Here is a 218065-nt window from a genome sequence, read left to right on the forward strand (position 1 = left end):
TACCACACACACACCACACCACACGTATACACCACACACCACACACACACCACACAGACACATACCATACCAGACACACACCTGACCACACACACACACACACACACACACACACACACACCACACACACCACACACGCCAAACACACACACCACACACACACACACACACACCACACCACACACATACACCCCACACACACACACACACACCACACACACACTACCCTCACACACACCACACCGCACACACACACACACCACATACACACACCACACCACACATACCACACATACACCACACACAGACACACACACACCACACACACACTACACACACACCACAGATACACACCACACACACACCACACATGCGCCCCCTCCCACACACACACCACATACACACATAGACTCTCACAAACCTGTTTTTGTCCTCAGTGTCTAGAATGGTGTCTGGCAAGAGGTAAAATTCTCAATTAGTATTGTGAAATGAATGCGTGAATAAGTGACTCTCCTTTTTTAGAGGTGAAGCTGTGGGAGGCCAGGGCTTATGTCTTAAGCAATGTTGTTTTCCATCTCCTCATGAAAATGGAGTCAAGTTAGGCCCTGGGAGAAATGTCCCTGTTACAGGAGCAGATCTCCTGGCTTCCGCTCGGGCAGTAGAGTAGGGCCTCTGCTTCCTCACTCTTCAGCTCTTTAAAACCTGCCCCATTCTCCCATCTTGCCTCAGCCTTTCTTTCCAATCTTAATTTCCACAACTTCCCCTCAACCGTGGATATCATAACTCCCCTGGATTCCTGAAGCCACCCCCTTTTCTCCGTTGTCCAACAGCCACTCTGGAGAACCCCTGGAATAAAGGAATAAGGGTCACAGGTTCAGTAGGATAGGAGGAAGATTCGTTGCGACAGCGGTATTTGAGCTTGGCCTTGAAGGGGGGGTACGATTTAGCCAGACTGAGACTGCAGGGGTGGCACAGAAAGGAGCAAGGAAGAAATGCATTTCAGGCAGACAGGACCGTCAGCAATAGCTCCAAGGGTAACCAGTGGAAATTTTGAGCCCTGTGGCTGCTTCCCCTAAGAACACTATGGGATCCAGTGTTACGGAGGTAGCAGAAGGATTGGTGGGTGCTGGAAGAGATTCCTGACCTGGCCTCATTTTGGAGAACAGAGGTCAAGGTATCATCAGCAATAAGAAAACTGAGATATGGCCTTTCCTATTGAAGAAACTCACTGTTAACCTTATGCAGGACCTTGCCTTTCCTGGACCTCCTCATCTACAAAATAAATGTTCTGAATGAGGCAATCCCGTCAATCTTTCCTGCTCTGAAGTTCTGTGACTAAAACTAGTTTCCCCTTAGCTTCTCACTCCGGTTTTGGGCCAGTCCCAGGACTTGTGACCAGATATAAGGTCAGTCTTAGCGATTTCAAGACAAAAGAGGGCTCTGTCTGTGCCTCTGGTGCCCATTTCCCATGCCCAGGGCTTTGCTTAAGTGGTTGGTGCATCCGGCTATCACCGTGTCTATGGCGTCACCTGCTCCTACTAGCCTTTCATCTTCTGGGCTGCTGGAGCATCCCCGGAGCTTGGCCAGGGGGAAGCTGTCACAGCAGGTCAAGGAGTGGAGGTGAGTGAGGGGGGCTGTGGGGACCTGGCAGGGCACTGCGGACACCCTGATGACACTTGGCTCGATGGCCCAGCTTCAGCCTTCCTTTCCTATGCCCACATATGTTTCCTGCAGCCAATAGATTCTGGAATGAGTCAGACCTGGCTTTGAATTCCCTCCTTACCACTTACAAGCTGTGGGCATTTGGCCTAGTTATTTTACTTTTCTGAATCTCAGCTTCTCTATCAAATTGGAATGATATTAACTATGCATTTGTTTATTAGCTGAATTTGGCCATCCATTCATCCATATACACATTCTTAAAGAAGTGTTTATTGAATACCTACTATGTGCACACACAATGCAGGGGATTCAGTGGTCAACCTGACATGGCCATAGCTCTCATGACACGGTGTAACGGGATTGTTGGCTTGCATATCCAACACCATGGCCACCGACCACCCGTGGCCATCGAGCATTTGAAATCTGGCTAGTATGACTAAGGAACTGAATTTTGAATTTCACTTAATTTTAACTAATCTAAATTTAAATTTAAAAACTCGGTTCGCTTTTAAGTATGCTTGATATAACTTGGGAAGGTGAAGCTACTTTTTCAGCTATACATTTCATGAAATCTAAATACAAGTCAAATATCACCGACAAAAATTTAGCATTTGAGGCAAGATGTGCTAGAAGTATCTGAAAACATAGCGGATTTTAAAGACATTGCAAGAAAAAAATGAATGAAACATATCTTACAAAAATGTTTAAATATTGATTACACATTGAAATGATAACGACGTGAACATATTGGTTAAATACAAATATATTACCAAAATGAATTTCACCTCTTTCTTTTTGCTTTTTAAATATGGCTCCTGGAAATGTAAACTCACGTCTGCAACTCACATGCTTTTTCTATTAGACAGTGCTGTGTTAGGCAATTAAACAAGCAATTACAATGTAAACTCATGAAATCATGGTGAGCATTAAATGAGATACTGCCAGTAAAGTGCTTAGTTCAGGGCAAGTACTTTGTTATTATTAGCTACAACTAAGCATCAGATACTGGGCTGTACCCCAAATTACTCCTTTCCCTGTCTTGGAGCTGAGCTCTAGTTCCCATTGCTGAGGGTGACTTCTTTCCTAGGAGTCTCCTGGGTCTTTCATGTAAATAGGGTCTTTCTCATCCCATCACACCGCCCTTTGGACACTGCTGTGTGTCTATTACAGTGTGGGCCCAGGTGGGCCCCTCAGTGCCCCACTTTAAACCATCTCTGCCTTCCACCTTCCTCCTCCTCAGCAGTGCACCTTTCTGCCCCACCTCAAAATCTGACCCATTCACCAGGACATTCTAAGTCACTTTTGGATTTCACAGATTGATACTATTCCCCACAATGGGGAGGGGGAACACAGCATTGCTTTTGCTTTTTTTTTTCTTTGCCAAGCAAGGTCTTAAAAAAAATAATCTCTGGCCAGGCGCGGTGGCTCAAGCCTGTAATCCCAGCACTTTGGGAGGCCGAGACGGGCGGATCACGACGTCAGGAGTTCGAGACCATCCTGGCTAACACGGTGAAACCCCGTCTCTACTAAAAAATACAAAAAAACTAGCCGGGCGAGGTGGTGGGCGCCTGTAGTCCCAGCTACTCGGGAGGCTGAGGCAGGAGAATGGCGTAAAAACCCGGGAGGCGGAGCTTGCAATGAGCTGAGATCCGGCCACTGCACTCCAGCCTGGGCGACACAGCAAGACTCCGTCTCAAAAAAAAAAAAAAAAAAATCTCATTATCATCTTCTATCACTTTATTTTATGAGAAGAAACATTTTTAAAAGTGAAACACTTTCTTTTTTTGCAGAATTTGACAAACTAATTAAAAATTTATATGAAAATACAAAGGACTCAGAAAAGCCAAAACAATCTTGAAAGAGCAGGACAAAATTGGAGAACATGTACTTGCCCACTGTAAAACTTATTGCAAAGCTATGGTAACCTACACAGTGTGATACTGACATAAGGATAGGCATATGGGTCACTGGGATACAATTGAGAGTTCAGAAATAAACCCTCATATTTATGGTCAATTGATTTTGACAAGGATGCCAAGACAATTCAATGGGGGAAATAGGCTTCTTAATAAACAGTGCTGGGACAATTGTATATGCAGGTATGAAGGAATGAATTTGGACCCCTACATCACTCCATTCACAAAAATTAGCTAAAAATATGTCATAGACCTAAATTGGTTATAAACTCTTTTAAGAAAATATAGGGGTAAATCTTTGCAACCTTGAGGCAGGCAATACTCTTGCTTTCTCGTCCAGGCTGGACTGCACTGGTGCAATCTTGGCTCACTGCAACCTCCGCCTCTTGGGTTCAAGGGATTCTCCCACCTCAGCCTCCAGAGTAGCTGGGATTACAGATGTGTGCCACAACCCCTGGCTAATTTTGTATTTTTGGCAGAGATGGGGTTTCACCGTGTTGGCCAGGCTGGTCTCAAACTGCTGACCTTAAGTGATCTGCCCACCTCGGCCTTCCAAGTGCTGCGATTACAGGCGTGAGCCACTGCGCCTGGTCAGTGATTTCTTAACGTGATATCTAAAGCATAAGAAATGAAAGAAATGGACAAATTGGGCATCATCAAAATGAAAAGCTTTTGTATTTCAAATGACACCATCAAGCAAGTGAAAGGAACAACCTGCAGAAGGGGAGAAAATATCTGCAAATTGTATATCTGATAAGGGACTTGCATCCAGAATATATAAAAGACTCGTAAAACTCAACAATATGCAGACAACACACTTAAGACAATAGGCAAATGATTTAAACAGGTATTTCTGCAAATATTACAAATGACTAATAAATACATGAAAAAATACTCAACATCCTTAGTCATTAGAGAAATACAAAGGGAGACATCACCTCACACCCACAAGAATGGCTATGATAAAAAGGACAGATAACAAGTGTTGATAAGAACAGAGAGAAACTGGAACTCTCATACGCTGCTGGTGGGAACATAAAACAATATAGCCACTTTGGGAAACAGTTTGGCAGTTCTTTAAAAGTTTAAAGATAGAGTTATGATATGACCCAGCCATTGTACTCCTGCATATCTACACAAGAGAAATAAAAACATAGATCCACAAAAAAAGAAAAACTGACACACAAATGTTATTAACCACGTTATTCCTAAGAGCTAAAAAGTAGCAAAAGTTCAAATGTCCATCATCTGATGAATGCATAAACAAAATGGGATATACCCATACCATGACGTTTTATTTAGCCACTAAAAAAGGAATGAGGAGGCTGGGCATGATGCCTCATGCCTGTAATCCCAGCACTTTGGGAGGTTGAGGTTGGTGGATCACCTGAGGTCAAGAGTTCAAGACCAGCTTGGGCAACATGGTAAAACCTCGTCTCTACTAAAAATACAAAATTATCCAGGCGTGGTGGCATGTGCCTGTAGTCCCAGCTACTTGGGAGGCTGAGGCAGGAGAATCGCTTGAACCCAGGAGGCAGAGGTTGCAGTGAGCTGAGATTGCACCGTTGCACCACTACAGCCTGGGCAACAAGAGTGAAACTCCGTCTCAAAAAAAAAAAAAAAAAAAAAAAAAAGAATGAAGTACTGATACATATGATAACAGAGATGAATCTTGAAAACATTGAGCTCAGTGAAAGAAGCCAGTCACAAAAGAACAGATGTAGTATGATTCCATTTATGTGAAATGTCCAGAATAGGCAAATCTATAGAGATAGAAAGTAGATTACTAGTTGCCTAGGACTGGAAGTGAGGAATGGGGACTGGGGAGTGGCTGATAATGGGTATGAGGTTTCTTTTTGGGGTAGTGAAAATGTCCTAAAATTAGACTGCAGAGATGGTTGCATGACTCTGTAGGTAAAGTAAAAACCATTGACTAGCATACTTTAAATGGATAAATTTTATGGCAAGTAAATTATATCTCGATAAAGCTGTAAGCTGTTAAACACAAAAGTGGGCCCTAGGACAGACAGTATATTGGTTAAAAAGGCAGGGCTCTGGTGTCCCGAGGTCTTCAATGAGTCCCAGCTCTGCCACTTTTTTTTCTCTTCTTCTTTCCCTGAGAGACAGATTCAAGTTGCCCTGAATATATGCTGTTTTTTTGGTTTGTTTTGTTCTTGAGAAAGTGTCTCGCTATGTTGCCCTGTCTGGCCTCAAACTCCTGGGCTCAAGAAATCCTCCTGTCTCAGCCACCATGTCCAGCTTGCCATGTTCAGCTGGGGCTGGAAGATCTTTAGGGATCATCTACTCCAGTCCTTCTCCAACATGTCTTAGGACTATGTAGAATCAGTCTTCACATGAAATTAAAATACTAATAATCATATCATAATAATAGCTAACGATTGTTGAGCCTTTACCGTGAGCCAAGTACTATGCTCAGCATCTCATGTGCATTGTGTCCTTCAATAACTCTCAAGGCACTCAAGGCCACGGTGTCAGTAAGCATCAGGGCCCTCAAGAGACTGTCAGTGTCATATAAAACATCAGTACTCTTAATCAAAGAATGGTTAAAAGTGAAGATTTGGAGCTTGACTATAAGCATTTGCACACTAGTTCTGACTCTAGACAAGTTATTGAACTGCTTAGAGCCTTGGTTTCCTCATTTTTAAAGTGGAGATATAGGCTGGGTGCAGTGGCTCACACCTGTAATCCCTGTGCTATGGGAGGCCGAGGTGGGAGAATCGCTTGAGCCCAGGAGTTCAAGACCAGCCTGGGAAACTTAGCAAGATCCCATCTCAAAAAATAAAAAATAAATAAAGCAGAGATACAAATACTATGTAGAATTATTGCACTAAGCTGTGTTATTGCATGTAATTCACCCAACAACGTGTGAGGCTCAGTGTTTATTTTCATTTTCACTCTATGTATTACCTCCTTGTGAGGAAGCCCAGAGCATGAAACAGATTCAAGTAGGGTCCTTCTGGTTGAAAAGAGTTGGGGCCCCAGTTCTATCTGTCCTGTCTATCTTGTGCTGCTCCTTCCTTCAAGGCACCACCAAAAACAAACAAACAAACAAACACCCTTCTTTGGGATTCTAGGGCTCCTTGAAGCATAGTTCAAAATCACTGTTCTTAGCCCATTCTCCCTCATTCATTGAAGAGAGGGAAATATACTGCTGAAGGTCACACAGTCAGTCACAGGCAGAAGACAGGACTAGAACTATGGCTCCCTGAGTCCTGACTCAGTTGTTTCTGCCACAGTTGGGGTCCCCAGGTCTCCCTGCTGCCTCACAGGAGACTGTGCTGCTGCCAGAACTCCCAGATTCTGCTCCCTCCCTCCTCCCAGTCTCAGATATAATCCTTTAATGAATTAAGTGGAGCAATTATGGGGGGTTATGGGGAGACTTTGGTACTTTGTGGTAACCAACTGGTATCTTGCAGAGTCTCATTTACTGTCAGTTGTGTACTTAGGGATAAACCCTCTTACTTTCCAAATCTTCACCAGAATTTCCTCCCACCACCCTCCCCTTCAAGTTAGCAGTCCCTACCAGGCAAAGGGGATAAAGTGTGAACGTGAACTTTCTCTTTTTGCCTCCTCTCCAGTGCTTCCATTAGTATAGCAGATGGACACAAAACAAGCAAAAACCAAGGCAAAACCCAAAAAGATAAATATTGTCAAGCTATCTACCAGTTTGCAAATCTCTTTGCCCAGGGTGGAGTAAGAGGTTGGGTCTTGGAGGTAGCACAGAACAAGGCTCTCCTGTCTGGAATGTTTCCTTGCTGATCTTCAAGGCTGGCTCCTTATCCCTCTAGGTCCCCTCCAGGGTCACCTGTTTGGAGTGGCCTTCCCTGACCACCACACTAGAGCAGCCTCCAAGCCTCTCTAACCCTTTCTCTGCATTAATTTCTTTAGAGAATATAGCTCTCTAAAATCATCTGATTGATGTATCTGCTGATGTGTTTGTTTTTCATCTTCCCCTTGGCCCCCTCCCCCAGCAGAAGCTCTGGTAGTGAGAAGTATGTCTGTCTTTCTCAGGACTCAATGGCCAGCACCAGAGCAGTGCTTGGCATTGAGTAGGGGCTGGGTAATATTTGTTGAATGAGTGAGTGATGGAAGGAATGCGAAGGTAAACTGCAAAGAAATGGGAATTGGGAAAGGAATCTAGTTCCAGATCTGTCACTAACTTGCAGTGTGACCTTGGGCAAGTTTCTCACCCTCTCTGGTTAACCTCATTTTCTTTTCTTCAATTGCAAGATTAAAGGCTTAGAGTTAGCGTCTGTTTCAGCTGTGTGCTCAGATCTCATTAGAGTTAGCATCTCTTTCAGCTGTGTGCTCAGAGCTCCTTAAGATGATTTTCACATTGAAATATAATTCTCTCTTTAGACATTTGTCTTACCCATTAAGCTCTATGTTCCTTGCGGGTAGAGACTATGTCCTAATCCGCAGCCTAGCCTAGCACAGTGCTGGACACACAGGGAAGCTAAGGGTATACTGGACGAGTGAGTGAATGGATGAATCAAAGGCTCTCCGGAGTTTCTTCCAGGTCTAGTGATTTAGGGTCCTAAGGTTCCTGAAAGCAGGGACATTAAAAGAGGAAGCAGGTGTTCAAGTGTTTGCCTCCTTTGGCATTTACACTTGAACACTAAATCAGAATCTTTCACCTGACTTCATACCCATTTCCAGAGTTCAGGCTGTTCTTGCCACTCCTGCCTCCCACTCCCAATCTCCAAGGTAGAGAACACTCCACCAAACCACAGGTGACACCATGGAGGGAGTGGTACACTGGTGGCCTGTGATACAATGTCATCAAAGAGCAAAAGATAGGGAAAATTACTATATTATCCAAGCAGCAAAGTGCATAAAGGTAATATAGCAACAATCCTGTGGAATAAGGGATGGGGGAACTAGAGCGGAGGTCAGCACACCTTCTCTTTAATGAGCCAGATGGCAAATATTTCAGGCTTGACTGTCTCAGTTGGGACTCCTCCACTCTGTGGCCATAGACAATAAATAAATCCATATACAAATGTATGCCAATAGAGCTTCATTTATGGATACTGAAATGTAAATTTCATATCATTTTCATGTATCCCAAAATATTATACTTGTTTTGACTTTTTTTTCAACTATTGAGAAATGTAAATCCTTTCTTAGCTCATGGTTCTGTACAAAATGGGTAGCTAGCTGGATTTGGCCACAGGGGCACAGTTTGCGGACCTCTGAGGTAGAAGGGAAGGAATAGTGTTGAGGGAGGTCTACCTGGGAGGCTTTCTGGAGGACGGACAGAGATCAGGGAGGAATTTGGCTAGGGGAGCAGGGAAGGTTTGAGTCAGATGTGAGCTAGTGGACTCACACACTCAACCACCAACAGGGGCTGGGCAGGTCCAGGGGGTGACTGAGGCAGGCTGGGTGGGGATCTGAATGCTTGGGTTCCATCTAAAGTCAGCAGCATCTGAGTCCAGCCCTTTGCTGCCAAAATGCCCATTTTATGGATTATCCAACATTTCAAAAGAAGCCCAGATTTTTGTGTGAAAACTCTCAAATTTAAAATGTTGGCAATGAATAAAATTTTTTTCAATTAAAAAATAGAGTGAGTCAAATAGAATAGGAGGTTGATTTTGGTTCATGGATCATTAGTTGGTCACTCTCAGCTTTAGGTGTTTGTGGAGATGGTTCAAATTTAAGTGACAGGAAAGCGTCTCAAACTAGAAAGTGTGCCTGCCCAGGGAAGTGAGGATTGAGGAGAAGGGATATGGGGACTGAAATTCACTGGAGAAGCAAGACCTGTAGTCCAGGAGGGTCCATTTTACTTGAACACTTAGGAGGAAATTATTGTTAAGGTAAGCACAACCATGTCTGAATGAATTTGACAGTTCATTCAAACACGATTGTGCTTGCTTTAACAATAATTTCCTCTTTTAAAAAATTTTGGTATGATATACAGTAGAGCGCACTTTTTTTTTTTTTTTTTTTTTTTTTTTTTTTTTTTTTTTTGAGATAGGGTCTCGCTGTGTCACCCAGGATGGAGTGCAGTGGTGTGATCTGGGCTCACTGCAAACCTCCGTCCTCCAGGCTCAAGCGATGCTCCCTCTTCGGCCTCTTGAGTAGCTGGGACCACAGGCAAGCACCACCATGCCCAGTTAATTTTTTGTATTTTTAGTAGAGACAAGGTCTCACTATGTTGCCCAGGCTGGTCTCAAACTCCTGAGCTCAAGTGATCTGCCCACCTCGGCCTCCCAAATTGCTGGGATTACAGGCTGACGCTGCACCTGGCCAAGCTCCCTAATCTTAATAGCACAGTTGAATGAATTTTGACATACATTTGCATTCATGTCCCTTTCCAATGGATATACATATCTACCTTTCAAGGTAACCACTATTCTTTCTGCTGTCACCTGAATCAGTTTTATCTGTTCTTGAACTTCACATTCATGGAATTATACAGCATATGCTATTTTGGGTCTGGCTTCCTTTTCTCAAGATTTTGTCTGAGATTTGTCCATGTCATCATGTATAGCAGTAGCTTGCTATTTTTCATGGTTCTGTAGTATTGCTCAATTTACCTACTCTACTGTTAAAGGACATTTGGGTTGTGTCCACTTGTTGGATTTTATGAATAGCAATGCTATGAATATCCCTATGCATGTCTTTTTGTGGACATAAGCACTTTTCCCTTGGGTATATCCTCAAGAGTGGACTTGCTGGCTGTATGGCTTATGCGCATGTCAAAGGAAATACTGTGGCTGCTGCCTGTGGTTTCAGGCTCCACTCCCAGCCCCCAGAAAACCAAGCCCACTCTCTTTTGCAATTAAGTGCCCTTGGAGGGAAGTTTGGGGCACATTGATTAAGGACAAGTGTAAGGAATGAAGATCCAGAAGACAAAGATCAACATACGCTACCGTTGTGAGTACTGTTTTGTAGATAAACACACTGAGCTCCAGAGAAGGAAGCTGATTTGTTCAAATCAAGTAACTATTGAGAAGAGACCCTGGATTTAATCCAGATTCATCCAACTCCAGAGTCATGTTATTAACTACTCTACACTAAAGCCTCAGGGAGTGGGCACCTGTATTTTCACCTGTCTGGCATCCATTCTGCTCCTTCTGCTAACAGCCACCAGTCATCCTTTGGGGATGCACCAGCTGCCACCTGATGCAGTCTCAGTGTGCTGTCACTTCAGGTGCCTTCTAAGTTGGATCAGGACCAGCACTGTGGTGGGGCAAGTATGGTGCCCAAAGCACCTACAGAGCAAAATATAAGAGGGCACTCATTTTCAGGGTCAGCAAATGCCTGGTCAGCCTCACTCTCCTCACAGCCCTGCATGGGACCCAAGCGTAGCCAGCCTAACCCCTCTTTCATAAATCTGGATCTTGAGAGGATCAACCTCGGTGCATCTTTCTGGTGGTGATGTGTGATCGCCTGAACAGATTGCACATGTGTTGTGTCTGGTTCTTTCCTAACTGTAAGCCCTGTGCTCTCTCTCATTCTCTGTGTCACCCATGGCTCTTCATTAAATCTCTCGTTTGCCTAAGTTAGGTGGGGTTGGTTTCGGTGGCTTTTAGAGAACCTAACAGAGTATGTGCTTTGGAACATGTTGTCATGTTTCTAAGCACTCGTCCCTTGGGTATATCCTCAAGAGTGGACTTGTTGGCTGTATGGCTTATGGCTTTACATATGTATGGAGTGGGCTTAGGCTCCTGGGAGCTGGAAGCATTGTTTCCATCTGGGAAATGGGGATTCTATGCTTGGGACTTCAGCTGGAAAACACAGCAAGCCCCAAGGCAAGGATCCTCAGCTCCACAATGGCATCAACTGGGAGTTTTAACAATCCAATGCCCAGGCTTGTATCTTATCCCAATTAATTCAGAATCTCTGGGGGTTGGCCCAGATATCAGTAATTTCTAAAGCTCCACAGATGATTCCAATGAGCACCAAGGAATGAGAACAACTGCTCTGAACTACCCCGGGGATTACTGTGGGCAATTAGCAGCTCGACTTCACCGGCACATCCCACACCTTCGGGCCTGGGACTTCAGCATCGGCATTAGGTGGCCTCCATCTGGGCAGCAGCCAGACAGGAGGAGGAACAAGAACCACTTATCTCCATTAGGCCTCCCTTATCCCCAGGTTCTGCGAGGATCCCCACAGAAGCCTGGTGAAAGCTGGAGGGCTTAGCTCAAAATCCTCAGGCAATTTGAGTGGCTTGTGTCTGGGAGCTGCTGAGGAGTCTGAAATCTTAGGGCCAAGGGCTATGGAGAGGTCATTGAAGTTATTTTCTTGTCCCTGGGCAGGAGGCACTGACAGGGGCCTTGCAATAGTGAGATGGAGAGCTGGGTTCAAATCTCAACCTTGCCAGATGCCAACCAGTAAATGTGGGCAAGCAACTTCAGCTGCAAAACAAACAGATGTTTACAGAACAATCACTGTGTGCAAAGCACCAAGCCAGACAGCCTCAATCTGGGCACATGAAAGTACTCTGATTTAGAGGACAGAGGTAAAACCCCAGAATTTGCCTTTGTCAGTAGGCATCTGTCTTAGTCCGTTCCTGCTCCTATGACAAAACACCTGAGACTGGGTAATATAAAGAACACAGCTCTGGAGACTGGGAAGTCTAAGATGAAGGTGCCAGGCAAGTTCAGGGCCTGGCAAGGTCTCTGCTTCTGAGATGACACCTTGTTGTTGCATCCTCCAGAGAGGATGAACGCTGTGTCCTCACATAGCAAAAGAGATGGAAGGGCAAAAGGGCCTAGCTATTTCCCTACAGCCCTTTCACAAGGGCACTAATCCCATTCATCAGGGTGGACCTTCTTGGCCTAATCAACTCCTAAAGGCCCCATCTCTTAGTACAGTTGCATGGGGGATTAAGTTTCAACAAGAATTTTGGAGAGGACACAAACATTTAAATGATAGCAGCATCCAAACGATTCCAATATAGATGGGCTCTAGATATGAACCCTGAATCTGTTTTATCAAAGTGATTCTAAAGAGGGAAGCCAGCGTTGAGCACCTCAGCAGAAGGTGTGGTATCAGGGAGGAACAGCATGGTTTGGATGGCAAGACAAAGTGAGTAAGCCAGATGCTGACTTCAAGCAGTCCCAAAACATTAGGCCCTCAGCTTTCTCAACTGTTATTTGATGGAGTAGGACCTACTGTTGTGTAATATAAATTCCAGCTCCTACATCCTATTCCTCTAAAAGTCACGCTTCATATTACCAGCTCTGAATCCCTTGCATTGTCCTGTTGATGTGCATCTAGGACTGAGATGTTATTTAAATGTGTTTATAACCACTATCCTCTGACAATGGCATACAGCTTTGTGCAGAACTCCCTGCCATCTGCTATTTCAGGTGATTCTCATAATTTCCTGGGGTGGCAGGCTGGACTGGTTATCCCTGTTTTTCAGCACAAAATCCTTATTATCACATGGCCAGTAAGAGTCAGTAAGCAGAAGGGCCAAATTCAGACTTGGATATCTGACCCAAAACCAGATGAACCTGGACCAAGATTATCTGTCTCTTTGCTTGCCCATCAATTTGTTCATCATCCATCCATCCATCCATCCATCCATCCATCCATCCATCCATCCACCCACCTACCCATCCTTGTGTCCATGAATCCGCACATCTGCTTATATCTGTCATCTATTTAATACATTCATCTATTTCTGTGTATTCATTTATTATGACCTATTCTCTATAAAAATCTGCCTATTCAATTTGGCAAACATTTACCCAGCACCTGCCATGTGCCATGCACTGTCTCTACTTGTATCTCCTGGCTCCACGCTCCATCTACCTCATCTTTCCTGACTACTCCAGCCTCCACTGAATGCTTTCTTCTCTGGCCTTTTTGCAGGACCCTTAGTCCATGTGGCTACGGTCTTTGCTGTCTCCTGGGTCACATTCATTGACTGATTGTGAGTGGACTCTGTCCTTCCTTGACTGCCACGATCTGGCTCCATCCCTGCCCTATGTCAGACTCCAGGGAAATATTCATTGGGTGGATGACTGGACCCCCAACTAGACTGTTTGCAACTCAAGGGCAAGGATAGTATCTTTTCAAGAGTTTCATTCCTTCCTCAGTTCCCAGTCTAGGGCTACACACAATGGCAAGCATTTTGCTCGCAATAAAGGGCTTAAATTCACAGTCCTTAGGAGGTGGAAGGAACTTTACAACTTTTATTCTTTCAACAAATCTTGCCTACATATGTTTGCTAGGTGCTCTTGCTAGGCATAGAGATTAGTGAAAACAACGTTTTACAGAGGAGGGAGGGAAACCCAGAAAAGGACAGCCTGATGACAGTGAGGAGAACACCACCTCTCTGCACCCAGATAGTTCCTAAGTCCTCACAGAGCCAGATGGTCTGTGCCTGAAGATCCCCAGAGAGGAGGCACTGGGAAACCACAGCTGCCTCACCAAGTCAAACCAGTCAGGCCCCATCGAGAGCCATAGGAAGCCAGTTTCCGGGTGGCAGAGAGAGCCTGAGTCAGCTCTCACCTGCATGGATCACATCAGGGTGATCAGGGACTGGCAAGGGATGGAAGGAGTGGCCCTGAGAGTGCTAAAAGAAGGTAAGTGGAGGTGCCCCAGCTGGATCTTGGGGAACCACACCCTTGACAGGGGATATCTGAGCCATGGAGTCCATGTCCAAGCGTCAAGGATACTCCAGTCAGGCCAGGCTTTCCCTCACTCTTGAGAAATAGCTTGCTGATTTTGCCCTCCCGTATGTTAAAAGCAGAGACTCCAAAGATATCAGTTTATCAAGCACAGTGGTTCTTTGTTTGTTTGTTTTGAGACGGAGTCTCGCTCTGTCGCCCAGGCTGGAGTGCAGAGTGGCCAGATCTCTGCTCACTGCAAGCTCTGCCTCCCGGGTTCACGCCATTCTCCTGCCTCAGCCTCCCAAGTAGCTGGGACTACAGGCGCCCGCCACCACGCCCGGCTAATTTTTTGTATTTTTAGTAGAGACAGGATTTCACCGTGTTAGCCAGGATGGTCTCAGTCTGCTGACCTCGTGATCTGCCCACCTCGGCCTCCCAAAGTGCTAGGATTACAGACGTGAGCCACCATGCACGGCCGCACAGCGGTGGTTCTTAAACTTGAATGAGCCCCAGAATAACCTTGGAAACTCAAAGCATGGATAGATCTCTGTGTACTACATGACAGAGACCTTAAGACACACTGTTGAGTAAAATAAAAAGTTGCAAAATGACACAGAAGATGTTATTCAGCAACCCCCTTCCCACAACCAACCCATTTCTGTATATTTCCCACTGGTATACTTATATATGAATGTAAATATTTAGAAAGATTACACACCAAAATTATCATATTGGCTGTCTTTAGAAAGGTTATCGGTAGTGATGGCAGAGAGGGCTTTAGCCTTAAATGTAATGTTTCATTATTTTTATTAGGAAAAGGTATCACGTATTACTTGTATACATAAATTGTTTTAAAGTTCAGATTTCTTCAAAAATTTTCACCTATTTTGTCTGGTTGAAGGTCCAAGAATCCATATCATAGCAAAGTTTCTGGGTGCTTCTTTGGAGTGCTTTTGTGGAGATGATCACTTTAAGAAAAGCTGGTCTAGTCCAACCTCTTATCATAAAAAAGGGCAATTTGAGGGGCAGAGAGGGTAAGGAACTTGCCCAAGACCACACAGCATAGTAGTGACTAAGACGGGGTTTGATCCTAGGATGTTTTACTCCCGGTGGTGTGTTCTCTTGCATATGATGACAAGAAAGGAAGCTCACTAGGAGAGGTGGGTGATGGATGTCCACAACCAGAGTATGAGGGGTCTAGGGCTCTGTGCACTGCTGAGTTAGTCCAGTTAGCAGTCTCTGGCTGGGGGAACAGGAATAATGATGGGGCAAGAAGGGGGAAGAAGGGGAGGGCAAACACTGCTCATCTTCTCAACTTTTTTTGAGCTGCTCTGTTCCCAGACCTCCTCCTGAGGCTCCTTTCTGTTTCCAGCAGGGGCAGTGGCTCAGAGAGAACCACACAGCTTCTACCCTGACAGCCTTGTTGCTGGGTGACCTGGGGCAATCTCGTTCCCTCTCTTAACCTCAGCTTCCTCATCCATACAGTGGATTGAATCAGTCTCCCAAACCTGGTTCGGCATCCTCTTGGAGGCTCAATTAAAAACACAACATATTTCAAAATAACATGTTGTACACAATAAATATATACTTTTTGTCAATTAATAAAATTCAGAATCCGGGCCCCTTCATAATGGGGGTGGGTCCTGGAATGTGCATTTTTAAACACTCCATGTCTCCCACCTCGACGGATGATTCCTACAGACTCTGAAGTTAGAGAACCACTGGGCTACTGAGTCTCTTTTCCCTGAGCAATCCTCCCTGCATTGTGGGCGTCGTGTGGGACTGAGCCTGGCCTGTGAGGAAAGTTTGGAGTGGCCCAGTAATCCCCACTCCTCAGGAGACCTCTGCCTCTCTTCTTGCTGTCTCTGTCTAGGTTGGGGCTCCCCAGGGGTCTCTCCCCTCAAGGCCAGCCTCTTCCTAACCTGGGCAGAATGTCTGGAATGTGGCTGCCCAGGGAGACAGGGCCAGTAGAGCTGCCAGAGCTGCCTCAGGAATTCAGGCAGCAGAGAGCAGACTCCTGCCCATGAGGGCCCCTGCTCTACTGGCTTTGAGGTGACCTGCGGAAGCCAAGCCTCCGAGTGGGCAAGGGAGGGCTGTAGGGCTCTGAACAGGCTGGGAAGTCTTGTTCGGCCTCAGTTTCTTCACATAAAACCATGTCCTACTCCTCTACACAGGTGGTATTTTGGCACCTCCAAAGCAATTTTGCATCTATAAATCCTCTGCCCCATCACATTTCATCAGCGCTATGCAAAGAGCTACGGGAAATCTACAGATAAGTTAGACACCAAACGGATCCAGGAAGCTTCCGCTTTTTGGCCCTGGGCACAGTGCTTAGTGTATTACCACCAATTCATCACCTTACGTAATCCTCATGATAACCCCTGCAAGATAAGAACTGTTATCATCTCTATTTGGCAGATGAGGAAACTCCTCAGAGAGTTTTAATTACTTATCCAAGGCCACACAGCTGCAGAGCTGGGTTTGAATCCAGATCTGCCAAACTTCAAGTTCAAACTTTACCCTGCGCTCCACTCCCCTGACAAGCGCAGCAAGGGAATGAGGACTACACAGGAATATCTTGTCCTGATTTCACTGTGAGGCCCGAACAGAGCAATCTGTGCTCCACAATGGCAGGGAATCTCTAGCAATTCATAGAGATGGTCCTGAGCAGACGATCTTCTGATGAACCTGGCAGGTGTGAGTGGGAATGACAGTCTAGGCAGAGAGGCAGCATAGGCATTAGAGGGTGATAGGCTGTAGCTTGGGACCCATAGGCTAGCTGATTTGCAGAACTAGCTCCATAATCTGCAGGGCCCAATGCAGAATGAAAATGTGGGGAACCTTATTCAAAAGTGATTGAGATTTGCAAGACAGAGACAGCAGAGTAGGAATCAAGTGTGGGTCTCTCCACAAGTGCAAGTGGCACGTCCATGAATCCAAATCCTGTGATTTGGTTGGACTATAGCCTAACAGTGGTAGCTAAGAGCATATATCTTGAAGCTGGATAGACTTAGTTCAAATCCTAGCTCTACCATTTAAGGGTATGATAACCTTAGACAAGTCACTTAAATCTCTTGGACTCTGAGTTCCATCCTCTGCAAAATGAGAATGATAATAATAGTGTTACTATTATTTTCCTTTTTTTTTCTTTTTCTTGAGACGGAGTCTCACTCTGTTGCCCAGGCTGGAGTGCAGTGGCCGGATCTCAGCTCACTGCAAGCTCCGCCTCCCGGGTTTACACCATTCTCCTGCCTTAGCCTCCCGAGCAGCTGGGACTACAGGCGCCCGCCACCTCGCCTGGCTAGTTTTTTGTATTTTTTAGTGGAGACGGGGTTTCACCGGGTTAGCCAGGATGGTCTCAATCTCCTGACCTCGTGATCCTTCCGTCTCGGCCTCCCAAAGTGCTGGGATTACAGGCTAGTATTATTATTTTCAATGGCAAAAACTGCAATTACTTTTGCACCAACCTAAGGCCTCATAGGGAAGATCAATTTCAGGATTAAATGAGATGATGCTCAGCCTGGTACATAATAAATTAGATCAAATATTGTCATTATTACTACAAATATTATTGTTGTTGTTATTACTATGCAATGGGGAAAAATGGAGATGATGCTGGAAATATAGTTCATGGTTATGAAGAAAGGGACAAGGAAGGGGTACTGGTTCCCTGGGCCATGGCCACATCACAGCTGCAAGTCTCGGGGCAGGGAAGGGTGGGGATAACATCAGAGGTTCTGTTTCAAGTCTTCAGAGTGGCTTGCCACCTCCCAGGCATCCCAATGGGGAGACCTAACCAAGGCCATTGAAGCAGCCAGCCCAGCTCCAGTGCACTCACCCTGGAGCCCCACCCACCAGCAGCAGCCTGGGCCAGGCCGACTGAGGACTGGGCTGGCAGCAGATGAGCTCATGCCCACAGGACTGGCCAACAAGGCCGGACGCTTCTACTGGTAGGAGCCTGTCAGAACTGCCGGCTGGGGGTCAGGATGAGCTGGAGAGCCCGGTGGTGCCCAGATGCCTATGGCCAGCAGGTCTGCTGAGTGTTTGATTACATTCCCGGGCACCCCAGGCAATACCAGGGCTGGCCGTTCCCACTCCTGCTGAGTTCCGTCTGTCAGCCACGGAGTTGCCATCCCAAGCCCGGCCCCCACGGCCCTCCTACCTTCCACCTTCTGCTTCTCCTTTTCAGCAGCAGCCCTGGCTGCAGAGCCAGGTGGCCTCATCCCCGGATGACTTCATCCTCCTTAAAGGCATCATGTCCCTTTGACAGTCGGGCCTCTAGAGGCTTTCCTGTCCACAGACCAGGCTTCAGGGTCTCTACTTTGTTCCTGTCTCCCAGCTCCACTCTCATCCTGCTCTGTGACCTTCCCCAAGGAGAATGCAGTGTAAAGGAAGGGGCCTCAACCTGGAAAAACAGTTTGCACTTGTCACTGAATGTGTCGCAATGTAACCAGTCCATCAGCCAACTGTCCCCAGTGGGCTGAATCCTCTCTTGCTACTGGTCTTCTAAGGTGGACGACACTCACTTGGCACCTACCCTGTGTAAGCAACGCATGCGGTGCAGTCATGCAGCATTTCCCTCAACTAGGATGACCAGCCATTCTGGTTCTCTTGGGACTATCACAGTTATTGAAAAGTCCTGCATCCTGGGAAACCCCTCAGTCCCAGGCCAACTGGGACGGTTGGTCAGCCAGCCCTGTGCATGCATCTGTGACATGCCTCCTCTGATTATTTGTGTTTGATTTTCACTGAACAAATCTGAACCTTTAACCTGCCCCAGAAGGAGTCAAGGGGGTTCAGTCTTAAATATTCAAATAATACTGTCTATGCTTCCAGACTTTATGAGCACCCTGAAATCTGCTGCCTGGTCAGAGTGTCCTCTGCCCTGTCCCCTCATTTACATCACTGCTCATTCGGTGAGTGCAGCCATATTGCTCTAGAAAGAAAAGCCCAGGAGGGAGGGAGAAAGAGCTCACCTGGTTCATAGGGAAGAAGACAGCTTTCCCCAGGCAAGTAGGGGAAATGGACATGACTCTTCTAGTTCTTTCTTTAGAAGCCTACAGCACCCCTGTATAGACTTTAGAACTCTAGAATGTTAGAGGTGGATGTTAAAGATCAGAGTTCAACACCTTTATTGAAAGAGGGACCCTGAGGTCCAGGAAGGGGATTCAGAATCAGTTATGAACACTGAGGCCTGAGTCCCACCCACAGGGAGTCTGATGTAATTGGTTTGGATCTGGGGCCTGGGCTTCCTAGGTGATGCCAATGTGCAGCCTTGGTTGAGAACCAATGAGTTAGACATAGACCCATCCCTAAGGAACTTCAAATAGAGTAGGGCAGGAGTTAAAGTGAAGAGAGGTACACACAAGGCCAGGGTCACACAAGGGGTCTTGCCAGAGGATTGTGAGGAGAGGGGAGACCCAGGCAATGCACAAAATGCTGGGTTAAGGGCTTCAGACAGACCGGGGCTTGGATCTTAGTTTAGTCTAGACCAGTGACCTTGGCCAAGTAATTAAAGCTTTTCTGAGCTTCAGTTTCTTCACCTGAAACACACATAATGATAATAGCACCTAATCCATTGTGGATTTCAGAGAAATCAGATAATTCATGCAAAGTGCTGACATAAAGATGAGATGTTATTATTATCATTATTATTATTTGAGACGGAGTCTCGCTGTGTCACCAGGCTGGGGTGCTGTGGTGTGATCTTGGCTCACTGCAACCTCCACCTCCTGGGTTCAAGTGATTCTCCTGCCTCAGCCTCCTGAGTAGCTCGGATTACAGGCAAGCACCACCACTCTCAGCTAATTTTCTGTATTTTTAGTAGAGACGGGGTTTCACCATGTTGGCCAGGCTGGTCTCGATCTCCTGACCTTGTGATCCACCTGCCTTGGCCTCCCAAAGTGTTGGGATTATAGATGTGAGCCACCGCACCCAGCCTATTATTATTATTATTATTACTTCTTGCTCAGGTCAGCGGCTTGGTCAGGATGTGCTCACAAAGGGGAGTGGAATATGAGCTATACCAAGACAGAGAGGTACAATTTCAGGAGGAAGAGAGAGAATTTCAGATATCAGGGAATGAGAAGTTTCTGAGCGTGCTTGGAGGGCACTAGGAGTCCATTTCCCTGGTGCACGGGAGACTGGAAGCCTGAAGACCCACCAGAAAGGTGCTGGGGCCAGCAGGGAGAAGGACCAGGAGTGGCTCAGGAGAGTGGTAAGGGAGCTGGGGAGAAGGGGATGGATACCAGCAGCCTTATGAGGCTCCGAAATCCATCCTGATACCCATCTCCCCCTCCTGCAATAGGCTGCAGACAGTCCCTGCACTGGACAGGCTGGAGCCCAGCCTTGGCCCCGGTGAGGCCCCCGGGGGAAGACAGTCGCCTGCCACTCTGCACATGACTAATCAAAGGGCCCGTGGGGTTGCCCTGCCACCCCCTCTCTGGTTAATGCCTAATCGGACCAAACTTGGAGGCTTGGGTGGCAATCAGCCAAGTGGATAATTGCTCAGGTTAGCCTTGATCACAGGCTCCCTGGGAGCAGATCACAGTAGCTCCCTTCACGCTGCAACTCCCTGGGCCTCTCATCTGGGGTGGAGGCAGCTTGTCAGAGGGAAGCCTCAGAGACTCCTACTCGTGGGGAATCCCTCTGGACATCTTGAGCAACACACCATAGCAGCCTGCATGATGCCTGTGGTCATCCGGGATGCTGGTGACAGGTCCCTGAAGGCACAACTCACAGTGACTGCAGCAGCTGCATAAACATCTCACTGAGAGCCAGGAAACAGCAAAAAGCCTCATGGCTCCTGTATGAGCAACAAGACCAGAACCTTCATGGTTTCACTAATCCGTAGGGTACAGCCTAAACTTCTAGACACCTAAGTCCTAGCCACAGAACCAGGCCTCAGTTTTGTCACATGGCAGGGGAAACATCTGTTCTGAGTGGTCCCAGCGCAGTTGTGACCCCATTTAACAAATGCGGAGACAGAGACTTAGCAAATTTAAGTCATTTGCCTTGAGACACATAGCTTATAATAATAATAGCATTAACAACGATACGAATAATTCTTATTTATTAACCAGGTGGAAGAGTTGCTGCTCAACTGGACAACTAGAATTGCTAAGAGTTCAAACTGATTGCTGGGAGAGGTGATAAGCTCCTTGTAATTAGAGGTACGCAAGCAGAGACTCATTTATTTGCCAGGAATGTTGCAGAGGGGCTTCAAGACCTGGGGGGAGGGAGGGGATTAGACAGGATGGTTGCAGAGGGGCTTCAAGACCTGGGGGGAGGGAGGGGATTAGACAGGATGGTTGCAGAGTTGCTTTTGGCTTTCTGGGGCAAGAGCTATATCATTTACCTCTGTGTCCCCAGGGCCTAGTACAGTGTCTGGGAAAAGGTAGACACGGGCCTCACCTCTGCATGAACACACAAAACAAGCAAACAAATGTGTTCTATAACTAAAACCGTGGCAGCAGGGGAGATGAGTGCTAATTCTTGTCTAACTCTTCTCGCTTTCCCTTAAAACACTGGTTCTCAACACAGGGTGCACAGTGGAATCATCTGGGGAGCCAGAACAGAGAAGCACCTCATAAAATGCATCGAAGCCAAGGCGTCCTGCACCCCAGTGAGCCGTCACTCACCGTGCTTTGTGATGCACACAAAATCGGTCTCATGAATCTGTACAATCTTATGAATCAGGTATTCTTGTTACCCCCATTTTATAGATGGGGGAGCCCAAACTTAGAGAGGTTAAGTCAGGTGTGGGGGAAGTCACAGCTGAAAACAATAAGAATAAGAATTACCTTTTATGGGGGACTTTCTCAGCTAAGTCCTTACTGGTTTCTTAGCAACCTTTATCTCATTTAATTCTCATAACAACCTTATGAGGTAGGAGCTATTATTATCCCCATCTTTTCAAAAAAGGAAACTGAGGCTCAGGCTAGGTAACTCACCCAAGCTTACTGAGCTGGTAGGTGGCAGTGCCAGGGTTTCGAACCAGATCTGTCTGGCTCCAAAGCCTTGGGGAAGGGGGTGCTGTGGTTGTCAGTCTCAGATCTGAAGCGTGGAGGAGTGGAGAGAACACTGTTCTGAAAGCCAAGTGACCTTTTCTAGTTCCCTCGTGGTCTCTGTGTGACTGTGTGACCCGGGGCTATCCTACCAGTCCAGGGCCTCAGTTTATCCCTCAGTGCAACCAAGAAGGGAGGTGGAGATGGGCCTGATTTCTCAGCTCCTTTCATTTTCCATGACTCGATTCCCCACCGTGAGTTCTGGGCCACAAACCAGTTGGCTTCCTCCCTCCCTCTCCGTGAGACAGAGAGCTGGCAGGAGGGGATGATCCGCCTCAATTCTCCCACCTCCTTTTTCCTCCTCCTCCTCCTGGGCTGGGACACACCTACTCCAACTTTCTCAGCAGCCTCTCCGGCTGCGGGCTGCGCGCCTTCCTGCTCCGAGTCTCTGCACCTCCCTCTGGAGCCTGTCAGCCTGGCCCTCCTGAGAGGGGCGCCAGCCCAGCAGCCTGCTCTGGGGCACCCTCCCCTACCTGAAGGGCACAGGTAAGAATTGCTGGAGGATGGGAAGATGTGGGGGGGTGGGGGGCGGGCAAAGTTAATCCATTCTCGAGTCTGGTTCCAAAGCAGGCTGGAGTTGGGGACTCCTGGAAGGTAGAGAAGGAACCAGGAGATGGCTGGAGCAGGCACAGAGAGGGAAGACAGGGACATCTGGGCCTGGATCATCTAGGTACACTGAAAGAAGCCAGTGAGGTAGCCAGTCCGCGGCTGGGGATCGGGGCCCAGCAATGCGCAAGGCTGAGACTGTGATCTTGTGGAGGAGGAAGGTCATATTTGCACACGTGGAAAGTTGGATTCTTGTCCTGGAAGAATCAAATCCCCCACTTGGGCTTTCTGGAGATGAGCCTTTAAGAGGACAAGGAGGAGATTTCTTCTGTAGTTTTAGGGGGAAGTGCCAGGGCCAGGAATTGAGAGTTGCTGGCTTCTTGTGTGTGTCCAGGTGGGCACAGGAACATTATCACAGACAAATCTACCCGGCGGCTAAGGGAGAGTCAGATAGTCTGGTCAGCTCTGGTTCTCCAGTGGCTGCTGAGATTAGGACCTCCGCTTCCCTGACTGTAGAATGGGGGCATGCATAGTCTCTAATGGCTGTGGAAGACCGTGAGTCTGAGTGGCACCAACACAGCACTGGAGTTGTTGGGGTGGGAACAGCCCTGCTCCCCTGTCTTGGGGAAAGCAGAAATCTGATGCATATCTCTGGAGGCAGGAGAGCCAGAGTGGAACGCTGAGCAGAGCCACTGGGCTAGAGTTCAGTTCTCAGAGCAGGTGCAGTGCCATTTGCTCCAGCATGGGGAGCAGGGAGGCAGTGCAGAAGTTTGCCAAGGGCTCAGAAAGGCTGCCTCTGTGCCCAGCCTCAATCTGGAGCTGCTGCCTGGACTCAGCGGAGGTGGAGAAGTAGGCTAGGAAGTAGGTGCTTCTAGTCCTTCAGCCCTGCTTTGCAGGTGGGAGCAGAGACTGGACAGGTGAACATGCCTTGCTTGCAGGACCCTACTAAGAATTATCACAGCTTATGCTCATTGAATGCTTCCTGTGCTCTGGGGACTATGCTGAGCATGCATGGTCTTTTGAAATTTTTGAGGTTTCAAATCCAGGCAGTGTGACAGAGTGGGAAGAGAATTTCATTAATCATGTCTCTGTGACTCACAGGCTGTGTGGCCTAGGACAGTTTCTAACCTCTCTGGGCCTATGTCTGAACATATAAAATAAAGGCATTTGGGTGTTTGTTAAGATCCCCTCCTCCCTTTATTTATTTATTAAATATTTACTTATTTTGAGACAGGGTCTCTCTGTCACCCAGGCTGGAGTGCAGTGGCATTATCATGGCTTACTCTAGCTTCCACCTCCTGGGCCCAAGCAATCCTCCCACATCAGCCTCCTGAGTAGCTAGGACCACAGACAAACACCATCACACCTGGCTAATTAAAAAAAAAAATGTTTTTTTGTAGAGACGGGGTCTCACTATGTTGCCCAGGTTGGTCTTGAACTCTTGGGCTCAAACAATTCTTCCACCTTGGACCCCTAAAGTGCTGGGGTTACAGGCATGAGCCACCACACCCGGCCAAGATCCCTTTTGCATCTATTCTGTTGGGTAGACAGAGCAGGAGTGATTGTCTCCATCTTGCTGTTGAAGAACCTTGAGAGGCTCAATGTTCCATGTCCCTGTAAGAGGCAAACTAGGGTCCTCCCCCAGGGCTCTCCATAGAGTACACGTTAGACTTCTTGCAGGAAGATGCTGAATCCATGATGTCAGCTAGCCTGATGCTCAGCTTCTGGCATACTCTAACCTAAGTGCAACTGAACTCACCTTGGCCTGTAAGTTCTCCTTCCAGATGCTTTATGACAGGCTGTGGCACTGGCCTGGTGCTGACCAGTTAAGGCCAGGTGGGAGAGGCTGTCAGGCAGGCGCTAAGTTTTAGAGACAGCCTGTGTGTGTCTGGGGGGAGATGGAGTTGGTACAATTAGGGACCTGCTTGCACCCCCTGGATAATCCCTGTCTTTTGGATTCATTTTGAATGGGGATGGACATGACCTCTAGAAGCCTCCTATGATCCCTGGGCTCCTAGAGTGCAAACTGAGCTAGCTCAGAGCCTCAACACTAGTATTTCTAGGACTGATAGTACTAACACTCACATTCATGATGGAGGTTTCTAGACAGGTTTACAAAGTAAAGTGTGGGTCCAACTCCAGGATATTATTAGCCAAGTGACCTGGACCTCAACTTCTCTAAAACCTCAAGCTCCTCATTTGAAAAATGGGGATTGGCCGGGCGCGGTGGCTCACGCCTGTAATCCCAGCACTTTGGGAGGCCGAGACGGGCGGATCACGAGGTCAGGAGATCGAGACCATCCTGGCTAACACGGTGAAACCCCGTCTCTACTAAAAAATACAAAAAACTAGCCGGGCGAGGTGGCGGGCGCCTATAGTCCCAGCTACTCGGGAGGCTGAGGCAGGAGAATGGCGTGAACCCGGGAGGCGGAGCTTGCAGTGAGCTGAGATCCGGCCACCGCACTCCAGCCTGGGTGACAGAGCGAGACTCCGTCTCAAAAAAAAAAAAAAAAAAAGAAAAATGGGGATCATCATGGTTCTTTCCTCAGAGAATTGATGTGAGAAATGAGGGGGTACATGGAAGGTAATGCAGGAAATGTGTAGGACCTTATTTATTATGTTCATGGTCATCAAATAATTGATTCTTCTCTCTTCCTCCTGGAGTGGGTATCATCTCACAGCACCTTGAAGTGTTCCTTCCTGAGAATGATCACAATTATAATTATTAATTCTTTGTGTAACTTTTTTTATATTGGCTCTCCTACTAAGATAAGCCATGGGTCTGTCTTGCTTACTGCCCGGGCGCCTGGGTGCAGCACAGTGCCTGGCACATAAGAAAAGCTCATTGCCTATCTGCTGGCTGAATGAATGAATCTTCATTTTGAAATCATACATGAGAACTGCTGCTTACTGGAGGACTAAGTATTAGCCCCAACCCATTCATAGATAGAGTCCAGTGGAAGGGCCCTTAGAGATCACTGAGTCAGACAGTTGGTAATGGTGAGGGCTCACCAGGGAAGTCTGGTAACTTGACTGAGGTCACACAGCAGTGGGGAAAACCAGACCACTACGCAGAACTTGGACTTGCCTCTGCTTCACTCTGCCTAGCCCAGTTCAGGAGGTGTTCCTATTTTTTACGTAAGTGGCAGGTCAGTCTTGAAGGCCAGTTGGCTCCCACATCCTCCAGCGGCAATGTGGGATCAGCAATGAGGTTGATCTCTAGATTGTCAGCTGTCTTCCAGGGTACAAAAACATCATCAATCAGACTCCTCTCTGTCAACATGCACCAACAGACACATACACACTCACTCACACATACACACACACACACCACTCCATCACTATTGCCAGTGGGTCAACAGATAGCTGTAACTGTACAACTCGAAGAACCCTTGGGAATTCTCTGAAGTCTCCCTTGAAGAATCATTGCTCCCATTTTACAGATGGAACAATAGCTTTTGAACTACTTGCCTAGAGTCACATAGCCAGTTTGCCTGGGTCGGCATGCAGTCAACAGTGAGCTATTTGTGAGAATTCTCAATGACTTAGACCCTCTATGTGCAGGTCACCAGGTTAGGCCCTTTCACAAACTCCTTCTCTTCTACTCTGCGCTACTGCCCACATCACCCTCTACTGCTTCTTGTTGTCATGGTTTTCAGTGTGGAGACCATGAATAGAGACCCAGAAATGTTAAGCTAATCCCTGTAAGTCACATGGTTCTGTTATCTTAATAGACACTTAATGAGCAGTTACAATGTGTCAGGCCCCCAAACACTCACAGTTGGTAGAGACAGGCCTGTAAATGGGTGGTTTAATATCTCGAAGTAGGTGGTAAAACTCAGGCTGGCATGGGGACCCAGAGGAATGACAGTAGCTGGGTTATAAATTCAATGAAGTTCTTGGAGGAGTTGGCACTGAACATCAGTTTTAAAGGCTGAATGAGAGTTAAATAAGGAAAGAAAAGTGGGAAAGGCATTTAACAGAGGGAAAATAACATATGGAAAGGCACAGCAGTTAAAGAAAACAGCAGATGTGTGCAGGAACCTATAAACTGGGTGGGGAACATCTGGAGACATGGTCCGAGAGATAGGTTGGGGCCAGATCATTGAAGGCCCCAACCTACCTCTTTTTTGTATGTGTCAGGCCAAGGAGCATGGCATTTTCAAAAAAATGTCACATATATATAATGTACTATTGAAGGAAAATTATACACAGAAGTAAACAGAATGGTGTAAAGAAGCCCTATCAATCAGCTTCAACAATTATGTTTATTTTGGGGCATGGGTTGGTTTTTTTTTTTTTTGGAGATGGAGCCTCATTCTGTTGCCCAGGTGGAAAGCCGTGACATGATCTTGGCTCACTGCAACCTCCACCTCCTGGGCTCAAGTGATTCTTGTTCCTCAGCCTCCTGAGTAGCTGGGACTACAGGCGTGTGACATCATACCCAGCTAATTTTTGTATTTTTAGTAGAGAGAGGGTTTCACCATGTTGCCCCAGGCTCGTCTTGAACTCCTGACCTCAAGTGATCTGCCTGCCTCGACCTCCCAAAGTGCCGGGATTACAAGTGTGGGCCACTGCGCCCAGCCTGAGCCACTGTGCCTGGTCAACAATTATGTTTCCTCTATACCTCCTCCAACTCTTCCCCTATCACATGATCTTGAAGCAAAAATCCCCAGATATATGATTGCACCTGAAAATATTTCCATATATCTCTTTAAAACAGAAAGAATTCAGAAAGTATTTTCAGGAGCATGGCTTTTATTTTATAAACATTGGAGGACCGTTAAAGGAGTTTAAGTTAGAGTGCTTTGGCTAGGTAGACCTATCTGCCAGTGAGGTGGAACACCAATTCAAGGAAAGGAGTCAGATTAGAAGGCTAAGATATCCTGTTTTCTCCCCTTTGGCCGATCACAGTGCCTGATATTCCACCACTACCCATTGATTAACAAATTATCTTCTGAAATCCATCTCTTCCTGAAAGGGGCAATGTCATAAGCATTTTCCAGTGTGAGTCTGCAAAAGAGAGAAATCCTCCCTTGCTCCTTTTTCCGTTCCTGGGCGGCCCCTGCAAGACCACCTGAGGCAACAGGAAAATGCCATCTATCCTTCCGCTGGCTGGGGGCAGGGAGCTCACAGATGAGAATTCTCTGGTTCCCATTTGGCTCCAGTGCCCGCAGCAGTTGGCCTGGGCACAAGCCAAGCAGGATGGAACAAGCCAGTGGTGCAGTAACGTCAGCATGTGTGCACGTGTTGGCCTGCGTGTGCTCACGTGTCCAGTGTCAGAGCTGCTGCCTGTCCCTGCAGCATCCTCTCCCCTCAGGGTCTTCCCATTAAATGCAAGGCTCAATGGTGCAAAACGTATCATTTTGGACCCTTGGAAGCTTAGCCTGAGGAAGCGGTAGAGATCGCTATCAGTATGGCACGTGGCTCTGGAGCTGGGGTGCTGGAGTTCCAGTCCTGGCCTTAACACTTTCCATCTCTGTTACCTTAACGCATGATTCCACCTTTCTGAGAGTTGTATAATGCTGTCTATCGCACAGAGCTGCTGAGAGTTGATGCATGTAGAGTGCTTAGCATAGTCGGCACAAGCTAAGAACTCTCTAAATGTTAGTTACTATTATAGATTTAGGGGCTCATGAAGTCTTGGGAATTGACTCAGAGAATTATAGCATCTTGAAAAATTCCTAGAAGCTCAAACTCTTGGAAGCGTATATTAGAGAACCCTATTGGATCCCTGGTACACTCTCTACTCTGTCCTGGTAGTGTATGACAAATTCAAAAACAGAACACATAAATTGTAAGTTATGGCTGATAATTTTTTTTTTTCCTTGAGATGGAGTCTTGCTCTGTTGCCCAGGCTGGAGTGCAATGATGCAGTCTCAGCTCACTGCAACCTCCACTTCCCGGGTTCAAGTGATTCTGCTGACTCAGCCTCCCAAGTAACTGGGATTACAGGCATGTGCCGCCATGCCCGGCTAATTTTGTATTTTTAGCAGAGATGGGGTTTCACCATGTTGGTCAGGCTGGTCTCGAACTCCTGACCTCAAGTGATCCAATGTGCTTCGGCCTCCCAAAGTGCTGGGATTACAGGCAGGAGCCTGGCCACAGCTGATGAATTTTTATAAAGTGAACTCAGATGGTAGTTAACCAGTAACTGGAGCAAAAAGCAGATGTTCCCGGCCCCTGAAATCCCCCTGGTGCCCCTTGCCAGTCACTGGCCCCTGTTGAGTGACTGTTATTCAGATGGCCAGGCTATTCTCAATGCCTCTGAGGATGGCCATGTCACTCCTTCTTTAGGGGCTATTTACTGTTGTTAGGAGAACTCCAATTATTAGAGAGGTCCAGTGAGTTAATTTGGAAGTTGCTAAATTAAACTTTACCTTAAATTATTTAATTTTTACTGTCATATTTCAGAGGCAGCCTAATTTAGAGGCAAGTTTCCCAAATGTCTGGGGCTGTTTTTTAAAAACTACAAATTACTTAGCCCCATCCTAAGTCTACAAAATTAGATGGAGGAGTGTGAGGGTGAAGGACGGGAATCTATATATATATTTAAGCTCCAAGGGCGCTCGAGGTGAGGTCTAACTGGGCTTGGTAGCCATTGGACTAGCGGTTCAGAGTTTGGACTCAAGTCAGATAGACCATTTGTTCCAATCCGTGCTCCACACTGACTGGCCATTGACCTTGGACAAGTCACATGGCCTTTCTGACCCTCAGTTTTTTCATTTGTGAAATGGAGACAGATGAAAGGATAGTACCTGCCTCTGTGGGTTGCTGAAAGGCACTGAGACATCCACAGCACAAGCGCTCACTAAATGCTAGGTGCTATAATCAACATTACTATTATACTGGGCAGAGACCGTATGCGATGGAGCCAAGGGAGTGCTGAATCTGGCATCTGAAGTTTTGTGTTTGAGTCTTGACCGGGCCACTTGCTAGCGGTATATGACCTTGGACAAGTCTTTTGAGCCCCCATCTCCCGGCCTTGACTTCCCCATCTACAAAATGGAAATACTCCTTGCTTCCTTCCTAGGGTCTTTGAAGGAATTAAATAAGAAAATGGACCAGAATATTGCTCCAAGAACAGAAAAATGCTGCAGGAAGTAAACCCCAATGAGCTGGAACCCAGCTAAGCCTGGGAACCCTGTGGAAAGTGGCCTTGCCATTGTCCTCGTGGTTCTGTGAGGGCAGGCCGGGCAGGGGAGGGTAAAGGGAACCGTTGAGGTGTCAGTTTTCCACAGCCCTGGTATGCCCTGGCATGGTTCCTGAGCTTCTTGGTTTCTGAGAGCTGTCTCCTTCCTGGTTCCTGGGGCAGGAAGGGTCCAAGATCCCATAGCTGTGAAATCCCATGCAATTTGCAGGTAGTCCAAATGCTTTTATTATTTTAATGTCTTCTTCTTTTTTAATTAAAGTCTTCTTTGAAGTCATTTACTAGTGTTTTAAAAACTTTTTTTTTGAGACAGAGCCTCGCTCCGTCACCCAGGCTGGAGTGCAGTGGTACAGTCTCAGCTCACCACAACCTCTGCCTCCCAGGCTCAAGTGATTCTTGTGCCTCAGTCTCCCAAGTAGCTGAGATTACATGTGTATGTCATCACACCCAGCTAATTTTTTTATTTTTACTAGAGACGGGGTTTCATCGTGTTGGCCAGGCTGGTCTTGAACTCCTGACCTCAAGTGATCCACCCACCTTGGCTTCCCAAAGTGCTGGGATTACTGGCGTAAGCCACCATGCCTGGCTCCTAAAAAAAACCTTTTTAATGAAGTATAATATGCATACAGAAAAGTGCGCAAATCACAAGGGTACAGCTCAATTAATTTTTCAGAAACTCACCAGCTCCCAGATTAATAAATAGAATATTACTACTATCGCAGAAACCCTCTTTGTACCCTTTTCAGTCACTCACCACTTCCCTCCCCCATAAGAGTGACTCTATCTTAATCTAATCTATAGATTTGTTTTGCCTGTTTTTAAACTTTATAAACATGGACTACCACAGTATGTACTTTTTAATATATGGCTTCTTTTGCCCCATATTTTGTGAATGGGATTCATCTCTGTTGTGCCTGGAACAGCAGTTCATTTTCTTTGCTGTGTAGTATTCCATTATGTGACCGTACTGAAATATACTTGTCCATTCTGCTCTTGATGGCCATTTGGTTTGTTTCCAATTTGGGGCTGCTATAGCTAGCGCTGCTTTGCATAGTCTTGTGATGAATCTTTTGGTGAACATATGTTCACACTTCTGTTGACCTAGAAGTGGAACTGCTGGGTCATGAGCTGTGCATATATGAATGGAACTCTCTTATTTTCAGGTTAAGTTCTATTTATTACAAGTAGAACATGGCTCCCCAGGGTTCAGTATCTATCTAGAAGATCAAAAGACCCCAGGAAGATGAAAAGCTGCCTCTGGGGTTGGAGATGCTGATGAACAGAGGCGTGTGCAGACAGTGACATGTGTAGGCTCAGAGACTTCCAGGTGATAAAGTTAGGCATGAAACTCAGATCTGTTGCGTTCCTTCTCCCATCTGCTCTTCTGTTTGACTTTAGCAGTAACGTTGTGTCCACTTTGCTTGAGGGCCAGTGTTCCCCACACCAACAGTCAGCAGACCACCTACAGGGGAAATATGAGTCCCACTTTGAGTCCCACGGCAGCCCTCCTGAAACAGGCTTTTGGAGGAAGAGGTTGCGATTTTTAACACAGTGACATTTGAGAATCACTTCTCTAGCCTGAACAATTTCTAGAGACTGCACTCTTTTCCTGATGTCCTCCATCCCCTCTCTGCCAGGGCGTAGGATCAGGCCACATTTGGGATATCAACTTTGAAAAGAGGCATGGTAGAGTGTAAGATCCTAAAGAAAGAGATGGTTCCCTTGTTCAGCAGTTCTCGAACACCGGTCATACCAAAATCACCCAGGGAACTTGTTAAACATCTATTTCTGAGCCCCACCCCTAAGGATTTTGATTCATTAGATCTGGGGTGGGGCTGGGAATATATATATTTTTAACCTTCACCCCCATCCCCTTGGGGAATTCCTAATGGTGGGAATCACCAGTTCAATCCACCGGCCAGCTTTGTAGATGAGAACACAGACGGGCCCAGCCGCTCTGTTGAGTTTTGTGTCTGCTGATGGCTGGGTGGAGCAGTTGCCTTGGCTAAGAAAAATTGGTATGTGTGGACGGAACCCAGGGGGCTTGAATGTTGAACACGGGGACTTGGCCTGCAGCCCACCGGCAGCGGCTCATTTGCATCTCATTAGTATGCACCTTGGGTTACTCAGGGTGCTCCCAAATCATCCCTGACCTCTCTCGTGCCTTGGCTCTGCAGTTAGGTTCAGCCAGCTCAGCAGCAGGACTGGATGCATCAGACAGCAGAGAGCCTGTCTTGCCCCACTGCCAGAGCGCAGCTCCCACCTGCAGCAACCTGCCTGCCTGCCTGGCTTTGTCCTAAGCTGTTCTACTCAGAGGGGAGAGGACAGACAGATGGCTGGGCTGGGCTGGGCTGGGCCAGGCTGGAGGAAATGGGAATGAGAGGGGAGACTGGAAATGAAACCTATGCTGAGAATCTGTGTTTGCTGGCAGAGAGGATCTGAGGTTATGTGATCCCTGATATGGGGGAGGGATCATATCATCCTTCCCCTTCACAGTTGCTCTTTCTAACCCATGGGCATGGGGAGCGGGCCAGGGGGACTGTTGGACACACAGGTGATCTGAGTTTTATCCTGGCTTGGCTCATACTAGCTGTGTGATCTCAGGAGTTAAATAACCTCTCTGAGTCTCAGTTATCTCATCTACAAAATGAGGATAATTATAAGGTTGCTGTAAGCAAGCTTAAAAGAGATAATGCCTGCCAAGTGCTCACCACAGGGCCTGGCACCCAATAAATGTTCAATAAAAGTCAGCTGTGAGCAGCTGCATGCGCCTCTGCAAGCACTCCATAGTTCCAACCTCACCGTCTTCGGGGCAGCTGATGAGAGCTCAGCAGAGGGTTAGCTCAGGGAGGTAGGAAAGCTGGGACTAGTCTCCGTTCCCAGATGGATGGGTGGAGTCTCCATTAAATGAGGGGATTTGCTCAGGGCTCTCTCACTGGGCCTCCTGCTTGGTCCTCCGATATAATACCAAAGGAGTAGGGTCTGAGGTCCCTGGATTGTCATCTTCATCACAGCAGCTACCTCGCGGGGGCTCACACGCAAGCCACTGTGCCCACCGCTTTGTGCCCTTCTTCTTAGTTCTGACCCTCATAACATAAATGAGGGAATGATTATGTTCCCTTGTTTACGCCTGAAGAGACCGAGCCTTTGTCAGGTCCCATGATTTGCTCAACATTACATACAACCAGCAGTGGGCCAGGGCAGGACTCCAACACAGGCATCCCCTCTCCAGAGCCTGAGTGTGTGGCCTGACTGTAGCCACCCCACCTCCTGCAGGTGCCTGAGTTAGAGGCAGAACCTGGTTGGGAGTGGCCACGTGAGACTGATGGGCTCACGGAAGGGAACAAGGAGAAGCTTCTGTTTCAGCAGTTAAGAGGAACAGTATTCCTTTTGCTGTTGGCCACAGGGCCTGCTGGATCCTGGGAAGACCGCTTATTGTGTCTTGGAGAGAGACAAGAAGGGGGCCCAGAGTGGTCACCCCAACATGTCAGTGGCAGAGCACAAAAGATCGGGAGATGTATGTTTTTATAGAATGTGCAGGACATTTTCTACCTGGTGTTTTCACTGTCAATACTCTTCTGACCACTCTGCCCCCTCTTCAACTCTGAAGGAGGTCACATCTGTTATTATTTTAATGGTGCTCAAGTTGTTGCTTGAGCTTTGCTGCAAATCACTGCAAAAACAGAAGGAATGTCACAAAGACCCGTGTGTGTGTGTGTGTGTGTGTGCACGTGTGTGTAAGGGACCCTCCCACAAAAGGCTCCTGGGGCACGAGTGAGGGTCAGCACACGTACAGAAAAGAATTCCTACATTCTACACAGATTTTTTTGAGCACCTACTGTAATGGTAACAACCACCACCCATTAGCGACCTTCTGCATGACTGGCGCCATGCCAAATGCCATCCATGCATGTGTTCATTAAATCCTCCAGGAAGGTGTTACTAGCCCCATTTCACAAATGGGGAAACTGAGGCTTAGATAGGCTCAGCTTTGCCCCTCAATGCAAGCAGAGGCTGTTTTGAGGGCAGGTCTCATCCTGAAACCAGTTCTTTCTCCCTGCACTCTCCTCTTGACTAATGCAGAAGACCTTGGCCTTGTGGGTTCCTGAGGATCCTACAGGTTGACAGCGGAGCTGGGGTTGGGAGAACAGCATGGCCAGTGGCAAAATCCCAGGATGGGGAGCCTGGGTTCTGGTTCCAATTCTGCCACCAACATGCTATGCAACTTAAAGTGACCCCTTCCCTTCTCTGGGAATAGTTTTCTCGTCTTTATTAAACAGAGCTTGGACTCATAGTTGTCTTCAAACTGTGCCCTAGGGAGGCCGTGGATTTCACTGACAAAGGGACGATGCATAGGGGATGGGTCTCTGGGGCTCCTCTCACATCTATCATAGCAGGTCTGTTTCAATCTACTTAACATAACAAGAATGATAGTTATAAAATAACAACAGCTAGCATTTATTTAGCAACTACTAGGTGCCATGCATGTGCTGAATGTTCAACAGGTACCATCTAGTTCTACCTTCAGAACACTATCTGAGGTGGGTTCAGTTAGTATCTTTCTCTCTCTTTTTTTTTTTTTAAAGTATTTGCTTATTTGTATTTTAAATTGACAAAATTTGTATATATTTATGGTGTGCAACATAATGTATTGATAATGCATGCATTGTGGAATGGCTAAACCAAGCCATTTAACACATCCATTAACTCATATGCCTTTTTAAAATTATTATTTTTTTATATTTTAGAGATAGGGTCTTGCTCTGTCACCCAGCCTGGAGTGCAGTGGTGTGATCATTGTTCACTGCAGCCTCAAACTCCTGGGCTCAAGCAATCCTCCCATCTCAGCCTTCTGAGTAGCTAGGATTACAGATGCAAACCACCACACCTGGCTAATTTTTAAATGTTTTGTAGAGATAGGATCTCGATATGTTGCCAAAGCTGGTCTCAAACTTCTGGCTTCAAGCAATCCTCCTGCCTTGGTCTCCCAAAGCTCTGGTATTACAGGCATGAGCCACCATGCCTGGCCCCTACATGCTTTTTTTTTTGTGATGACAACATTTAAAATGTATTCTCTTAGCAAATTTTCAAGTACAATATACAATGCATTTATTAATTATAGTTACCATATTGTACCAATAGATCTCTTGAACTTACTTCCCTTCCAAACAGAGAGCCCCAGAAGTGGGCCTGGATTTGTTGATCCCTCAGAACTCCTACTTTCCCTCCTTCCTACCCCAAGCCCTGTGTTCCTGATGTTCCCTCTGGCTTAGGAATTTTTCAACTCCAAATGGAAATTTTGTATTCTTTGACCACCTCCCCAATCCCCACCCTCACCCCAGCCACTGGTAACCATCATTCTATTCACTGTTTCTATGAGTTTAACCTTTTTAGAATTCACACAGAAGTGAGTATATGTGGATTCTAAAAAAGTATTTGCGGCCGGGCGCGGTGGCTCAAGCCTGTAATCCCAGCACTTTGGGAGGCCGAGACGGGCGGATCACAAGGTCAGGAGATCGAGACCATCCTGGCTAACACGGCGAAACCCCGTCTCTACTAAAAACACAAAAAATTAGCCGGGAGAGGTGGCGGCGCCTGTGGTCCCAGCTACTCGGGAGGCTGAGGCAGGAGAATGGCGGGAACCCGGGAGGCAGAGCTTGCAGTGAGCTGAGATCTGGCCACTGCACTCCAGCCTGGGCGACAGAGTGAGACTCCATCTCAAAAAAAAATAAAAAATAAAAAATAAAAAAATAAAAATAAAAAAGTATTTGCAGTATTTGTCCTTATGTATTTGGCTTATTTCACTTAACATAATGTCCTCCAGGTTCATACATGCTGTCACAACTGACAAAATTTACCCACCTTTTAAGGCTGAATGATATTCTCTTGTGTATATAGGCCATATTTTCTTTATTCATTCATCTGCTGATGGACATTTAGGGTAATTCCGTATCTTGGCTATTGCGAATAATGCAGTAAACACGGGCCTGCAGGTATCTCTTTGACATACTGATTTCGTTTCCTTTGGATGTATACCCAGTGGTGGGATTGCTGGAGCATATGGTAGTTCTATTTTTTATTTTTTGGGGAACCTCCATACTGTTTTCCGTAATGGCTGTACTAATTTGCATTTCCACCGACAGTGTCTGACGGTTCCCTTTTCACCACATTCTCTTCAACAGCTGTTATCTCTTGTCTTTTCGAGAATAGTCATCCTAACACAATCTAATTGTGGCTTTAAGTAACTCTCTTTCAAAGGTGAAGAAAAACAGAGGCTCAGAGATCAAGTTATCCAAGGTCGCCTCAGTTGGGACTTGAGGTCTGTGTTTGAAAACTCATCCTTTCGCAAAGGATTCCACTGGATCAAAGTGGCAAGAAGCACAGGAGAGTAAGCACCCCACAAAACGAGACCCATTCAGCAGGTACATTCTGGCCTTTGCATTTTGTTCTCTTCTCCATCTGAAAGCCGCTTTCTAGTCCTCCTGGAGAGTCTGTTCTGTGTTTAGTTTCTAATGAATAAATACCAGGCCGTGTTCTGCTAAGCTGGAGTTGGCTTTGATCTTTTTTTTTTTTTTTTTTTCACCTTTCCCTTTTCATGGATTTTAATGGTTTTCATCTAACAAACTCCTCCTACCAGAGAGCCCCAGAAGAAGTGGGGCTAGAGTTGTTGATCCCTCAGGATTCTTCCCTTCTCTCCCTGCCACCCCAGGCCCTCCAGTTCTGAGGTTCCCTCTGGCTTAGGGATTTTTCAGCGGCAAATGCAAAGCTCATAGATCCGTATAAACAATCCTAAGAGGAAGAGACCCCAGACACGCCTCTTCCTCTCTCTGGGCCTCATTGAGTATCAGGATCTGCACTCTCAGAAACCCGCAGCGGCGTTTTCCTTGCTGCCATCTCAGGGCCTTTGCGTTGCCTGTTCTGTCTGGAACTCTCTTCCTCAAGACAGCTCTGTGGCTCTCTTCCTCACTCTGTTCAGCTCCCTGCCCAAATGTCACCGTGTCATATGGGACTTCCCTGACTCCCCTTTAAAAAACAGCATCTCCCCTCCGTGCTGTACCTCTTGCCCCACATGATGTTTCTTTATATTGCTTTTCATCACTTGGCACAGTCAATATTTTCTTGTTTATTGTCTCTCTCTGCTACTAGAATACAGTCTCCACAAGAGCAGAAACCTCATCTCTCTTGTTCGCTGCTCTAGATGCCTGGCACAGGGCAGGCCCTCAGTGAGTGTTAAATGACTGACTGACTGACTGAATGAATGAATGAATGACTTTGGCAGAGGAAGCTCAATAATAAAACACTTTCTTCACGTCCCCCACTTTGTTCCTTTTCTTCCCCAAAGCCCAGGCCACTGGAAGCCCTTTTCTTCCTTCAAATAGTCATTTCTCCAGGGTCATACTATGACTTTTGAGCCTCTAAGCATCTTAGTCTTTGTGGGCCCCTTCTTCCATGAAACAATGATAAATTATAATTATGTAGTCATAAATTAAAAATGATGTTCTATGACAGCATTGGTATAAAGATGCATATATAGTCATGTACCACATCATGACATTTTGGTCAGTGTGGGACTGCATATGTGAGAGTGGTCTCATAAAATTTTAATGCCATACTTTTCCTGTACCTTTTCTATGTTCAGTTACACAAATACTTACCATCGTGTTACAATCACCTACACTATTCAGTACAGTAGGAGCTGTATAAGTTTGCATCCTAGGAGCAATAGGCTGTACCACATAGCCTAGGTGTATACTAAGCTTCACTATCTAGGTTTGTGTAAGTGCACTCCATGATGTTTGCACAATGACAAACTTGTGCAAACTTCTCGAAAACCATGAAAGACTCCCTACTACTAAGGAAAGAAATTATTTTAGTAGCTAAGACTTGACTAGCAGGTACCTAGAATGTCACTATTCTTTCACTTACAGTTTTTATTCTGGTTCAAATAGTGACACATTTCTCAGAATGTATTCCCATTGTTAAGTGAGACATACCTGTGTTATTATATATCCAAACTCTTCAACCTAAAAGTTTTTCTTTCTTTTGTATTTAAAATAAACTAAAACATTTATTATTGATTCCATTTTCAAATTTAAAAGGAAATTCTCAATAATTTATTAACTATAGTAACTTTCTACAGTAGTCCTCATTCCTGAAAAGATGCTTAAAAACCCCAAAAACCTATAGTATAACTTAATTGATTTAAACTAGGGGTGAGTGAAATGTTTTTAAATGTTCTCCTGGTAATTCTAATATGCGCTAATAGTTGAGGCCCACTGTTCCAGATAATATCTCCCAGTTTGCTCCCTCAGATCATTCCCATCCTCCTCTAAGACATAATTTGGGGGCATAGTCATTCCAAAAGCTAACCATTTTAAAAATACCCCCTTGTTCCTACACCATACTGCTAAGTATATTTATGAATTTTAGCTTTTTCCCTTCCATATCTTTCTAGCCCACATATTAAGATCTCAATTTTTCTTAAGAGATTCTCCCTTTTCATTCTGCTTTAATAGTATGTGTAGTCCTGGGTCCTGGGTGTGCCCACTGTGCCTTATAGATGAGTGGACCCAGCATTCTTCTCTGAATCTCATGAATCCTGTGGTTCCTATGCCATGTTCTCTAGAGCTGGGCTGTCCAATGTGGTAGACACAAGTCACGTGTGGCTTTTAAAATTTAAATTAATTAAAATAAGATAAAACGAAAAACTCAACTCCTCAATTGTACTAGCTGCATTTCAAGTGCTCAATAGCCAGCCACGCATGGCTCGTGGCTCCCACCCTGGACAGCACAGAGACAGAACACTTCACCACTGCAGAAAGTTCTGCTGGAAAGCGCAGCTCTAGAGTGAGCCCCAGCTACTCCAGGCCTCTGGGATGTCTCTCTTCTTAGAATGTGGATTCCTATTCTGTGCCGGTGCTTGCATCCATCACCTACTAGATGAGTGAACCTGGGCACAGTCTTCAAATTATCCAAGCCTCAATTTCACAATTACAGATTCAGAGTAATGAATGTCATAGTACAGATGATGATGGTACATCACTAACTGGTACTGAGTGTGTTCCAGTGCTAGGTATTTGCCGTACTTTAACTCATTCAGCCTTCTCAAGAACTCCACGAGCTAAGTACCATGATCATCTCCCTTTGACTGAAATCAGCAAGGTTAAATGACCACTCAGGGCCACACAGCTGATAAACAGAGAGCTGGGATTTGAAACCAGGTCTGTCTGATATCAGAGCCCACTTTCTTAGCTTTTAATTCTGTCAAGTACTGCATACTCTACCCAAAGACCAAGTGAGATAACGCATGCAAATGCTTACTTGAAAACTTATAGATTATCATACAGATGTAAGACAGAATAATTTTTGTCATCAATAATAAAAAGAATACTAATAAATAATGGGACCCCATGTCCCAGCTCTCTTTCATCCATGTTTTAGATAAGGATTTTCTTTTTAGCCATTTCTAATTCCAGACTAGGACAGGTCTGGCTTTTACAGTCAACCCCTCTAAGATGGCCTGTCTGCCAGCTGACCTTCAGACTGCCATTTACTGAGCCATTATTTGTTCTAATAAGGTGTTACTCTGCATTTTTCCTCCCTGTGCTTTCACCTGTCAAATTTTCTGTTTTCCATGTAGTCCTGGGAAGTAGGTAGGAGTAGCTATCATTATCTCCATTTTACAGACAGGCAAATTGAGGCCCAGGAGAGATTCTGTGGCATTCTCAAGTCACAGGACCCATCAATGGCTCCAACCACTGACTCCACTCCTGGCCACATCCAGTTCTTTGTTTTGTTACATGAGAATTCAACAGTGGCTGCCTACTAACTAACAAATGACTCACATGTTCATACAAGTTTCTTGAAAGTAAACTAAGCCTCTCTACCCTCAGTGAACTCCAGTTGTCTTAAACCAACAAAGCTGGTGTTCAAGCCCTGTCCATACCAGAGTGGGAGTCTTGAACGGGAAAATCCCTTTTTTGGTCTAATGTCAGATTACTCATCCCAATGATGTAGCCCTGTCCTGGTCCTGCTTCTTCTCAAAAACCGTCAATGACTCCCTACTACCAAGGAGAGAAATTATTTCAGTGGCTAAGACTTGACTCGCAGGAACCTCGAATGTCACCATTCTTTCATTTACAGTTTTTATTCTGGTTCAAAGCACAGTCCCTCTTAATTTATTTCTCTCACCTCCTTAAGGTTTTTCATAAATAGAATATATTTAGGATTCTTTCTTGAGAGTCACAAGAGCCAGTCTTAGCACTGAACACGTGGGGCAGACGGTAGGACAATTAGAGGGGTTTGGAATCACCAATCCATTACAGCCCTTCCCTCTATATGCACACACATTATTTACAGATGAGGAAAAAGGTCCACATGGCTTAGGTGACTTGCTTGACCAAGAACAGACAGAGAATGAGTGACTTTAGGTCTCAGCCTCCCAGAACCCAGGTCAGGGGGGATCAGTTTATTACACTGACTCTCAAACAAGCATTGGCAGGTGTATAACCCTGATCCACAACCAGAGGAAATCCCTTCACTGCCTTTGCAGGGCTCGTTTAGGGTCTGATAGAGACCATAGGTGTGCACAGGCCAAAGAACCATGCCTGTATGAGTTGGAAGGGCCGTCAGAATGCTTCTTATCTCCCCCAAGGACAAATACCCTCCTACAGGAGAATATGCTCCTCAGGTGGCCGCCCAGATTCTGCTTGGATTCCCCCAGTGAGGAGGAGCTCTCCACGTTCAAACTTTTATCCATGAGTTGGATAAAGACATGGATGTTACCACTATCAGGTTTCTGAATGTCGGAATCAAGATCCTGAGAAGCTGGAGTAGAGAGCTGAAACACAGGGTGAACTGAATCACAACCTCTTTAAAGCCCTACAGCGCTAAGTTGCAGAAAATCAGCCTGCACAAGCATAGATCAGGGATGACGGAATAATTTGTCTGAAAGTGTTTTTTGCTTTGTTTTGTTTTGTTTGAGATGGAGTCCTGCTCTATCACCAGGCTGGAGTGCAGTGGCGCGATCTTGGCTCACTGCAACCTCCAACTCCCTGGTTTAAGCGATTCTACTGCCTCAGCCTCCCGAGAAGCTGGGATTATAGGCACGTGCCACCATGCCTGGCTAATTTTTGTCTTTTTAATAGAGACGGAGTTTCACCATGTTGGCCAGGATAGTCTTGATCTCCTGACCTCATGGCCTCCCAAAATCCTGAGATCACAGGCATGAGCCACTGCACCTGGCCTGAAAGTTTTTATTATCCACAAACTCAACTGTTAATAGTATAAGCCAGGTGCTAAAAAGTAGTATTACTGGGTAATATTTGTTGAAAACTGTATCATGTATTGTGCTCAGCACTTATGTGCATTAACTCACTTTCATTCTCAAAATGATCTCAGGAAGCAGGGAAACTAAGGATCAGAAAAGGCAAGCCATTTGCCCAAGGTCACATAGCCAGAGTCTGTGTGTTGTTAGCCACCTTTTCCCGCCTTCCACATCTTTGAAAGGGGGCTGGGAGTTACATGGAGGCAAAGTTGGTTCATACATGTATCCTAAAAGGGTCCATTCATGGCCAGGTAGACACAGAACTAATGTACCCACACAATTATTCAAAAAATTGACTACTAAGTATGCATGTGTGCCGTCTTGTAAATGTGCATATTCACTCAGATGCAGGTCTCTTTCTGGGCCTGAGGAGCCAAGGAACATGAGGCCCCACCCCAGACAAGCGCCTGCTCGCAGCTTCCCAGAACAGTCTGTGGCTAGGCCAGCAAGCTTAGACTCGACCAGAGACCAGTGGCTTCCTGCTGCGTTGGGGCACAGGCTGGACCTTCTCCAGAGGCTTCAGCGGACCCCGCCCTCAACCCAGCCCAGGCTTTGATTCTGCCGTGGCATTAAAATCTAATAACGAATATGTCCTGAGTTTTGTCTACATACCAGGCACTGTGCTGAGTACATTAATGTGCATGATCTTATGTAGTCTCCATAAAGCCCTATGAATATGAATGCAGTCCTCTTAATAGCCCTGTCTCACAGATGAAAAAGCTGAGATTCAGGGACACTGAGTAACTTACTAAGGTTAAACAGGTAGCAGGTAGTAGAGCTATGACTTGAACTCAAACAGTCAGATTCATAAGTGACCACAGCTCTTTCCGGAAGCACGGTCGGGAGGAAAGAACCTGGCTCTAATTCTCACCCTGTGACTTTGGGCAAGTCTCTTTCTTTCTTTGGGACTTTACTTTCCAGCTTCCAAAAGGAAGGAATGATCATGAAGGGCTCTTCCAGCGTTCATTCTGTCATGGCATTTCCTGAGTCCAGATTCTTCCATTTTTCAACTAGTATTGATTGAGCCTTGTTCTATGCCAGGCACCGTTCTAGGCACTAGGGGATTCATCTGTGAATAAGATACACAAAACTCCTCTCTTCATGGAGTCCAGTGTCAAGTGGGAAGACAGTCATTAAACAAGTAAACAAGAAAATATTGGGTAGTGATAGGTGTCATGAAGAAAATAGGGCAAAGTGATAAAGAGGGAGTTGGCAGGAAGGTTACTCCAAACAGGGGCTCAGGAGGTGATATTTAAGTGAAAACTGGTTGACAAGAAGGAACTATTCATGTGAGAATCTTAAGGGAGGCAGGAAGTGCAAAGGCGCCGAGGCAGGTCCCAGTTTTGTGTGGCTGCAGCTTGTGAACTGGAGAAATAACATGGGCCAAGGAGCTTCTGTTTTAATCTAAGTGTTATGGAAAGCCACAGGAAAATGTTAAGCAGGTAAGTAAGATGAATTGATGTATGTTTACACAAGATGTTTTAAAATAGTGGTCCCTGGGTGTCGTGAACTAGGAAGGTAGTACAAGGAGCCCTGCGAGCCTGTTCACTCATCTGGACCTGAGGCCAGGAAACAGCTGTGCAGACACTGTTCCCTCCCTCAGCAAACTACTCCCCAGGTGTGCAGGTCCTACAGCCTGGGCAGGCCATGGGCACCAAGCCGCCATCCCAGGGTGCATTCTCTCTGCATTTTATCCTCCTCCAGGGAGACCCCTCCCCTTCCCCTTCCCTCCAGCTCATCTTAACGGCGCCTGCGCTGCAAGGCGCCTGTGCAGCCACCGAGCAGAGTATCTTGCTGGGACCTGCCCAACACGGGTACTGACCTGGGGAACAGGAAGCTCTCCATACAGCAGGGCAGGCAGGGCTGGGAGGCTGCGTACACCCTGGGTTCGCAGAGCTGTGGAGCCAGTGGACCTGGGCCTGGGGTGAGGACTCATTTTCCCTCGGGGTTTCAACTTTAAAAGCAATGCCATCCTGCAGGGGTTGGAGGCCGAATGACTCAGGGGTCCCCTTCCGTTTGTGGGGGCTGGGTCAGGGGTAGGGTGAGTGTGGCTTTTGCCTGGGGCTGGCGCCACTATGGGCTGCAGCCCTAAGCATGGAGGGACAGTCGGGGGCAGGCGGGGTGGGGAATGTACAACAGCTCTTTCTGCCACTAGCTTTCAGACCTCGAGTGAAGAGTCTGCCTCCTTCCTGCCCTCTCTTTTCTGAGGTGCCTGGGCTTAGGGCACCACCAACAGAATCTCAAGAGTCGGGAGGCAGGTGGTAGGGAAGCTGGAAGGGTGGGACATATTGAAATTATTTTCTGTCACAGGCCTTCAGACTCCGAGTTAGGCAGACTTTTCTATTCCTGCCTCTTATCTCGGGATGCTGTCAGCAGGATCTTGGGGAACCCTGTGCCCAGTTCACACAGGACTCTGGGAAGGCTCGGCTCCAAGCCTCTCCTTCCCCCTTTGCCTTGGAAGTTTAACTCTTCCTTGGCTTTGAAGAGCAAGGCAACTGGAAAATCAAGTCTGGCCAGTTTTATCCAAGAATGCTTCAGCACATCTGGCTGGCAGCCACGAAGCTCCTAGGAATCAAGGCTCCCAGGGGCAAGCCAGGCATCAGCCTGGTGCACCAGTCCTACACATGGCCCTGCCAAACTCTGCCCCGCTCCTACCTGCCCCTTGCCGCATCCTTGGCCCTGGTGAGTCTCACATTTTCACCCAGGCTGGAGTTCAGGGATGGGCTCTGTGGGAAACAACAAGGGTCTAAGACAGGCAAAGCATTTATTCATGATTAGTTCAACAAGAACTAACTCCCAGGGACTAGTTCTTACCTGGTCACACACTGTGTGACTTGGAGCTTGACTGATTTCGACTTTGGGGCTCTATTTCCCCATCTATGCTCATCTAGGATGAAAAGCAGGGATAGAACCCCATCATCTCTAACGTTCATTTCAACTCAGACATTCCAGGAGCCCGAGAGTTTTCATGTTCCAGGTTACAAGATGAGTCCGAGTCATGCCCTGTCTATAAGGGACATGTGGTGAAACAGGTATAAATAGGACTGGGGCAGGGAGGCAACCCTGGTCTGTGCAAGGAGTTCCCACTAGCTATAAGGCCCTGGGCAGCTCCCTTCCTTTTATGAACCTTAGTTTCCTATTATCAATAATGGCTGATATTAAGTTAGAACTGACGATAAACCAGTCACTCTGATAAGTCATTTACCTTTATTATTTCACTAAATTTTCACAACAATCCTGTGAGACTGATAATTTTTTGATCCTTATTCTACAGAAGGTGAAATGAAGGTTCATCGAGGTTAAATAACTTGCTCTAAAAGTCACCTACCTAGCAAATGACTGAGGCAGGGCTGAGAGCCAGGAAGCCAGACACCAGGCCTGGGATCTTGGTCACTTTGCTTTCCTGCAGCCTCTGCATGTGCGGAAACAGCTCAGTTTGGCTAGAGCTCAGCCCTAATGGAAAGGCCTTGTAGGAAGGAGAGAGAGAAGAGTAGTTTAGAACCAGATTGCTAAACTTGGTTCCTGGCTAAGAGTTGGGACTATCTCACCATCACCCAAGGAGTCACAGAAAGTTTTTGGGAAAAAGAGTAAGAGTTCAGGACTGCGTTCTAGCTGCTGAGTGCCTTTGAGAGAGCATTTTGAACTAGTCTGCTATTCTTCAGCCACGGGGTTTCTCAACCATGGCACTACTGACATTGGGGCTGGATAATTCTGTTGCAGGGCTGATACGGTTTGGCTGTGTTCCCACCCAAATCTCATCTTGAATTGTAGTTCCCATAATCCCCCAGTATCACGGGAGGGATCCAGTGGGAGGTAATTGAATCATGGGGATGTATTTTTCCCATGCTGTTCTTGTAATAGTGAATAAGTCTCATGAGAGCTGATGGTTTTATAAAGGGGAGTTCCCCTGCCCACGCTCTCTTGCCTGCTGCCATGTAAGATATGCCTTTGCTTTTCCTTTGCCTTCTGCCATGATTGTGGGGTCTCCCCAGTCATGTGGAATTGTGAGTCCATTAAACCTCATTCCTTTATAAATTACCCAGTCTCGGGTATGTCTGTATTCTCAGTGTGAGAACTGACTAATACAAAGGTACCGTCCTATGCATTGTGGGATGTTTAGCAGTATCCCTGGCCTCTACCTGCCAGATGCCATTAGCACCACTGCGCCCAAGATGGGACGGCCAAAAGTATCTTCAGACATTGCCAAGTGTCCCTTGAGGGTCAAAATCACCTCCAGTTAAGAACCATAGCAGTAGAAACCATTTTTTTTCCCTAACTTGCACCCTGTCTTTTATTTTCTGCCCAGGGTTTCGGGAGTTTTCCACCATGACTATTGCCCTGCTGGGTTTTGCCATATTCTTGCTCCATTGTGCGACCTGTGAGAAGCCTCTAGAAGGGATTCTCTCCTCCTCTGCTTGGCACTTCACACACTCCTATTACAATGCCACCATCTATGAAAACTCTTCTCCCAAGACCTATGTGGAGAGCTTCGAGAAAATGGGCATCTACCTCGCAGAGCCACAGTGGGCAGTGAGGTACCGGATCATCTCTGGAGATGTGGCCAATGCATTTAAAACTGAGGAGTATGTGGTGGGCAACTTCTGCTTCCTAAGAATAAGGACAAAGAGCAGCAACACAGCTCTTCTGAACAGAGAGGTGCGAGACAGCTACACCCTCATCATCCAAGCCACAGAGAAGACCTTGGAGTTGGAAGCTTTGACCCGCGTGGTGGTCCACATCCTGGACCAGAATGACCTGAAGCCTCTCTTCTCTCCACCTTCATACAGAGTCACCATCTCTGAGGACATGCCCTTGAAGAGCCCCATCTGCAAGGTGACTGCCACAGATGCTGATCTAGGCCAGAATGCTGAGTTCTATTATGCCTTTAACACAAGGTCAGAGATGTTTGCCATCCATCCCACCAGCGGTGTGGTCACTGTGGCTGGGAAGCTTAACGTCACCTGGCGAGGGAAGCATGAGCTCCAGGTGCTAGCTGTGGACCGCATGCGGAAAATCTCTGAGGGCGATGGGTTTGGCAGCCTGGCTGCACTTGTCGTTCATGTGGAGCCTGCCCTCAGGAAGCCCCCAGCCATTGCTTCGGTGGTGGTGACTCCACCAGACAGCAATGATGGTACCACCTATGCCACTGTACTGGTCGATGCAAATAGCTCAGGAGCTGAAGTGGAGTCAGTGGAAGTTGTTGGTGGTGACCCTGGAAAGCACTTCAAAGCCATCAAGTCTTATGCCCGGAGCAATGAGTTCAGTTTGGTGTCTGTCAAAGACATCAACTGGATGGAGTACCTTCATGGGTTCAACCTCAGCCTCCAGGCCAGGAGTGGGAGTGGCCCTTATTTTTATTCCCAGATCAGGGGCTTTCACCTACCACCTTCCAAATTGGCTTCCCTCAAATTCGAGAAGGCTGTTTACAGAGTGCAACTTAGTGAGTTTTCCCCTCCTGGCAGTCGGGTAGTGATGGTGAGAGTCACCCCAGCCTTCCCCAACCTGCAGTATGTTCTAAAGCCATCTTCAGAGAATGTAGGATTTAAACTTAATGCTCGAACTGGGTTGATCACCACCACGAAGCTCATGGACTTCCACGACAGAGCCCACTATCAGCTACACATCAGAACCTCACCGGGCCAGGTCTCCACCATGGTTGTCATTGACATTGTGGACTGCAACAACCATGCCCCCATCTTCAACAGGTCTTCCTATGATGGCACCTTGGATGAGAACATCCCTCCAGGCACCAGTGTTTTGGCTGTGACTGCCACTGACCGGGATCACGGGGAGAATGGATATGTCACCTATTCCATTGCTGGACCAAAAGCTTTGCCGTTTTCTATTGACCCTTACCTGGGGATCATCTCCACCTCCAAACCCACAGACTATGAACTCATGAAGAGAATTTATACCTTCCGGGTAAGAGCATCAGACTGGGGATCCCCCTTTCGCCGGGAGAAGGAAGTGTCCATTTTTCTTCAGCTCAGGAACTTGAATGACAACCAGCCCATGTTTGAAGAAGTCAACTGCACAGGGTCTATCCACCAAGACTGGCCAGTAGGGAAATCAATAGTGACTATGTCAGCCATAGATGTGGATGAGCTTCAGAACCTAAAATACGAGATTATATCAGGCAATGAATTAGAGTATTTTGATCTAAATCATTTCTCCGGAGTGATATCCCTCAAGCGCTCTTTTATCAATCTTACTGCTGGTCAACCCACCAGTTATTCCCTGAAAATTACAGCCTCAGATGGCAAAAACTATGCCTCACCCACAACTTTGAATATTACTGTGGTGAAGGACCCTCATTTTGAAGTTCCTGTAACATGTGATAAAACAGGAGTATTGACACAGTTCACAAAGACTATCCTCCACTCTATTGGGCTTCAGAACCAGGAGTCCAGTGATGAGGAATTCACTTCTTTAAGCACATATCAGATTAATCATTACACCCCCCAGTTTGAGGACCACTTCCCCCAATCCATTGATGTCCTTGAGAGTGTCCCTATCAACACCCCCTTGGCCCGCCTAGCAGCCACTGACCCTGATGCTGGTTTTAATGGCAAACTGGTCTATGTGATTGCAGATGGCAATGAGGAGGGCTGCTTTGACATAGAGCTGGAGACAGGGCTGCTCACTGTAGCTGCTCCCTTGGACTATGAAGCCACCAATTTCTACATCCTCAATGTAACAGTATATGACCTGGGCACTCCCCAGAAGTCCTCCTGGAAGCTGCTGACAGTGAATGTGAAAGACTGGAATGACAACGCACCCAGGTTTCCTCCTGGTGGGTACCAGTTAACCATCTCGGAGGACACAGAAGTTGGAACCACAATTGCAGAGCTGACAACCAAAGATGCTGACTCAGAAGACAATGGCAGGGTTCGCTACACCCTGCTAAGCCCCACAGAGAAGTTCTCCCTCCACCCTCTCACTGGGGAACTGGTTGTTACAGGACACCTGGACCGCGAATCAGAGCCTCGGTACATACTCAAGGTGGAGGCCAGGGATCAGCCCAGCAAGGGCCACCAGCTCTTCTCTGTCACTGACCTGATAATCACATTGGAGGATGTCAATGACAACTCTCCCCAGTGCATCACAGAACGCAACAGGCTGAAGGTCCCAGAGGACCTGCCCCCCGGGACTGTCTTGACATTTCTGGATGCCTCTGATCCTGACCTGGGCCCCGCAGGTGAAGTGCGATATGTTCTGATGGATGGCGCCCATGGGACCTTCCGGGTGGACCTGATGACAGGGGCGCTCATTCTGGAGAGAGAGCTGGACTTTGAGAGGCGAGCTGGGTACAATCTGAGCCTGTGGGCCAGTGACAGTGGGAGGCCCCTGGCCCGCAGGACCCTCTGCCATGTGGAGGTGATCGTCCTGGACGTGAATGAGAATCTCCACCCTCCACACTTTGCCTCCTTCGTGTACCAGGGCCAGGTGCAGGAGAACAGCCCCTCGGGAACTCAGGTGATGGTAGTGGCTGCCCAGGACGATGACAGTGGCTTGGATGGGGAGCTCCAGTACTTCTTGCGTGCTGGCACTGGACTCGCAGCCTTCAGCATCAACCAAGACACAGGTACTGGGGGTGGGGTAGGATAGGGTGCCAGGGCCTGGGGTAGATGGGCTGAAGGAGAAAATAGAGATTCCTGTGTATTTTATTTTTAATTTGTTTTTACTGGAAATATATGTCTATATATGTGCATATAGACATACACATATATGCACATATATTACATATTCTGTTTATAAACTTAATACATCAGATTATAAATTTTTTATATACAATTTTAAAATGAATGCTCCCCCATGTTCCATCATCCCAGATATAATCTTTATTAACAGTTTGGTCTATAATCTTCTAAAGTTTCTTTCTTTGTGTCTTATATATCATATATTGTTCATTTTACTATTATGAAAATATAGTATAATAGATACTATTCTAAAATTTACTTTTTTCATGTCATATAACATCAACATATTTTATTTGTCAGTTCATTTGTTTTAATTGGCCACATATTATTCTACCATATAGGCATAATATTCTTATTTATATACTTTTACTTATATACCTCAGTCTCTACAGAAAAAAAACTTTTCTTTTTTTGAGACGGAGTCTTGCTCTGTCACCCAGGCTGGAGTAAAGTGGTGTAATCTCAGCTCATTGCAATCTCTGTCCCCCGAGTTCAAGCGATTCTCCTGCCTTAGGCTCCTGAAAGTAGCTAAAATTACAGGTACCCACCATCATGCTCGGCTAACTTTTGTATTTTTAGTAGCGATGGGGTTTCGCCATATCAGCCAGGCTGGTCTCGACCTCCTGACCTCAGGTGATCCACCCATCTTGGCCTCCCAAAGTGCTAGGATTGCTAGTGTGAGCCACCATGCCTGGCCGAAAAATTCTTAAAAACGAAGTTTCTAGGTCAGAGGACAATGTGCATTTTCTGTGTTAGCAAGTATTTCCAAATTGCTCTCCAAAAATGTGACACAACCACATTCCTTTTTTTAAGTTTCAAGGAAAATATGTGTAAGTCAGCACTTTTTGAGTGCCCAGTACTGGTAAGGCCCTAAGATAGGTACCTGCAGGAGATCCAAGGTGACTAAAGGCAGATGGCTGCCCTCAAGGAGTTTGCAATTTGGTAGGTGATTTATTTCCACCAAAACCAAGTTGTAATAACTTGTTCTCAATGTTGGCTTTCAGCAACCTTTGTCTCTTAACTCCAGCCACTGAAAGAAAATAGCTTAATCTAATTAAGCTGTGTAATTAGAAAGAGCATTAGATTAAGAGTCAATCCCAGACCCAGTTCTTCCACATACTTGCTACATGATCTTGGTCAAGTCGTGCTCCCTCTCTAAGCCTCAGTTTCCCCAGTGGTCGTCTCTGTCATGCTATGGCTGTAAGCATGGGCCACGCCCTCTCACACAGACCCTGCCAGTACAGCATGATCCATGAGAGCTTGGGGTGTAATCTTCTTTTGCTCATTCTTGGACCCTCAACTTCTAGAATAGTGCTAGCCCATAGTAAGCAATTTGTGGAGGGAATGAACTAAAAAATGAAGCTCAGGCCGGGCGCGGTGGCTCAAGCCTGTAATCCCAGCACTTTGGGAGGCCGAGACGGGCGGATCACTAGGTCAGGAGATCGAGACCATCCTGGCTAACACGGTGAAACCCCGTCTCTACTAAAAAATACAAAAAACTAGCCGGGCAAGGTGGCGGGCGCCTGTAGTCCCAGCTACTCAGGAGGCTGAGACAGGAGAATGGCCCGAACCCGGGAGGCGGAGCTTGCAGTGAGCTGAGATCCGGCCACTGCACTCCAGCCTGGGCGACAGAGCGAGACTCCGTCTCAAAAAAAAAAAAAAAAAAAAAAAAAAAAAAAAAAAAAAATGAAGCTCAGCCCCTTAAAATCATGAAAATGATGGAGAAGGGAATGGCAATTTATTCATCAAATCCCTAACCCTGAAATTGATTATCTACCAGGACATAAAGTGTGAAGGAAAGAATTTAAGGACAACTATAAGAAAACCTCACTTACAGAATGTGAAATAGATCAATGGAACTTGGGTTTAAGTAGTCAAGAGAAAGTAGATAAACTACCACTGTCTTCTGAAAACCCTAAATATGCTCACATGCTAAAGGCATGGGCCCATTTTAGCAGAGGAATGTTCTGAGAGGTTCTAGAATAAGGATATTAATTCCCCTGTGTTCAACTCAGCATCCCCCGCATTATATTGGTAGAAGCAGTTTCTTCTTTTCATAGGAAATCTACTTATTAATATCCTTTCCACAGTACAGTTTGGGGAATGGTGGGTAAGGGTGATTTCTAAAGCCATTTTGAGCTCTAAAGTATTTTGGGTTTGCTGACTTACTGTCCCTAGGAATGATTCAGACTCTGGCACCCCTGGACCGAGAATTTGCATCTTACTACTGGTTGACGGTATTAGCAGTGGACAGGGGTTCCGTGCCTCTCTCTTCTGTAACGGAAGTCTACATTGAGGTTACGGATGCCAATGACAACCCACCCCAGATGTCCCAAGCTGTGTTCTACCCCTCCATCCAGGAGGATGCTCCCGTGGGCACCTCTGTGCTTCAACTGGATGCCTGGGACCCAGACTCCAGTTCCAAAGGGAAGTTGACCTTCAACATCACCAGTGGGAACCACATGGGATTCTTTATTATTCACCCTGTTACAGGTAAGGATCCAAAAACTGGTTGAACAGGGATCTCTAAAATAGTGGTTCTCAAATTGTGGGCCCCAATCAGCGCCATCAGCATTACTGTGAACTTGGAAATTCAAATTCTCCAGCCCCACCCTAAACCCACTGAATCAAAATTTCGAGGGTGAGGCCCAGCAATCCGTGTTTTCGCAAGACTTGCAGGGGATTCTGATGTATTTCAAATGTGTGCTAACATTTGACAATGCTGTTCTACAAAGTCCATCTCTGTGTGAAAATGAAAAGGATCTGTCTTCATGTTTCTTTCCTTGGGGCCCAAGGAAACTAAGCAGGTTGCCCATTGGTCAACCTGAGACTAGTTCAGACCTCCAAATGGTCCCAACCTGACTCTCTCCTGAGTCATGAGCCACAGGTTGAATCCCTTAACCCTAGTTTCAGACTGATCTCAACCCTGCCTAGAGTGTTGGCAATGTGAATCCACTTATGTTGTCAACCATCTCGGGAGCACCTGCCCAAAGCCTTCTGGGGCAAGGATGGTGGATGGTTGGGAGAAATCCAGACATTGGCAGCTGGCAGCAATGAGTCAGACATTGCCCATAAAGGTGTTTTGTTTGATTTGCTTAAGCTTTATACAATTATTTTTTAAGTTGCAGCCAACACATAAAATTAGAAAATTCCACAAAACATTCCAGATTTCTGGTTGTTCTTTAAAAATGGAAGGATCAGGCCACACTGTCTTCATAGTCCCACTGGGCCACAGTGGCCTGGAGCCAACAACTGCTCTCTTTGTAGACCTGGCACAGATGCTCTGGTCCCTGCAGTTCCTGCCATCCCCTGTTATTCCCAGCCTGCCTCCCTCATTGACACCACCTGCCTGGCTTTCCTTGGTGTTGCAGTGTGAGAGCTAGGTCCCACTGCTGCCGACGCTTCTTAAAACCGCATCTTCCTCTTGGGGGATGAACAACAATCCTATTGTAGAGAAGGCTGACATATTCCCCACTGAACCCAACATCCTGTTTTCCGTCTCCAACAATTTACTCTTGTTCGAGAAGGATGGAACCTGGTGAGATTGGAGGAAGGGAAGAATGCGGGCGGGCAGTCCCTTTATTCTTAAGACAAAAGGGAACCAGGAGGAGGATGAGGCTGGGAGTCCTGGAGCAGACAGGAGGGTGAGTTAGATATAAGTGCCTATTTGCCTGGTAACATTTGTTGCCAACCTTTCCTGTTAACCTTTGACCTCAAGGTATGGAGTAGTTCTAGGAGGAGGATGCTTTTCTCCTGGAAAACAGGCTGAAGCTGGCTCTCTACCTGGGCCCACCCTGTCCCTCCCTGTCCCTCCCTCTTCAGGAGTGGGAAGAGATCTCTCACCTAAGGCATTAACTTCTCAGCTTCTTCCAAATCCTTGCTCTGTTTACTATCAACAGTTCCCTGACAGCAGGTCTGGCAAAATGCCCTAGAGGGCAGAGATGTTCTTAGCCTTCCTGCAGTTGAAAGGAAGAAATCTTTATACGCATGAACTTTTTCAAAAGTAGAACAAATCACCAATGCGCCCCCAGCCCACCTTTCTCATCACCATCATTACTTTGTCCCCCTTCCCTACTTGGATGCCTTGCATGGCTTCCCTGTGCCCTTAAAGTCAGTAAACCAGACACAGTGGCTCTCACCTGTGATCCCAGCACTTGGGGAGGCCGAGGCAGGAGGATAGCTTGAGCCCAGGTGTTCAAGAGCTCCCTGGGCAACATGGCGAAATCCCATCTCTACAAAACATACAAAAATTAGCCTAGTGTGATGGTGTGCACCTGAAGTCCCAGCTACTCAGGAGGCGGAAGTAGCAAGACGGCTTGTGCCTGGGAGGTTGAGGCTGCAGTGAGGCATGATCACATCACTGGTCTTCAGCCTGGGTGACAGAACAAGAGCCTGTCTCGGAAAAGAAAGAAAGAAAGAGAGAGAGAGAGAGAGAGAGAGAGAGAGAGAGAGAGAGAGAGAGAAAGACAGGGAGGGAGGGAGGGAGGGAGGGAGGGAGGGAGGGAAGGAAGGAAGGAAGGAAGGAAGGAAGGAAGGAAGGAAGGAAGGAAGGAAGGAAGGAAGGAAGGAAGGAAGGAAGTCAGATTCTGCTGTGTCCTACAAAGTCATGCCTGGTCTGTCCTTGCTGACCTCTCTGGCCTCATCTTGCCCCTCTCCTGCTGCCCCTCCCCATGTTCCAGTCACATGGCCTTCCTCCGTCGGGGCCCCTCCACACAGAATTTTGCATGTGCCATTCTCTCTAGCAGGCAACTCTTCTCTCCTTTTGTCTGGTTAACTCCCGCTCTTCTTTCAGATGCCAGCCCAGCTGTTCTTACCTTAGAGAAGGCTGTCCTGATACCCTAACACACTTTCCAGCACCACCTACTCCTTTTGTGACGTTATATTCACTTGTGTGATTATTCCATTAATAGTCTGTGTCCTTCACTAGACTTCAGAGTTCCCCCAGAAAAGGGACCCTAACTGTTGGTGCCCACCACAATTTCTTCTGTACCTGTCACACATTAGGAGCTCAACACATAATTGCTAAATGGATGAATGAATCTCTGCCAGCATCCACAATCTTTTGTTAAACTTAGGATTCATTCACACACTCAGCAAATATTTAAAGGTGTCTGCCCTTACAAGGCTTCTAAACAATGTGCCGTGGAGTTATATGAAGACAAATAAAACACGATTTCAGGTGTTGAGCAATTCAGTCCATCAGGAGCATGAAGATTTGGATATAAACACGATAGAACCAGTTTGAAAGGGTGTAACATCGTAAAATATGCGTAGATACAGTGCCCTGGCCACTCAGAAGAAGGAGGAAGCTGCTCTGGGTGGTAGATCTGCAAGGGCTTCATGGAACAGGGGTGGTTATGCTGAGCTGGAGGGTGGGAGGATTTTGAGAGGCAGCAGTCTGGGAGAGCAAATGGGCGAGGATGATGACACAGGTGCTATCTGAGAGGGAGGAAGACCCTGATCTTGTTGAAGACAATACAAGTAGATGGACTTTCTAAAGGTTTATCACAGTTCCACCACTTATAAATAATGAGATCTTGGGAAAGTGATTTACCTGCTCTATGCTTGAGTTTTCTCACCAGTGAAATGGAGATTATAATAGAGACCACCTGGGCTGTTGTGAGGATTAAATGAGTTAATATACAGAGCTACAGAAAGAGCTTAGCTGAATGCCTGTGCATGTGAGAGCTCCAAAAGGGTTGGTTCTTTGATGCTGCAGGAGGGAAGAAGAGGAAGATAAAGATGGAAAGGTAGCTGGGGCAAGACCTAGATTGTGGTGACTCAGGATAAGAGGAGTTCAAGATCAGGAATCTATCAGAGATAGAATCAACAACAGTAGGAAAACGGAGGAGGGAAGATGAAGGGTCAAATATGGGTCTGAGATGGGGTGCTGGGGAAACATTTGTTTGGAGGAGAAAAATGGTAAGAGTGAAGTCCACTGAGTGCCACCTCATCCAGGAAGGGCGAGAGGGGTTTTCTATGCACCTTAGTGAATGTGCACACAGCCCTGTGGAGGTGGTTCTGCTATATCCCCATTCTATTCAGGCACTTCTTGGGAACTCTGACACTGACTTCAGAGAGGAGGATGAGGATGAGAATAGGGGCCACTGTGCAGGATGCCACAGGGCATTGATTCCAGAGGCACAGGACCTTAGAAGGTCAGGGGAGGCAGTGGCGAGAGGCAGAAGGAGAAAACAAAAACCAAATGGGGTTGGAGGAGAGAGGGAGAGAGAGACAGAGAGGCTGAGATTCAGAGGCACAAGGGGAGACGAGAGAGAAGAGCTGGAAGAGAGGAGTAGGATGGTGAAGGAGATACACAGAGAGAAAAGAGCAAAGGGAGAGGAGAGAAGGGCAGGGAGGAAAGGAAGGGATGGAGCCAGATGGAAGGCTTACCTGCCAAGACCCCCTAGTCCTTACGTTCTTCCTGGGGGACCCCAGCCCAAGGCCCTCCCCCATGAGGCACCTGAGCTTGGGGCCAAGCTGGGACAGTGTCCACACCCTCCCGTCCCACAGGAGTGTGTCTTTCCTTCCCTTTGTTCTTCTTTGACTGGAAGGGTGCCTGAGTGTGGAGCTTCTCAGGAGCCTTCTCCAATTCCTCACATGCCAACCTTCAGTTAGGGAAGAAAAAGCTGAAATGACTTGTGTTCAACTACACAAGGCGAAAACATGCCCCTAACAGAGCCCACATCCTCACACCACACTCCCATTGCCATGACTGGAGGCTCTGGCCCAGCACCGAATCCCTGTTCCCCTTGCTGAGCTCCCAGCTCTGTCACTGAGCCCCCCAGGGAACCTCTGGGCTCTTCACTGAGCTTCTTTTTCTACACTTAATTCCATGATCTCAATCACTTCATCACCTAAACAAGATCAGGAAACTTACTGAAAGTGTTCAGATGTTCCATTAACCTTGACCAGTAACTCTGGTTTCATTTACAAGAGACCATCCACATGAACCATGGCCTCTGAGGCCATGGCTTTGGATGACCTCTGGGCCCCTGAAAACCTCCACCTCAACTTCCCGGAATCTTGCAGAGAGCTAGCACCTTCTCTGCCCAACTTCTTCAATTATGGATGAACTGAGAGAAGTGAGAGGAGATGAACTGAGAGGAGCCCCCTCTCTATTCATCTGGCACCAGCCTGTCATGGGAAGAGCCAGTACTAGGACCCTAGTGAATAGTAATAATAATAAATGGGGAAAATGCTATCACTTCGTGGTTTCTCTGAAACTGAAGGCAATAGTTGTTATTTCTGCTGCAGCTCCTGACAAGCTGCTTTTTTTCTTTTTCTTTTTCTTTTTTTTTTTTTTTTTTAAGGAATCTTGCTCTGTCACCCAGGTTGGAGTGCAGTGGCGCGATCTTAGCTTACTGCAACTTCTGCCTCTTGGGTTCAAGCAATTCTCCTGTTTCAGCCTCCCTAGTAGCTGGGACTACAGGCACATGCCACAACACCCGGCTAATTTTTTTGTATTTTTAGTAGAGATGAGGTTTTACCATATTGGTCAAGCTGGTCTCAAACTCCTGACCTCAGGTGATCCGCCCACCTCGGCCTCCCAAAGTGCTGGGATTACAGATGTGAGCCACCATGCCCGGGCGACAAGCTGCCTTTTTTACTCAACAATATATTGTGTGCAGCATTTCCCCATCTACAAAATGTATTTTGAATAGTTGCTTAAGATTCCTTTTTATGTAAACTGTATACAACTGGTCCCTTATATGGATTGTGTCCAATTATCTGCTTTTAAAACATGACTAAGGTGAACACTGTGTGTACTCATCTTCCCAGATGTATGCACTGATTTCCTTAGAATAAATTCCTTAAAGTGGGATGAGAAGTTCAGAACTTAAGCCAGAAAGATGTTAAAGGTCGCCCAATTCCATTCCTCCTTTTGCAGAGGAGGCTGGGGTTGAAATAAGGTTGAGAGAATTAACAGGAGCTTCCTGGAGTCAAGCAAGGCACAGAGGGGATTAGTGGGTCCCCTGTAAGGAACCTGAGGCTGGAGTTGGGGGTTGGCAGGGCCATAGGAGGGGAAGGGAGAGGCTGAGGCAGGAGGTAGAGTCCTTTCTGGAGGCCTCCCAATCCCAAAGACCCTGAATGCTTTCCCAGCCTCACCATGACCCCTAACCCATTCCTGTCCCAACATGTGAATTCTCAGAATTGAATTGGTTGCCAGGACTTTTTCAGATGTAAAGATAGAAACCCAATGCAGGTTGGCTGAGGCAATAAAAGACATTGTTTTTCTTACTTTATGGAAAATTCCAGACATATGATGGCTGCAGGCACAGGTGTAGCCAGCGTTCGAATAATGTAATGAAGGCTCTGCCTCTGCTCATCTCTTGGCCTTATTTTCTCTGAGTGGGTCTATCCTCAGGAGTCCCTCTTCTTGTTGCTATCAGGCTTCCTCCTGTCCTCTCAGCACACCAGCAGGAAAAGTCTCTTTCTAGAGCTCTTGCAAAAGTCCCAGAATTGATTCTTATCAGACAGATGGGTCCCTTGTCTATTGCAGAGCCAGTTGCGAGGGCCAGGGGGATAGTCTGTGCTGACTGGCTATCCTTGGGCTATAAACTTCTCCCCAGGAGGTTCAGCCTCACCCCAGATAGTGAAGGACTAAAATTGGTTTCCCCTCAGGAGAACTGGCGTTTGTTAATTAAAAGAAGAGGAAATGAATGATGAGCAGAAGACATTCCGATGCAAACATGTTCCATAGATTTTAGTGACAAGAAACCAAAACTGCATCACAGCAGTGCTGACATTAACCCCTGTGCACCAGTAACCCTACTGGGTGCTTCCAGCTGGCAACCATCCTGACTGGGGAGGCTGCTCGTGGTGGGCCGATTGCTGAAGTTTTGATGTATCACCCCTGCCTAATAGTGAAAGCAGGAAGTAGCTGGGAACTTCACCTGACATATTATCTCTGCTGTTCTCTCCCAGCTCCTCACTTCACCCTTCCTTTCCCCCGAGTTTCATTTCCCCTTAGTGTTCTGATGCTCCTCAGCCTACAGTGAGGTCATATTCCAATAGATCCATCATAAGTTAAAAATACTGTCAGTCCAAACTGTGTTTAAACACTGAACCTACAGAACATCATAGCTTAGCCTTGCCTACCTTGTACGTGCTCAGAACACTTGCATTAGCTTAAGGGGGCAAAATCATCTCACACAAAGCCTATTTTATAATAAAGTATTGAATATTTCAACACTTCAGTATTTGTACTCAATACTTCAGTATTTGAATACTGAAGTGAAAGTAAAAAACAGAATGTATGGGTACTTGAAGTATGGTTTGTACTGAATGTGTATCACTTTCATACCATGATAAAGTAGGAAATTTAAGTTGAACTATCCTAAGTCGAGGATGATCTTTAAGTGTTCTTCACAGATCAGAAGAATTCTTATCTGAGATTTGAATGTAATTCTTGAACTTGCCTCAGTAAAGTGGCCCTGAAAGCCTTTTGCTCATGTCTCTCCCCTACCATCTCTCTCCCAGGTCTCCTATCTACAGCCCGGCAGCTGGACAGAGAGAACAAGGATGAACACATCCTGGAGGTAAGTAATGGTGGTGAATCCATCGACTGGGTTTGAATGCCTCCCACAGAAGGTGATTTGTGGAGCCATGTTAGGCCTTGGAGCCACGTGCATGTCTAGCACTGTGGCTGAGGAGGGTTTGGCCTCAGGGAGGATACACGTGAGCTGAGCCTTGCTGGATGATCCTTGGATCTTTGCTAGTTCCTCAGCACTGAGAAGGGAAGGAGTCTGAAACTGTGTCCAGGCTGGGAAGGCACCATTGATTGATTAGTAATGCCTGTAGGGAGTGAAGGAGAGGGGAGCAGTACATGTGTGCTATGTACTTATTGAGTACAGTCCATCCCTCCTGGCCCAGGGAGACGGAATCATTCTTGGTCAAACACTAGGTCAGTAGCAGAGCCAGGATGAAGACCAGACCTTTGTCTTCTAGATCTGTGTTCTTTCTAGGATGCCTCTAAAATCACATAGGCATTCCTGGTGCCTATTCCAATGAAAGGCTTTGGTTAGTGGCTTAGAGGGAATGAAATCAGAAGAGAAGGAGATCAGGTGGAAATCTAACTATTTCCCCTCCTGAGCTGTCCTTCACTGATTATCTCTTCTAGTTTTAAAGGCATCAGGAGGGGGGAATACATATTCCTCAGCAGGAAATCAATTTTGCCTTTGATACTTCCATGCTCTGCACATTCTTTTTCCTTTGGTAAGAAACAGGTATTATTGGCCAGGTGCAATGGCTCATGCCTGTGATCCCAGCACTTTGGGAGGCTGAGGCGGGCAGATCACTTGAGGTTAGGAGTTCAAGACCAGCCTGGCCAACATGATGAAACCCCATCTCTAATAAAAATACAAAAATTAGCCAGGTGTGGTGGTGGGCGCTTGTAATCCCGGCTACTCGGGAGGCTGAGGCAGGAGAAGCACTTGAATCCGGGAGTGGAGGTTGCAGTGAGCCGAGATCGTGCCACTGCACTCCAGCCTGGGCGATAGAGCGAGACTCAGTCTCAAAAAAAGAAAAAAAGAAACAGGTATTATTAGTAAGAAGTAGCTAAATGGCTTTCTAGAATTCCTAAGGCCTGAAAGCATTCTCCACAGTTCAGTAACAGATATTTACCTTTAAACACCAAAGTGTTTTTAAAAATTCGGAACCATTTCAGGTGGAAACGTCCTGTCTGATATGATGCCCTTGGGGCTATTGATGCATGTGCTTATTTGCCCTTGCATTAAATAACTACTGGTTCTGAAATGGTTTGGAGGCCTTTTCTCACTCGATTTCATTGCATTGGGCCACGTGTCTGACTCAAAAAGTACCACTCATTCCCTCATAAACATTTTCTCATTTGTTTTCTCTAATATTGAGCAGCTTAAGGAAACCAGAGAACTAAGATTATGAGAAACACAAGCAAGTAAAAAGTAGGTAGTCTTTGAGAAATAGCCCAGGGGTTGTCCCACATACACAGCACCAGCTTTTGTCTAGAGACTCTGACTCTGTCTTCTTCCAGTTCTTTCTGCTTCCTTTCTCTGTTCTCACTGGCTTTCCCATGGGCAAAGTTGCCAGAGAGCTGAGTTCCAAGTAGGTGAAGTTATGATAATAAAAAGCACAAGCTTATACCAAAGAACAAACTGACTGATATTTCCCAGTTGTTAAAAGTGGTGGTAGGGCTGTGGTGGGTGGCAAAGCATAGTCACTAATTTGCAATTGTCAGCTCAGGTGCTCATGCTCAATTCTGCCCCCAGGTGACTGTGCTGGACAATGGGGAGCCCTCACTGAAGTCCACCTCCAGGGTGGTGATAGGCATCTTGGACGTCAATGACAATCCACCTGTATTCTCCCATAAACTCTTCAATGTCCGCCTTCCAGAGAGGCTGAGCCCAGTGTCCTCTGGGCCTGTGTACAGGCTGGTGGCTTCAGACCTGGATGAGGGTCTTAATGGCAGAGTCACCTACAGTATCAAGGAGAGCGATGAGGAGGGCTTCAGTATCGACCCGGTCACAGGTGTGGTGTCATCCAGCAGCACTTTTACAGCTGGAGAGTACAACATCCTAACGGTGAGCAGACAGAAGGAAGCCACAGAGGGAGGAGTGGCATGCTGGTTAGTGACCTTCTTTGAGAATTCAGGAGGAGGGAGACAGCCCGCCGTCATGAGGGAAGTAGTACTCTCCTTCCTGGCCTTCTCCCAGAGAAACTGGGAGTCCCAGCTTCAGCCAAAGGATCAAATTCTGGGTCCTTCTCTTTGAGGGCAATAAGGTCTTTGCCTGGGAAATCCCCTCGATTCATAGAAAGAAGGATTTAGTGAGAGTAAGGGAGGATTTGGAATCAATAAGCCTGGGTTCCAACCCTAGTACTGCCATTTTACACCTGTGTGATCTTGGACAAGTCATTTAACCTTTGTTTTATCATTTGTAAAATGGAGATAAGAACGTTTTTCTTGTGAGAAGCCAATATATCAAGTAGCTAGTGCACGGGTGCTTCCATCAGTCAGCCTGAATTCAACCCCAGTCTCATTGCTAGCCAAGCATTTCATCTGGTAGGTGAATTGACCACGCTGAGCCCTAGTTTCTTCTTGTAAAAAAGAGATGATAACAGGACCTCTTCCAAGGTTATTGTGAGGATTAAATCAGATATTGTGCACAAAGCTCTTAGAACAAGGCCTGATAATAGTGAGAATTCAATAAATTCTAGCTTGTTAGGTTTATGGTAGTTGGGAAAAGCAAAGGGCATATGTATGTAAAGTTCAATTTAGGAAGTAGCACACAGTAAGTCTTCAGTTAACAGTGACATTTATTATTTTTATACTAACCATGAGGTTCTTGAGCACAGGTTATATGTTTTGTTCACCACCATGCCTGCAGCAACTGGCAGGGTGCCTGTTTACAGCAAGCCCTCAAGTGTGCATCAAATGAATGAACGACTGCATGAGAGGCCAGCTTGGTCAGAATCACAGAACGCTCTGGTTCTCATCCTGGCTGCTTGGGTCTTCTTGTCTCTTGCCCTCAGTTTTGGTGTTGGCCTCCTTTCAGATCAAGGCAACAGACAGTGGGCAGCCACCACTCTCAGCCAGTGTCCGGCTACACATTGAGTGGATCCCTCAGCCTCGGCCGTCCTCCATCCCCCTGGCCTTTGATGAGACCCACTACAGCTTTACGGTCATGGAGACGGACCCTGTGAACCACATGGTGGGGGTCATCAGCGTAGAGGGCAGACCCGGCCTCTTCTGGTTCAACATCTCAGGTGAGGCGAGGCTGAGGGCCCAACGAGGGCCAGGCCCTCCTGTCCTTATACACCAGCTCTAGTTTTCCTGCTACAGTCCTTCTGAGACCTCTCAAGGTCGGGCTCCTTGGCACCCCCTCTTTCAGCCCTGAGGGCGGACTGCCTCTTTCCTGGTTCTCCGGGAGCACAGGCAGTAAGAATGCCACGAATGCCAAGCTTTCCTTTCACTCCAGCCACGATCTCTAACCCCGGCCAGAGTTGGCAGTGCCTCCAGTTGCCCCAAGAACCTGGGAGACCTAAGATGGTCCAGGAAGACTCAGAGCAGAAACGCTTTGTGTTTCCTTTTCCGCCTCAATGTGAAAATCATAGTTGACAGTGAGCCTGCCATCAGCTATACCCTGGGGCCATGCTCAATGTTCTGGCTTCAGGTTTTGCCCTTGAGATCAGGGGAAGGTGCCCATTCTCATGTTAGGAGGCACTTGGATCCAGGCTCTGATGGCCTTCTCTGAAATTCCTCTCTGTCTCTAAATCAAGGTTTTGTTTCAACATCTGGGGGTCACAGAACCCTTCAGGAATCTGATGAATGCTTAGGTCCTCATTCCAAAAAGTTGTGTGCACAAACACACACAAATGTAAACCTGCCTACAATTTAGAGGATTTATAGGCTCTTTGAAACCCATCCAGGGATTCCAGGTTAAAAATCTCTAAGAGTTTCAGCACCCACATGAACATGGAGTCCTGGTACAGTTTTCTGTCCTGGCTAAGAGTAGGATAGGACGTATGCCACTGACCCAAGCTCTTTGAAACTCCTGGACTTACTTCCAGTTCTGGTTTACTGCTCTTTTATTTGACTTTTTTTCTTTAATACCGAATTAATGCATGTACTCTCTAAAACATTTTGAAAGCACAAATTGGGCTGGGCACAGTGGCTCGCACCTGTAATCCCAGCTATTTGAGAGGCTGAAGTAGGAGGATCACTTGAGGCCAAGGCTGAGGTTATAGTGAGCTATGATTGCACCATACACCCCAGCCTGGGTGACAGAGTGAGAGCCTGTCTATAAATAGGTAAATGCGCACATACAAATAAATGCAGAGAAGAGAATAAAAATCACCTAAAGTTCCACCAATCAGAAGATAATCCACTGTTATAATTTTGATGTGTTTCCTTCTTGTCATTTTTCCTTTACACGCACACGCGCGTGCACGCGCACACACACACACACCCTTAGGGTTATATTAAAATATTGTTTTATAATATTTTTAAGTGTAATATATCATGAACATATTTCCATGTCACTAAACATATTTCTATATACATTTTAAAAACTTCATGTTATTTTACATTTGGATTCTTATAGTTTATTAATCAATTTGATTTATTAATAAAATTTAAATGAAAATAACTTGACAACAACTTGACAGAATAAATTACACTTTTGGGACTGGGGAATAAACTACCACCATCACCCAGATCTTTACCACCTTTACCACTTTTACCATCTTTACCACTGTGGACTTTACCACCACGTCCTCTGAGCCTGACAACCAAAGCCTGTCTTATGCTGTGATGCCTAAATCACTGAGGTTGTGTGTGCTTTCTCCCCACTCCCACTCTAGGTGGGGATAAGGACATGGACTTTGACATTGAGAAGACCACAGGCAGCATCGTCATTGCCAGGCCTCTTGATACCAGGAGGAGGTCGAGCTATAACTTGACTGTCGAGGTGACAGATGGGTCCCGCACCATTGCCACGCAGGTTAGAGGCCTCAGCTGGGGACCGCTGTGTTGAGAGGAGATGGAAGGCCTCCTTCGTTGGGATGAGGCTACAGAGGTTTTTTGTGGATGTGGTGTTCCTCAAGGAACACTGAATTTAGAATCAAGGTTCTTGTCTAATACACTCTGTAATTCTGTGACCCTGGGAGAATTCTTGCTCCCACTCTGAATCTGTCTATAATTGGAAGCTTGTTTAAATGAGCAGTTTTAATTAAAGATAGAGTACCATGGGGCTACCAATGGGTATAGGGGGATGATGACTGGGTAAGTGGGGCTCTGAATTTCTATTCTGGCTTCAGACAGAGTTTTATCTGTTTCTTACATTTGGATTTCACACAACATTTCACTTGATGGAAAGGCCCTTCAAGAAAATTTTTGTTTTTGAAAAACACTAGACTGTGTAGCATCTGAAGGTCTTTTGATTTTGAAATACTATCATTCATTCAACAAATATTTATCGAGTGATTGCTGAGTGCCAGACACTGTGCTAGGCCTGGGTGGTACAGGGAGGTCCAGACAGACCCAGTCTCTGTTCTCCTGGGGCTCGCAGTGGACCTTCTCCCTGACCTCCCTCCCTAGGTCCACATCTTCATGATTGCCAACATTAACCACCATCGGCCCCAGTTTCTGGAAACTCGTTATGAGGTCAGAGTGCCCCAGGACACCGTGCCAGGGGTGGAGCTCCTGCGAGTCCAGGCCATAGATCAAGACAAGGGCAAAAGCCTCATCTATACCATACATGGCAGCCAAGACCCAGGAAGTGCCAGCCTCTTCCAATTGGACCCAAGCACTGGTGTCCTGGTAACGGTGGGAAAATTGGACCTGGGCTCGGGGCCCTCCCAGCACACACTGACAGTCATGGTGAGTAAATGGAAAAATCTGGTGAGAATATGCTTGCATGTAGATGTGTGGGGGTGGACGTGCTTGGAGACATGCTGAAGGTCCCCTTCCCTGGTGAGCCAGGCACACCAGTGCTCATAAAGACCATACATGAGACAGAGCTGTGACATTTCACAGCTGGCCAAGGGCACCTTCCATAAGGGATGCCTGGAAGTGAAGGTAGAGATGGGATGGCTGCCAAGGAAACTCCTGTCAACCTCAGCTTTCTCTGGATTCACCCCAAATATTCTCCAAGAGCTATCTCCCTGCTCAGTGACTTCAATGTGGATTCATATAGTGTCAGAGCTGGAAGGGACACGGAGGCTTTCCCACTGAGAGCAAGGACTAGGGTTAGGCCAGCAAGCCATGCAGGACACAAAATGTAAGGAGGGCTCACTCTCTCTGGGCCATGCGCCTGCATTTTTATGACCCCAAGAGTCAGGGCCTCTTTAAATTTTGCACCCTACTTGCCTACCCCTAGTTCTATCCCTGATCCTGCCCATTTGTCTCATCTTACACCTGAAACCCACAGAGAAAGACAGACTTGCTCACTGCCATATAGTTATTTATGATGGAACCAGAATTGGAGTCTGGCCTCCTGTCTTAAAGATCAGGGTTCTTGTGCTAATTTATCATCCTCTGGGCGTATAATATGTATTCAAGGCTCTGAGAAGTCCTGTAGCAAAGAAAACTGTTTGCATTTAATTCAGTGCTCCCCAAATTTACGTGACCATATAATTTTTTTTCCCTGCATAACATGTTAACATCTTGAAGAATGAGTATTATTCTCTGAGACGTAATTTGAAAAACACTGCTTCTCTGCCTATTTCTGCCTTTCTCCTAAAATAGAATTATCCATTAAAATAGCTGAGCCTAGGAATCATTGACTGACAAATTTACACAAAAGAAGAAAAAGAGCATAGATTAGAACAAGATTTAAAAGAATACGGAGAGTTAGTTACAACTGGGCATATTTTAAATTGGCATTCTAGTTCATTGACCTTACCCTAACCCTGCCTCGTCCTAATTCCGTTTGCTGCTCACCCAATTACCCCTTTGGGCCCATAGGTCCGAGACCAGGAAATACCCATCAAGAGGAACTTTGTGTGGGTGACCATTCGTGTGGAGGATGGAAACCTCCACCCACCCCGCTTCACCCAGCTCCACTATGAAGCAAGTGTTCCTGACACCATAGTCCCTGGCACAGAGCTGCTGCAGGTCCGAGCCACGGATGCCGACCGGGGAGTCAATGCTGAGGTCCACTACTCCCTCCTGAAAGGTGAGAGGCCTGGCCATGAGCTCAGAGGATGGGTCAAGATGCTTTAGAAAGAAAGGAAAGCACTAGAGGCATGAATTTGCAAATTAATCGAGTACCAAGCTCGTTAAGCCTTGGCAAACAATAATTCTAGAGCATTCCCTGGGACTACCTAAATTAATGCACTTCCAAAGATAGTATTACTATCCAGAGACAGTAATAACATAACTACTACAGTATGAGTAAGGACCACTTATGCTGTGGGAGAATTTGCATATATATTATATAAACCCACCAGTGACCAAACATGTAGAAGATATTTATGAAGTCCATGCAACATTTAAAAATGTAATAACTTCATGTATGTATGTTAGAATATTTTATGAGTTGTATGGCATAGTTTTAGAAGTAATTTTTATTTTCTGATAAGGCTGCACAGTGATTTAGTATCTATTATATGGTTTTCTTCATCTGAAAAATGGGAATAATTTTACCTGTGCCAGAAAGTCATTGCAAAGATTAAAAGAGAAAATGTATGTTGGCCAGGCGCGGTGGCTCACGCCTGTAATCCCAGCACTTTGGGATGCCGAGGCGGGCGGATCATCTGAGGTCAGGAGTTTGAGACCAGCCTGACCAAGATGGTGAAACTCCATCTCTACTAAAAATACCAAAATTAGTCGGGCATGGTGGCACACACCTGTAATCCCAGTTACTTGAGAGGCTGAGGCAGGAGAATCGCTTGAACCTGGGAGGCAGAGGTTGCAGTGAGCTGAGATTGCACCACTGCACTCCAGCCTGGGTGACAGAGCAAGACTCTATCTCAAAAAAGAAAATGTATGTTAATATATGTTGTAAATTGAAATATTGTACAAATGCCAGGGGCTACTACTATCATTGATAAGTGTTAATTATAAGCAATTACTATAACAAAAGCGATAATATCCAGTATCCAACTAGTTATTATGATAATTTGTAATAATTATAATACATAATTAATGATATTTAATAGTAATAATTATATTTAATAATAATACTTCATAGAGCTAGTTGCTATGAGAAACAAAGATGAACATAATTTGCTGTCTGCCCTCGCAAGACCTAATGTTCATTTATTGCATGCCAGTAGCTTATACAGTAGCTACTGGTACTGTATAAAGCCAGTAGCTTTAACTTTTCTTTTTGGAAGAAACAGTTGCCATATAACAGAAGTCTATTCACCCCCAAAGAAGAAAAATATGGTTTATAATGCATTGCTTGCTTTTTGTGATTTATGAAATGAAATCACATCTTTTATCTCATTGCCAACCTCACTGATGGAGATAATGACTTTATTTTCCAGATAAGATTAGTTTTAAAATATTCTTCTATAAGGCCGGGCGCGGTGGCTCAAGCCTGTAATCCCAGCACTTTGGGAGGCCGAGACGGGCGGATCACAAGGTCAGGAGATCGAGACCATCCTGGCTAACATGGTGAAACCCCGTCTCTACTAAAAATACAAAAAACTAGCCGGGCGAGGTGGCGGGCGCCTGTAGTCCCAGCTACTCGGGAGGCTGAGGCAGGAGAATGGCGTAAACCCGGGAGGCGGAGCTTGCAGTGAGCTGAGATCCGGCCACTGCACTCCAGCCTGGGCGACAGAGCGAGACTCCATCTCAAAAGAAAAAGAAAAAAAAATAAAATAAAATATTCTTCTGATTATAGAAGTAACACATGCTCATTTTTGAAAACATGAAAAATACAGGAATGTATAAAGAACACAACACACAGCCATCATTTTCATCACCCCAAAAGAATGATTTTCTGTCTTTCCCTCTCATCTTGCCCTATGCATATTTTTGTAATATTGAGATCATAATGAATATACAATTTTGTGCCCTGATTTCTTTCTTTCAGCAGTGTGATATTATATCATAAATTATAATCAGAATTACATCTAGGTTGTTAACTTAGCTGCTTTTAATGGAATCACTTTAAAATGACTACTTACTCTTTAAAACCATGTTCTTTGACTGAATTTAGCGGTTATGTGACAAATCACCTAACCAGTCAGCTGGAGAAGGGCTTCAGAGGTGGAAGAATCAGATTGAAAGTTTATGACAAAACTTAGCCATTTGCTTTGCCGTTGAAATAATAAAATATGCACCCATGTGATAGAGGGAGTAAGACATGTAAACGGCAGTATTTTCTCAAGTGTTAAGGCCTGTACCTGTGGTGGTGAGCAAAACGATTCAACTATTACTCATTTAATGGCATTAAAAGGTTTTTGGGCATGGAGAAAGCACTCCTCTTTAAATTACTCAAGCTCCCTGATAGAATGAAGAACAAAGCCTCTGTTGGGTTCTAGAATGTCTTGTCGTCTTCTCTAACACCTGCCACTCTTTGTCTACCAAAGAAAGAGGATAGCTCACAGGCTCAAACCTTTTGGCAAGCAGTAGATTTTATCTCGATTTTAATAGGGTATTTTTTCTTTGACTTCTTTTTATGATAACTTCTGATTTATGGTAAGCAATACAGTGTTTTTATTTAAAGAAGCAACATAATATTACCTTTAAAATATTTATCAAATTTTGAGTGAATTTATTTAAAGGAAAACATCAATTAAATAATAGTGTAACATAACACAGGCAATAGATGGATATTGAAAAAATTATAAAGATGATGTGAGAATGCCTAGAGTTTAGGAAATACAGGCATGGGGCAAAGACATTTGCTCAGGAGCCTCGAGATATGGGTGTTCTATATAACCAAAGCTATTAAAAATCATATTAAAAATGTAGCCAGGCACGGGGGTGGCTCATACCTGTAATCCCAGCAGAGGCTGAGGCTGGAGGACCACTTGAGCCTAGGAGTTTGAGGCTGCAGTGAGCCATGCTCACATCACTACACTTCAGCCTGGGTGTCAGGCAAGACCCTGACTCTAAAAAAAAAAAGGTTGTACAAAATATGGTTACAAATTCTGTATAATGCAAAATGAAGCTTTTCCTACGAAAGCCTTCACTGAAATTCAGGGTGGAGTGTGCTTTTCCTATGGAGCCTCCTTGTTTGGTTTCAAAGACCTACTATAGCTTTGGTTTGTAGCTTAAGTTGTGTCCCAGAAACTTCGTGATAATTGACAGTGTGATATGAAGCACCTACTACGTGCAACATGTTAGAGATTTTATAAAGTATCTACTCTATACACTATATCCATGGTGGATGTACACTATATGCAGATTTTGCTCTGTCCAGGTTTTGTCTGATGGTCCCTTTACTGATCTAGAAAGCCTAGTTGATAACCTCTCGAGGGTGTGGCAAACTTGTTTGTCTTGTCTTCTGTTTCAGGGAACGGTGAAGGTTTCTTCAACATCAATGCCCTGCTAGGCATCATTACTTTAGCTCAAAAGCTTGATCGGGCAAATCATGCCCCACATACTCTGACAGTGAAGGCAGAAGATCAAGGCTCCCCACAATGGCATGACCTGGCTACAGTGATCATTCACGTCTACCCCTCAGATAGGAGCGCCCCCATCTTTTCAAAATCTGAGTACTTTGTAGAGATCCCTGAATCAATCCCTGTTGGCTCCCCAATCCTCCTTGTCTCTGCTATGAGCTCCTCTGAAGTTACCTATGAGTTAAGAGAGGGAAACAAGGATGGAGTCTTCTCTATGAACTCATATTCTGGCCTCATTTCCACCCAGAAGAACTTGGACCATGAGAAAATCTCGTCTTACCAGCTGAAAATCCGAGGCAGCAATATGGCAGGTGCATTTACTGATGTCATGGTGGTGGTTGACATAATTGATGAAAATGACAATGCTCCTATGTTCTTAAAGTCAACTTTTGTGGGCCAAATTAGTGAGGCAGCTCCATTGTACAGCATGATCATGGATAAAAACAACAACCCCTTTGTGATTCATGCCTCTGACAGTGACAAAGAAACTAATTCCTTGTTGGTCTATAAAATTTTGGAGCCGGAGGCCTTGAAGTTTTTCAAAATTGATCCCAGCATGGGAACACTAACCATTGTATCAGAGATGGATTATGAGAGCATGCCCTCTTTCCAATTCTGTGTCTATGTCCATGACCAAGGAAGCCCCATATTATTTGCACCCAGACCTGCCCAAGTCATCATTCATGTCAGAGATGTGAATGACTCTCCTCCCAGGTTCTCAGAACAGATATATGAGGTAGCAATAGTGGGACCTATCCATCCAGGCATGGAGCTTCTCATGGTGCGGGCCAGCGATGATGACTCAGAAGTCAATTATAGCATCAAAACTGGCAATGCTGATGAAGCTGTTACCATCCATCCTATCACTGGTAGCATATCTGTGCTGAATCCTGCTCTCCTGGGACTCTCTCGGAAGCTCACCATCAGGGCTTCTGATGGCTTGTATCAAGACACTGCACTGGTAAAAATTTCTTTGACCCAAGTGCTTGACAAAAGCTTGCAGTTTGATCAGGATGTCTATACAGCAGCTGTGAAGGAGGACTTACAGGACAGAAAGGCACTGGTGATTCTTGGTGCCCAGGGCAATCATTTGAATGACACCCTTTCCTACTTCCTCTTGAATGGCACAGATATGTTTCATATGGTCCAGTCAGCAGGCGTGTTGCAGACAAGAGGTGTGGCATTTGACCGGGAGCAGCAGGACACTCACGAGCTGGCAGTGGAAGTGAGGGACAATCGGACGCCTCAGCGGGTGGCTCAGGCTTTGGTCAGAGTCTCTATTGAGGATGTCAATGACAATCCCCCCAAATTTAAGCATCTGCCCTATTACACAATCATCCAAGATGGCACAGAGCCAGGGGATGTCCTCTTTCAGGTATCTGCCACTGATGAGGACTTGGGGACAAATGGGGCCGTTACATATGAATTTGCAGAAGATTACACATATTTCCGAATTGACCCCTATCTTGGGGACATAACACTCAAGAAACCCTTTGATTATCAAGCTTTAAATAAGTATCGCCTCAAAGTCATTGCTCGGGATGGAGGAACGCCATCCCTCCAGAGTGAGGAAGAGGTACTTGTCACTGTGAGAAATAAATCCAACCCACTGTTTCAGAGTCCTTACTACAAAGTCAGAGTACCTGAAAATATCACCCTCTATACCCCAATTCTCCACACCCAGGCCCGGAGTCCAGAGGGACTCCGGCTCATCTACAATATTGTGGAGGAAGAACCCTTGATGCTGTTCACCACTGACTTTAAGACTGGTGTCCTAACAGTAACAGGGCCTTTGGACTATGAGTCCAAGACCAAACATGTGTTCACAGTCAGAGCCACGGATACAGCTCTGGGGTCATTTTCTGAAGCCACAGTGGAAGTCCTAGTGGAGGATGTCAATGATAACCCTCCCACTTTTTCCCAATTGGTCTATACCACCTCCATCTCAGAAGGCTTGCCTGCTCAGACCCCTGTGATCCAACTGTTGGCTTCTGACCGGGACTCAGGGCAGAACCGTGACGTCTCTTATCAGATTGTGGAGGATGGCTCAGATGTTTCCAAGTTCTTCCAGATCAATGGGAGCACAGGGGAGATGTCCACAGTTCAAGAACTGGATTATGAAGCCCAACAACACTTTCATGTGAAAGTCAGGGCCATGGATAAAGGAGATCCCCCACTCACTGGTGAAACCCTTGTGGTTGTCAATGTGTCTGATATCAATGACAACCCCCCCGAGTTCAGACAACCTCAATATGAAGCCAATGTCAGTGAACTGGCAACCTGTGGACACCTGGTTCTTAAAGTCCAGGCTATTGACCCTGATAGCAGGGACACCTCCCGCCTGGAGTACCTAATTCTTTCTGGCAATCAGGACAGGCACTTCTCCATTAACAGCTCATCAGGAATAATTTCTATGTTCAACCTTTGCAAAAAGCACCTGGACTCTTCTTACAATTTGAGGATAGGCGCTTCTGATGGAGTCTTCCGAGCAACTGTGCCTGTGTACATCAACACTACAAATGTCAACAAGTACAGCCCAGAGTTCCAGCAGCACCTTTATGAGGCAGAATTAGCAGAGAATGCAATGGTTGGAACCAAGGTGATTGATTTGCTAGCCATAGACAAAGATAGTGGTCCTTATGGCACTGTAGATTATACTATCATCAATAAACTAGCAAGTGAGAAGTTCTCCATAAACCCCAATGGCCAGATTGCCACTCTACAGAAACTGGATCGGGAAAATTCAACAGAGAGGGTCATTGCTATTAAGGTCATGGCTCGGGATGGAGGAGGAAGAGTAGCCTTCTGCACGGTGAAGATCATCCTCACAGATGAAAATGACAACCCTCCACAGTTCAAAGCATCTGAGTACACAGTATCCATTCAATCCAATGTCAGTAAAGACTCTCCGGTTATCCAGGTGTTGGCCTATGATGCAGATGAAGGTCAGAATGCAGATGTCACCTACTCAATGAATCCAGAGGACCTAGTTAAAGATGTCATTGAAATTAACCCAGTCACTGGTGTGGTCAAGGTGAAAGACAGCCTGGTGGGATTGGAAAATCAGACCCTTGACTTCTTCATCAAAGCCCAAGATGGAGGACCTCCTCACTGGAACTCTCTGGTGCCAGTACGACTTCAGGTGGTTCCTAAAAAAGTATCCTTGCCGAAATTTTCTGAACCTCTGTATACTTTCTCTGCACTTGAAGACCTTCCAGAGGGGTCTGAAATTGGGGTTGTTAAAGCAGTGGCAGCTCAAGATCCAGTCATCTACAGTCTAGTGCGGGGCACCACACCTGAGAGCAACAAGGATGGTGTCTTCTCCCTGGACCCAGACACAGGGGTCATAAAGGTGAGGAAGCCCATGGACCATGAATCCACCAAATTGTACCAGATTGATGTGATGGCACATTGCCTTCAGAACAGTGACGTGGTGTCCTTGGTCTCTGTCAACATCCAAGTGGGAGACGTCAATGACAATAGGCCTGTATTCGAGGCTGATCCATATAAGGCTGTCCTCACTGAGAATATGCCAGTGGGGACCTCAGTCATTCAGGTGACTGCCATTGACAAGGATACTGGGAGAGATGGCCAGGTGAGCTACAGGCTGTCTGCAGACCCTGGTAGCAATGTCCATGAGCTCTTTGCCATTGACAGTGAGAGTGGTTGGATCACCACACTTCAGGAACTTGACTGTGAGACCTGCCAGACTTATCATTTTCATGTAGTGGCCTATGACCATGGACAGACCATCCAGCTATCCTCTCAGGCCCTGGTTCAGGTCTCCATTACAGACGAGAATGACAATGCTCCCCGATTTGCTTCTGAAGAGTACAGAGGATCTGTGGTTGAGAACAGTGAGCCTGGCAAACTAGTGGTGACTCTAAAGACCCTGGATGCTGACATTTCTGAGCAGAACAGGCAGGTCACCTGCTACATCACAGGTAAGAACACCTGTCATGGACTGTAGGCTCTGGAATGTATTGAAAAACATCCAGGAAGAGGTGCCCTAAAATGGGTTCATGTCCTGGGTTTGCCACTTATTAGCAGTGTGACCTTGGGCACATTTAACTCCCTAGGACCTCAGTTTCTCCACCTATAGACTTGGTATGCATGTTATGATTCACCTCACAGGCATGCTGGTAAGATCTGTAATTTATAGAAAGCACCTATACGTTAGAAAGTGCTTTCCAAAAAGGATGTCTCGTTATTTCATGTGAGTCATACTCTAACTGCTGTGAGTTGTGTTTTGAAAGATGGAGGAAGCACAAAGAAAGTTGCGTGATCCATGAAAATTCTGTCAAGTGACTATCTTTATGGAGAGTGTCCTGCCCAGGGAAAGTCGTGAATGATAAAAAAAACGCTTCTTAGTCAATCACAGGTCCTAAGTGTAGGAATGACAGCGCTTCCTTAGGTATAATTCCCTCATTTCGCATATGTGAAAACCAAGACCCAGATGCAGAATTTCAACCAAGGTCACACTCTTGTGCTTGCTTCAGGGCTGGGATTAAAACCCACACCTACAAGCTGCTTTTCTTAGTGGATACCTACTGTGAAACTAAATTACCCTATTCCCAATCCAGTGACTAAGCCAGCTAACCAGTGGCCATGAGAGAGTTTCTTCACTCCTGTGTCCTTTTTTTTCTCACCCCAGGTGCCATGTCCCCCCCATTCCCATGAACATGGCTCCTTCTGCTCTCACAGCTGTCCAGTGAAAAGCTCATGAGTCTGTAATTCCGACCAAGAACCACAGACTCCTGAAGACATAGGATCAAAGCTGTTTGAAATACAGAGTTGTAGAAAAATAGAATCTTATCATCTTAAAATATCAGACTCCTAAAAGCACAGAAGTCTTAAAATCTCAGGCTAATAGAGTAATAAATGTCAACATATTATCAATTCTTGGAGCAGTTGGATCTTAGAACTCTGGAATCTTAGGATCTCAGAGTGAGAAATCCATATTCCTACATTCTTGTCAGTGATTAGTGTCAAGGAAAGAAAGATGACTTAGCAAGCAAACCTAGTGCTCCTACAGAACCTCCACTTAGGGTGGGTCCTTAGTTACAAAATAAAACCTTGGAGTGTTTAGTGTTTTTGATTGCTTCCTACCTCTCCACTGTTATATAGCTATGCCTCTTAGACATTTACATAGAATTGAAATTTATTTCCCTTTAACTTCCTCCCATGCCTTCTGGGCCACAAAAATAAAAAACCCTCCCTTCAGCCACATATTTTGGAGTGATGCTTCTTGCATTGATAATTTCATTTAACAGGAGGCATTTGAAGTCTGAAGTAGCTTCATAACACCAAAAAGTGGACTCAGTGTAGAACTGTGGGTTCCTAGTTAAGGAAGGAAATGTTTGCTTTCCCAGCAATTCTAAAAAATGTGTCCAATGGGCAGCCACCTGTGACACAAAGCTGAGTTCATTCCTATTGCTTGGCTTCTGAAAGCTCTGCCCCATCTGTTTAGAGGGAGACCCCCTGGGCCAGTTTGGCATCAGCCAAGTTGGAGATGAGTGGAGGATTTCCTCAAGGAAGACCTTGGACCGCGAGCACACAGCCAAGTACTTACTCAGAGTCACAGCATCTGATGGCAAGTTCCAGGCTTCGGTCACCGTGGAGATCTTTGTCCTGGATGTCAATGATAACAGCCCACAGTGCTCACAGGTGAGAGCCTGGTGAGGGGCGGAGTGGGTAGTGGAGGCAAGGAAGGTAGAGTGAGGGGCGGGAGAACAGAGGGTGAGGGGCAGGAGAAGGGAGATTGAGGGGCAGTAGAACAGAGAGTGAGGGGCAGGAGAAAGGAGGACCAAGGGACCCATCTCTGAGGCCGGCCATCACTGATCTCACCTCCCTTGCTTCTCCCCAGCAAGCCTCAGATGAGTTCCCAGGGGCAGGGACCATTCTAGGTAATTCCTTGGCCCCCATAGGGATATACCAAGCTGTTCAAGACTCATGGTCCACAACTCTCCCCCTACATTCCCAACAAAGGTCTATTTCTCCGCAGAACATATCCAGAAGGAAAGTAACATACGCATTCTCCAAACACAGCCAGCCATGCCCAATGGGCAAACCCCTGGCACTGCTCAACTTGTTGACATGGCTCACTATTATCAAATACACTTATAGAAACCTGGCTCCAGACAAACCCCTTGCCCCATGCCCATATATGCACCTCTCCACATCGGCTGGGGTAATTTAGCCCATTGAGATGTCCCCTTTCACTTATACAGACACAAACATGAGATAGGGCAATTTCATTTGGTGAGGGACACTTTCTTAAGGACCTCATGTAATTCAACTCCAAACTTCCAGTGGGAACAAATGTTGAGTGGTGTGTGTGTGTGCGTGTGCATTTGTCAGGAGAGAAACTGTGTTCCTAGAGGCATAAACCAACAATTGCTATCATGGAACTTTGCTTTTAAACATATTTTTTAAAACACAGTAAGTAATTTTTAATTTTGAGAGGATTTACATTCTTTCAAAGTTTACAGGTTTTAACATTTTAATTTTATAGCTAACATTTTAATTTTATAACATCTCAAATTATCATAATCCAGCCATTCAGTATATATATACAAATGCACAGTTATACATACCCACACATATAAACAAAGGATCATCTACAACCCTACACACACAGGCAAATACCTATACATGTACACACATAAATATATAAGCATATACCTAAATACCTAGCACAATCATCCATATACTCACCCACACATGCAACTATACATAATAAACTCACATGAACATACTTACATATGCATTTGCATATATACAAACTTCAACTTGCTTGCACACACATATACATGTATAGACACATGCCTAGCAACACACATAAATACATATATCTCCTCACCTTTTCTTCCTCCGCTCTTCTACATGCCAGTCACATAAAGCATAGTAGAAAAAGAGAGTCTGGTTATTGGTATGCATGCAAAATGTCTTTTCAGGATCCGAGATGACCATATTTGGGGTGGTCTCAGAAGGAGGCTTTTTTGGGGAGAATGGTGGTCACCTTCCTTCTCTTTTCCCTCAGCCATCATTACAACCAACCTCCATCCTCCCCATGCTGGGAGAGGCTGGGATCAGGCTCACCCTGGCCCTCCCAGAGATGATTCACAGCATCATTACAGCCAGAAAAAAGAGGCCTGGGGAACCACCTCCACACAGCCTGCCCAGGCATAAAACTTCCATCCACGCCTGTAATCCAAGCACTTTGGGAGGCTGAGGCAGGTGGATCACCTGACGTCAGGGGTTTGAGACCAACCTGGCCAACATGGTGAAACCCCGTCTCTACTAAAAATACAAAAAAAATTAGCCAGGTGTGGTGGCACGCACCTGTACTCCCAGCTACCTAGGAGACTGAGGCAGAATTGCTTGAACACAGGAGGAGGAGGTTGCAGTGAGCCAAAATTGTGCCACCGCACTCAAGCCTGGACAACAGAGTGAGACTGTCTCAAAAAAAAAAAAGAAAACAAGAAAATGAATAAAGTTTCCATCCAGGGCATGTAGGAGTCCATGCTTGCCCACACTCCACAGTGGTTGAAAGCATGATGCTTGGAGGCTGGCTCAGAGCCAGCCACTGAAGAAAAATTGAATTCTCAGGGAGCTCCAGCCTTTCCCCTCTGCCACTCCCTCAGATGCCGTGATAGGACCTGCAGCAAAGGGAGGGTGGGCCAAGCGATGGAGCCACTGGAGTCCAGACCTGACTCAGAGGTCAAGGGTCTGTCCTGGGAATATAGTCAGGGAGATGAGCTTAATAGCATGGCCTCGCCACAGAGGCAGGGGAGGTTGACCTGACATCTTCCAGAATGCTTGCATCAGGCTCATCTCTCCTTCCTCCTCCAAAGCCTCAAAGGACTGGGTGGAAGAAGTTGTAGCCATCCCTTCTAGCCCTGCCTGTGGGCTTTTGGATGGCAGAACTTTTCCATTCTCTCTTTTCTGACTTGTTCTCTTGTCATCCTCTTCCTGTTTTAAACCTCAATTTTCCTTGCATGTTTCATCTTATTCTACCTTCTTCTGTTCCCCTCCCTCCCTCTCTCTGCTTCTCTTTCTCTCTCTGTCTCTGTTCATCTCTGCCCTCTTAGTGTCTCTCTTTCTGTTTCTGCCTCCCTCAGTCAGTCACTCTGCTTCTCTCTGGATCTGAATGCAGTTCCCACAATCTCCCTCTTCTTTGTCTTTCCATCTCTAGCTTGTCTATACTGGCAAGGTTCATGAAGATGTATTTCCAGGACACTTCATCTTGAAGGTTTCTGCCACAGACTTGGACACTGATACCAATGCTCAGATCACATATTCTCTGCATGGCCCTGGGGCACATGAATTCAAGCTGGATCCTCATACAGGTGGGTTTCCTAAGTTGCAGGATCAAGACAAGAACATCTTTACTGAATAGCAAGTGCGCAGTGCCATGGTATTCTCCTTGGAGAAGAAACAGGAGTTCACTCATCCATCTGCAAACATATATTGGCCCTATGTGCCAAGCATTGTACTGGTGACATAATAAATAGGCTGATAAGACAAGATTTGGGTCTTTACAATCTAGTGGGAAATGGAGTTGTTGAATTAGTGGTTTTAAATGAGCTAAATTAAGAAAAAATGCAGAATGCTAAGGGGATTAATTTCATTCTTTTAAAATTTATTTTAGCACAGCTGACTCCTTGGTTTCTCCTTTCCTTCCCTCCCCTCTGCCCTCCTTTTCTTTCCTTTTTTCCTTTTCCTTTCTCCCTTTCCCTTTTCCTTCCTTCCTTTCTTCCTTCCTTCCTCTTTCTTTCTTTCTCTTTCTTTCTCTCTCTCTTTCTTTCTCTCTCCCTCTTTCTTTCTCTCTCTCCCCTTCCTCCCTCCCTGCTTCCTTCCTTCCTTCTTGTTCTCTTCCTTCCTTCCTTCCTCTTTCTTTCTTTCTTTCTTTCTTTCTTTCTTTCTTTCTTTCTTTCTTTCTTTCTTTCTTTCTTTCTTTCTTTCTTTTCTTTCTCTCTCTCTCTCTCTTTCTTTCTTCTCTCTTTCTTTCATCTTTCTGTCTTTTTGCTAGCTATGGGAATATCTGGCAACAGAACTTGACTTGGGCTATGGAGTGGGGTTAAGTAAAACATCACTGAGGAAATGCCACTTTATGTGAGCCTTGCAGACACAGAAGAGTTAGCCAGGGGTGAGAGAGTGGGGGAAGGGGCACTCAAGGCAGGAGAATTCATGCGAAGACCTTCTTTGGGGAAATAGTACGCACACTGAGGACCTGAGAGAAGGCCAGAAACTGGTGCCCAGAGAGGGAAGAGAGAGGACAAAGAATGAGGCCCCAGGGTGGGCAGGGCCAAATCCCACCTTTAGAGCCACTGGAGGATTTAGGCAGGTGAGTGTCATGGCCAAGAACATGATCTCAAGGTATCTATGCTGCAAACCGGGGATAACGTCTTATAGAATTGTTGTGAAGATCACAAGTGAGAAACCATATGGAAGCCTAGCCCAGGTCTGGCTCAGTAGATGTGGTTGCCATTATCATTGTTACTAGCCAGGGGATACAGCAGAATAAGAAGCAGAAATTCCTGCAGGGTAGGCCAGGAGTAGCCAGGAGAGGTTGGGCTGTGAGAGTCTGGTGGAGTGGACTTCCTTTAGAAGACCAGCCCACCTAGGAGGGATTCCTGCCCTGCTGCTGCAGGGGAGGGTATGGGGATGGGCAGCACAGAAGGCCTAGGTCACAAGGGCCAGCTGCTGACACTTGGCTTGGGTCCAATAGCTCAAAGGATGACTTGGAGATACCTGAGCAGGAGGTGGCAGGGGAGAGGGGTGTCACAGGAAGCTGTCTGGGTAGATAGGGGACAATGTTGTCCTTCCTAAACCCAGCAGGGGCATGCAGAGTGACCCAGGCAGGTTACCTAACCTCTCTCTGCTGCTCTTTGCAGGATGATCAGTAAGGACTTAAAAAAAAAAAAAAACTGGCATTTTTTCTGAATATGGAAATAATACATGTTCATGGTATAAAATTCAAGTAATGTAGGTATGCATTATGCAGAAATTGGAACGTCTGCATGATAACCCCTTCCTCCACAGATAAGGACTCTTGGTATATATTCTATCCAACTGGTTTTCCATGCATCTCCAAAATCTCTATATAATTACTTCATGAAAGTAGAATACTGTTTGTAAGTTGCTTTTCTTCACTCAGCTGTATCTCAAAGCTCTATCATAATTCATTTTTGGTTGTTTTTTGTTTTGTTTTTTTGAGATGGAGTCTCGCTCTGTCGCCCAGGCTGGAGTGCAGTGGAGCACTCTAGGCTCACTGCAAGCTCCACCTCCTGGGTTCATGCCATTCTCCTGCCTCAGCCTCCTGAGTAGCTGGGACTACAGGGACCCACCACCACGCCCGGCTAATTTTTGTGTTTTTAGTAGAGATGCGGTTTCACCTTGTTAGCCAGGATGGTCTTGATCTCCTGACCTCGTGATCCGCCCACCTCGGCCTCCCAAAGTGCTGGGATTACAGGCGTGAGCCACTGCACCTGGCCATTTTTGGTTTTATGGTGTTTTGGAAAAACCTCTCTCAAACCAGGTTTTCCCTCTGCTCTCACACCAAAGCAATCATCAACATAGAAGAATTCTGTGGCCAAATGTGTGTGGGTTTTCCCCATACAACAAGCAGCAGAGACCACTCACGCATCCTCTAAGTCAATTCTGACACTATCTACCTGGAGATAGTGTCAGATCCCACGGGTTGAGGGCTCTGTCCACAAGACTGTACCCCCTTACCCAGATACCAGTTGCAAGTCCAGGCCTCCAGAATGTCTGACCAACTGGCTTCAAGGTGGGGCTCCCAAGACTCCTTCTTTGGGTTTGATTAATTTGTTGGGACAGCTCACAGAACTCAGAAAAACACTTGTGTTTACCGGTTTATTATAAAGGATATTGCAAAGGATACAGGTGAAGAGAGGTGTAGGGTGAGACATGAGGAAAGGGGCTCCCGTGTCCTCCCTGGGCGCACCACCCTCCAGGAACTGCCATGTGTTCAGCTATGTGGAAGCTCTCGGAACCCAGTCCTCTTGGGTTGTTATGGGAGCCTCATGATGTCAGCATTATTTGCCCCAGGGTATAAGGCAGGACCCTCTCTGGGGAGAGTCTTAAAACCCACAATCAGAAAAGGGGGGAAAGATGGGAGTCTTGCCTTGGGGCAGATGAAAGGAGAGCAGGAGAAGGTCGGAGACATCGTGCTTCCTGAGGCCTAACACACCCAACATTATAACAAAAGACTGTGTCACAAGGGCTGTGGGAGTTATAGGCAGAAGCCACGCATGAAAACCAAGATACATATAACATCATACATGGTATTTTACTGTGTGGCTAAATCATAATATACTTAACCAGTCCCTTTTTGAAAGACATATAGGATGATTTCAGTATGTTGCTATTATAAACAGTGCTGCAGAGAATATCCTTATACATAGATTTTTATCGTTGGGTTGATTATTCTCTAGAATGTATATATTCCTAGAAGTGGAATTATGAACCAAAGGAAAAATGCATTTTATATATTGTTAGAAATTGCCTAATTGGCCTTTAAGAATATACCTATTTTTAGCTTGTTGGTGATGATCTTAAACTGGCAATGTGATGAAGTGCGTTTGGGAGAATCAGGGAGGTGAATGGGTGTGGGGGAATATAGGCTTAGCTGCTTTCCTGACTGTATTGACCCCCGCTTGCTGCGAACAAAACTCTGTGTGGCCACGTTTGTCTCCTGTAGATATCTAGAGGGCACATGCTTGGGTAATATTTCCCCAGAGAAAGCTCAACTTTTGTCATTTCTCTGGCCAGGGGAGCTGACCACACTCACAGCCCTGGACCGAGAAAGGAAGGATGTGTTCAACCTTGTTGCCAAGGCGACGGATGGAGGTGGCCGATCGTGCCAGGCAGACGTCACCCTCCATGTGGAGGATGTGAATGACAATGCCCCACGGTTCTTCCCCAGCCACTGTACTGTGGCTGTCTTTGACAACACCACAGTGAAGACCCCTGTGGCTGTAGTATTTGCCCGGGATCCCGACCAAGGTGAGTCTGAGAAGGATTGAGGCCATTTCCAATGATCTCCTGGGTCCCCTTTGTGTCTCTCTAGGACTGGTAAGGGCTGTGCCTCCTTGTTGAGTCTGTGGACACTTAAAAGTAAAAAGTATTTATCCTCAAACTGCACACCTAAGTGCTATATGACAAATGATTTTAGCAATGTTTTGAAGCAGGAAAAAGGTATTTCAGCCTTATTGTTTCTCCCCTTCCACTTAGACCTGGGGACTTTTCAATACTGTCATTTAACCACAAAGGCATTTTTAAGTACAAACATTTAATCAGAAATATACCAATCAGACTTCTTCAATTCTGATTAATTTGGAAAGGAATTTGGGCACCAACCCCAGTAAACCCATTACATTCCTTGATAATTTTCTAAACAGTGAAGTTGAATCATTTTCAATATTTTACATTTTAACTCTGATGCCACTATTTTCATTGGAGTTAATTCTTTTTATTTTAAAATTTACAAGGTAAATTGCATTCATTCAAACATATTTGTTCCATATTGTACCAATTATAGCTTCTGCTACCACAGCGTGTTCTATTCTGATTGTATATACGTACGTGTGTGTATACATACATATATATAACTCATTAATATGAGATATATATATATGTATATATAAAAGCTGTCCAATTTTCCTGAGTCAAATTTTATAATGCAGGTAGGGTTAAAAAAAATGCTGTCAGCATCAGAGTAGCCAGGTCAACACAGGAAAATGATGATGATAAAAGTGGGATCAAAACACCCTGCTCTGTTTGACACCAGCAGGGTAAAATTAAGATTTCCTAGAGAAAGTGAGTTTTAGCTTGGCATTGAAGGAGGTGAAATATTCGAGGGATGAAGGGGTTCTAGAGAGGGCAAACAGTCAACAGAAAGGCAGGGTAGCTGGACCTGGGAAATGTGTGTGTATGTGTTGTGTGTGTGTGTGTGCATGTGTGTTGGAGGTAACAAGTGGAAGTGGAATAGACTTGCTTGAGATGCAGAATGGGTTTGATAGGAGAGATCAGGAATACATCAGAGCTGGAGTGACCTATAAGCCATCTTATCTACCTCTCCATCTAATGGCTGCAGGGCTCTGTGAGTGCTCCCTTAGCCACTGCTTACACACCTCCAGGGACAGGATGCTCCCTATGTCCTAAGCAGCCCTTTCCTTCTATGGTTCTTCAGGCCATTATCAAGTGGGACATCTGTCAGTCCTGGTCCTGCCCTCTACAATCACACAGATCTCCTAGATGGCTCCTAGAGTGGCCTTATATCAATTTACCATTAATCTTTCCAAAATGGTTATTCCAACCCAAATATTTCAACTAAATAATCCAGGTGTGGCTTGACCAGCATCTCTCTGTCTCTAGAAAAATTATGGTTTCTTCATATAAGTGCCTATATGGGGAAGTTGCATGGCATGTGCATTTAATGGATATAAATTCAACTCTTCTCAGAGGCAACTCCTGTCACCATTCCACCAGAGAAGTGTGTGTTCCACGTGTGTGGGAGATGTGAGACCCTTAGGCTGAGGGCCTGTGTTCATCTCACTGGGGCAGGACCTCACAGCTGAGCCTTAAATGTTGGTGTTTTTCATACACTATGGCCAACTGCTTCATCTGGTACTTAACCAAAGAAAATAACAGAATTGGAGACAAAGCTGGAGAAACACTGTGTGTTTTGATTTACTAAGAACTTCCATGGGTGTTTTCTTAACTTTTTATGTTGATGTAATTATAGACTCCATAGGAAGTTGCAAAAATAGGACTGGTGGGGACTGTGTGCACGCTACATGCAGCTTCCCTAATGGGAGCATCTTACATAGCAGCAGGATAATATCAAAACTGGAAAATTGACATTGGTCCATTGTTGGTAACTAGACTACAGCCTTGTTACTGAGATTTCACCAGTTTCTATATGAACTCATTTGTGTGTGTGTGTGTGTGTACACACACACTTAGTTCTATGCAATATTATTCCATTTAGATTCTTGTAACCAACACCACAATCAAGCTACAGAGCTGTTCCATCTCAGTCAAGGAACTCTCTATGGGTGGTTTTATCTGCACTTTTTCATTAATAAACTGATATTAGACCCTAATCCCCACATAATATTTTCCGATAGTTTGATAGATTTGCAGATTAGGTTCCCCCAAAAACCCTTTAGTGAGGCCTTGGGTCTCCCTGCCCCAGTCAAGACCCCTGCTGGAGAGATCCTAACTCCTCACATACCCGAGCCAGCTTGTCAGCCTGCATGGGAGCCCCCTCCTCAGCCCCTCCTGTGGCTGCAGGGTTTGCTGCGGGCAGAGCCAGAGGGGGCGCCCTCAGTGTGACTCACACCCTTGGTCTCCCTGCCAGGTGCCAATGCCCAGGTGGTTTACTCTCTGCCGGATTCAGCCGAAGGCCACTTCTCCATCGACGCCACCACAGGGGTGATCCGCCTGGAAAAGCCGCTGCAGGTCAGGCCCCAGGCACCACTGGAGCTCACGGTCCGTGCCTCCGACCTGGGCACCCCAATATCGCTGTCCACACTGGGCACCGTCACGGTCTCAGTGGTGGGCCTAGAAGACTACCTGCCCGTGTTTCTGAACACCGAGCACAGCGTGCAGGTGCCCGAGGACGCCCCACCTGGCACGGAGGTGCTGCAGCTGGCCACCCTCACTCGCCCGGGCGCAGAGAAGACCGGCTACCGTATGGTCAGCGGGAACGAGCAAGGCCGGTTCCGTCTGGATGCTCGCACAGGTGAGAGCCTGATCCATCGAGCCCGGAAGCATCGCCTACAGGGTTTCTGGGAGCGCTGTGTTCCTCCCCTGTGTGCGTATCTGCCCTGTGCTGCACCTCCCAGAGCAGGCCTCCTCTGGTCGTTTCTCCACTCTCTTCTGCTTCTCCCCGAGTGCCAGGTCCCTCCTTCCGCCTGGGGGGGCCAGCTTTTGTGGGAGCCTCTCTTAAAGGGGACCCTCCCACGTCCCCAGCCAGGTCTCTGTGTCCAGGACCCTCAATGAACTCTCCTTCCACAGTTAGCGGCTTCATGGTCTCAGCTCAGGCCCAGCGCAGGAGGCAGAAAAGCCTTGGCTGCAGAGGCAGGAAGCCCTTGCTGGAATCTGGGGCTTAAGCAACCCTGGACAAGGCTGCCTGCTTCCCTCCTGGATCCCCACATCCGCTCCAAGCATCCTGGCACCCCTTAATTTTCTCTTATTCTCATGAAGACAGAAAGAACTAGGAAACTTTCTCTCCTCTTTCCTACTAGCCACAGAAGAATCTAAGGCTCACAGAAACTCAGCGAAGGGCCTCAGAGACTACCCAGGTCAGCCTGTGTCTCACGCAGATTCCTCCCCATGGCTCCCCTGGAATGGTGCTCTCTGCCTCCCCAAACAGCTGCCTTATCATTGAGCAATATTTTTAAAAATTTACTATGGAGATTTTGAACATATTAAAAAAATAGAATAGTACAATGAGCCCCATGTTCCTACCACCCAGCTTCAGTAACCATCAGCAGAGGCCAGCCTGGTTTCCTCTTTACCCTTCGGCCCCCACATCCATCCAATCCCAGACACAGTGTCATTTCATTTGTAAGGACTTCAGTGTGTATCTCTGTATAATAATAAGTCTTTTTCTAAATGAAACCACAATACCTTATCACACCTAAAAGATAACAATTTCTTAATATCACCAGGCCATTTTTCAGATTCTCATCAATGTCTTTTTGAAGTTGGTTTGTTAGTATCCCCAAAACGTCTACATATTGTATTTGGTTGATATGCAAGATTTTAAGTGTCCTTAAATCTCTAACATTTTCTTCTTCCTCTTTATTTCCCCCTGCCCTTTATTTAATGAAACATTTGAATCATGTGTCTGATAGAATTTTCCATCGTTCGGATTGGTTGGCTCCTTATAGTGTCATATAGCATATCCCTCGGGTCCTTGTATTTCCCAGGAATGACATTTGGATGAAAGGCCTTGATCAGGTTTAGTTGACAGTGTTTGGTCAAGACAGTGATTCACAGATAATGCTATGCTGTTTGTATCATGTCTGGAGGGACATAAGGGCTAACTGGCTTTTTTTTTTCCTGGTGTTAAGATAGATGGTAAGTTCAGGTGTTGTCAACCTGATCCATTATATATAAATATATAGTTATAATTTGGGTATATAAGTCCATTATAGACTTCTTCATCAGCCTTTCTTCTAATGGTTTTAGCAGCCTTTGCTGATCATTTCCTAGATAGATATACCTTTTAATTAAGGGCTGTAAAATGGTGATTTTCTAATCCTATTACTCCTCATTATTTTCTGACTGAATTATAAAAAGATGTTCATTGGCAAGTGATGCTGTTGAAAGAAAAATAAAATAAAACAAAAAGCAGAATGTCCACCATTAACTATTTGGTTAGCCAGGAAAGGCAGGATAAATCCTTGTTCTTTTATTTCTTTTTTCTAGTTTTCAGAATAATAACCTATGCCCTAACAATTTGGTGGCAACTTTGAGTATTATGAATCTCATTTTATGACCTAAGGTCTGTCATTTACTAGTTGGGTGAGGTTGGACAAGTCACTTGCCTATTAGAGCATCTAGGTCAATGGACTGACCTAGAAAATGGGAATCATAATTGTTCCTGCCCCCACAGGGTTCTTATAGGTCTCAATGAGATAAATTTAGCATCACACATTTAAATGAGATTTAAATCAAATATTACAGAAGTAAGTGAGAGAAATACAGCTGTTGGAATAATAATAAGGAAAATGAGAGAGATGATGGGGAAGAGAATCAAGGGGATAGCAAAGGGAGATGGATGGGGAGATGACAGAGGACACTCGCCTTGCCTAACCCTGTTGAGCTGCCTCTCCTAGGGCTGGGCTCAGACCCTCAGTCCTGTGCCTTTGAGGGCCCAACTGCCTCATTCCTCCTGTCACCTCTTGCTTCTTCAGGGATCCTGTATGTCAACGCGAGCCTGGACTTTGAGACAAGCCCCAAGTACTTCCTGTCCATTGAGTGCAGCCGGAAGAGCTCTTCTTCCCTCAGTGACGTGACCACAGTCGTGGTCAACATCACTGATGTCAATGAACACCGGCCCCAATTCCCCCAAGATCCATATAGCACAAGGGTCTTAGAGAATGCCCTTGTGGGTGACGTCATCCTTACGGTAAGGATCTGCCACCTTGCTCTTTGTGGGGACGAACTCTGGGGTGGGTTCTTATCTCACCCCTACACACAGCCATCTATGAGCATGGATCAGTTTATTAAGTTAACACACTGTAGATTTGACTCTGACTTGTCAGAAGTTTATGTGAGATTTGAGTATGGCCAAACCATACTTGGCCAAACTATCTCTCCTGAGAGAATGTCTCAGAGCCATGTGATAAGATCAGAGATGATGCAATGGGGCATGGGATAGGTGAGGTTTGTTAGGAGAAGAGAGAAAAGAGACAGACCCCAGAGGACTGCCAGAGGCTCCCAAGCCTGGGAAGGGCCTGGCCATAGCGGATGACATGGAATGACAGCTGTCAATGACAGCAGGGACTGAGGGGACATCAAATAATACCTCTTTGCATTTAAATATGCAATAGCTCCCTCATTCAATGGAGTGAAACCCAATTCTGTCCACCCACACTCCCACACTCTTCATCCCACCTTCCAGTCTCTCCCTCCACTCCCTACTATGGTACATCCTATGCTCCAACCACACAGGGATATCTACCTTTCCCCCAAACATCATCTGCACTTCCACACTCTGGGCTCGCAGTATTTCCTCTGCCTGGAATGCCTGCTCCAGCCCCAAAAGCCCTCCTGATCCTTCAGGGCTTCATGAATCCTTTCCTAATATCCCCAGTGTAATGTATCACTGTGTGCTCTGTGCTCTCATAAGGCTAATCATACTTTACCCCAAATTAGAATTACCCATAAAATTAGGCATTAAACTTCCTGCAGGCATATTCATTTTAGCGCATTCCTCACATTCTAGGACAGGGCCTAGCATGCTATTAGCAAAAGTGAATGGTGAGTGAATGAATAAACCATGGCATGCTGAAGTCCACACGAGGATGTAAGTGAAGAGATTACTTCGGCAGGGATGACTGTGATCCCGGCACTGCTAGCCCAAAGGCAGTCATTGGGGCAGGGACATATCCGTTTCCCCCTACACTCCCAGGAGTCAAGATTCCTGTCCCTCCCTTCACAATCCCCGTCCCCCACTGCAGGTATCAGCGACTGATGAAGATGGACCCCTAAATAGTGACATTACCTATAGCCTGGTAGGAGGGAACCAGCTTGGGCACTTCACCATTCACCCCAAGAAGGGGGAGCTACAGGTGGCCAAGGCCCTGGACTGGGAACAGGTGAGTCGTGTGGGAGGGGCGTACCCTGAGCTCATCAGAGCAGAGACAGTCCCACTGCCGGTCCAGAAGATGAATCGCAGTCAAGACCCCATCCTGAAACTTCCTCAGACCTGCCCAGAATGTCTCTCACTTGTTTTCTCTGTGGGGCCTCTGTGGACTGTGAGGCCAGGGGCAGGAGAGGGCCTGAGTGACCCCATAACCTTCCCTAGAGGAGCTCAGGTGGCTTCTCACAATTGAGCAGGGATCGTTAGATCATTATAAAATAGCCACATTATATGAGCATCTACTGTATGCCAGACACTTTCCCAAATGTTTTATAAGGATTTATGCCATTTGATCCTCAAAATAATTTAAGGAAGTGCATCCTGACATTATCCTCACATAAATTCATTCACTTTCCCAAGGTCTCATTGGTAGCAAATGATTGAGTAGGGAATCACACCTATTTCTGTCTGACTCCAGAACCTAAGCCCTAAAATGCTATGGGTGGGCAGTGGGGGTGGACATAGGAAAGTGTCTCCATCTTATTTTTCTGAAAATATTAGTGATGACTCAGGGGGCAGAAGTGAGGGACAACTACCTCATTGCTAACCTGCACTGGGCATTTTGCAACAGGCCTCTAGTTATTCCCTGAAGCTCCGAGCCACAGACAGTGGGCAGCCTCCACTGCATGAGGACACAGACATCGCTATCCAAGTGGCTGATGTCAATGATAACCCACCGAGATTCTTCCAGCTCAACTACAGCACCACTGTCCAGGTAAGCTTGAGCTTCCAAGGCACCCTGAGCCCTTCCTCCCTTCATTTCCATCCTAGCAGAAGATGCTCCTCAGTGGTATTAGTCCACATGAACAATGGCTGTGACTTTGCCACTGATGTCCCCAAAGGCAACACAGACTGCTGGAGGGCATTATGGAAATAAAAGGAATCAGGCACTGTGTTAGGCACTTTCATATCCATTACCTCGTTTGAGACTCTTAACAGCCTGAAGTAGGTAGTACCCATTTTACGCATTTAGAAGATTGAGGTATAAAAACATGCCATGCCTAGAATGTGGCAAACTTGGGATTTAACCCCGTTTTTGTTGTTGTTGTTTGTTTCCAGAACCCAAGCTATTCCCTACTAATGGTTTGCAAATAGGATTTGGAGAGGGCCTTGGGATTCTATGAGTAATTTTCAGGGTCATAAGTGGTGAGGGAGGTGAGGGAGTGAATAAAAAGGCAGAGTTCTAGGTCCCACTGTGCATTAGCTAGGGCTGTTCCACTTTTACCTGTTTTATGTATTATGGGTATGGGTTAGGATGCTTTGGCTGCAAATAACAAGTTACCTGACTAAAAATATCTTTTCTGAGAATATCGCCAGTCCACATCTGAACAAAAGCAGGATTTTGTAAGAAAGGAACAGAGAATGTCTGTTGGATAGGCAATAATCAGTTTCTGCCCATTAGATGCTGTTTGTAGATAATATTGTGAAGCTAAAAAGTTAGCAACCATTGTGTTACAGTATACTAAATTCCCATGCTATCCAACAAAGTCTAAAATGATACTCAGGGAATCTGGTTTTTCTTAATTAAATTCCTAGTCATCTTTAAGCGTGCTTATCAGATGCATATTGCATGCAGGTCCTCTAAGGAAGAAATCATTTATAAGTGTTCAATTGGCTTTGCAAATCACAACATTCCCTTATGTAACCCAGGTAATAACTAATTTAAATACATGATTCAGCAGTGTGTGATGTTGGGCAAGTCATCTCTCTACAGAATAAAGCGTTTAACCTTTGGTGTCTAAGGATCCTTCCTGCCCCAATGGGCTGTGTTTCTAAGACCCAACACTGCCCTTGGGGAGCTCCTGGTTGAGACAGGACAGTCAACAACTACCTCAAAGGCAGGCAGAATGAATGAGCAGCAGCTTGATGTCCAGGCATCATCTACAAGCAGTCAGAGTACTGAGGACTCATTCCAGATGATGGACCCAGACAGGTGCAAAACGAAGGACTGGGACTCATTCTGCTCTTTGCTTTCCTGTCACTCTTGGTCTCAGGAGAACTCCCCCACTGGCAGCAAAGTCCTGCAGCTGATCCTGAGTGACCCAGACTCTCCAGAGAATGGCCCCCCCTACTCATTTCAAATCACCAAGGGGAACGATGGCTCTGCCTTCCGAGTGACCCCGGATGGATGGCTGGTGACTGCTGAGGGCCTAAGCAGGAGGGCCCAGGAATGGTATCAGCTTCAGATCCAGGTGAGAGCTGTGCTAGGCTTCTCATGGTGACCATGGGGACAGTAAAGATGCTGGCAAAAGCCCCACCAGTGCTTCTATCATTAGGGGAAAAATGTACAAAGCACTTAGGATGCATCAGGCACTGGGCTAGGTGCTTCTCAGGACTAAAGCCTCACAACACTCAGGGCAGGTATGGTTACCACCCTACTTTACAGATGAGGAAACTGAGGAACACAGAGGATTTAAGTGACTGGCTTAAAGTAGTACTGGTAATAAGTGGCAAAGGTGGGTTGCTTCAAACCCAAGCACTCTGACCCCAGAGTCCAAATTCTTAATCCTTGCTCTGTGCCTGGGCAAAACACCCTCTGACTGTAGCTCCTAGAGCTGAGCCAGAACAGCTCTCTGAACCTCAGGAGCTAAAACAACCTACCTCAGAGAACCGGCTTGGGGTTCAAGTCAGATATTGTATGCACATGTGCAGGGGATTCTCGTGGCGCTGTTATGGGTTGCATAGGAACTGCTAAAGAACAGTGGCCAAGATGGTGGTCCGATATCTCTCCCTCACTTTTTTTCCCCAAATCCCTTCCCTAAATCTCAAGTCCAGTGGACCCTACTATTCTGTGAACTTATGGGCTGGGAATGATGTATTCATTCTTTCAGTCAGTCAGTCCATCTCTCAACAAGTATTTACTGAGCATCTATGACATGCGAGGCCCTTTACAAGCTGCTAGGAACATAGCAGAGGGAAAGGAGGGAATGGTTCCTATCTCCAGGGGCTTTCAATTGTAATCATGGAGATAAACAATAGACAGATAAAGAAAGAAGTAACATCCTTACAAATGATGATAAGGAAGTAAAGTGATGAGAGACTCATAAGACAGGGGGACACACATTCAGAGGGAGGCTGCCCCCAGGAGGTGACATTTGAGCAGAGAGCGGAGCTGCCAACCATGTGAAAAGTGGGCAGGAGAGTCTTCCAGGCAGGAAGAGCAACATGAGTTGGGAAAGAGCCTGAAGTGGCCTGAGGTGCTCAGAACATCATGAGCAGGGGTGGGAATGAGGCTGAGGAGATAGGCTGGGTAGATCGTGTGGGCCTTGTAGCTTGGATGACTGTATTATCTGAGGTCCAAACTGTGAGCTTTTGAGAGTGAGAGAAGCACTGACTTAGTCCATTTGGGCTGCTACAACAGAATACCACAGGTTGGGTGGCTTAAAAGAAATGTATTTCCCACGGTTCTGGAGGCTGGAAGTCCAAGATCGGGGTGCCAGCATGGCCAGGTTCTGGTGAGCGCCCTCTTCTGGATGGCAGACTGCTGGCTTCTCATTGTATGCTCACATGGCCCACCTCATAAGGGCCCTAATCCCATATACAAGGGCTCCACCTCCAAATATGGTTACGCTGGGAATTAGATTTTAACATATGAATTTTGAGGGGACACAAACATACAGTCCAAAACAGGCACTAAAAATAATACTTGGTAATAGCTGATTTACAACAGGTAAAAATCAAGACCATCCTTGACAAACCAGGGCAGCCAATCTTCTAAGTATAAGCCTTGGTAACACTTTTAGATTCTAATCTAAGTACAACGAGAGGTGGTTGAAGGGTTTCAGATGGAAAAGGGATCCTTTTTGTATCTCAGGAAGCTCATTTTTCAAGCTCTATAGAGTGCGTGAGGGAGACAAATGAGAAGTCATCCAAGCTGGAGATAGTGGGACTGAGACCAAGGGGTGATGGAGAAGATGCAGGAAGTGGACAGATCTGGGACAGATTTTGTATGTAAATTGATAGGAGTTGGTGGAGTGGATGTGGGGATAGAAAGAAAAGAGAAGATTCAGGGATGATTTCTAAATTGCTGGCTCCTGTGAAGACTTGGGTGGTAGTGCATTTATGAGACTGGAAAGGCCCAGACGGGAAGGCAGGACAGGTTTATGGGCTAAACCGAAGCTCCGTTTTGCACATTATTTCCCAGTTGTTTGTGAGACGTCCAAGTGGAGGTGTCCAATGAGTAGCTAGGAATTGGAGTTGGCAGCTCAGAGGATAGGTAGATGGCCCTTAAAGTCAAGAGCATGGATGTGATTGCCTAGGGAGAGACGACAGAGAACGGCTTCCTGACCTCTGTTTTCTCAGACCCAGGCACATGCCCTGCCTAGACAGGAGCTTGATAACGACTGGCATCATCACCATCAATTGCATTTGTCCCATATTTCCACTTCCATGCACTGGGAGGCACCAGAGGCCAGCCAAGAAAAACACAGGCTATGGACACAGATAGGCATTTAGATTCTGCTCAGGCCTTACCTGCTGTGTGACCTTGGGCAAGTTACTTCACCTCTTTGAGCCTCGGTTATATTTTTTGTAGGATGGGTAACTTGATAGTACCTATCTCATAAGAAAGATAAACTATGATAATGACTAGCACATGGTTTGTACTCAGTTAATGTTAGCTATGTATTATACATAATCAGTAGTAGTAGTATTGTTGTAACTAATGTTAGCTATACATTATAATTAGTAGTAGTTAATTGTTGTTGTTGCTATTGATATCTCTTCAGTGTTTGCATGACTTCCAGCAGTAGGTGTAATCTTACAACTCTCTTGTACATTGAAAGTGTTGGAGTGCAGGTGAACAAGATATCACTACAGGGAAAATTGTGGAGACCCTTGTTGACAGCTGAGGAAGTGATAACATTATTGAGGAGAGGAAGGCAAGCTTGTCCTTTCTAAGTCAGGCAGGAAGTTGCAGGGATGTGTGGTGAAACATGAAAGGAAAATGCATTTATGATTTACATTCTTTTCCCTACTTAGGTGTGGTCCTGTCACCCTCACGGCTTTTCACAGTTCTGACATAAACTGCAACCCTGCATGCGCCAGCCCAGCAGTGAGGCCAGGCCTGCTTCCCTGACCACTTGCTCCAGCACCAGTGGCCCCGACTGTGCTGTTGAACATACTGCCTGCATTCCTACCCCAGGACCTTACACTTGCTGTTCCCTCTGTGTGTCACCTCTTCTTCTCATTCCTCAGGACTCAAATGTCACTCCACAGAGACTCCTTCCCTTCTACCTGATCCAAGTTAGGTCTCTGTTTATTTCCTTCACAGTACTTTATCCAAGTTATTTGGTAACTTATTTATTATCTCTTTTCTCCTGGCCACAGCAGGAGACTTTGTTGACTGACTAGAAGAACAAATCCCGACTCGCACTCCAATCGCATAGCAAAAGGGTATCCCAAGGAGAATTTTCTTAGGCTGAGAAGGGTGCATGGTGCATCAGAATCGCTGAGACATCTGACAGCGCAATTGAGGACAGGGACAGAATGAGAAAGTTCATGAGGAAGTTAGCCCAAGTCTATGGCTGGAGAGATTTAGGAAGAGGCTCAGAGAGATGTCAGACGAGGAAACTGCATTGTTTTACTGCATGGTATAGGATGTAACTCCCTCCTTCAATCTCTACAAAACCTTCAGAAAATCTTTATTACATGTCAGTGTTTTTGGAGTTAGATTTTTTTTTTTTTTTTTCCTAAATGTGACAACGCACTGAGCCAGCCCTCAAGTTGGGTGTGGGGCAGAGAAACGTAGCTCCACAGGGAGGCCCAGCCTCAGTCAGGCCCGAAAGCACTGCCGTTCTGTTGGGTGACAGTAGTGTTTGTTTTGCCCACAGGCGTCAGACAGTGGCATCCCTCCCCTCTCGTCTTCGACGTCTGTCCGTGTCCATGTCACAGAGCAGAGCCACTACGCACCCTCTGCTCTCCCACTGGAGATCTTCATCACTGTCGGGGAGGAGGAGTTCCAGGGTGGCATGGTGGGTAAGATCCATGCCACAGACCGAGACCCCCAAGACATGCTGACCTATAGCCTGGCAGAAGAGGAGACCCTGGGCAGGCACTTCTCAGTGGGTGCGCCCGATGGCAAGATTATCGCCGCCCAGGGCCTGCCTCGTGGCCGCTACTCGTTCAATGTCACAGTCAGCGATGGGACCTTCACCACGACTGCTGGGGTCCACGTGTACGTGTGGCATGCGGGGCGGGAGGCTCTGCAGCAGGCCATGTGGATGGGCTTCTACCAGCTCACCCCCGAGGAGCTGGTGAGTGACCACTGGCGGAACCTGCAGAGGTTCCTCAGCCATAAGCTGGACATCAAACGGGCTAACATTCACTTGGCCAGCCTTCAGCCTGCAGAGGCCGTGGATGGGGTGGACGTGCTCCTGGTCTTTGAGGGGCATTCTGGAACCTTCTACGAGTTCCAGGAGCTGGCATCCATCATCACTCACTCAGCCAAGGAGATGGAGCATTCAGTGGGGGTTCAGATGCGGTCAGCTATGCCCGTGGTGCCCTGCCAGGGGCCAACCTGCCAGAGTCAAATCTGCCATAACACAGTGCATCTGGACCCCAAGGTTGGGCCAACATATAGCACCGCCAGGCTTAGCATCCTGACCCCACGGCACCACCTGCACAGGAGCTGCTCCTGCAATGGTAAGTACCGCGTCTTCCCTAGGGATAAGCAGCACTGCTGGGCTCAGCCCGCCTGACTCCAAGCATGGAGATTCCACTGAGGCTCTGTGGGAGAGTTCAGGGAAGTTTTAATAAGCCCAAAGGCCACTGATCACCATAAGACAGTTAGTGGCCTCACAAAATCTAGTTATGGAATAATACCCAATTCTCAGCTCCCTTTCAAGATTTAGAAAATAACAGTAAGACTACAATATGCAGTTTAACATCATGGCTAAGAGCATAGGCTGTGGCTTCAGTCCTCATGGGTTAAAATCCCAGCTCTACCACTTACTAACCAGGGGACTTTAGGAAAATTAACCTCTCTGTGACTTTGAGCTGGGCTGCTATAGGAATTATATCAGTTCTATGTATCAAGTGCTTACTTAGAACAGTGCCTGACATATAGAAAGTGCTCAATACATGTGAGTTACTAATACTACTACTATTATTACCATAGTCTGGTGGTTGTAAGCTCAAGGCAGCTCAGACAGCTCAGGTTCAAACCCTAGCTCCATCAGTCACTAGCTGTGTAACCTTGGGTGTGTTGTTAAAACCCTCTGAGCTTTTTAGTTTCCCATCTATAAAGTAGTGAAAATAAATACATCTGCCTCCTGGAGTTGGGTTGGGGTAGGGGGCTGAAGTTACCTAATAGTTATAAAAGCACTTAACCCGTGGCTGGCCCATAATAAGCCCCAGATCAATGGTGACTGTCATTCCTGTGGTAGCAGTTGTTGCTCTAAGGAGCCTGCTGTACGTCACGCTCTGTGTAGATGTCACCTAAACTAATTGGCACCACAGCCCTACCAGGCAGGGACGTTAGCCCCATCTGCAGTTGAAACTGAGATATGAGATTTCGTTTGCCTGAAACTGTACAGCTTCCAGTGAAGGCCTGGTTATTCAAATATCTGTGTGTCCCACTCTAAAGCCTAAACTCTTCACTAAGCTCTTCAGGCACTCCAAGACTCACCCAGCACCCCTGGCATTAAGACCAAGGGAGCAGCTCAGGAGTCTTGGCTAAAGGAAAGTGACATGACTTTCAGCTCACCAGCGCTCCTGCCTGGCCTGGCCTGGCCTGCCCCTTATGGGTCCAGCCGCCTGGCATTAGGGATATAATTTCTCAGAAGATTTGTGGACTTTGTCCAGGGACCACTCAATTTAGGCTGGGTTGGCTTCTCTCTGTCAGTGAAAGGATTTCCTTCTTCTTGTCCCAGGGCCTGCTGCAGGGAAAGCCAAGAAGGCTGAAGGGTCTGTCTCAGCCACCTGGCATCAGACAGCAGGGGTTCTAAAATTCAAGATTTTGCAAAGTCTTCTGGAGAGCGTGATTTTAAAGAGACATGCTCCTGGGTGTCACCTCCAGAGGTTTTTATTTAGAAGGTTCTGAGTGAGTCCTAGAATTGGCATTTAATTCTGAAGCAGCAGGTGCAAGGGCTTAAGTTGAAGAAATACTAGATAAACTCAAGGATCACCAGAATCAGTTGAAAAGAGGTTTTTTTTTATTTTTTAACATTTTAGTGAAATACAAAACATACAGGAAACCAATTCATGTATCCTAAGTACACACCTCAAATAATTTTTATAAAGCAAATATATCTGTGTAGCCAGCACCCAGATCAAGGAAAGAATATGACCACCATCTCAGAAGCCTCCCTTGGGCCCCCTTCCAGTTACACCCATGATGGTAAGATTTTTAAAATACATATTTCCACATGCCACCCAGAACTACTGAATCAGACTCTCTGAGAGGAGAACTTAGGATTCTGTGTCATAAAGATTCTCCAGCTGATCCTGATATCCAGCTAGGGGTGGGAATTTCTGATCTAGATCGTCTTCAATATCCCATCCAGTAAGTACCTACTACAATGGAATTGCAAGTGTCAGGGAATTTCGGACTTCTTTGGATTTTTGTTTTTGTTTTTGAGATGAAGTCTCGCTCTGTCATTCAGGCTGGAGTGCAGTGATGTGATCTCGGCTCACTGCAACTTCCGCCTCCTGGGTTCAAGCAAGTCTCCTGCCTCAGCCTCCTGAGTAGCTGGGATTACAGGCGAGTGCCACCATGCCTGGGTAATTTTTGTATTTTTAGTAGAGACGGGGTTTCACCATGTTGACCAGGCTGGTCTTGAACTCCTGACCTCAGGTGATCCCCCATCTTGGCCTTCCAAAGTTCTGGGATTACAGGTGTGAGCCACTGCGTCCAGCCGGAATCTGTGGATGTTATAATCCCTTGTGCCTCATCTTTTCTGGTTCTTCCTTCTCCTTTTTTTGGCTTTTGTTCTCTCTCTTCAACAATTCCTCTTTGCTAGGTATCTAGAGGCTGGACCGCTCATCCTCTCCCCTGACAACTGACAAGCTTATTTACACTGAGGTTTTGGGAATTTAATAGCTGGACTCACTTCTGGGGAGGGTGGATTTTTAAAAAATCTGAGGAAGGCAGTGCTTCCCAAAGGGAGTTCAACAGAATGCTATTCCCAAGAGTGGTCCACATAAGAGTGTCCCACAGTCAAAGAAGCTTAAGAAACTCAAGTTTACTCCATACTATGCAACTGTGTGTTAGCCATTGCTAAGGCAGGATGGAGGATGCCAGACTTTACAAAACTTTTGGCCATACAGTCTATCACTGCCCCCCTCTCTTTATCAAAGAGTGGCTCTTGACCTCCTAAATGATTAACTCCTGCTGATACAAGGAAATATCCTTAGGCAAAAACCTTTGTGGGTCCAAAATCACACCCACATGCAAAATCTACATTCCCAATGTAGATTCCCAATGCCAGAAATAACATGGAAACTACGTAGAATAAAAATTTTGATTTTCACACACTTGATTCATTACATTTCTGGCCTGATTTTTACTTTCTTTTTAAAATTACTATTATTATTATTATTATTAGAGACACGGTCTCTCTCTGTCACCCAGGCTGGAATACAGGGGCGAGATCATGGCTCACTACAGCCTTGACTTCCTGGGCTCAAGTGATACTCCTGCCTCAGCTGAGAGGATGTAATTCCAAGTAATTGGAGTTACAGGCACGTGGTACCATGCCTGGCTATTTTTATTTTTATTTTATTTTTTAGAGATGAGGTCTTGCTCCGTTGCCCAGGCTGGTCTCGAACTTCTGGGTTCTGGTGATCCTTCCGCCGCAGCCTCCCAAAGTGCTGGGATTATAGGCATGAGCCACCACACCTGGATGACTTTTGCTTTCTCAATGGTTTAAGTTCATACTTCTTGACCCAGGCTAGGACCTAAGGCAGGGGTCCCTGCAGCCAACAAAAGGTAGGGTGAAGGCTCCTGTCTGGCTCTGTGTGTGAGACTGGAAAGGTACGGCACGCCCCACACCCAGCCTAGTTTCTTCGTATAAAATATGAGCAATGATTCTGTCTGCCACCCAACGATTAAATAAGACAAAGTCAGTCCAAGGGCACAGTGGGGACCACTTCAAGTAGAGGTGACAGCTTTGGTTGCTTTCTCAGGTACTGCTGCAAGGTTCAGTGGTCAGAGCTACGTGCGGTACAGGGCCCCAGCGGCTCGGAACTGGCACATCCGTTTCTATCTGAAAACACTGCAGCCACAGGCCATTCTCCTATTCACCAATGAAACAGCATCCATCTCCCTGAAGGTAAGGCACTGCCAGCCTGAGAGATTTCACGTGGGTGTGCCAGGCTGAGGAGGTGGAGGTGCAACATGAGGAATGTCAGGAAGCCCATTTCTGCCAAAGAAATCCCTGCACAGTTTTCAGGGATTCTGGGTGTGACTGTTGGGCCACATGACTGTCCTGTCCTGGATGGTCACAGCCACCCAACCGGGAGATATACGTCCAAGGACAACCACGATGGGGCTGCTTACTCTGGGAGGTAAGATAGAAATGGAGATGGACGAGGTCACCTAGCCCTGGTGACGTTACCATTTTTGCTAATAGGCCAGTGTTTCCCACGGAGGGGGGAATTGCCTACCACTGGGGTGTTCAAGATGATAAACCCAGCATGAAGTCACATGGAATCACATGGAAGAAAAATAAATTTCCTTTGTCATAATCATTCAGTTATTTGGATTATGTCACGTAGAAGGTCACAGTCTGCCTGTCTGATTTTAACACCTCTATCACATGTGCCAATCTACCATTTCTTTTTCTTTTTTTTTTTTTTTGAGACAGAGTCTCTCTCTGTCGCCCAGACTGGAGTGCAGTGGTGTGATTTCGGATCACTGCAACTTCCACCTCCAAGGTTCAAGCGATTCTCCTGCCTCAGCTTCCCAAGTAGAGGATTACAGGCACATGCCACCATGCCTGGCTGTTTTTTGTATTTTTTTAGTAGAGATGGGGTTTTGCCATGTTGGCCAGGCTGATCTCGAACTCCTGACCTCAGGTAATCCACCTCCTCGGCATCCCAAAGTGCTAGGATTACAGGCATGAGCCAATGAACCACTGTGCTCGGCCCCAGCCTACCATTTCAACAAAGAGAAAGCCAACTTTGGCCACTAGATTTTAATTCATTCAATACAGATTTATTGAGCGTCTACTATGTGACAGGAACTGTTCTAGGTGCTTGGGTCTCATCAGTGAAAAAGACAGAAATCCCTTTTAAAGCTTTCATTCTATGGGGGAGAGACTGACAATAAACATAAACATAATAATAGCTCAGAAAATTATAGAATTCATTCAAATTTGATAAGTATTATGAGCAAAAAGGAAAAACTGGAGGGGCATCAGGGGTGAGGAGAGTTGCAATTTTTATTTATTTATTTATTTATTTATTTATTTATTTATGTATTTATTTATTTATTGAGACAGAGTTTCACGCTGTCGCCCAGGCTGGAGGGCAGTGGCATGATCTCGGCTCACTGCAACCTCTGCCTCCTGGGTTCAGGTGCTTCTGGTGTCTCAGTCTCCGGAGTAGCTGGGATTACTACTAGTAGGTGTGCGCAACAACGTTCACTAGTTTTTTTCTTTTGTATCTTTAGCAGAGACGAGGTTTCACTACATTGGCCAGGCTAGTCTCGAACTCCTGGCCTCAAGGGATCCACCCACCTTGGCCTCCCAAAGTGCTGGGATTACAGGAATGAAACACCACGCCAGCCAGAGTTATAATTTTACAATTTTAAATAAGGTGGCCAGGGAAGCTTTCATTGAGATAATAATTGAGCAATAATTTGGAGAGGATGGGAAAGTTAGCTCTATGGACATCTGGAAGGGACAACATTCTAGGTAGAGGGAATAGCAATGCAAAAGCCTTTTGGCAAGAGAATGCTTAGCATGTTTAAGCAATGGCTTGGAGTTCTACCTGGCTCCAGTGAAGTGAGTAAAGGGAACAGTAGGAAGAGGAGTTGGTCAGAGACATAATGGGATGGGGCACATCTATAAAGGTCTTGTAGGACATTGTAAGTACTTTGGCTTTTATTCTGAGCACAATGGAGGCATTAGAAGGTTTTGAGTAGATAATTGCAATGATCTATTTTAAAAGCGTCATCAAGGCTTCTTTGTTGAGAATCAGCTTTAGAGAAACAAAGATAGGAGCAGAGAGACCCAGTTGGGAGGCCATTGAAATAATTTGGGTAAGACAGGATGGTGGTTTAGACCAGGGCGATGACAAAGGAACTAGAAAGAAGATAGATTCTGCAAAGATTTTGAAGGCAAAGTTAATAGGATTTCCCAGTGAATTGAATGAAGGGTGGGAGAGAAGGCAAGTGGTGAGATTTTGGCCTGGGCAACTGGAAGAATGGAGTTTGTGCCAGCAGGTCTGGCAAAGGGCATGGGTGGATACAAGGTTTCAGGAGGGGAGATCAGGGTGCAATTTTGGATGTGTAAGTTTCAGACGCCCATTAGACCTCCATGTGGATCTAGAAAGACAAGCCTGATGTTGTGAAGGGTCTATGCTGGAGATGGAGATCTGGGAGTCTCCAGCACATACATGGTACTGAAAGCCATGAGATGGGAGGAGATCACCACGCAGTGTAGATTGAAGAGAGAGTAGGCCAAGGATTACTCCTTGAGACCCTCCAACATTAGCACCTCTGGGGGAAGAGGAGATTCAACAAAGGAGACTGAACATGAGTAACTGGTGATGCTGGAGGAAAACCCAGGGAATATTGTACGCAGGATGCCAAGTGAAGAATATGTATCAAGAAGGAAGGAGTGATCTGCTGGGTGATCTGCTGCTGAGAGGCCAGTAAGATGGGAAGTGATTTGGCAACACAGAGATCATTGAATCCCCTGACACCAATGGTTTCCGTGTATGGTGGGTTGGGGTGAAATTTTGCTGAAAAGGGAGAGCAAAGAAGGAAAATATCTGGCTGGAAAACTGAGGTGAAGACAATCTTTTTTAAAAAAATAAAGATTATCATCTGTAAAGAAGGTGTATTTTTGACAGTAAAGATTACAGCAATAACAGCATGTTTGTATGCTGTGGAATGATTCAGTGGTGAATGAATAAAGATGTAGGAAAGAGGAAGGAGAATCAGTAGAGCCTTGAGGAGGTGAGGAGGTGGAATCTAGTGCATAAATGGAGAGACTGGCTTTAGCTAAGGTGGATAGATGTGATGGTGAAAGTGTCTGCAGGTTCCGCCATCTGATGACTTCAGTAGGATGTGAGATGATCAGCTGAGAGTGGGGATGAGGAGAGAGGCATCAGGGATCTCAGGAGAGAGATGTAGTGAAAACCGTCATCTGGAAGAATGAATGGACTCAGGAAGGGAGTGTGATTGCCGGGCATCATTTAAGGCTCATTTGAGAGCCATGGTCATGAAATTAAAGAGAGGCTGGTGAGCAAAGCTGCATGTTTTTCTCCAGCCATGTTCTGCTCCATGTCTGTATAGAGCAGGTGGAGAGTCAGCTTTTTCCACAGTTGTGGGTTTACCAAGTGAGTTCTATGAAGTAAGAAAGAGACAGGTCAAGAGTATGTGAAGGGAGTAGTTAGGATGATTGACTATGGAACTTAAGCTGGATAAGGAGAGGAACGAAGACATTACAGAGGTGGGAGACAGTGAAAAGACAGTGGGATCAACAGATTTGTGGTCCCAGACAGATAAAAAGAAATGATTTCATTGCAATATTTTACTTGAGTTGCATTCATTTTTGTTATTCCCATTTCTTAATGGCAAGTGTGTTGGTTTTCTACTTACCCTAATAATAGTGTCTCCTTTTTAAGTAAATAAAGGTATAGGTAGTATTCAACCAGGGCAAAAATCTGAGAGGTGGTATACAGATGGCCAAGGTATAAGAAACACTGGGTCAGATCTTCAAATTTCAACAGAGAAAACTGTACCTAGCCCAAAGTGACCAGAAAAGTATTTGGCCACAGGCAGTCCTACCTCTTGGGAATGAAGTGAAAGAAAATGTTTTAACCCAGTGGTTCTCACATATTTTGACTTCAGGACTTTTTACACTCTTAAAAATTATTGAGGATGCCAGGGAAGTTTTGTTTATGTGGGTTACAACTATCAACATTTTCAGTATTAGAAATTAAAACTGAGACATTTAAAAATGTGTATTAATTTATTTATAAATAATAAGAAACTCACATGTTAACATAAATACCATAATTAGTTAATTAATTAATTTTTTCTTCCAATTTTTGTTTAGGTTCAGGGGTACATATGCAGGTTTGTTATATGGGTAACTGATGTGTCATAGGGGATTGGTGTACATATTACTTCATCACCCAGGGAATAAGCAGAGTACCTGATAGGTAGTTCTTTGGTCCTTACCCTTCTCCCACCCTCTGTCCTCAAGTAGGCCCTGGTGTCTATTGTTCCCTTCTTTCTGTCCATGTGTACTCAGCGTTTAGCTCCTACTTATAAGAGAGAACATGTGGTATTTGATTTTCTGTTCCTGTGTTAGTTTGCTTAGGATAATGGCCGTCAGCTCCATCCATGTTGCTGCAAAGGACATAATTTCATTCTTTTTATGGCTGTATAGTAGTCCATGGTGTATTTTATTTATCCAGCCCACTGTTGTTGAGCATCTAGGTTGATTCCATGTCTTTGCTATTGTGAAAAGTGCTGCAGTCAACATATGAGTGTATGTCTTTAATTATATACTTTTATGAAAAATAATTACTCTCCAAAAGAAAAAGGAAGAGTGGCATTGTTTTACATTTTTGCAAGTCTCTCTTTTGTCTGGCTTAATAGAAGATAGCTGGCTTCTCATATTTACTTCTGCATTCATCAGTTGTGACAACATGTGTCTGCAAAACTCTGTTGTATACTTGTGAGAAAACAAAAGCAAATCAACTCCTAGGATTACTATAAAAATACTTTACCCTTGTGGCTCCCCTGAAAAGGTCTTGGGGACCTACTTTGAGAACTGCTAAGCTATTGACTAAGGAAGTGGGAGTGGGAGAGAGGTTTTTCAAATCCCTGAAGGCCAGTATTCACAAGTGTGGAACTCTGGACAGGCCTGTGAAGAAGCATCCAAAATACAGGGTCTTGATAAGCAAAGCATCTCTGGGCTTCAGTTTCCTCATCTGTGAATGGAGATGTCACCCCCTACCCAGACCATCCTATGGGGTGTGGTGAGAGCAAAGGAGACCATCAACACAAAAACACTTTGAGGGCTTTTATGCTTTGCAAATGCCATGTCTAAACCAGCCTTGAAAATCACCAAACACCCCCCCAACCCATAAAAATACCAACAACATTCTTTGAACTGGCAGCCTGTTAGCAGGTTTACAAGGACTCCTTGGCTTTGCTGATGGCTGTTTGGGTTTCCTTTGCAGCTGGTCAGTGGAGTGCCCCAGCTGGAATATCACTGTCGGGGTGGTTTCTATGGAAACCTTTCCTCCCAGCGCCATGTCAATGACCATGAGTGGCATTCCATCCTGGTGGAGGAGATGGACGCTTCCATTCGCCTGATGATTGACAGCATGGGCAACACCTCCCTTGTGGTCCCAGAGAACTGCCGTGGTCTGAGGCCCAAAAGACACCTTTTGCTGGGCGGCCTCGTCTTGTCGCATTCTTCCTCGAATGTCTCCCAGGGCTTTGAAGGCTGCCTGGATGCTGTCATGGTCAATGAAGAGGCTCTAGATCTGCTAGTCCCTGGCAAGACGGTGGCAGGCTTGCTGGAGACACAAGCTCTCACCCAGTGCTGCCTCCACAGTGACTACTGCAGCCAGAATCCATGCCTCAATGGTGGGAAGTGCTCATGGACCCATGGAGCAGGTGAGGGCTGGGGTGCCAGGCTGAACCCAGGGTTTATCCCAGAAGGCTCTTCAGGTGGGAAAGGCATGTCAGGGTGGAGATCTCAGAGTTTCCTGGTTCCAAATTTCTCTCTCTTCCCCTATCTTGTGAGTAACAGGTTGGAATCTGCAAAATCTAGACCAGGGGAAGTCAGGAGTCTTCCTTCCCCATCAACAAAAACTGTCTTTCTACTTTTGGGGAGACAAGGGAGGATATGAATGGGGACCTCAGGGACAGAGGGTTGAATTAATCACATACCTTAGTGTCATCATTGGTCTATGCACAGTCTCCTTCTCATTCCCCTTTAAATTATATTCCACTCCCTTCCCCTTCCCTAACACTGGAGGCAAACATTTTAAGTTTTTGAATGAGTTCTTGCAAAATACATGTTGTTTTTCATATGCTTAAATTTCCAATTTATATAAGTGGTATATGTTATTTACACTTTTGCTCAGCACCATATTTTTAAGATCCGTCAATGCTGCCATGAGCAATTTTCATTAATTGCTTCTAACTGTGGCTCAGTACTCCATGATGTACACGCACTCACATTTTCCCTCTCCACCCTGTGGCTCAGTACTCCATGATGTACACACACTCACATTTTCCCTCTCCACCCTCGCACTCCAGACATCCATCTCCATCATCAATGCTGCAGTGAGCATTCTCCTATATGTCTCCTTGTGAACCTGTGTGAGAATTTCCTTCACACACACCCCCAACAGCCAGGGGTGGAAGTCTCATGCTCATAGCATGTAAGTAATTATTTTGACTAAATAGGGCTACAGTGCTCTCAGCATGGCTGCAGCCATCTATACATCACATGCAACGTGAGAGGTTCCTATGTACCCACATGCCTGTCAACACTTCGCATTACCTCATTTTCTGATTTTTGTCTGGTTAATCATGTCATTGCTACCTGTAAAATATCCAAGGAGTCCACCACTTCTCTCTCTCCCCACTGCCGTCCCTCTCACCCAAGCCCCCATCACCTCTCACCCCGGCACCAGCCTCCTCCCTGTTCTCCAGCTTTTCCCTCTGCCTCCCACCTTCCAGCAGGAGCCGGGGTGATCTTTACCCAGCGCAGACCTATGCATGGCACTCTCCTGCTGAGAACTGCTCAGTGGCCGCCGTGCTATTAGGATAGTGTCCAATCCCCGCATGTGGCTCCTGCACCTCCCAGGCCATAGTTCAAACTCTCCCTGTCCTTCACCGGGCGGGCCCACCCTGGTGTGGTTTGAGTTCCTTGACCACGCCACACCCTTCCCTAGCCTTTGCACACACTCTTCTCTTCCATCTGAAACACCTTTCTCTTTGCCCTCTAAATTCTTGCTAGCTAATTTCCACTCATCCTTCGGATCTCAAATGAAATAGCTTCCAGGTCCCTAGAGTAAGCTAGCCTCATCCCCCACCCCTCCCAGCTTTTCCCTTTAATAAAACTAATTTTATTATAATTAGTGAGATACTGATATTGTAGCTAGCTGTCTAGGTTTGAACCCTAGCTTTACCGTTTACTGGCTATGTGACCTCGAGCAAATTCTGTCCATTCTCTGTGCCTCCTTTCCTCTTCTGCCATCCCTTTGTACATGTCCCCTGATGAAGATGGTGACAGTCACCAATTTCAGGGTCATCGTGAGGATCAAATGAGCCAACACAGGAAGATCCTTGGAATAGTGACTAAGTTAGTGTCTATGATTATTATCCTGTTTATTACTGTTCTTTAGATGACTGTTTTCTCTGGTGGGCTGTCAGTTGTCTGAGGGCAGGGACCAAAGTGCTCTTGTTCAGCAGGGCACCAACACCCAGCACAGTGCTGCGCACAGAGAGGAAAAACCAAATAAATAAATGGTAACTGAATGGCTGCACGAACATATGAGTCTGCCAATGCCAGGTCTCCCTTAACTGCTAGGCCAGAGTGCTGTCTCACCTCCCTTCTTTTTCTCCCAGGTTATGTCTGCAAATGTCCCCCACAGTTCTCTGGGAAGCACTGTGAACAAGGAAGGGAGAACTGTACTTTTGCACCCTGCCTGGAAGGTGAAACTTGCATCCTCTCCCCCAAAGGAGCTTCCTGTAACTGCCCTCATCCTTTCACAGGAGACAGGTAATCCCAAGAGAGGCCACCTGCCATGGGCTCCTCACCTTGGATTTGGCTCCATTAGGGAATGCGCTCTGCACTCTGACCCCTAGAAAGTCCAATGGGAGGCCAGGGGAGAGTGCTGCAGGGACCTGGCTTCTAGGCCTTTCCCATGTGTTAGGGCAGTGGTCCCCAACCTTTTTGGCACCAGGTTTCATGGAAGAGACTTTTTCCACAGACGAGGCAGGAGAAAGGGGGGATGGTTTCAGGATGATTCAAGCACATGAAATTTATTGTACACTTTATTTCTATTATTATTACATTGTAATATATAATGAGGTAATTATACAACTCACCATAATGTAGAATCAGTGGAAGCCTGAACTTGTTTTCCTGCAACTAGACGGTCCCATCTGGAGATGATGGGAGACAGCGACAGATCATCAGGCATTAGATTCTCATAAGGAGCACGCAAACTCGATCCCTCACATGCACAGTTCACAACAGGGTTCGTGCTCCAGTGGGAATCTAATGCCCCCACTGCTCTGACAGAAGGCAGAGCTCAGGTGGTAATGCTTGCTCACCCATTGCTCATTTCCTGCTGTGCAGCTCAGTTCCTAACAAGCCACGGACCAGTATGGGTCCATGACCTAGGGGTTGAGGACCCTTGTGTTAGGGCATGTCTCTCCAACCCCTGCATTACAACACTTCTGGAGGAGGAAGCTGCTTGTTAGAGATTTCCCCAGCCCCATTCTGAACGTGCTGCCTCAGATTCACAAGCTGGGGCTTAGGAATCTATACATTTAACCAGCTCCTCAGGTAGTTCTGGTCCTTGCAGTCTGAAAATGGCTGAAGTGCTTATTCTCTCACTCTGGACCCGAACTCCCCAGTGGCCTGGGGAAAATGGTTCCACTTGGGCTGGTGCTGCTGTGCCTGGAACCCCACTGCCAGCTGTCTGTGCCTCACACTGTGTGGGGCTGCGGCAGTTGCAAGGGACACTGTCATTCCTAGACTCCTAGAGGGAAAGAGACTTTGACAATTATCTGGTTTTATGGCTCCCAGACTTAGGAGACTTTAAAGAATCACGAAAGAGACATGAAAAATATAGATTCCCAGACCCAGCCTAGACAAAATGAATCAGAATCTCCAAGAATGGGCCTAGCTTCTATTTTTAACAAGCTCCCAATGGATCCCTTTGCTATTAGCCTGTGTATAACAGCCAGTGATGTAGTTCACCCAATCATTTTACAGCTGGAGAAACTGAGGCCTAGGCAGGGAAAGGGCTTTCCCATGATTACTCTGGGTATGTTGATGACCCCACTCTTCTTTTTTTTTTTTTTTTTTTTTTTTTTGAGAAGGAGTTTCACTCTGTCGCCCAGGCTGGAGTGCAATGGCGTGATCTCAGTTCACTGCAACCTCTGCCTCCCAGGTTCAAGCCATTCCCCTGCCTCAGCCTGCCAAGTAGCTGAGATTACAGGCATGCGCCACCACACCTGGCTAATTTTTGTATTTTTAGTAGATACAGGGTTTCACCATACTGGTCAGGCTGGTCTTGAATTCCTGACCTCAAGCGATCCAGCTGACTCAGCCTCCCAAAGTGTTGGGATCACAGGCGTGAGCCACTGCGCCTGGTCAACCTCAGTCCTTTTTCTCAGCAACTGGTGTGTCCTGCTCTCCTTCCTGTCCTGTTTTGCAGTAGGGAATGCTATTCATTCACGAGATGTGTTGGGAGGACATTTCACAGCTGAAAGTGGCGTCTGCATTTTAAAAGAGGACCTTGGGGAAGACAACATGTAACCCAAAATAACAAACAACTGGTAGTGAAATTTCAGGCACTGAGAAATGTTTTGGACTTAAATGGGATGGGGCAAACTTTCCCAATATCCCTCAAAAGTGGATAAAGCTGGCCACAGAAGTTTCCCTGGAGCTTCACACCATGGAATGCCAAGCAAGAGGTACCCTGAGAGGTCACATGCTTTCTCTGAGCAAGTTGCCCATTGTAAGGTGGCTGATCTGTGTAGGACCACGTTGGCTCCTGTGACCTCCTGGTGAAGCATAGCAGGGAACATGGGTGCCTGGCTGCTATTACTGGGCAATGCTGACTTGTATCTGGAACCCTGACATCATTGCTAGAGGGCAGCTGGTATGTCAATGTCTCTACTGCAGTGACATGGGAGGAAATCTGACTTCATGATAGAGAGTGTATCAAGTGCCTAGATCTCATTGCTGGAAAAATAATAGACATTCCCAGATCCTAATGGTCACAAGTGAGGATGTAGCTGAGACCCGTACTTTACTGGTGGAAGGTGGAAAGTTCTGATGTTGATATGCTTGATAATTGCTTTTTTGGGGGGTGAAAAATGGGAGACGGTAGGTTTTTGGGGGAGCGGTCTCTATCCCATAGATCTCTGTAAGACAGGACATGGAAAGGGCAATTTCATGACTCGGCCCCCTGACTACTTCTCTGTCTCTGCAGGTGTGAAATGGAGGCGAGGGGTTGCTCAGAAGGACACTGCCTAGTTACTCCTGAGATCACAAGAGGGGACTGGGGGCAGCAGGAGTTACTGATCATCATAGTGGCCGTAGTGTTAATTATCATAAGCACTGTCGGGCTTCTCCTCTACTGCCGCCGTTGCAAGTCTCACAAGCCTGTGGCCATGGAGGACCCAGACCTCCTGGCCAGGAGTGTTGGTGTTGACACCCAAGCCATACCTGCCATCGAGCTCAACCCATTGACTGCCAGCTCCTGCAACAACCTGAACCAACCGGAACCCAGCAAGACCTCACTTCCAAATGAACTCGTCACATTTGGACCCAATTCTAAGCAACGGCCAGTGGTCTGCAGTGTGCCCCCCAGGCTCCCGCCAGCTGCAGTCCCTTCCCACTCTGACAATGAGCCTGTCATTAAGAGAACCTGGTCCGGCGAGGAGATGGGTCAGTATAGCCAGAGACGCTTAGCCTCTGGGATTGATGGCAGTGGGTGGTGGTCCGTTATCTGAGGCACAGGCATTTTTAGCCACCACGCATCCAACCCTTTGGGATGGGACATGATGACATGTGTTCAAGGTTACAGGGCACTGATGCTGGAGCAGATGTCAGGTTTCTGGGTCTCATTCTATTGCACTCCCCTAAATTCCAAGTCACTCCATGGGATTGATGTTCATGACAGAAATTTGTAGACCCTGGATAGAAGGGGGCTTCTGCACATTTGTGCTTTTCTGGGAAGGGAAAGGAGAAGCAGTGGTCTAAGCTTCTGGTTGCCCATTCTGGAAGTGCAGCAGCCTTGGGCCAGACCTGGCTCATCTAGAGGGGGATATCACCTTCCTCTCATCTTTGGTTCAAAAGGAGATACATTAGTAAAGCACTTCATGTTTTGGCATAATCATCAGCAGTTATGACAGGTATTTTCACTGTGTCAAATAGGGAAACTGAGGCCCGTCAAGATGTAGTGACTTGTTCTAACTCACCCAACTATTCAGTAGCAGAGGCAGGGCTAGGACCAAGGGCTCCTGGTTTCCTGATTTCTGAGCCACATCTCATTTCATCACTCTCCATGATAGACTCCATCACACCTGTGAGACCAAACTGTGTGTGTTTCCTTCGGTTAAGGGGATGAAACTCACCAGTAGGACTTGGGATGGAGTTACTGTACCCAGCTGTGGGGGTGGGGTGCATGGAGCCATCCAGATCCTTCCCTTGTTCACTGACCCTCAGATTAGTGGCAGAGATTTGCAAGACCGGCTGGCCTTGGGTGAAACCCCTAGCCTTGAGCTTGCCCCACTGGATTCTATATATCAACTTGAGCCACCAGAGACAACCTGCACAGATGGGCCCAAATGCACCCGCTCCTGTCTCCACAACACGCTAGGTTATATATAGTTGCTATAGAGCCAGCTGAAACCTTCCCCGGGGAAAATGAGCTCACCCTATCTTGCTTTTCCCTTTCAGTGTACCCTGGCGGAGCTATGATCTGGCCACCTACTTACTCCAGGAATGAACGCTGGGAATACCCCCACTCCGAAGTGACTCAGGGCCCTCTGCCGCCCTCGGCTCACCGCCACTCAACCCCCGTCGTGATGCCGGAGCCCACTGGCCTCTATGGGGGCTTCCCCTTCCCCCTGGAGATGGAAAATAAGCGGGCACCTCTCCCACCCCGTTACAGCAACCAGAACCTGGAAGATCTGATGCCCTCTCGGCCCCCTAGTCCCCGGGAGCGCCTGGTTGCCCCCTGTCTCAATGAGTACACGGCCATCAGCTACTACCACTCACAGTTCCGGCAGGGAGGGGGAGGGCCCTGCCTGGCAGAGGGGGGCTACAAGGGGATGAGTATGCGCCTCAGCCGAGCTGGGCCCTCTTATGCTGTCTGTGAGGCAGAGGGGGCACCTCTTGCAGGCCAGGGCCAGCACCGGGCACCCCCCAACTATGAGGGCTCTGACATGGTGGAGAGTGATTACGGCAGCTGTGAGGAGGTCATGTTCTAGCTTCCCATTCCCAGAGCAAGGCAGGTGGGAGGCCAAGGATTGGACTTGGCTTATTTCTTCCTGTCTCAGCAGGTGAGTTGAGTGTGGCTGGGAGAGTGGGAGGGAAGCCCCACCCCCAGCCCAGGCTGCTGTCCCTTGAAATGTGGTCTTCCAATCCCCCAGCTAGTCCCTGAGGGTGGAGGGAAGCTGAGGATAGAGCTCCAGAAACAGCACTAGGGTCCCAGGAGAGGGACATGCCTAGAGCAGTGACCCTGGAAGACCAGGAACAATTGACTCCCGGGGTGGGCAAGAGACAGGCGGTCTCCCCGATCTGCCATCTCTCAGTCCCCCGGGCAGAGCCTGATTGACTATGCTGGCTCAGCTTCGCCAAGATGCATTCTCATACCTGCCCACAGCTCCATTTTGGAGGCAGGCAGGTTGGTGCCTGACAGGCACCCACTACGCGGGCCATACCGAGGAGTTCTAGAGGGCTGTGTGGCATCCTCCTAGGGACTGAGAGGTGAGCAGCAGGGGACCAGGCATAGTCCCCTGTGCCCCTGCCTCAGTCGAGCACTCACTGTGTCTTTGTCAAGTGTCTGCTCCGTATCAGGCACTGTGCTTTGCACCGGAGAGAACACAGTGATGGAGGGCAACAAGGACTCCAAGGAGCATCACCGGGCCTCGGGCTCCAGCGGTCCCGCTCCTCAGCCTACACGCAGAGGAATGGCCTGCCTCAGAGTCACACCACTGTCTGCCAGTCAGGGCCTGCCAGGAGTCTACGCAGCTCTGAACCTTCTTTGTTAAAGAATTCAGACCTCATGGAACTCTGGGTTCTTCATCCCAAGTTTCCCAGGCACTTTTGGCCAAAGGAAAGAAGGAACTAATTCTTCATTTAAAAAATTCTTAGGCACTTTTTGACCTTGCTGTCTGGATGAGTTTCCTCAATGGGATTTTTCTTCCCTAGACACAAGGAACTCTGAACTCCTATTTAGGGCAGGTTGGAAGCAGGGAGCTGGACCGCAGTGTCCAGGCTGGACACCTGCCGTTGCCTCCTCTCCATTGCAAACGCCTGCCCATCAAGTGTTACCTGCAGCGACTCAACCCTATGCATGGAGGGTCAATGTGGGCACATGTCTACACATGTGGGTGCCCATGGATAATATGTGTGTACACATGCGTAGAATGTATGTAGCCAGGAGTGGTGGGGACCAGAAGCCTCTGTGGCCTTTGGTGACCTCACCACTCCTTCCCATCCAGTCCCTCCCTCTGGTCCACTCCTTTTCATGTGTGTTGTTTCTGGAGACAGAAGTCAAAAGGAAGAGCAATGGAGACTTGCCCATAGGGCTGCTGCTTCACACGAGAGGGAGCTGTGTGGGCGAGAGCCAATTTGTGTGAGTGGTTTGTGGCTGCGTGTGTGACTGTGAGTGTGAGTGACAGATACATGGTTTCATTGGTCATTTTTTTTTTAACAATAAAGTATCTTTTTTACTGTTATTTTCTGTGTCATTTAGCCTGTTTGGGGTCCGGGGAATGATGCAACGGTCCACAGGCCCTTCCAAGATTCATGGATTTTGGGAGTTGGAAGGGATCCTAGAGATTGTCAAGCACAGAGATTCCCGACGTGGCAACATTACCTACTCCAGACACAAAACCAGAACCTCTGGGGGTGGGGTCCAGGAAGCTATTTGGAAAAAACCCTCTGCCTCTGGTACAACTGTCTGCAGCGGTTCAAACCCCTGCATTTAGATGGGGCTCTGAAGCTCTGAGTGATGAGTCCACTAACCAGCAGGCTAGCTAAAGCCCAGGACAAGACCTGGGGCTTCCTGCCCTTGCCAGCACCCTTTGCACTGCATGGCATTAGTTACGGAGAAGGGACTTAACTATCACAAGTCTTGGGAAGCCCGTCCTCCTGGGACCCAGGGTCAGGCTGTGGCTGCTACTCCACAGCACATCCTTAGTCACCAGCTAAATGTGACTTCACCAGGCAACCATGACGACACCGAGACAGGAAAGCCTAGTCCCTGCCTTCAAGTTCCCAATCCAGCTGGGCAAAGAAGGCACACCCGTGGGAGATACCACACAGGCGGTGGCTCTGAGGTTGGACAGGCTTGATTCCAAGCCCAGCTCTGTCACACACTAATTATGTGGACTTGAGCAGATATGACTTGGCCTCTCATTTTTCTTTTTTTCTTTTTTCTTTTTTTGAGATGGAGTCTCGCCCTGTCACCCAGGCTGGAGTGCAGTGACACGGTCTCAGCTCACTGTAGCCTCCACCTCCTGGGTTCAAGCGATTCTTTTGCCTCAGCCTCCCGAGTAGCCGGAACCACAGGCGCCTGCCACCACGCCCGGCTAATTTTTGTAGTTTTTAGTAGAGACGGGGTTTCACCATGTTGGCCAGGCTGATCTTGAACTCCTGACCTCGTGATCCACCCGCCTCAGCCTCCCAAAGTGCTGGGATTATAGGCATGAGCCACCGCACCCGGCTGGCCTCTCATTTTTCAATGAGAATTTTTTTAGAGCAGTTTTACGGCTCACAGCAAAATTGAATGGAAGGTACAGGGATATGCCCTCCCTCCCATGCATAGCCTCCCTCATTATTAACATTCCCCACCAGAATGGTATAGTTGTTGCAACTGACAACTCTCCATTGATGGGCCATTATCACCTACAGTCCATAGTTTACATTAGGGTTCACTCTTGCTGTTGCACATTCTGTGGGTTTGGATAAATGTATAATATGGATGCAGCATTACGGGCTCTTGCAGATAGTTTCACTGCCCTAAAAATCCTCTGTGTTCTGCCTACTCATCCCTCCTGCCCCCTAACCTCTCTGCCTACTCATCCCTCCTATCCCAACCCCTGGCAACCACAAAACTTACTGCTGTCCCGGTTTTCCAGCATGTCATATAGTTGAAATCATATGATATGTAGCTTTCTCAGACCTGCTTCTTTTACTTAGTAATACGCATTTACGATTCCTCCATATCTTTTCAGGGCTTGATCATTCATTTCTTTTTGGTGTCGAATAATACTCCACTGTCTGGATGTACTATAGTTTATTTACTCATTCACCTTCTCAAGGACATCTTGGTTGCTTCCAAGTTTTGGCAACTATGAATACAACTGCTGTAAACATCTGTGTGCAGGTTTTATGTGGATATAGGTTTTCGACACCTTTGGGTAAATACTGCCAAACAGTCTTCCAAAGTGGCGGAACCATTCCACATTCCCACCAGCAGTGACTGAGAGCTCCTTTTGCTCCACATTCTCGCCAGCATTTGGTGGTGTCCGTGTTCTGGATTTCGACCTTTCTAATGGGTGTGTGGTGTGCTATCTCACTGTTGTCTTAATTTTGCATTTCCCCGATGACATAGGATGTGGAGCATCTTTTCATATATATATTTTTTTGACATCTATAGATCTGCTTTAGTGAGGGGGCTGTTAAGATGTTTGACTCATTTTTAAACTGGGTTGTTTTCTCAATGTTCAGTATTAAGAGTACTTTGTATATTTTAGAAAACAGTATTTTATCAGATATGCCTTTGAAAATATTTTCTCAGTCTGTGCCTTGTCTTCTTGACACTCTTTTACAAAGCACAGGTTTTTAATTTTTGTTTTGTTTTGTTTGAGACAGAGTCTCACTCTGTTGCCCAGGCTGAAGTGCAGTGATGCAATCTCAGCTCACTGCAACCTCTGCCTCCTGGGTTCAAGCAATTCTCCCACCTCAGCCTCCCAAGTAGCTGGGATTACAGGTGCGCACCACCACACCCAGCTAATTTTTATATTTTTAGTAGAGACAGGTTTTGCCATGTTGGTCAGGCTGGTCTTGAACTCCTGACCTCAGGTGATCCCCCTCGCCTTGGCCTCCCAAAGTGCTGGGATTACAGGCATGAGCCACTGCACCTGCCCTACTGGTTTTTAATTTTAAGGAAGTCTGGTTTGTCAATTATTTCTTTTATACATAACGCCTTCAGTGTTTTATTTAAAAGTCATTGTTAAAGCCAAGGTCTCTAGGTTTTCTCTTATGCTATCATCTACGACTTTTATAGTTTTGCATTTTACATTTAGCTCTATGGTCCACTTTAAGTTATTTTTTGTGAAGGATGTAAGATCTGTGTCTAGGTTCATTTTGTTTGCATGTGGCTGTCCAGCTGTCCAGCACCATTTGCTGAAAAGGCTGTCTGCTCCATTGTGGTGCCTTTGCTCCTTTATCAAAATTCAGTTGGGCCTCTCATTTCTCAGTAAAATGAAGATAGTAAATAATATAGGAATAATAGCTATCTCATATTGTCGTGAGAAATACATGTAAATGGAAAGCTTCTTAAAGCATAAACAATAAATGGTGGCCAGAATAATAGAAAATAATACCAGGCCAGGTGTGTGGCTCACACCTGTAATCCCAGCACTTTGAGAGGCTAACGTGGGCGGATCACCTGAGGTCAGGAGTTCAAAACCAGCCTGGCTAACATGGTGAATCCCCGTCTCTACTAAAAATACACAAACCAGCCGAGTGTGGTGGTGGGCGGCTGTAGTCCCAGCTACTCAGGAGGCTGAAGCAGGAGAATCGCTTGAACCCGGCAGGTGGAGGCTGCAGTGAGCCAGGATTGTGCCACTGCACTCCAGCCTGGGCAACAGAGCAAGACTCTGTCTCAAAAAACAAAAAACAAAAAAGGACAGGTAGCATACAGATAGGACTGATTTATCAGGACTGTGCAGGAGATCACAAATTGTCCAGTGTTGTCCAAATTTCTGTTGTTTTGCTTATCACTTTCATAATTTTTGCCCTGATAGAATACAACTCGTACTATAATACTTAAAAAATATATTTCGATGTTTACTAAATACTCTCTATTCATCTTTAAACAATAATATCTCTACACTAAAGGATTTGAGAGTATTTCTTCCTGATACCATGAAAATAAGTAACCATTCAGATTAAAAAATGACTGTCGGGGCCCCCTGTTTGTCTTTGGGAAACAATGACCTGGTCCTCCTCATTCCTAATGTTCCGCACACTAAGGCCCATAGAGAAGGGATTTGTCTGAGGTCTCTCAGTCAGAATTCCAGGGGCAAGACCCCAACTCAGGTCCGACACCCAGCCTGGGAATGTCCACACAGCACCTCCCTGCCTCCCATTCTCCCGGATGGGGAACGCCTTCTTATCCAGCCCACCTCCATCCTCTCCTCACCAGGCCCCGCCTTCTCCTTTTCGTCCACAGCCTGAGTCTTCACAGATTAGCCACCAGAGGGCTCTCTGGGATCAAGGACTAGTTTATGAGCCTGCGGGGAGGGCTAAAGGTTTTCAGGTAAATCCCCGCATCCTAAACCACTGGCACTCAGGTAGATTTTCAGTTCACCGTCATTACCCTCACTACCATCAGCCACCACCTCTACTGCCTCCTCTTACTGAGCATTTGCTATGCCAGGTACTGTGCAAGCACTTAGTGTCTTATCTCATTTAATTCTCACAAAAACCTAATGAGGCACCAGGCGCAGTGGCTCCCACCTGTAATCCCAGCACTTTGGGAGGCCGAGGTGGTGGGATCATCTGAGGTCAGGAGTTCGAGACCAGCCTGGCCAACATGGTGAAACCCCGTCTCTACTAAAAATACAAAACTAGCTGGGCATGGTGGCATGTGCCTGTAATCCCAGCTACTAGGGAGGCTGAGGCAAGAGAATCACTTGAACCTGGGAGATGGAGTTTGCAGTGAGCCAAGATCATGCCACTGCACTTCAGCCTGGGTGACAGAGCGAGACTCCATCTCAAAACAACAACAACAACAAAAACCCTAACGAGGTAGGTACTATCATCATTTACGAATGGAGAAACCGAGGCACAGATAAACTGAGGGGCCCGTAATTTGTGTTAGTAACTTAAATAAGGTAAGTCACAGAGTTCACGAGTGACAGGGCCAGGATTCCAATCCAGGTCGGCCTGACTCAGGAGGTGCGCCTTACATTTGGGTTCGTGAAATAAATGACAAATACAGAGGACTGATGAGCAGCGGCAAGTGCAACGGAGCAGGCTGAGTTCAGAACAAGCCAAGAGAAGGCCATGCTCACTTCCAGGTGGCACAGAGCCAGGATATCCAGATTTGGGGAGGTGGGGGTCTGCTCCCCTTAGGGCTCAACCCCAGGCCTCTCCTGAAGCCCTACATCCACTTTTGGGGCTGGGCCTTAAGAGTGGCACAGCGACCTTGAGCATTGCTAGAGGAGCAGGCTGGGAGGGAGAGGCAGGGTGGGGACCTGCTGCCATGCCGTGAGGAGTGGTTTCAGGAGCCAGACGAGGCCTTGCTCTTGGAGAAGGAAACGCAGCTGGGATTTGCCAGGACAAACCGTGTAAGAATTGGGAAACAGGAGAATTGGGAAACGGCTTCCTTCGGGGGCTGGCGGGTGAGGGAGGGCTTACACAGTTGTTGTCACTGTGGTTTTCAAGCCTTTACAGGAAGGGCACATATGTTTTATCAGGCATCAGGGCAGTGCTCTGGAGGGAGGCACATGGGATGGATCTCTGAGGCAGGCACGAGGCCTGGGCTAGAACTCTCAAAACGTGAGCGTCTGGGGATGAGGAAGGACAGAGCCAAAGGCCTTGGGGGGAAAACGACCTCTGTTGGACTGAAGATTATGTATGAAGATTCTAAAAGAGCTAGAGGGCAAAAAAGACCCACCAGGTAAAGTTTTAAGGCACGGAATGCTGTGCCCAGGGCCCGCAGCTGGTCTAGTATAGAAGAGTCAACCCAACCTCTTTGCACGACTTGAAACATTGGTGCACTGCCAGCCTGCTAGGGCGCCAGACCCAGGTGCTGATCCATCACCTGTGGTGCGGTGTCTAAGGACAGGCTTTGGAAACCCTCGGGCAGCCTCTGACTTCTTCTAAAACAGGGGCACCAGCTGTTTCACTGAATGAAAAGCAGGAACTTTCTCAGGCATCCAGCTGCAAAAAGACAATTTCAAAACTTGTCTCAAAATTCCTCAATGAATCCAAAGCGTCCAACCAAGAAAGGTGCTTGGTTAGATTGATACAATGACAATATAGTGATGTCACCTCCTTAGCAGGCCAGGGCACTATTCACTATGGAAGGAGACTACACTGAATTTAGTAACCAAAGATTTCAGATATATAATTAGCCCCCAGGGGAAGAGTGGGGGTAGATGTCATCTGACTTGATCAGTGCCCTCAGGCAGCTCACAATCTGGGGAAAGCGGCCGAGTAGTCACATGTCTCCAGCGCAGGCAGGTATGAGGATAACCAGAGGAGGGCGGTGACAGCATTGCTGAGGACGAGTTGTAAGTTCTGACTGAACTGGCCAGGGAAGGTCTACAGGGGCCCAGCCATCTGAGCTGGTCTTAAAGCAGAGCTTCCGATTTAGCACAGAAAGGAGGGTCAGCTAGGCTAAGGGAAAATCCCAAAGGGAAGGCCTAGAGGTTTTAAGTATTTGGGCAATGGTGGGTAGTTCTGATGGCTGGGAGTGACTTATGGAGGGCAGGGTGCAAAGCAGGCTGGAGTCAAAAGACAGGCTTGGAAATGTGCCGTGCTCACTGAAGGAGGTGAGGTAAAGAATGAAGGAATCAGCTGGCAGGGGAGAAAATTCCAGCGGCGAGGACATGAGGTTTGACATCAGACAGACCTGGCTTCGCTACTTTAGAAATGTGATTTTGGGCAAGTCATGTAAACTTTTATGCCCAGTTTGCAAAGTGGGGATATTACCAGCACTTTCCTTCACTGGATTTGAGTATTAAAGGAGACAACATACATAAAGTGCTTAGCGTAGCTGGTATAGTGAACGTTCAGGAGATGTTAGAGATATTTTACCATTACTACTGGAAAAGCAGCTCTTTGTGTACTATCCATATTGACACACTTTCCTTTGCTCCATGGCCACAATAAAAGGACATTCCCACCCACCCCGCCAGGCGCAGTGGCTCATGCCTGTAATCCCAGCACTTTGGGAGGCCGAGGCGGGCAGATGACCTGAGGTCAGGAGTTCGAGACCAGCCTGGCCAACGTAGTGAAACCCCGTCTCTACTAAAAATACAAACATTAGCTGGGCGTGGTGGCAGGCGCCTGTAATCCCAGCTACTCGGGAGGCTGAGGCAGAGAATCACTTGAACCCGGGAGGTGGAGGTTGCAGTGAGCCGAGATCATGCCACTAGCACTCCAGCCTGGGGGACTAGAGCGAGACTTCTTCTCAAAAAAAAAAAAAAAAAAAAAAAAAAAAAAAAAAAAAAGGACATGCCCCCAGCTAAAGGTAGGTGGGTGGGAGCTAAATTGTTCTCAGGCATTGGTTCCTGGCAGCTGAGGTGGGTGATTTCCACCCCATCCCCCACCCCAGCCAAGGGGATATTTGGCAATTCTGGAGACATTTTTAGTTGTCACAACTTGCAGGGTGCAACTGACATCTAGTGGGCAGAGGCCCAGGATGCTGCTAAACATCCTACAACGCACAGAAAAGCCCCTCAACAAAGAATTAGGCAGCCCCAAATGGCAATAATAGTGCAGTTAAGAAACTCTGTGCTAAAGAAACCCATGCAGCCTTTATGTAGCACGGAGCCGCTGGAAATCCAGCCTGGGGCAAAAGTACACTTATGCCAAAAATAGAAGTTATGCATATGGTTCTGCTCATTTCTAAAAAGGCACCATTCTGGATTCTACATCTGTGAGAGTAAATATCAGGGTGGGTGAAAAATGAAAGGCAATCTAACAATGTAAAGAATAGTATACCATGATAAAGCAGGATTTATTCCAAGTAAGTAAGCAAGGCCAGTTCAATATTCAAAAATCAGTTAACGGAATCCACCATATCAAAAGGTGAAAAAAGAAGAACTGTACGATCATGTCAGATACAGAAAAATCATTTGACAAAATTCAGTACTCATTCATGATTTTTAAAGTATCTCAGCACAGTAATAGAGGGGAACTTCTATAAAAAGTATACTACTTACATCATACTTCAAGTGAAAGACTGAATGCTTTCCCTACAAGATCAGAGACAGGACTAGGATGTTCACTCCCACCACTTGTTTTAAACTAGAAATTTGAACCATTGCAATATGGCCAAAAAAAAAAAAAAAAGAAAAAAGAAAAGAGATACACATTGGAAAAAAAGAAATACACCTATCTCTATTTGCAGATAACGTGGTTGTCTAAAAAGAAAATCCCGGCCAGGCACGGTGGCTCACACCTGTAATCCCAACACTTTGGGTGGCTGAGGTGGGTGGATCATGAGGTCAGGAGATCGAGACCATCCTGGCTAACATGGTGAAACCCTCTCTCTACTAAAAATACAAAAAATTAGCCGGGCTAATTAGAGGCTGAGGCAGGAGAACTGCATGAACCCAGGAGGTGGAGCTTGCAGTGAGCCGAGATCATGCCACTGCACTCCAGCCTGGGCCACAGAGCGAGACTCCGTCTCAAAAAAAAAAAAAAAAAAAAAAAAAAAAAGCACGAAATCTAACCAAAAACTCACAGAATTCTTGAGTACAGAAAGGTCACAGGATACAAGATTAAAATACATAAATCAGTTGTATTTCTATATACTACCAATGGACACACAGACACTGGAATAAAAAAATACCATTTATAATTGCTCCAAAAAAAAATTAAATACTTAAGTATAAATCTAACAAAACACAGGATCTGACAAATGGTTACAATAACAAATAGTGTTGGGAAGCCAAGGCGAGTGGATCACCTGAGATCAGGAGTTCAAGACCAGCCTGGCCAACATGGCAAAGCCCCCTCTCTACTAAAAGTACAAAAATCAGCTGGGCATGGTGGCACACACCTGTAGTCCCAGCTACTGAAGAGGCTAAGACAGGAGAATCACTTGAACCCAGGAGGCGGAGGTTGCAGTGAGCCAAGATGGTGCCACTGCACACCAGCCTGGGTGACAGAGACTCTATCTCAAAAAACAAACAAACAAACAAAAACCCACAAGTAGTGATAACAGCAAAGGCTGGCAAAGTTGCAGAGGAAACAGACCACTCATACATTGTTGCTCGAGTAGTAAAATGGTACAGTCATTCTGGAAAATGGTTTAGAAGTTCCTTTTAAAACTAATAATGGGGCTCACCATATGTATTAGTCCATTTTCACGCTGCTGATAAAGATATACCAGAGACTGGGCAATTTACAAAAGAAAGAGGTTTAATTGGATTTACAGTTCCACGTAGCTGAGGAGGCCTCACAATCATGGTGGAGGGCGAGGAGGAGCAGGTCACATCTTAAGTGGATGGTGGCAGGCAAAGAGAATGAGCGTGTACAGGGAGACTCCCCTTTTTAAAACCATCAGACCTCGTGAGGCTTACTCACTATCACGAGAACAATGCAGGAAACACATGCCCCCACAATTCAATCACCTCCCACAGGGTCCCTCCCACAACATGTGGAAACTCAAGATGAGATTTGAGTGGGGACACAGCCAAACCATATCACCATACAATTCAACAGTTGTGCTCCTGGGCATATATCCCAGAGGAATTAAAACTTATTTTCATGCAGGAACACTTGCACAAATATTTATAGCACTTTATTTGTAATAACCAAATCTGGAAACTATGCACATTTCTTTCAGTGAGTGAATGGTTAAATATCAGTACCATGGGATCCTACTCAACAATAAAAAGAAACAAACTATTGATAAATGCAACAACTTAGATGAACATCAAGGAAATTATACTGAGTGAAAGAAGCCAACCCCAAAAAGATACATATGGCATAATTCAATTTATTGAATTATTATTATTTATTCCATGAATAACAAAATTATAGAGATGAAGAACAGATTCGTGGCTTCTGGGGAAGGTTAGGGATGTGGGGGACTGAAGGGAGTGGGTATTTATAAAGGGGTAGCATAAAGGAGTCTTGAGGTGATGATACAGTTAGGTATCTAGTTTATGGTAGTGGTGTATACAAAGCTACTCATGATAAAACTGCATACAGCTATACACAAACACACACACAAACAAATGAGTATCTGTATAACTAACGAAATCTGCATCAGCTCTATGGATTGTGCCAATGTCAATTTCCTGGTTTCGATAATGTACTACAGTTATGCAAGATATTAACACTGGGAAGCCCAGCTGAAGGGTGCTCTGGACCTGGACCTCCCTCCTGTGCCTTTGACTCTTCCTGTAAATCTACAATTATTTTCCAATAAAAAACATATCAAAAGAAGTAGATGACTGAATTTTAAGAGGCAAAATATTTGAACAAATACTTCATTAAAAAGATAGGCCAATAAGCATGTAAGGGGGTGCAAAACATCACTAGTCATTGGGGAAATGCAAATTACAACTGCAATGAGATGCCACTTCACACCTATTAGAGGGCTAAAATTTAAAAGACCACAATATTAAGTATTGGTGAGGATATGGAGCAACTGTAACTGTTATACATTAGGAATCCAAAAGGGAACGGCCACTTTGGAAAACAATTTGCCGAAAGTTAACACACATTTCCCATACAACCCCATCATTTCACCTCTAGGTATTTACCCAAGAGAAATAAAAACATAGGTCTACACAAAGACCTGTACATGAGTATTTATAGCAGCTTTATTCATAATAGTAATTTTTTCATAATTAAGTATAGAGTATATTTGAGCCCAAAACTTGAGAATGGCCACTGGGGTGCACAGATTCAAGTTGCCCTCATAACATACTCTGATTAGCAGCAGTTACAAGTGAGTTTTAAGGAAGAAAGAAGAGGCAGTTTCTAAATTGTTTACCAGGAATTTACATTAAAATAACTAAGCCATAACAGCTAAAAATTTGAAGCAGCCTCAAAGACTATCAACTAATGAATGGATAAACAAATTATGGTTCACTCATGCAATGGATACTACTCAGCAATAAAAAGAATCAATTATGGATACATGTAACAACGTGGAGGAATATAAAAAGCATGATTATGTTAAGTGAAAGAAACCAGACACAAAGGGCTGCATACGTAATGGTTTTATATGACATTCTAGAAAAGACAAAACTGGAGACAGAAAAAACAGATTAGTAGCTGCCAGCGACTGAGTGGTGTGAGGATGGGATTGATTGCAAAGGGGCACAAGGGACCCTCTGGGGGCAAAGGAGATGGTCTGTATCTTGACTGAGATGGTGGTCACATGACTGTATGCAAAACACACTAAACTGTACATTTGAAAAGGTAGATCTAAATTTAATTACATGTAAATTTTACTCCATTTTTTTTTAAAGGAGACCAATGGCCAAGGGTCTAGTAAAGCATACCCATTAAAGACACACATAGTTCCTCAGCACAACCACAATAGGCTAAGTATGAGGAAGGCAACCTACATAGCAAAGAGCCCCAGGCTTAGGGTCCACTGTCACTCAGGTTTATGCCTCCAGTAGTAGTGCAATGGGCTTACCGGAGGGCCCTGGCTCTCTGGAAGAAGAGGTTACAGCCATTAGGTATAAATGTGAGCAGAAATAAAAACTTCAAGAGGTGGACAACCTAAAAGAGGATCGAGTGCTCTCCACAGAGGAAGTCAACAAGACATCAGTGCATGGACGGACAGCCAGAACAACAAGCAGAAGTACTTTGGAGTCCTGGTTTTCTACAAGTCAGCGAATATTTCAGAAAATGTTTAATAAGTCCTTTGTGATTATGACATATGGCACTTTACAACATTCTCTCTAATCCTCATGACAATTCCTCAAGGCAAACCTCCCTCTTGAGGTTGCAACAAAGACACGCAGCCAGCGCCTTGGGAAGCACTCAGGTTCTGGAACCAGAAGACTTGCACGTGTATCCCAATGCTGCTACCTACCGGTGGGCAGCTTGGCATAGCTGCTAAATCTCTTTGACCTTCCTGTTCCAGAAATGATAATGACAATGAAAATAGACTATATGCCTGCCTTCCTCTCTTGGTAAAATATTATACTTTTAAGAGTGTTCCTTGAAGGCTCTGTTTTTAAACTTATACAAGTAAGTGTATTTCCCTGAGTTCTATGAGCTACTCTAGCAAATTAATCAAACCCCAAAACAGAGTCATGGGAACCCTGATTTATAATTTTTAGCCAGTCAGAAGCACAGGTAAACAACCTGGTACTTGCAATTGGCACTGGAAGTGGTGGTGGTGGTGAGGGGTGTCACTCTTGGGGACTGAGCCCTCATCCTGTGGGATCTGATGCCATCTCCAGGCAGGTGGTGTCAGAATTGAATTGGAGCACACCTGGCTAGTGTTTGCTGCAGAACTGATTGCGTGCTTGCTGGTGGGAACAAATTCCAAGTAATTTTTTTTGGGGGGAACCAATGTATTGAGAATAAACATTTTAAGCCTTAAGTGTGTCTTCCCACTCAGTGACAAAAAGGGAAGGGAAGGAGTGTCATCTTTTCCATTGTCCTGTCCTGAAATTAATCTCCACATTTCAAGAAAATTAAGTGTTACCTATTGTGTCAGATTTCTTCAGAGAAACAAAGCCAGTAGGAGATATATATACACACACACATATATACATACACATATATGAATATAAATACACATAGAAAGACTGAGAGAGAGAGATCAAGGAACTGGCTCCCATGACTGTGTGAGCCGGCAAGTCTGCGAGTCACAGGGCAGGCCCGTAGGAGCTGATGCTGCAGTCTGGAGGCAGAATTTCTTCTCCAAGGAAACCTCAGCTTTGCTCTAAAGGCCTTTACACTGATTGAATGTGGCCCACCCACAATACTGAGAAAACCTCTTTTACTTAAAGGCAACTGATTATAGACGTTAACCACATTTACAAAACACCTTTGCAGCAACACCTGGATTAGTGTTTGACTGAATTATAAGTTGACACATATAAAACTGGCCATCACACCTGTCACATGGGCTCATCTGCTATGCAAGGAGAGGGCTGAAAATTCTTACTCAAGTCTTCAAGAGAAGCGGAAGGAGGTTTAGGGAGGGGAGGATTGTCTAACAGAAAAAAACAAAAAAAATTCCCGGTCCCTTTCTTCTTGGGCAACTCTTAATTCCATGGAAGGGTCTACTGCTTGTGCCACTCTCATATGAACTCTGTGGCATAAACCAGAAACATCTAACCCAGTATCTAGTCAAGGGATCTGAGTGATATAAAAAGGAAAAAAAAAGACACAGACAGCAACCTCTCAAAAATAAAAAATAAAATTCATTTATTGAAAAGAAAAAGCTTAACATATGATCCATGTGCAAACCCCCAAACAGGATCTATGAACTCTGGCATGATCCACATCCACGCAGGCACATAACATACACAGTACTGTCTAGTTAGCAACACCTACGGATTGGTTGATTTTCTTCACACACCATTGTTTTACAATAGAGTTACCAATTTTATTACCCACTGAAAGAACATAGCTTCCCGAGAATCACTTTGATTTAAACCAAATAACACAGTGAATGACAAGCACCCTGTACCTATATATCCTACCTTCCTTACTCTGATAACCTCCTATCAGCACCATTTATGTCCTCTGGCCAGGGAATGACTCAGTGGCACAAAGGAAAGAGAAGAAATGTTACAGGCTGATATTGTTGGGGCAAATAGCCTTGCAACCAGTCGGATTTACTGTCTAAAAGTATTAACCGTAATTTCAAAGACAAACCACACCCCTTCCTTTTCCCCTAATGGCCTCAGAGATCTGTAATGTACTTTGGAAAATTAACTTCTAAGGCAGACTGGAAGCCAGCCTCAAGTCCTGCCACTTGGACTCTGTGTCTTCTCTTTGAGGAAGCAGCATTGTGGACCCAATGGGGGCAGATGCTGAAGCTTGCCTTAACATCTCAGCAGCTACAAAATAAAATCCACTGATACAGAAACCCTTGCTGTGAGCAGTGAGGACAGAGAGCTGTAAACAGACATAAATTGAGATTTTTGCACTTCTGAAAAATATGAGGTGAACATTCGTGCTAAACAGAGATAATGTTCTAGGAAGGGAGAAATCTGAGAAGAGAAAAGTAAGATGAGAGATGAGAGAGAAGAAACATGATTTTTCGAATGCATTTGTTTAGGATCAACACTTTAAGACTACTGATAAAACTATAAATTTCCTGGGGATAGACAGTGAGCAGTGAGCATCAGCCAATGAATCCAGCTGCAGAGGAGAGATGGAAGAGGGCGGCTGAAGTGAAATGACACACATTCACACGTATCTCGCCAGGGCTTGTGCAGATGAAGGGATCTTAGCAGCTGGACAGCAGCACAACATAAATAATGCCACTTGTGAATGGTGACAACTGCTAGGCAGAGTGAACAGAAGATGCCAGCTCACACTCTTCCCAGCAAGTGTCTGCATTTAGCAGGAGGTGCACTGCCCACTGAGAGCTGGAAGCCTGCTCCCAACAGCAGCATTTGGAGGAGAGAACCACCAAGGGGCTCTGAGAAAGCTACCTCTGGCTTGGGGCAATTGGGGTGACAGGAGCAGGGTCACAAAGCTCAAGAGTATCTGGCTGGGAAAGCCCACGGCTCCCCTTTGCTCCAGCAGATGCAGCCTCACACTCCTGAAAGCCTTTGCTCTGTTGCTCTGTGATCGTATTTCTACTTATCATGGGAGGACACCAGGGAGGGTTCTCTGTTTCAAGAAGCCCTTTGGGCTGCATAAGAGATTCTGGGCTGGCTGAGGGCTGCTTGCATAAGAGGAGGAAGGGCTTCCTCCCACTACTACTGACTGGCTGATCCTTTGCTTGATGCCTAACAGCTGTGCACCTGCACAGCCAGGAAGGCCCTCCAGCTGGAGCGCCCTTCCTGGGTCTTCTGGAAGAGCCACGCAATCAGTCTGTCAGTGTAGCAGGAACACAAGCCAGAGATCAAACAGGCAATGCCAAATTGGCTTCCAGAAATCCTAAAGCTACAGCCAACTCTCCTACATACCGTGTTCTCACAGCCAGGCAGCAATAGCCTGCATCTTGCTAAGAGCTGGGGGACCCCCAGGATTCTCCCATCCAGTCCTCAGGTGCCAACATCACAGTCCCAATCTCAGAACCCGGCTGGGCAGGATGGCCTCTAGCAGCTCTGAGTAAACAGAAACGTCCACCAAGGAGGACATGGGCAGGACACAGGTCTGGCCCTCCAGGTGGCCTCTACCTTCTCACTGAGACCACTCTTAGCACCGCTGGGGAAGACAGCTAAGATAGTGGTTGGGCTGCCAGAGCCCGAACTTGGAACCAGGAGATGACAGTTTCCGAGCCCACTTTGGTAACTTCTAAACCTGAGACTTCAGAAGACAGGGCCTCTGCTACTCCCAGCTAGATTCGTGGTCACATAGCACCTGTTAAGAGTCCACCACAGAACAGAAAGGGTGGTGAAAAGCATCCTTCTCCTAAGGAAGAACAAGTCAACAATGACGGCATGTTCCTAAGTTAACAAATTATTAGGTAGGTGGGGAGTCACTACAATGAGAGTCCACTTTTCCCATCCCTTCACCTGGAAGTCAGCTCTCCTGGCTTTGGAACAGAAGAGACAGAAAAAACTGGGGCCATGTGGCTGGGTCACAGCCCTTATGAGCTTTGGGTGAAACACAGAAGCAAAACCCCTGATACATTTTTGCTGCTCTCCTTCAACCAACTTTCAGAGTGAACTGTATCTGCAGTGAAGCAAGAGCCTGGTGACGGAACAGAGGAGACAAGGGGTCTGGTCTGTTACTTACACAGGAACACACACACACACACACACACTGTGCACACACACACACAGCTAAAGAGGGGAAATTCATCAATGGCCTTCTGAAATACTTTGTACACCAAGAGGAAAGAAGAGGCAGTCCACAGCAAGGCAATGTATCTTTCTCTGCCTTCTCTGAAGTTTGCTCCCAAATCTGAAGGCTGATCTTGAGGAGGGCCAACCTCAAGGCTGTTTGCGAAACCCAGGGAGGCATTCTGGGGGAAAGACAGGGCTCATAATTAGTGTTCAGTGGTTCCTTTCAAAGTCTAGGCCACAGAGGCAGTGTGGGGCCGGGCACTGGTTCTGCCCTATTCCCCACTGATTGTAAACAACCAAGCACCGCGCGTAGTGTCAGACCAGCTGCTGTAAAGTCTATGAACTTAATGTCAAACTCTCTGTGCACACTGACCTCAGCTACTCATCCGTGGCAATAGAGCGGGTGTCGTCCCAGCACGATGGCAACTAAGCATTGCTGATCCTTTCACCTGGCAGGGGCTGAGGCTGAAACATGGGCCTGCATGCACACAGCCCCATTTTATACGCCTCTCGCTCAGCCACCCTTCCCTCAGCCCAGTGCACCCACACATTTCTGCAGTCCTTCAATGTCTTTTCAGTATGAAACCAGGCTGGTCAACAGGAGGCAAAATCTGCGCCTCCTCACCGAGGTACATTTTTAGATGATCCTGATTAAAACCTTTGCGTCCTCAGCCAAGAGTGCCGAGGACCCCAGCAGACATCTCCTGGAGCGAGCTTCTTTTCAGCAGGAGAAGTTGAGTCAAAGTTTACTGAAGAAGAAGTAATTCGTAATAGCCCCAGATCTAGAGACAGTCTAAAAACAAAAATCTGATTTTAAATAAAAGATAAATATTTTCCGTTTAGACAACACTTCCTATGTTTTAAGAGCTAAAGCAACTAAGAATACAGTACTGTGACCCATCTTAAGGAATCCGCGGAAGAGACGCATTGCCTTAAGGGGCACAGCAAGCCAGAGAGTCAAGATTAAAAACTCCAGTTTGGGGGGCCTGTTTCAAATGACCAGGTAGGTCCAGCCAGCCCCTGGAGACTTGAGTAGGAAGAATACTGAGATACAACATTTGGCAGAGAGATGAGAAAGAGGCCCAGCTTTACAAAGAGGGGGAGTTCCCAGTTATTTAATCTACGCCTAGACCAGAAAAGGTGAAAACATGAGGTGGGGGACACTAAAATTGTTAAATAAAGTGAACTGTGCAGTAAGAATGAATTGGGCGAGGCGCACCAGCAGCGGGGGAGGAAGGGAGGAAGGAGGAGGCATGATGAGGGGGAGCTGGAAAGGTCTGGGTGTAAATAGGTACAAGTGAGCGATGGCGGCCCTGTCACTAGTGGCACTTCTGCATGTCTGCCACCCCACTTTTCCCCTGCCCTCAGGTTACCTGGCCCGGGGTATCCAGGAGCCAGGCAGAGGGGTTCCCACAGCAACCCTGATTTTCCTCAGAGCCTGGACCATACCTGAGGCTCTGGGGACAGGTAACGGGGGACACACGAGGCAGGGGTAGGCAGCTGCAGAGACGAACCCAGATCCCTATATGAAGGCACGGGTGGAATTGATGAAGATGGGAGCATTGCTTGGCTGGATCAGCTCATAGAGGGCCTCATAGGTCCCCACCACAAAGCCCACGAAGCCCAGGACGCTGATCAGGGCGTCCTTGAAGATGGTGAGGGGGCTCATGCCCTCTGAGTAGAAGGTGGTGACCTCCAGGAGCGGTGGGATGATGAGGGCCAGGGCGCTGCTGCTCACGGAGCCCACCAGGGAGATGACCAGGTCCAGGCGGGGGATGAGGATGGCCAAGATGCCTGCAGAAAGAGAGGACATGCCTGTTTAAGATGCCCAGAGCTGGGAGAGGTCTGTCTCCCTGCTGTTGAGCAAATTCAGCATCTGTCCGTCTTCTAGGATTGAGAGCGCTAAGAAAACGCAGACATTATCCAGTTCAATCTCTGTGAAACAGATGCCCAGAAACGTGGAATAACTGGCGTCCCCCTGCAAGGTCAGCAGAACTGGGACTGGAACCTGGATCTTCTGGCTCCAGTTCCTGGGCTTTCAGCTTTTCCTGCTACAGCGCATGACTTCCATCTTTCTGCACAAAAGGAACCAAATTACGTTTCAGGGCAATCTGGTTTCTACCAAAGGAGGGAGGGTAGGGGGCAGAAAAGGAGGTGGACATTTCTGAGCAGCTGCTCATTTTCTTACCACTCAGGGAGACTCCAACACAAACATTTCTACTTGACTGACAAGAAACCAAATAGGAAAAGAAACCCCTCTTTCTGGAAAGACACCGTGATAAAACCGCATTTCACAGAGCATTTTCATACAGGTGAAAAAAAGCAGTTCTATGTGCAGGCTGACCCCTGGCAAAGCCCCACACAATGACCGTATCTCTGTCTCAGGACACCCACTGCCTCTCACATCTGAAACTCAGTCACGGGTGAGCGAGGAAGGAGGAACTGACGGAGACCAATGGTGCACTGCCGCAGGAGGTGCCATCAGCTTCCGTGCCATACCAGCCATTGCCAACACTGCCAGACAGTGCTGTAAGCAGGAGGCTTCACCGAATACAAGTATCCTAGTGCCCACTGACCCCATGCTTCCCATCTCACCGATCTTTCCACCAGGCAGGCAAAGGCCAGTGGTTTCACAGGTTTATTGAGGGTTGTGGGCTCTGGAACTAGGTTCTTGTGTTCAGATCTTGGCTCTGCTGCTAATTAGCTGAATGACACTGGGGAAGGTATGGTACCTTTCTATTCCCCAGTTTTCTTGTTGGCAAAATGGGGCTATTAACTGCTCCTATATCATAGAGATGTCATGATGGTCAAATGAGGTTATGCAGGTGCCTCACAAAAGGCCTGGTGTACAGTAGGGAGGTCTTACATGTTAATGTTATCGTCATTAGTATTCATCTTTTTGGCCATGAAAAGTGCATCCTGCTACAGCATGACTTCCTGTTAGTTACTAACCTGTCAGTAATCAAACGGAGTTTCACAGATTGTCTCTCCCACTGCTGGGCTACAGCTGGATGCTCCCAGCCTTGATACAGACATCCAGAGCTTATCTACTACCTCACTGATTCCTACGAGAGGTTACCTTTTGTATGAGAGGTTTGCTTCTAAGTTCATTTTGTAAGGCAAAAATGTAGTCAAGTCACTCTAAGAAGGCATCACCCTGATGAGATTGCCAGGACGTTTGAGTCCAAGGCAGCCAATGTCTACATCGATCACTGCTTCCTTGGATGAGCACCAGAAGAAAGGATTGGATTGCATTTCAAGACCAGATTTTGTAAGAAACACTTTAAACTGAAATGTCTGAAGTTGATTTTTGAGGAGCCACAAAAACAAACAAAATACAATAGCACTCCCTGCAGTAAGATGAGAGGCATGTGGGAACCAGGACTTACCAGGTAATATGGTTTGGATATTTGTCCCCTCCAAATTTCATGTTGAAATATGATCCCCAATGTCAGAGGTGGGGCCTGGTGGGAAGAGTCGTGGGGGCAAATCCCTCCTGAATGACTTGGTGCCCTCCCCAAGACAGCTGTTGTTTAAAACAGCCTAGTATCTCCCTTATCCTTGCTCCCTATCTTGCCATGTGAGACCTGCTCCCGCTTTGCCTTCTGCCATGATTAGAAGCTTCCTGAGGCCCTCACCAGAAGCAGATGCTGGCATCGCACTTCCTGTACAGCCTGCAGAGCCATGAGCCAAAATAAACCTCTTTTCTGTATAAATTACCCAGTCTCAGGTGCTTCTTTATAACAATGCAAATGGACTCACACACCAGGGAAAGAGTGGATTCATGCCTCCTGCCTCACACCTACCCTGGAGCTGTGCTGTCCAACACAGTAGCCACTAGCCACGGATGGCTATTTACATTGAAATGAATTAAAATGAAATGAATCCTGTTCTTCATTCACACTAGCCACATTTCAAAGTCTCAACTACCACTGGTGCCTAGTGGCTGCTGCAATGGACAGCACACACACAGGACATTTCCATCACTGCAGAATGTCTAGTGGTACCCAGCAGACAGCACTGCTAAGCACTCACTAGTGAAGGTGAATCTGCCTCTGTTTCACAGGTATGTAACTCCACAAAATTACTACAGTCCTATGGAAAGAGAGGCCCAGAGGGTGTAAACGACAGGAAGCAACAGAGCTGGGACCAGGATCCAGGACCTCAAGCCCCGGGGCCATAACCTCACAGACCTGATGGGCAAGGAAATGCAGAGGGAGGGGAGACAGGGAGTCTGGCGGATCAGTGGCAGGATCCTGTCTGTGAGGAAATGGGAGGCAGATACCCAGGCTAGCTTTCCCAGGGACGCACCACAGGGCGTGGTGGAGAATCCAGCACACGATCAGCCCTGACCTCTTTCTGCTTTGTCAAGTGGAATTGGACAAGGGATTCAAAGCCTGACAGCAAAGGGGCACAAGGATATTGAGTCTCAGATCCACCTCTGCCACAGTGTTATATACTCTGGAGCAGGTCTTCATCTTTCCTTCTTCTATTAATCAACCATAACGGCAATTCTCATTAACATCTTCACTGATCTCAAGGCTTTGAGAAGTGTGCAAAAAGTTTAGGCTTTTAATTTCCCTGCAACTCAAAAATAGTATGTTTTCAGCCCTTCGCTGCTTCGAAATAGAGTTGGTGACATCTCCCAAACCTTGAGGGTTGAATATGGAGAAAATTAGAGGTAAAATTGTAGGCTGGTGACAAAACAGCATTCTCATCACAGGTCATCTAACGCTCAACAAAAGAGCTGGTCTACTGTGGTACCGACACCAAGACACTTGCTCTCTGTGGGGTCTGGGTCTCCCTGCCTAATGTCACCCTCGCAGTGATGGCGCCAGGTGTTACTGTGGGGTGGAAACTGCATGGAGGAAACAGTTGGGAGAACTGAGCCCCAGGGAGAGGGTGGTATAGGAATGGGTGTAGGCTCTGGATTTGGAATGCCCAGGCTCCAACCTCAGCTCTACCACTCAGTGGCTAGTTACCTAAACTCTTTGAGACTCATTTCCCCAACTACTAAACAGGATGGTCAAATGATATCACTCATGTAAAGAAATCAGAGCTCTAAAAACCAGTAATAAATACTTCAATATTATCACTAGTCCCTGCTCCATAACAAGCTGAGTGGCACAGGGCAAATCAGCTTACTATTCTGAGCCTCAGTTCATTCATTTACCTGTGAAATGTGGTAACTGGGTGATGTCTGAAGTCTCGCCCAACTCTGAAATTCTAAGGACTACACATTCCAGTGTTAGTCACTTAGGACTGTGTTCTGGGATATGTTCCTCACCTCACTGACACCTGGGAAGCACCACATCCTGCCTGAAGGTGGCGCAGCGAAGTGATGGGGCTCCTTTCCCGGAACACATGGCTTGCCCAAAAGGGAGCTTCTAAGCCACTTGGTTTCGTATGAATAAAGGAAGTGTGAGTTTTTCTTCAGTCCCAGCCACACGAGCATCTCCACAAATGCTGAAGTCTGCTCAAGAGACAGGAGGCCTTTATTATCAGAGAAAATGAGTCCCTGGCAGGAGACAAATCAGAGCCTCTCCCAGCCCTGAGAGTCTGTCATCTCCCCACCCTCTCCCATACTGACCTAGCAGGACATATGGGCACTTCATGACAGTTAAGTGGAGTCAGAGAGATGCTCCACTCTGTGGCAAGAGTTAAGTGGAAACAGATACAGAAGCTTGGGATCAGAATTTTTCCTCTGATTGGACAAAGATCTTCTGCTTCGTCATGATATTTTATAAGTAATCTAAAAACTTGTTCTTGTTTTCACCACTATATAAGATAAATATGCCTAATAAAAATATCCTTAGTAGAGATTTTAAGAACATTTCTCTCCTCTTAAAGCCAGGATCACAGGGCTGCAAAGGGAAGTCCCTCTTCCTGTCCTAGCTGAACCACATACCACCACTGAACCCTACACAAAGCGTGACACCGCAGAGGACAAGAGCGAGCCTCCCACTAACATGATGTGGGAAGAAGAGAAGGATGTCCAAACCAAATCAGTATCAGCAGCTCCCAGGGTTCAACAGCACGGGTATCTGTTTTGCCACCATGGAAAATGACTTTAACTCCAGAAGCAGCAATTGACTACTCAGACATGTGGGGCAAATAAAACCCCTTCTGGCACTAAATGTGTTCTGTGAGTTAAAGTGCCTACGAAGAGAAACTCAACAAGGTAGAGATCTCAGGAAGCAGCCAGCCAGGAATACCCCTCTCCCAACTCTCCCCTAATCCCTGCACCTCCCCACACGAAAAGACCCCAGCCCAGACAAAGAGGAAGACATCTGTATAACAAACTCAGTTATACACTTCTCGGCAGCAGCTCAGCTGTGGCATGTACCAAAGCGGGGACAGAGGCCAACCTCAGCTCAGCCACACGATTAGTCAAGAGGGCTCCAACAGTATTACAAAACGTCTTCCCTTCGGGTGAAGAGACACGAAGAATATGATCTTTTAAACTGCTGAAGCAACATAAGGCCAACAGTCATGTTCACAGAAGGAACTGGATTCTGGAGCCTGTGGTTTTGAACCAGCATCAGAAAGAGCTGACTTATGCACAAGACAAGAGCAAAGCACTGAAAAGAACAAACACACACTTAGGAAATACGCTGGCCATTTACAGCTCTTGTGCTGGGAGCTCTTGCTGCTATTTTATTACGATCAAAGTTCTTAAAACCTACCATGTTACTTTTAAATGTCTATAAATATGCCTTTAAAATTCACAATAATCTTGGACAGAATACAAAATTTGACTTAGTGGGGGTATAAATTTAAAAAATATGAAAGCAAGGGAAACAACCTCCATGTCTAACATTAAAGGAGTACCTTAGTTAATATGATCCACCAATACAGTGAAATACCATGAGGTCATGAAAATATTACTGAAAGATATGAATATTCGTGATATAAAATTAAACAAAATGTGGAAAACAAAGTTATGTGTAAACTACAATGGCAACTATTTTTACAATGAACGCATGAGGATTAAGACACAGAAGATACAATGCAAAAAATACATTACTTTGTTAAATTGGTGGAATATTGGAATTTCTTCTTTTATTCCCAAATGTTTTTACATTGACTTTCTTTTTTTAGAGTAATATTTGTGTAGAAACTTAAAATCAAGCGCCAAGCATCTATACAGAATCACAGAATTTTGGAGTTCAGAGAAACCTTCAAGATCAGACACCTGTCCTGTCTTACAGCTGAGGACCCTGAGGCCTTGTGAGGGTTCCTGGAGGGGGCCAGGGTTACACAGCTAATGAATGATACTGCTCTTCTTCACTGTAGCTGCAAGACTAAAAAGTGTGAAAGGCCCAAAGGTACTAAGAAGCTACTCTGTTTGGACCCTGAAGCTTCATCCTCTAAAAATCTGACTGCCTGGAATGTTTTGCAGCTCTGCATTCCAGTCTGAACAGGCTTCTTGAATGATGCGATTTTATGTAATTACATCTTCAGAAATAGGTTTCTGAAATTTTCATAGCAAACTGAAGCAAAATGTGTCACATGGCAAATGCCACAGAGAATCAGTATGAATCACTGAAGGATGGATGGGTTATTGCTCCAAAGAAATCTAAAACACCATTGATCCTACAACTCCAGACTCAACCAGGTGGGGCCAGCCTCTTCCACACAAGGTCTGGACATAAGGTGACCTGCTAAGTCTGCATTTCCAAAAATATGGGCTGGAAGTAGATACTGTCCAATATGAAATCATAACGAAATGAGCATTATTCTATGAAATACTTGTTTTCCCTCCCCCTCTTCTCCAACAGTTTGAAATTAAGCATCACAAAGTCTGTATCAGCCATAGTAATCTTTGGAGGATGGGAGAGAGTGGGGAGAAAGTTGAATTCCAAGAAGGCAAAAAAAAATGAAACTACACCAAATTCCTCCTGTTCCCCTTGGAGGGTGAAGAGGAGAAGGAAAAGTTGTGGAAAAGATAGGAAAACACCAGAAATAGCAAAAAAAAAAAAAAAAAAAAAAAAAAAAAAAAAAAAAGAAGCTGCTGTTAAAATGTATGAGTATAAATGAAAAACATCAATTAAAGATCTAAAATCACATACTAATCAATGGTGCTGAAAGATCTGAAAGAACAGAAAAGCAAGAACAAAATGAACTTGCATGAATACATTTAAGTTGCTGCTACCACGAAAGGCCTCTACTGAGTCCCACAATTACTTCAAAGTCTCCAAGGAAGGTGAGAGAGGCGAGTGCTCTCAGAGATAAAGGGGGCTGCCTTTTTGAACAGGATGACATGCAATGCTAAGTCACAGCAGATCATAGAAGGGAAAAACAACGGCACACACTAGAAGACCAAAAGCAGCCGTGTCTTCTGAGCATTGTGCTGTTGAAGGGAGACGAGACTCACAGACAGGGCCAGGAAAAGTGAAGCAAAATCCAAGAGGCATCTAAGGATAACATGAGGTCTGTGAATCAGAGACTACTGTCTCCTGTGGGGTGCTGCAGAAATAAACCTGGCAGGAAGTGTGGCATATGCTACAGGGAGGCTGAGTCAGGCTGCAGGGGAAAACTGGGCAGAGAGAGGAGCCAGGCTCCTGTCACTGCCCCAGCTCAATAGGCAGGGAGGAGAAGCTGTTTAGTCAGGAAGGCACGTTTTACCTAGAGAGACCTACTTTTTCTGGAGGGAACACTTTGGAGAAAAGCAAATTATTTGAACTAACCACATGCTTTCTTCCAGTGCCCTTTAGATTTAAGAATTGGGCCCTGAGAGTTTACATGATAAATACGGTACATGTGAAAGGTGTCTCCTCAGCACTTAGAGCTACTCCATCCACGGCGGAAATATACACCTTAGAATCAAAGCATGGAGAGTTACTGGCACAAGACAGGATTAAAATCTGGAATCCAAACATCCCATCTTAGCAGTACACATTAAGGCAATCTACTAGAAAAGCAGGATACATCATGTTCCTTCTTTTTCAGTCACTGTGGGAAGAGCGGCCGGCTTTCAACAGCCCTGGGCCCTGGATTAGCAGCTGTGTGGGCTGTTTCTATAGGCTGGTCTAGGAGAGGGCCTGAAAGAATGACTAAGAGCAAATGCTAGACAACATTCCCATCTTTCATCCTTAAAACAGTCAACCCTAATTAGAATTTAAAAAATCATATGGATCTATTTTTATTCCAAAGACAGAGACTCAGACTGAATAATTTAAGAAAATTCTCGGGGAAGTCTCAATATAATAAGCAAAGAGGTTCTTGTTAAAAAAAAAAAAAAAAAACAAAAAACAAAACAAAACAAAACAAAAAACAAATAGAGCCAAAAAGAGGAATCTGTGCTTTAAGCATTTCAATTTGGAAAACAATTGCAAATCTCTTAGAAACTTAAATTCACTATTATAGACCAATTTGCTCCGGGGTTCTCTAGTCTACCAACTCACAAAAGCTACAAAAAAAAATTTTTTTTACTTTTATTTTCTAAATGTCACCAGTTTTCAACCACAGCAAACAGAAGGCTAGCCTGTCTTTTAACTTATACTCCTTGGAACAGGGCTGAGAGAAGAAGAAGAAAACACAAGTGATCAATCAAATACCTAGGTTAATCACTAGAAATTTTCTGAAACATATTTAGTAAGACCGACATTTAAAAATGTGTAGAATACTATCCTACAGGCTCTAAAGGAAATCTAAGGAGTAACTTGTCACACTGGAAAAACAACAATTCGAAAAAACAAATAAGTACCCTTCATCAAAGTAACTTATACTCATTACAGATACGGGTTAAATGGCTTTCAGACCCTTACCTTATTTAATATGGGATAGTAGTTGTATGTCTTTACTCTGAATGATAACCATCTCCACAGCATTTCATACCCTATCTATAAATAAAAACCAACTCCACAGCATTTCATACCCTACCTATAAATAAACCACTGTCCTCATTCCCATGTTCTTTAGAGTACATAAGTAATTAATTCACTTCCCCATCTGGAGGTGCCTCAACTCTGAAAGCGAGGCCATGGGCCAGGTTCTCTGCTCACAAACACAGGCAGTATATGTCAAAAGACACATACTGTCTTTTCTCACGCAAGCCCTGGAGACTGGGTGCCCTTTAGGGAAAAACAAGCAAGGCAATTAGCATCTTCTACTCACATGTCAGGCAGACCAGCACTGTGCGCACAAACAGGTCCACCACTAACTCACAGTGCTCGGGTGCTCGGGACACAAAGAAGGGGATGATGATCTCAGCCGGGACGTAGAACTGGAGCGCGTAGGTGAAAAAGATCCCGATGGAGTACAGCAGCTTAACTGACTGGTACAACCTGCCAAGACAGACAGGAGACGTGCCAAGCCTGCTCAGCACACTTACACATCATCAGCAAGAGTGCAAAATGGTCCCATTGCGATTTATTGACACTTATCAAGGCTACAAACCCACACGACCTTCGGACCCAGCAATTTCATGTCTAAAAATTTAGCTCACAGATATCCTCGCACATGTACACAAAAGCTTATGTTCACAATATCTCACTGCAGCACCATTGAAGAAGGAAAGACTGAAAACAATTTAAATGTTAACCAGTGGGAACTGGTTAGACAAATCGTGGTGCCCCCATATAGCTTTTAACAAAGTATGAGGCAGAATTCCAGGTGTGATATGAAACTATGCCCATGATATATCACTCTATCATGTGATACAGTATATCACTATCATGGGGACTCTTTTATATCACTTTTTTTAAGTGAAGAAAGCATGAAGCAATACAGTATCTATAGAGTGCTACAATTTGTCTTAAAAAAGAAAAAAGAGGAGAAAAAAAATACCCTCGCCCCACATGACAATCTTACATACATTAAGCATCTCAAAAAAAAAAGAAAGAAACTGGGAATATGGTTGCCTCTGAAATGGGAAATTGTAAAACTGGGAATTAGAGTGGAGGGCGAGGGGGTGGAAACTAAATGCTCTCTGTGTACCTTTTGAAAATCTGAATCTTTGCCATGGGTATATGGGTGTATGTGCCTTCAAAAATAAAAACAAAAATGCAATTAAAATGTCACAAGCCTATTTATATCTGTCCCATCCGAGTCAAGTGTCCCTAGAATTAGATGAATACACTGCAGGACCAAGAGGCCGGAGCAGAATTCCGTCTTTCCATACCACTATGGCTCTCTTCCTACTACTGATTCAGGTGTAGCTTCCAAAAAAGACGTGACTCACCACGGGATATCCCTATTTTATCACTCCAGTGCCTTGACTGCAGAGTAGGAAAAAAGTCTGTGATCAGCTTACAGATCTGACTTGGTCATTAAAAGGAAAGGTCTCCATCCCTAAGCAAAGCTCCACTTTAAACCAGACCCTCATGTGTTAGGCAGCAAGAAACATTTGTCCTCCCTTGTGGGAAATCTCTTTAAATGTGCTAATACAGACTGTGTATATGTGCATTGAGTTTCTCTGTGGCTGAACTTAAAATCTAGAAGATGTTCTTAGGCTATAAGCAGGAGAACAACCTTGTAAAGACTGAGTTTGGTAAAAGGTCATATTTGCTCCATGAATAGATATTGAAAACTCTTTGGAACAATCTGGTGGCTCTATCATTAAACTCAAAGCAGCCCGAAAGCCTCTGGAGAGCTATGAAGTCTGGACTCAGGAGAGTGACACCTGCAGGGATAGCCAAATAAATTACACCCAAATAGAGGCAGAAAAGTGACAGCAGCTGGGTTTGGGGTGTTAGGAAAGAAGACAGATGCTCCTCTACGGCTTCAGATCACGTGGGCTGCTTCTGTTGCTCCCGATCCATTTATCTTCCAGGGAAAGGGGACACAGTTACACCAAGCTACTACCTGCCTCTTCCTTCTTGGAAGGGCAGAAACGTTTGGAAATTTGAAAGTAGGCACCAGATGGATATGCCAATTACCCTGATCTGATAATTACACATTGTATATATGTATCCAAATGTCACACATACTGCATACAGATATATAATTAGTATGCCTCACGAGTTAAAATCAACTGAAAAAGAATTTTAAAAAATAAACAGCGAATCCAGGTCTATAGCCATACCATTCTGAATGTGCTCAATCTCATCTGATCTTGGAAGCTAAGCAGGGTCAAGCCTGGTTCGTACTTGAATGGGAAAGCCCCTGGAAATACTGAGTGCTGCTGACTTAAAAAATACAATACAATAAAACAAAACAAAACAAAATAAAAAGCACACCCAGGCAGATCAGCCAGCCTAGACTGAAAGGTGATTCTGATCCGCAGGGCACTCAACAAGCTTCTCAGTGTCTGCTAACAGCTGCTCTCCACCATGAGATGATTAATCTTCAAAACAGGATGGTTGCTCAGCACATGCCCTGGGACATCATCTACCTTTTCAGGAAGCATTTCAATATGGCTCACTATTTCCCTATAATACACTCACCAATGCAAGAGAGGTACGAAAGGACTCCCAACAATCCCCGGCCCACAGCGAGATGCTCCCACCTGCATATCAAGCCTGTGACTACCAAGGGAGAGGCACAACTGATGCTGGGAACCAAATGCAGGTTTGCCCTCCCATCTCCCTGTCCATTTGGAATGGTTTACAGTGAATGGACTAGATACTCGGTCCTTTTGAGCTTAGGAATTCCAAGGAGAAATGGCTTATCCACCGGCTGATCAGCACCACTGGCTTCAGCAGAAGGCTCTACATGAATAACGCAAACAGAATGCAGTCCAGGGCAGCCAGTGAGGGCTGGCAGTGGCAGGAGATGGTGGGTTAGGGTGAAGTGGGCTGGTTTAAGAGATAAGAGGAAAAATCCACACTCTGATCCATTAGTTTTTAAAAATATCCAGTGCTCCTAGGTTTCCATCCTCCCCTGACGTACCAGCAGTTGGGCAGGTTGAGGGTTATGCTGCCTTGGATATTAGCTCCAAATTGCAGGTACCCTAGACATCCCAGACTGATGTAGAGGATGGTGACAATGACCATGCCCAGGTATAGGATGAGTGGGAACTTCCGAGGATCCTTCATTTTGTTTTCCAGGGGTAGAACCTATGAGAGAGGAGTGAGAGAGGAGAGAAAGTGCAGAAAAAAGCAAAGTTAATGGCCAAGAAAAAAAAAATCCTCAGAAAAAAGTAACTCTTTTATCTCCAGAATTCTCCAGAAGCACATCTCCTCTTTAAAGTTATTTCATCAGACGTTATGCTCTTGGGACTAGAAGGGACTCCGCAGCCCACTGCCTAGCCAGGAAGTCCTAAAAATAAGGGTGGGCAGGACACGAGCCCAGGACTCCTAGCTCAGGACAGTGCTCTGTTCTCCTGCTGCAGGATCCCTGCAGGCTGGGAATGTCCCTTGCCCTGTGAGTGAGGCCACATGGCGATCAGAAGGCCTTCCCACATCATGCCCACCTGGCATCTAACCTGAGATCACAGCTTCCTGCTACCTGTCTAAAGAATGCAAAATATAGGTCAGGGAAAACTGCCACTCTAGCTCAACAGGGGCAAGCACGAGCAGCGACAAGTTAAACCTCCAAGTGAGAGAAGCTGCGGTGCGAAAGACAGCATGACTTCATAGAGGATCTCGAGACACGGGTACTTAACAATGCCCAGTTTCCAGACTCCTATTACAAACCACTGACCTTTGCTGCCTCCTTCGTCATAACAGAGGACATTCTTTAACTTTGGTAAAGGCAAAGGAAAGGCCCCTATGAAAATGAGTTTATTTAGGAATTGGGAAAATGGTGTGACTGTGAGGATCTTCACGGTCTGCCATCAACTGGATCTGGCATGGCTAATACGGAAGAGCAACACTGGGCAAGGTCTAGCTGTGCCAAAAACTTTGATCTTGTTATTACACTTATTTTCCTGTAGCGCCTGTGGCCATGAGGCACAATGGGTTTGTGCTGCACACACCAACACGATTCTGCTGCAGGCCTGGTGTTCCCAGGGGCCCCCAGTGTCCCCTACCATGTGCTCCAGCTTCAGCTAATCCACATCCATTAGAAACAGCTTCTAAATGTATCTGTCAGTTTTCTTTATACCAAGAATACAAAGAGCCAGAGGGCAGGGAGCCCATCTCCTCCATGTCCTATCTGGCCTGTGACAGCTGCATGAACACAGAGCACACGATGAATACACAGTGTGCAGCCTGGCACTTTACCCTGAGGCAATGAACAAGCTCTAGATCCAAAACCAAGAGTCAATCTAGCAGTGTTCTCTCTCTATTGTAAAAAAGTAGAAATACAAAGAAATCTTGAAGACAAATAATGTTTGCAGAATAACTTTGTGTACAAGTGGTGATGAAACCAAGCAAACAATTTCTGCACTGTGCTGTTAGGGAAAGCTACTAAAAATTTAGCACGAAGTCCCTTAGGATGCCCAGGAACCCAAGGTCTCTGGGCATCTTTCCACACTTTCTCAGCCTCCTTTTTCCAGTCCTGAGTTCTTGGGATCTCTTTCTCACTGCTGAAATATGGGCCTGCTCAGGCTTCTGCCCCGGCAGCAAGAAACCATTTGTGTTTCTGAATTAAAGTGAGATCCTCTTCATGGGCAATGAAAAGCCCCAAGAGAAAGCACAGGGCAAGGTATAAAACCTCAAGGAGATCAGTGATTTACATGTAATCACTCCCAAAGCCTCCCCCATGAGGTCAGAGCCTCAACGTGTTCCATCAACACCACTTGGGTGATTTCTCACGATTCTGACAAAAAATGTGTACAGCTTCTAGGTTTTCTTAAAAGCAAATAAGGTGTCTGGGAAATCAAAAAAGAGAAAGAAGTGCCGTGCCAGGAAGAGGCTCTTCCCATTTGTGGAGCCCTTGGCCAGGAATAACTTTCTTCAGAGAAGAGTTTTGTACCATTATAATGAAAAATACAAATAAAATTCAAATTAGGTAAAATTGAGGGGTAGATTCCTCTTTAGGAAAAGCATTCGGTGAAATCACAGCATGCTGAGCCAGGAGTGAAGGCTGCTTTTTTGCAGGCAGAAAATACACCAAACCAATGTTGTAGGGCAGAGAAATTATTCACACATTTATTGATTCAATAATAAAATAATATTAATAAAATTAAAATCTATTAAACATTTACCATGTGTCAGGGTCTGTGCAAAGCACTTTGCACATATCTCATTTAATCCTAATAACTACGAATCATTAAGTTCACTTTTCAGGAATAAACAATGAAGGCTCAAAGAGGTGAAGCCCTTGCTCAAGGTCACACAGCTACTCTATGGCAGAGCCAGGGCTTACCCCCAAGTCAGTCTGACTCTAGACCTTGCCTTCCTGATTGCCATATACTATTGCTTACTGCACACATAGGAGATGAGTGTGCAATGACGGGGCCTTGAATGTAAACATTTTAAAATTACATATAATTTGTCTTGAAAAGTTGAAGCTGGGAAATCTCAATGGAATCCCCAAAACACTATTCACTAACTGACCAGTGAGTCACAGAAGATAATTTCTTTTTTTTGAGACAGAGTCTCGCTCTGTCACCCAGGCTGGAGTGCAGTGGCACGATCTTGGCTCACTGCAACCTCCACCTCCCTGGTTCAAGCGATTCTCCTGCCTCAGCCTCGAGTGGCTGTGATTATAGGCGTGTACCACCATGCCCAGCTGATTTTTGTATGTTTAGTAGAGACGGGGTTTCACCATGTTGGCCAGGCTGGTTTCGAACTCCCGACCTCAAGTCATCCACAGGCTTCGGCCTCCCAAAGTGCTGAGATTACAGGTGTGAGCCACTGCGCCTGGCCTCAGAAGATAATTTCTAACAATGTTTCCTCAGCATTCCTTGAAACAGACCTGCAGGACACCAAGGGCACTAGAGAACACTAGCCCAAATCACAGTGCAGCTCTTACCATTCCAATGCCTTCGAATGCAAAAATCGCTGTGCCAAAGAAGAGAGGGTAGGTCTTCCAGGGAGCCACCAAGGGGAGGTGGCTGGGGTCTGGGATCCTCTGAAAGACAGAAAGCAAAACAAAGCAAAAGGCTATACAGAAATTCAGGATTTGAACTCTGAATCAGAGAGGTCATACCTTTCAACAAATTTGAGATTCTCTAAAGGAAGAAAGTCTAATACCTGACATGTTTAGGGACATTTAACCTTTGTATGTTTTTCTCTTCAGGCTAAGAAAAACCCACTTGTTTGGGGGAAAGACAAGCCCAACATATTATTAAAAACTCAAATGTTGGGGCTTGCATAAAAAGAGTCACATTCTTTCACGAGGTAATCCCATCCCAAGAAAGTGAATTCAAGTAGAAAAAAAATCAAAAGATGAAAAACACTGAGCAAAGCTGTTTAATAAAGTAACTGAAAACAACATAAATGCTCCCAAACAAGCATATATTGTATATTTAGTAGAGATCCCAAACAAGGGATCAGTTAAGTAATTAACAACATACCAGCTAAACCACAGAATATATACACTGTTTATTTATTTGGAGACAGAGTTTCCTTCTGTTGTCCAGGCAGGAGTGCAGTGGCGAGATCTCAGCTCACTGCAACCTCCTCTGCCTCCTGGGTTCAAGCAATTCTTCGTGCCTCAGCCTCCCAAGTGGCTAGGACTACAAGTGTGCACCACTACACTTGGCTAATTTTTGTATATTTTTGGTAAAGACAGGGTTTCACCATGCTGGCCAGGCTGTTTGTGAACTCTTGATCTCAAGTGATCTGCCTGCCTCGACCTCCCAAGGTGCTGGGATTACAGGCATTGGCCACTGCGCCTGGCCAGTATGCATTACTAAAAAGTAAAAATTGAGACAACTAAGTAGAACATGAAAATCTACTTATGAAATATTAGGGAGAAAAAAATTTAATTTTAATTTATATATTCACTCTGATACAACTACATAAACACCAAAGATAAAGCTGGAAGGGAAGAGAAAGTGGTAAATTTTCAGATTGGTTCTCTTCCTTTTTCCTCTTCTTTTCTTCTTCTTTTTAAAATTCTTATCAATGAGCTTGAGCACTTTGAAAGTATTACCAAGAAGCACACAATAGGAGTGTTGGAACATGTGAGGAGAAAGAGCAAAAAGAATGTTTTCAAAAATAGGCCAAAAAAAAGGGGCAACTGTTAACTGCAGGTACAATGTTAAGATTGTATAAGGAAGGAGGTTGTGGTGGTTAATACTGAGTGTCAATTTGATTGGATTGAAGGAGGCAAAGTATTGTTCCTTGGTGTGTTTGTGAGGGTGTTGCCAAAGGAGACTAACATTTGACTGGGACTGGGACTAACATTAACCGTGGACTGGGAAAGGCAGACCTACCCTCAATCTGGGTGGGCACCATCTAATCAGCTGCCAGCTCAATCAGTGGCCAGATTAAAAAGCAGACAGAAGAACATGAAAAGGCTAGACTGGCTTAGCCTCCCAGCCTACATCTTTCTCCTGTGCTGGATACTTCCTGTCCTTGAACATCAGACTCCGAGTTCTTCAGCTTTGGGACTCGGACTGGCTTCCTTGCTCCTCAGCCTGCAGACGGCCTGTTGTGGAACCTTGTGATCGTGTGAGTTAATATTCCTTAATAAACTCCCCTGTATATGTACATCTGTCCTATTAGTTCTGTCCCTCTAGAGAACCCTGACTAATGCAGAGGTATAGCTGCAAAATCCTCTACCGAACAAGTCTCCAGTAACAGACTGTGTGGAAGGGGCAGGGTAGGGAGGGGGGATTCAAACTGCTCTATTTTTAAAATTTGGCTTTCTAAACCTCATGCATACATTGCTTCAATTAAAATGAAAATTGATGTTAAAACAGCCTTTTACAATATTTTAAAATTGATTTAACTATATGGATATTTGGATAATACGGGGCATGCTCTTAACAGGCTTCAGAATAATTTCAGGTGAGTAAAAGGAGATCCATTATTAATCTCTGTAACAGCCTTCTCTTTGAAAGATTTCAAAGCAGCGATACTGCCTTTGAAAAAATTAAAAAAAGTTAAATAAATACATTTCCTTGGGCCCCAGCTAAGAAATCTGTTAGGTCTCTTCATAAGAAGCATTTCAATACGTGGAATGAAGACAGGCTAATTGGTATTTTTCATCTACAATGGGACTTGAGAGCAAGAGTGCCCTGTAGTTATTCCTGAGTCATAAATGTGACATAAGTTATTGGAAATAGGTACTATCTGTTGGTTAGTGAATGACTCCTGCTCTTGTTCATACATCAGATCAGATTCAAGTATCAGACCGGGAATTTCACAATCCATGGCTGGGGATATTGTAGGAATGATGCCAGCAGAAGGAGTGTATTATTCTACACACTTACTGACTGCTACTTACCCAGCCAACTAAATGAGAAAAGTTTAATTTATAAAGAAATATACACGTTAAAATCAGCTTGTTATCAACATAGCTCCTTAATTCTACAACACAGTAACTCCTCACTCGTCATCAATAGGTTCTTGGAAACTGAGACTTTAAGTGAAGCGATGTAGTCACTTCCTTCAATGCTGTTTTGTTATAACATTGATGAGGAAAAAAACTGATTTCGCTATACATACATTTCATGGATTGCAGTTTCCAAGAACGTATCAATGATGTTATGTGAGGTCTTACCATATTATCAATTATAATAATAACAGTATTTTGAGAAAATGCTGTTAAATGTACACATGGATTGTGAGATGTACTCTTGTAATTCTGAAACTGTTATAACTATGAAAAAATACATCTCAGAAGCAACGATATGCAGTGATAAAACATTAATTGGGAGCTCCCTCTGTGCAAAGCACTCTGCCTGGAACTCTTCCATTTGAGACTCCACATGCCGAAGACAGAAGGGAACCTGCTCAGGTGGAAGACCTTGGTCTGCTACCTACAATGGCACGTGCATGAGGGGCAAAAGGAACAGTCATGTACGTGCTTAGGATTAGGGACAAAAATCAGAAACACTGAACAGTAGGGGAATCCTCATGGTAAGTGAGGCAAAATGCCAAAACAGAACAGTAGTAACAAGCAGCAGAGGCAGCAGCAACAAAAATGACCTAGAGGGAGCATATTTAGCTGTACGACACATCAAAATGAAGCAATTACAACACTATGGGCAGTGACTACATCAAAACACAGCCAAATCTCCTCCCCCATGCTGCACTCCGGGTAGACGGCACTATTTGATCACAGCACAACTTCTGGCTAAGCCCAGAGGAAGACTTGGAATTGCTCTCAAGAAATCAGCAGGGCTGCCCTTATGCAGACATTGCTCTGTGTCCTGGTTGTACTATAAATAGACATCACTCTGGATGGATACTACCAGTTGGTTGGGACTGAGACGCTACAAGAACCCAAATTCTCATCCCAGCCCTCTGATCACGGCAACCACCACAGCCCGACTACCTGCAATGATTTAAAACTAAATGCAGCAGGTGTACCTGTCTATGGGGAGTGGTGTCACTCAATTCATCTTTAACATCCACTGGAGTGTATCCAAGGTGCTCTTGAGAGCTCTAATTACAATGTGAAATCATGGGTAAATATTTACCCTTCCTTGTTTGGTAATGGAAATGGTCTATCGTGCATTCACAGGCCCTCCTTCCAGTCTCATAAAAAAGGGACGCAGAGAACTATTTATTTTATGTTTAAAAAAAATAGTTCTGCAGAAGAACAGTCAATATCTGCCACTCATCTGACTTACCATGATGAAAAAACAGTCAATATTCACAGAGCACAATGTTAATCTAAACTGATAATGTCATTTGCTTAGCACAATAAGTTCTGCTTTTTATGAGCCACTGTTTTCCTGGAAACTATCAGTGGATGACTGGGTCACTGTTAAGCAGACTGTATGAAAATGAGGTAATATTCACCTGTCAGACTGACCAAAATAATACTAATATAATTATACTATATATAAATAATACTAATATATAATATATACTATATATAAATAATACTAATATAATATAAATAATACTAATACATCCAGTATTAGTTAAGGGTGGAAAAATGGGCATGTAAATACTGTAGAAGAGAGTCTCTATGAAATTAGGAAATAGCCTTTGGAAAAAACAACTTGGTAACATAAAAAAAAATCGAAAGTGCACACTCTTCAGTAATTACACATCTAGACAAATATCTTAAAGAAGTATTTATACAAGCCCACAAAAAGGAATGTGTAAGAACATTTCACTGTCTTAATACTGAAATAATACTAAAAATTATCAATCACCTGATAGCCACTGAATGGGGACTGGTTAAATAAACGGCAGCAAATCTCTACTCTGTGATACAATGTGACAGCTAACAATAACAAAGTAGAGCCAGGAATACTAACCTGGAAGGCTCGCTAAGGCATTTTTAAAGTGGAAAAAAGCAAGGTAGATGAACATGTAACTTTACAAAATTATGTTTCAAAAACGAAAACAAAATATATTTTAATGTATTTCTCGATACATTACATGGGCTGTAAATCCATTAACAGGATCTAGAATGAGACAGACCAATCACACAGAGCGAGTCCCTGAGAGGAGACTCAGGGTGGGGACGTGGTATTCAAGAGGTATTTGTGTTGTGTGCATTTTAATGAATATGTACTGATGAATTAGTTGGGGAACTGAATTTAAGTATCGTTTTTAAGTTATTCTTTTATTTACCTGCTTTTACTTTTTTTCCTTTTCTCAAGCCTTAGAAAATGCATTGTCATTTTCACGAACAGTCATAGTGTTTAAGGGCACATTTTTCTTAGCCTGATCTCCTGATCTTCTACCCATCTGTATACAGATATTCTCTCTCATGCCACCCCACAGACTTGCCTGCATGGGCTAAGTGAGGGCAGGGAACAAGTGAATTTATAATTTTGACAAATAAAAATTAACTGGAGTTGATAAGGAATTACTTATCTAAATACATGTTAGAAAAATTAATTTTTATTTTAATCTTAATAGTTTCCTCTGTTTTCCAGTTGTATAGAATGATCATGAATTAACCATCTAATTGAAAAAAGTCTAAACCAGTGATTCCTGGGGAGTGGGGGGCGATTTTGCCCCCCAGGGAGGTTTGGTAATATCTGGAGACATTTTTGGTTGTCATAACTTGTGGAGGGGTTGCTACTGGTACCTACTGAGTAGAGACCAGAGATGCTGCTAAACATCCTACAGTGCACAGGACAGCCCCATAGCAAAGAATTATCCATTCCAAAATGTCAGCAGGGCACAAGATAAGAACCTCTAATCTAGATATACCAGTAGTAACATATAACTATTTACAGTCTACTTACATATATATATATATATTTTGTTGTTGTTGTTGTTGTTGTTGAGACAGAGTCTTGCTCTGTTGCCCAGGCTGGAGTAGAGTAGCGGCGTGATCTGGGCTCACTGCAACCTCCGCCTCTCAGGTTCAAGCAATTCTCCTGCCTCAGCCTCCCAAGCAGCTGAGATTACAGGATCATGCCACCACGCCTAATTTTTGTATTTTTAGCAGTAGAGACAGGTTTTACAATGATAGCCAGGCTGGTCTCAAAGTCCTGACCTCAGGTGATCCACCCGCCCCGACCTCCCAAAGTACTGGGATTATAGGCGTGAGCTACCGCACCTGGCCTTTTTAAAATATTGAATTAAGACGATAGGGGAGGGCCTAGGCACATACCTGAACAATGAACTGGTAGATCATGATCAAGCTGACCAGCATGGTGATGTTGGCCAACAGGGAGAAGACTGACAGGGCTCGGAGGTTCCTGATGAAAACCAGCAGCACCAGGAAGGGCAGGAAGGACAGCATGTAGAGTCGCGAGTCCATGGTGGGCGTCAGAATCACCGTCTCGTTGTTGTGGCAGTTATTGGTGGTCCCATTGGCCGCTTCTATCACCTAGAATGAGGGGAAGGAAGAAAACGGAAACACCTCTCAAACAACAGAGGCCGGTGGATCCTCTGCTGGAACAGGTTCCTGAGGAAAGGCTCACGTGTGTGAACAAGGCCTTTTAGAATCTGTGGCCAGTGAGCCATCTTTAGAGATCTTCACGACTATCATCAGCAACCCAATTGTCTGAGCCAGGTTTGATCTTATGTACCTAGGACAGGAGGATGGACAAGACATGTGGCGGTTTCTCTATGCCCGAGCTCTTTCCCTGGGAATCAAACAGAAGACGTGGTTCCATGTAAAATGTTAAAACTTTAACTCTTTTGCTGACAAAAGCTGGCTTGGAAAAAATCCTAAACAAAAATTTCAATCATCTTTTGCCATCCTCTCTCCTGTTTTTGTTTTTGCTTTTTTTTAACCAGGTGCCTACCTGTTTAAAGTTGTCAGCCAGAAACACGAAATAGACACAGCAGAATCCCAGCTGAGTGACAATCAGGAAGAAGTCCACAACATGTCTGGACATGGGGAAGGAAGCAATACAAAGACTGTTACAATACAAATGCAACACTCCCAGAAGGGGAGGTGTTTTTCCTTTTTGTTTTTTAACAGATTTAGGGAGTACAAGTGCTGTTTTGTTAAACGGATATACTGCATAGTGGTAGCGTCTGGGCGTTTAGTGTACCCATCACCCAAATAGTGTACCTTGTACCCAGTGTTTTTTTTAACAGTGCTTTTCCCCAAGCCATCACAGACCCTTCCTGGCAGTGACAGGGCTGAGCATGCCCTGGCAGGAGAAGAAACCATGCTAGGTGCTACCGGTCGGGGGCGTTGGGAAGAAGGTGAGGGAGGTGCTGTCTGTGTGGTTTCCAACATCCCCTTCCTGGCTTCTTGTCTGGAAAGCTGCATGAGGTCAGACACATGCACAGACACCATGACCACTGCCCAGCCCCTTAGCCTCCTCTCTACACATCTGCCCAACTATCCCATCTCACACTTTTTTGTTTACAGGGAGCCTTTGACATAAAACACCAGAAGTAGTTTCCTTCACTGTCTCTCTAACTTGGATACAAGAACCAACCAAGTCCCACATTAAGGACACAGAAACTGATGTACCAAAAACAGATTGCTGGTTGAACAATAGCAGCTGGTAACAACCTAAAGGATCATCAAAAGGAGAGTGATTAAATTATAGACTGTTCTTAAATGGAACATTACACAGCAGTTAAAAAGACTGTGTTAAATCTCTATGTGCTGATAGAGAAAAACGTCTCAGACATTTAAGGGGAAAGAGCAAGTTTCCAAATAGTATACATAGTATGGTCAATCTGTGCAAAAAACTTAAGAATATGTGTATGTTTCTACTTATGCAGCAAATTCCAAAAGGCTACCCATGCAACTGTGACCAAAATTTTCTTTCACTTTTTACTTTATATCCTATCTTGATCAAAACAAAGTTTTTACTCTGAGCACATGTTAAAATAACACACATTTTAATAAAGAAGGAAGGAAAGGAGGGAAGGAGGGAAGAAGAAAGGAAGTAGTAAGAAAGGAAGGAAGGAAGAATTAACCACCACCCAACTCATGGTGGTCACTTGGCAATCTAGCTTCTCCCAGTTACAGAAAATAATTTGACCAAAAGAACTATATAATCTGCATCACAGGATAAAGGTGACTATGAATGAAGGTAAGTTTCCTCTATGGCCACAAAAAGGAACTTTTCTAGAGAACATAGTTTTAATGTGGTTTTTTTTTTTTTTTTTAAGAATTTTTAGCCCTTGATAGTATCAATTTCCTACATTTAAATGTAGAAAACAAAAATAATATTTCCCTCCAAACATCAAAGAGTTACCACAAGGAGAAATTTGCAAATACTTCCCACCTCCAAATTCATCTCCACACCCTGCTCTAGTTCACCTTCTCCTGAAGCCTTTTCTGCTCCCAGCTCTCATGTGCGTTTCTCACCTGCCACAGTCGACAAGAGAATCTTTAAAGTCCCTCCTTCTTTGAGCGCTGAGGATGTATTCCTAGCTCATGACACTTTCTTCTTATAAGTGTCTCCTACTACTGGTCTCTTATCTTATTCCCTGGCTTCTCTTCCCAGATATCTCTTTCCTTACACAGACTACAAGCCTCTGGAGGGTAGGAACCACATAATTTACTTCAGGAAATCTCCCCTTCTTACCTAGAACTGTTTTGTTCCATTTATAAGATAGTGCTTAAATACATTTGTTGAACAAATGAGTGAATCAAAAACAATCACTGGTCATAGACTGCCAAAGCTGGAATGGCTCTAGAGACCATTCAGGCCAGGCCCCATGCTTTCCTGACAAGGAAACTGAAACCCAAGGAAAAAAGAAGTTACCCAGCCCCAGGTCACAGCTTACTACCAGTGGAGCTAAGCCACAGCCCAAGGCAACTGACCCAAACAGCAACTCTTTCTACGCTTTACACTGTCTCCCATGTTGCACCTCCCCGTCTGAAGGCCTCACACTGGGAGGCCACAGTTGAAAGGAAGGAGGAAATCAGTTACCTTCCCCAGTGTGCATGGTTCCGGAGCCAAGAGCAGGGGCTGGATTCTAGTCCATACATCACAGTGTCACCATAATCCACAAAGGATTTATTCAGCCTAGAAGAGGAGAAGGCAAGAGGAAAGGCAGAGCATGTGGATTAGACAGAACCAATAGAGCCACCGAGACCTGGGTCAGTTCCCCCCTGTCACCCTGGAGGTACCACTCTGAGTCCTGTACCTCATGCTTTCAAAGATCAGAAGTATTAAGTCGATAGGATGGTTACTTTTATTATAATTAACAACCATGTGGTAGAATCACTTCAATGGGGTAAACATGACAACGCACATGAAATTAGAATGTAGTGTCTACCCACTGGGCATAAGTCAATTTAACAGATGATAATGAGCCAGAAAAGAACACAAAAATAACCAGGGAAAGGAAAACGCTGCAATCATAAGCCGCTACCTCCAGCCAGTGTAAAGAATTGAGAGTGGTCTGCATCAGTGCTCATTTTCAGGGTTGATAACAGAACCCAAAAGGACAATTTGTCCCTTGAGAGGTGGCGCAGAGGGCTCTCACCTGCGGCAGAAGTGGTGAGCACATTTCACCAGGATCCCCATGCAGTGCACGGCCACGATGCCTATGACCAGAAGGCTGATGGGACCCATCTGGGGACAGGTGTTGCGAACAAAAGAGAGAGAGAGAGAAGTAGGTAGAATTAGGAGTGAACCCAATGGATACTCGGTTCGCAAATGATTAAAAAGCTACTAAGGCACTTTTCATTGACAAAACTTTGGGCCCAGCATTAGAGAGAGAAATGTGATCGTGGAGATTAGCTCTGTGAGATGGGCTCTATCTGAACTCTAGCACATTTTCGAGAGATTTAGTCATGTGGAGAAGAAGGACATAAGATAAGTCTGTTCTGAGACCGGTGCACGTCAGCAGAATAGAAGGCTCCTGTGACTGTGGGAAGAGCTGGGCTAAGGGATGTGAGGCGAGACGAGTAAGTTATCTTTACAGCAATGCCAGATCAAGAAACACTGCATTTAGCTAAGGGCAACCCACATCTCCGAGCCTCTCTTCAACTCCAAAAGAAACCAGAATGGCTTTGGGCAGGCAGTCAACTGGAGGTAAATCACAGAAAGAAGACATAAGATTCTTGCAGTTGGCCATTTAGGAACAAGGCATGGGGGACCGTGTAGAAAATGGGCAGACATCTGTAACTAACTCATCAGTTCATATTATTGACAGAAACTGCTCGAGCCATCTCAGTACATCCTCTCCACCATGAAGTAAGCTCCATGAGGGCAGGAATCTTTAATTCACTGATGTATTCTAAGAGCTTAGAATGGTGCCTAACACACAGAACACTCTCAATAAATATCTTTAGGTGAATGAATGTCTGAATTCTGCTTTCTGTCAACTGAATTTTTAAAAAATGCTTCTCTATCTAAAATGTTTTAAAGCAAGTACATTTTAACAACAACAAAAAGCTATCTCCTAAAATTTGTCACCACTCCCCTCTACTGATGCAGACCCTTACCACGATGCCTGCATTTTTCACTGCCAGAGGGAGCCCCAGGAGTCCTGTGCCAATGTTGCCTTTTAACAGGTGGATCAAGGTCTGGAACCATCTGAAGTAGAAGACAGCCAAAGAAATGATAACCATGACAGTTAACTTTTATTAGGATCTCAGTGCTTTATATGCATTATCTTATTTTATTTCCACAACAATCCTGTAAGATTTTATTTTATAGATGATCAAGCAGTTTGCTCAAGGTCACACAGCTAGTAAAGGGCTGGGGCAGGATTCAAATCTGGGCAGTCTGACTCCAGAGCTCCCCCTCTTATCCACTGTGCTGTAAGTCCCCACTCTTTGTGACATTTCTGAGAATCCCTTCTCTCAGAGATTAGACCAGAGGGGTACTCCAACTGACTGCCTGCCCCAACTCTCTCCAGACACTCTACCTTTTCCAAGTATATTTGGGTCTGGTTCTAACCACTGAACTGACCATTGTAAACGCTCAGACCTGGCTGGGTGCATTGGCTTACACCTACAATCCCGCCACTTTGGGAGGCCGAAGCAGTGGATCACCTGAGGTCAGGAGTTCGAGACCAGCCTGGCCAACAAGGCGAAACCCTGTCTCTACTAAAAATACAAAAATTAGCCGGGCATGGAGGCATGCACCTGTAATCCCAGCTTCTCAGGAGGTTGAGCTTGAACCCAGGAGGCAGAGGTTTCAGTGAGTCAAGATCGCGCCACTGTATTCCAGCCTAGGCAATAGAGGGAGACTCCATCTCAAAAAAACCCCAAAAGACTCAGACCCCAAAACTGCAACAGAGGATGACAAACCAAACTATGACGGACAAACACTGGTGAGAGAACAGAGGAAATTTAAAAAAAAAAAAAAATAGAAGCCCAAACCCTGTAACAGAAAGATACAAAGTGAATACCATAAAAGTCACACCATACCATAAGAGGCCAGAAGTCCCTGATACACTTTGTATTAAAAAAAAAAAAAAAAAATCAGGCCAGGTGCGGTGGCTCATGCCTGTAATCCCAGCACTGTGGAGACCGACGCGGGCAGATCACAAGGTCAAGAGATTGAGACCATCCTGGCCAACATGGTGAAACCCTGTCTCTACTAAAAATACAAAAATTAGCTGGGCGTGGGGGCGGGCACCTGTAGTCCCAGCTACTCAGGAAGCTGAGGTAAGAGAATTGCTTGAATCCGAGAGACGGAGGTTGCAGTGAGCCGAGATTGCACCCTTGCACTCCAGCCTGGGCAACGGAGCGAGACTCCACCTCAAAAAAAAAAAAAAGTCAAATGCCATAGAGTCCTAGGACCAGAGAAGCCCTTTCAGATAGTCACCTAGTTTACTCTTCTGCTGTGAGGGCGGATTTGTACAAACTGTCCCCTTCAAGCTGTAATGGTAAAGCTTCTCACACTTCCTCATTCATTTTTTCAGTCAACAAATGTCATCTATCACATATAAAGCATTGTGTTAACTGCAGTGGTGAAAATAAGTATGAATCTGGTATGGATCTCAGCCTCCAGAAATAATGTCTCGGGGAAAATAAGGGAACACATTAATCACCACCAAAAATAGATTGTTGTCTTTAAGAAAAACCCAGCAGCTGGGCGCAGTGGCTCCCGGCTGTAATCCCAGCACTTTGGGAGGCCAAGGTAGGTGGATCACGAGGTGAGGCATTCAAGACCAGCCTGGCCAACATGGTGAAACCCCATCTCTACTAAAAATGCAAAAAATTAGCTGGGTGTAGTGGCAGGCACCTATAATCACAGCCACTTGGGAGGCTGAGGCAGGAGAATTGCTTGAACCCAGGAGGCGGAGGTTGCAGTGAGCCAAGATCGCACCACTGCACTCCAGCCCGAGTAACAGAGTAAGATTCCATCTCAAAAAAAGGAAAAGAAAAACCCAAGAACAGACACCAGGGAGAAGGGAGGCAGGTGAGGCTTTGCACAGAAGAGAGACCCGAGCTGAGCCCGGCAGCACAGGCAGGAACTGTAAATGTGCTTCTGGGGAAAAAGACACCACTGGCAAAGAGAAGGGCTTCGGAATAGCACCCTAGAGAGCGAGCTGGGACGGGAATCAGAAGGAGTAGTTGGGTTTAGTTGCCATTCGAGTTAGGGTGAGGGTGAGGACAGAGGCAGGAAGTTTCTCTTTTGTCTGCAGGGAATAGGAACTCATCCAAGGGGTTCCTTGTCTTCCTGCTATGCTGAAGACAAGAGGGGTGGTCGTGTCTTCAGTTTCTATCCATTGTTACCTCCAGAAGGATAGGAAACAGGTCAAATATAGTATCATTCTGCCCCAAATCACTTAGGATTTGGCCCCGGCACTGTCTGTGGTTCTACAGAACATGTAACCTAAACCCCTCAAAACTGATGTTTACATGCATTTCTTCAGATCTGCAATTCACTAGAAACTCAAAGCAAGTAACGCTTGTTACTCATATAAGCCATTAATAAGACCCATCTACACCCCCTGGAAAGGAACTTCATTTTAACCTTTCTCCTTTTACCTTGAGGGAAAAAACCTCCTGATCTTCCTACTGTCCCCATCTTTTTCGAGAAAGAACAAGGAAACTACTTTGCTTCCACATGAGAAGAGGTTAAGATGTCCTGAGGAAACAGCTTAAGCATTACATGTGTCTACAGTAAATGCATTATCAGTATCCTGTGGCTGCAAGATAATGGGTCCAGTAAATTTCTATCTTGACAAATGTTTAATCCACTTAAGGGCAAAGGTAAGCACTGTACCAAACCCACCTACCCACCAGAGACCTCCCCAAAATGCCTCTGAGCTGGCTAGCATGAGACACTAGGTCCCTCACCCTAGCTCTGCCATCACCTTCATATGACAATTCCTCCCCTCCCTTCCTGGGCCTGCTGTCTCATCTGTATGGTGAGGGAACCAGACTAGGACAAAATGATCTCCACGATCCCTTCAGCTCTGAAACACCAGGACTCCAAGCAATTGACGAAAATTATTATTTTTAATAGATGGCCCCAAGCTGGGATTACCCAGTACTCTGTGAAAAGCACAAAATCAACTTCATGAACAGTGAAGTCTTAACTACAAGGGAGGACTATCTTTCTGAAAAGGGAAGGGAGAAGCCTAGCAAATCTCTGTACTTCCATTCATGCTCCATCACTCATTCTTAGACTTTTTGGTCTCAGGACCCCTTTATTCTCTGATAAATCACTGAAGATGCCAAATAGCTTTAGCTGATGTGTATTACATCTGCTGATCTATACTATAATAAAAATTAAAACTGAGAAAAATTTAAAAATATTTAATTAAAAAATAACAGTAAGTTCATTGCATGTTAATACAAATAGTTTTTTTTTAATGAAAAAGAACCCTATTTTCCAAAAAAGAAAATGTGGTAAGAATGGCACTGTCTTTTTTTTTTTCCCCAAAATCTCTTTAGTATCTCACTTAACAGAAGACAGCTGGACTACCTACTTCTACGTTGAATCTACTGTTATATGTTGTTGTTGAAATTTACGAAAAAAATTTATTTTCTCACAGACATGTAGTTGGAAAAGAAGGAGTATTTTAATGGCCTCCACAGACAATTATGGCAATTTTCTTTTGACACTACTCCAAAATGCAACACATGTTAATTTTTTAGAAGTTACCTGCAATGTGGTCTGGGCACAGTGGCTCACATTTGTAATCCCAGCACTTTAGGGGGCCAAGAAGGGTGGATCACCTGAGGTCAGGAGTTTGAGACTGGCCTGGCCAACATACTGAAACGTCGTCTCTATTAAAACTACAAAAATTAGCTGGGCGTGGTGGCCCCCATCTATAATCCCAGCTACTTGGGAGGCTGAGGCAGGAGAATTGCTTGAACCTGGGAGGCAGGGGTTGCAGTGAGCCAAGACTGTGTCACTGCACTCCAGCCTGGGCAACAGAGCAAGATTCTGTCTCAAAAAAAAAAAAAAAGAAAAATCCATTGGTGATCTTGCTCTTTCAATGGATCTTTTACCCACGCAGAATTCCTAACATCATACTTTGGTTGAGTTTATACAGATCTTCCAACTCTAATATCTTCATTATAGATCAATAATACCAAAAAGTCACATTTGTTAATATCACCACTTATCTCATCAGAAAAGTCTTCAAGTAGAGGGGCTATCAGGCTCATGGCACTGGATACAAGTTTTTTTTTTTCCTAATTTTGCTTGAAAGTTTGAATTTTATTCTGATCGAGAAATATGTATTGTCTATTGTTTTCCTTGAGGTAATGAGTTGATTTCTTTCATTTTCAAGAAAATGTCTTACAAGTACTCAGGTCTGAATGACTTACAGTTTATTAGTTGTTCTTTCTAGTTCTATGGGGTAAAAAAAAAAAAAAAAGCAAGTTTGGTTGACAACTCAAACAATCACTTAAAGTCTTTGCCTTGAGACAAGTAACATATTTTGGTACTCACAGAAGTACTTCATGCATACTTCCCATTTTGCCACACAGAATATTAAAGACCTATACCAAAGGTTCTCAAGTTTTTAAAGGTTAGTAATCCTGCCATTTCATCAAAGACATTCTTAAGTGAAAAGGGCTTTTTTTTTTTTTTTGCGCATGTGTGGCAGCAAAAAATACAATGACAACTAGCATAATTTGGTGCCATGCTTTGATTCATTCTACAGTGCAATTTTACCCACCATTGCTTCTACATTATAAGTGCAAATATCCACAAGTGAAAAGGCAGATAACATCTTAGTATTATTATGAAGATAGTTTTAGCCTCATAGACTTCTTGAAATGGTCTTGGGAAGTCCAAAAAGTGTGCAGACCACATTGTGCAAATGACTACTCCAGCTCACCTTTAGATAGCCAGTTTCAGTCTGCTGGTTTCAGTTTGCACGAGGAAGAAGCACGGAGGATTGATATATATAATGGAACTCAGAGGCGCAACTAGAAGAAAAATTTTCCCAACAGCATAAAATGAGGCTGTCTTCAAAGCAGTCAATAGCTTGACAATATCAAGTGTTAGTAAATAACCTCACTGAACACACTAAGAAATAACTCACAGGTTGGGCATGGCACTCATGCCTATAATCCTAGCACTTTGGGAGGCTGAGGCAGGTGGATCACTTGAGTCCAAGCATTCAAGACCAAATGGGCAACATAGCAAAACCCTATCTCTACAAAAAAAAAACAAAAAAAAACAAAAAAACAGGTAGCCAGGTGCATGCCTGTAGTCCCAGCTACTTAGGAAGCTAAGGTGGAAGGATCACTTGAGCTCAGGAGATGGAGGTTGCAGTAAGCCATGACTGTGCCACTGCACTCCAGCCTGGACAACACAGCAAGACCCTGTCTCAAAAAAATAAAAGGAAATAACTCATGAAACTCATGGAAGTGTTTGGGGTTCCTATTTGCACCCCCTAACTAGGGCTTTTTACTGAGCCCTTGACTTCTAGAAGAGCCAGGTGTGTGCATGCATATGTGCAGTAGGTGTAGAAGTACTTCCATGTATTTTGTTCCTTGGCAAACTAGATAAAAGGGTGGGGCAAAGCAGAAATATAAAAGGAACCCAGCTCAAAAACTTGTCCCTAATACTTCCTACATATTAAAAGATTAATTTAGGTAAAGAAGGTCCTCCAAATCAACCTCTACCTTAATCATACCTGGCATGTTTTCTACATAAATGCTTGCGTGGATCCTATGCCCCAGGCTGGAAGTACTCAACCAGTCCTCTAAGCCCTAGCAAATTATTTTATCTTGTACCACCTGTAATGGGACTGTAATACCTGCCATCAACTACAGATGGGCTTTCCTGGTCACCTACATTGTATCACAACATCAGGGCAGGAAGGGAAACTTGGAACAAAGTGTATCCTGGAAAATGTCACAATACAAGCCCGAGGAAGTTATCTTCTGATTTGTTCGATTTCCAAGTAACAAGGACATATTTTGAATTGGCCGTTAATTATAACATGATGTAGAGATAAAAGATATATTCAGAATAGCTAACAGGCATGCATCAGCTTTCACATGTCCACAACCTATGAGCTACTATCCTAAAGTTGCGAGTTGGTAGGTTTTGAGCTTCAGAGCGGTCTCTCTAAAAATAAAAATCCAGATCCCATCTGGTAAGTATTGCTTAGACCAGTTGATATCTGAGATCAAAAAGGAGCAAAAATTGCAAAGGAAACTACAGAGAGGGGAGCTTAAAAGTATCTTATGATAACGAGCATGACCTCTGAAGGGAAGCCATCACATGCCATTGGCTGTGTGTGGAGCTGCTTCTGCATGGGGGCTGCCAACGCTGATAAGGTTGGAGGAAAGAGGGGCAGGGTGATCCACACTGCTGCCAGCTGTGCCCTAGGCAATCTACCACCAGCTAACTCCCACTGCAGGCTAATGGGGAATCTACAAAAACATACCCCTAGGAGGGCGGAGCAAGATGGCCGAATAGGAGCAGCTCCAGTCTCCAACTCCCAGCGCCAGCGACACAGAAGACCGGTGATTTCTGCATTTTCAACTGAGGTACTGGGTTCATCTCACTGGGGAGTGCCGGACGATCGGAGCTGGTCAGCTGCTGCAGCCCGACCAGCGAGAGCTGAAGCAGGGCGAGGCATTGCCTCACCTGGGAAGCGCAAGGGGGAAGGGAGTCCCTTTTCCTAGCCAGGGGAACTGAGACACACAACACCTGGAAAATCGGGTAACTCCCACCCCAATACTGCGCTTTAGGAAACAGGCACACCAGGAGATCATATCCCACACCTGGCCGGGAGGGTCCCACACCCACGGAGCCTCCCTCGTTGCTAGCGCAGCAGTCTGTGATCTACCGGCAAGGCAGCAGCGAGGCTGGGGGAGGGGCGCCCGCCATTGCTGAGGCTTAAGTAGGTAAACAAAGCTGCTGGGAAGCTCGAACTGGGTGGAGCTCACAGCAGCTCAAGGAAACCTGCCTGTCTCTGTAGACTCCACCTCTGGGGACAGGGCACAGTAAACTAAGACACACAGACACCTCTGCACAGACGCAAACGACTCTGTCTGACAGCTTTGAAGAGAGCAGTGGATCTCCCAACACGGAGGTTGAGATCTGAGAAGGGACAGACTCCCTGCTCAAGCGGGTCCCTGACCCCTGAGTAGCCTAACTGGGAGACATCCCCCACTAGGGGCAGTCTGACACCCCACACCTCACAGGGAGGAGTACACCCCTGAGAGGAAGCTTCCAAAGCAAGAATCAGACAGGTACACTCGCTGTTCAGAAATATTCTATCTTCTGCAGCCTCTGCTGCTGATACCCAGGCAAACAGGGTCTGGAGTGGACCTCAAGCAATCTCCAACAGACCTACAGCTGAGGGTCCTGACTGTTAGAAGGAAAACTATCAAACAGGAAGGACACCTACACCAAAACCCCATCAGTACATCACCATCATCAAAGACCAGAGGCAGATAAAACCACAAAGATGGGGAAAAAGCAGGGCAGAAAAGCTGGAAATTCAAAAAATAAGAGCGCATCTCCCCCGGCAAAGGAGCGCAGCTCATCGCCAGCAACGGATCAAAGCTGGACGGAGAATGACTTTGACGAGATGAGAGAAGAAGGCTTCAGTCCATCAAATTTCTCAGAGCTAAAGGAGGAATTACGTACCCAGCGCAAAGAAACTAAAAATCTTGAAAAAAAAGTGGAAGAATTGATGGCTAGAGTAATTAATGCAGAGAAGGTCCTAAACGAAATGAAAGAGATGAAAACCATGACACGAGAAATACGTGACAAATGCACAAGCTTCAGTAACCGACTCGATCAACTGGAAGAAAGAGTATCAGCGATTGAGGATCAAATGAATGAAATGAAGCGAGAAGAGAAACCAAAAGAAAAAAAAGAAAAAAAGAAACGAACAAAGCCTGCAAGAAGTATGGGATTATGTAAAAAGACCAAATCTACGTCTGATTGGGGTGCCTGAAAGTGAGGGGGAAAATGGAACCAAGTTGGAAAACACTCTTCAGGATATCATCCAGGAGAACTTCCCCAACCTAGTAGGGCAGGCCAACATTCAAATCCAGGAAATACAGAGAACGCCACAAAGATACTCCTCGAGAAGAGCAACTCCAAGACACATAATTGCCAGATTCACCAAAGTTGAAATGAAGGAAAAAATCTTAAGGGCAGCCAGAGAGAAAGGTCGGGTTACCCACAAAGGGAAGCCCATCAGACTAACAGCAGATCTCTCAGCAGAAACTCTACAAGCCAGAAGAGAGTGGGGGCCAATATTCAACATTCTTAAAGAAAAGAATTTTAAACCCAGAATTTCATATCCAGCCAAACTAAGTTTCATAAGTGAAGGAGAAATAAAATCCTTTACAGATAAGCAAATGCTTAGAGATTTTGTCACCACTAGGCCTGCCTTACAAGAGATCCTGAAGGAAGCACTAAACATGGAAAGGAACAACCGGTACCAGCCACTGCAAAAACATGACAAAATGTAAAGACCATTGAGGCTAGGAAGAAACTGCATCAACTAACGAGCAAAATAACCAGTTAATATCATAATGGCAGGATCAAGTTCACACGTAACAATATTAACCTTAAATGTAAATGGACTAAATGCTCCAATTAAAAGACACAGACTGGCAAACTGGATAAAGAGTCAAGACCCATCAGTCTGCTGTATTCAGGAGACCCATCTCACACGCAGAGACATACATAGGCTCAAAATAAAGGGATGGAGGAAGATTTACCAAGCAAATGGAGAACAAAAAAAAGCAGGGGTTGCAATACTAGTCTCTGATAAAACAGACTTTAAACCATCAAAGATCAAAAGAGACAAAGAAGGCCATTACATAATGGTAAAGGGATCAATTCAACAGGAAGAGCTAACTATCCTAAATATATATGCACCCAATACAGGAGCACCCAGATTCATCAAGCAAGTCCTTAGAGACTTACAAAGAGACTTAGACTCCCATACAATAATAATGGGAGACTTCAACACTCCACTGTCAACATTAGACAGATCAACGAGACAGAAAGTTAACAAGGATATCCAGGAATTGAACTCATCTCTGCAGCAAGCAGACCTAATAGACATCTATAGAACTCTCCACCCCAAATCAACAGAATATACATTCTTCTCAGCACCACATCATACTTACTCCAAAATTGACCACGTAATTGGAAGTAAAGCACTCCTCAGCAAATGTACAAGAACAGAAATTATAACAAACTGTCTCTCAGACCACAGTGCAATCAAACTAGAACTCAGGACTAAGAAACTCACTCAAAACCGCTCAACTACATGGAAACTGAACAACCTGCTCCTGAATGACTACTGGGTACATAACGAAATGAAGGCAGAAATAAAGATGTTCTTTGAAACCAATGAGAACAAAGATACAACATACCAGAATCTCTGGGACACATTTAAAGCAGTGTGTAGAGGGAAATTTATAGCACTAAATGCCCACATGAGAAAGCAGGAAAGATGTAAAATTGACACTCTAACATCGCAATTAAAAGAACTAGAGAAGCAAGAGCAAACACATTCGAAAGCTAGCAGAAGGCAAGAAATAACTAAGATCAGAGCAGAACTGAAGGAGATAGAAACACAAAAAACCCTCCAAAAAATCAATGAATCCAGGAGTTGGTTTTTTGAAAAGATCAACAAAATTGACAGACCACTAGCCAGACTAATAAAGAAGAAAAGAGAGAAGAATCAAATCGACGCAATTAAAAATGATCAAGGGGATATCACCACCGACCCCACAGAAATAAAAACTACCATCAGAGAATACTATAAACACCTCTACGCAAATAAACTGGAAAATCTAGAAGAAATGGATAATTTCCTGGACACTTACACTCTTCCAAGACTAAACCAGGAAGAAGTTGAATCCCTGAATAGACCAATAGCAGGCTCTGAAATTGAGGCAACAATTAATAGCCTACCAACCAAAAAAAGTCCAGGACCAGATGGATTCACAGCTGAATTCTACCAGAGGTACAAAGAGGAGTTGGTACCATTCCTTCTGAAACTATTCCAATCAATAGAAAAAGAGGGAATCCTCCCTAACTCATTTTATGAGGCCAACATCATCCTGATACCAAAGCCTGGCAGAGACACAACAAAAAAAGAAAATTTTAGACCAATATCCCTGATGAACATCGATGCAAAAATCCTCAATAAAATACTGGCAAACCGGATTCAGCAACACATCAAAAAGCTTATCCACCATGATCAAGTGGGCTTCATCCCTGGGATGCAAGGCTGGTTCAACATTCGCAAATCAATAAACATAATCCAGCATATAAACAGAACCAAAGACAAGAACCACATGATTATCTCAATTGATGCAGAAAAGGCTTTTGACAAAATTCAACAGCCCTTCATGCTAAAAACGCTCAATAAATTCGGTATTGATGGAACGTACCTCAAAATAATAAGAGCTATTTATGACAAACCCACAGCCAATATCATACTGAATGGGCAAAAACTGGAAAAATTCCCTTTGAAAACTGGCACAAGACAGGGATGCCCTCTCTCACCACACTCCTATTCAACATAGTGTTGGAAGTTCTGGCTAGGGCAATCAGGCAAGAGAAAGAAATCAAGGGTATTCAGTTAGGAAAAGAAGAAGTCAAATTGTCCCTCTTTGCAGATGACATGATTGTATATTTAGAAAACCCCATTGTCTCAGCCCAAAATCTCCTTAAGCTGATAAGCAACTTCAGCAAAGTCTCAGGATACAAAATTAATGTGCAAAAATCACAAGCATTCTTATACACCAGTAACAGACAAACAGAGAGCCAAATCAGGAATGAACTTCCATTCACAATTGCTTCAAAGAGAATCAAATACCTAGGAATCCAACTTACAAGGGATGTAAAGGACCTCTTCAAGGAGAACTACAAACCACTGCTCAGTGAAATCAAAGAGGATACAAACAAATGGAAGAACATACCATGCTCATGGATAGGAAGAATCAATATTGTGAAAATGGCCATACTGCCCAAGGTAATTTATAGATTCAATGCCATCCCCATCAAGCTACCAATGAGTTTCTTCACAGAATTGGAAAAAACTGCTTTAAAGTTCATATGGAACCAAAAAAGAGCCCGCATCTCCAAGACAATCCTAAGTCAAAAGAACAAAGCTGGAGGCATCACGCTACCTGACTTCAAACTATACTACAAGGCTACAGTAACCAAAACAGCATGGTACTGGTACCAAAACAGAGATATAGACCAATGGAACAGAACAGAGTCCTCAGAAATAATACCACACATCTACAGCCATTTGATCTTTGACAAACCTGAGAGAAACAAGAAATGGGGAAAGGGTTCCCTATTTAATAAATGGTGCTGGGAAAATTGGCTAGCCATAAGTAGAAAGCTGAAACTGGATCCTTTCCTTACTCCTTATACGAAAATTAATTCAAGATGGATTAGAGACTTAAATGTTAGACCTAATACCATAAAAATCCTAGAGGAAAACCTAGGTAGTACCATTCAGGACATAGGCATGGGCAAAGATTTCATGTCTAAAACACCAAAAGCAACGGCAGCAAAAGCCAAAATTGACAAATGGGATCTCATTAAACTAAAGAGCTTCTGCACAGCAAAAGACACTACCATCAGAGTGAACAGGCAACCTACAGAATGGGAGAAAATTTTTGCAATCTACTCATCTGACAAAGGGCTAATATCCAGAACCTACAAAGAACTCAAACAAATTTACAAGAAAAAAACAAACAACCCCATCAAAAAGTGGGCAAAGGACATGAACAGACATTTCTCAAAAGAAGACATTCATACAGCCAACAGACACATGAAAAAATGCTCATCATCACTGGCCATCAGAGAAATGCAAATCAAAACCACCATGAGATACCATCTCACACCAGTTAGAATGGCAATCATTAAAAAGTCAGGAAACAACAGGTGCTGGAGAGGATGTGGAGAAATAGGAACACTTTTACACTGTTGGTGGGATTGTAAACTAGTTCAACCATTATGGAAAACAGTATGGCGATTCCTCAAGGATCTAGAACTAGATGTACCATATGACCCAGCCATCCCATTACTGGGTATATACCCAAAGGATTATAAATTATGCTGCTATAAAGACACATGCACACGTATGTTTATTGCAGCACTATTCACAATAGCAAAGACTTGGAATCAACCCAAATGTCCATCAGTGACAGATTGGATTAAGAAAATGTGGCACATATACACCATGGAATACTATGCAGCCATAAAAAAGGATGAGTTTGAGTCCTTTGTAGGGACTTGGATGCAGCTGGAATCCATCATTCTTAGCAAACTATCACAAGAACAGAAAACCAAACACCGCATGTTCTCACTCATAGGTGGGAACTGAACAATGAGATCACTCGGACTCAGGAAGGGGAACATCACACACCGGGGCCTATCATGGGGAGGGGGGAGGGGGGAGGGATTGCATTGGGAGTTATACCTGATGTAAATGACGAGTTGATGGGTGCAGCACAGCAACATGGCACAAGTATACATATGTAACAAACCTGCACGTTATGCACATGTACCCTACAACTTAAAGTATAATAATAATAAATAAATTTAAAAAAAAAAAAAAAAAAAAAACATACCCCTGAGAAATAAGCCACAGAAACCAAATCTTAGAGGACTGGTTGAGTACTTCCAGCCTGGGGCATAGAAATCAACTGGTAGTGGTGATGGGCCGGGAATGTGGACAGACCACATCTTCTAGTTCCACCCCAGTTCACAAGGAAAATGCCCTGTACCAGCAGACAGTGCACGCAGAGGGAGCTTCTCCAGTGATGAGCTCCAGGAGGAGCTTCCATGGTCCGCTTGGGCAGTCATCAGGAATGGCCCAAGTCTAGGACATGAAGGATCTCTCAGTAAGTCACACTCAATCCACAAGGACACACAGGCAGGCTGATAGCTAAGCTTGAGGAATAAACAGAAGGGCTACAAAAGCTGAGATGCTGGGACACAGAGAAATGTCAGAGGTCTGCTGAGATCAGGAGTAGCTGGGAAACTCAATGGAATAGCAAAACTTCCTCTGAATTTTCTAATTCAAGTGGTGAGCCCCACATAGCCAGCATAGCTTCACAGTGGAGTCCTCAATTTTTCCTTACATTTGGGGAAAGTGAGACCTGAAGAGGGCCAAACTCAGCCCAGATGAGTCTGGGGTTCCAGTTTCTGGAGACAAGATGTAAGCCCTCTTTGGAGAATGCAAAGTCTATCTTTCCTTTCCTATCAACCCTGAATTTTTTAAGTGCAGAAGTTAATTCTCTCTTCCCACTTCTTCAGTTCAAACAAATAGTGACTTGGTGATGAGGCAGAAGTCGGGGGAGACTTTGCAAAGGAAGCTCCTGATGATGCTTGGAGATTATTTGGGGTTCTAGCACAGATGACACAGTTCTAAATTAAAAGAATGTCCTCTGTAGACGCTCTTCTTAAGTCCAAGCTCTTACTTGGCACCAGCCTTGTGGGGCCAACACAGCTGAAAGGAACAAAGAATAAGAAACTGCCTAGAGAGTGGCAGCCCAGGAAGGCAAATCTCAGCGCAGTTGCTTACCCAATCTCTTCATTGCCGACCTTCATCTGTAAAGTGGAGGACTGATGAAACTGGGGAGGAAAAATAAGTCCTAGGGAGACTTAGGAACACGAATCCCACCTGGGAGAGGAGAAGGTAGCAGCTACTCACGTTGTGCTGTTGCTTTGACCGAAGCGCTGGTAGGAGCCCGGGGAGGAGAGGTTGTTGAGGCCTTCCGATGGGCTCTCCTCGGGGCTCACGTCCGTGGAGCTGTAGTCGTGGTAGTCTTCATTCCGAAGTCTCTGCGTGGACATGGCAGCTGGGGAGACAGGGCCAGCATTAAGACCTCCCGCAGCTGGAGCCTTTAGCTCCATGTTCGGGGTGGCCTCTGGGGTAGAAGCTGTCATTGTCGGAGTTGCTCACTGTGACAGCTGCGCTATGGATTAAGTATGAAAGTGCCTGGTACCAAGGGAAATGGAAAAGTGCAAAGTACACAGGGGCGGGCTGAGTTTACCTGACTTCTGACTCCCATCCTTCCCATTGGTATACTCGGTGCTACACTCATCAATTTCTTAATTTTCCAGAGTACAGCTAGACATGGCAGAAGTGAGGCACTGCTTGGGAGGAATGGGCGAAAATGAAAGAGAAGGGCTTCCTGGAAGCATTCCCCATTCCGTAGGTCAGGATTATTGACTCCTTTCTCTGAGCTAATTTCTTGGACCTTGTGCAATAGTTCGATTTTATAGATAGATAGATAGATAGATAGATAGATAGATAGATAGATAGATAGATAGATGCATGCACAAGCTCTTGCAGGGATGGAAATCTGGGTATTTCTCATTGTATACTATGTTTCCTCTGCCTTCAATGCAGAACACATTTCACTTAAGAAATCCCCTCTGGGCCAGGTGCGGTGGCTCACGCCTGTAACCCCAGCACTTTGGGAGGCCGAGATGGGTGGATCACCTGAGGTCCGGAGTTCGAGACCAGCCTGACTAACATGGAGAAACCCTGTCTCTACTAAAAATACAAAATTAGCCAGGCGTGGTGGTGCATGCCTGTAATCCCAGCTACTCAGGGGGCTGAGGCAGGAGAATCGCTTGAAACCGGGAGGCGGAGATTGCAGTGAGCCGAGATCGCACCACTGTACTCCAGCCTGGGAGACAAGAGTGAAACTCCATTTCAAAAAAAAAAACCAAAGAAAACAGAAATCCCCTCTGGATCATCCAATTCTGCTCAAACTCCCACCAAATCCCAGAGCCACACATGCCGTTCTCTTTCTCCCTGCTGTGGCCACAGGCTGATCCTATACTCTTTGGAGGCCACCAGTTAACTCTTATACCCTGACCCTGGGACTCCTTTCTTGCTGCCAATCTGAGTATCGAGAAATGGTAGCTGAAAGTAGGTCAGAGGAAGACCAGGAACCTGAAGGGTGCGCACCCGGGCCCTTGTCTCAACATTTCCCGTCCACAACCCTTCTTCCTTTTTATTTTTAGAGATGTGCTCATTTTTAAAATGGTGAGAGAAAATAATTCTCCTTTCAATGTGTTGGGAGGATGGTGAGAGTGGTGTCCCCTGGGTGAATTTACTCAGAAATACTATTAATACTATACAAAAGAGAAGAGCAAGGGCTTCTTTAAGATACACAGTAAGGACACATCTTGGGAGTGATGTAGGCCCCTAGGATCCTAGAGACCATTGCTAAATGAGCCTTCACAGGTCCCTCTAAGCCCCACTTTAAAGATGAAGAATCAGTGCTAAAAGATGAAGTAACCTGCCTTGCGACAGCTAGGTAGTGCCAAGCAGAAAACGTTACCTCCTGACCCCCGTCTGAATCTGCAAACGTCTACTCTATAGAGTGCCAGCTGCTATGAGAGAGTCTTACGGCACAGGGAAAGAGCCAACTTCCTGCTCTTCGAAAACCAAGTGACAAAAAAGGGGTACATTAATATTAACAATGACAAGAATCCTCCCAACACTTGGCAGACTGGCACAGCTGCTTGCCCATGAGACTGTCCTCCGGCATGGGGCTGGATGCCCACCACAAGCCTGGGCACTCTATCTCAGCTACCTTGAGAGGAGACAGGATCTCCAACTGCTGTCACAGCACCCCACCCTGCCCTGACACCCAGCACCACCTGCCAGAGGATGGTGCTCCGCCGAAGCCTCCCCTGAGGTCCGGTCCCAGGGGACTCCTTTGGAAACACCCCAGCCTGGCACCAGAGAGATCCATGGGAGATCACATTTTCTCTCACCAGCTGCAATGTAGGAAGGACCCCCAAGCTATCTCACAAGGGAAGTATCTGGCAAAATGCCAGCAAAGGACTTGGAAATCCCAGAGAGGATCCTGCCTAGCTTCACTGGCAGAGCCACTTGGCTAAAAATCTATGACAGCTTCATTTACTCATGAGCTAGAGGAATTCAAGGACACCATCCAGCTCTGGGGCATATAAACTCATTAGAGGGTGGGGAGAAAAAAATATCTCTGAAGTATCTTAACACCAGCATTGACACCTCTTGCTATATAGGCATAAGTTCGTAAGTCAGTTTATAGGTACATTAGGAGGCCCAGGCGCCAAGCCTGCCTCTGTCAACAGTTTGCTTAGTACCTCTGAACCATTTTCAAATGTGCAAAAAGCACGGGGTGTAAACTAAAATACCTCTCAGTCCCCTCTAGCACTGACATTCTAGGCGTCCATGAACATAATTATTTATGCAAACAGCAGCTGAGTGCAGTATCTCACACCTGTAATCCCAGCATTTGGGGAGGCCAAGGTGGGAGGATCACTTGGGCCCAGGAGTTCAAGACCAGCCTGTGCACCATAGTGAGATCCTGCCTCTGGTGAAAAAAAGAAAAAGCTGCTAATTTCTAGTCCCAACATACCAAAAGCATCTGAAGATAGAACCTTCCAAGTGAATCTTGTGAGAAAGAAAAGAAACTTTTTATCTGAGGAATCCCTTTAAATTACAGGTCCAGAGAGGCACTAAAATGTGACAGCAGTCACGTCTCTCTCCCGCCTTGAGTTAAATAATTACCTCTTGAAGCCTCTTGCTATGTGGGTTCTAGACTGACACCACTAAGTCATACAATGCTAACACTGGACATCATAACTCATACCCTATAGTCCAACAATGTACAGCCCATCACTAATCCATGCTATTTTTGTAAACTGATGAGAATTCCTGTCATATCACTTTGTATCAGTCCTCTCCTTGTTTGCTTTTGCCTTTAAGAACCTGTGGTAACAAAGGCCGAAGGAAGCACTCCCCCAGGCAACTTGAAAGTGTGTCCCGGGCAGCTGTCCTCACTTTGGTTCAAGTAAATTGTTAAAAATTGCATTTTGTGTCTCAGTTTCTTCCTTTAGGTTGACACCTATATATTACTGAAGGTGAAAGGATGGAATACAGGGACTCATAAGTTGCCCAATCCTTCCCTAGCAACCGAGAAACCACTCTGTTGCCTACTTGGTACAGATGTTCAATTTATCTCAAACACTGTAAAGAGCCTTCTTTATGCTGTGTATAAAAACTGAAGTTACCCACTGCAGAATATTGCTAAGAAAACTGCTCAAGAAGAAGCTGAAATCTACAGAAGGCCCAATAAGCCTGCAGGATATGGAAGATGTGGCTTAGCAACTGCATGCGTATTGAAAAAAGAAAAAAAAATCTGCTTGGGAGTTCTGGTTGACAATAAGCTCAACAGAAGACAATAATATAATCCGAGATACCAAATAAACCAACACAATTCTAGGTTGCATTAGGACATGAGAGAATCATGGGTGGACATTGGCTCCATCCATCCCACATGCTAGTATGGACATCGGCTCCATCCACTCTACGTGCCAGTAAGTGGACATCTGCTCCATCCACTCTGCATGCTAGATGTTACACATGAGTAGATATTACACAACTCAGAATTGCCAGACAATGTGTTCTCTTCCAGGTAGCATGCTATAAAGGGGATAATGACAAACTGTGGTATATCCAGGGGTCAGAACTAGGGTCAAGAGGGGTAGGAAACCAACTAACTGAGGAATGGTTGAAAGCACTGAGAAGTTTCTACCTAGCAACTTGAGGGGTACATGACCTGTCTTTAAAAGCTGTCACATGGATTAGACTTGTTATTTGGAACCTCAAAGGTCAGGCAGAGCTAGGATCAGTACGTGGAGAGTCAAGAGGGCTGATTTTTTGCTAGGCATAAGGAAGAACTTTCTATCAAAGACAGATCTGTTCCAAATAGAGCAGATCACTCTGGGAGAAAGCCTGTTCCCTTATCCCTGAAAAATATCCAAGCAAAAGTCCTTTCTCAGAGTGGTTATGTAAGGATTCAAGCATCAGACGGTGGGCACGGCCACTCCCTGGAGTTCTTTCTATGGCTCTTTCTGGAAACCAAGGTCTCCTGCTGCTCTCTGTCTATCCCCATGAGTGCCGGCATCCATGGCCACGCTGCCCTTGGGCTCCCTTTGATGAAATCTGATAATCAAGTCTACTGCTGCAATCGCCAGTTCCTGCCCTATGGGAGATTTTAATAGTACCTAGTAACTGTCCAAATGAGGGTTGTACTATGTGAGAGTTGAAGGCAAGCTTGTCCTTTAGATTCTCGAGGACAGTGAACAGAACACAAAGTCAAAATCTCCAGTAGATATTTAGACTCAGAAGAGTGAGCAACTAAGTAAGAAAAGTCTGCAAGTTTGATGGCCAAAAAATAAAAATAAAAAATGTAAGTGTATAAACCTTAAAACATTTCTTTCTTTTTCCTTTTAGCTGTGTAAATAGATAAGAGTTGCTCTTCAATCTACAAAATATGCCATTTTTAACTTGGCACTAAAAATGAGCAGGTGGAATCACTTTGTGCAATGGATGCAGTATGGAAAATGTATGTGCAAATTGAATTTTTATTTTTAAAAATAAAGTACATGTTACTCTATTTTTAAAAATAAAAATTTGCAGGCGTTAAATTTTCCAGAAGTGGGCAATTTTAAGGGGAATTCTACAGTGATATTTTTTCAAGGCAAGGCCAGAAATTTTTCTAATAAATTCAAATGCTGATGTTCCCATTTTAACAACATGGGATTTAGGACTCAGGAGAACATAACCTGGCTGTCATTCTAATCCCAAAGTTGTTTTCTTATTTTGATACAGAATTGAGAAGATTACATTAGATGATTTCTAAGTACACTTTCACTTCTAAAGTTTCAGGATTCCAATGTCAATTTTTTAGTGACTGGGTTTGTTCAAAATAAAGGAGCATTAAGACTTAATAGATGGTAACATATTCTAAAGTTGTACCATCCAGTACAGTAACCACTAGCCATAAATAGCTATCTTACACTTGAAATACAGTTGGGTAAAACTGCAATGTGCACACACTAGATTTCAATGAACTGGTACCAAAAAAATTGTGATATATCCCATGAATTAATAATCTTTACACTGATTATATATTGCAATAATATCTGGGATATATTGGGTTAAAATGAAACATACTTCAATAAAAAAAAAAAAAGTAGATTTCTGAGTCCAACTTGATTCCACCTGAGCATTTTATTTTATTTATTTTTATTTATTTATTTGAGACAGAGTTTCAATCTTGCTGCCCAGGGGAGTGCAGTGGTGCGATCTTGACTCTCTGCAACCTCCGCCTCCCAGGTTCAAGCAATTCTCCTGCCTTAGCCTCCTGTGTAGCTGGGATTATGGGCGTGCACCACCACACCTGGGTAATTTTTTTGTATTTTTAGTAGAGATGGGGTTTCATCATGTTGGCCAGGCTGATGTCAACCTCTGACCTCAGGTGGTCTACCCACCTTCGCCTCCCAAAGTGCTGGGATTAAGGCGTGAGCCACCACGCCCAACCTATGTTTTGTTGTTGTTGTTTTGTTTTGTTTTGTTTTGTTTTTTGAGATGGTGTCTCCCTCTGTTGCCCAGGCTGGAGTGCAGTGTCGTGATCTCGGCTCGCTGCAACCTCTGCCTCCTGGGTTCAAGCGATTCTCCTGCCTCAGCCTCCCGAGTAGCTGGGATTACAGGCGCCCACCATCACACACAGATAATTTTTTGTATTTTTAGTAGAGATGGAGTTTCTCCATGTTGGCCAGGCTGGTCTCAAACTCTTGACCTCAAGGGATCCACCCATCTGAGTCTCTCAAAGTGATGGGATTACAGGCACGAGGTGATTTATTTTTAACTAGCTTCCTAGGTCATCTTGATTATAGGTAGATTTATATAAAGCACTACAAAAAAATATATGATCTTATTATGTAGGTACCCTAGGCCTCACCTCCTACCAGAATTCATGCAATGGTGCCACTTGTTTGCAAGCTAAAAGTGTCATCCATTATTCTCAAACAATTACATTGGTTTGGACTTTGGAACTCAGAGCAGCAGTAAATTCCCCAGATGTATTTTCTCCTCTCTGTCGATGGAATTCTAAAAACATGAACAAGGACACAGACTGTGTTGCTATGTGTGGTCTACAGGGAGGGAAGTAAAATGGTTTGACTTCTACATAATTTGTTTTTAAAACAGCATTGGATAGAATTCCATCCAACTTACCAGAGCAGAACATTCCATAAATTGAGACTTTTTCCTGTAGGAGTCTGATGCTAGAACATGCACAGGGCAGCTGCTGACCTCAGCAGGTTCTGCACAAAGCAGCCGCTGAACAGGCAAACGTGCACACTTTTACTCACAACCATGAAGACCACTAAATGTTAGGGCCAGGTATAACTTTAGAGAAGATCGACCTCCAGCTTCCTTCTTAGGGGTCAGAAAACCAGGGTCCACACATAAAGGCTGACTCATTCACGGCCCAGGTAGTCAAAGATTTGAGATGAGAATCTAGCAAACCAGCATCCCAGTCCAGTGTTCTTTCTACCACACCTTAAATTATATACCCTCCTTAAAATCTCCCTGCGAACAAAGCTGGCCTCAGAGCCTGGGGCAGGATTAGGTCTGCAGTGGGTGGGTATTCTTCATAATAAAAAGCACCTGAGTTTGTAGTCTGGTAGTGTGACTCTGAGCAAGTTACTTCACCTCCCTTTGCCCCAGTCTCCTCATCTGAAAGATGTCATTAATAACAGCTACATCACAATATTGTTATGAATATAGATAGGAGGAAAAAATAAATAAATGTTAGATATGTTGTCTGGAACATAATAAAACCTCATTAATGATAGCAATTGTGATTATTACTACAGATAAGTTCAAGGACAGGAAGTGAGAAAAGTTCACTAAACAAAGTCTGCAGTATGGGCTCCATTTAAAACTGGATTGTGAAGCCAGGTTCCTATCTTGCAGATGGCTATCTAAGTGGTATGAACATCTCAGTAACCCACAGACAGTTTTCCTAACTTCACTGAAAAGGAAGGCACAGAGGGGCTTTTCCTACTAGAGATAGTCATTAAGAACTAGCCCTGGGGCCAGGCCTGTTGGCTCACATTTGTAATCCCAGCACTTTGGGAGGCCAAGGTGGGAGGACTGTTTGAGCTCAGGAGTTCAAGACCAGCCTGGACAAAATAGTGAGACCTCATCTCCAAAAAAATAATAAAATAAAATAAAATAAAATAAATAATAAGAAGAAGTAAAAAACAACTAGTCCTGGGTGTCAAGGCTTCCAAGAGAAATGTTTTGGGGGATTTTTACACAACCCAAAATGCAGCACCATGTGGTTCCTATTTCAGCCTATTTACAATGTCCCGTGTATCGGCCCCCATGCCCATTAAGTAGAGGCTACCTTTATGTGCTCATCACAGTAAGGCCTGGCCAAAGGAGAGAGGTACAGGATTCTTTCAAGGCCTGGGTGGAGGTAAACAGACTCAGTGAGAGTTTCCTCTATGGGAAACAAGAGAAGGCCTGGATGGAAATAAACAGATTCCATGTGAGTTTCCTCCATGGGAAAAAGAAAAGCTGGCCCAGGTATGAGTAGTGCTAATCAGTCATGCACTTCAGAACGGGTTATCAGCACCAGGCCAGGAAAAGCAGAAACAAGACTATTCACTCATCTGACCTTTGAAGAGGTATCAAGCATTTAAAGAACTGACACACTCACTAGAGGAGAGAGGGTGGTGATAAAAAGAAAGAAAAAACAGGAGTACTTAACATGAGAATAATTACCTGAGACAAGGTTATCAATAGAAACAAAGTAATCACAAAACTGGACGTTTGCTCCAACCATTCTACATGCCAGTAAGTGGACATCCGCTCCGTCCACTCTACATGCCAGTAAGTGGACATCTGCTCTGTCCATCCCAGATGCTAGTAAGTGGACATCTGCTCCGTCCACTCTACATGCCAGTAAGTGGACATCTGCTCCATTCACTCCACATGCTAGTAAGTGGACATCTGCTTCATCCATTCTACATGCTAGTAAGTGGACATCTGCTCCATTCACTCCACATGCTAGTAAGTGGACATCTGCTCCCTCCATCCCACGTTAGTAAGTGGACATCTGCTCCATCCATCCCACGTTAGTAAGTGGACATCTGCTCCCTCCACTCTACATGCGAGTAAGTGGACATCTGCTCCATCCACTCTACATGCCAGTAAGTGGACATCTGCTCCATTCACTCCACATGCTAGTAAGTGGACATCTGCTCCGTCCATCCCACATGCTAGTAAGTGGACATCTGCTCCATCCACTCCACATGCTAGTAAGTGGACATCTGCTCCATCCACTCTACATGCTAGTAAGTGGACATCTGCTCCATCCACTCCACATGCTAGTAAGTGGACATCTGCTCCATCCACTCCACATGCTAGTAAGTGGACATCTGCTCCATCCACTCCACATGCTAGTAAGTGGACATCTGCTCCATTCACTCCACATGCTAGTAAGTGGACATCTGCTCCATCCACTCCACATGCTAGTAAGTGGACATCTGCTCCATCCATCCCAGATGCTAGTAAGTGGACATCTGCTCCATCCACTCTACATGCTAGTAAGTGGACATCTGCTCCATCCACTCTACATGCTAGTAAGTGGACATCTGCTCCATCCACTCTACATGCTAGTAAGTGGACATCTGCTCCATTCACTCTACATGCTAGTAAGTGGACATATGCTCCGTCCATCCCAGATGCTAGTAAGTGGACATCTGCTCTATCCACTCTACATGCTAGTAAGTGGACATCTCCTCCATCCACTCTACATGCTAGTAAGTGGACATCTGCTCCATCCACTCTACATGCTAGTAAGTGGACATCTGCTCCATCCACTCTACATGCTGGTCAGTGGACATATGCTCCGTCCATCCCAGATGCTAGTAAGTGGACATCTGCTCCATCCATTCCACATGCTAGTAAGTGGACATCTGCTCCATCCACTCTACATGCTAGTAAGTGGACATCTGCTCCATTCACTCCACATGCTAGTAAGTAGACATATGCTCCGTCCATCCCACATGCTAGTAAGTGGACATCTGCTCCATCCACTCCACATGCTAGTAAGTGGACATCTGCTCCATCCACTCCACATGCTAGTAAGTGGACATCTCCTCCATCCACTCTACATGCTAGTAAGTGGACATCTGCTCCATCCACTCTACATGCTAGTAAGTGGACATCTGCTCCGTCCACTCCACATGCTAGTAAGTGGACATCTCCTCCGTCGACTCCACATGCTAGTAAGTGGACATCTGCTCCATCCACTCCACATGCTAGTAAGTGGACATCTCCTCCATCCACTCTACATGCTAGTAAGTGGACATCTGCTCCATCCACTCTACATGCTAGTAAGTGGACATCTGCTCCATCCACTCTACATGCTGGTCAGTGGACATATGCTCCGTCCATCCCAGATGCTAGTAAGTGGACATCTGCTCCATCCATTCCACATGCTAGTAAGTGGACATCTGCTCCATCCACTCTACATGCTAGTAAGTGGACATCTGCTCCATCCACTCCACATGCTAGTAAGTGGACATCTGCTCCATCCACTCCACATGCTAGTAAGTGGACATCTGCTCCGTCCATCCCACATGCTAGTAAGTGGACATCTGCTCCATCCACTCCACATGCTAGTAAGTGGACATCTGCTCCATCCCCTCTACATGCTAGTAAGTGGATATCTGCTCCATTCACTCCACAAGCTAGTAAGTGGACATCTGCTCCATCCCCTCTACATGCTAGTAAGTGGACATCTGCTCCATTCACTCCACATGCTAGTAAGTGGACATCTGCTCCATCCACTCTACATGCTAGTAAGTGGACATCTGCTCCATCCCGTCTACATGCTAGTAAGTAGATATCTGCTCCATTCACTCCACATGCTAGTAAGTGGACATCTGCTCCCTCCATCCCACATGCTAGTTAGTGTACATCTTCTCTATCCACTCTACATGCCAGTAAGTGGACATCTGCTCTGTCCATCCCACATGCTAGTAAGTGGACGTCTGCTCCATCCACTCTACATGCTAGTAAGTCCAGTCCTAGAACGTCACAGACTCTTGAGTTGAAAGAAAACTTAAAATTTTGTCTAGTCCAACCCTCTACCCAACAATCTAACTTCATCTACAACTTCCCCGAAATAATCGCCCAGAGACAATTACCTGCAGTGACAGGGAGCTCTGCGCTCAGTATTCTAATACAGGAGACCACTAATTCTTTGAAAGTTTTTACATTTACCAAACACCCTTCCCTTATGGCACTTTCATCTATTGGTCCCAGTTGTAGTCTCCAGAATATTACAAAATAAATGGAATCCCTTTTTCTTATACTGCCTTTGGCACAGAGACAGCTCTGAGCACTTCGAACTGCCACAAGAGGAGGCTGAATGAACAGCTACAGGCCTTAAAGGGAAAACAAGGACTCCAGAGCAGGCAAATATAAATGATACAATCAGAAAACAAAGGGAGAGGCTTAACGCTGTTATCAGCACTGCCTCTGCTGCACGTAGCCTCCATCCCCAGACAAACACAATGTGAAGGACAGAGCCTTTTGTGTCCCTTTCTACTTGACTTCAAGAACATCTTTAAAGAAAACATGTTCTAAATGTACAAGTAAGTTAATTACTGTAAACAAGGCTCTAGACAAGAGTCAGAAGAGGGCCCTCATCATGTTTAAAATAATAAAAGACAGTTAAAAATCATTTTCAGTTGTTAGTATTTAGCTTAGACATAATACAGTGATAGGAAGAAAGAGAAGGAGGATTTTATGGCAACAGAGGAATAAGCAGAGAAAACTGCTTTCTAGATAACAGTTAAGTCTTGTTGCAAGGCTGATACTCAGTGTATACAGGGGGTAAAATCTCTCTGAATAAAAAACCAAACAGACCCTGGTCAGTGGCACTGGCTCACATGCCTGTAATACCAATACTTTGGGAGGCCAAGGTGGGAGGATCACTTGAGCCCAGGAGTTTGAGATCAGCCTGGGCAGCATAGTGAGACCTCATCTCTACTGAAAAACAAACAAAAACACAAACCTAGAAGGATGCACAGCATCCAGATCACAGCAGAAGGGGCCCTTAAGGATTCAATTCCATCACTGTCTAGACTGAGAAACCTCAACAGGAGTCACCTAAGGTTGCCAGGTAAGCGGCAGAGCTAGGACAAAATATCCTGATTCCCCAATCTCTGTTCTGCCCATTGCACCATGATGCTATCTTCAGCAAAATTCAAATAACTGCAAAACATCCATCCAAATAAGCAATCCCAAATCTGACAAGTTACAGAAAAAATAAAGCAAAGGTCTTTATATTCTTCAAGTTAATGTTAGGGCTCTCCACAACCTCGGCTCAGCCACCTATCCTCCCAGGAGCACACTCCGATTAATATTTCATATTTTGGTGTGACTTACACAGAATGCAGGACGGTTAGAAACCAAACCTACAGAAGGATGAGTTTGCAGAAAAATAATGAACAAACAGGGAACCACACCCAGAGCCAATCCAACCCCAGCGGTGGAAAATGCAGACAGCTAAAAAGGGAGAGGACTAACAAGAGAAACGGACAGAAAGGAGTGCCTTTTCATATGTCAAGTTTCCCGCAGGAGGCAGCGTGGTGAAAAGCAAACAGCTGCTGAAGCTTAGGAATATTTGCATTCTAATCGCGGGTCTCCGATTAACTCTCTGGATGACCTTAGGCAAGCCCTTACCCCTTCCTGGAGTAAAGGCTCAGTTTCTCCAACTGTCCTAGGAGGGAGCTGCACCAGACGACTTCCCAGGGTCCTTGCAGTTCTGACCCAAAGACCCATTATTAGCCTGTCCCGAGCAGGGCTCCCGCAGCGGGCAAGACATTTACTGGAAACAGCTGGGGCCCTTTGCGAAGCGTGAAAGACGCCCCAGATGGTCGTTTGGGTTGTCTTCACCATCTACCCCAGTTTCCCCCACCTGTCAGTCAAACAGGACGGTGAGATCCCAACCCCACGAGGTCAAGGGAGATAGCGCGAGGGACAAGGGATCTCCACAATTCGCCCAATTCACAGAGGGGTGCCAGCGTCGTACCGCAGCTGCGGCCCGGGGACACTGAGGAGTCGCGGACCCGCAGCCCGGGCGGGTCCAGTGCCTGACCTGGAGCATCTGCCACGCCGGGAGGAAGGCGAGGTGGGTCCTGCCCAAGGCGGCTAGCGCCGCCAGCCGGAGCTCGTCAGTGGAGGAACTCACTGCTCGGGTTCCGGCCCCAGCTCAGGCTCCGGCTCTGGCTTCAGCACAGCCCACCCTTCCCGGCTTCAGTGTCAGCCCCTAGCCATCCTCCTTTGCTGCCCGGCCAGCCGCTTCCGGCCCTCGTCACGTGATCCCCCCGCCCACGCCAGAGGCCTAGGTCACGTGCTCCCTTGCGCGGCCGCACCTTTTTTTCTCACTGAGCTCCGGCTCTGCTCCACAGCACCACCTGGCGACCTATTACTGCAACTGCTGGGAGGACTATGTTCCGGCGAGCTGGGGACTGCAAGTAGCAACTGAACGCGGCATTGATCTTGGGCATGGGACAGAGTCCAGTCGAAGAGCACTGTCCCTTGAGTTGTGGGTTTGTGAAATATTGCTAATTTTTACACTGGCTGTATTTTCTTTTACACATCTCGATGAGTTTGTATTGCTTTTATAATAAGAAATATGCATATTTTTTTTTAAAAAATCTTCCAGTCAATTTTTCAGAAGCATACACAAACTCTCATCTGTGGTTGCTACTGGAAATGGAACTGTGGGGTAGGGCAACGTTATCTTTTAATACATTAAAATTTTTAAAGTAACATTTTTAAATGGATGGCAACATTTTAGTATCGTATTATCTAGGCTTCTCCTTTTACCTCCTTGTTACAGATTTTTCCTTTAACAATTATGTAACAAATAGGCTTCAAGTCAAAAACTGTCACAAGAGACAGAGAAGATCATTGTTTAATGATAAAGGGGTCAATTCATCAAGAAGACACAATTGTAAATATATATGCATGCAAAATTGGAGCACCTAAATACATACAACTAATATTAATGGCCATGAAGGGAGAAATAGATAGCAACACAATAGTAGGAAAGTCAATATCCCACTTTCAACAATGGATAGAGCAACTAGAGAGAAAATAAGAAAATAATGAACTTGAATTGCACTTTAAACCAAATGAACCTAACAGATATATACAGAACTTTCCACCCAACAGAAACAGAATGCACATTTTTTCTCTGACACACTTGGAACTTCTCTAGAATAGACCATATGCTAGGCCAAAAAACAAGCCTTAAATTTAAGAAGATTGAAATCATATTAATATTCTTTCAGATCATAATAATATGAAGCTAGAAATCAATGACAGGAGGAATCTTGGAAAACTCACAAATATGTGGAAATTAAGCAACACGCTGCTTCTTTTTTTTTTTTCTTTGAGATGAAGTTGCACTCTTGTTTCCCTGTCTGGAGTGCAATGGTGCAATCTTGGCTCACTGCAACCTCTGCCTTCCGGATTCAAGCGATTCTCCTGTCTCAGCCTCCCAAGTAGCTGGGATTACAGGCATGTGCCACCATGCCCTACTAATTTTGTATTTTTAGTAGAGACGAGGTTTCACCATGTTGGTCAGGCTGGTCTCAAACTCCTGACCTCAGGTGATCTGCCCACCTCGGCCTCCCAAAGTGCTGGGATTATAGGTGTGAGCCACCGCACCTGGTCCCATGCTTCTAAACAACCAATGGGTCAAAAATGAAATCAAAAGGGAAATTTTAAAAATATTTTCAGACAATTGACAATGGAAACATAACATACCAAAGCTTATGCAATGCAGCAAAAGTAGTTCTAAGAGAGAAGTTTATAGCAATAAATGCCTACATTAAAAAAGAAGAAAGATAGCAATTAAATAGTTTAACATTACACCTCAGGAAACTGGAAAAAGAAGAGCTCACAAAACCCAAAGTTAAAAGAAGAAATAAAGAGCAGAACAGAAATAAATAGACAACAGAAAAAAAAAAAACAGACAAAATCAATAAAACTAGAGTTGATTTTTTGGAAAAACTAAAATTGACATACCCTTTGCTAGTCTAAGAAAAAAAGAAGACTCTAATAAAATTAAAAAATGAATGTGGAGACACTACAACAGATGCTTCAGCAATAAAAAGAATCATATGGGGCTATTATGACAATTATTTGCCAACAAATTGGATGACCCAGAGGAAATGGAGAAATCCCTAGAAAAATACAACCTACCAAGATTGAAATCAAGAAGAAATGGAAAGCCTGAACAGACTAATAACAAATAAAGAGATAATAACAAATATTGAAGATGAGACAGGGACTATTTGACTTTCTAGTTTTCTGTTTAAACTTCCCAACAAGACCAGGTGGCTTCACAGCTGACTTCTACCAAACATTCAAAGAAGAATGTTTGTTACTAAACTCTTCCAAAAAATGGAGCTAGAGGGAATACTTCCAGACACATTTTATGAGGCCAGCATCACCTTGATACCTAAGCCAGAGAAAGACACCACAAGAAAAGAAAATTACAGGTTGATTTCGCTAAAGCACGTTGATACAAAAATCCTCGATAAAATATTTGCAAATAGAATTCAACAGCAATCAAAAAAATTATATATCATAACCAAGTGGGATTTATCCCTGGCATGCAAGGCTAGTTTAACATACACTAATCAAGCAATATAATACATCATATTAACCGAATGAAAAATCAAAACCACAAGGTTATCTCAATTGACCTGGTAACAGCATTTGACAAAGTCCAACGTCCTTTCCTTCCCTAACCCCCACCCCAGCATACCTTCTTGATAAAAAAAATAAAAAATAAAACTCTCAATAGTTTAGGTATAGAAAGAACATTCCTCAACATAATAAGGTCATTTATAAAAAACGCACAGTTAACATTTTAATTAATGGGGAAAAACTGAAAGCTTTTTCACCAAGATCCAGTACCAGGCAAGGATACCTACCCTCACCACTCCTATTCAACATAGTACTAGAAGTACTAGCAAGAGCAATCAGTCAAAAGAGCAAAAGAAAGAAAGACATCCAAATCAGAAAGAAAAAAGTAAAATTATCTTTATCTGCAGATGACATGATCCTATATGTAGAAAACCTCAAAGAATAAAAAAAATACTGTTAAATTAATGAATTTAGTAAATTTCCAGAACATAAAAATCAACATACATGACTGGGCACAGTGGCTCGTATCCGTAATCCCAGCACTTTGGGAGGCCAGGGCAGCGGGTCACCTGAGGTCAGGAGTTCAAGACCAGCCTGGCCAACATGGTGAAACCCTGTCTCTACCAAAAATACAAAAGTTAGCTTGGCATGGTGGTGCATGGTGGTGCATGCCTGTAGTCCCAGCTACTCAAAAGGGTGAGGCAGGAGAATCATCTGAACTTGGGAGGCGGAGGTTGCAGTGACCTGAGATTGTGCCACTCCAGCCTGGGTGACAGAGTGAGACTCCATCTCAAAAAAAAATTATAAAAATCAATAATATTTTTATACATAAATAATTACCTACCTAAAAAAGAAATTAAGAGAAAGATTTTATTTGTGATAGCATTAAAAAATACTTGATAATTTAACCAAGGACATGAATAGTGTGTACACTGAAAACTATAAAACAATGATTAAATAAATTGAAGAAGACACAAATAAATAAAAAGATACCCCATGCACATGGAACAGAACAATTAACATTGTGAAAATGTCCATATTACCCAAAGCAATATACAGATTCAATGCAATCCCTATCAAAATCCCAATCGCATTCTTTACTGAGATATAAGAAACCTAAAATTTGCATGAGAACACAAAAGACCCTGAATAGTCAAGACAATTCTGAGAAAGAAAAACAAACTGGATACATCACACTTCCCGATCCAAAATTATATTGCAAAGATATAGTAATCCAAACAGTATAGTACTGGCACAAAAACAGATACAATAGACCAATGGAACACAATAAAGAGCCCAGAAATAAATTCGAACATATATGGTCAACTAATTTTAAAGAAGGGCATCAAGAGAACACAGTGGGGAAAAGACAGTGTCTTCAATAAATGGTGCTGAGAATACTGACTTTTATGTGAGAAAGAATAAAATTGGATGTTTATCTTAACACTGTGCACAAAAATCAACTCAAAGTGGATAAAAGACCTAAATGTAAGATCTGAAACTACAAAACTCCTAGAAGAGAACGTAGGGGAAAAGCTCCTGGACATTGGCCTTGGCAATGATTTTTTTGGATATCAGACCAAAAGATCAGATTACAAAAACAAAAATAAATAAATAGGACTACATCAAACTAAGAAGCTTCTGCACAGCAAAGGAAGCAATCAACAAAGTGTAACGGCAGCTTATGAATTGAAAAACATATGCAAACCCTATGTCTAATAAGGGCTTAATATCCAAAATTTATCAAAAACTCATATAACTCAGCAATAGAAAAACAACCCAATTTAAAAATGGGCAAAGGACCTGAATAAACATTTCTCCAAAGAAGAAATAAAATGCTCAGCGAGTATATGAAAAAGTGTTCAACGTCATTAATCATCAAGGAGATGCAAATCAAAACCATTATTAGATACCAACTCATACATGTTAAGTTGGCTATTATCAAAAAGTCAAAAGACAACAAATATTGGTGAGGATGTTGAGAAAAGGGAATTCTAGTACACTCTTGGTGGGATAGAAAACACTATAAAGGTTTCTAAAGAAGTTAAAAATAAAACTACCACATGATCCAGCAATCCCCTTTCTGGGCAAATACTCAAAGGAAATGAAATCATCACCCCATAAAGATATCTGCACCTCCATATTCACTGTAGCTTTATTCACAATAGCCAAGATATAGAAACAATCTAAGTGTCTGTTGACAGCAGAATGAATAAAGAAACTGTGGTATATATACAAACATTTTTCTAAAAAAAGAAGGGAGTCCTGACATTTGCCACAACATGGATGAAACTGTAGGACATTATGCTAAGTGAAATAAACCAGACAGAGAAAGAAAAAATATTGCATGATCTCATTTATATGTGGAATACATTTTATATCTCATTTATATGTGGAATCTCATTTATATGTCAAATACACAGAGATAGGGAATCAAACAGTGGTGACCAGGGCCCAGGAGGGTTGGAGGAAGGAAATGGAGAAGTGCAGCTGAGAGGATACAGAGTAGCAGATATGTAGATCCCCAAGTCTAGAGATCAAAGGGACAACATGAGGACTATAGGTTATACAATTGTACTGTACAAAGAGTACAACAGAGGTTGCTAGTAGCTGAGCAGGTGGAGGGAAAGGATAGGGAGAGATTTGTTAAAGGATACAAAATTACAGCTAGCTAGGAATCAGTTCTATAGCGCTGTAGGATGAGCATAGGTAACAATAATACAGGATGTATTTTCACATAGCTAGAAGAGGGGTTTTGAATGTTCTGAACACAAAGAAATAAGTGTTTGAGATGATGGATATGTTAATTACCCTGATGTAATCACTGTGCATTGTATACATCACTGTGTACCTCATAAATATGTATAGTTATGTCAATTAAAAATAAATTTTTAAAAATAAAAAAATTGCACTGTATTTCAAATTCCTGTGAAATGAGTAAATTTTAGCTGCTCTTGCCACAAAAAAAGAAACCCCAAATAGTGGGTAGCTATGTGAAATGATGGAGACAACAATTCATTTCACTATAGTTACGATTTTACTATCTATATGTATCCCATAGCATCATGTTGTAAATGCTAAATATACACAAAAACATTTATTTGAAAAATAATTTTAAAACAAAAATTATGACTCAACTAAAAAAATAATAAACTATTAATGCAGCTACAAAATGGATAAATATCAAAATAATTGTACATGGATGAATCATAAAATATGCTAAGCAAAAAACATTAGGAAAAATATTTCATTTATATAATATTCTAGAAAATACAAAATAATATAGAGTAACAGAAAACACACATCAGTCATTGCCTGGGAATGCAGAGGAGGGACAGGAGAGAGGGTGATTATAAAGGGGCATGAGGAAATTTTCGAGGGGACAAATTTGTTCACCAGCTTGATTGTGGTGATAATTTCACAGGTGAATATGTATGTTGAAATTTATCAAGTTACTGCTTTAAATATGTGCAGTTTATTGTATGTAATTTATACTTCAATAAAGCCATTAAGATATTCAATAAAAAATTATATAAGTAATAGGTTAATATATTCTTAGAAGTTAGACAATATAGAAATATACAAATTGAAAATCTCCTTTCCCCAAATTCACTCCCCTTTCCAAAGGTTTACAGGTACCAGCATGTGTGTATTGTTCTCCAAACCCTATATTATACAATTATAGAAATATGTATCTATGTATAGAAAGGTACAGATTTATGGTGTTTAAATTTAAAATCATAAATACCGGTACTTATTGTTTTGCTTAAGACTTTTACTCTTCACAATTTTCTCATTTCTCCCCCTTCTAACCCCACCTGTCTCCTCCACTTTCAATATGTGCAGAACTGTTTTTTCATAGGTCTTCTTAGAAGCTCTGATGTATATTAACATAGTCACATTAAATACAACCTCTTGCTTATAGCACATACTATTAAAAACTTTGCCTTAGAGTATGCACTCCATTTTTCTTGTCTTTTGTTTCGTTTTTTTTAGAAATGAGGTCTTGCTATGTTGCCCAGCTTGGAGTGATCATGGCAAACTACAGCCTCAAACTTCTGGGCTGAAGTGATCTCCCACCTCAGCCTCCCGAGTAGTTGGGACTACAGGTGCGTGCCACTGCACCTCGCTAGCATGCATTCTGTTTTAACCATTGTGCCAGCGCTTCTCAAAGTGTGGTCCCTAGACCAGCAGTGTCAGCATCACTTGGGAACTTGCAGAAATGCAAATTCTAGGTCCTACTCTACGCCTAATGCATCAGAAACCCTGGGTTATGGGGGGACAGCAATCTGCATTTTGACAAGCCGTCTAGGAGAGTCTGATGCTCTCTCATGCTGTAGAACCACTGCCCTAAAGGACAAGTTTCTGGAGGGACTTGCTTCAGTCATGTGCTAACATGTTGTGTGGCCAGCCCCTGGTAGTGACTTATTTCTGCTGAGTGGTAGAAAGTAATTTGAAGGTTTTTTCCCCCTTACTTCCCAGCTGGGTGACCTGGGCAAGATTTTTGATCTCCATTTGGTTTCATCATCAGGAAAGTGAGATTGAAAACCCTCCTTGGTTCTGCCTCCCTCCCTGGGTTACTGGAAAATTAGATGAGATCAGGCACCAAAGTTTCTATATATAACATGAGGGGTTATGCTGCTGGGAGATTTTAGGGAAATTAATCCTTTTGCATTCAATAATCTTGAGGAATGTAACTTCCCCCTTTTTTTTTTTTTAATCACTCTACCCATCCCAAGCCTCCAAGGTTACCAGCCCCTGAGATGTCACAGGAACTCTACCCAGTGTCCTCTTTCCCTCTCCTTCTCTCTTTTTGAGACCCCTTGGGTCCCTGATCCATCCTCCTGAACATTCTGTGACTGATCGCACTACTGTCCAGCCTCACTCTGTTAAGAGCACTGCCCCCTACAGTTGCTTCTAGCTCTAAAATTCTCAGGTTTTGTATCTTAAAAAAAAAATAAAGAAAGAAAGAATCATGTGCTTACAATGTGCCAGGAACTGTGCTAGTTTCTTGATGATTGAGTCAATCCTCATGGCAGCCCTATGAGGCGTATAGGAGATGCTGTAGGTACCCTTCCTGTACCTCCTTTACCAGAGCTGGAGCCCTATCCCCTAGCTGCGGTGAGTGTTGCCTGCTACACCGTAAAGCTTGCTACACTGTTATTGCCACACAGTGGACACTTCAGCTGGGATACAAAAGGCCCACCTACTTTTGTCACTATACAGACAGCAGTGCCGTTATTCACACTCATGGAACTCCTATGGGTGGTCTGGGTAATTCTTTGCTGTGTTATAAGCATTCATCAGCATTATGATTTCAATATTTGGCAATCCAATCACAACAAAATTCAAGAATTCATTAAGTGACACAAGTGCTGAGAAATGAATTTGAAAATTCCTTAACTTTGAAATGGAAATTAGAAAAAATAAAATTGCTCTAAAGAAGGCCAAACACCATCAGGATATGACATGCTGGTGACTTAGGAGGGTGTATCTTATAAAGTAAATTAGCACTGTAGTGGAACGATGAAAAACAGCCACTGAAGCAAGAAAACATCAGCTCAAGTACATAGGAAAAGTGCCGGGGCCACATCAACACAACTGGCATGTACCTCAGGCCATACTATTACTTTAAACATTTATTTTTCTTTTTTCTTTTTCTTTCTTTCTTTTTTTTTTTTTTTTTTTTTTTTTTTTTTTTTTTTTTTTTTCCTGAGATGGAGTCTCACTCTGTTGCCCAGGCTGGAATGCAGTGACATGATCTCAGCTCACTGCCACCTCCACCTACCAAGTTCAAGCAATTCTCCTGCTTCAGCCGCCTGAGTAGCTGGGACTACAGGCACACACCACCATGCCTGGCTAATTTTTGTATTTTTAGTAGAGATGGGATTGCACCATGTTGGCCAGGATGGTCTTGATCTCCTGACCTCATGATCTGCCCACCTCGGCTTCCCAAAGTGCTGGGATTACAGGCATGAGCCACCACATCTGGCATGTTCTACACATTTCTTATTGTGATTTTTTGATGATTTGAAAGGAGGTAATTATGATATAATATGGTTTGGCTTTGTGTCCCCACCCAAATCTCATCTCGAATTGTAAGCCCCAAGGGAGGGGCCTGGGTGGCAGTTGATTGGGTCATTAGTGGTTTCTCCCATGATGTTCCAGTGATACTGAGGGAGTTCTCAGATCTGATGGTTTAAAAGTGGCAGCTTCCCCTACACACTCTCTCTCTCTCCTGCTGCCATGTAAGACATGCCTGCTTCCCCTTCACCTTCTGCTATGACTAAGTTTCCTGAGGCTTCCCAGTTACGTGGAACTGTGAATCAATTAAACCTCCTTTCTTTATAAATTACCCAGCCTCAGGTAGTATAGCAGTGTGAGAACAAACTAATACAGTGTGAGAATGAACTAATACCCAATAAAACATTATGTCAACTGTATTTTTGTGGTAAATGAAATATGTTTAAAGAAAAAACAACGTGACAGAGGTAATAGATGCATGCACTCTGAGGATTCAGAAAAAAATGTTGCAAGTAATTCAAGATCCCATCCTGTGATTAAACAGGACTGCTCTGCCACCAATGCCAGGACTCTAGTGCCTGGGAGAATGCATGAGAGATGATGAATTTTGCAGGGACAGAGACCTGCAGAGCATATGTCAAAGGATGCCAGAGAGCACCTCTGCCTGGCAATCTGCAGGCAGGATCACAGTGACAGGAGTGTCAGAGCACATGTATGAGACCCAGGTATACTCCTCTTCTTGGAACAAAATGCTGCTCACACAGGAGCTCATCAAAAGAACAGGCTTTAAACACATTATATTGCTTTACCATGAGGAAGACTTTCCCAATCATGTGCAGTGACCAATGGGGTACCACAAATGAGTCATAGGGGGTGCTGAGTGCCAGGTGGGTCCTAAGGTAGCTAGAGCACCTGAGGTGATTTTTTTAAAAATCTCTAGTTAAGAACAGCCTGTTCTTTGATCTCAAGGACCTCCAAAATGTTATTTCCTTCATATTATGATGTGAAAAAGATTGGGAAGCACTGGATAAGTAGGGTGTTCATATAATTTATCTGTTCAAGTGGAGACACTTTTGAGAATAAAAGGGGCTATGTTAACATTTCACCAGAACAACAGGCACACAGTGGAATTGTCCCAGGTAAAGTGGAATGTATGGCGTGGTAGGCAGAATCACAGCTCTCAAAGACATTAATTAATCTCGGGAACTTGTTACCTTAGATGGCAAAGGGGACTTTCCTGATGTGACGAAGTTAAGGATCTCGAGGTGTGATGATTATCCTGGGTTATCTGGATGGTCCTAATATAATCACAAGGTTTTTTAATAGGAGGGAGGCAGGAGGATCAGAGAGGAGAGAAGTTTCTAGTCTACTGGCTTTAAAGATGGAAGAAGATGCCTATGAGCCAAGGAAATGCAGGAGGCCTCTAGAAGCTGGAAAAAACAAGGAAACAGATTCTTCCCCAGAGCCTCCAGAGGAACACAGCCCTGTCGCACCTTGATTTTAGGACCTCTGACTTCTAGAGCTATGAAAGAATACATTTGCATTGTTCTAATCTACTAAATTTGTGGTAATTTGCTATAGCAGCAACAGGAAATGAATATTATTTATAATCTAAAAGAAATTTAGTTTTATATTTATATCATTATTAAAATTATGAAGGTAAGCAATAAAGAACTAAAACAGTAAAATAATTATATCGAAAAGTAGGGGAGTTTAAGAGGTATAAATTTTCATCTAATATAATGTTGATCAATTGAGAAATATCATTATATTGTATAGAGAAATGAAGGACTAAAGAACTAAAACAAACCACTGATTTTACTACACTTAATCTTAGCCAAAAGACTAAGAAGTGATCAAATCACTGATTAAAACACAGAAAGATAGTCCTAAAAAGAACAGCTTTAGATAGAGTAAGTCAGATAAGGAGACTATAGCTTTTCATTGTAAATCCTTCAGTTAAAATAAATCATAGTTTAACCATGAGCATTTTTTTAAAATGTGAATATTAATTGTTAAAGTAAGATTGTGTTAGGGGACAACTTCAAGAGCTTACTGGGCTCAGGTTCTCCAAAGCTGTAGCCCCTTTCTACCTAAAATGTGTTCACAGCTTCCACCCAACTCAGAGCCTCCCCTAAACTCTTACTCAGCCAGAAGCTTCCTTGCTGTCAGTCTTGGCACAAGATAGGGCCAACTGGTAGATCCTTCTGAAATAAGGCAGGAAAAGACACCATTGAATGAGGAATAGTTCCAGGGTTGGGCCCAGGCAGATTAAGAACTCTGGAGGAAACTCCCAAAGCACCCTCTATGGGGTAGGCAGACCTCAGGGTTACCTCACAATGGGAACAAAGGGCCTGGAAGTGCTTGGATGAGAGGAACACCACCCATTGCCAGTGAAAAAGTGATGACGTAGGAACCAAAAAAAAAAAAATGCTGAGACCAGCCCTGCCACTTACTAGCAGGTCCCCTTCAGTTTGGGCTTCTGTTTCTCACCAATGAAATGAATAGGAGAAGTTCAGCTCTCAGATCTTGCAACTCTGAGAGTCCTCCTTTGCCCGGCTTCAGCTACATTTCTCCTACCAAAAGTGACCGGATAGGTCCCAGGACATATATATCATTATATATGAGACTGTGGCTTTAGGGTTTAGAATTTCTTGGAGATGGTCTATGGCAATTCGTTCATTTTACTCATGGGAAACTGAGCCTCAGAAAGACAGAGGCATTTGTTCAAAGTCACACTTTATAACCAGCATGAGAATCTGTGGGTTCTCCCGTGATCGCCCACATAGACCCTAGGATTCCTTGGTCACAATTTGCCATAAGGTTGTGTGAGAATCTGTGACCCCTCACTTAGACCCTTGGAGTCCTTGATCATGATTTGCATAGGAAGGTGCAGAATGGTGGATATGGTGGGGTGGCCCTCAACGTCCATTCCAACCTCCCTTCAATCTGCCTTTCAGTACTTTAGAGACTGGGAAGAGTAGAATACATACTGTATTATCTCATTGATATAAAGTTCGAGAGCAGGCAAAACTAATTTCTGGTGATAAAAATCTAGACAGTGGTTATTGGGTATGTGAGGGAGGTGATGTTTGACTGCAAACAAGCAAAAAGAAACTTTCTGGGTAAGTTGTACCAGTGTATTCATTTGTCAAAACTCATTCAACCATACACTTAAGATCTGTGCATTTTATTGTATATAAACTATACTTTAAAAATTTCAGGTAACTACCTTAGAGGGATGTTGTTAAGATGAATTCATATATTGCCTATTACATAGTAGGTGCTCAATAAACAGTAGTAGCAGGGGCAGTAGTAATAATTATTGATATTAATATTAATATATTGGCTTTCTTTTGGCAAAATTTGCCTGCTAAATCTTTCCTATCCCTTTTACTTTTAAACTCTCTGCATTCTTATGTTTTAGATATGTCTTTTATAAATATTATTTTGATATTTTTAAAATTATTATATTTCTATTTATTGTATTAATACAGATATATTTACAGTCATATTTACCTTGTTATTTTATTCTGTAGCTTCCACCTATTATTTTTTTCCTCCTTTATTGAACTTCTTTTGGATTAATTTTCCCTTATTTTATTTTGCTTTATTCTTAATAATTTGGAACTTAAAGACTTTATTTCTATTCTCTAGCCATATCCTAATAATTTTAACATGTATAAATTAATAAAGTATTAACAAAAAATTAAGCAATATCTTTAGTCACTGCAGAAAATATAGGGACTTAAAAAATCTCTATTCACTGCATTCCATTTTTTATAATAATAATGTCACGTATTTTAAGTTCATTTTTCTTATGCTCCATAATACTTTATTATTAGAATCAAAACTTACCCATACATTTACCTCTCTTGGGTTCTTTATTTCCTTTTGCATCTCAGATCTTCTTCTAAATATGGACTTTAAATTTTCCTTTAGTGAAGGTCTCTCCAATTTCTTTTGTTTGAAAATGTCTTTATTTTGCACTTAACGGATAATTTATACCCTCTCAGCATATAGAGGTGATCATTCCAGTATCTTGTGGCTTCCACTGCTGTCGTTAAGAAAACAGCTGACAGCCTGACTGCAAATCTTTCCTTTTCCTTTTGAAATTTCTTTCACACTGCAATCCTTTTGAATGTAATACTTTTCACCAATCTGGCTGACTTTAGATGCCTCTAATGTTCTGAAGTTTCACTATAAAGTGTCCAGATACGTGTATCCTTTATTTATGCTGCTTGGAATTCAACTGGGCCTCTTGAATCTGTGGGTTGGTGTCTTTCATCATTTCTGAACAATTCTCAGCCATTTTCTTTTCAAGTATTTATTCTACCACATTCCCTCTAAACTTTCCTTCTAGGAGTCTGATTTGATGTTGCCTTAGTCAGTTTGGGCTGCTATAACATATTACCATAGCCTGGGTGGCTTAAACAACAAACGTTTATTTCTCACAATTCTGGAGACTGAAAAGTCCAAGATCAAGCTGCCAGCTGATCTTGTGCCTGGTGAGAGCTCACTTCCTGGCTTCCATGTGGCTGTCTTCTCATCGTATCCTACATAGCAAAGAGCAGAGAGGATGCAAACTCTCTCATGTTTCTTATTACAGAGCACTAATCCTAGTCATGAGGGCTCTACCTCATGACCTAATTACCTCCCAGAGATCCCCCTTTTTAATACCATCACATTGAGGGCTAGGATTTCAATACACAGTCCATAACAGATGTAGGATATATTTAGGTCTTTCATTGTGTTCTCCATTTTCCCTCACTTTTCTTTTAGTTTTTTCATCCCTTGCTCTCTGTGGATTATCTTATGAATACCTTTCCCAGATCTAGTTCTGATTCACTAATTCTCTCTTCACTGTGTATAATCGCCTATCAAGTCTATCCATTTCAACTAAAATTAACTCAAATAAATTTTTAAAACTCAAATTAATATTCAGTTTTAAATTTCAACTACTATAATTCTATTTTCTAGAAGTTTTATTTAATTAACTTTCAATTTCACCTGATTACTCTTCAGAGTATCTTTCTCCTTGTACATATTTTCCAGTACATTTTTTTCTGTTTCTAAATATGTTAAAAAAAAAAAGCCACTTTTCGTTTGTATCATATATTTCTCTTTTGCAAAGTTCTTGTGCTCTATTTAAATTTTCTCTTGTTTTGCTGTTCCTTGGAATTTTACTTACAGAAATTCTTTGAGATCTGAAACGAAGGTGAGTTTCTCCTGAAAGACTTTGTATTTGCTTCTGCCAGCAGCTGGCAACTATCAGTCTAGGTTCTTGTGAACTACATTCTGGGCTGGAGGTACTTTGGACCACCACGGTAGATGAAGTGGACTGTGGAACTGAGTGAAGCTTGAATTCTCATTCCACATTTTAGCCACAATTTTACTCCATCCTCTGGGCACTAGGTTCAGGACAGTCGCTATTTTTCCAAGTCCCTTGATTGGGAGGTAGGGAGGGAGTAGCGTGGGAGTCGGATATTGGTTTATTTCTAGTTCCCTCTTACTCTGAGGAAGAGGTCCTCAGCCCTGGAATTTGTCTCATGCCCCATAAGGCCATAATATTAAAGCTCAACTTCACTGGGTTGAGCAAATACCCATGGGAGTGGAGCTGTAGCTGCATTCCACTAAGGTCTCGGAGTTCCCGTCTTCACCTGGCTGAGTGAGTACTGAGAAATTCCTTGCTCTCTTGATCTCCCCTCAATATTATTAAGAATTTTTTAAAAATATGTTATTCAGGCCTGGGGCGGTGGCTCGGGCCTATAATCCCAGCACTTTGGCAGGCCAAAGCAGGCAGATCACCTGAGTTCAGGAGTTGGAGACCAGCCTGGACAACATGGTGTTTTCGTCTCCACGAAAAACACACAAAAGAAAACAGCCGGATGTGGTGGTGGGTGCCTGTAATCCTAGCTACTTGGGAGGCTGAGGCAAGAGAATCTCTTGAACCCGAGAGGCAGAGGTTGCAGTGAGCCAATGCCCTGCCATTGCATTCCAGCCTGGGCAACAAGAGTGAAACTCCATCTCAAAAAAAAAAAAAAATATATATATATATATATATATGTTATTCAGAAGTTTTAGTTATATTCAGCAGCAAGGCCAACCTGGTTACCTAGCCTGTCATATTACCATGGTAATAATTATAATGAGCATTTTATTTTGAAAATTATAAACTGGAATCCCAGAATCACAATGCTTTATTGAGTGTGTTCATTTTCTACCACCATGTAACAAACTGCCACAAACTCAGTAGCTTAACAAAACACACATTTATTATCTCATCATTTTTTTAGGTTAGAAGTCTAGGTATGGCTTTCACTGGGTCCTCTGCTTAGGATTTCATAAGGCTGCAATTACAGTGTTTCCAGGCTGTATTCTGTCTGTAGAAGTGACTGGGGAAGCATTTTCTTCCGAGCTCATTCAAGTTCTTGGCAGTAATAGAACTAAGGGCTCGGGCTTCTTGCTGTCTGACTGCTTTTTGCTTCTACTCCTCGTATTCCTTGAAATGTGGCCACCTCCATCTTCAAGCCAACGATGATACATCAAACCCTTCTCATGCTTCTGGTCTCTCTGACCTCCCTTTCTGCCCAGCCAGATAAAATTCTGCATTTAAAGAGTTCATCTGATTGAGTCAAGCCCACCTGGATAGCTTCCTAGCTTCCACATCTTAAGGTCAACTGACTTGAGACTTTAATGACATCTGCAAATTCCCTTCATGGGAGTACCTAGATTAGTATTTAATTGAATAACCAGGGGATAAGAGTTTCGGGGATCTGAAAGCAAGGGGGAGCAAGGATGCCTACCCCCTCCTGGCCCTGTGATATTAATATGAGGGGGTGAGGAAAAAAGACACTTCTCTCAGAGGCCTGCAAAGACAGCAGTGGCCTCAAGGGGAGCCGCCTTTGAGTGGGAGCAAGAAGGTGGGGAAGACATTGCAATGCAAGTGATTTTCCTCGTTCTCAGGGAAAGCTTTGCTGACTGCCTTTGCAAGAGCAACTGCTTTTGTTACACACTCATGCCTCTTTTCATTTTCCTTCAATGTGCTTTATCACTGTTGAATTTTTTAAAACGTATTTATGAGAAACTATGATTAACATTCGTAATTTCCAAGTTCATCGCCTCCAGGGACTGCAGTACCTGGAACTGTTTGGTTCCCAGCACCCATCAAAGTGCCTGGCCTGTGATACTCAGTCATTTGGCAGGAAAAAAGAAAGAAAAGAACAGATTGTCAGAGCAACTGTGAGTGGCGTCTGTGTGGGTGGTGGAGAAGCCCATTTATCCATCCATTCATGCTTTTGGTCATTCATTCTTCCTAAGCTGCAGAGTCTGTGCCACTCCGGGCAAGGAGGGTGGAGCTGTATTTAAGCCCTTGAACTTATTAAGGCCCAAGAGCTGAGATCATATTTTGCAGCTCCTGCATGCCAAAGCTATTCTTGCTCATAGCCTCTGCCAAAGCCATGTGTATTAGTTCATTTTCACGCTGCTGATAAAGATATACTCGAGACTGGGTAATTTATACAGGAAAAAGGGTTTAATGGATTTACTGTTCCACGTGGCTGAGAAGGCCCCACAGTCATGGCGGAAGGTGAAAGGCAGTTTCACATGGTGGCAGAGAAGAGGGCTTGTGCAGGGAGATTCCCCTTTTTAAAGCCATCCAATCTCATGAGACTTATTCACTATCACGAGAATAGCACAGAAAAGATCCACCCCATGACTCAATTACCTCTCACCAGGTCCCTCCCACAACACGTGGGAATTGTGGGAGTTATAATTCAAGATGAGATTTGGGTGGGGACACAACAAAACCATATCACCATGGCTGCTCCAAACCCCTCACCTGCCCAATATGTGGAGCTAAACAGCGAGGTATCCTCTTGCCTGGGCCTGAGGGTGCCTCTGCCGGCTGCCAGTCCCTAGATGATGCAGCCCAAAGAATACCCTGCCAGCCCCAAGGGAGGGTACAGCAACTCTTCCCCCCGGGGCTCCTGCTGCCAGGACAGGGCCAGCAGGACCTCGTAAGTGTCCTTTGCTCCACAGAAGCTTCTGGGCCTGAGACCTTGGACCTGAAAACTTTTGTGGGATTTTTTTTTCTTCTTCTTTCTAGTAACCCAAAGATCTAAATCTGTGCTCTCCTGTAGTTCTTGACAGACAAGCAAAGAGGTGTAGAGAAGTTGTGTTAGTAGCAAAAATAATGCTCCATGAAGTGATGCTTCGAATCCTAAGCATAACTCTTTAGAGGCCCATTCATTCAACATTCAACACCTGGGAACTGTGGAACAAAAGCAATGAACACAATATACCATTTGGGTCCCTGCAGCTAAGGATCTCACAGCCTAGGGAGGAAGATATGTACACATAGAAGTGAAATTCCAGGGAATGAACTCAGTGTTCTACAAGGATTCAGAAAAGGAGGGTGTTATTTCCAGATGGTGAAAATGGGAAAGGCTTTGTGTTAGAGGAGCCAAGACTGATCTAGTCCTTGGAGAAAGGATGTTGCCAGTGAGGATACCCAAAAAGCATTATCTACCTCCACTGAAGAAGATAGATCAAGCTTTATCCAGCAGAATAATAACAATGGTATTGATTTCAGACAATAAGCATCAACTGAGATAATCCATGCAACAAACTTAACACAGTACCTGACATAGGCATACAGTAACTGTTCAGTAAGGGTTAGCTAATTCTATGGACGGGCACAGTGGCTCATGCCTGTAATCCCAGCACTTTGGGAGGCCAAGACAGGTGGATCATGACATCAGGAGTTCAAGATCAGCCTGACCAACATGGTGAAATCTTGTCTCTACTAAAAATAGAAAAAAATTTAGCCAGGCATGGTGGCAGGCACCTGTAATCCCAGTTACTTGGGAGGCTGAGGCAGAGAATTGCTTGAACCCAGGAGGTGGAGGCTGCAGTCAGCTGAGATCGTGCTACTGCAGCCTGGGTAACTGAGTGAGACTCAAAAAAAAAAAAAAATGCCGGGTGTGGTGGCATGCACCTGTAATCCCAGCTACTTGGGAGGCTGAGGCAGGAGAATTGCTTGAATCCAGGAGATGGAGGTTGCAGTGAGCAAACATCGTGCCACTGCACTCCAGCCTGGGTAACAGAGCAAGACTCCATCTCGGAAAAAAAAAAGGGTTAGCTAATTCTAGCCTGACTCAGGCTAGCTGCCCAGATGGTGAGAAACCCAAAGGCAATGACCAGGCTTTATTTACCTCTATATCCTCCTAACACAGAGCCTGAGCACAAGCTCAGTAAAGGTTTGCAAAATGAATGCATGCACAGAAAAGGGATCTTCTATATCAACCTCTTAAATTACACAGGAGGGAAGATCTTTTTTGAGAATGAGTATCGTTGAATCTTGGAATGGGTTTCTGAAGAAGTCTATGTTATTGCCAAAGGTATTTTAAGAAGATAAAATGGTCATCTGTCCTTCAAGGTCTAAGAGGCCAGCCTGCTTGAAGTCTATTTCTACATGTGTTCAAGCATTGGCTGTAGTAGGAAAAAGTCAAGCATTTTATGAGAGGAAGAGAATATTGAGCTAAATGATTTCTAAAGATGCAGGATAACATGTGGCTAAGGCACAAAGAAACACTCAGATTCCAGTCCCAGCTTTGCTATTCCTATATTAGCTGTGTGACTTTGAGCAGGCTCTCCCCATTCCTGAGCCCAAACCTTTTTAAATCATAGGTAAAATGCTGAGAAGAATATCCATTGCTTAGAGTTGAGAGAGTGAAATGAGGCCATGGGGATAAGCATCGTGCAGATAGCACTCATACCTGGGATTTCTCCCTATGATCCTGTGTGGGTTAGGGTCTGAAACTGGTTCAGGCATCCTGTGGATTTTCTGCCCATTCCAGAGATGTGACAGCTTTACCCATTTCACAAGGAGCTTTCCCCTCAAAAGCTCAAAATGCAGGTGAGGGATGGCCAGGCGCAGTGGCTCACGCCTATAATCCCAGCACTTTGGGAGGCTGAGGTGGGTGGATCACCTGAGGTCAGGAGTTCGAGACCAGCCTGGCCAACATGGTGAAACCCCGTCTCTACTAAAAATACAAAATTTAGCCGGGTGTGATGGTACATGCCTGTCATCCCAGCTACTCAGGAGGCTGAGACAGAAGAATTGCTCGAACCTGGGAGACAGAGGTTGCAGTGAGCTGAGATCATGCCAATGTACTCCAGTCTGGGCAACAGAGTGAGATTCGGTCCTAAAAAAAAAAAAAAAAAAAAAAGGCAGCAGAGGAAGGAAATGCTCTTTATCACTTGTCCCCAGGATGCTCCCCAAGTGAAGGCCAAGTTGCCTGTCCTGGAACCCTGGGTGTGATGAGATCCATAGTTGGCACTGGTGCCAAGAGAACAAAGAAGAACAATGCATCTGAGAGAGCCACTGTGACACCTGGAGCTCACTTCTGTATGGCCAGCTAGGGCCTGGAGATGCAGCCAGGGGGATGAGTTGGGAGCTGGGCCACCCCTTGCTCCTCCAGGATTGTCTCCCTCAGTAAAAACAACTGATTTTTGAAGACTGCTTTTTTCTGCTGAGGGACAATATCATGAAGTCACAGAAATTGCAAGTGAGACAAGACCATGGAGGTCATCTCATCCTGTACACCCCTGCCTCCTATCAGTCAGGATTTAGAGGAAAAAACATACTACTTGGGGCAGAAAAATATCAGAAATATATTTAGGAATGGTAATTAAGGCTTACATAGCCATTAGAAAGATTGGAGGAGAGAATTCAAGCCTGGACTTCCCAGAAACACATCCCTGGAGTTGCCACCAGGGAGGGCCACCACCTCCACCACAATTGGGAGGCTGAAGCTTGAGTCCCTGGGGGACCGGGGTCAGGAGCAAAAGGCTGTAGCTGTGTCCAGGGGATCCGCTGGTGCTGCTGCTGCAGCGGGCTTGGGACACCCATTTTGACTTTTGTATTTTCTGTCTAGAACTGTGCCTTCCAGGAGTCTGGGAGATGTAACCGTTCACTCTCCAGCCTCTGCAGTAGAGGAACGCACATCAAAATAATGTAAATGTCCTTCAACCCCATCTTGCATCCCTCCATCTCTGTGTGAATACCCCAAGTGGCAGGGAGCTCGCCTTATGTTGGAGAGATCTGAGTGCTGTGATTAGGGTGAAAGTTGCTGCACAGGGGTTCCCACTTGAGTGCATGGCACTGTCTCCCCCTCATCCCAGTGACAGCCCTTCTGAGAGGGGCAGGGTGCGAGTATGTGTGGTCATCCTAGTTTCCACTAGGTCCTTTCAGGCTCTACTCCTAAGACCTACTTTCCTGGCCCCTGACAACTTAACTCACCTCTGAAGTTTTCAGTCTGACAAAGCTCTTAACAAAGTGAAAAATAAGGAACTAAGCCCCAAAAAGCAAACGAACCCCACAGGAAGCTGCGACTCAGGACAGAAAGTGTGACACACGGTGGTTGCCAGAACAGGTTCAAATAGTCCCTGTCACCCTCTGCTGATGGAGAAGCAATCGAAACAGCTCCCTGGGGGTAATTTGCCAATGTCTCTCAAAACTCTAAAAGCAATTACCCTTGACCCACTCACTACCTCCACTTCTGAGAATGTATCCAACAGACAAGCCCTCATGTATGTATGAAATTACATGTCCACAATTATTCATTTCAGCTTGGCTGAGAGTGGCAAAAGACTGAAGCAACTACATATAGGGGGCTGGCTAAATAAGCCATGATACTGTGGGGTAAAGAAAGAGAGATCAGACTGTTACTGTGTCTATGTAGAAAAAAGAAGAAATAAAAAACTCCATTTTGTTCATGTACTAAGAAAAATTCTTCTGCCTTGAGATGCTGTTAATCTGTAACCCTAGCCCCAACCCTGTACTCGCAGAAACATGTGCTGTGTTGACTCAAGGTTTAATGGATTTAGGGCTGTGCAGGATGTGCTTTGTTAAAAATGTGTTTGCAGGCGCTTGGTAAAAGTCATTGCCATTCTCCAGTCTCGAGAACCCAGGGACACAATACACTGCGGAAGGCCGCAGGGACCTCTGCCCAAGAACGCCTGGGTGGTGTCCGAGGTTTACTCCCCACTGAGACAGCCTGAGATATGGCCTTGTGGGAGGGGAAAGACCTGACCGTCCTCCCGCCTGACACCTGTAAAGGGTCTGTGCTGAGTAGGATTAGTGAAAGAGGAAGGCCTCTTTGCAGTTGAGGCCTCCTGCTCATCCCTGGGAATGGAATATCTCGGCGTAAAACCTGATTGTACATTCTATTTACTGAGATAGGAGAAAACTGCCTTATGGCTGGAGGTGAGACATGCTGGTGGCAATACTGCTCTTTACTGCACTGAGATGTTTGTGTAAAGTCAAACATAAATCTGGCCTATGTGCACATCAAGGCACAGCACCTTTCCTTAAACTTATTTATGACACAGAGACCTTTGCTCACATATTTTCCTGCTGACCCTCTCCCCACCATTACCCTATAGTCCTGCCACATCCTCCTCACCGAGATAGTAAAGATAGTGATCAATAAATACTGAGGGAACTCAGAGACCAGTGCCAGCATGGGTCCTTTGTATGCTGAGCACCGGTCCCCTGGCCCACTTTTTTTTTTTTTTTGAGACAGAGTCTCGCTCTGTCACCAGGCTGGAGTGCAGTGGCCGGATCTCAGCTCACTGCAAGCTCTGCCTCCAGGGTTTATGCCATTCTCCTGCCTCAGCCTCCTGTGTAGCTGGGATTACAGGCACCCGCCACCTCGCCCGGCTAGTTTTTTGTATCTTTTAGTAGAGATGGGGTTTCACGTGTTAGCCAGGATGGTCTCGATCTCCTGACCTTGTGATCCACCCGTCTCGGCCTCCCAAAGTGCTGGGATTACAGGCTTGAGCCACCGCGCCTGGCCCACTTTTCTTTCTCTATACTTTGTCTCTGTGTCTTATTTCTTTTCTCAGTCTCTTGTCACACCTGAGAAGAAACACCCACAGGTGTAGAGGGGCTGGCCCCCTTCGGATACAACCAACAGAATAGGATGCAGTTGTTAAAATGAAGACTGAGCACATCTATTATGCACTGATATGCACAACCTCCCTCCTTAAAAACATAAGGGTAGAAGTGAGTTTAATACCGCAAAGAAAAGTATGTGTGTAAGGACATAGGTATAGATAGAGAGATGGAGATAGATAGACTGATAGATAGATAGATAGATAGATAGATAGATAGATAGATAGATAGACAGACAGACAGACAGACAGATAGATAGAGGAGGGAGAGAGAGAGAGACTATCTCTGGAAGGATACGTGAGAAACTATTAACAGTGATTGCTTCCAGAAAGGGGAATTGGGATTTCAGGGGTCACAGGTGGGAAGATTTACTTTTCATTCTATAAACTTTTAAAGTATTTATATTTTCACCATGTATAATATCACTTATTCTGGTAAACTATATATCTACTTAAAAATAACTAGGCCTTATAGTCCAAATACGGCCTGTGTTCTGAAGAGAAAAGTCAGGCTGTGAATTTCGTTTCTAGATAAAATTTTTTTGTAAATACAGACTTGGGACATGTTGGATTTTATTTTTGTTTTGGTCGTTAACCTAATTAATTTATTCACCCATCCATCCATCCATCCATTCATCCATTCATCCATCCATCCCCACTCATCCATCAACCTGTCCATCCATCTACTCGTACATTCATCCACCCATCCATCCATCCATTGGTCCCCCTACATTCACACAGTGACTCTCTACACTGGATATTTGCAAGAAGCCTGTCTGCCAGCTCTTCCCCAAGCAATTGGCTCTGGGGCCAAGGTCAGCAGTGGCCAGCCTCTCTCATGCCTTCCTTCTCTTCCTCCCTAGGTAGTTGCAAACCCTGATCCACATAGTAAAATGCAACATTGACTTGCGGCTCCTGAGGCTGCCCCACTCATGAAGAATGTGGGCATCTTGGTAAGAGGGACAGGGAGTGGTCCTGACTGGGAGGCAATGTGGGGTTGGGATGTCTCTGGTGCTCGTACATTCATCTGAAAGCAAACCTCATCTGAGTGACATGGGACACAGTTTGACATCAAGTGTCCTTGTGACCATTTCTCTCTCAGGAGTCCCTGTTAACAGGTTTACTCTGCTGCACAATTTGGGATCAGAAAGTCTGAGTTCACCCAGGCTCTGCTGCTTGCAAGCCAGGTGAGCTTATGTGAGCCTTAGCCCTTTTTTTGTTGTTTATTTTTTAACAGCTTTATTGAGGTATCCTTTACACACCGTAGAATTTATTCATTTTTAGTGTACAACTCAACAAATTTTCAGTAAATTTACAAAGTTGTGCAACCATCACCACAATCTAATTTTAGAACAAATTGCATTGCCCCCAAAAATCTTCTGTTTATTTACAGTCACTCTCTCCCTGGCTCTTTTGAGCCTCAGTTTCCTGGCTTGTAAAATGGGAATTGACAGCTTAGTTATTAGAAAGATTAAATAATTTTGTAAGATTATTTTGTAAACTTTAGAATACTCGACAATCAAATGGTTTCTATCATTATTATTATTATTATTTATTAATGATTATTCTCATCTCATTTATTCCCTAGGCCAGGGGATCATACCTGGGTCTTACGAATTCCATAAGACTCGTGAAATTGTAGGCAAAGTCTAGTGATTAATACCTGCTCTTTTTCTGGGAGATAAATTTATTTCATGAAAAATGAGTCTGTGACAAAACAATAAAAGAAGAAAAGGTTATAAATGTCTCTGGACAGTCTTGTGGACTGATAACCCTTTTCTTCCCTTTTGACTTGAAAGTCCATGTTGTCTTCCCTTCCTAGCTTCTCAGCTTCCCTTGTCTGCCTTCTTAGCTCTGGAGATCAGTTTTGTCCCTAAAACCTGTCCTCTGCCTTTCTTCCTCCAGTGTCACTGAAACCCCCACCCCTTCCCCTTCTCTGAAGTTGCTGCACACTTTGGGTTCCATCATTGTTCTCTGTGATATTAGAGGTGACTGGGAGAGTCTCCATGTTCAAACCCACATCCTGTCCAACATAATATACTTCCATTGCCAGACTCTCCACTCTCCACACCCAGGCAATGAGAGGCTCTTTCTGCAGAGTGGTTGAGAGGGAGGGTAGCATAGGCAGCCCTGCCTGCCCTTCATGATGTCTTATGGCCCATTCATGTGAGGCGACTTGTACATTTGTACCAATGTTATCAAATGGCAGAGTTCTTAGTCTTCCCGTCTACATTTCTGAAATATTCAAGGTTTTTGTTTTGTTTGTTTGCTTTTTAATAGATTGTATTTTTTCAGTAGTTTTAGGTTCACAGCAAAATTAAGAGGAAGGTACAGAGATTTCCCATATACCCTCTCCCCACACACACTCACTGCCTCCCCCGTTATCAACATCCACTACCAGAGTAGTACATTTGTTACATCAAGGAAGCTACCTTGACACATCATTATCACCCAAAGCCCTTAGTTTACATTAGGGTTCACGCTTGGTGTTGTACATTCTATGTTTTTTGGACAAATATACAATGGCATGTGTCCACCATTATAGTACCATACAAAGTAGTTTCACTGCCCTAAAAATCCTCTGTGCTTCATCTATTCATCTCTCCCTCCCACAATCCTGGCAACCATTGATTTTGTTTACTGTCTCCATAGTTTTGACTTTTCCAGAGCATCATATAGTTGAAATATACAATATGCAACCTTTTCAGATCAGTTTCTTTCACTTAGCAATATGCATTTAAGGCTCCTCCATGTCTTTTTATGACTTGATAGCTCGTTTCTTCTTAGTGCTGAATAATACTCCAATGTTCCTGTGTGTCATTGTTTATTTATCCATTCACCTACTGAAGGACATTTTGGTTGCTTCCAAGTTTGGCAATTATGAATAAAGCTGCTATTAACATTCACATGCAGGTTTTTTTGTGGATGTAAGTTTTCAACTCATTTGGGTAAATACCAAGGAATGCAATTGTTAGATCATGCGGTAAGAGTATATTTCATTTTGTAAGAAACTGCCAAACTATCTTCTAAAGTGGCTGTACCATTTTGCATTCCCGAGCCAGCAATGAATGAAAGTTCCTGCTGCTTTACATTCTCACCAGCATTTGCTGTTATCAGTATTTTGGATTTTGATTGTTCTAATAGGTTTGTAGTGGTGGCTCATTGTAGCATGGATTGGCAATTCCCTGATGACATGTGATGTGGAGCATCTTTTCATATGCTTATTTGCCATCTTCTTTGGTGAGGTGTCTGTTCAGGTCTTTTGTCTATTTTTGTGTGTGGAGGGGAGGAGGGGTGGGGGACAGGGTCTCACTCTGTTGCCCAGACTGGAGTGCAGTGGCGCCATCTTGGCTCACTGCAACCTCCGCCTCCCTTGTTCAAGCGATTCTCCTGCCTCAGCCTTCCAAGTAGCTGGAATTACAGACACGCGCCACTACTACCCAGCTAATTTTTGTATTTTTAGTAGAGACAGGGCTTCACCATGTGGGCCAGGCTATTACTATTTTTTTTTTAGACGGAGTCTCATTCTGTCACCCAGACTCAAGTGTAGTGGCGTAAGCATAACTCATTGCAGCCTCAAACTCCTGGACTCAAGTGATCCTCCCACCTCAGGCTCCCAAGTAGCTGGCACTATGGGTATGCACCACCATGCCCAGCTAATTTGAAAAATATTTTTAAGAGACAGGGTCTTGCTAAATTGCCCAGGCTGGTCTTGAAGGAAGACTAAAGACTCTGCCGTTTCAGAGGTTCCTGCCTCCACTCCCCAAAGTGCTGGCATTACAGGCATGAACCACTGCTCCAGGCCCTTTTGTCCATTTTTTAATCTGATTGTTTCTTTTCTTATCATTGAGTTTGAAGAGGGATAACAGCCCTTCATCCCACATGTCTTTTACAAATACTTTTTCCCAGCTTATGGCTTGTCTTCTTATTCTCTTAACACATCAATTTTTGTCCTGTGTTTTTCATTCTAACATACCTCTTCAACTCTCTTCCTCTCCAGCTGGTCGCTGTCAGCCTGTTGGTGACAGGCCTCCTGGCCGTGCGCTCTGTGGGTGTCCTGGTGAAATGTACCTGCCACTTTCACCACAGGTGAGAGGCTCTAAGTCTCTTTGCAAGCACAACTTTCTTTGCTTTACCTCCCCCAGCATGTTTTTCCCACTCTCTTGCTATCTGTGTTCATGAATCTGCCAGAATATGGCCTCTTGATCACACCCCACCAGCCACGAGCTGGCTCAGTTTTTTATTCTGCAGTTTCCATCACAAAAGTGGTGTCCTTTTTTCCACTTTCTACACATTTTAAAAAATAACATTAAGCATGCCTTTAAAAACTCTATAAGATGGCCGGGCACGGTGGCTCATGCCTGTAATCCCAGCACTTTGGGAGGCTGAGGTGGGTGGATCACAAGGTCAAGAGATCAAGACCATCCTGGCTAACACACAATGAAACCCCATCTTTACTAAAAATACAAAAAATTAGCCGGGCATGGTGGCACATGCCTATAGTCCCAGCTACTCGGGAAGCTGAGACAAGAGAATCCCTTGAATCCAGGAGGCAGAGGTTGCAGTGAGTCAAGGTCATGCCACTGCATTCCAGAGCCTGGGCGACAGAGTGAGACTATCTAAAACAACAACAGAAAAAAAAAGAAAGAAAGAAAGGAAAAGAAGAAACTACAAGATTTGCCTGGTGTGGTGGGTCATGTCTGTATCCCCAGTACTTTGGGAGGCTGAGGTGGGTGGATCGCTTGAGCCCAGGAGCTGGAGTCCAACCTGGGCAACATGCTGAAATCCCATCTCTACCAAAAAATACAAAAACTAGCTGAGTGTGGTGGCTCACGCCTGTAGTTCCAGCTACCCCAGTTCCTGGAATAGCTGGATCACTTGAGCTCAGGAGGTGGAGGTTGCAGTGAGCCAAGATCATGCCACTGCACTCCAGCCTGAGCAACAGAGCCAGACCTTGAAAAAAAAAAAAGAAGAAGAAAGAAAGAAGGAAAGAAAGAAAGAAAGAGAGAGAGAGAGAGAGAGAAAGAAGGGAGGGAGGGAGGGAGGAAGGAAGGAAGGCAAAACTACAAGATTTCTTTAAAAATAACCTATTTACATTTATTATTTATAAATATATTTTAAAAGGTCTGGACTCAATCACTCCACACTATTAAAAGAAGTGGTAAAGAGAACTACATTGGGATGAGACAGGGGAGGATATGCATAGGGACATTCCTTTCTTACTTTATAGACTTCTGTACCATTTGACTTTTTATAGTAGGTATTGTTACTGCTATATTTTTTAATGAAGTTGGGAAAACAATCACATTCCCTCTCACTTCCTGAAATTCTGATGCACTCTTAGGATTATGAGCTCCTGCACTCCTAGTAAAAATCGTTACTCCAAGGGGCAGCATGCACAATCATCCCCATCATTAGCAGGAAGACCAGCAGTGTGTGTGGTCTCGGGGAAGCAGCAGAGTGTCACAGGAAAATCACTGTTATGGGAGTCAGGAGACCTAGGGTCAGGTCCTGACTCTGTCCTCAGCTCACTGTGTGGCTTTGGACAGGTGCCCTGCCCGCCATGGGCCAAAGTGACCCCAGGCATTCAGTGAATGCATGGGACTCATTAATTCACTTGACTGACAGCTCCAGAAGGATGGAGCCCTGCCAATTTTATTCACTGACATGGATCATAGGGCCTTGTATAACTCCAGCACTCAGTAGCCATTCGATACTTGTTCAGTGAGTTGGTACATGATTTTTGGAGCCCTTCAGGGAAATGAGGGAGGCTCAGTGGGCACCAGTGGGTAATGGGACCTACCACTTCTGCCAAATTTCCTACTATACATCTTTCCATTCAGCCTTGTACTAGGAAAAGATCTACCTTTCTCTCTCCCCATGTTATACTTCTGAACCTAATAAAGTCTTCTGCTCTCTCCCACAGACTCAACAAGCCCTTGATGAACTATGGAGGCACTGCAATGCAGTGCTAGAGGCCAGCCCCCATGCCTGGCTCCATGACCACGCCCACTGGGGGAGGTAACTTGTCCTCTCCTTGTTTGGGATGGGGAAGGATGATGGATCCCGTCGAGGTCCCACAAATCCTGTAGTCCAATGTTGGTATCTGTCCCTCTGGAAATACAGTTCTAATTAATATTAATACTTTCAGATATCCTAAAGAGTTGTTCTCAAAGTTAGTCCCCAGTCCAGCTGCATCAGTACCACCTGGGAACTTATTAGAAATGCAAATACTTCAACCCCACCCAGATGTACTGATCAGAAACCGCGGATGGGGCCCAGAAATCTGTATTTTAACAAGACATCCAGATGATTCTAATTCACACAAAAGTTTGAGAACCACTGCCCTAAAGAAATTACTTTACACTGTTGACAACAAAGGCAGCTTCTAGGGGCAAATTAATATATCAGAAATTGCTATTTCCTGTGCTTAGCTTGAGAATTTTCTTTAGTCCTAAAATCAAGACAGCCATGGGACAATAACCAAGACTCAAGATGTGTACATGGGTCCAGATGGATTCCCACAGGGACACAGCCAGATGCTGCTGGAATCCAACTTAATAAAAGTACAGATGGGGAAATCAGGCCCTAAAGACAGAAAGCAAACTTCCCAGGGGTAAACGGCAAATCATGATAGGCTGAAAATCATGATCTGAGCAAAGGTGTTATCGAAATGTGGTCAACTCCTGGTGTATTAGTCCTTTTTCACACTGCTATAAAGAACTGCCCAAGACTGGATAATTTATAAAGGAAAGAGATTTAATTGACTTGCAGTTCAACATGGTTTGGGAAACCTCAGGAAACATACAATCATAGCAGAAGGCGAAGAAGGAACAAGGCACTTTCTTCACATAGAGGCAGGCAGGAGAAGTGCCAAGTGAAGGGGTAAAGAGCCCCTTATAAAACCATGAGATCTCATGAGAACCCACTCACTATCACAAGAACAGCATGGGGGAAATGGCCCCCATTATTCAATTACCTCTACCTGGTCTCTCCCTTGACATGTGGTGATTATGGGGATTATAGGGTTTACAATTCATGATGAGATTTAGGTGGGGACACAAAGCCTAACCATATCATTCCACCCTGGCCCTTCCCAAATTTCATGTCCCTTTCACATTTCAAAACCAATCATGCCCTCCAAACAGTCCCCCAAAGTCTTAATTTATTCCGTCATTAACTCAAAAGCCTAAGTCCAAATTCTCATCTAAGACAAAGCAAGTCCTCTCCACCTATGAGAGCCTGTAAAATCAAAACAAGTTAGTTACTTCCTAGACAAAATGGTGGACACACATTGGGTAAATACACTGATTCCAAACAGGAGAAATTGGCCAAACAAAGGGGCTACAGGCCCCATGCAAGTCCAAAATCCATCCAGGAAGTCAAACCTTAAAGCTCTGAAATGATCGCCTTTGAATCCATTTCTCACATCCAGGTCACACTGATGCAAGAGGTAGGTTCCTATGGTCTTGGGCAGCTCCACCCTTGTGGCTTCACAGGGTACAGCTCCCCTCCTGGCTGCTTTCATAGGGCTGGTGTTGAGTGTCTGTGGCTATTCCAGGTGCACAGTGCAAGCTGTCAATTAATCTACCATTCTGGGGTCTGGAGAATGGTGGCCCTCTTCTCACAACTCCACTAGGCAGTGCTCCAGTGGGAACTCTGTGTGGGAGCTCCAATCTCACATTTCCCTTCCTCACTGCCCTAGTAGAGGTTCTCCATGAGGGTCCCTCCTCTGCAGCAAATTTCTGCCTGGACATCCAGGCATTTCCATACATCCTCTGAAATCTAAGCAGAGGTTCCCAAACCTCAATTCTTGACTTCTGTGCAACTGTGGGCCCAACACCATATTTAAGCTGTCCATGCTTGGGGCTTGCACTGTCTTAAACAATGACCTGAGCTCTTTAGCCATTGCTGGGGTGCAGGCCACCAAGTCCTGAGACTTCACAAAGCAGTAAGGCCCTGGGCCTGGCCCACAAAACCATTTTTCCCTCCTAGGCCTCCAGGCCTGTGATGAGAGGGGCTGCCGTGAACATGTCTGACATGCCCTGGAGATGTTTTCCCCATTGACTTGGTGATTAACATTTGGCTCCTTATTACTTATACAAATTTCTGCAGCCAGCTTTAATTCCCCCCACCAAAATTGGTTATTCTTTTCTATTGCATTGTCATGTTGCAAATTTTCTGAACTTTTATGCTCTGCTTCCCTTTGAAACATAAGTTTCAATTCCAAACCATTTCTTTATGAATGCATAAAACTGAATGCTTTTAAGAGCACTCTAGTCACCTCTTGAGTGCTTTGCTGTTAGAAATTTCTTCCACCAGATACCTTAAATCATCTTTCTCAAGTTTAAAGTTCCACAGATCTCTAGGGCAGGGGCAAAATGCTGCCAGTCTGTTTACATAGCAAGAGTAACCTAGGCCTAGGAGGAGAAAATGGTTTCGTGGGTAGGTCCCAAGGCCTTGGTGCTTTGTGCAGTCGCAGAACTTAGTACCCTGCGTCCCAATTCCCAACAAGTTTCTCATCACCATCTGAGACCACCTTAGCCTGGACTTCATTGTCCACATCACTGTCAGTATTTTGGTCAAAGCGATTCAACAAGCCTCTTGGAAGTTCCAAACTTTCCTACATCTTCCTGCCTTCTTCTGCGCCCTCCAAACTGTTTCAACTTCTGCCATTATCCAGTTCCAAAGTCACTTCCACATTTTCAGATATCTTTATAGCAGTGCCCCACTACCTCAGTACCAATTTACTCTATTAGTTCGTTTTCATGCTACTATGAAGAACTGCCCACGACTGGATAATTTATAAAGGAAAGAGGTTTAATTGACTCACAGTTCAGCATGGTTGGGCAGGCCTCAGGAAGCATACAATCATGGCAGAAGGCAAAGAGGAAGCAAGGCACCTTCTCCACAAGGCGGCAGGCAGGAGAAGTGCTAAGTGAAGAGGGGAAGAGCCTGTTATAAAACCATAAAATCTCATGAGAACTCACTCACTGTCATGAGAACAGCACAGGGGAAATGTCCGCCATGATTCAATTACTTCCACCTGGTCTCCCCCTTGACATGTGGGGATTATGGATGTTTTGGGGTTTACAATTCAAGATGAGATTTGGGTGGAGACACAAAATCTAACCATATCACCTGGTCATCCTGGATTATCCTGAGTGTGGATGGACAGATTCTGGTAGCTGAAGTTTGTAATCACCTATCTCAGCAGCCAGGGGACACTCTAACACCCTGACAGCAGAGCTGTTTTGTTTTCTTCACCAGCTCTTCTTTTACTTTAGTCTTTAGCTATTAGGAGGCAACAGATTGAACAATGAGGTTATTTCTTTGATACTGCTCTCATAGTGCAAAATAAATCATTGTCAATTTAGCAAAGGTCCAGTTTTGATAAAGCATTTACCAGCAGTCATGTACAAGAAATACATTTTGACACCACATTGTGTTGTAACTGTCCTTCGGAGTGCTCTGGGAACATATTTCCTCACTTCTATTGACTTTGTTACTTGTGATCAAAGCAGAAAGAGTCCAGGTCCAAGGAAAGCTAGGCCCCAGGACTTGGGCGGTGGAGATCATCCAGCTCTAGTGGCTGCAGTAAGCAGGGCAGAGAAGCTAAGAGGTGCATGTAAGCACAAAGAGGACAAGATAAGGAGGCTGCTGGGATGCCTGAGATTGTTCCTGAACCTGGGCATTAGGGAATGCCAGGCAGCATGTGGGGACTCAAAGTCAGATAGACTCTGTGTACTTTCTTGTTTGTTGTTGTTTGACACCGAGTTTCACTCTGTCACACAGGCTGGAGTGCAATAGTGTGATCTCAGCTCATTGCAACCTCTGCCTCCTGGGCTCAAGTGATTCTCTTGCCTCAGCCTCCCCATTAGCTGGGATTACAGGCACCCACCACCACACCTGGCTAATTTTTTTTGTATTTTTGGTAGAGACAGGGTTTCACCATATTGGCCAGGCTGGTCTCGAACCCCTGACCTCAGGTGATCCACTCGCCTCAGCCTCCCAAAATGCTGGAATTACAGGCATGAGCCACTGTGCCCAGCCAGACTCTGTGTACTTTCTAGAATATCACCCTATTCATAGAGAAACAGGGCCTCATTCACTCCTTAATTTATTCATCTACTGATTGGACAAACATCAACTGAGTAACCACTATGGGCTGAGCATCACACTGGGTGCTAGGAAAATAGAGACAAACAAAATAGACACAATCTCTACCTCAATGGATTTTTATAATTTTGCAGTAGGGACAGAAAATCAATAAGAAAAGATACAAACGTATAATTATGAACTAGGATAAGAGCTGCAAAGAGGTGGTGAAAACTTCTCTGAGGAGGTAAAGTTTAAGCTAAGAGTTGAAGGGTAAGTGAGAGCCAGCCCTTTGAAGAGGGGTGGGAAGAACTTCCTAGGGACAGGTATCGGCAAAAGACTGTGAGGTGGAAAGAGCTCAGAGGACTGCAGGAACTGGCAGAGCAAGGAGGAGAAGTAGAAGGGAAGAATGGAAAGGTGAGCCGGAGCTGAACCACTCAGTGGCTTATAGGCAAGTTAATACATCAGAATGCTGTTCCCAGAGTAGAGGGAAGCCCCAGAAGGCTCCCAAGCATAGGAAGGACATAATAAAATCAATAGTCTTCAAATGATCAGTCTAGCTGCTGTGTGGGACATAGATTGAGGGGCAAGAGTGGAAGCTGATTTTTTCCATGGGGGAAGGGACAGCCAAGACCAAGTGGAGTATTCAGTGTCAAAGTCAAATCAGTCAGAATTTAGAAAAAAGCCCCTCCCTCTCCAAGAAGATGAGGTTGGGTGGTGGATGATAGGAAGGGAGATCAAGGCAGGCCCTCTTGACTCCATACCTGGACGCAAAGGCTCTGCCTGGAAACATACCTGGACATAAATGTAATGAGCCTGCCAGGGTATTCCTGCCCCTTCTGGAGCTGGAGGAGATCTGAGGCTACAAGCCAGGCTTCTACCTGTGGCTATGAGAAGTGAGGGCGTCAGATAAGAAAGGTAAGGCAGTAGCTGAAAACACTAGCACATCAGATGGCCACATACTCACTTTCCCTTCCCTCTTTTTATAACAATCTTCTCCCAATGCCCAGGGACATTGTGTTCTTCCTGACTGTGGACCAGCTGGGCTTCTACTGTGTGTTCCTGATGTTTCTGACAGATAACCTTAAACAAGTAGGGCAGAGAACTCAAGCGGAAATACAAGATGGCACGAGATAGCCCAGCTTCAGTTTTAAGCAGCTCCATCCAAATCAACCAAGTTCGTGAAAGCCTGTGAAATTCAGTCTTTTCTTTGGACACTCCAGGTCCTTGTCTCTGAGCAACAACAGATGAAACAGGATACTTTTTCAACTCGAAAATTTTCAATATCTCCTTATTGGACAAGATATATTCCAAATACCTTAATCTGGCTCACAAGACCCTAGGTGCTCTGGTCCCTTCCTGCCCTCCAGCCTGATCTTTTACTTCTCTCTATATGTTCAACACATCTGGGCTATCTACCATTCTCAAATAGATGGTGCATTTTTTTCTATCTACCATTCTCAAATAGATGTGCATTTTCCCAACTCTGAGCCCTTACTTATGCTGTTTTTCCTATAGGTAACATGCTCCCTTCTCCTCTCTCATCTCCACGTATCCAAATCACACCCATCCTAAATGCTCACCTCCTCTGGGTATCATTCCCTGAGGCATACAATGGAATCACTACCTTATTTTTCTCTTCTTAATTTAATCCTACTGTTTAAATATATTTATAGTTTTCCTTGAATACAGTTATATCTTCTTTATAGCTAGGCTGTGAGCTCATAGAGAGTAGACAAGTTCCTTTGGAGCTCTTAAAACAAAGTAAATACTCAGCAAGTTATTTTTATATGTGTATTTTGAGCAAATAGGTCTGTATATTGTAGTGCTTGAAGAAATTCAAGTGGTATAGCCACTTAAGGCAGGCCACAAAGCACCATGTTCACTTAGATCTTACGTTTATAAATATATTATGTTTGCATAAGTATGTATATACATATATATCCTGTGTATAAATAAATATAATATCTACTGCCAATATATAATATACCTTTCTGAAACGAATCTACAGGCCCATCTTTCATCTTCATTTTAAACTCTTATTTATTTTTTATGATGTCTCTTGAGTGATATAAAATCCATATGGTTGGTTTTTTCCCCTCAGAACACAAAAGCAACACCTCTTTCTTAAACAAAATCAAACAATAGCATGAGACTATAAAATATAAAAGGTCCCCATAAATTTCTCCTTCTGCAAAAACACACATTAAAAGTTATGTGACCATCTGTAAAATGAGGGAACAAAAAATAAAAAAGCAAAAGTTATGTGAACAGTTTTTCATTTTTTATAAATATTCAAACATGCATACATAATAATTTTTCGGACTATGATATTGATATGCTGTTTGCTTTTTCCCATGCTTAATGATATGTCATGGACTCACTGTATATAATTTATTCACCAAGTCCTTAAAGACAGATATTTTGGTTATTTCTATTTTACTTTATGTTATTGCTGTCATAAACAATACAAAAAACTCTGTAAAGAGTCTCCAAAGATAATTTGGGGGAAAAAAAAAAAAGATGCCTAGGTCATCTCTCTGTACCTGTTCAGAATTTCACTACTTTCTTTCAATGAATGAATTAATTCATTCAACCAGTACATGTTGTATATCTGTCCTTGAGCTGGCCACTGTGCTGGTAATACAGCCGTGAACAAACCACATAAAGTTCCTGCCTCAGACACTTACATTCTAGTGGGAAAGATAAACATTTAGCAATAATCATGCTAGTGTAAAATTACAAAGCATGATAAGCCCTATAGAGGCAATGGACTGGTGCTATAAGAGTAGGGACCTGATGGAGTTTGGAGGGAACATTGTCTCCAAAGGCTGAGCAGTCACTAAGAAGGGAATTTTGGGAGAGGTTTTCGGGAGTGAGAAAATCTCCAGAGGCTGGTGCTTTTAAGGGCTGAAGATTGACAGGAATGGCTGGAGGACACAAGGGTGGGAATAGGCAGGTCGCAGCTAAGGTTCACATCATCCTTTTTATCCATAGGTGATCAAGACAACTGATGAGATCATAGCTGACTGCCAGGGCAGAAGGGTGGCGATTCCCACACCCATCGTGGATGCCACATCTACAGTGTTCACATTTCCCTTGCTGGTGCTGCTGGTGTTCCTCCAGAGCCTCTGTGTCCTGCCTACTTTCTCGGTGCTCAACAAAGTCTTCACAGGGGGAAGCCTCGTCCTCATCCTCCAACACCTCCTCCAGGTAGATTCCCCACCCCATGCAGTCGCCTTGAGAAGGTGTGTGTGTGTGTGTGTGTGTGTGTGTGTGTGTGTGTGTAGAACAAAGCCTGGAAACACTCTTCCGGACTGTCAATGATTTCCTCTAGAGAGGGAAAGTTCAGGTTGTTATTTTCTTACATGTCTGTATTGTTTGACATATATATGGAATTATCACACAAAAAAATTTCTGCGTAATGCCCAAACTCCAGGGAATGAATACATCTCTCTCACTACAATTTTTCCCCATGTTTACGTAGGAAATATTTACATTTCTGTCCCCAAACACAATATAACATATTTAACAAAACAACCTGTGGGAAATGTCTTGAGACATTCTTTACATTGTCTTACCTTCCAGATTTAGTTAAATGTTAGGACCCACACAGACAGTTTGGAAAGAGAACAAGCATCCACAAAGAGGATGTGGAGGATGTGACCAGAGACAAAGCAATTTCTTGTGACAACCATGTTCATTTGTGCTTAGTATGAAGTTTTTTGTTGTTGTTGTTTTGAGACAAAGTCTCTCTCAGTCACCAAGGCTGGAGTGCAGTGGCATGATCTCGGCTCACTGCAAGCTCCGCCTCCCGGATTCACGCTATTCTCCTGCCTCAGCCTCCCGCGTAGCTGGGACTACAGTTGCCCGCCACCACGCCCAGCTAATTTTTTTGTATTTTTAGTAGAGACGGGGTTTCACCCTGTTAGCCAGGATGGTCTCGATCTCCTGACCTCGTGATCTGCCCGTCTCGGCCTCCCAAAGGGCTGGGATTACAGGCGTGAGCCACTGCGCCCAGCCTAGTATCAAGTTTTAAGCATTCATAGACTAACGTTGTAGTTTGTTGCTTACATACTGGCATTTTGCTTGTTTTAGTCATGTCTTAAGAATTTTGGTTGAGTATTTGGGATGGATGTTCATCTCACAATTTCTCCTATTTAAAATAGTGGGAACTTGGTTATCAGTGTTTTTGCCCAGATCATCTGATTTTTAGAGCAGATTAATGTTATGAAGGAGGTTTTGTTTTGTTTCAACAAGCAGGTATTTTCTTATCTGTGGGAAAAACTGTACTAAGGACCCTTGTTCAACTCAAGTTGAAGTAACTGGGGGAAAAAGAGACTATTAGAAAGATTCTGGGAGGTGTCAAGGAACAGCCAAGTCCTGAAAGGATCCTGAGGCAGTCAGGCTTTGCAGGTCACACCAACCCAGGGGTGGACCCACATTAGGGCTCCCAACACCTCTGCTCAGTTTGGCTCTGTGTATTGGCTTTATAGCTCTCTCTCGATGTGAGCTGGCTCTGTCCACAGCTTCTGAGTTTTACGTTTTACAATTTAGCCACCAGAAGGAGACTAATCTGATGTTCTCTCAGGTCTCAACATTTCAGGAAAGGAATTCATTGGTTCAGCTCGGGTCAGGTGCTGTCCCTGGATCAATCTCCTATAGTTGGGGGCAACACCAATAGAAACTATACCTGATACAGAGGGGGTTCAGGTCACTTAAGGAACGTGGGGGACGGTTGCTGAGCAGATCAGCCTGTAGGTATCCATGACAACGCCTTGAAGAAATAAGAGAAATCAGGAGTAAATATTTCTCCTTCAGCTTTGCTCATTTATGAGGCATAAATCTTCCTCCTGACACCCACCATGGGTGAGAATGAAAGGACAGGTTTGAAATGTGGGTATGAGTCCTAGCTTTGCCACTTATGAGCTCTGTGACCCTGGATAAGTCACACTTTTAAAATAAGGCTAATAACTTCTCTCTTGATGGGCTGTTTTGGTGTAAAACTGCAAGTGAGAACACAGTAGTTCTTAGAGATAGCAGAGTGGGTACAAGCATAGACTTTAGACCAGTGGTTCTTAACTGGAAATGACTTTGCTCTCCAGTGGACATTTGGCAATTGCTGGAGACATTTTTGATTGTCATAACTGGGCAGGGTGGATAGAAGCGAGAGATGCTGTAAAACAGCCTGCAATGCACGGGACAGCCCCTCCCAACCAAGAATTATCTGGCCCTGAATGTCAATAGTGCCCAGGTTGAGAAACTCTACTCTGGAGTCAAGTTACCTGAATTCTGATTACAGTTCCACCATTTCAAACTTTGGCAAGTTATCTCTGTGCCTCAGTTTTCCCAAGTGGAAAAGGAGACAATGCTAATACCTATCTCCGAAACCTATTGTTAAGATCAAATGGATTTACACATGTAAAGAGCTTAGGATTTCCCTAGTATATAGTGAGTGCTCCCTAAATAAATGCAAGTTGTTATTTCCCCAAAACCTGGATGAGCATCAGAATCACCTTGAGATTTTGCTTGATAACAGATTCCCAGGCTCTACTTTGGTTGTCTTGGATGTGAATCTTTGGAATTCAGAACCGAGGAATCTTTCTGTAGAAATACATTTCCCCTGCTGGTTTGGATGATCAGTCAAGTATTGAGATGGCTGCTCTGAATCCTTGCTTTGCAGAGTGTGGTCTTTGGACCAGCAGAATCGAACTACTGAAAGTCCGAAGTGCACACAGATTTCCTGGGGGCCTTGTTACAATGCAGATTCTGAGTCAGGAGGTCCAGGGTGGGGCCTGAGATTCTGCATTCCTGACAAGCCTCTAGCTGATGCTGATGCTGATGCTGCTGGTTCATAGCCCACATTTTGAGTCAAAAGCTCCAAAGCACTTTGTACATGTATGTTGTGGTTTCCACGCCCTCAGTAATGCGGGGGACCAAAACGCCTGTTGAACACTTGGTTATCAGTGTTTCGGAGATCGAGCACTGAGATCAAATAGCTGCCACTGTTTCTTCTTTTTGATAGTCAAAAGCAATGCAAGTAAAAGGAGACTTGACGCAAACTCCTCAGATAGTCTTTGCCTCCTGAGGGCCCTCCTGCCTGAGCAACAATGAAAATCTAACCCCCGACCCCGACCCCAGCCAGACGCAGTGGCTCACGCATGCCTGTAATCCTAACACTTTGGGAGGCTGAGGCTGGTGGATCATTTGAGCCCAAGAGTTCAAGACCAGAGTGGAAAACATGGTGAAACCCTGTCTCCACCAAAAACACAAAAAAAAAATTGGCTAGGTGTAGTGGCATGCACCTGTAGTCCCAGCTACTCCAGAGGCTGAGGTGGGAGGATCACCCTGAACCTGGGAGGTTGATGCTGCAATGAACCATGATCACACTACTGCACTCCAGCCTGGGCAACAGGGTAAGACATAGTCAAAAAAAAAAAAGAAAAGAAAAGAAAAAAAGAAAAGAAAATCCACCCTCACCATGTTTCACTCCAAGGAGAAGTCATTCACTTACCACTTTCCTGGTTGGAAAGGTTTCTAACTGTTCTCAGACAGAAAAAGCAAACAAACAAATCCTTCCTGGAAATCAGTTGCTATAAATATCCTGGAAGTCATCCTGTTTGCAAGTGGATTTTTATTGGTGTTTCTTTTCATGACTGAATATCTCTTTAAAACCATTGTTCTCCAGCTGTCAGGCCTCACCAGACTCCAGAATTCTGCATTCTTACAGAAGCAGATATAGGGCTAGACTTACAAGTCATTTAATTCAGTGGTTCTTCAAGGTGCATTTCCATGCCTTTGGTGGTGTGTGTAATACATTTGGGGAGGGGACATACAATGTTTGTTTTCTTAGTTATGTACTTGTAGTATGTATGTATGTATGTTCTCTTCTATTAATGGAAATGGAGAGAATTGCATTATAACGCTTCTTTGTAAAATTAATCTAATGCTAAAACCACTGACTTGGCCATGCACGGTGGCTCATGCCTGTAATCCAGCACTTTAGTAGGCCGAGGCAGGTAGATCACAAGGTCAGGAGTTCAAGACCAGCCTGGCTAATATGGTGAAACCCTGTCTCTATTAAAAATACAAAAATTAGCCAGGTGTGGTGGTGTGTGCCTGTAGTCCCAGCTACTTGGGAGACTAAGGCAGGAGAATCACTTGAATCCAGGAGGCAGAAGTTGCAGTGAACCAAGATCGTACTACTGCACTCCGGCCTCGGTGACAGAGTGAGACTCCGTCTCAAAAAACAACTACGAAAAAAAAAAAAAAAAAAAAAAAAAAAAAAAAAAAACACTGACTTGATGAGAAAAATACAATAAATGACTGAAGATATGCTGTTTTAGTTCAACTTTCTTAATTTATGGGAGGAGAACCTAAAGCTAGAGTGACCGTGAGCCTTGATTTCCTTATCTTTAAAATGAAGATAATAATCCCTGCTTTGTAACATTGTGGCAAGAATTAAACAGTACATTTAAAGCACTAGCACAGTGCCTGGCCCATCACAAGAACCTAAGAAATATTCACTGCTTATATTATCATATTAGAGAAGGAACTTTATTATGATAATCACTGTTAGCCTTCCTGGGCTTCAAGTTCCCATGTGTAAAATGAAGCATCAGACCACAGGATTTCTAAGGACCTTCCTTCTCCTTTCCTAAGCATCTCTGGTCATCCAGTATTCTTGTTCTCTTACTGACCCCAAACATTGGCTCCAGAGAATGGCAGAGGGCAGAAGGCCAACTTCCATCCCCAGACCCAACACCCCACTGAATTATATACATGCAGAAACTGAGGTTCAGATGCTTGTGTGGTTATTTCAGCCCTAGAACTGAGCCCCTCTCACTTTCGATTCCCCTCTGAGTCTAAGGGTTTCCTGCTGCTGCTGTCTTCTTAAAGAAACAAAGTCCGTCCACCAAAGGATGAAGGTCAGCAGAAAGTTGAGCCCATTGTGGAGCTCTGCTAGCTGGCTGTTTCACTGTTTGCTTTATTTCCACTGGGTTTTCTCAAGTCCAGTTTTATGGTAACCATTACCATTTTTCCTGTATTTCTCTTTCAAGAAATCGCAGACTCCAGCAGTCTGCCCCTAGTGGCAAACTGGAAGACCTAGTCCCTGTTCTTTGGGACAACTGTCTTTGCCTTTGAAGGTATTGAAGTGGTAAGGTTTGAGATAGAGTGAGTGCCCC

At 44.8% G+C, this 218065-nt stretch overlaps 2 protein-coding genes across 5 annotated transcripts; one reads left to right on the forward strand and one right to left on the reverse strand.

The window, feature by feature from the left end:
* The first annotated feature begins 22557 nt into the window (after nucleotides 1-22557).
* FAT2 (FAT atypical cadherin 2) lies at nucleotides 22558-111279 on the forward strand. Its single transcript, XM_050793611.1, has 24 exons — nucleotides 22558-22725; nucleotides 45568-48846; nucleotides 51140-51454; nucleotides 58445-58503; nucleotides 60211-60522; nucleotides 61495-61705; nucleotides 63302-63441; nucleotides 64038-64319; nucleotides 65406-65616; nucleotides 68911-72963; nucleotides 74490-74686; nucleotides 77217-77370; nucleotides 80819-81052; nucleotides 83412-83795; nucleotides 85978-86192; nucleotides 87247-87384; nucleotides 88000-88143; nucleotides 89423-89620; nucleotides 93260-94070; nucleotides 97554-97699; nucleotides 102792-103233; nucleotides 105199-105352; nucleotides 107802-108259; nucleotides 109274-111279. The coding sequence occupies exons 2-24, from the start codon at nucleotides 45588-45590 to the stop codon at nucleotides 109804-109806; spliced, it is 13050 nt and encodes a 4349-aa protein (XP_050649568.1). The 5' UTR covers nucleotides 22558-22725; nucleotides 45568-45587; the 3' UTR covers nucleotides 109807-111279.
* Nucleotides 111280-123898: 12619 nt separating this feature from the next.
* On the reverse strand, nucleotides 123899-189157 carry SLC36A1 (solute carrier family 36 member 1). Of its 4 annotated transcripts, none has more exons than XM_050793671.1 (11): nucleotides 188968-189157; nucleotides 165903-166050; nucleotides 152260-152350; nucleotides 151296-151384; nucleotides 150737-150832; nucleotides 148637-148721; nucleotides 147997-148215; nucleotides 142270-142368; nucleotides 139300-139466; nucleotides 136585-136754; nucleotides 123899-128259 (listed from the first exon to the last, which is right to left on the reverse strand). In XM_050793671.1, exons 2-11 carry the CDS (start codon nucleotides 166043-166045, stop codon nucleotides 127988-127990), a joined length of 1431 nt encoding a protein of 476 aa, XP_050649628.1. In that variant the 5' UTR covers nucleotides 166046-166050; nucleotides 188968-189157; the 3' UTR covers nucleotides 123899-127987. The 4 variants fall into 4 exon arrangements, with proteins under 4 accessions (XP_050649628.1, XP_050649627.1, XP_050649629.1 ...); XM_050793670.1 differs by lacking the exon at nucleotides 188968-189157 and adding an exon at nucleotides 178231-178461; XM_050793672.1 differs by lacking the exons at nucleotides 136585-136754; nucleotides 188968-189157 and adding an exon at nucleotides 178231-178461.
* Nucleotides 189158-218065: the final 28908 nt, after the last annotated feature.

Source organism: Macaca thibetana, chromosome 6, assembly GCF_024542745.1.
Source record: "Macaca thibetana thibetana isolate TM-01 chromosome 6, ASM2454274v1, whole genome shotgun sequence".
Lineage (NCBI taxonomy): Eukaryota > Metazoa > Chordata > Mammalia > Primates > Cercopithecidae > Macaca > Macaca thibetana.

What these genes read in the sequence shown, in the direction of transcription:
- FAT2 (XM_050793611.1), top strand. Translation starts at nt 45,588, where the DNA reads ATGACTATTGCCCTGCTGGGTTTTGCCATATTCTTGCTCCATTGTGCG. An exon ending in AGGATGAACACATCCTGGAG is followed by an intron (nt 58,504 to 60,210) that starts GTAAGTAATGGT and finishes TTCTGCCCCCAG; the next exon opens with GTGACTGTGCTGGACAATGG. An exon ending in CAGGAGCTGCTCCTGCAATG is followed by an intron (nt 94,071 to 97,553) that starts GTAAGTACCGCG and finishes TTGCTTTCTCAG; the next exon opens with GTACTGCTGCAAGGTTCAGT.
- SLC36A1 (XM_050793671.1), bottom strand. Translation starts at nt 166,045, where the DNA reads ATGTCCACGCAGAGACTTCGGAATGAAGACTACCACGACTACAGCTCC. An exon ending in GGTCAAAGCAACAGCACAAC is followed by an intron (nt 152,351 to 165,902) that starts GTGAGTAGCTGC and finishes CTTCTACTTCAG; the next exon opens with ATGGTTCCAGACCTTGATCC. An exon ending in AGTGCTGGTCTGCCTGACAT is followed by an intron (nt 128,260 to 136,584) that starts GTGAGTAGAAGA and finishes CTCTTTCTGCAG; the next exon opens with GCATCTTGGCCATCCTCATC.